The 288,358-nt window shown below is 38.9% G+C and overlaps 1 long non-coding RNA gene across 1 annotated transcript; it reads right to left on the bottom strand.

The window, feature by feature from the left end:
- Window positions 1-11,520: 11,520 nt before the first annotated feature.
- On the bottom strand, window positions 11,521-131,768 carry LOC134297393 (uncharacterized). The gene is made up of 3 exons (XR_010004117.1): window positions 128,206-131,768; window positions 126,240-126,333; window positions 11,521-14,021 (listed from the first exon to the last, which is right to left on the bottom strand). It is a non-coding gene; the product is annotated as an uncharacterized LOC134297393 (long non-coding RNA).
- Window positions 131,769-288,358: the final 156,590 nt, after the last annotated feature.

The raw sequence follows: 288,358 nt of genomic DNA on the forward strand, positions 1-288,358 counted from the left end.
TATATTTCCCTTTCCCCCACATATTGGAGCCCAAGGTGGTTGATGACAGTAGAAAATAAGATGCAAATATAATAAAAACACCTAACACCTCAGGAAAGTTTCTTTGATCTAGCGGAGGCACGTATGATGAGAAGTTATTTTTACACACAGTTTTCTACTGTGGCCTCCTACCTTACTTCTTGTTCCCATAGTGTTCCAAATGGCCCCCAGCCTTGTATAGAAGATGTGAGAACATGGGGAGCTAGAGAAGAAAAAACTACTGGGCGGAAGAAGGGGTATAATGTCAATTCCCCTTTCCAATCCCAGAAGCTTCAGTGAGATCAAAAAGACTTGCCTAGTGGGAGGGATAAATGTGCATATATTCCATAAGTAAAAGGAAAATGAGTCCAAGAATTTGAGTAGATAAAATACAAGGGCAGAAGCAAACTGCAGTCAGTTAAAAACCATAAACATGTTACTGTGATAGATCAATGGTCAGACTAAACAAATGAGAGCTGTAACATGCTGCTATGTGTTAGGTGTTTTGCTTACCTAAATATGGATCTCTGGGATGAAATGCAGCATAAAAGCAAAAAAGGCTTACTGCTTTCTTTTTCTGCATGATTGGAGCCTAGTTTATGTTTTATCATGCAGCTAGAATGTTAGGGAGAAGATGCATATTTGTGTTAATGGGGATTTTTTCCATACCCATTCTAACAATGTGAATGATAAGAAAGGTCTAAAAAGATAAATTAGATAGTGTAGGAAAAGGAGAAGAAGATCACATTCTAGATAGAAAGACTCAATCAAGGAAATTATGATACTGAGTCTGCACTATCTGTGCTATCTATAAAAAATGTTTCAATACCCATTACTAAATTAAGGGGAGCTATCTTTTTGAATTTATATTTTCAATGATACAACATAACCAAGGGATCATTCTCCCCCAAGTTTCAGAATGATTTGCACATCATCTGATTTTTAACCATTTTAGCCCTTTCTGCCAGGCAAGAAAAGCACAATCAAAGCACCCCCAACCGATGCCCACCCAGCTTTTGAAATAATAATAATAGTAATAATGGTAATAATAATAATGATAGGAAACCTAGTAGGTAAACTGCCTAGTAGGCGGCGGCTTCTTCTTCTTCTTCTTCTTCTTCTTCTTCTTGTATTATTATTATTATTATTATTATTATTATTATTATTATTATTATTATTATTAGCGTTACTGCTTGTCAACTTTGCCTACCTCACAAGGTCGAGTCAACTCCCAACAGTTCCCTATTATCTCGAAATCCCTTTAGAGAATGAAAATGGGTTTTTCCCAACCAAAACTTTCAGGGGGGAGGAAGCACAAGGCAGTAAGCAGAATTCTGAGAAATGTAGTTTGGGAAGATGAGGACCCCTGTAGCAGAGAATTCAAAGGCCCCACCCTAAACTACATTTCCCAGAATTCTATTCACTTGCCGCATTAAAACCGCAATGTGATAAATCCCTGCCTGTCTCTTCCTGACCTGGCCATGTGCTTGAGGGGCTTTGTCCTTGCCCGGCCATCCAGCCAGGCATCCCTCTCTCCCACCCACCCACCTGAGCCCTCCTCATCACCCCCTTTGAGGAAAGAGCCTGGGGGCCCTTTGGGAGAACCAAACCCAGCTTCTTTGGGGGAGAAGCAACACCCACAACAGAGACCTTAATCCACTAACTAGATTTACATCTCTTCCAAAAAGTCATAAGTCAGTGTTTTGAATCTTAAATTTTTTGTGTGGGTGCCACCATATGTTTCTTAATATTGTGTCATATGTATGAATCTTATGAAACAGATCCGACATATGAGATAGAAACAACTTTTTACACAGCCCTAGTATCTACTATCAACAACAATACAATTGCAATTGAATAGCAGGTTTTTGTGATAAAGTCCAAAATTCCTTCAAGTTGATTTATAGAAGTGGTGCTTGTTATCTGGTGATATTGTTAGATAGTCTTCTCTTTGTTCTTCAATAAAATGTGTGCCACTACACTGCAAGAAAGAATATCTTGAATGTTTTCACCTTAGCAACTCAAAAACACATGATATTATCAAAATGGCAGGCATTTTTACAACAGCAAAAGAAATACAATACAAAGCAGCATCAACAATAATATTTTTTTCAAGTTTTCTTTATATTGCCATATAAAGCTGAAAGCTCTTTTTAGGTAGCAACAGAAAACTGAATATAATAATATTTTGCTCTCTAAGTACTATAAATCTTTAAATATTTTTTATATTCCATGGCTTTCTTAGATTTGGAGGCCCTTAAAATGGTAATGCATGTACTGGTAAGGAGGCCCTTAAGATGGTAGTGCATGCACTGGTAACCTCAAGGTTGGACTGCAATGTGTTTACATTGGGCTACCTTTGTACCAAGTTTGTAAACTCCAGTTGGTTCAAAATATAACAGCCAGATTGGTTACAGGAACATCTAGGAGTAAACATATTACACCTATTATAAAGTCATTCCACTAGCTGTCAATGAGTTTCCAGGCAAAGTTCAAGGTGTTGGTTTTGATCTTTTAAACCCTACATGGTTTGGGTCCAGGTTACCTACAGGATTGCCTTCTCCTGTACAATCCACCCTGAACACTTAAGTCCTCTGTGGGGAATTACTCCAACCAGAGGACCTTCACTGCAATTGTCCCCCAACTCTGGAACTCCCTCCTGAAGGAGATCAGAATGGTCCCAGCACTGTCTTATTTTAGGAAGCAACTAAAAACCTTCCTGTGCACCCAGGCATATAGAGAGGCGAATATCTGATGATCTAGCCTACAAAACAAGGAATAGAATATGAATATGACTTTTAACCCTGTTTTTATTGATATCCTGTAATGTGTTTTTCCTGCCAACCTAGCAGTTCAAAAACATGCAAATGTGAGTAGATAAATAAGTACCGTTCCGGCGGGAAGGTAACGGCGCTCCGTGCAGTCATGCCGGCCACATGACCTTGGAGGTGTCTACAGACAACACCGGCTCTTTGGCTTAGAAATGGAGATCAGCACCAACCCCCAGAGTCGGTCACGACTGGACTTAACGTCAGGGGAAAACCTTATCTTTACCTAATGTGTTTTATTGCTCTCTATGTGATTTGTTTATACAGTTGAATGTTTTATATTATCTATCTGTATTGTTTATTTTATTGTAATTTTGGGGGCATTAAATTTCTAGGCTTATACATGAGTGTATGTAGATGTGATGCTATCTCAGGATAAGCTTGTCATCACATTTTATATTGCTTTTTCAACAAGAATCTAAGGCCCCATCTATTCTATCATATAATGCAGTTTGAAACTGCATTGAACTGCATTATATGACCATATATTACAGTTTCAAATGCTGTAAAATAGCAGTGAAGATGGGGTCTAGGTTTGTGCTATATCTCAGACCTCTTTCTTAGGAAATACTTTCAGAATGATAATTTCCTGCAGCTCTCTCCATGATGGGATTTAGCTACAAAGTTATCCATTTTTAGGAGATACCCTTCCTAGGGACCAGCTTCTTGGCATTGCTCATGTGATTTCTACATATAGTGCTTACCAATATGAATGAAGTAATACTGTTTAATTGAATAATGAATTAAAATTAGAAAGGGATGCTTATACTTTCTTCCTTGCATGGTAATTTCGCTTCACTAACCAGTACTTGTCCATCCCTGTAGCTACCATGCATAATTGCTGGGTCCCTCATCACACTCAAAAAATATTTTCAGCTCAGTGTAATAAAATGTCCTACTTTGAAAGATTATAATTAAATTTGCTATATATGTTTGCATAACTCTGTATTCAACTCCATCACTTCCTTTTTCTGTTCAAGAAGGGTGGGTAGGAGAGATACATTTTATAAATAACATGCAATATCTACAGCGACGCCTGTCTAACTCTGTAATTTATTAGTGTGTATTGGACTGGCAGTGCAATTTTATGCATGTTTACTCAGAAGACCTCCAACTGTGTTCAGTGAGGAGTCTGATGCTTACATTAAGTGTGCTGATGATTGTAAGCATACAAGGTATGTACAACTGTTGTTGATTTCTGAATTTCTGATCACTGCTTATATTTTAATAAATTTAAAACTTCATTGCCCATGCCTACATGTTTAAAGTCACTTTACATAACTATTAACTATATTATATAATTCTATATTATATTACATTGTATTTTTTCTTATACTTTTTAAGGCTGTGAATTTCAAAAACTGCAATTTTCATTATTAAAAATCTGGAAGATGGATTTAACAAAGAATAAATGTGAAATATTGTTTCAAACTTTGCATCTTATTATTAACATAGCCTAATAATGCATCAAATTCGCAAAACTCTTTTGAGTTTCGACAAATTGAAGAAAGAATAATTATAAAACTGTATTCCAGTTTAGATGTATGAAACATTGGAATACCCTGGACATTCCACAGATATATAAACCCCACGTGCCTAGTTTCCAACAGACATCACAACCTCTGAGGATGCCTGTTATAGATGTAGGTGAAACGTCAGAAGACAATGTTTCTGGAACATGGCCATACAGCCCAGAAAACTTACAGTAATCCATTGGAATACATTTTTTCTGCAATAGAATAGAAAGTAACTTAATGGCATGTATCTGTTTTCCTGTGTGTTTTTAAATAATGTCGGTTGAGGGACATAATGTATATGTTCAGAAGCAATGACAGCTGCAGTTCATAGATGCTATTGGGGCACCTCCAGTTTTTCACATAATTATACACTTGTTCAATATTTTAGACAATTATGCTTTGAATATGTTTAACTATACAATTTGATTGTGTCACACTTAAGCAACAAATTTTCCTCACTGTCATGTCCTGTTACAATGTAATGAACTGTATAACACAATAGTGGTTCAACACATAAGTAGTACACAATATGTATATTGGAGCATCATATACATATAACATTCACAGAAACAATACTCAGTCCTGAGGTATATAACTCAAAAGTATCTAACTCAGTATTATAAATCAAACAAAATCAAACAAAATGATATAATTCTCTGCAGTCCTAAAAGGATTGGATTGGCTTAAAGGCAAACCGATTCAGAGTCTCTGCAGTTCTGGAAGGATTCCTCAGGACTAACAGTACAAATTAGAGAATATAAGATCAAGAAGTTTCAAAGGGACAAACAGGACTACGAAAGCAATAGGGTATATAATTGGACGAACAAGTCCCTCCTCCCTAGAAGGAAAGTCCGTTTTACTACAGCCTCTACGGACCAATCCCTCACCACGGACCAATCCCTTACCACAGAAGATGAATCAGGGAGAAACACTGACAGTTCGACTACATCTCCCATTCTTCCCCGAAGGTCCAACAGAATTAGATACACCAGATCTACCCATTTTCAGAAGGGCCATCACAAGAAAAATCGTCCTTAGTAGTAAATCTATCCAGTTACCCTTTATCTATACAAGAAATCTCAGTTGTCAACAAAGGTTTGAGTTTTGTACCCACCCCTCAATTTAATCTGTTCAGGACTAAAATAGAAATCTTTAAATTATTTAGAACAATAAGATTAAAACATTTCTTTGGACAAAAAACTGACATCATACGAGATCCATTTAAACCAAAAAGCAAATTTGTCCCTAACACTGAAAACATAATGATCAAAGCCTTTGAAAAGGTTGTCACTAGAGACATCGAAAAATTATCTAGAGCAAACACCATACGACACTCAAATTTGTCTAGATCTGAATTAAATATTCTAAATAGACTATCTACTATGCCTGATTTGATTTGGAAGCCTGCAGACAAAGGAGGGGCTATAGTACTATTAAACTTATCAGATTATATCACAGAAGTCAATAAACATTTGACAGATCGCTCCTTCTATAAACCAATACCATCAGACCCCACTAATAAAATTAGATCATTGATCAAAATAGTATGTACTGAAGGACTAGCAATGAACTATATCACAATGCAGACTTTTGATTTTTTACAAAACCAACATCCCAGAATTCCTGTCTTTTATATTTTACCTAAAATACACAAAGGCATTATACCCCCTCCAGGCCGACCTATTGTATCTGGCACATCATCAATATTAGAACCACTAGCTAAATATTTGGATCATTTCCTTCAACCCTTTGTTTTGAAAACTCAATCATACATTAAAGATACCACTCATTTCATAAACATTATTGAATCATTACACATCCCTAGAAATTCTACTCTAATGACTCTAGATATTACTTCTCTGTATACCAATGTCCCCTTAAATGAGGTAAGAACCATCATTAAAGATCTTTTTGACTCTAGAGAATCCCAAACACCACCTACACACTTCCTCATGGATTTACTTGATATAGTCTTAGAAAACAATTATTTTAAATTTGATACGCAATTTTATTTACAAATATGGGGTGTAGCCATGGGGAGTGCAGTCGCCCCCTGTCTGGCTAATCTTTTTGTTTCCCAACTAGAAACCAATCATATTTATGATCAAGAGCAGAACCCATATTTCAAAGATATGATCTATTATGGGAGATACATAGATGATGTATTTACGATTTTTACATCACACAATATGGCTGAACAATTCAGTAATTGGATTAACACAATCCACCCCAATATTAAATTCACTAAAACCATCAAATTGACAGATATACATTTCCTAGATGTTTCTATACACCAAGATGAAAGGGGCTTATACGTTACTAATTACTCCAAACCTACTGACAAAAACTCCATTCTTCACTTTAATAGCTTCCATCATTACTCACTTAAATTCAATTTGCCATATTCCCAACTACTTAGAATTAAGAAGAATAATAGTAAACCAGATCATTATTTTGCAGCAGCCCATTCCCTTAACAACAAGCTTAAAGCTAGAGGCTATCCAGCTAAGATACTGAAACAGGCTTTTCAGAAGTCACAACAGATAGATAGGAGTACCTTATTGAAATACAAACCCAAACAGCAACTAAACAGGATTATCTGTCCACTAACACTTACCTCACAGACCCCACATATCCGCAGAATTATCAATAAGCATTGGCATCTTGTACAGGAGATCCCAGGGTGCAAAGATGCACCTATTATAGCACACAAAAGATCTAAAAATTTAAAAGATATTCTCATTCATTCTGATTTCAAAATATCCAATAAAGAACCCAGGAATATTATCACAGGGAAATTTAAGTGTGGACATTGTGACGTTTGTGGTCTCACGTCCAATATTAAGCAATTTCAACATCCATCATTGCCCATCAAGATCAATTTGAAAAACTACATGACTTGTTCATCAGAAAACGTAATCTATGTTATTAGATGCCCTTGTGATTTATTATACATAGGTATGACCAGCAGATCCCTGAAAATCAGAATACAAGAGCATCATTCAAAAATTAAAAGAGGAAGTTTAGACTCCACCCTGTACACTCATTTCCAACAAAAGTCTCACCCATATAACAGTTTTAAATTTCTTGCTCTAGAGAAGGTTTGTGCTGCTGGCTACACAGACATCAAAACTAGTCTCCTCAGAAGGGAAGCCTTCTGGATTTACAAACTGAGGACCATTACCCCTCATGGTCTAAATGACAAATTGGACCTCACCTGCTTCCTGTAATCAGGTATTTAAATCACTAGGGGACCATGAATGGCTGCTCGCACCACAAAATCCACAGCAGCATATTGATACTGCGAACATGTGAGTAGATATGTTTACTACTATATCTGGGAAAAAGATAATTCCTTGTTTGTAACTTAGAATACCGCATATCTTGGGGTGCTTTGACATGTCTATTTTCACAAGGTCTATACAATTGATGATTTATATGTTATAAAGAGCACAACATTAGACAAATTTCCTTTTATTTTTATTTCTGTTAAGAATTAAGAATACCTGATGCAGAGCCATCAATAAAGAAATAATAAAGCTTTTGCCGCTTACCAGAAGAAGGGTTACCGAAACTGGGATAAAACCCGGGAACCAGTTGTAAACGGCATGTAAACTGCGTGTAAACAGCGTGAATGGATATATTACCAGCTACTCAGGAGCTACATCAACTTTGACTCTGTCTACTTGGCTTTACTATTGTTCCAAAACCCGTGGAGTCCTGAGGAATCCTTCCAGAACTGCAGAGACTCTGAATCGGTTTGCCTTTAAGCCAATCCAATCCTTTTAGGACTGCAGAGAATTATATCATTTTGTTTGATTTTGTTTGATTTATAATACTGAGTTAGATACTTTTGAGTTATATACCTCAGGACTGAGTATTGTTTCTGTGAATGTTATATGTATATGATGCTCCAATATACATATTGTGTACTACTTATGTGTTGGACCACTATTGTGTTATACAGTTCATTACATTGTTTAGAATAGACAGCTGTGTTTACTTAATACTATGTCCTGTTACAATGTCTGTGATCACTGCAAACTGAAAATAACATTTAAAATAAAACAGAAGAACTGGCACCAAATATAACACAAGTACAATGAATGAAAAAGTACTGCTTTCAGTTTGGATTTAACCTTTTAGTTTGGACAGTGTGGTAGAAAAAAGTGCAGCACAAAAATAAATCTAATGGAGAAGACTGACATTTTCTTACAACTTGGCACAATTCTTTGGCACATCAAATATAAACATAACAGATTATAAATACAGTAAACATTAAATTATTAAACATAAATCAATCACATATAAATAAAATTAAATATCTCTCATGGTTGCATTTGAGAAAATGGTTCAACAAGTCTAATAACACTTGTATCTGTAACCTCTGCTCTACTATCAAAGAAAAGGTAAATCACAATGTGGTATTCTAGTCAGTAGTAGATTTTTAAAAGTTTGCCCTTTATTGAACTGTATTCTGGCACTCCCCATGTCTTTGACCTATAAACCATGGGTTTTCCCTGTCCCATTTATCTCACAGTCATAAAACATGGCCATTTTGCTTCTCCAGTCAATCGGATTAGTTATTTTAAATTTCCTCACACAATTAGAAGCAGCTTCCCTCCACTTATGACTGTAAGCAAGGTTTTTTTTTTAAGAAGGTAGTAAATGACTAAAATAACAAAATGATGAGGATATGGAAACCATATTTGGGCCTGCAGGAAATGTTGTAAAAGCTGTATAGTTCCTGCTTTGATGATAACAGTTTTAAGAATGGTGGTAACAGAACTTGCCTGGAAACAGTACAACATTTGCCTCTACCACCGCTTGGAAAAAGAAAGACAGGATACTTCAAAATTTCACCTGCATTGAGCTTCTTACAGGAAAATGGCAATTCTGGTTCAATTTATCCTGTGCAAGAACAGAGACAAATATAGCAGCCTTTTGTCTTATGAAATAATGTTTTCTGGTGTTCATGATGAGGGTACATTCGCCCTAGAATATTGTACAGTGTTCCTTCACGACTTCATGGCTCACTTTTCACGAATTCGCTGTTTTGCCGTTTTTCAATAAACTCTAAAAGAATATTATAAATCATTAAAAATTACAATTTATAGCCTAAGGAAGGAAGGAGAAGCTGAAGGGAGAGAAAAGGAGCCTAAGCGACAACAGGAGGAGGAGGCGATTTATCAACATACGATTGGTTGATATAGACTTAAAATAGTATATAACTACCAAAATAATGTATAAATATTGAAATAAATATAGTGTCCCTACTTTTCAGATTTTCACTTATTGCGGGTGGTCCTGGAACATAACCTCCGCGATAAGAGAGGGTACACTGTATTGCTATACTACTGTCTGACCACTGACTGTTTGTTAGGCAGATTTCTGGGTAATATCTCAAAATGGTCAGCTAATGGAAGAAGGCAGGCATTTTTTATCTTTTGCGATAGTATCACAAACCGTTGTCCTCCTGATTTGCTCAGTGTAGTACTAATTGTTGTGTGCACATGGAACAATTGTCCCCAAATGTTACTGGATGTACAATACAATATCACTAGCCAACACACATTTTGGTGCCATGTTTCTGGGTATATTTGGTCTGCTGGCTCAAAAAATGGCAAAATTTTTCTCCATTAAGTCTATATTCTGAGATACAGAACACATGTCATTTAACAGTCAACATCTGCCTACCCATAGAAAATCATGATAACCATATATAAGAAATAATAGCTGATGCTATCCAATGCAATTTTCTGAATCAACACACCAAAGAACTCCAGGAACAGGCCTAAAAACCAAGACACTAAGATTTTTTTTGGTTGGGCTGTATTATCAGCAAGGTATCAGTGATCTTAAGAAATTTTATGGATCTTTTAAAATCCCACAGGTGTCATTTAATCAGGAGCTTCCAAATTTTCCTTAATCTATTGGTAATATACAATATGAGAGCTGCTTGCTCTCATATTGACAAGACAGTGAATCTGCTAAAGGCTTTCATCTAAATGCTAAACTAACTATCTAAAGTGCTGAACTGTATCTCCTTGTGTTGTGCATTTTCAAGTCACTTGTTGATGCAGGAAATCCCCTTGAATTGATGTGGGGGGGTTTTATTCAAGGAAACTCAGAGGTGATTTTGACGGTTCTGTCAGGACCATGTGGCAGCAACAGCATCTGAGCCCAAGCAGGATGAGCACCTGACACTGCAGAGATTATTATTGCTGAGCAGGACCCTCCAGTAATAGAGTCAGCTGAGTCTAGGCAGAGTAAAGCTCTTAAGGAAGAAAAGCAGGACTTAACTCTCCCTGCCCAGCTGCAACTGAGGGTGGATGCTATGGGTGCAATTCAGGGGGAAAATATGTACCATTTTCAGTGCAAAATTTTGGTTGACCTCCATTCTGTTTTTTGAGAACTTCCTGAAATCAGGAGGGGAAAAATACTGTTTCTAGTTCCATCAGCCAGAAGTTCCATTTTCATTTCAGGAAGGTCCAGCCCATTGACAGCAATGGGGGAACTTCTGAGGCTCCCCTTTCCATCTTTTTGGGGCTATCGTGATGAAAATGGCAACATTTGGAGGACACATTTATGACTGCAAGCCCCCAAGCTTCAGACTGTTTGGGTCATCCACTGATTCTTAGGAAATTTTTAGAGTTTCTAGAATTAAAATATCCTTTAAAAAACCCAAAGAGTTATCTCCTAGAATTTCTCTACAGAAACAGGGCATCTTTCCAACCAACTTTCATAAAGATCCTCAAATGCTACATTTTATAGATTTTTTAAAAAATTACTAATAAAAACAAATACTGTTCTTGGTTGTCAAGCCAGGGGAACTGGGGCAGGAGTACACATAAGCCAGAAAATAAGGCAGAGGAAGGGGGGGGGGGGGGGAAATGAGTGAGTAAAATAGATAATCAACAAGAAGAAAGAGCTTTTTATTTTAAAAAGTTGAATTATGGGATGGGGAAGGAAGGTACAGTACAGAGTATAGAATATAGCTAGGGCTCGGGAGGGATTGAAACTGAAATACAACTAATATTCTCCTCGTGGGAACTCAAGGGAGTCAGGCTATCCCCTCCCTTCCCTAAACCAGTCCCCACCCCAAAGGTAAAAAAAAATCAAACAACCCCCCCCCCCCAATGCCCTTTCACAGCCCCCAATGCACACCCACCCTTACCTCCCCTAGCGAATTAGTAAAAAAAAGGACTGAAGTAAATGTAATAAAATTGCCCCAAAAAAAAGAGTGAAACACATGATCCGCTTTCTTGATCTGATTGGGTCAGGCAAGGCTAAAGGCAAAATACCCAGTGTGTACATGTGTGGCTATTGCTCTAGAGCAGCTGAAAGCATCAAAAAGCATCTGATTTCAGCCACCACATGATCCGGTTCACCACATAGTCCCATCACCTGTCCCATTTCCGGAGGTTCAGTTTCTGAAACTGACAAAATTGCCAGATACTGTGCACACCCCTAGTGGATACTATTGAGCTGCTTAGGTCCAATCGTTTTGCCCAAAGAAAGAGAGCACAGCTGTAAGGGCTTTGCAGGAGCAGCATAAAGGGCCGGCATTTGGAAGAGCCCCTTGCTGGAAGCAATAGTCATGTATGGAATGTTTCAGCCAGTAATTTTGATCCTTGTATTATGAACCTTGGACTTCATGTGTGCTACTTGTTTTGGACATTTGCTGGACCCTTTGTTATTGACCTTTGGAACAGATAATTGGATTCGCTTTGTGACTTGGACTCTGTTCAGACTGATTTTGTTGTGACCTTGGACTACTCTTCAGGAGCTTCAGCTTCCTGACATGTTCTTTCTGAAATATAGCCTACAACACCAGCTATTCATTGGCAGCCTCCCATCCAGGGACTAATCAGGGCTCACTCTGCTTAGCTTCCACAGAATTTGCTGCTTTTAGGGTAGCTTCGACCAAACTCTATTCACATAGAAACAACTAGCCTGCCCTCCTCAATAAGGATATAAATTCCAGAAATAAACAAATAATCAAGTTTGCTATGTTTGAACCCATTTCAGGACTATTTTTTTAAGACAGAACTGTCTGTATCTGAAATGTCAGGATATTTTTGATTGTAAGGTGCAAATCATAATAAAAGAAAACCAACAACATTAACAAAGATCTTAGGGTTAAATTCCTCAACTACCTATCTCCTCTGCCCCCAGTTTTTATCTGCAGAGACAGAGTCCTAATTTTCCATTGCATTCACTTCGGGGATATGAAAGTAATAACTAACAAGTCTCCTTGGGTATCTTCTGTCTTGGCTATGCTGCAGAAGTGTAAGACGAAAAAACGTTTTTTATATGTTATAATGGAAAGCCCCTTGCTGATGAGGCTGTTGATAAATGTAAGGATGAAATTGCAGTTCAATTCAGGATGATTGAAGTAAAGTAAGGTGAAGGAGATGAAGGTGAATCTTCATACCATTGATTCAGTGGCAGACCCAAATTTCTCCAGCTCCACAGAAGGATAAATACAGATGAGTGTAATGGTAGTCCTTTGTTCTGAGCCTGCTGTCTTGGAGTGCTTGAAAGCTGAAGCAAATAATGAGAGAGGCAGGAAGAACAGCAGAAATGGCATAGCAGAGAGTGAGAATGACTATAAGGAATCCCAGTTTCTCTAATCATCTCAGAGACAAAAAAGGAAGGCCCAGAAGCCAAGGAAACCTGCTGTGAGAAATAATCTGAATACAAAAGTATAAGAGCTTCTGTAGATTGTGAGCTCCAGCAGCAAGACCCCATCCCTACACAAAACCTCCTCAGCATTTATCTTGCACTTGAGCACTTTGATTTCCCTTCCAGCTCCAATCCCTTGATCTCCTGATTCAAAGCCTCACCTTCTTCTTCTCCTTTACCCATGCTTTCTTTAAAAAAAAAGTTTGTAATTTTGTCACGACACAGCATCTCTCTGCCCTCCCCATCCCCTTTATTTATATGATGCGAACAGCTTGCTAGATCCTCCAGTTACTTTCACTGCAGATTCAACTAATTTAACCTGAAAAGCAAATAATGGACATGCCATTCAATGTCTTAGGTGCTAGAAATACAAAAGATGTCACCAAAGAACTTAAACTAAGCATACATGTATGGGAGAGAGAGAAAACAAGACAGTGAGTTAACGAGAGGGGGGGGGGAGAGAGAGAGAGAGTGCATGAATGGCCACTTTTCACTTTCTAGTACCATGGTTTACAGCAATAACGTTGGTTAAAGGTACATGATGGAGCAAATTCTGATCTGTATACAAATATTTTGTTCTTTGCAGAGAGTGTGCCTCCTTTGACATATTTCCTTAGTAGTGGCAGAGCTTTTTAAATGAACCTCAGAATGGCCCAGGCTTAGCTGATTTCTGTGCAGGGAATGCAATGACCAGTCCAGCGTGATCAGCCTAATAATCCTATCCGCTATTTCTCACAAGCACAACAAAGCAAATAATCCCAAAGGATAAACAAAAACAAGCCAAATTTCCTTTACAGCCAGATATATCCACTTACATGGGATGAGAAGGGGAAAATAATCAAGGTTACTTACCAGTTTGTCCCGGATTAAACCACTGCATTCCCAAAGTAATTCACCAATTTTTTTTCCATGGAGTTGAATGTAGTATGCAGCCCCATAGCACATTTATTTTGTGAAAACTCCATCCAACCTATAGAAAAAATATGTGTTGAACACTACATTACAGTTCTGTACTAATGAGGTGTCTAATATGATGGTCCAAACATAAATGAAAGTGTACAGAAATGCATTCACTGAATTAATCTGAACAGTAACTACCTGAAATAAATACCTCTGCTCTGTTCTACATTTTAAATATTTGTCATTTTGTTAATTTCCAAGTAAGTAACTTTAGCGCAGCAAATTTTTTTGTAACACCTTAAAAACTAACTTTTTTATTTTATTTAAATATTCCAATGACATCATCAGATCTATGGAGTGTAGATTCAATCGACAGATATACACCTGCTCAGAAAATGGGAGAAGGGGTCAAGATGTGGGGAAGCCAAAAAACTAATGACTGTCTTTGAAAATTACTTGTCCCAGGAATAGGCATGATTTGCATCTTAAACTTCAAGCCACTGTTCCAGGAGCATGTTTGGTCCATGGTCTATACCCAACCTCATCCCCAAAGACAATATTTTCAGGAATTTATTTATGGCTTAGAAATGGCTTTCTGTTCTAATCTGTTCTCTGTTGTCACCACTTTTTTTCCTCTCCATCACTAACTTTGTCTCTGATATTGACAGCTGTACCAGAAGTGCTATAGGATCTCGATGCTGTTGTAAACTGAAGCTAGCAGTAGGCAGGGTCAGAATTAAAAGCTTATTCCCTCCTTCCTTCCTCTCTCATGCTTCTTGGTTCTCAAGTGGCCTTCTGGAGAAAGGATATATTTATCTTCCAAGGGACTGAATTTGCAGAAGTTTTAAAATAAGTCTGGGAGCTACATGAGGCTTTAGAACAGGCATGGGCAAACTCCAGGTGTTTTGGAATTCAACTCCCACAATTCCTAACAACCTACCACCTGCTATTCCTCACCCTCCTTTTCTTGGTGTGTAGAAATGATGCACTGGGAGAAGGGGGTGAGGAGGAAAACTGCTCCTTGCCCCCTTCTCCTTGGTGTGTCATTTCTAACGCCAGGAGGATTCCAGCGGTTTAATGGTGACTTGGTGAGTATTTTTTTTATTATTTTTAGTCATTTTCAGGAAGGGTTTGTTTGGTGGAAGGTTCTGTGTGGAACAGTCCTAAGTTGCACCTATGACAGTTAAAGTGGAATCATAATTCCACAATGGCAGTTAAAGTGGAATCATAGTGTGAGAGACCCTTGGTCACTTTTTAAATATGTCATAACTCCACCACAACAAGAACATATGTAACCTGCTTAACATCAACAACATCTGTTTTACTAAACTTAGATTGGCCTTTCATCTACTTTCAATTTTTTTTAAATTCTTTGATTATTTGGTGCAACCTCTCAGAGGATTCCAAATGGGACAGAACTGTCCACCCTGCAATATGGGCTCAGTCAAATCTCAGGTTTTACATGGAGGCAAAGGGATGCTGTACATTAATAAGATCTCACAGCTTCTCCAAGTCTGTCTCAGTAAACCATTATTTTGCAATTAAAAACAAATCAATTAATATTTAGTTGTTTATCTCCAGAAGCAATTTCTTCTTTGTGAATATGCTTCGCCAATACCATCCTCTGAAAGGGCAGATTATGGTGAAATTTGACTCAGTTCCTTTTGTAACTAATAAGTTTACACCTTTGTATAGAAATGGAATCTCAACTTGCCAACCCTGTTTATAATTAGGCCCTTGCTGTGTATCATTTTTGCTGTTTTCATTTTTGAAGTGATGGTGACTGATTAAAATGGTTAATTACAGGCCCAGCTTTGTTTACAAACTTATTTTGCAGAAATAAATTACTGCAATAGTTGAGACATGTTATCTAAATTTATTACCAACAGGCCTGGCTTACTGTAGTCGAGAGTCCATTGATGACAATATATTATCGCTGTTTCCTGTTTTAAAGAATGGTAATGTAGTTGGACTGGGGGTTATCTGTAGTTCTAATTATACTAAAGTACCTCTGCTAAAAGGCAAATGAATCATACTCTTCAAGCCATTCAGGATAGTTGCAGCCTAACCCAACTATCCCATCACAATTGTAGTGTGCTCAGTGCTTCAGGTGGCAATTTGTTTTACTGTCTTCATCAACCAAACCACCCCAGTGCACTTGTCTTTTTCAGGGGGAAAATAATATGCAGATCTGAAGGTTTAAGAAATTATTCTAATCCTGCACCATGTATGTCATCAGCCCCCATAGCTTCTACAAACAGCCTGTTGCTACCCTGTTTCCCTGAAAATAAGACATCCCTGGAAAATAAGACCTAGTAGAAGTTTTGCCGACTTACTAAATATAAGGCCTCCCCCAAAAGTAAGACCTAGCAAAGTTTTTGTTTGGAAGCATGCCTGGCGCCTGCCAAACAGAACACTAGAGCATGCAGAATTGGTAAATGTACATACCAGTTGTACATGGAAATAATGGTAGTAACAAGAAATTCTTGATAGGATTCACAGTTTGCCTGGTTATATTAGTTTGTGATGACAACTACTGTATAGTATATAATAAATGTTCATTTTTTTGTTCAACAATAAATGTGAATTCTTCTTCATTGAAAAATAAGACATCCCCTGAAAATAAGACCTAGCACATCTTTGGGAGCAAAAATTAATATAAGACACTGTCATATTTTCGGGTAAACACGGTAGAAGAATCCATGTATTGCTAGTGAATGAATAAACTGAGCTACTGCCTGTTACTGTATATTGAGTGGGCCAGAAGAAGAGATGGATAAGATAATAGTCTCATTTTATTGTTAATTTACCAAAGTTTGCAAATGTATATATGGGATTAGAAAAATGTGATATTTAGTCAATTTAACTTCAGGAAGTACAGAAACTGATTGGTTCATCCACCCAGATCAGTTCAAAGGCTGTGCTTGAATTCCTAAGTGGTAGGCCATGTTATGCCTGTTAAATGCATGTGCCACCATTTTCCCCAAAGGATCTACAGTGTTCTCCTGCTACTTCGTGGCTCGCTTTTCATGGACTCGTTGTTTCGTGGGTTTTCTCAAATGCGGGCCCCGGTTTAGGGGTGTGGCCTGGCCTTTCATCCTCAGCTGCCTGCAGGCAGTGTCAGTAGGCCTGGCCTGCACCTTAAAAACCAACATGGTGGGGCCTCTTTCCTCCCCTGCCCCACCAGGATCCCTGTGGGCCCCATTCTGGATGGCGTCAGCTCACATGGTTCTGTCCCTGCCACCGCCCCGCATATGCCCCGCCACCGCCGCTACTGCTCTGTGTGTGCATGCCTCGCTACTGGCAATGCTCCGCACAGAGCATTGGCAGTGGCAGCATGGCGCACGCACGCTAAGTAGGTGGTGGGGCATGCGCAGAGCATTGGCGGCGGCGGTGCCGTGCCTCCAAGTCCATGCACAAAGCCCTCCACAGCTTGATGACCACAGATTAATACAGTATGTACTGTACATTAAAAGAGGGAAGGAGGGAGGCAGGTTATACAGTATTTATTAAAATAAATATAGAGTGCCTATTTTGTGGATTTTCACTTATTGCGGGTGGTCCTAGAACGGAACACCTGCAATAAGTGAGGGAACACTGTATATCTTTAACACATAGGTGGCAGTTAGTTAGAATGTGGTTCTCTTCATGGCAGTAATATATATGTGTGTGTGTGTACACACACACACACACACACACTATAGCTATGAAGAAATGAGAAGTTGTTTCAGTTTCCTTTTGAAAAAAATAATAACATCCCAAAACATAGTCAGGTTCAGGGTAAGGAAAATATGAGTTTTTGTTTTACAAAGGAAGAATGCTGCAGGGAATAGAATTGTATGATGTTCCCATTCTTAGCCAGAAGGAAGGTATCTCTGAATGTCTATAGAATTAAGTCTAACAGCCATAGCTAAAGTCATTGTGGGACTTTTGAACACATCTTGCCTAGTTGCTGCTGATGAAAAGGGAGACTGTATTACGCAACCATATGATTTGCTATTCTGTGTAAATGTTGCTTTTCCTGGATTGTTAAATCCTGTTATCACATACCAGATGCTTGGACACTATGAGCACATCTTTATCATATAAAACACTAGCTGTGCCCGGCCACGCGTTGCTGTGGCGAAGTCTGGTGGTATGGGAAATAAAGTATTGAGGAATTGGTGGTAGTTAAGGTCAAGGATAAAGGTTTTCCCCAGACATTAAGTCCAGTTGTGTCTGACTCTGGAGGTTGGCGCTCATCTCCATTTCTAAGCCGAAGAGCCGGCGTTGTCCATAGACTCCTCCAAGGTCATGTGAGATGACTACATGGAGCGGTGTTACCTTCCTGCCGGAGCAGTACCTATTGATGCACTCACATTTGCATGTTTTTGAACTTCTGGGTTGGCAGAAGCTGGGGCTAACAGTGGGGGCTCTCTCCGCTCCCCCAATTCAAACCTGTGGCCTTTCGGTCCAGAAGTTCAGCAGCTCAGCGCTTTAACACGCTGCGCCATCAGGGGATATTATTTCCTAAAGGTTGGGAATATACAATATTTCTGATTGGTTTTTTTTGTTTGTTGGAGGCAAGTATGAATGCTGCAATTAGGAAAAATGATTAGGATGTAATGGCCTTGCAGCTTTAAAGCCTGGCTGTTTCCTCCCTGAGTGAATTTTTTGTTGGGAGGTGTTAGCTGGCCCTGATTGTTTCCTGTCTGGAATTCCCTTGTTTTCAGAGTGGTGTTGTTTGCGATATTTTATGTGCTTCTACTGTCTGTGGCCCTGAGAAAACAGAGGATTTGCCAGACTTTGATGATGGGAATACTTTGTTGGGAGGTGTTAGCTGGCCCTGATTGTTTCCTGTGTGGAATTCCCCTGTTTATTTACTGTCCTGGTTTTAGAGATTATATTGTTCTGCATTATTCTATCCCAGTAATTATTTCATATTAAAGAAGAATCTCACTTATCCAACATTCGCTTATACAATGTTCTGGATTATCCAACGCAGTCTGCCTTTTCATAATCAATGTTTTTGTAGTCAGTGTTTTAAATTCATTGTGATATTTTAGTGGTAAATTTGTAAATACAGTACAGTAGAGTCTCACTTATCCAACATAAACGGGCCGGCAGAATGTTGGATAAGCGAATATGTTGGATAATAAGGAGGGATTAAGGATAAGCCTATTAAACATCAAATTAAGTTATGATTTCACAAATTAAGGACCAAAACATCATGTTAGACAACAAATTTGGAAGAAAAAGTAGTTCAATACACAGTAATTCTATGTAGAAATTACTGGATTTATGAATTTAGCACCAAAATATCACGATATATTGAAAGCATTGACTACAAAAATGCGTTGGATAATCCAGAACGTTGGGTAAGCGAGTGTTGGATAAGTGAGACTCTACTGTAAATACTACATAGCATTACTGCGCATGGAACTACTTTTTCTGTCAAATTTGTTGTATAATATGATGTTTTGGTGCTTAATTTGTATAACGATTACCTAATTTGATGTTTAATTGGCTTTTCCTGAATCCCTTCTTATTATCCAACATATTCACTTGTCCTGCTGGCCTGTTTGCGTTGGATAAGTGAGACTCTACTGTATATTTCTAATCTTATATCATCTGCTCAGAACTGGATTATCTGAGGCCCCTTCTTCACAGCTGTATAAAATGCACACTGAAGTGGATTATATGGTAGTGTGGAGTCAAGATAATCCAGTGCAAAGCAGATAATATAAGATTATAAATGGGTTATATTGCTGTGTTGAAGGGCCTTGAGTCTACACTGCCATATAATCCAGTGCAAATTAGATATTCTGTGGAAGAAGTCTAAGTGAGGCCTAAATCTGCCTGTCCCCTAACTGAAACCTGGCTGTCCCTTGGTTGCTAGGCAACCAAGTGGGCAGAGATTAGCCCTCTAAACTGGCAGCAATTGGATAAAAAAATTATTGCTCTCCCTCTAATTAGGACTTTCTTTTTCTTTTCTTTTTGTTGTATCAACCTTGAGGCGTGGATGATGGGTTGTGTTGTCAAATTTTGAGGTTGGGGGGCCTGTACTTTTGTTGTTTTGTGAATTGCCGTGATGCCATCACTCTTTTATATATATAGATAGCATACCAAGACAAGCCTAAGGTACCATAGTCCATGACTGACAAAAATGATTTCAGCTTGACAGTTTCAAAAGGATGAGAGTCATAATGAGAGAGGAAGAAAGACAGAACCACTGGCTTTTTCTGTCTAATCTCCATTCAAACTATTAATTTAAATAATGCCTGCAGAAATTATCTATCTGTGTACAGCCTTTGGGCCAACTAGTGGCTTACAAAATTATTTCATCCCTCTTCTTACCCTGGGGCAGAATCCACTTTATCCAATCCAAACACTCTTAACAGATTAGCCTACATCAGTGATTCAGAGGAGAGCTGCAAGAATGATAATGTGTATTTTTCCCCCTTAACTGGGTCACACAAAGAAAGGCTGGATGACCTGGTTATGCTTAGCCAAGAGAAAAAGAAGAGAGACAAATCCATGGTTCATAAATATCTAAAAGAATTTCATGTATTCTTCCAATAAACTGTGGATGGGAAACATGGTCCTGCATCTATTATTGAAATGGAGCTCCTGTCAGCCATAGGCAGTGTAGCTATTGATAAAGTTGACAATGTTTAGATGCCTAGTTGCTAGTTTGCATATTACTCTATAGCTAGGCATGCCCTCTTTCTGCCCATGCCATATAACTTATATAATTTTCTCCCCCCCCCCCCCGCTTCCTGCTTTAAGATCATGTGTGTAAGATAACTTTATTTGTTTCTTTGTTTATTGGATTTATACCCTGCTTTTCTCTCACAATTGGATTCACCTTTATTTTCTGATTGATGGGATTTATACTCTGCCTTTCTCCCAGAATGGGAGGCATCATCTTTATTTGTTTCATTATTTATTGGAACTTTTCTCCATGAGAAGATATTTCCCCCCCTGATATCATGAAATCTTTCTATTTTCTCAACATGCACTTAGTTTGAGTATTTGATGTTGTTTGTTGACAAGTCAACTTTCAGTTATACCTTCCCTATGAATATGAAGACTCCAAAAACTCTGGTCATCAACTGCCTGCTTACATTTTTCTATGTACAAGCTATGCAAATGTTTGCTCAGCTTTCTACACATATAAACATGAGTAGTTTCAATGTGTTACTGTGCTGCTTTTGAGTACTAGTTATACTTTAAGACTTAGTTTGGTGGACATTAGGTGCAACAACCAATGTTTTGTGAAAAATCATGGTACATAATTTCTTGTGCAAGAAGCATTGCTTTTGCACAGAAAACATGATTTTCCCCTTAACAGATCATAAAGTGTCTTAGAGATATTTTCCTTATCCTTGATAACCTGTCTTGAATATAACATGCTGGTATTTTCTGGAGAACTAGGGCCCATCCAGACAGTATAAAAAAAGGACCTGTCTCAGTTTTTATCAGAGGCATTCAAACAATGGCTCCAATAAATATGAAATAATTTGATACCACATGAAATCCAGGCTCTCCTGAAAGGCCCAGATCTAATGGGATATTGGGCCTGTGGAATCACAGCCATGTTGCTTCTTTGGGCTTCCAAAAGCCCCCCTCCCCTCCCAGGCATGGAAGGTCTCTCCGGAGAGCTGTGGAATCACTTCAGATTCAGGAGAAAAAATCAGGGTTGTGGGAGGGGGAAAAAATGTTAGTTTAAGCCCTTTTTGCCTGTGTTTTAGTCATGTCTGGAAGTACCCCCAGAGTATTTCTCTGAGTGTTGGATTAGAGCTTTGGAAGAAACATAATTAGAAATTAATTTGAATGTGGGAGCTCGGAAGGCTGGCATGAACATGTGAATTGAAACTGAGTTCTAAAAGCAGGGTGCCATTGGTGAAATCATGTTGTGAATGCTTGGCAAACTTGCTGCTCTAACAATGAATAGGGACATATGGGTGTAATTAGGTTAGTATGGGCAATGGCATTCCTTCTGGATGTGGGTCATTTTTGGCTTTAAAGTCCTATGTTATTATCCACCTTCAAGTTAACTCTGACTTTAATGACCTTACGATAGCAAGGGGATTTGCTACTTCTTTCATCTAAGGCTGATAGGAGTTGCTTGTCCATAGTCACCAATGTTTTTGCCCCTGGTTTTATGTCTCTATTGACATTTACTGATCATTATTATGCTTCACATATCTAGTCTTTATTGTACAGCAACCTTAAATGGTGGTTTGTAAATCTTTCAGATAAATAATGTATGTTGCTGACTGTCAGAGGAATAGCCAAACCAATGAATAGATGTGTGGCACTTTGAAGACATTTATCTGGAGTTTGAGACACTAATAGAAAAGCTTCAATCATTTCTTGTTTCTAGCCTCACTACCTCTGAGGATGCCTGCCATAGATGTGGGCGAAACACCAGGAGATAATACTTCTAGAACGTGGCCATACAGCCCAGAAAACATACAACAATCCATTTCTTGTTTGTTAGTTAGCTCAAAAGTCTGATACAATGACATTTTAATATGAGATGGGGATTTTTCAAAAATATGTTTTACAATTTATTGAGATGATCTACAATCAGAAACCATACTTTCAGTGGAACCAATGTACCCTTCTTTGTATAGGTACATAGATTTCAATGCAATTAGAAGTGCTAACCTTTTGAAGAGATATATATGTCTGTGTACAAATAGACAAACACACATACTTACAGATATCTTTGGGACTCCTTCTTTGGACTACAAAACTAGAAATTAAGGTTTGAATCCTCACTCAACCATGGAAATTCACTTGGTGACCTCTGTCAAGTCATACTCACTCATCGTCAGACTAAAGTAAACTGCTTTTGAACAAATCTTGTCATGAAAGCCCCATCATAAGTTCACTTTAGGGTAATGATAAATGGGAAATTTGCTTGTCCTCTATTCCATTTATTTTTCTGTCCTTGACATGGTAATTTCTAAAGACATAAGATTTAAAAAATAGGGACATATATGGATGGCTCAGTTTACAAATGAACTATTTGTTTTCCATGAGGTGAATGGTAGGCCTGCCTTCCTCATCCTTCAATAAGAATGTAAATCATATGGAGTAAAATCACTCAATAAAATTGCAATGCTCTTTTCTGAATTCATTTTTTCAGTTTAGGTTCACACCCCGAAGAGATAGCATTGTGGTATGTTACATTTCCATTACCTTATTGAAAAGGGCCAAGTGCTTGCACTCAATCAGATTAAGGGCAGACAAACCTTTTTGTCATGATTTTTTTTTCATGGTGAGACATTTAGCTTTAGAGAACAGAGACATTCTATTAAGATCTGTAACTGTATTTGAAAATATGTCTGCAAACTCCATCTCAGATATAGATATTACCTCTAAGTCATATTTACTTTTTATTATATAATCTCTCTAGACCAGATGGCAGTTTTCATACTAATATTCAACAAAAGTACATCAAAAATCTCCCTGTTATTGCAGAACACTAGTTCGAAACACACAGAAATATTAGCAATATCTCTGTCCTTTTAACTATATTTCTGCAGGAAGTCTGAAACTAAGCCACATTGAGAAAGATGCCTTTATGATAAAGCTCTCTCCACATCGAGACACTGATTGCTCTGGCATTAGCTTCCTAATTTTTAAATGTACTGAGTTTAGATAGTGCATGAATGACATGACAATATCCGTCTAAAGTTTGATCATTATTTCCCAATTCTGTGTTTTGCAGGTTCTTAAAGTTTTGATTGATTGATTATTTATTATTTTTTATTGATTGATTTGATTTCAAAGTAGCCATTCTATCTTTCAGAATAAAAATGCCAAGCTAGTAATAAAACCCTACTAAACATTCAATAAAAATAATACGTTTAAATCTAATCTATAATCAATATGATCAAGATTTTATAAAAAGTGCTAAAACAATAAAAGAGTCATACAACACCAATGGCATAAGTAAGTAAGTAAGTAAGTAATAAAGTTTATTGCACTAGCCATAGGCCATGACATCAATAACATACAACCTTTATAAACACATTCCAATGTAAAGCAAAACCCGTTCAGGATTTAAAAAACTAGTACTTTAAAATTTTGCTGGCAGAAACCTAGCAATAACAGCGTCTAGTCTATGACCTCCTTAACCATCTCCCTTTCCCTATCTGGTCTCCGGCGAGGTTTTTGCTACTCTGTCTCTGATCTTTTGGGCAGCGATTGCAAATGTGGCTACTTTTAGTGTTATATTTTTATCATAATCTGCTAGTAAGGCACCAATCACTGCAGGTTCTTGCCATGCTGCCCTTTCTTCAAGGAGTGTTCCCAGGAGATTTTTTCTGGGGTCATTATACAAAGGGCAGTGCAACAGATAGTGAGTTAGATCTTCTTTTTCCCCGGCGCCACAAATGCAAAGCCTTTGGGCATGAGGGATCCCTCTGTATCTCCCTTCTAGCCAGTTTGAGGGCATTGTTTGGAAACGCAGTGCTGTAAAGGCTTTCCTCAACTCAGCTGACGTTAGGTCTTGAAAATATTGTTGGCAGTATTGGTCACTCTTTAGTCTGGGATACCATATAGAAAAACTTTGCTTTTTACTAATCTCTAAATTGTCGGCTGCATCCTTCTCAAAGATATTGTCCCTAATCGCCTTCTTGTCTAGCTGCATTAGAGTTGTTATTGACCCATCAAAATATTGATGGAGCAAGGCTAGCCAGGATTGCACCCAACCTCCCCGTTTAAACTGTTCCCTCAAGCATTGCTTTGCTATGCTCTCCTCCTCCATTCCTAGCAATCTCTTCCCATACGAGATGTTAAGCTTGTGCATTCTGGCCTTGAGTGAGGGAAGATCTAATTCCAGTCTTAACAAGGCGGCTGGGGTCCCCGAGGGAAGGGCTAAAAGACCTCTTGCAAACTTGTTCTGGATGCATTCAACCTGTTCTATGTTACCTTGCCCCCAAATTTCCGCTCCATATAACAGTTGGGATAAAATTTTAGCGGCAAAAATCTTTATTGTGGGACAAACCAGTGAACCTCCCTTTGTTTTTCCAAAGGCTAGGATTGCTTTCGCTGACCTCCAGGCAGATAATTTGGCTGCCTCTATATGGTTCTTCCATTTACCGTTGTATGCGAAGTGTAAGCCCAGATATTTAAAACTATCACACTGCTCTATTGAGTGACCATCCAATTTCCAGGTGTGACTTTGCTTCCTTTTGGAAAATACCATCACTGCATAAGTAAGTAAATATCACAAAATTATAGAAATATACAGCTTGAAATGACTGCAAGAACCATCTAGTCTAACTCCCTACCATGAAGGAATATACAACTAAAACACTGGGGAGAGATGGCCATGCAACTTCTGTTTAAATAACTCCAGAGCAGGAAAGTTTGGAATGTGCTGGGTTTTTATAGAGGTTCTGTTAAGTTTACTTAATAATTTATGGTACAGTACGGTTATGTACATGATGTATAAACTATACAATAAGTTAAATGATCCCTTAGGAGGGGGTGAAAGCAAGGAATATTGAATTCCTAAATGTCTGAAGGGGTGAAAAAAGGCTGACATGCAGAGCTGTGGATCAGTAAGAAATATAACAGCTAGTGTTTCTGTGAGTTAGATGACAGAAAGTAGTAGAGTGAGAAATGAGGTGGCAAATAGAAATGGAGTTGGACTTTGGGGTTCTGTTAAGATTACGAAAAGATAGGTAAAGAGTAGATGTGTGATCCATTTAGGATTTGAATGAGTTAAATAAATAACATTAACAACTAAATCTCCAAACTCTAAATCCATAAGCGTATTTACACCAAATAATATTTAATTGAATATATGATGATGATGATGATGATGATTCATGTATGAAGCAGGGGAAAAACATATTAAAATAAAACATATACAGTGCTATTGATAGCCAAAACTCACCAATAGCTGCTAACTGTGCCACTTTCCCATCACTTATCTGGTGGGATGGGGCTGTTCTGCTTATTGGAAGGCAAGTAAATTACCACGACTGCAAAACTTATTCATGTAATGGACCAACTCTTTGCAGTTGCGAGGAACATTTAAGCTATTTGCTGTTTTACTACCAATACACATGTGATTTTATTCTAGGGTATCATTCACACATCACATATTGGAAGTTAAGGAGCCTTACAAACTTTTCCCCAATAGGTTAGGACACATTTACAAATTTTGATCTAAATAAGAACTAATATTCTTTCTTCTTGTTTTCATGGCTCATTTTTAAACTTTAACTAAAAGCTAGATTTCCCCCCTTCAGATTCATTTAGTGATAAGAAGGGATTATTGCATCCTGCCAATTGAACATCAAAAGGGCTATTTATGACAATGTTTTCAATTTACAGTTCCTATTGAGTTCCTTTCTAAGGTTCATATAGACTGCCTTTAGAAATAAAGAATAACTAGTACAACTGGCTATTTTAGAGATTATCTACTGAAAATTGGCCCATTTCTTCTTTTGAATGTCCTCACATATTTTCAAAAGAACTCCTCATTTCAACATTTTGTGGCTTTTCATTCTTAGAAATGTGGGTGTTATACAGAACGGGAGATTTTAAAGGGACCAGAAAAAGTGAGTTTGGAAGAGTTATCAAGACTCCCTTTTCCTGATAAATGTTATTCACATTTATCTTTAGTGGACCTATTGATTATAAACTAGACATTACATTACTGCTATCAAGACTAAAATACCCTATACTTTAGATTCATTGGTCTTTATATTAAAGTCTATTAATATTCTAACCTTTATGAATTTCTGAATTCCTTACATGATTCTTTCTAGATTTACATTTGATTCCATAGTGTGTTTCTCCTTTTCATTACACTGTTCCTCTCATATTCTGTTTCCCTTTGTACTATTTGTATTATTTTCATTCAGTTCTGTCTTTCTCAGATGTTATGTTTCAACCCAGATCTTCCAGAAAGAAACAAATGATAACAGATGGCAAAAAGTTATTTCATCTCTCTCTTCTTATGAAGGAAGAGGCACAGAAAACAAGTAACGTACAAACAAGTCTTAAGACGAATTACAAAACCATCCAAATTTCAAAATGCCAAATCATTCCCAAACATGTCACAAAAGTATTTAAGGATATTCCTGTTATTTACCTGCTTTTAAAATCTGTTTACCTATTTGCCAAATTCTTCAGCTTGTGTCATCAAATTTATTCCATTGTATGTTAGATATGGCATTTACACTAGCAGTACTGTGATATCGAAGACCCCCCCCCCAACCCCACTCCAGTAGTTTGGTTCCCATGGGAATTATAATTCCCAAGGGCAGATGGCCAGATGAATGGATATTAAATCTCTCAAACCTCCCAAAACCAGCAGCAACACCAACCCCATTGCCTCCAAGCCCACACACATGTGCACAAACACCTATCTCAGCTGTTTAGCCTGAGCCAGTCTGCAGCAACGAATCTCATGAGCTTCACTAGAGATTGCCTCACAATTTTTCCCTCTCCCTCTTCCCACCAGCCCAGCTACAATTCAGGCAGCCACAGTGTAGCCAAAACCATCAATTTCCAAACTCCTGCTACAATGTATTTTTTATTTTTATTTTTTCCTCATGTGGATATGTGCACGTGAGGAGGGGATAAATGGATGAGGCAAATAGCCTTCCCCATGTCATGTTCAGCAATGGTGAGACCACCTCTATAACCCCTTCTTCCTCCTCCTATAAGCCTATACCAAAACATTTATTTATTTATTTCCAATATTTCTACACAACTGGCAGGATCACAACATCACATGAACTCTCTTTTATATATTTATATTTTTATTATTATTGAACTCTATAAATGTTCATGGACCTATGAACTTCAGTAAACCCCTCTTGAGCAATTCCAGATACCCATTCCATGCCCTGTGTGGGAATCAGAGATGTGAAATAATCTATGAAACAAAATATCTTCCTGGATGTCAGCGGGAGTCCATCTGCCTTCTGCCCACAACTCCCCCTTTGCGGATCTCAGCTATCCATGAGACAAAGGTCTAGGATGAAACTTTGATTATAATCCCATCAGCAATAGATCTTTGAGATTCTTTCTTTGTCTTCCCAACATGGGAAGATGTCTAGAACAACAGCCCTCATTGTCTTCTCCTGCAGGGTCCGATATCTGCATAATCCTGTCAAATCATCTTTTGTACTTTTCTTTATCTTCAGCATTCCGTTGCTACATACCCAGGGATTGGCATATCCCATAGAGACCTCTTCACCCTTGATGACCTCTGCCAGTCCATTGGAAGCCCAGAGGCCTCCCTGCCCAGCCTGGAGGATATCTTCGGCAACATCACCACCATCTCATCCAATCAAGGTGTGCACTGGCTAGGTCCCACCTCCTGATCAATCAGAGGCCAGGGAAACACTAACTGGCATCTCGGCACTAACCAATCACAGAAAGGGAGGGAGTTTCAAAATGTAGAAATATTAGTGCATGAGAATTCTTGTGTATAAAAATGCCTGCTTACAATTATGCTTTTACACTTATACCCTTTGAGCATTCATTGCTGTACAAAAGTCTCTTTTATGCAAATTGTCTCTGTCATTTACCTTCAACCTTGTGAGATTCCTGGTTCCTGATTCCTGACTCCAAACATCCACAGCTAGTGAAGCTTTCCAGACATCCCTTAGTAACTACAGGAATTAGAAAAACTTCAAATTTCTGACATCAACTAAAACCCTATTTTGCTCACTTTCTGGATTATATTTTTTAAAATGGATATTTCCATACATGCTGAAGTGCATTTTGTTCTGGAAAAAGGAGTGATTTTTCTTGATGATTTTTAAATAAAGTACTCATAGGCTGTCACCAGACAAGTTACCCTGAGGTCATCCATTACAATAATGGTGTCAGACTCATAGCCCCAAGATCATCACAGGAAGTAAAATCTCTAATCTTGGAATATTGAACATAGATTTTTCTGGGATTTCAAATTTTGGACTTCACTGACTCAAGTGTATCATTCTTAGCCAGATCAAGAGTGAAACTTGATCTCAGTGTTTCCTTTGCTGGGTCTTGATTTGCTGCATCTGTATCCAGACCACTCTTATAGTGCTGAAAAATAAATTCTGCCTGAATATTAGAATAGTGAGAGCTGTTCGACAGTGGAATATGCTTTCTCAGAGTGGGATGGAGTTTCTTTGTAGGATTTTAAATAGGGGTTGGGTGGACATCTGTTTGGAGTATTTTTACTGAGTATGCCTGCATGGCAAGGGGTTGAACTGGATGTGATCTCTTCCAACTCTACAATTTGATGATTCTAGATTCCTGTGTCATGATACCAAAACACAGAAACACTTAGCAATTCAAGATACTGAAAATCATGCTTTTAACAGACACAATATGGGAAATATGAGCATGGTGAACGGAGCTTGTGAATTTTGGTAGGCACTATTCTTCGTACAATGCCTCAGCCAACATTGTAATGTTCTCTTTTCAAATTTCATTTCAAAACAAGAAATAGCATTCATCCCTTGCCTTTTAACATTACATGAGTCCAGTGAAAAGGGTTGTCCAAATATGTGTGGTCCAGTTCCATCATTATGCAGGTGATACTCAATTCTAAATGGACTGGGTGATAGTGAACCAATTAAAGTTATCATCATTAAGTATTTTCATATTTACTCCTGTTTTTTTCCCAGCCCAAATAAATTTTGAGATATCTTTCTGCCAAATTTTGAAGATTTTTTCATTGTTGATGATTGGTATGTTTTGAAACAAAAATAACATTTTGGGTAATGTTGTCATCTTGATAGATGATATCCTCCCTAATAGGGAGAGCCCTCGTTTGTCCCATTCCACTAGTTCTTTCCTTATCTCTCTCCAAACCCTTTCGTAGTTTTTTTTTTTTAAAAAAAATGATTTATGATTTTCAAATACAGTGCATACTTTTAAAAACAGGGGTAAGTGTAGACAAGGTCAATAGATCAAGAAGAAAGCCAGAAGCCCAAAAGAATGAAAAAGAAAAGAAACCACCTACCAAATGAACAAGCCAGAACTAGAAACAAAACAAAACATGACCGAAACGAAAGAAAGAAAGAGAGAAAAAGAAAAAGAAAAAAAAAGGGGAGGGAGGAAGAAGGGATAAGGGGGTTACATCAAGGGAAACTAACATAATTCAGGGAACATAACTAACAAGGGAAGTACTCTTCCATATTTTCTTTCTATCTGATCCTTTTAGCACTATATTCAAAACATTGTGTACTTATACTTATATCACTTCGTATTAAGTTCAGTTCATTTCTTACAATATTCTTCTAGTTTACTCGAATCTGTCCTTCTTATATGTCTTCCATTTGTTTCCTTCAAAAGGAACGTAAGTTTGTCCATATTTTTTATTCTTCAAGCTAGTGTATCCATAGTTCTTTATTCGGTATATCCTTCGATTTCCAAAGTTTTGCGTAGGACATCCTGGCAGCTGTGGCACAATATGTAAATAAAACATCATCATTTTTGTCAAAATTAACTTCATTATCTAAAATTCCTAATAGATAATATTCTGGTTTTAGAGGGAATTTCGTCTGTAAAATTAATTGTGTTTCATGATGAATCATTTTCCAGTATTTTTTTGGTTTTTCACAAGACCACCAGAGATGATAGAAAGACCCCTCCTGGGTTTTGCATTTCCAACATCTTTTATCATAATTTTTGTACATTAAACTTAATTTTTTTGGCGTCATGTACCATCTATGAAATAATTTTAACCAATTTTCTTTTAAATCAGAAGTGTAAGTGTATTTCAACTTTTTATTCCAAATCTCTTCCCATGCTGCTAGTTTGATAGGATGACCTATATTTATAGCCCATTTTATCATACAGCTTTTAATTGCTTCTGTTTCTGTTGCCCACTCTAGTAACTTGTTATAAATATTTGAAATCACTTTCTTTTTGCTTATTATTATTTTATCCCATATGTTATTAGCACTTCCAAAACCAATTTTGTTATCCTTATTAAACTGTTCTTTTATTTGCGCGTATTGAAACCATGAAGTCCCAGGGAATTTCTTTTTTATTTCTTCTTGCGATTTTAATGTATATCCATCTCTCTTAATTATCATAATATCCTTATATTTTGGCCATTTGATCCAACCTAATATATTTCTTTGTTCAGCTTCCAAAGATGAAATCCAGAGTGGCATCTTGTTACCATAAAGGCGGGGCTTATATTTTTCCCATATTTTTATCAAAACCGATCTTATAAAATGATTCCCAAAGTTCTTCTCTATTTTTCTTTTATCATAACCCATATAAGCATGCCACCCACGTCGTAAGTCCATTCCTTCCAGTGCTAGTATATCTTCCTTTTCCAAGGTTGCCCATTCCTTAATCCAGAGTAGTGCACAGGCCTCAAAATAAAGTTGCAAATTTGGTAGTCCGAAACCTCCTCTTTTAGTTGAATCAGTCATAATGATCTGTTTAATCCTTGGTTTTTTACTTTTCCAGATAAATTTTTGTATTTTTTATCCCATTCTTTAAAAATGCTATTACTCCTAATTATTGGTAAGTTTTGAAACAGATAAAGCAGTTTAGGGAGTACATTCATTTTTATAATTGCAATTCGACCAAGTAAAGAAATATTTAAAAATTGCCACTGTTGTAGATCTTTCTTTATCTCCTTCCATTTTGTTAAGTAGTTATTCTCCAGCAGTTTAGCATTTTTCGTTGCAATCCAAATTCCTAAGTATTTCAGTTTTGGTACCACTTTTATTCCTGTTAAGTCTTGTATTTTCTCCTGATTCTCCTTACTTATGTTTTTCGCAAGCATTTTTGTTTTATCTTTGTTTATATAAAATCCCGCTAATTGTCCAAATTCTTCTATTTTCTGGATCCATTTACTTATTTGGGTTCTTGGTTGCTCAATTATGCAGATTATATCGTCCGCAAAAGCACGGATTTTGAAGTCATGGTTTCTTATTCTTAATCCTTTCAGTTGGTCATCTTGCCTAATGTTTCTAATCAATATTTCTATAGCAAATATAAAGATTAAGGGTGATAAAGGACACCCTTGTCTCGTACCTTTACCAATTCTGATTTCTTTTGATTGGTGCCCATTTATCATTATATTAGCATATTGTTTATCATAGATTGTCAGGACCCAGGCTGCAGAACACCAATAACCATGTGCAGAGGCCAGACTCTATCTAATATCTTTATTAATGAAATATATAAAAACAATAAAAACAAGTGAAGAATATAGTTCAGAAGCAGACCTTTCAGATAAGGCCAAATATAGTCCAGAAAAGTATTGTCCAATATAAGATATTAGAGTTCAAAGTTATAATCCACTTGACCGAAACACACACTTTGCCAAGCAATAGTGTGGGGAAATGACAGAGTCTTTAAAGTCCAATGTAGCTTGACAACAAGGCTGGAAAATAAACTTGATTCTTGGCTAGATCAAAGACTTGAAACGAGGCAAACATGAAGCATGAAACAAGGTCCGTGGCAAAACGTGAAACAAGGCAGACTTGAAACTTGATCCAGGAAGCAAGGAACTGGGGCTACGAAGTCCACACACGATCTCTCTCCTCAAGCTGATCAATTGACTCCGCAAAGTTCCCCTTGCGACAAACACCTATATTGGGTCTCGTTTTCCCGCCAACAGAACACTTTCCCTAGAGAACGAGAAGCGAAACCCAACTGTCCAGATGCATGACTCCTTAGAATTTCCCAAGGGAAGCAGACCTAATCAGCTAGTTGTTTGGCAGCGATTCTCAGGCTCCGGCGATTAGCCTCTCTGACTCCTCTATCTCTAGTATAATTGTCCCTCCGGGAAAACGGGGGGTGAGTTCTGCCCAAGGCCTGTTTGGCTGAATTCTTGAGGGCAAACATCCTCCAGGTGGAAAGGCTCCGGCTCTGGCTGAACTGGCGAAAATCCCACGTTTTCCTCTTCGTCTGCCACAATAGTACTAGGAACAGGACTACAAGGCCCATGAGTCATCACACAGATTGATTCTAACGCGTTTAGAAAATAATAACCTAGATCTAATTCTTTACCCAATAATTTAAAAAAATTCCAATTTAATTTATCAAAGGCCTTTTCGGCATCTAGGGGAAGCATGACTACTTCTTTTTGATGGTGTAGTTCATAGAATTCAATAGCATCTACCACACATCTGACATTCTCCTTTATATTTCTTTCTGGTAAAAAGCCATTTTGTTCTTTTCCAATCCACTCATTTAAAAACACTTTAAATCTGTTTGCCATTACAGCCGTAAAAATTTTATAATCCGTGTTTAAGAGGGAGATAGGTCTATAATTGCCAACTTCCGTTTCATCTCCTTTTTCTTTTGGTATCGTTATTATATCCGCCTGGGTCCAGGAATCAGGTATTTTTTTCTCTTTCAAAGCTGCGTTCATTACTCTCTTTAACCATGGTAGCAGTTCATCCACTAGTACTCTATAAAAATATATGGGAAATCCATCTGGTCCTGGCGCTTTATTGCTTTTCATTGTTTTCATAGTTTTCCTAATTTCCTCTTCTGTTATCTCCTTATTTAATTGTTCTCTCTGCTTTTCTGTAATTTTCTGAAGTTTTTGTAGGCCCAGGTATTCTTGAATTTTTTCTAAACTAATGTTTTCTTCTTTATAGAGTTTGGTATAGAATTCTTCAAATGCTTGTAATATCTCTTTATCATTCACAAGGAACCCATCTCCTTTTTTTAATTTTATAATTGGTTGATTTTGTTTTTTCTTTCTTATCTTTCTCGCAAGCCAAACTCCTGGTTTGTTGGCGTTTTCGAAATTGTACTGTTTTATGTAGTTCAATTGTTTTGCAGTCTGTTCTAGTTCCAGGTTTCTCTTGTTATTTTGCAAAGTCCTCAAATGTTTTACTAAAAAAGTATTTTGCGGATTTTTTTTCAATTCCTTCTCACAGTTATTTATGTCATCATTAACCTTATTTAATTTTTGAAATTTCAATTTGTTTTTCTCTGCTTTCTGTTGGATTAGATAACCTCTGATTACCGCCTTATATGCATCCCAAAGTATTTGATCTTTAATTTCAGGAGAGGTATTTAAGTCAAAATATTCTTTTGTCAGTTTTTTATTTTTTATGATGTCTTCTTCTTTCTTAAGCAAGTTAATATCAAATCTCTATTTCCGCCTGGTTTCTTTGTGGTTAATTCTCATTGTTATTGGGTTGTGGTCAGATTTATCTCTCGGTAAAATATTAATTTTCTCTACTTTGGTGCATAATGTATTTGATAGCCATATCATATCTAACCTCGACCATGTTTTATGTCTATGTGAATAAAAGGTATAGTCTTTTACCTCTGGATTTTTCAAATGCCAAATATCATTTAAATCAAATTCTTCTTTTAATTTTCTGAAATTCTGTGGAATTAACCTGGACTTCTCATTCTTTCCTATCTTAATTATCTTGCTAGTATCCAGTTTCATCTCCATAATTCCGTTAAAATCTCCTAAAATTATTAGATGAACAAATTCTACTTCTGAAATCTGTTTTCTAAGTTCCTTTATGAATTTTGTTTGTGACCCGTTAGGGGCATATATATTACAAATTAATATCTTTTGTTGATTAAGTATAATTTTAACTGCAATAAATCTACCTTCTTGGTCTTTGAATTGCAATGACGCCAAAATGTTATTAGATATATATGTTACCACTCCTCTTTTCTTATTAATGTCTGATGAGTAAAATTCTTTGCCTAATGCTTTATTAGTCAGATGTGAGCCATGTTTTTGAGAAATATGGGTTTCTTGTAATGCAATTACATCAAATTTCCCCTTTTTAAGTTGTAACATTATTTCTTTCCTCTTACTAGGTGAATTTAGTCCATTTACATTGTTAGAATAAAACTTTAGTTGTCTACTTAGGTTACCTCTATCCATATGTAGTTTCGTCCGTTCCTTTGTCTTCCCGATGTTCTTCTCCTTTTTCCAGATTTCCTTCATCTTCCGTAATCAGCTCTGCTTCTTCTTCTCCTGCACTCTCTTCTTCCTCATCATCACCAACATCCAATGGCTCTGACGTCGTTGTGGGGACTTTTCCTTTGTTTCCTTTTACATCTTTTGGGGAGTAGTGTCTAGCTCTTTTTGGTTTCTTCCTTTTGACAGATGAGGGTGGCGTTGACTCAGGGGGATTTAATTTCCTCTCTTTCATTAGTTTCTGATAGAAATCTTTAGCTTTGTCCTCCGACGTGAGCCAATATTTTTCTCTGTACCACGTCGCCATTATCCCTTCATTTCTCTCCCATCTGAATTTTATTTTTTGTCTTTTCAATTCATCCGTTAAAAAGAAGTATTTTCTTCTTCTGTCTAAAGTTGTTTGGGGAAATTCTTTTAACACAATAATTTTTTTGTCTTTGAAATGTATTGGGTTTCTATTATTGTTTATTAAAACATCATCTCGGAATTTTTTCTTCACAAAATGGATAATAGTGTCCCTAGTTGCTCGGTTTCTCCTGGAAAAGTTTGTTTGTATTCTGTACACTTTATCCACTTTGTTTTCTATGTAGTCTTCCTCCTTTTGAACAATGTTGGCAATCAGTTTAATTACAATCTTCCTTATATTTTCTCCTGGTTCTTCCTGTATATTTCGGAATCTTAGTTGAAATTCTTTTTCGTTTAATTCTAACTTTTCCTGAAGTTTTTCCATCTTAATGTTTTTGTCTTCTAGACCGTCTACTTTCTTTTGTAGTGTATAGTATGATTTGGCCAGTTTCTGATTGTCAGTTTGCAGATCGGATATATCTTTGTGTGTTTTTGCCATTTCCTTTTTCAAAAGTCCAATTTCCTCTTTAATTTCTTTCTTCATTTCTAACAGCTCCTGACATATTTCTCTTTGTTGTAAAGATTGTTTGTCTAGTTTCAGTTGGGATTCTTTTTGAAAGTCAGCCTGTTGTTCGGCCAGTTTCTGAATTTCCTGTTGTATGTCTCTAAGATTTACCTCCTCCGCTTGTGAAGGTCTTCTTCCTAGTCCTGCTCCTCTAAAATCTCTAATCTCTTTGTCCGCTTTCTGCTTGCCTCCTGCCATTTTTCGATCTACACAGGTTCTTCCTTCCTTTCTTATTTCCCAAATTATTATTTGTATAAATCAATTAATCAGTTAGATAATCAATTATTTATATATTAATTAATCTCCCCAGCACGTTGATCAGTCAAGTTAATGAAATATATAATTAATTCACTCCCTTCCCTTTCTTTAATCTATGAACAGTTTAATATTTATTTTTATATTTAGATATTTAATTTGATTTGCACCATTTTATTTGTCACCCTAATTGATTAGGTTCCCATCTTATAATAATCTAGATTAGCTATCAAATCTATTAATTGATTCCCAGTTACCAAGTCTAAAGAGTTAATGTAACAAGCCACTAAGCACAAGTTCCTTTTTCAGATCCGCTCCACGTTGACTCACGGCGTTTCCCACCGGGGCTCTCTCGACTGATCTCCACCTTTTCTCCCATCGCCCGTCGTAAATCCTTTCTTTAGTCTGTATCACCACGTCCCCGCTGATGCACTCTCCTCCGTTTTCAAACTTCTTAGCCAAGTCTTATATACCCGCCGAGGCCAGAGAGATTCCCCTACTGCCTCTTTCACTTGGGCGGGGGAATCTGTTTAGAGCACTGTTTCTTCCGTGGTTCCAACCCTCTGGGGTGTAGCTAACAGGCTCCCCTCCTCTACAACTTATTTGTTCCGCCGGGGTTTTGTTCCACTATGGGCTCTATTGTCTGAAACACCTCTTTGGGCGTTTCTTTTTCCGCCCTTACTTTGTCCTCCTCAGAAGCTCTGAGCCTAGTCTCTTTCCGTAGTTTTCCAGACTGTAAGATGTTTACATGAAGGACGCCGTAGCCATAACAATCCCCGTCCAAGGTTAGTAAGAGTTAGCCCATTCGCCTATCTGATTTAGTGCAGTTTCCGAATTATAAAATTATAAAATGACTCATCACATTTAACGGTGCTCACTAAACAGAGGATGATTTTTCAATTATTTTCAGTTATCTTGAAAGTCCTTTCAATATAGTTTGACCTAGAATGTCCATCCCCAGATTTCTCAGTAGCTTTTCCAGTATTTTTGGATTCTAGATTTTAAGTTGCTTATCTTCTTACGTCCCTTCAATCACTCATTTTTGAAGTCCTCCATTCTTTTCTTTGTTCCCTTTTCTGGGCTTCCACGGCTACCGGACCCGTTCCCCTCACTTTCCTCCCTGAGGGTCAGATCTACGGAGCTCACCCGGGATCGCCTCAGTTAGTTTAGTATTATTGGTTTCTATAGCCCTCTTTAGATTCCGAGAGGTTATTTGCTTTACTTTACTTTGTTTTCTTAGTTCACTTGGTTACTCACAGTTCCCGTCCATTCTTTTGCCTTCTTGATCCTGTAGTTAAAAGATTGGAGCTGGGTTGGCAGTTAGTGCAGGCTTTAAGCCTGCTGCCGCTGTCGCGATCCGTGCTCCCTCGGCTACCAGACCCGGTCACCTCGGTTTTACCCGAGGTTCGGATCATACGGTGCTTTCCGGGCCTTGCGTCCCTTCTCGCTTCTATCCGCGAGAAGAGGGGAGCCCAAGGCTCTACCCGATCGCTAGATAGCGTTGGCTTGCTGAGAGCCCTCAGCAAGTCCGTCCTGCCGCCATCGAAGCTCCACCGGAAGTCCCTCTTCATTTTATTTTTTAATAGCTCTGAATTTTTCTTTGTAATGTATATTCTAAGTACTTGGCTTTTTGTGCAGTATTATATACTGTATTTTCTTTTAGTTCTTGTTTTTCCAATTCTGTCTGGTTCTTTGTTAACAATTGACTTTTCTCTCTGTTTACCTTTAACCCAGTTAGTTCGAAGAAGTTTGTCAGGATGTTAATTAATTCTTTCTTTGAGTCATTGGGGTTTTCCAAAGTCAGGATGATATCATTAGCAAAGGTTCGAATCTTGTATTTTTTTTCCTGCTGCCCAAACACCTTTTATCTCCTTGTTCCCATTTATTTGTTTTATAAGCATCTCTATGCACATAATAAACAGGAATGGCGATAGTGGACAGCTTTGCCTGGTACATTGTGTTTTCTCTCCATTGATTATCAACTGTGCATATTGGTCTTTGTATATAGTTCTTATTGTTTTTATATATTGGACTCCTATATCATGTGTCTTCAGAACTTCCATCATAAAATCCCAGTTTAAGCTGTCAAATGCTTTTTCTATGTCTAGAAAGAGTATTGCTAATTTCCTGCTGGGGTGTTTATCAAATAATAATTCGATTATATCAAATTTTTAACATTTCAATCCACTCGTAGGTGACTTTGAGACATAACTTTATCCCTATACTGAGCACACATGTGGAGATGAATTTGTGCTCCCAGTACACCTTCTGCTCACAAAACTGTCCTCTTTGATGCAATTTATATGTTTCACAGCCATCTTCATCGCAATGGCCCTTATATTTAACTGCAAGGTCAGCCGACTTGCCAGACAGACTAATCACATGACACTCAGACATGATCAATTACTACTACTCCTGTTCTTACCATTTCCAATAAAAATGTAAAAGTGCAGAAACCTTTTGAAGACCCCTCATTTAACACTTTCAAAATGGAGGGTCATATGTAACCACTAGGCTTGATCGATCCACGAAAAATTTGATTCTAAACTCGTTTCAAAACTAGAGGGGGGCAGCTTTTCGTTTCTGATGGTATTTCCGAATTTGGCCCCCCAAAAAATTCGAAATTAACGAAAATTCGTTATTTTCTAAATTAATTCGTTAATGGCGGACGCGCATGCGCAATTCCCAAAAACAGCACGAGGGAGAGGACTTTACAGGACTCTCCCACCCTCATTTTTTGAGTGATGTTCTTCCAACTTGGTACAGTGGTAGAACACATTTAACACTGATAGCTCACCAAAATTTGGAACGTTTCCCTTATCCTCTGATTTTTGGCGAATTTTCATAGCTTTTATAATAAACCATTTTTTAATAATTGCAGAAATCTGTTCCTGGTTTGAAAGTCTTATTTCCTGTTAAATTGGGTTGTCTTTACTGTGAAAGTCATTGTTCTACTTCAGAAACTTTGTTTTTGTGGCTGAAACTTTGTTAAATTGGTGTGTGTGTGATATATACTGTGTATATATATATATAGTCCCTGCATAATGTGTGTGTGTGTGTGTGTGTGTGTGTGTGTATAGGTAAAGGTAAAGGTATCCCTTGACGTTAAGTTCAGTCATGTCTGACTCTGGGGGTTGGTGCTCATCTCCATTTCTAAGCCCAAGAGCCAGTGTTGTCCATAGACACCTCCAAGGTCATGTGGCCGGCATGACTACATGGAGTGCCATTACCTTCCCGCCAGAGCGGTACCTATTGATCTACTCACATTGGCATGTTTTCAAGCTGCTAGGTTGGCAGAAGCTGGAGCTAACAGCAGGCACTCACTCTGCTCCCGGGATTTGAACCTGGGACCTTTCGGTCTGCAAGTTCAGCAGCTCAGTGCTTTAACACACTTCGCCATCGGGGCTCATGTATATATAATATACATACACATACACACAATGTGGAGAATATGTGGAAAGGTAGATAGATAGATAAGTTGGGAGCCACAGCGAAAGCACCTTCCTGGGAGCAAGGTCTAATAATAATAATAATAATAATAATAATAATAATAATAATAATAATAATAATAAAATCCCTTACAATATCCAAGATGGGTACCATTATTGGCAGAGAAAGCCAAGCTGTAGGAGTTGAAATCCAATCATTTATCCTCCCTATAGAATCAATTTTATATGCATTTTTAGCTACAGAAAAGCTAAAATCAGGACAGTAAAAGAACAACACCCAGAAAATGGGAATTCCAGACAGAAAACAATCAGGGCCAGCTAATACCTCCCAACAAAGGATTCCCCCAGGTAGGAAGCAGCCAGGCTTTGAAGCTGCAAGGCTATTCAATGCTAATCAAGGTGACCAATTGCAACATTCACACTTGCCTCCCACAGACAAGAGTTCTTTCTCCCACCCTGGACCTTCCACAGATATATAAACCCCACTTGCCTAGCTTCGCACAGACGTCAAAACCTCACCGCCGGGCCCCTCTCTGTCTCTCTCGGTCTCTCCATTCCCGGCTCCATCCGCCGCCTTCCCGCGTCACAGAGAGACACCAGGCCTGAGCTGAGGCGAGGCGGCGGCGGCCATTTCCCCCCTCCGTCTTCCTCCTCCTCCTCGGCCTCCTTCCCCCTCGCCCCCTCCCATTGGCTGAGCCCGTGACGCCCCTTTTGCTGAGGGGCAAAAGGAAAGGGTCTGAATGGTGGGAGTTTGGGAGATTTGCAAAAGCTGTTTTTTCCTAACGAAAAAAACGACGACATAACGAAAAACGGCCTCTCGCGATTCGAAACCGCGATATCCAGACGTGTGGACAACCAATGCCGTATATTGCTTCAAAACAAACTAAAATAACGAATTAATAACGGTTAACGGGGAAAACGAATTATTTGAGCAAGCCTAGTAACCACCAACCCCCTCCTCCCTTTATTTTACTATACTTCCAGACAGAGCCGGCCCTAGGCAATTTTCAAGTGTAAGCAAGCAGCATTTTGGTGCCCCCCCTCCTGAAAACAATCACTGAAAAATAAAAGGTAGAATGTAGAGGTGAATAGAATATATATGTGTGTGTGTGTTATAGTCCTTGCATATGTGTTTGTGTATGTGTGTATATGTGTGTGTGTGTGTGTGTGTGTGTGTATGTATGAATACATACACATACACACAATGTGGAAAGGTAGATAGATAAGTAGGGAGCCACAGCGGAGGAACCTTCCCAGGAGCAAGGCCTAATAATAATAATAATAATAATAATAATAATAATAATAATAATAATTTTATTATATTATAATATATTAAACTTATATTATAATTTATTATAAGAACTGGTGGGATCACAAACCTGCAAAAGTATTGGAAAATGAGCACACAAAGATACTGTGGGACTTCCGAATCCAGACTGACAAAGTTCTGGAACACAACACACCAGACATCACAGTTGTGGAAAAGAACAAGGTTTGGATCATTGATGTTGCCATCCCAGGTGACAGTTGCATTGATGAAAAACAACAGGAAAAACTCAGCCGCTATCAGGACCTCAAGATTGAACTTCAAACACTCTGGCAGAAACCAGTGCAGGTGGTCCTGGTGGTGATGGGCACATTGGGTGCCGTGCCAAAAGAGCTCAGCCGGCATTTGGAAATAATAGACATTGACAAAATTACGATCTGCCAACTGCAAAAGGCCACCTTACTGGGATCTGCACGCATCATCCAAAAATACATCACACAGTCCTAGACACTTGGGAAGTGTTCGACTTGTGATTTTGTGAAACGAAATCCAGCATATCTATCTTGTTTGCTGTGTCATACAACAATGTTGTGTCAATAATAATAATAATAATAATAATAATAATAATAATGTAAAAATCATCCCTTGCAATATCCAAGATGGCTCACTGCTACAGAATCTTGGGAGCTGTAGTTTGGTATGGTACCATTATTGGCAGAGAAAGCTAAGCTGTAGGAGTTGAAATCCAATCATTTATCCTCCCTATAGAATCAATTTTATATGCACTTTTAGCTATGATTTATTTGCTATTTTATTGTGTTGTGTTTTTATTATTGTATATGGCATTGAATATTTGCCTTTGCATTTGGAAGCTGCCCTGAGTCCTTTTGGGGAGAGAGGGCAGGTTAGAAATAAAATAGAACAATAACAATTATTATTATTATTATTATTATTATTATTATTATTATTATTATTAAATATCTGGAGGACTAAAGTTTGCCCATGCCTGCTCTATACTGCACTTTCCAGAATTTTCCCATCACAATCTGCTATTGAGCTGGATACATGATTAAGACTATTTCCAGCTTACTGAAGTTGGCTGTATATGTTTTGGCTGAGGGGGCAGAAATTGCCTTAAAGCCATCTTGTGCAGCTTCAAAAACCCAACACTTGAGAACATTTTGCACTATAGCCAGATATTTCCAAGGTCGTACCCAAAGGGATTGCCAAATATACCCTTTTTTGAGATGGATCTAAATCAGGCATGGGCAAACTTTGGCCCTCCAGATGTTTTGGACTTCAACTCCCACAATTCCTAACAGCCAGTATTTGAGAACACAGAAATGCTGGACCACTGTAAAAGCCACCATGTCAGACTACACAGAGAAGCCATTGAAATCCACAAGAAGCACATGGACAATTTCAACAGAAAAGCGGAAACCATGAAAAAACATCTGGCTACCAGTATTAAATAAAAGCTAAAATCAGGACAGTAAATAAATAACAACACCTAGAAAATGGGAATTCCAGACAGAAAACAATCAGGGCCAGTTAACACCTCCCAACAAAGGATTCCCCCAGGCAGGAAGCAGCCAGGCTTTGAAGCTGCAAGGCTATTCAGTGCTAATCAAGGTGACCAATTGCAACATTCACACTTGCCTCCCACAGACAAGAGTTCTTTCTCCCACCCTGGACTTTCCACAGATATATAAACCCCACTTGCCTAGTTTCCAACAGACCTCATAACCTCTGAGGATGTCTGCCACAGATGTGGATGAAACGTCAGGAGAGAATGCTTCAGGAACATGGCCATAGAGCCCGGAAAACTCATAGCAACCCAGCCAGTAGGCTGTTGCTGAACAACCTATGCACTTTTAGCATTAAAGAAAAAAATGCCCAGGATTTTCTCACCTAAGATACAAACTGTTGGCATGTCTGGAGAAAAAGAATAGAATGCTTCTATACCAGGCAAGGGCAAACTTTGCCCATGTCTGGTGTTGGGAATTGTGGGAGTTGAAATCAAAAACAATCTGACAGAAAACTGGGAGTTGTAGTTTGGCATGCTACTGGCTCTCTTCTGCAGGGAAGGCTAGGGACTTTTTAAAACTACAGCTCACATGATTACATGGCACTGAATCTGTTGCAAGTGAGCTGGTGCCATAATCCTCCTGGAGAGATCTCTTAAAGGGATATCTTCTGGCTCTTAAGGATTCCCATTAGAAAGGCTTGCCTGCCTCAGGTGTTCCCCTTTAAGGCTAACTGGCTCTTGGGTGAAGTCTGGAAAGAGCAAAACCAAACCGGGGAAGAGACTTTTTTCCTAAGAGGGAGAAAGAGAAAGAGGCTGGTGCTGGTTCCCTTCTCTCTTCCCTCCCCTCCCTCCCTGCTTTCTCTCTCTCTCTCTCTCTCTCTTTCTCTCTCTCTCTCTCTCTCTGCAACCTCTCAGAGAGAGAGAGAGAGAAGCAGGGAGGAAGAGAGAGCCATGCCCACCGCTGCGGAAGGTGGAAGGCTTCAACTGAGACGGTGATCCCCGTGGGGGGGGGAGGGGGGAGACGTCCCAATGGCGCCCCAGGCGACCATGCGCTCCAAGCGGGGGCCTCACTGGCCTCCATGTTGGACCGGGCCTGCTTCCAGACAAGTACAAGGGAGAGTAGGTATCATCGCTATTTAGAACAACATCTAGAAGACCTTGTGGAATGTGTATCATGGTTCTGATTTTCCTTTCATAATAAAATACAGTATAATTTGTCCAGTTCTTTTGACTTGTACAATTTTCACATATGAAGTAGCCAAGAGGTCAGAACATTAATATATCACTCATTTTAATAATAATACCTAGAAGTAATGCATAATAGGAAGCTTACTATTTAGCACTGTATTTTCTTGATTCTAATCCTTGTTAGATATTTCCTAAATTTTGAGGTAGAAAATATCAGGTTAGAGTGATTCCAGCTGATGAATGATATTTGAGTCTCTAATATTTTAATATATTTTCAAAATTTGACATTTTAAATTTAACTTTAATTTTCAGAATGTGACATCTAATTTATTCTTGGCTTAATGAATGTTTTTCCCAAGATCTGATTTCAAACTTTTCATTATACTTATTTTACTATTTTACCCCATACCAGGGAATCTTTCACATTACATTGTTGTAATTTTATGATTGCACACTAACTGTAATGGTTGCATCATATGGAATGTTAGAATTAGTAGTAGATATGGTGCTATATCTTGCTGACTGAGGATTCTAAATGCTGCTCATTAACTTGAGAATTCTAGGAATCCATAGGATGAAACCACGGTTGCTAAAGCTATAATTTTGTATTGTGGAAAAATCTAATTATGATTAGCATATCTATCTCTCATGGAGAAGTAAATCCATGTTGCATTTTACCACTACTTTTCCCAGAGCAAGGTCCAAAATTTAGAATGGATTCACCAGCCCCAAGGCAACTGAAAACTATGTACTATTCATGTAACTGAGAGAACCAGTTGCTCTGATCAAATAAAGGTATTGTTCTCTAGTCTATGCAATAGATTTTGCATATCAGAAGCTAGCATCTCTCAATGAGCCAGAGCCTCAGTGAGAGATGAAGTAACTGGTCAAGATTCTTTTTCTATCATGCAAATATAGCTTACTTGAAAACTCCAGAAACTAAAATTGGTTTAATTTTGAAAATATCAACAATATTTTCCCATCAAAATCTGCACTATTCCTTTTCACCCTTCCCTTGTTTGCCTCCTGTTTTTTCTATCTTGTTTTGAATTTGCATGCATTGCTCTTGGGTTTACTGCTACATAATTAATCCATAAATTTTGACTGTATCTGTGGTAACAGTATTTAAGCCAATGAAATATTATAGAGGCACCATCAGCATCTCTACAGTTCAGGGTCTCTTACTTATTTGTTAGATGACCTCTATTTTAGTGGCTTGTAATTTGGGCCATTAAAATTTGTTTAGTATGACAAAGTGTGACCTCAGATCCAAAAGTGATTAAAATAAAAAATTGAAAGGAAGTTTATCTGTGATAGCTAAAGTTGTCCTGGGTTTCCAAGTAAAATACAGACTATCAAAATTAAAATATATACAGATGTACAGATATAAATGGTATATTCACCAATCACATGTACACATGTAAATGATAAATTTAACAGCTCAAAATTATCATGCCAAATTTAAGATAAGTATTATAATCCTAATTAATTAAAAATTCAGATTTTAATCTGAGCTTCAGGAGACTTGAACTTGATGCTTCTCCAGTGTTGGTGAATTGAAGTATTTTTTCAAAAGCAGTTGGAAAAAACTTTCATAAGGGAACTTCCCAGTGACGTCTAATATGAGGTATTAACTTTATTCCAATGTTTTTCTATTTATGAAGTGAGAAATCATATAATGAATCATGGCTAGTTTTCTTCATCCCCTTGTAGGATCCATCCAATTTTGAACCAGCCTAAAACATTTAATGGAAGAAAGAAGGAAAACAGAATCAATTGGAGAATCCTATTCCCAAAGTACTGTTCCCAGCTAGTCAGGATTCAAGTAATTACATTCACTCTTGCTATTTTACATTATAATGGGAACAAAATTATGGCAAACCTTTTGTATCACTTGCCATTAAGATTTGACCTTTTCCAATGTTTTCTGACTCAATGGATTGCTTCACAGAGGGTCAGTTGGTCACAACACCTTAAGCCAATAAAAAACAGTTGTGCATCATCCTTGGTGAATAAGTTATGCATCTTCAATTTTTAACATTATACTGGGTATGAAGTTAGAATATATGAGGCATGAACTTTCAGGATTTTCCACTCAGCACTGGAAAAACTTTTCTATGAAACTGTTTCAACAAAATCTTGAAATGGATTGAGCCTTTGTAGTTCACAAATTGATTTCAAATACTGGATTCCATTATTAATCTTCACATTTGAGAGTTGGAACATATCTATGTGAACTTTAATCTCATTCAGTTTTATGAGTTCATTTTTTATGTATTGTAAGGCCAAATTCGATAATTTTGCTGTACATGCTGTTTGCTCTTCATTGCTTTGATGTGTATGTTAAGCACTTATGAAATGAAGCTATTCTGAGATGAACTTTGACTTGATAAAATGTCACTCATCTAGTGAGATAGTCTGCTGCAGTGCCCATGACAAAATAAGTTAGTCGGAAAATATCACCTGGAGAAATTGTAAATCAATGCATGTGAAGTAAATAATTTCAGCAGCTTTGGAAATGTCATTTATCAATGGTAAAGCATTTTGAAGGTGCAAAATGACAATATTTTATTTCCTTTTTAAATAGTAAACAACAGGCTTTTAAAGAACTAGCTGCAATCATCATCCCATAATTTCAAGTCAGATTCTTGATTTAGATAAATGGATCCCTGCCTATGTTACAATGAAGCTGAAGTGAGATACATTATGAGAGTCAGTGTGGTGCCGTGGTTTGAACATTGGACTACGATTATGGACACTAGGGCTCCAATCTCCAATCAACCCTGGAAGCCCATTGGGTCAATATTGGACAGAATGTTGAGCTAGGGACATGGGAAACAATGTGGTCAAAATAATTAAAATATATTCTATGTTTTGATATGAAAAAGATTTTTTGCAACTTGATGATGATGATGATGATGATGATGGAGGAGGAGGAACAGGAGGAGGAGGAGGTTTTTAAAAAATTATTACCTATCTCTCCTTTCTGTTCCTGTCAAACTGGTGAGAATATACAAGGACACTCAAAATGTTTGTACTTTTAATCGTATGTGGTGGATATGCAACAAAGCAAAAGAATATTATTGAATATTTGATTGAATAATTGATTTTAACTGTGAATTTTAATATCATTATGTTTAATTTTGTTTTAATGTTTGCATATTTATATATTTTAAATTATGTGGTCATACATTTCATTGTAAGCCACTTTGAGTCTCCTTCTGGAGATATATAGTGGGGTATAAATAAACATAATAATAATAATAATAATAATAATAATAATAATAATAATAATAATACAAAATTTGTTACAAGAGGTGTTAAAAACCAGAATACAGGTAGATCCAACTTTTTTTTCTACTGCGACTTCCAAATGAATGAACCAAAGCCATGGATTTCAAGTTATGACATAATATGATTATTGCAGCAAGACTACTTTATGCACAAAAAGTGCAAATGTAAACAACTACCCCTAAAAGCAAATTGGATTATAACTGGTTAAAACAGGGGTCCTCAAACCTTTTCAGCCAGGGATCAATTCACGATTCCTCAGACTGTTGAAGGTTAGACTATAATTTGAAGGAAAAAAAATGAATGAATTCCTATGCACACTGTATATATCTTGATTGTAGTCCAAAAAAAAGGAAGAACAATATAATATTTAAAATGAGAAACAATTTAAACTTACATAAATTTACCAGTATTTCAATGGGAAGTGTGGGCCTTTTGGCTGTTGAGATAGTCACATTAATTAGGATTGTTGTTGTTGGGTGCCTTCAAGTTGTTTCAGACTTAGGGTGACCCTTAGTCAAAAGTTAGTGTGGAGGTAGGTTAAATGGCTCTGGAGGGCGGCATCTGACCTGCAGGCCTTAGTTTGGGGACCCAGGCTTTTAAAAATGGGAACAATTTATACCAAGTATAAAAGAACAAAGAAAATGTAAAACTACATCCAGGTTTCAAAGATACAGTAAAACTTTGAAATAGCAAGGTAGAATGAAGAAACTGTGTAAGATAAGAAATTAGCAGGTTTACAATTATATTTTCATTGTGTCTTACAGGTGGGAGCTGGGAAGTCAATTTTAACCTTTTAATTTTAACTAGTATTGTTTTTAGTGGGGAGGGGAGGATAAGCTAGTTTTAATTGTGCATATAGTGATATAAGTCATATATGGAAAAATACTCTTTTCTTATTGTATAGCAACACTTCTATTTTGGAATTTTTTAAATATAGATAGATAGATAGATAGATAGACAGACAGATAAAAAGAAAATAAGTTCTGATGCAGGATTGTGAAAGGTAATTGTGCCATCAGATTTATCTGAATTTATCTGAAAGACTGTAAAAGTTGGATAGTAAAGAAAGCTGACAGGAAATTAAACTAGGCTGAAATGTGATGCTGGAGAAGGGTTCTGTGAGTACCATGGACTCCCAAAAATATGAGTAAATGAATCACAGCATAAACCGAGCTTCAAAAAAAAGAAAGATGACAAAACTGAGACTGTTGTACTTTGCATATACCGTCAGAAGACATGACTCAATAGGCACCATAATAATGGCAAGGTAGAAAGCAGAAAGAAAACAGGAAAACCACATTGCTGATGGGCCAGACTGTATCTCCTCATATGAATCAGTCCACACTTTAAGATCTTCAGGGGAGGCTCTACTCTCACTTCCACCACCGTCGCAAATGTGGCTGACATCAACAAGAGAGACAACATTCCCAGTGCCACCCCAACCCTGTGGAACACCCTCCCAAAAGAAATTAAAACAGCTCCCTCCCTTTCTTCTTTTAAGAACCAACTAAAAACTTTCCTGTTTAGACAGACTTTTAGTGAAGGAAATTAATCTGGAGTAACAGAACACACAGGACTGGAGCAAAGTGCAATATATCTTGACATGATGCCACATGAATGTGAATGTACATTGTAGTTGTTTCTCAGATTTATTTATTTTATAATGTTTACAATTATTATTTATATATTTTTGATTGTTTATGTGATTTTAATATGCTGTAAGCCACTTTAGGTCCCGTGAGGGGAAAAGTGGGATATAAATATTTTATCATCATCATGATCATCATCATGATCATCATCATCATCATCATCATCATCATCATCATCATCATCATCATCACCACCATCACAGAATCATGCAGTTGGAAGAGAGCACAAGGTCCATCCAGTCCAAGAAGCCATATCCCAGAGTCTTCAAGATGCAAGTAGAGTAGCTGGTAAGAGATCTCTCATTCACAGAGTAGCTACAACTTCAACATGACATGACTTGATGAATTTTTTAAAAAAATTACTGAGATTCTCCATTTTAATGTTTAGATTGAATTGTAATATGTAAAGGTCCATGTTAATGTGAAATCATGTGAATGTTTATGTACCATCTTAAAAATGTGTACATAAATAAATTGCATGTTTGAAATGTGAAAAAGAAACCCACTGGTTGACCTTGGGTAGGTCACATTATCTCAGCCTCAAAGACAAACCAACCGTGATAGGTTGACCTTAGAGTCACCATCAGTTAGAAGTGACTTGGGGGCACAAATCAATAACAGCAGCAGCAGCAACAGCAACAGCAACAGCAACAGGGTTTCATGACAGCATGAGAGATTAGGAATAGTGAAAGAAAAACTTCTGTACTACAGTAGACTCTCACTTATCCAAGCTAAATGGGCAGGCAGAAGCTTGGATAAGTGAATACTTTGGATAATAAGGAGGGATTACAGAAAAGCCTATTAAATGTCACATTTAGCCAGCCAGCAAGCGGGTGAATGGGGAGGGCCTTTGCGGCCCTCCTCCTTCACCTGCCCACCCTTGCCTCAGCTCCTGTGCCACGCCGGGGCCGGCAGCACCAGTGCCCAGTGTGGCGAAGGAGCCATCCAGCAATCGGGTGAACGGGGAGGGCCTTTGTGGCCCTCCTCCTTCACCTGCCCACCCGTGCCTCAGCTCCTTCGCCACGCCGGGGCCAGCAGCACCAGTGCCCGGCCTGGCGAAGGAGCGAGAGAGCAAGTCCGCCCTCCATTCCTTGCTCACTCACCCAGCTGGGTACCGGCAGCACAGGGATCTGGGGGGTGGGGGGAGAGAGAGGAATTTGGCTCAGATAGCACAGACGCTTGGATAAGCGGGGCTCGAATTAGTGGGGTTTTACTGTACTCCAATTTATGGTAATTGTGGTCTCTCCTTGTAATTCAAGGGCAAACCAAATATTTTGTTGGCTGTAGTAAAGATGAAAGTGTGTCACCACCCTCACACTACTTTTTGAATCCTGTTTTGACACTGGCTCCATCCCAAGTATGGGATAAAGCTAGCTAGCACACATAGAGATCTACCATCTAACACCTTGCTGCCACTGCTACTAATGGTAGGACTAGCTATGCTCTTCAACTTTTTTGGAAATTAAAGCAAATTGGCATGAATTTCACAGGCCCCCTGCTTTGGTCAATCAAAATATTTTGGGGACCTAAGGCATGATTCTCACAGACATCCTGCTCCACATTTTGTAGTAAAAGTGAAATTATAAATCAACAAATAAGTGAAATTATGATTCCCTTTCATGATGCACAAAGCCATGGGTACTATCTAACTTCAATGGTAGAGTTAGCCTGCCTCAGGCATAATGCATTCATTCTTTGCATCATCTTTACTGGAGGATTGAGCTGGTTAATAATGTTGATAGATACATTCTAAATTGCATGTAGTATCATTCTATCTTGAAAGTTAGCTGTAAATTACTTATAACCTACTTACAATTATTTAAAAGAGAATAATGTGTGCAAAATGCAAAACTGACAATTTGCCGAACTTAGCTTTTGCTATTTTAGTTTGATAAACTGCTTTGTGGAAAATGGTTACCAGCATGTATAGGACTTGAATTTGCTGTCTGTGCATGGTGTCCGTAATGACCCACTAGACCAGAACATCTTCAGAAGAGCTGTCACAATCTATCAAATCAATGATCTGTGAAATATAAATTCTCTATGGAAGCTGCTATGGGCCATTAAGTAAATAATACCTGTTTTATAAACTCTATATTAACTTCATAGTTATTAGAGAAGGTCAAGATAGTAAGAGAAGAATAACAACTAACCTAACAGTCTCAATAAAATTCAGTTCCAGAAAAACCATTTCCCACCTTGACTTGTCACAATGTTGTTATATTTTTTTAGATATATAGTCTCTGTTTAAAATACAATATAAAACATTTTTGATATCATATTGTGGAATGTTGGACACTGCATCCAGACTTCACTGGGCTGAACACAACATACAGAAATGGGAGGCAATGTTTTGAGGCTGGAACAAGATCACAACACACCACTAATATGAGGAAGGAGCTATCGACATGACAATAAGAGGTTTACTTCTACTGTGACATGTCAGTAACAGCCATCTGTATAACTCAACTCATCCTTGGGTGTGAGAGAAACCTGTTCTATGATTTTAAAAAAAATCTTTTACCACTTTTCTCATTTGTACCTCCCTTAAACTAGATGCCAGTCGTGGATGGAAATCTGTGTGGAAATCTTTCAGAGCTTCTGATACATTGTATAAAAGATAGGTCAATGTATTCAATAATTTATTCAAATGTGAACCCCCATCTCCCTAAATAAAACTCTCAAAAATTAAACCAAAATTCTCAGTGTACTTCTAAAATATGCACATATAAACCTTAGGCTCTGGGTTATATTCCCATTCATATGTCTTTATGAGAAAGTCATGTCAGTATATGTATAGCTATTTTACAATTTTTTTCTTATCTGCATAGAACTTGAATAGAGCTGGGGGCTAGAAAATGTGCACAAATGGATACAACATATCTGTCCGTTCTTTTTCCATGCTATCACCAACATCTGAATGGAGATGCATGTAGTTTTCAACAAACACCACATGTTGAAAGAAAAGAAAGTTTAGGCATAGTAATCAGTTCATTTTCATTCTTGGCTATCACCAGGTAAAATAGTCTCAGGCTTTTGCTTGTGTGACCTAAAATTTTATTCAAACATTGTCTATTCACAGATAGCAAATTCTTGAAGAGAATCTCTGCTAAGGATTTCGCTATGGATGTACATTTACCACCACTATGGCAACATTGTTGCTGTTTTTGTTAATAATAATAATAATAATAACTGTTCTGTCACGCGCTGGGCCTGTAACTATTGTCTTTTTGTATAGGACGTTGTATAAACGGTTCTGGCCCAATCTACTTGTCCGAACGTATCTCGTGTGGACTTGACCCATCTGTGAAAAGCACCCATTCCGGAGTCAGTAGTGGCAGATCTTTGAGATCTGGCCTACTTGAATATACTTCATCCATTACTTCTAGACAATCATGCTGCATCAATTCTCCTTCTTCCACTGGCAACAAGGTAGCTGGGTTCAAAGTGGCACACACTGACAATTTGACCTGTGGATTGTCTACCAACATGCTCTCATACTTAAGCATTTGGCTATTGGTAAGCCAATGGTGTCCCCTATGTTCCATTAAAGTCACTACCGCATGGGGACACTTTAAAATCACAGGCTGCCCTAAGGTCAGCTTGTTTGCTTCTTCCACAAGAACTGCAGCAGCCGCTACAGCTCTCAAGCATGAAGGCCATCCACAGGCCACATTGTCTAATTGCTTAGACAAATAAGCCACTGGCCGGGGCCAATCGCCCACCAGCTGAGTCAACACTCCTACAGCCACTCCTTTCCGTTCTCCTACGTACAAGTAGAAAGTTTTGTCCAAATCAGGCAACCCCAATGCTGGGGCAGACATCAAAGCTTTCTTCAATTGCTCAAATGCATCTTGCTGTTCAGTTCCCCACACCAAAGGGTCTCCTGACTTTCCTTTGGTAGCCTCATGGAGGGGTTTGCCATATAGTCCGAAGTTCGGAATCCATATACGACAAAACCCTGCCACTCCCAGGAATTCTCTGACCTGTTTTCGAGTTCGGGGGGTAGGGATGGAGCAAATGGCTTCTTTGCGTTCCACCTCTAACCTCCGAAGACCTTTAGCCAAGCGAAAACCCAAATACTTCACTTCTTGCTGAACTAGCTGAGCCTTTTTTTTCGAAACCTTGTAACCTTTATCTGCCAAAAACTGCAATAAGGTCTGAGTCCCTTCTAAACATTCTTCTCGACTGTCTGCACAGAGGAGGATATCGTCTACATATTGGAGAATGGTCCATCCTTTGTCATTTTTGACCATTGGCAGCAAGTCCTGCGCCAGGGCTTGTCCGAAAATGGTCGGGGAATTACAGAACCCCTGGGGCAATCTTGACCAAACAAGTTGACCCTTGGCCCCTGTCCCAGGATCCTCTTTTTGAAAGGCAAAAATCTTCTGGCTCTCCTCGGCCAGTCTGATGCAAAAGAAAGCATCTTTGAGGTCCAGGACAGTAAACCATTGGTGATGAGGTGGAATAAGGCTGAGCAGGGTGTATGGGTTTGGAACTACCGGGTGGAGAGGGACTACTAATTTATTTACAGCTCTCAAATCCTGCACAGGGCGATAGGACCCATCCGGTTTCCTGATTGGCAACAATGGTGTGTTCCATGGAGACTGGCAAGGAACCAGTATTCCATGCTTTTCCAACTTCTCCAAATAGGCCGCAATTCCGACGATCGCCTCCCGAGGGAGCCGATACTGTCGGATTGCCACCGGGTTGGCGAAGGGCTTTAATTCAATTATAACTGGTGGAACATCCTTTGCCAACCCCGGAGGGTTGTCTTCTGCCCACACCTCTGGGACATTGAATGCTTCCCAGTCAGTTCTTTCTTCCAATACAGAGTACAATCTCCACTCTTCCTCCATAGGCAGTTCCAAAGCCATTTTTAACTGCTGTTCCACTAGTTGTCTATCTTGACCTACCCTAAATCCAGCCAACAATGAACCATCTTCTTCAAAAAGCAAAGCAGCTCTCATTTTACATAAAAGATCTCGTCCCATTAGAGGCACAGGGCATTCAGGCATATAAATGAATCTATGCCTGACCAGATGCCTCCCTAACAAACATTCTCTTTCTGCCAACAAAGGACAGGCTTTTCATTTTCCTGTAGTTGCTACAATATTTACATCTTCTCCAGTTGGGTGAGATACAGCCGTGTTCACCACAGACTTAGAAGCCCCGGAATCAAGCATAAACTCAACGGATTGATTTCCAACTTTCATATCGACCATTGGCTCCCCTGGTTCAATCCTAACCATTCCATGGCTACCCGGGGATCCGGGAGCCGGTCTGTCCTATTGCTCATATTCATCCTCCTCTCTCACTGACGCCAGCCCATGAACATCTAAAGCAGGGTCAACCAATCCGGCTGCAACTGGAGCCCATCTGGGCTGGTTGGCAGCTCCACAGTTCTGCCTTTTCCCTTTCCAATTTCCACTTCCACTCTGCGCCTTTCTATTCTGTCCTTTTCCAAGGTCCACTTTGCAATCTGCTGCCCAATGCCCTTGCTTGTGGCACCTTGCACATTCATTCTTTCCCAGCTTGCCTCCTGGTTCTTTCTTTCCCTGGCCTTTGCCTTTCCAGCCTGCTCCTCTAGGTCCTTGCGGCTGTCCCCCTTGGAACACAGCAGCTATGACCTTGGCCCTTCGAGCCACCGCTGTCTCTTCTCGCTTTGCCTGCACAACCTCTCGAGACAAGTAAACTTGATTTGCTATCTCCAAAATCCTTTCTAAAGTTAAGTGAGCCAATCCAGCATCTTTCTGTAACTTTCTCCGTATGTCTGGGCAACATTGGCTAGAGAAAACACTTTTCAACACTATTCTCCCTTCAGCTCGATCACTCCGATCCTCCATATCATATGGAGAAAATTTTTCAAATGCTTCCCTGAGCCTCTCCAAAAATGCCACCGGACTTTCATTCTTTTCCTGCTCCATCTGATAAATCTTCCTCAAATTTGGGACCCTCGGAACCCCTCTTCTCAGGGCACGCACAATCAAGTTCTGATATAGCTTCAGTGAATCTTTTCCACTACCACCCACTTCATTCAGATCCCATTTTGGGTCTTCCCTCACTGGGAATACCCTCTCTTGGTACACATCCACAGCATCCATACTATGGGAGCTTGCATGCTCCTTCACAGCCTCTTGCCTACCCACTTGCGTCAACAACACTCTCTCTTCTGCAGTCAACAAAGCCTCTAACAACTGTTTCAAATCCACCCAGCTAGGATTGTGTGTCTGAATGATACCTTCGACCAGGTTCGCCATGCCTCTCGGATCTTCTGACCAGGCGGGACGGTTCGTTCGCCAGTTCAAAATATCCGAAGAAGTAAAAGGAACGTGTTGAAACAAAGTCCTAGTCTCAAACCTAGGATGCCCCTGGTCATCTAGAGACATGGGCACCAACTGTGGCACCTCCCTTACGGGGCACAATGCTGCCTCATCCTCACTTGATTCACTATAACAGTGGGCCTGTTTCAATTTTTCCAGCTTCTGACGGGCCTCTATTTTCGCCTGCCTCTCCGTTCGTTTCATCTCTTCAGAGGGGTAAAGCGGCTGGAGGCTAGAGCTCACCGCAGGCTGCTCCTGCTTGGGAGCGCTTGCCGCTGTCGTGAGGTCAAGCCCCCCCATCGCGCCTCCCCCTACATGTGATGCCAGTGGAGTATAGAGGGTAGGTATATACGGGGGAGCCGGCATGGGTTCGTCAGCCGGATTCCCTGAATCTTGATAGGGGGGGGGGGTTAGTAATTTGCCTTCCCCCTCTCTTTCCCATTGGGGTGCCAATTCCCCTTTGGGGATCACCTGAGACAATTCCTCTATTCCTCCCAGGCATCACCTCATCAACCACCATGCACTTGCACTCTTTCAGCCAGTCAGGCTGCTTTCGTACAACATCATACCAAGCTGAAATGTATTTGCCCTGATCAGGGTGAACATCTGCAACACTCTATAAACACTTAAAGTCAAAGCAGGATCGAGTGAACCTTCAGAAGGCCACTGGGGAGTGAGGGGGAATGAAGGCCATTCTACCTCACACAGCGTACGCAACTTATTTGGCCTCATTCCTTTCTCAAATGTGTACTTAGAAAACTTGTCAAAATTATCTAACATGCATTGGAGGGGGGTCATTGACCCTTCTGATCCTTTTGATCCTTTCCCACCCATTGTGGTATGTGGATTAGGCCCTGTCCTGCACCGCCGGAACTCAACGGTCAGTAACAGGGAACGCAAGGCTTCCTCCGCCCTCCCACAAGATGTGAAAAGAAAAATCAATTTCCTAATGGAGTATGCCCCCGGATCTGCCACTACTGACTCCGGAATGGGTGCTTTTCACAGATGGGTCAAGTCGTGTGGTTGGTTCCGAAAGGAGAGCGGGGTATGCAGTGGTGAATAGCAATGGGGAGACCCTAGAGGCAAAGGGGTTGCCTCCGGGGACTTCCGCACAACGGGCCGAGTTGATTGCTCTGACAAGGGCCCTCCAATTGGCTAAAGGAAAGCGAGTCAATATTTATACTGACTCAAAATATGCCTTCACCACTTTGCATGCCCACGGTGCCATTTATAAGGAAAGGGGACTGCTGACCTCTGCAGGACAGCAGATCAAGAATGCAACAGAAATTTTGCAACTTTTAGATGCAGTTTGGGAACCAAAAGAGGTAGCAGTCATGCATTGCAAGGAACATCAGTATGGTGAGGATCAGGTAACACAGGGAAATCGCCTGGCAGATCAGCAAGCTAGGAAAGCAGCAGATGAAAGCACGTCGGAAGAATCAGTTTTGCAGTTGGACGTTACACCCACAGTAGAGTCCATGACTTACTCTGCACAAGAGAAGGAGTGGGCACTAGCAGAAGGGGCTAAGTGGAAGGGTAACATTCTTATATTACCCAATGGAAAAATCTTCATCCCAAAAGCTTTGGGATGGGAATTGGTGAAGGAGGTTCATAGACAAACCCATTTAGGCGCAACAGGGATGGCTTCACTCTTGGAATGGCAGATCTGGGTGGACGGCTTGCATGCCATGGCCAGAGCTGCTGCTCTAAGATGTGAAATTTGTGCTAAGAACAATCCCAGGATGGGGCCATTGCTCCCGCCTGGAGTTCAGTACTTGGGAACGACACCCTTTGAGTCTCTAGTGGTTGATTTCACTGAAATGCCAAAAGTCCAAAGATTTCATTACATGTTGGTAATGGTATGCACATTCTCAGGGTGGGTGGAAGCATATCCTACCACCTCTGAGAAGGCTGTAGAGGTCAGCCGTGCCTTGATGAGGGATATAATCCCTAGGTACGGAATACCTTTACACATTGGGAGTGACAACGGCCCGGCCTTTGTTCACCAGGTCCTAGGGTGCCTAGCCCAGTTGTTAGGAACCATTTGGAAATTGCATTGTGCTTACCGACCCCAATCTTCGGGGAAAGTAGAAAGAATGAATAGGACTTTGAAAGGAACAATCTCAAAGATGTGTCAGGAGACAGGGATGTCATGGGTCCAGATACTGCCAATGGCATTATTAAAGGTCAGATGCACCCCCACCAGGGTTTTGGGTTTGTCACCTTATGAATTGTTGTATGGAAGACCCCCTCTGAAAATTAGACCTCTACAAGGAGACATACATGAATTAGGAAAACAAGAACTGATAAAAGAGGTCCAAGCTTTGGGTATGGTGTTAAACAAACTGTATAAATATACTGGCATGCTGCGTTACCCCTTTCCCGTTACTGCGTTACATTCTTTCTCACCAGGAGACCTTGTTTGGCTGAAAGATTGGAAGTGCGATCCCCTCGGCCCAAGGTGGAAGGGACCACTGGAGGTGTTGCTTACAACTCCTACTGCTGTGAAGTTGAAGGGTATAAAGCCGTGGGTACATTACACTCGCATCAAGAAGGACTACACCACCAAAGATCCTGATTTCTGGAAGGTAAACCTACACGAGGACAATCCACTCAAATTCACACTCACACGCCCTAAGGGTCAAGCTACCAAGAGCTGCCCTGAAGAGGAGGGGTCCGAAGCTACCTAGAGCTAGCCCCAGAGGTCAGGTTACCAAGAACCGCCTTGAAGAAGGAAGGAGGGTACACTTCCGAGAGTGTCCCAAAAGACCGAATGGACACGGGGTTTTGGGTGTGGGGAATTGTGGGTTCCTGTGTGAGTTGTATTCTGTTTCTGTGTTGGCTAAAATTTTGTAATATTGAGGACAAACACCAGTGTGAAAATGAGGACACAGTTATACTTGTTGATGTTGGTCATGATGCCATTGGTGCAGACTCAGATGGGTTGGGACAAGAACATGTTCCACAAATTAATTAAAGATATAGTCAAGGAAGCAGAGGTAAAAGACTGCTGGATTTGTGCCCATAGCCCTCACTCTCAATATGAGGGTTGGGTCATGAAAGCAGGACCACTGCTGGATGTATCTGGATGGAAATTGTTTACCCCTTGGACATATGCAGATGAAGAGGGGTTGACTGATTCGGCTCAATTTTTATTGGCCCTTGATGATTCTGCACCAGCCGCATCAGCCTGTCTGACACGATCAAAAGATGGGATCTCAGAAATTGATCATAAAAACTTCCCTCAAGCCAATCTCATAGAAGTAGGAGATTACCCCCATTGTAATCTCACTCTCCCTGTATATTATGATAACATACACTTTGGGGTTGAACAATCACAACCACAACGGGATGGTCACACACAAAGACTGAAACGGCAAGCTTCCTCGCCAGAGGGTGAGGATAAGAAACCACCCTCTCGTCCGGCACGTAATGGGAAAGTTAATACGCCCCCAAAAATATATGTGGTTAAGCCCGGGTCGGAGCTGCCTCGAGCAGCAACTCAGCCACCTGAGGCGGGAGCTGCGCCTCCACCACGACAACCGGTGGCAGGAGTTGCGCCTTCACCACGACCACCAGTGGTGAGAGCTGCACCCCCACCACGACAAGATCTGGTCCGGACGCGAGGAAACTTCCCAATGGAATACCAAATTCCTGGTAGGCCAAGGCCCGGTATTTTGCTTGACAACCATGCCATGGGAGGATTGCCTCCGGGGTATTTCTGGATATGTGGGAAATGGGGAGGTAAAGTCTTGCCCCCACTATGGGTTGGTACCTGCACCATTGGTACCCTAGTCCCCACTAATATTGACATACACCCGCGAGAGCAGCCCCTGCAGGCATTGGAAGCAACTGACCGGTGGAACAGGCCTAAAAGATCATATGATGAGAAACGTGGCTATGATCCTGAAAATACTTATCTTTCAGAGGGAGAGAGATTTGCAACAGTCCTGTTCCCTTCTCTGGGAGTTGCCCTAAATGTTAAACAACTGCGGAGACTTTCAGCACAGTTGGAAATTTTGGCTAATCAGACTGTTATTGGCATGAAAGCACTCCAGACTGAAATCGATTCATTGGCAGGGGTTCTCATGCAACACAAGATTGCTCTAGACTACCTCCTGGCGGCAGAAGGAGGTTTATGTATATGGTTAAATGTGACCTGCTGCCATTACATCAATGAGTCTGGGCTTATTGAATCTGATGTAGCCAAAATCAACAGTGTTGTCTCCACTATAAGGGCTACTTACACCCCCAAGGGAACCGGCTGGTTTGATTGGCTTTTTAATTGGTTGCCGAATCTTAATTGGCTACGAGACCTCATCAAAGTATTGTTTATAATCCTGCTAATTATACTTCTTGCTTTGCTCTTTTTGCCCTGCATTATGTCGTGCTTGAGAAACATGATGGCAAAACTGATCACTGCTACTTTCACTCAGCACAGGGAAGTTCAGCATGTCATGTACATGCAGTTGAACACCATGGAGCGAGAAACCACCCCACTGTAATTGGAAGTGTGGAGTGGCCTGTGCAACCAAGAAAATGTCTTTCTTGGTTACAAGAAAAAAAGGAGGGAATGAAGGGATCACTGAACCAAAGTGAATCCATTTTGAATTGCCTGTCTGCTTGAAATTAGGGAATCAGTCTCCCTCTTAGAATAAAGATAAAGTTTGCAACTTGCTGTCTTGTGACAGATGGCATGTGTTCTATGTTTAGCAAGAATCAGTTTCGGTCACGCTTGCGGTTAAGCCGATTCTGAAAAAATATATGCAATACATGTACTTTTGCTACACCTGTTGAAATGTTTCACAGTTCGTGGTTAGCTACATCCTGGACTTGTTGACAACTCAGGATGCGCTTGCTAACCACAAACTGAACTGGGGGATTTCCAGTAAACCCAGTCCAGAAAGAGAAACTAGAAATGTGATAAACAAGTTCATTATAAAAAGGCCCTGAAAGAATCATTCGGGGTAGACGATTTTTGCTGGCTTCACTGCTATGTGTGGTCATCGTCTGTCTGTAGCTACAATAAAGGTGTTTTGTCCTCAACTATTTTGGTCTCTGAGTGGTCTCATAGCGGCTTGGCAAACTCGGGTATTGTAAGTGATTGGGGTATTCCCAAATCACCCCTTTCACTCCTATGAACCAGTAAGATCACTAAGATCATCTGGAAAGGCCCTGCTCTTGGTCCCACCTGCCTCACAGGCACGGCTGGTGGGAACGAGGGACAGGGCCTTCTCGGTGGTGGCTCCCCTGCTGTGGAACGCCCTCCCTGGAGATATCCGACAGGCTCCTACCCTGCTGGGATTCAGAAGCTTTTGATGAGTAAATGACAAAGTTGACATGGCTTGATTTAAGGATGAAGCATGAGGATCTCGGGTGAATTGAATTAATTATATATACGTTTTTAAGGTTTTTATAATGTGTTTTAACAATGTTATTAATAGATCTGTTTATATTGTTTTGTTTTTATGATTGCATTTTGGGCATTAAATTTTGCCAATTTTTGTAAGCCGCCCTGAGTCCCCTCGGGTGAGAAGGGCGGGGTATAAATGTTGTAAATAAATAAAATAAATAGGACATATACTTTATGCCCAGTGGGAAGCCAGAGCGCCTAAAGAGAGGTTGTTGAGAATTTTCCCGAAAAGGATGGCCTTTTGAGTCTTTAATGAAATAACAAAGTCTTTATTGATGAACAAATAATAAATCTTCAAGGAGTCAAATAACACTTCAAGGTTTCCTTAATAAACTGTTGGCCCTTTGAGTCTTGTCCCCAAGGGCCAAGATTGGCTTTGGATAACTGTGAAAACCCTCTTATAACCTCTCCCAGGCTGTCTATCAATATGGGCTTAGCTGATGTGGGACCACTACAGATTCCAAATGCGTCTGGGTATCGAGTGGACCTACCAGCCAAGGCAGATGTTTCAGCTGGGGTTCCGTGGATCTGTGATGCTGTTCTCTCTTTGAGTCTTTGAGAAACTTAGGGCTGTGTCCCTCAGGAGCTGTGAGGCTGAGAGGCAGAGCATTTGGGACTTTCCTCCTGGAATTTCTGTTTCTGTTTCCTCAAATGTTCTATATCTCCGGATGTTCTTGAGATGTGAAGCTTTTCTATGCGACGAGCTGGTCTACGTCCTATAGCTTAGCTTCCTAAGTGAGACTAACTTAAAAATGGCTCCTTCCCTCCCAGAGCCCTGAACAAGAGGTGGAACCAAACTTAATGATGATTGACAGGCAGCCTGTCCTATGATTGTAAACATTAGCAGCAAGAAAATAAAGTCGGAGCTTTTGGTACAGCTTTACCAGCACAAGAACCCACTTTTTCTCTCCACAGAGATGACTCATACACATCATCTGCTTCACAAGTATTCAGGTAGGGTTCCCTCTACCAGCATGTGAACTCTAATAGTTCACAGTATCCCTTTTTACATCTGTAGATGAGTAGGGCATGACAGTGATATTACAGTACACAAGTGAAGTGGCTACAACATATATTTTTGGTGTATAGGGACAGAACTAGTTAGAAAGATTCTGGTGAACCCTTTGATGTCCATAGATACTCAGTGCTGGAACTAGGCTATTATTAGGATCCTTTTATAGTTGTAATGACAGGATTATAACCTTTGTAAAGTTGTAATGACAGCAATTTTGGTGGTAGCTATCAGAAGTGAATAAAATAGAATACACTTTTCCAGTATTTCATTTTGTAAGCTAATAAAAATACATGCATACATGTATTACATATGTGTGTAATATATAAACATATAAAAGATTGTTATACCATTGATACTATGCTACATTCTGTTTTCTGTAAGAAATGGCATGTTGATACATTACCAGGTTCCTTTTTAATGTCATGCTTGACATTTACCCAGTAACTCCTTGAAATGATTCCTTTCCTGCCAAGCAGTCTGAGAATTCACATAGTTTTTCCTCCAGAGAAGAATATGTGAGCTGGATCAAGAAAGGGATAGAAATAGAAACCAAGCAGTTTTATCACCCAAAGAAGCTTTGTAGATTACCAGTTGCTGTGCGGGCCTCTGCATGCTTACTGAGAAGTAATTCCTATTCATTTCAATAAAGCGTATTCCTTGTGTTTGGATTGCTGCTTCACAGTGCCATATGCAGTCCACTATGTTCAATTTGTCCTATTCCCATGAAAATGTATTTGATGGTAACCCAAGAAAAGTAATAAAAACATTTATCTGAGGCAGTTCAGGTATCTGAGTGTCCAAGATAGCCTGCTGATGAAGGAAGAGGACAATTTTGTCAATTTTTCTTCCTTTCCTAACATTTTTACATTCTGATTTTTTTAAAAGAGATAGCCTCTTACAACCAATTGACCTCTATTCATGACAAATCAAGAGCCAAGTGGCAAAACATCTGTAGGTCAGGAGAGCATTCAGCCTTTTGACATCCACAGCCTCTCTTAGCATGCCCGCAGCTACCTTCTCCACAGCAAGTCTTGTTCTCTTCTCTTCATGTGCAACACTCCATGGCAAGTTGAAGTCTTTGCAGGCATCTTGAGATTATTGAAAGAATGGTGAAATAAAAATCTGACCAGTAAATTAATGCAATATAACCTTTGATCATAAGATTAATCAATTAAAGTTTCATTAATCTAATTGTAACATAGTAAGCAGTGTTTGCCATTGAAAGCAAAACTGAATTAAAATGTGAATGCTTTCCATGGGAAATAGTGAATGATGGAATATTTTTGTCAAATTCCAGATTAAGATATTTGTCTTAATCAAAAATGGACAACTTTACAGCCAAGTTTCTGATTGTCGCCAAAAGTCTGTTTGCAAGGATTGGAACACTAATAACACCTTGACTATAAGTGATTGGCTCTGCAGGCTTCAGACCATTGCCAAAATTCTTTAAATGATTTATTTCACAGGAGTCTAGGAGGAAATACAAACCTTTGACATCTTCTAGGCCAGGTGGAAATTATGTTATTACGTTTGGAACTTTAGAAAGAGCAATAATGGTTTCTAACTCCTTACCAGTGTTACAGTTTGTCCCCATGGAATGAAAACAGTTATATATCTTTAACTCTCTCCATTGCCCTCTTTTTAGAAAATCTCCTATTGGATTGTATTTTGCTGATCTTTATATCATGATGGAGAAAGCAATTTAAAAAAAGAATGTGTATATTGGGCAATCCCACTAAAATAGAATATCCTTCAGGATCATCTCCAGATCTGTTCTGGAGGGTTGAGATTGGTACTATCTTGAGCAATGTGTGTAATTTAACAGAAGACTTGGAGTGGGGAACAATAGAAATCTCTCCTCGACTATATCAAAGCCATTCCTAGAAAGGTATTTCAGTTTCCAGAACAATGTTGATATTTCTGTTGTCCTCACCTTTAAGCATTGGCTGAAAGACAACATAAAGATGCCATGTGAATTTGTGAGTGGCATTCCCTGGGTGTTCCAACATGAACATTTCCTTTTTGCTTTACATCAGCACAGCTATATAAGACTTCACTTTGGGCTTGGCCATTTATCAATGGTAAATGCCCATGATAATGGCATTTACCCTTGATAAAGTTTACACTGGAAACATATTTTTATTTCTTCATTATCAATGTCTGGCATCAGTTGCATGCTATATGAATATGGGGAGCGAAGAGGGAGGAGGATTTAACCTGGTCTTATCCCAGAAATCCTTGTTAAATTAATCAATAGGAAGAGAACCTGGGAATATTATTGCTAAAGTAAAGGGAGTTGAAGTGGCGACTGCAGCATGTTGAGAGCTTTAGTCCAGAAAGCAAATTTTCAAAACTCTAGAGGGAAGGGTCTCAATTAAGTGGAGGAAAAGTTAAAGCTGTTGCAAGCTTCACCTCTTGAGTGACTTCAAGAGATGTTGCTGCTTCTATATCACAATGTTAGCTGGATCTCATTACTATTACTTAGCACTAATTTGATTGACATCTTTGTTTTCATGCCACTAAAATAATCCTTTTGGTTCCTTGAAGGAAAGAGTGTTATTGAGTGCCACAGACTCCCCCACCCCCAATCCAAAATATTAAATTGATCGACACTGTGCTGTGGCAAGGCGTTTCATGAATTAACATAGCTGGGATCCACCATCAAATGAATTTCAAGAATGGAAGGTCTCTGGTGGCAACTATCAAGGTCCAGGAAAACTCCACACCCCCACTCCCATTGTTTATACCATCAGTAAAAGGATTAATTCTTATCTGATTTGCCTCCTGGCTCTCTTTGACTTCTCTGTCACTTATTTATGCATTACAGTCCTTCCCCCTGGCAACCGCCTCTTCTAGCCTCTATGGAGATACTCCACCAGCAGCCCCTTCCTCCACACTCGTGCCCCAATATATGACCCCACATGAAACCTTCCACAAACCCCAGTTACCCCAGGAAAGATGTCTTTTCCCACAGGCAACCTCTGCAATTGATTTGCATTGAGGCTGTCCTTGCATGAATGTACCCTTGACCCAGTTCCCAGGCTTGCCGTTGCAGTGAATAGTGAAACTTGCTGTTTTCTCACTTTCCAATGGTTGCTTCCTCCCAATATTTTGCCAGTGGGTCTCAGGAGGCTTTCATACATGTCCCCACTGTCCACCACTGAATCCCACTCCTATTTCTATTCCCCTTAACCAGGCTATGCATCCCAAAGCCCTATCTCACTCTCTCTCTTTCCTGTCTAGGGTCCCACACTAGGCGTCTACTCTCATCCCTGCAGACATGGAGATGACACAGGGTCCCCCATGTTCTGCAGCCCCTTGCATACGTTCCCCTCCCTGGAAGTCTCAATAGTCTCCAGGAAGCCCTTACATGTCTGCTAATTTTCCCTGACTCTTTTGCCCCTTTTCTACCCTTTTCTTCCTCATAAAGGGACCCAAGGAATGTAGGAGCCCATTGGGGACCTTATGCACCCCTTCTGATTGTGTCCAGCTACACATGGGCTCAGTCCTCCAGCATAAAGAATCCCCCACAATCCATTGGATTCCTTTCATGTGGGTACATTTTTAATCTTATGCTTATATCTTTCTATACATTACTGATGATGCCAGCCATCGAAGGTAGCCTTTTCCTGCCCTGGGTTTTCATTTGCTAGGTTTTCATTTTCATTTGCATTAATCAAGGACTCAGTCACTGGCAGCTGACTCATAAACTTGGCTGAAAGGAAACTACAGGACCCATTGAGGGGCCCACCAGTTCTCTGAATAAGCCACATGGACCTACAAAGCTACCTTCCTATAAGCATAACCATTCCCCCAAAAGGTTAGTTATGTCCCGCTTCCAAAAACAATACCTTTCCCCATTGTCATTTCTCCAGCCATAGAGTCATTCAAATTCTTCAGGGTGGATGCTAGTTCTCTGTCATGGAGAAACCAGGAAACAATGCCATAGGCGTTGGAAAGCAATCACCTACATATCTTTATCAATAAAGGATTTTCGGGGCCGTGTAAGGTCCTTTGTTATCCCAGTTTGGGACCCTCATAATCCAATCATAGGATCATGGCAGCACCATTGTTTCCTGGACCACATACCCCTCTCCTATCATTGGGCAGAGGGAAATCTGCATCTAGAGCGAGGCACTCATTCCCGTTGGCCAGCAGGGGCAACCTCCCACTGTCGCCGGGAACCTCTTCTGATGTCATTGGGGCTCAGCCGGAAAGGAGTGGGAAATTTGAATGTGCTCTATATAAAAATGCCTGTTTTTCAATATAATAGATCTCAGCTTATCTTTTGCGGATTACCACTTTGCAGACATCACTTTCAGCTGATTGAATAAACTACCTCGGTGGCTTCACCTTCAGCTTGGTAAGATTTATTTCAAAATTTGGGCTTCCTTGTTTGCCAAGTGCATGAATTCATTCCAGCTGGGCACTGGTGCTGTTCATCACCTAACGGGTTCGATATCCGTGGCTCAGTTTCTGGTATCCGCAGCCTGGATCTCACTGTCCACGGGCTTTTAAATTGTTTTATTTCAAGAGGAAGATATCTTTATGGAGGGAAGATGGAAACTTTAGAAGTATTAGAATATCTGATAATGAAGAAAACCATCCATAAGTGTTATACTATGGCTATGTCTGGAGATGCCAGACTCCAATGCACAAGAGTTTCTGAATACAGAGCCTACCACTGATATATTGATTTAGTGCTTGAAACATAGTTCATATCTCATAGTCAACAATGTTGATAAAACAATATAAACAGAAATTTGTAACACTCTTTGTAAGCATTTTCTACCCTAGCTTGTGTTTTAGCTTTGCACTTTATATAACAGCAGAGTGGATTTTATGCATTATAGAGTGTAAAGTCATAAGATCACTCCTGTAATTTTTTTGACAATTGTTGGCTGTGGCGCAGGCTGGTTAGCAGCCAGCTGCAACAAATCACTCTGACCAAGAGGTCATGAGTTCGAGGCCAGCCCATGCCTGCATCTTGTCTCTGTCTCTGTTCTATGTTATGGCATTGAATGTTTGCCTTTATGTGTGCAATGTGATCTGCCCCGAGTCCCTTTTGGGGTGAGAAGGGCGGAATATAAATACTGTAAATAAATAAATAATAAATTGGCTACTGAGACATGCTGCCAAGCTAGTCTATTTTTGAGATTAATTCCATCCAGATATTATAATCATGTTAAGATATAGCACTGTTATCTTTAACTAAAGAGGTAATAGATAATTGTTAAATAGGCATGTAAGTTTTTTGCAAAAAGAAGATGGAATTAGCAACAAGAATACAAAGTTTATTGGTATAAGTCTTCTATTTGAAGCAAAAACTTTATGTGATAGTGGTGCCACCCTTTCAGAAAGTGAATGAACCTTTGGCTATGTAGCTAACCTCTATACTAGCCTTATCCGCTATTTATCAGATGGCATTACTCATCTGACAAATAAATCACCTTGGCTTCTAATCCCAAGTAGATAATTACTTGTATGGAACCAGGATACCATTTGGAACATGATTGATTACAGCCAAAATTGAATAGCATGATTCATCAATTGATAATTAGATCTCTTCTCATTGAGCTCTCATGTCATTATGATCAGTAGTGATAAAAGCAAGCCTTGCTGATTGCATACCTTGAGATGAAACAATCTACATGCTTCTAATGTTCTCACAATCAAGAAACCAAGTATGACTTTCCCCTTTCCTTATATTCCCCCATGTTCCTTTTTATTATCTCAGTCTACTCTTCTTTTCATCATGTACTTGTTTCTAATTCCCTCTCTAATGTTGTTTCAAACTCAAGATGGAGGTTCTTGCTTGTCTCATTCCAGTATGCAAGAACAAGAAACCATAACATATCTACAAATACAGAGGTATTTTCTATTGGTCTAAAAAGAGTATTTTTCTCCATCTTCAATAATATTTTAATTTTTTAAAAAATGCAGAAACTGCATAGTGAAGCCAGTATAACTACAGTTTTATTTCCTCAGCTTTAAAAAGATACAAACAAATTGTTTCCATCTTATTTGAACAATCAAAGTGCACGTACATAGGCAAGAAAAGGGAGGATAGTAATTTTCCAGATATATTTTTGGAGAAATTTCAAAAACATTAACAACAATTGTTTATATAGTATTTCTTTACTGCTTTGAAGTCCAACAAAATAAATCGAGCTATACCAGAAGTTTCTCAAAGCACCTAAATTCCCTCCAGAATTAAAAAGGGAGTAATTTTTGACATTTTTGCCCTGAAAGCAAAAATCTCAAATCTGCCTCAAAATGCAATAGCTCTCTCCCCATAACTTCCCAAATTCCCCAAGCCCCTCAAAAGATACACACATATGCAAAGAAAAAATGGCTGAAAATATTTTTGGGTTTTTTTTTTTGTGTGTGTCAGGAGCGACTTGAGAAACTGAAAGTCACTTCTGGTGACTTCAGATGAGCTCCCTCTATCAGCTCCAGCTCCATGAGGGGACATGAGAGAAGCCTCCCACAAGGATGATAAAAACATCAAAACATCCGGGCGTCCCCTGGGCAACATCCTTGCAGACGGCCAATTCTCTCACACCAGAAATGAGGCTGAAAATTGGTAAAAAAGATGGTTGCAAGTAACATCATGGCATGTCATTTTGGGAATGCTGAAATATGGTATGGCCTCCAGAAGGGCACAAAAAGGAAAAATTCTCCCCATCCCTTGGGCATTTGTCCACCCTTGGTGTAGGGGTAATATTAATATTTCAAAAGAAAGCAAACAAATTAATACTAGATAAAATAAATACTTTCTTTTTATTCTGCCCTATCTCCCCAAGGAGACTCTGGCTGGCCTCATGCTATTAACAACATTTGCTTCATTTTTCATTATAGGGAAGACGTCTCCCATAGGTTAAAAAACTTTCAGTGTATATGTTCTTCCCACTCCCAGATCTGCTCACGGAGTTTGTTTAGAGACTCTTACTCAGTCAACTTCTAGTCTGTCTAGTAGAGTATGAGATGTGTGGAAAAAAGCAGTAAATGGGAAGGGGGAATTCCTATCTGCTCCCAAAAGAGCTAACAATATACCCACACTGCACACAGGGCAAAATGTGAGACGAACATAAAGCTGCAAAAGAGACACACGAAGGGGCAGTAAAGGTTTAAATAGCCTATAAACCACACACACACACACACACACACACACACACACACACACACACATGAAGTGGCATGTCTTCCAGGTGCATAATGTATGCCAGTATCTAGTCAAGGAGGCTACTCTAGAGATAGAGCAATGGATTCAAATTACAGGAAAAGAGATTCCACCTAAACATTAAGAACTTCCTAATACATCGTAAGAGTTGTTCAGCAGTTGAATGAGTGTGTTGTCGAAGGTTTTCATGGCCCAAATCACAGGATTGTTGTGTGTTTTCCGGGCTGTATGGCCATATTCCAGAAGTATTCTCTCCTGACGTCTCACCCACACCTATGGCAGGAGTCATCAGAGGTAGTGAGATAGTGATATACCTCACTACCTCTGAGGATGCCTGCCATAGATGTGGGGAAAACGTCAAGAGAGAATACTTCTGGAACATGGCCATATAGCCCAGAAAACACACAACAACCCAGTGGAATTATTGACTCACCATTTTACATTTGGTTCCATGGGTCTACACCACTTGGGAATAATCAGAAACATTAAAACCTCTGTCAGAAAATGCAAGATATCACTAATCTATTAAGATGAATATATATATGAATACTTCTCCCACCTTCAAAGAGTTCCCAGTCCTTCCTCTGCCTAAGTTTTGTAGTTTTAAGACAGTGGTTCTCAACCTGTGGGTCCCCAGATGTTTTGGCCTTCAACACCATTTATTTTCTGAGCCCAATTCAAGGTGCAGGTGCTTACCTACAAAGCCCTGAACGGTTTGGGACCATCCTACCTCCGTGACCGCATCTCCGTCTACAAACCCACGCGTTCACTTCGGTCATCTGGAGAGGCCCTGCTCGTGATCCCGCCTGCGTCACAAGCACGGTTGGTGGGGATCTCACCAGATGGATTCGTTTAGTGTCTAGGATGCTTTCTCCCAGTCTAATGGATGGAGTCCATGCTGGACATCACATGACATCATATGACATCTGGCAGAGCACCTGCCCCCAACTGGGGTGAAAGCATCACAGGATGCTTTCCGCCCAACATGGGAGGCTTCCCATTTTTTGCTGGCTCCAATGGAGAGCCTTGCCAAGAGGGGCCTCGCCAGGAGGGCAAGGCTTCCCCATATGATGGGGAAAGTGTCATGGAGAGGATGCTGTGCTCTGGATGACAAATTCACCCCACTGCCCCTTTCTTTCCTCCTGGATGCCAGGAGAAGCGGAACATTTGGTTTTTACCAAAATTCATTTTTTAAAAAAAACAAACAAAACAAAATCTAAAACTAAAAACTAAAAGAGCTATGTCCTCTACAATTTCTCTGGAATTTCTCTACAATTATGCAACAAAGCCAGGGCATCATTCCCCCCAAGTTTCAGAAACATTGGCAAATCTCATGAATTTGGGGAATTTTTAAATTTCAAGAAAATTTGTTATAGCTGCTTTGGCTGGAGTTGGGGTGAGGTGATATTTTTTCTTAAGCACTATATTAAGCAAGAACGAGGTCTCCCAAAACTCAGGGAATCTTTATAGTTTGTTTCCCCCCAAAAGGATTTGGACTCAGTGCTTTGACTTGTGGCCAAGATAAACAAGTGTTGTGTTCTTTTTTGCCATATTACGCACACAGGAATCACACTAGCTCTAGAAATGCAGCTAAGGCAACTTGCGCCTCAGTTAATCAAGTGGATGTGTTCTTTTTGCTTTATTATTCAAACAGAGATCACACTAGCTCTAGAAAAAGCAGCTAAGGCAACTTGTGCCAGAATTAAACAGGTTATGTGCATTTATTTTATTTTATTTTATTTTTTTGCTGTATTATGCACACAGAGATCACACTAACGCTAAAAACTGCTGCCAATGCAAGTTGTGGCTAGGTGAAAAAAAAACTGGTGTGTGCTTTTTTGGCTCTATGCACACATAGCACACAGAGAGCAATGTAACCTAGGTAGTAACCCTCAAAGATTCCTTAAAATGCAGCAAAAATATAAATTGTAAGGCAAAAGGCTCACCCACCTCAAAAAGAATAAGCAAGTCCCTGCCTGCCAGTGCTTGCCTCAGTGTCTCTACAATGTACAAAGCTTCTCTCTCTCCTTCTTTCCCCAGCACAAAGAATCAGCCTTAGCTACAGCAAGCTAATAACTATAAGCTAAGCAGTAGCAGCTAATAGAGTCTTTTCCCTGGTGCAACCCTGTGCCCTATACCTGCCTGCCTGTCTCCCTGCCTGTAAAGCTAACCCAGCATGGAGCTCCTCTCTCTTTCCCTTTCAGAGGGCAAGTGGAAGGTGCAGCAAGGCACTGGAGAAAAAGAGCAATGGCCACGGATCTGCCTCTGCCTCCACCCGCCAGCCCTGACTGTCTGAGAGGCAAGGCAACAAATTTGGCTTCACCTCCCAGTAGTGCTTGGTTGCTCTGTCCATTAAAACTGCATCACAGAGAGTTACTATGTTTATGCAACTTACAAAAAGTAATAATACTAGGCTAAAGTTTTGATTCTTAATTTTTTGGTGTTGATAACGCTCACTCATTGGATATTGTGTTATATGTACAAATCAAATGAATTTGGTCCAACTTACGATGATATTGTGAAACTGCTCAGTTCTATGCCCCAAAGCTGTTATATCCACTTAAATATAAGGAATCCCTTACTGACTTCCTGCCAAATGTGACAAATTGAGTTAAAGAAAAAATTGAAAAAGACACTTTTCAGATTGTTTTACCTTTTTCTACATTTATATTTGCATTTTTGCACAACTATTTCTCAGTTTGAATGTAACACATACATATTCTGATATTCCCTTACATGCACTAGTTTGGGCCCTTCAGCATATTTTCCTATGAGTTCCTTCATATGATCAACAAGAAGACAAATCCTGGCTCAGCTGAAACACTTATTTGAAGTATGCATGATCGATCCATCCATTCAGCTATACAGGACCTATTCTTTTGGGGTGAAAATCAAATATTTATAAACTCTAATACCTATCGAGTAATCTTATAATTTCCACGTAACTTGACAAATGTCATTCCTGGACAACATAATCTCTATCATCTTCAAAATAGCATTGAATCTGCTTCTAGTTAATTTTTGTTTCAGTTTTAGCTCTGATTTTGAAACCAATAACTGACTAATTTTTCATTTTTTTAATGACCCCATTGCATATCACTAGTGATGTATTTGGACACATTCAGAAACTTCATAAAAATGTATTTTTTTTCTGTACTTCTCTATTTTGTTGAGCAGAAACCAGTAATCTCAACGTAAATTCTTGATTTGAATCATACTAGAAAGCTTTTCTGCATCCATGCATTTTGATGATTTATGTCCATGTGTATACTTTTAAAAAACAAACAAATGTACTCGCAAAAAAATTACTGCTTCTGAACATGTGTTTAATATTGTTGTTTTGGTAGTCATGATTTAGATTTTTCTTAATTGGCTCATTAAGACAAAATCCTTTGAATTAAATCTGCCAAGGAGCAGAGATTTTTCCAAGTAGTATGCCAAGCTGACGGGAGAAAGAAACGCCTGGCAAGCTGATCTTAAACACATATGCTTGAAAAGAGTCTTTCATGAGTTCACTGTAGCTAACTTGCAAGTAATTTTTCCTTAGAATGACGGCCACAGGCACTCAAAAACAGAATCTTAGAAAACATTAGAGAAAGTCCATAAAGGAGAGTTTCTAGTTGCACCGGTTAATCCTGGGAGAATAACTTGGAAAATTTATTTTTTGTGACTGTAACTTCCAAAATACTGAAGCTTCTAGCCATGTTGGAGCATTTAAAAAAAGCCTTTGAAAGTGAGTCTTCACAGCAGTGATAAAAAGTGAAAAGAACCTAATTTTTATAGGTGCATTGATAGGCAATTGAAAATGCTCAAATAAAAAAAGAAAAATGCCAAGAATAATGCTTTCCAAAAATAGCATCTTATTTGCTATGTCAAAATGCTAACAATAATGCTTAAGAGTCCCCAAACATTCACTCACCACCTGTGAAACTGAAAATGCATGTAATTGGGATGGTTTGAGAAAGTTAGTTGTACACACACACATACATGCAAACAGATATACACCTATTTGTGCAGACACACAAACAACCTGCTTGGACTTTTACCTGGAGTTTCTTTTCCAGACACAAAGAAGAAATACTTTCTTTCCAAGTAAACAACATAGTTCAAGTAATGGGTTTCTGCAAGTTTTTCGGACTGTTAGGCCATGTTAGAATCATAGAATCATATATTTGGAAGAGGCCACATGGGCCATCTAATCCAACCCTCTGCCATGCAGGAAAAGCACAATCAAAGTATCCTTAACAGATGGCCATCCAGCCTCTGTTTCCAAGAAAGGAGCTTCCTCATACTCTAAGGCAAAGAATTCTCCTTTTCTGTAGTTTGAACCCATTGCTCCGAGTCCTAATTTCAAAGGCAACAGAAAACAAGCCCGCTCCCTCTTCCTTATGATATCCTTTCACATATTTATGCATGGCTATCATGTCTCCTCTCAACCTTCTCTTCTGTAGGTTAAATATACCCAGTTCTTTAAGCCACTTCTCATAGGGCATGGTATCCAGACCTTTGATCGTTTTAGTTGCACTTCTCTGGACATCTACCATCTTGTTAATATTTTTTTTAAACTATGGTGCCCAGAATTGGATACAATATCCCAGATGATGTCTAATCAAAAATGGAATAGAGAAGCACCATGACTTCCCTCACTCTAGACCATTGGTTCTCAACCTGGGGTCCCCAGATGTTTTTGGCCTACAACTCCCAGAAATCCCAGCCAGTTTACCAGCTGTTAGGATTTCTGGGAGTTGAAGGCCAAAAACATCTGGGGATGCCAGGTTGAGAACTACTCTATTACTTTTGATGTAGCTCAAAATCCCATTGGCTTTTTAGCTGCTGTATCACACTGTTGGCTCATGCTCATCTTGTTGTCCATAAAAACTCCAAGATCTCTTTCACATAGACTGTAGTTGAGCCAGACATCACCCATCCTGTATCTTTGCATTTCGTTTTTTTCTGCCTAAGTGTAGTATCTTACATTTGTCCTTTTTGAAATTCATTTTGTTAGTTTTGACCCAGCTCTCTAATCTGTCAAGGGCATCCTGTCCTCTGGAGTATTAGCTATCCCTCCTAATTTGGTGTCATCTGCAAACTTGATAAGCATGCCCTCTAAACCTTCATCCAAGTAATTAAAAAAGATGTTGAACCGTACTGGGCCCAGGACCGACCCTGGGGCACTCCAATAATCACTTCTTTCCAGGATGAAGAGAAACTATTGCTAAGCACTCTTTGGATTCGCTCGATTAACCAATTTCAGAGCCACCTAATAGTAGCATAACCTAGCCCATATTTGACTGCGTTGCTTGCATGAAGGTCATGAGACTTTGTCGAAGGCCTTACTGAAATCAAAATATGCTATATCCACAGTATTCCCTGCATTTCCCCTATTACGTCGTCCAGTCTGTATTACTCAGGTTGAACCCCAATCTCCTTTTGGGAGAAGACTGAGGCAAAGAAGGTGTTGAGCAGCTCTGCCTTTTCCCATTCCACTGTTAGCATTTCACCACCTTCTCCATGCAAAGGCTCTACCATTTCCTTTTTCTTCCTTTTTCTACTGATATAACCAAAAAACCTTTTTTATTGGTTTTAATCTCTCTGCAAGCCTAAGTTCATTTTGTGCCTTAGCTTTATGAACCCTTTCTTTACATATGTTGGTTATTTATTTGAATTTCTCTTTGGTGATTTCCCCCCTTTTCCATTTCTTGTGCATGTCTCTTTTAAAACATAGCTCAGTTAAAAGTTCTTTGGACATCCATTCTGGTTGTTTTATGTTTCTCCTATTTTTCCTCCTTGCTGGCACTGATTGCAATTGTGCCTTCAGTATCTCACTTTTAAGAAATTCCCAACCATCATTAATTCCCTTCTCTTTTAGTATTCCTCTCCATTGAATCACTTTCAGTATTTCCTTACATTTCCTGAAGTCAACTCTTCTAAAGTCTAGAATGTGTGTTTGACTTCTCTTAGTTTCACCCTTCCTTTGTATCACAAACTCCAGGAGCATATGGTCACTCACACCACTCCATTGACCAGATCCTCAGTGCTGACTAGGATCAGATCCAGAATAGTTGATCCCCTTGCTGCCTCTTCTACTTTCTGGACAATAAAATTGTCTGCAAGACAAGTGCAGAATTTGTTAGACTTTGTATTCTTGGCAAAGTTTGCTTTCCAACAGATATCAGAGTAGTTGAAATGCCCCATTACTAATCTATCTTTTTTTCTGCATGTTTGGTTGTCTGGTCAAGGAAGGTTTCATCCAGTTCTTCTGTCTGGCTTGGAGGTCTGTAGTAGACACCACACAACTACATCTTTTTCAGCCCTTGTTCCCTTAATTCTTATTCAGATGCTCATCTTGTTTATTTCCCATGCTCTGGGCATTAGTGTAGAGACATCTAAGACATTTCCCTTAGCTGTTTATTTAAGATTATATTCCCCTCTCTACTTGGTACTTGTTGTATTTGTCCAACCCTCTCTTTAGCCGTTTGTCTGTTCACTCTGGGCCTTGATAAGCTACTGTTCCCAAGGATAATGGCACCCTCTCCCACACAACCTTCTTTCCCAATGCTGGGTAAGAGAGTTCTTTCTCCCACCCTGGACATTCCACAGATATATAAACCCCACTTGAGTAGTTTCCAACATACCTCACAACCTCTGAGGATGCCTGCCATAGATGCAGGTGAAACATCAGGAGAGAATGCTACTGGAACATGGCCATACAGCCCGGAAAACTCACATAAACCCAGTAATTCTGGCCATTAAAGCCTTCGACAACACATAGTTTGAGTAGACTTCCCCCCAGCTTCTGGTAATTCTGCAGATAAACTCTGGCAGAGCAGATAAGTTTGGTGGAGAAGAAAATGGTAGTGCAGTATCCCATCATCCCTGTTAATCGTAAAGTTCTAGCACTTTCAGCCTCCAAGCCCTAGCTTAATAATAAACTTTATTAGTATCCTGTCCATCACTCAAGGAGCTCAGAGTGGCTTACAACACAATAACAGTGCAAACAAAAATGTTAATTAATTATGATAAACAACAAAATTTACTTACGACAGCATAAACAACACAAAAAAATAAAACAACATATTAAATTGACACAACAACATTCATAAATGAAAGTAAACAGTGGAAATGTTATATAAATCAATTAAAACATCTCAGCCACTGGTCTGGTTAAAAGTGAAAGTAAATTTAAAGTTAGTCCGATTTAAGTCCTCTGGCCATTAGATATTGCATTAACCATTGACAAAGGCTTGTTTTAAACAGCCAGGTTTTCAATTACTTATACAGCTGATATCATTGTACTGATATTTCAAGGTAGCACCTAATTGAGCCTTGCTAATCTAACCCAATAGGTTGTGGAAACAGAATGCTTCATGTGGACTTCTACATTATTTCATGCTTTTCCATCCTGATGATAATTTCCTACCTGCAAAATTTTCCTCTTTTCTTCCCCTTCCCCCATGCTGTTAGTTTAACAGTGAGTGTGTGTGTGCATATATGTTGGTATCTATCTTCAGGCTGTTTCTGACTTATGGCAACCTTAAGACAAACTGATTGTGTTTTTTCCTGAATGGTAGGGGGTTGGACTAAATGGCCCATGTGGTCTTTTCCAACCCTATTATTTTATGTTTCTATCAGAAAGTTTAATGGTAAGATCTTTTCAGTGGGGAGAGAGGTAGTTTTTCCTTTTTTGAGGCTGATTTCCCTTTTTATAGCTGTATAGCTGAAACATCATCTGCAGAGTCCACTGTAAACACTGCACAGCAGATTTATGTGAATGTCTAAGACACTAGAGACCTCATCAGATGGGTTTTTTCTCCATCCTAGGATACTGCCAAGATGCAACCAGGATGGAGTCCGCCAGTGCCCATCATATGATGCAGGGCTACTTCTGGCGTGGATCCGTCCCAACTCCATCCTGGCTGCATCTCAGCAGCATGTTGAGACACTGCCCTAAGAATGCGAGTAACTACCTGTGTTTTCATTGACTAAGCTGGGACAGCATGGGAAGAAGCAAGGAACAGATGGGGAATGTCATGGGATGGTAGTGGGGCAATGTGGGGCATTGCCCAAAGGTTTCCCCTGCTGCCTCTTGGATTTGCCCCACTGCCCCATGGATTCCCCATCCCCCGGCTTATGGACCCCTGTCTTATGAGGTCCTAGTTGAGATTCAGAAAAAAAATTAATACCCCAACAATGAGGTAAGGGGACTACACTTGAAGTCAGGACCCATCATTTAAAAAGCAGTGGTCTAGAGCAAGCATGAGCAAACTTCGACCCTCCAGGTATTTTGGACTTCCAAAACTCCTGGAGGGTTGAAGTTTGCCCATGCCTGGTCTAATGTGTTTAACTTTCCTCAAATGAAAGGGAACCCCTAATTTCTAAACAGAAGAAGCATTGTAAGGAGGAAATCAGGAGTAGTAGAAAGGGAAGATATTCATTAAATCTCTATATTTAATGAATATCCATGGAGTATTTGAGGTTTGTTATTTACAAGAGGTATGCGTGTCGGAGAAGATGAATAATTACTGTCAAACTGAGAGCAGCCAAATATCAGAGAGGAAAGGCTGCAAGAAAAAAAAAAAGGGTTTGGGAAGTAAGTTTATTTTAAACCTAGAAAAATATTAATATGAAACAAACATAAATTATGTATGTAGAAATTAATAACAGTTTAATCAGTTTCAAGCATAATGTAGCAATTACACATTTTTCTATTGAATTTACACAATATTATTCTGTAGGGAAAGCAATTATAATTCTGTCACTTCTTAAATGTCATTGATGGTAATATCCACATTAATAGAAATTGTCAGTTGGAAAAAATATTTATATAACAAATCAAGATAAATATGCATTAACCAAATGCAATGGTCAGAATACTTATGTGATAATTTTTTGAATACTTAGAGTCTAAGATGAATAATTTATGTTCACCATGTAGCCAATGCAAAATGCATAATATCAAATATCTGTGTTAGGTGCAATTTCTTTTTATTTTCCCATTGTAAGTGATTGCCTGACTATTTCAGAAGTTACACATAGCAACATTTATTTACTTTTTTTGTGTTCCAATTTAGGCTATAGCTTTGCCATCATTTCAAACATTTTACATTTCTGCACAACCAGTTTCTCATTTTGAGGGGGGTTTGAATATTAGGGGCTTGAGAAGAAATATGAGAGATGAAGATGGTGGTTACAAATCTTTCACCCTACACTTCTTTTTACATGAATATACATATACACATTGTGTATAATTGCATTTGCTGCACATGGATTGCATCTACTCTATAGAATTAAAAGAGTTGAACAACGCTTTATCTGTCATGACTCAATCCTATAAGAGTTGTAGTTTGGTGAGGCACACTAGTACTTTTGGTAGAGAAGAATAAATATATTGCAGAACTTCAACTCCTATAATTTCATAACACTGAGTCATGGCAGAAAAAGTGATGTCAAATGGAATTCATTCTACAATGTAGATGAACCCAATGCTGAATGCTGATTTCAATCCAAGTCTCAGGAAGAAATGGATGTTAGGAAGAGTAGGCCTATAAATCTTTCCTTGATTTTTCCTCGTATAGTAAGATCAACTTCAAATATTCTCATTTGGTGAGCTTTGCTGGTTAAATTTTGGTGAGCTTTTCTGATTAAATTTTGTTACATAAAGAAATCTCTGCATGTGTGAATTTCTGTAAAATGTGAAACACTTACAAATTCTGTATAAAGAAATCAATTTGCATATTTTAGAATAACTAGGCATAAGAAAATTGTAGCATTAGTTCTTTCGGGGGGATTGCTGTGTACTTCATTTGATGCTTATGTTAGCAATTTCTTTTTTCCAGTTGGCTTCAAGGTTTTATTTTACTGGATAATGATAAAGCTTTTTTTCGTGGATGTCATAAGTTTTCAAACAAGAGCACTAGTAAATGTGGTATTTCAGTCAAAAAGCCAGTAGCCCACATGAATAGGCCCTAATTTGTTCCATGCTACCAGCAAGCTCTATATCCAAGTGACCAAGGTAAATAATTTCTCATTCTGAAGAGTTGAAAAGATTATAGGACCTTGCTGCCAGCCTTCAAGATAAAATCAATTGCAAATGGCAGCAATTTCACATCAGGTTATAAGCATATGTTTCTTCTATTTTTTGTTTTATTTAGCAGGAAATGGCTCTGATAACTTCAAATATCTTGGGCCAGTTATAATTGCATGTATGCACTTGGTATCCACAGGGTTCTATCTTCAGGCCATTCCCAGGTTTGAACTGATTTTTACTTTTGCTTATTAAGAGTACTTTTCTAAAGAAGATCATCCACTCCAACACTTTAGAGGCAACATACTTTGCTTCTCAATGCCAATGGCCTTTCATTATTTCTTATGACTCTTCTGGGGGTTGTTTATTCCTTTAATGGCTTAATGTCTAGAATATTACTTTTATATGCATCACATTCCTTCTCCTCACTTCTTGATGCCTTGTGACCTTTCAGAATCCTGCACCTTAAATTAGTACTTTTGTATCTCTTTAAACAATGCTATTCTACAGTCTTAGTAGTACAGATATGTAATTTTGAGGTCTAGGTACTGGATGGGGGGCTGCCAGTTTTGGGCAGCTGCAACACTTTTTATAGCTAACATCACCATCATCATTTAATTACTTATTAATCGCCCTCCATACAAGATGCTCTAGGCGATTTACAAGCTAAATTGTAAAGGATAAAAATACATACATACAAATATTGATAAAATTTACATAGATCCAAAGCTCTAGTAAAAAGCCAGGTCATAAGTGCTAGGGTAAAAGGCCCTAACTCATGCATGGCTCTCATATAAGGCGGCAAGGCATTCCATAAGGCAGGGGCAGAAATAGAAAAAGCTCTGCGTCTGGTCCTTTCCGGGTGCACTTCTCTAGGACCCGGTATACAAATTAAGTCGCATTGGGATTGTCGTTGCGACCTCCGATGATGGGAGAAGGAGAGACGGTCCCTAAGGTACGATGGGCCCTGGCCGTAAAGAATTTTAAAGGTCAGAACTAGCATCTTATATAGACCATGGTAATCAGTTGGAAGCCAATGCAAATGCTGTAGCACTGGTGTTATTTGGCATTTCATGGGTGTTCTTGTGAGTAGCCTGGCTGCCGCATTCTAAACAATATGGAACTTTCAAGTCGTAGACATCGGAAGGCCAACATACAGGGCATTGCCATAGTCCAGCCTAGACGTGACCGTAGCATGGATGACTGTTGCCAGAGCCTCATCAGATAGATAGGGTGCCAATTGCCTCGCTTGTCATAGATGGAAAAAGGCCTGTTTGCTGGCAGCAGCGACCTGAGCTTCCATTGTCAGCTGCGAATCCAAAACGACACCCAAGTAGGCGAAGGAGATAGGGCAGCACCATTGAAGGTGGGTAGCAAATGGGTCAGACTAATCGAGCAGCCATGCCAAAGAATCTCAGTCTTCGCCGGGTTCACCTTCAGTCTACAAGCACGTAGCCAGTTTGACAGAGCCTCCAGACATAAGGTGAAATTGTCTGGTATTGACGTTGCTCCAGGCTCCAAGCGTAGAAGGAGTTGGGTGTCGTCCGCATATTGATAGCAATCTAGGCCGAAACTCCGAGCCAAACTAACAAGGGGTCTAACGTAAATGTTGAAGAGAAGAGGGGAGAGAATTGCACCTTGGGGTACCCCACACAGGAGGGAAGATCTTTCAGAGACTTGATCCATATACTCCATGCATTGGCTCCGGTTTCGGAGAAATGAGTTGAACCAATTGAGGGCCTGACTGTGAACTCCGGACATGGCAAGGCAGTGAATCATTACATCGTAGTCAACGGTGTCAAATGCTGTGGTAAGGTCGAGAAGTACCAGTAGCGCTTATCCGCCGCTATCAGACTAGAGACGAAGTTCATCTGTAATGGCAACCAGGACTGTCTCCGTCCCATGGCCAGGGCGGAAGCCTGACTGGAAAGGGTCCAGGCCGGCTGTATCATCCCAAAATTGTTGCAATTGTCCCAGTACAGCCCACTCTATCATCTTACCTAAGAATGGAAGGTTAGAGACAGTATGATAATTGGCAAGGGTCATGGGATCCAAGCTAGGCTTCTTTAGCAAGGGACGAACCCTTGCCTCTTTTAGGTTGTCTGGGAAGACCCCCTGTTCAAGAGAGCCATTGATTATATTACTCAACGGATCGAGTAGACCTTCCAGACAGCTCTTCACCAGCCAAGAGGGGCACAAATCAAGGGAACAGGTGGTTGGTTTTGCAAACCAGGTCCGTTGCTTGATCGAGAATAAAGTTAGAGAGGGTAGCAGTTTTGTTAACAATAGACCTAACATTGAATAGTAGCAGGGACAGGAGGGGCGTTGGTAGCACCTTCTCGGCTGTATGCCTGGGGATGGAACGCAAGTTGGAGAGACAACAAGTTTCCAATCGACTCGACCTCACTCTGGTACTTGACCTAAGACCACTGCTGTTTGTCCCTTCACTACTGATGACCGGAATCCCCCTCCCAAATTTACATTCCATGCTAACGCCTGCTATGTGTCCAGCATTCGGCCTGCTATCTGAAAAAGGGACAGAGCAAGATCAGACAAAGGGAGTTTTTGAGTAGGATTTTCTAAGTAGACTGGAGCAGGCGTAAAGGACAGCTCTCCCAGCTGTCGATTAAGGCCTAATGGAGATCTTATAGCAGCAGAGTCCAGGGATCTAGAGGGGGAATCAGGGGATTTCTTATCCCTGAGAGGTGGAGGAAATATATTCTTCCCCATCTGAAACAGGTTCGCAAAACTTTTGGTAGTTGGATTGAGATTCTGGGTAGCGGCTGGTGCTGTTAGACTTGCCCGGTTCCTAAATCCAGCCCCCCAGAAAGTCCTAGACATATAGACTGGAGGAACTCTGCTTCTGAGGTTGCTGTGTTCCACCCTTGCCCTGCTGGCCCTTCGATGTATGTTTCTTCAGCTGAACACTGGAGGTGCTTCCAACTGTTATAGCTCTGGCTATTGAAGTGTGGCCCTCGAGAATAGCTGTGCTAGGGGAAGAGCATAAGGCAGAAGGTTGTTGCCTTGTTCTTCTTGGGCGGCATCTGTGCCTGAGCACTCGCTTGCAGGGACTCGATGGAGGGGGAGACAAACCTCTCTCAGCATCTGCAGAGCTGGGCGCCATCCCTGAAGTGCAATCCAGGGCCTGCCTTGCTGATAAGGAGAGGCAATGGTGCCGGTGGCAGGTGTCCAGGTTCTGGGGCCGCTTGGGCCACTCCAGTCCCTCATCCAAGATCTTGGTGATGTTCAAGGAACCCGCAGGTTCCACCCTGTCCCCCTGGCTGGACCATGGGCAAAAGCCATCCAAACTCTGACCAAGAGGGCAGGAGTCGCCAAACAAACACTCCTGGGTGCAGACCCCGGAATTGCCACACAGGTCCTCCAACGAAGGCCGGAGAAGGCCCGCTGCAGCTGTAGGCAGGCCTGTAGCGAGGGAGGGGGGGGGGGTTAGGGTTTCAACCCCACCCCTGAAATTTTTCAGGTTATAAAAAAACCCTGGTTTATTCATGAATTTTAACTGGTTAACCAAATCCCCATGCTAAATCTATGAGACGCAAAACATTAAGAGTCCCTCCACGCACTATCTCAAGCAGATATTGACAGGTTTGTAGCGGGGGTGGGGGTGCTAGGGGTTCAACCCCCCCCCCCCAAATTTTAAAAAAACCCCCCCTGAATTTTTTTTCTGGCTATGGCCCTGGCTGTAGGCACCCTCCCACCGGCCATTTTAAAGCTCCCATGTTCCATTCCTTTGGCTATTGCAGTCTCTTGTTGCAGTTTAGATGTTAGATGGTGGCTCTTTTGGGGCTGCAACCTTTTTATCCAGTCTTTTATTTTCATTAACCAATTTCTCATTCTCAGCACATTGGGCATAGATATAAGGCTCATGCACATCTATTCCACAAGCAATGCAGGTAGTTGTAACAGGTCTGGAGACACGTTTTTGAATAAGGGTATCCATATCACTTTTTAACTCATTCAGCTTATCTTTTATTCCTGGTAGCTGTTCAAATATTGAAATTACAGTTTGTGCTGTGATCAGGTATTGTTTTGCCATAAGCTCTGTTGTATATTCCCTTGTTTTAGTTTGAGGCATCATTTAAGGATCCCTTTACTATTGTAAAGAAAACTTTTACGGGGATGGCGGGACTGACAACCTTTAAAATCTAAAATTACTACTACTCAAATGGTAAGGGATTCCCATCTTTGTCAGTGAAGGCCTGAATGAACTCTGGTATGGTATGCTTCTGGCCAGCTTCAATTGGTCTGCCAGCTATAGCCTTTCCTGGACAGAGAAAACCTTACCACAGTAGACCATGTAGTAGAAACTAGTAATAGTAGTAACCCGTGAAATAATTGGAATATGAAGGGATATAAAACACTGAAAAAAAACCCAAATTTTCAGCTTTCCTATCCTTGGGTGTGAATGAGATTGTAAAGGGTGTGCAAGTGACAATAAAGAGATCTAAAACTTCAACAAGCACTTGAAGAGGCTGCATGGTCATTAGACAGCATTCTTAAAGATGCCAGGATAGCAGCTATGATGCTGAACTGCATTTATTAAAATTATACTCTACCAAACGTATTCCATTTATACCCCACTTTGGGATCCAAAGTAGCTTTCAAAATTTAAAATAAAGTTTCACTAAACACTTATTTTACAAGAGATTTTTAAATGACAATTTTATTTTTAAAAGGCACTTGGCTGAACTGTAAGGATAACCATAAAAACACAGCACACTCAAATGCATTGCCCTGTTGAGCTGAATATTTGATGTCAGCACTACCCAGCGGAGTAAAATACTTTTTGATGTGCTGGTGTTTTGAATTTCACAGCACTGTAAGCCTGCCCTTGGTTTCAGTATGGTGCTGAACAAAGAAGTATATTTGAGATCAATCATCACAGCTGCTGGTGTCATATGGTTCTGTCATCATTTCTTCTTTTTCATACAGCTGTTTCGCCTCCATCAAACTAACAAAACCTGTTGAAAAGGGGATCTGCTGAAAAGTCAAACACTCCCCATCATCCTCTGTAGTTTCAAATGAATCTAGATTGGTATACTGAAGTTTATCTCAATAAATTTTCTGTAGAGGACTTGGAAGGCTCTAAATGCAGTTACAGATTGACATAGCCAATGCAGCCTCCCTGCATAAGTAGTGCAAGTCACAGCCGGAGCAAATGGCTGGTGAGTAGGAGGGCACCTTTTTGGGAGAACCATGTTGAAACAAAAAGGATCACATAAAAAAGCAATGTCTCTTGCAAAGGCTTAAACAGGAAATGCAGCAATGTATTGCTAGATGGAAAAGTTCTTGTTGCAGACAGAGTTTTATCAGACCGTTGCATGTTCTTACATACTCTCAGATCATTTGGATTCTTGACAGGCTTTAAATTGCATATCTTGTTATGGAATCATAGAAATAGTGGTTTTACAAGGCCTTTAGCCTTTTCTATAATACATAATAACAAATAATGTTGATGCTTCACCAAATTACAAATCCCAGGATTCTAAGACATTGAGCTATGGCAGGTAAAGTCATTACTTCTACAATGTAGATGCAGCCTACACAGGCATTATAATCCAGACTCACCATGAGTTCCCCTCAATGTTTCTCCAGTTTTGGTAATGGAATAAACCAGATTAATCTCATTTAGCCCTGCATTAGGAAAAGTTGGAGGTGTTCTGGAGTTTACCTGAAATTCTGGAGTAACCAAGCAACTTTGCGGCAGTGTGGACAACAAGGACTGAGTCCAATTTGAACTTTTTCCTGTGCTCATAAGCACAAAAATTGGATGCATTATGCCTGAATTGTAAACATTGCTGCTCCCGGATTGCCTCAAAACTTTGTGTGATCTGCTCCCTCTTTTTTCTGGTCATGTTGACATCAGCAGAGGCTGCCTATGATGGCCAGGAGCTCATATGGAGATCTGTAGCCAGCAACCTAGGAGTGGTGACAGTGACACAGATGGTGAGATGATGGTATGGCACTTCGATGGTATGGTGAGGGTTAATCTCTGGAAAGGTGGCTTGCAGCTCAGATGCTTTCTCCTTTGCCCCCATGTTGCTCCGACCTTTTTCCCTGCACCCCTCTTGCTGCCCAAATCCTTATTATGATTATGATTATTATTACAAAGGCTGGATGGCTATCTGTTGGGGCTGCTTTGATTGGAATTTTCCTGCATGGCAGAAGGGGGCTGTACTGCATGGCCTTTGGGCATTAAAATTGTTCTTAATTTTAAATATTGTGTTGTTCTGTTTTCCCTCTCTCTCTTTTTTTTTGCACTTCAAAAGAGATATGTGCAGTATGCATAAGAATCTGTTCCTTTTTTCCAATTAGTTCACACAAACATCTCTACCCATCAGCCGCTGGCCTGGCCTATCTGTCAAATTTTAAAACACAATTCAGCCCCTGTGTCCAAAAAGTTTGCTCATGCCTGATATAAATATATACATTATATATAATATAATATAATGTAATATAATATAATATAATATAATATAATATAATATAATATAATATAATATAATATAATATAGTATAATATATATATATATATATATATATATATATATATATATATATATATATATGAGTGATGGCATCAGGGCAACCCACAAAAAAACTAAACTACAGGCCGCCCAACCTCGAAATTTGACAACACAACCCATCATCCATGGCTCCAGTAAGATACAACAAAAAGAAAAGAAAAATAAAGTCCTAATTAGAGGGAGAGCAATAATTGTTTTTATCCAATTGCTGCCAGTTTAGAGGGCTAATCTCTGCCCACTTCGTCTCCTAGCAACCAATTCAGCCAAGCACAGCCAGGGTTCAGTTAGGGGACAGGCAGATTTAGGTCTCACTTAGGTTTCTTCCTAATCTCTTCCAGATTATCTAATTTGCACTGGATTATAGGGCAGTGTAGACTCAAGGCCCTTCCACACAGCTATATAACCCATTTATAATATTATATTATCTGCTTTGCACTGGATTATCTTGAGTCCACACTACCATATAATCCACTTCAGTGTGCATTTTATACAGCTGTGAAGAAGGGGCCTCATATAATCCAGTTCTAAGCAGATAATATAAGATTATCAATATGCAGTAGAGTCTCACTTATCCAACATAAACATGCCGGCAGGATAAGTGAATATGTTGGATAATAAGAAGGGATTTAGGAAAAGCCAATTAAACATCAAATTAGGTAATCGTTATACAAATTAAGTATCAAAACATCATATTATACAACAAATTTGACAGAAAAAGTAGTTCCACTTATCCAACACTCGCTTATCCAATGTTCTGGATTATTCAACGCATTTTTGTAGTCAATGTTTTCAATTTATCGTGATATTTTGGTGCTAAATTCATAAATACAGTAATTACAACATAGCATTACTGCGTATTGAACTAATTTTTCTACCAAATTTGTTGTCTAACATGATGTTTTGGTGCTTCATTTGTAAAATCATAACCTAATTTGATGTTTAATAGGCTTTTCCTTAATGCCTCCTTATTATCCAACATATTTGCTTACCCAACATTCTGCCGGCCCATTTATGTTGGATAAGTGAGACTCTACTGTACTGTATTTACAAATTTACCACTAAAATATCACAAAGAATTTAAAACACTGACTACAAAAACATTGCTTATGAAAAGGCAGACTGCGTTGGATAATCCAGAACATTGTATAAGCGAATGTTGGATAAGTGAGATTCTACTTTAATATGAAATAAATACTGGGATAGAATAATGCAGAACAATATAATCTCCAAAACCAGGACAGTAAATAAAGAGCAACACTCTGAAAGCAGGGAAATTGGGAATTCCACAAAGGAAACAATCAGGGCTAGCTAACACCTCCCAACAAAAAATTTACTTGGGGAGGAAACAGCCAGGCTTTAAAGCTGCAAGGCCATTACATCCTAATCATTTTTCCTAATTGCAGCATTCATACTTGCCTCCAACAGACAAAAAAATCAGAAATATTGTATATTCACAACTTTTAGGAAATAATATCCCCTGATGGCGCAGCGTGTTAAAGCACTGATCTGCTGAACTTCTGGACTGAAAGGCCGCAAGTTTGAATTGGAGGAGCGGAGAGAGACCCCACTGGTAGCCCCAGCTTCTGCCAACCCAGAAGTTCGAAAACATCCAAATGTGAGTGCATCAATAGATACTGCTCTGGCGGGAAAGTAACAGCGCTCCATGCAGTCATCCCACATGACCTTGGAGGAGTCTACGGACAACGCCGGCTCTTTGGCTTAGAAATGGAGATGAGCACCAACCCCCAGAGTTGGACACGACTGGACTCAGGGGAAAACCTTTACCCTTTACCTTAACTACCACCAATTCCTCAGTACAGTAGAGTCTCACTTATCCAACATAAACTGGCTGGTAGAATGTTGGATAAGTGAATATGTTGGATAATAAGGAGGCATTAAGGAAAAGCCTATTAAACATCAAATTAGGTTATGATTTTACAAATTAAGCACCAAAACATCATGTTATACAACAAATTTGACAGAAAAAGTAGTTCAATACACAGTAATGCTATGTAGTAATTACTGTATTTACGAATTTAGCACCAAAATATCATAATGTATTGAAAACATTGACTACAAAAATGTGTTGGATAATCCAGAACGTTGGATAAGCGAGTGTTGGATAAGTGAGACTCTACTGTACTTTATTTCCCATACCACCAGACTTCGCCACAGCAACGCGTGGCCGGGCACAGCTAGTATAATATAATATAATATAATACCCTGTTTCCCCTAAAATAAGACAGGGTCTTATATTAATTTTTGCTCCCAAAGATGCACTAGGTCTTATTTTCAGGGGATGTCTTATTTTTCCATGGAGAAGAGCTCACATTTATTGTTGAACAACAAAATGAACATTTATTATATACTGTAAAGTAGTTGTCATCACAAACCAGCATAACCAGACAAACTATGAATCCTATCAAGAATTTCTTGTTACTACCATTATTTACATGTACAACAATCTATGGTACGTCTTGCAGTTTAGGTTTCACAAGGTTTCCACACTGATTTCTCTCTATTCTAGTTTCAATGTAGTCATGAATGTGAATAATATAATATACTATAATAATAGTAATAATAATAATAATAATAATAATAATAATAATATGATAATATAATAATAATATAATGATATACAATATATTAATGAGATAATATAATAATTGGATATAATAATAACAGAATATGATAATAATATGGTATTAATAGGATAATATAATAATGGGATATAATAACAGAATAGCATAATAATATAATAATAGGATAATATAATAGAATAATAGAATGGAATAGAATGATATAAAATATATTAATAGGATAATATAAAATGGAATATAATAATAGAATATGCTAATAATAATAAAATAATAATATGATAATATAATAGAATAATAGTATAGAATATAATGATATAAAATATATTAATAGGATAATATAAAATGGAATATAATAATAACAGAATAATAATATAATAATATGAAAATATAATAGAATAATAATAGAATAATAATATAATGATATAATAATAATAGAAAAATGATATATAATATATTAATAGGATAATATAATGATATAAATAATGATATAAATAATAATATAATGATATAAATAATGATATAAAATATATTAATAGGATAATATAATAATGGGATATAATAATAGTAACAGAATATGATGATAATAATATGGTAATAGAATAATAGTATAAAACAATAAGTTTCATGGCATAGGATAGGAATAAGGATGAGAGGAGAATCCCAATACGTCCTGTACCTTTAAGAAACAGAAAGAGCAGGACGAGTGTTCAAGCCCTCTTTCTTCCCTCCCACCCTCCCTTGCCCTGGCTCCAGGAGCAAATCAGAAGCCTTGGGGGCGAAGGGAGCATGGCCAGGAGGGAGCCTTCTCTCCGAAGGAAGAAACGGCAGCGCAGCAGCAGCCATGGAGGCTGGGGGACAGGCAAGGCAAGGCCAGCAAGCACTTTCTCTCCCTCCCTCCCTCCGGTGTGTATGTATGAGTGCTGCTACTGCCCTGCAGCCATGCTTCCCAATGGAACTCTGCTGCAGCCTTAGTTGCTAGGTCTTAATTTCAGGGGAGGCCTTATATTTGGCAATCCCCCCAAACCCCTACTAGGTCTGATTTTTTGGGGAGGTCTTATTTTAGGGGAAACACGGTATATAAACATCTATTGGGGCTCCACAAAAAACTTTTGCTTCAAAAAGGGCTCTGTGACTGAAAAGGTATAAGAACCCCTGTCATAGACAATGGACAATGCAAATACTTCAATCATGTATAGCATTTGAACTGCTTCATTTGAATTGATGAATATATTTTTGAAAGATGAGCAATACCCCCACAGTGGGTCCAATGTGTGGAGAAATGTAGAAGTGTGTGTGTGTGTGTGTGTGTGTGTGTTGTGCAAGGACATTTTGCTCTGCTACAAAAAAGAATAAGAATTAAGGTGATTGCCTAGGAAATTTAAAAACCAGTAATGCAGAGTTTTCTTTCTGGTTAGTTAGCAGTTCAAGTTTCTGAGTAATTCCTGAGATCTCAGATGTGGTTTCCATTCACCTATGAAGTTTATGTTCTGTCTTTGAGCCATTCCCCAGAGGTTACTACTTCTGCTTTAACTGAAGTCATTTTCGGATTCACTGACAGAAAATAACATGACTCTCTTCTTATACTTTCCCCTTCTATTCAGTCAATGAATGAAGGGAACAGAACTGCCCTGGCTTTTTTGACCTGGTCTCAATCTTCAGCCCTGCTGCTGACCTCTATTCCAATGCTGGCCCTGTTGCTAAACTCTGTAATTTGGACAAAATGTTAGTATAGGACCGTTGCATGTACAGTTTTAAATGTTATAGCCTGTATTAATTTTCTGAAATCTTAGATTTTTTATTTTTCTTCTTTACTTTACTTGGCAAGCCTTGCACATGCCAAGCGTTATATACATGTCTATTCTTACATTCTATTCATAGCATGAAGCATGGATGGGAGCCATAATCCATTTCCAGAAGTTGTTTTATTGCTTGCTTCTGTATTTTCAAAGGGATACAATAGTTTGATTTTGAATATGACATTGTTTTCAAGGTGAGAAAAACTGGCCTTTGATACACATTTTTCATCATTCATTTGATTCTGTAAATTTCAGCAGTAACCACCCAGCAAGCATTTTAGTAAAAGACAAAGAAGACATAGTCTCTTGTAACAGTGAGGCAATCCCACTGAATTGCTGGATAATTTCACCTCTAAAGAAATTTCATGACCTGCCCTTCACAATTTCTCTGCCATAATAGAGAAAAGAATTCTGGCATACTAACTGCATACAGTTAATCAACCCTTCTTGTAATCGGAATCAAACTTGGATGGATTTTGTAGGAGATACTTTCAATATGATTAGTAAAAGGATAGGAATACCTTATTGTAAGCACCTTGCAGTATCAGTTGATGTTTATATAAAATAATAACAATTTACATTTCTCACAGTTGTTGGACACCTCATTGTTGTCTTCTGCTCCAATGATCATGTCTAAGTCTGCTCTTATGTGAGAGATTTTATCTGCAAAGTGGTTGCTAAAAGCATCACAGTGAACAGTTGAACTGGGCTAGAATCCATAGATGCAATGTGAGCAGAGAAGAAAGCTTTTTTTGCTGCATGTATTTATTTATTTATTTACAGTATTTATATTCCACCCTTCTCACCCCGAAGGGGACTCAGGGCGGATCACATTATACACACATAGGGCAAACATTCAATGCCCATAAACACATCAAACAGAGACCGAGACAAACAGATGCAGAGGCAATTTTTAACTTTCTCCTGAGGGGATGTTCGATTCTGGCCACGGGGGAGGGGGGGCAGCTACTTCATCAACCACTCTGATGGCACTTCCTCATTCCAGGTTGTAAATTAGTTAAATGTGCCTCCCACTTTTTATAAGTGGTACCTTATTTCCTACTTGATATATGCAACTATCTTTCGGGTTGCTAGGTCAGCAACGAGCAGGGGCTATTTTTTATTTTTAATTGAAGGGTGCTCATCCCGCCACGGGCTGGCCTTGAACTCATGACCTCATGGTCAGAGTGATTTATTGCAGCTGCTCAACAGCCTGCGCCACAGCCCGGCCCCTGTGTATTGACACCTTATAGGAGCAAAAGTGCCCTCTATACCATGTCTTGCCGCATAAAAGTTGAGTTTTCTGCCATCTGTGTTTTAGTCATCATCCTTCCTATTTCATTTTCCTGAGGATCTCTATATCATCATCATCATCATCATCATCATCATCATCATCATCATCATCATTTAATTACTTATTAATCACCCTCTAGCGATTTACAAGATAAAATTGTAAAGGATAAAAATACATACATACAAATATTGATAAAATTAACATAGATTAAAAGCTCTAGTAAAGAGCCAGGTCTTGAGTGCTAGGGTAAAAGTCCCTAACTCACGCATGGCTCTCATATAGGGCGGCAAGGCATTCCATAAGGCAGGGGCAGAAATAGAAAAAGCTCTGCGCCTGGTCCTTTCCAAGTGCACTTCTCTAGGACCCGGTATATAAAGTAAGTCACGTTGGGATTGTCGTTGCGACCTCCGATGATGGGAGAAGGAGAGACGGTCCCTAAGGTACGATGGGCCCTGGCCGTAAAGAATTTTAAAGATCAGAACTAGCATCTTATATAGACCATGGTAATCAGTTGGAAGCCAATGCAGATGCTGCAGCACTGGTGTTATATGGCATTTCATGTGTGTTCTTGTGAGTAGCCTGGCTGCCGCATTCTGAACAATACGGAACTTTCGGGTTGTGGACATCGGAAGGCCAACATACAGGACATTGCAATAGTCCAGCCTAGACGTGACCGTGGCATGGATGACTGTTGCCAGAGCCTCATCAGATAGATAGGGTGCCAGTTGCCTTGCTTGTTGTAGATGGAAAAAGGCCTGTTTGCTAGCAGCAGTGACCTGAGCTTCCATTGTCAGCTGCAAATCCAAAGCGACACCCAAGCTCTTAACAGTAGGCGAAGGAGATAGGGCAGCACCATCGAAGGTGGGTAGCAAATGGGTCAGACCAGTCGAGCAGCCATGCCAAAGAATCTCAGTCTTCGCCGGGTTCACCTTCAGTCTACTAGCACGTAGCCAGTTCGACAGAGCCTCCAGACATAAGGTGAAATTGTCTGGTATTGACATTGCTCCAGGCTCCAAGCGCAGAAGGAGCCTGATTTGTAACAAGTTGGAGAGGATCTTTGGAAGCGATGGTGTAAATAGCCCTGGTTATATTTTGAATCCACTTATTGATCAGGGATTCGACAGGATAGTCATTGATATCAGCCATATATCCTGCTAAGGCCTCCTGGAATCTCAAAGGATCCATTAGCCTTCAAGGGTGGACCATTTTAATAGGTCATCCACCCCTGCAAAGGTAGGTTGTAGCTGTGATACTAGCCCTGACCAGGAAATGATTGGTCCATCACAATTCAGAGGTATTGATGACCTCCACATATCTGTATGTTCTGAGCTGAAAATTGCATCAAGAGTATGACCTGCTGAATGCATCGGTATATGTTAGGTTGACAAATCATTGGTAATTGACTGTATATTTGTGCATGACAAGGGGTTGGATTGGATGGCCCTTGTGGTCTCTTCCAACTCTGATTGTTGCCCTGAGTCCCTCTGGGAGATGTGGTGGGATATAAATAAAGTATTATTATTATTATTATTATTATTATTATTATTATTATTATTATTATTATCCTTTTTGAAGGTTTCAAGACAAGAGATTGGCATGGGAATGTACCTCAGGCACAACTTCAGGAGGGCAACTTTAGACACCCAGGCATCTGGAGGTGTTAGGATGACCGGAACACCTTTCGTATGACAACAATGATTTACTTTTTGCATTTTTATTGCATCACCAAAATGCCTCTCTTAAGGCTTTACCTGAGGCAATAAGAGAGCTAAACTAACAAATTGCTGGTACCCCCTCCCATCCCTTTGCATTTGGCTCCATTCTTAAATAGGTTATTTCTTAATAATGTATCTGAAACATTTCTGTTTCAGATCTGCTTGTTTGTTTTATGCTGAAAGTGGTTGCCCATCAAGACAATGAAGTGGCGTAAGAAATGATGGTGAATTCAGGCATAGAGTTAATTAGTCCCCTCCTTTCAACAAATATTTTCATTCATGAAAACAGGAAATGCAAAGTATGTGAGGACATTTCCTCCTTATCACTCATATCTGCATGCAGGTTTCATTAAAGGGGTTGTTATTTGGATAAGATCATAGGAGTTCCCTTTACCTAATCCCCCAAACATTACCTTCTTGTTTTTCACCAGGAACACTTATCTCATTTTCAGAGTTTTTTAAAAATCCCCATGCCATAAATGAATTCTATTTATAGTTCTATAATTCAGTCTGCTTTCTTCCACTCTCTATTAATGATGCAGAAAAGTGAATAGGTTTCTTATTCTAATTATGATATTATATTCTGTTTGTGCACCAAAGTTGCCAATTTAAATAAATATGTTGGGAGTGTGCAATTCTTCCAAATGTTTTCTCAAAGAAGTAGCTGATACTTGCATTTAACAAGCCATTACACTCAACATGCCTCTGCTTGATTTTCCACCTTATCATTGCTACCTAATGTATTCTCCACAGTAGATAAGAGAGTGAGTATATTGTTCTCTTATCTGTGACTAGTCAAAAGAAATCTTTTAACACCAGACCTGTCAGCTTCACCACTGGGCACTGCATTTGATCAGACTGGGAGTCACCAAAGTCCAATTATTTATGAAGAGACCTCTGCCCCATTCTAGTTCTCAGGCTTTCATCTGCTTACTTAATGCTGAGACTGATAACCTGCCATGTTGTTCTTGCATACTAGAGCATAGCTACTTAATGTCTTTCTTTCTTTGTTTAGGAAGAATGAAAGCATGGTTTTCACTGGGATAGCTGGAAATGTTTTTTGTTATTCATATTTCATCATATGATGATGATTTCATTGGGTTGTTGTAATGGCATTGACTGAAATACTATTGCATAAACAGATGCATTTTCTAGATACACAAAGGTTGCCACCTAACTGGGGTTGTGCATACAGTGTTATATTAGTGCAATACAATTACTGTGGTGAAGTTATGCAATGGTGCAATATGGCATAACTCTTGCTACATTAGAATTTACTTCTGATGTAAATTATTCTTACGATAAATCCCAAGACATAGCCGTGTTAGTGTGAAATATCCGTATGCAAAAGAATCTTGTAGCACTTGGAGACTGGGGCTTTTCCAGACAGCGCCAAAATACAGGTTTTAAAAGTGGGGCAAAAATTCCCAGGACCTGACAGCAAGTCCACATGCAGACCTGTCAGTCCCATGAAATGTTCCCCTACAATCCTCACATCTTCCTTTTAAGTGCATCAAAATGGATGGCAGACAGGGGACTGCTAGTGGAAGTTTTTCAAAAACAACAAATTCTCTCAGAGATGTACTAGACCTCATCTGTGCACATGCTGAAATTCAAATGTAAACATAAGCAGAATTCCTATTCTCTCTCTTCACCCAACTGTTAATTCAAGCTATATTATAAAAATCTAAATAAAGGAATGGTTGCAGAGAGTTTTAATTGTTTTCAATTTTTGCTTCCCTTTAGCTACCTGTGTGTCCGAGGCTCCATTTTTTGACAGCCTGATCAGCTGTTTCAGGCTTTTCCAATACACACATGTGCTGGAGCAGTCTATACAAGGGAAGAGAAGGAAATCACATGTTTTGCACCTTTTTAACATTTGCTTTTCAGCTGTTAATCTGATTCTACCCACACTTTTGCTGAACATCTGTTAGCTACCCTCCCTCTTTATCTCGTTTACTTCCAGAGTTTTAGGCAAGTGTAGAAGGACCCTGAGACAATGAAGTTGGTAGCATACGTATTCATTGATTAAGTTCCTTCTGCAGATGCAACTGAGGAAGTTTATTTAGTGTATAAAATACTAAGGTATATTCTGTGCATTTGAGGAAGCAGACATCCTATGAAAGCTTATGTCACCAACTTGGTTCCCACAGAGCTTATGTATATGGCTGTTTAATTTTATGTTTTTATTGCTCTGTTTTTCATGTGTTTTATAATGATCATGATTTTTAATGCCTTTTAAATTTACTTGTGTGTTTTTGTAAAACCGTATACTGTATGCTGGTTTTATATCTGTAAGCCGCCCCAAGTCCCTCTGGGGAGATGGAGGCGGGGTACAAAAATAAAATTATTATTATTATTATTAACCTGTGGCTACTCTAGAGCATCAATACTCCACAATGACGTCAGAGACAGTTTCTCACTCTGTGCCCAACCTGTTGTAGTAATGGGGAGGAATCTATACAGCCCAGTTGGACCAAAACTCATTTGGCCCCACTGGATCATAACCTTGCCTTCCTTGTCACCATTACCACTGATGGGCAGGCACAAAGCCCTAGGATGACTCTTGGCCATTACAGGCACCCTGTGTTGAAATCAGCAAAAATGCCCAGATGACTAGTGAGAAAAGGGGACCGGTAGGGAAAAAAACTCAAATCTAGCAGGGGAAAATTACTGAAAATATTTGTTCTTGAATGAATATGTAAAATAAGCACAGGTGTCAGGGCCAATTTCCTGCAACATTTCTGCCTCTGATATTGAAGCCAAATTTTCTCAAATGTTAAAAAAATAGGGGGGAAATAGATTTTGCATGAATATACTATATACTATACTATATACTATATACTATACTATATAGCTGCTCACATGTCACAGCCATGTAAATATTAATTCAGATAGTACTGGTTATCTTTTAAAGTTAAACCAACTTCAGTTTTAGAATTAAATAATCTGAATACCTCTAAATTTAACCTTCAACTCTTCCAGGACTGAATCCAATTAAAAAATGTGATTTACTGACATGACTAGTCCATTCCAGAAATTAATTTCTTTGAACAAAAGTAGATACAAGATGCTATATGACTCTGTTTGACCTGTTTGTGCATTGTTATTCTCATATTGCATTTATTTGTGTATAATTTCTAATAAAAACAATGTTTTTCTACAACATCCAGTTGTAAACAACATCTTATGTCATCAGCAGTAGCCATTGAATCTATGGATGGAGAATCCGTGGATACAGAGGGCCAACTATTTTTTTAAACCATTGCAGCCAGTGCTCTTTATTGATATCCAGTTTGGATCCCCATATGTTACTGAATGACAACTCCCATCACTTTTGATCTAACATGCAGACTCTGGATAATAGGAATTGCAACCCAACAACACTTGTAGCTCTGAGATTGAGGCAAGGTTAAATGACATTTTAAAGTCAGACATCATATTCACAAGCCTTGTATCTAAATTCAAATCCCACTCTCCTGACTAAACAGAACAAATGGTAACCTTCCAGATGTTATTGTATCACAACTCCCATCAGCTCTAGTCATTATACTTAATGATGAAGAATATAGGAGTTGTAGTCCAGCATTTGGAGGGCCACATAAAATGATATGAGGGGCCAGATGTGTCCCTCAGGCCTTAGATTTGACACGTGTGCATTAAGGTGAAACTATTATGGGCTTTCTTAGCAAGATTTTCTCGGAGCGGATTTGCCTTGGTCTTTCTTCGAGAAAGAGTGTCACACAGTGGTTTTACATGGCTAAATGAGGATGTAATTCCTTGAGTCCTGAGGCACAGTCAGGCACTCAAAACATTACATCACATTTGGAGAAATTGAGGTTAACAGGAATGAAGAAATCCTGCAATACTTTTGAGGATAACTGGGGAAAAATCCTATCTAAAACTTTTATAGATTTTAGTCCATATCATCACATGCAAATAGACTGGCATCTGCAAAAGCTTATGCAAGAAACTTCTTATTCTCAGGTAGTCTCAAATGTGTTACAAAGGCTTGTTATATGTTTTTCTTCTGAAATAGATTAACATGGCTATGAATATGACTACAATAAAGGTTTATAGGTTGTAAGGTGAATTGCACATTAGAAGCTGGGCATTAATAAGTGACAAACAGCTGCAAAAAGAGAACTGTTTCCTTGGTAACCGCTGAAACAAGGAAATTACCAGAATTAAGAGCCCTGGTATGGTCCCTTGTTTTGCACAGAGAGCTTCTGCATGGCTGAAAACAAAATTGATTTCAGAACAGGCAACTCATATGGATATCCATATACATTTGTTGCATTGAAGTGATCAAGGCAGGCTTTCTGAATTGGAAAGCTTGTAGGAATGAGAAAATTTGTCAATCTTATTTCCTTTTGTATTTGTTTTTTTAGACTACAAAAGGTCCTTTTAAGACCACCCATATGGCAGAATTATAGCAGTTTGATACCACTTATACTGCCATAGCTCAATTCCTCAAAACCATCTTAACTGAAAACATCTCAAGGTGGAAGTTGTGGAATGAATTCAGTTTGACAGCACAACTGCCATGTCTTAATGCTGTAGAATCCTGGGAGCTGGAATTTGATGAGGCACTAGTGCTTTTTCCAGAGAAGGTTAAAGACTTTGTAAAACTACAGTTACCACAATTCCATAGCAGTTAGCTGTAGCAGAATATGTGGCCTTAATACCATCACCCTTTTTCCTGTATGATTTTAAACATCTTTAGCCAGTGAAGTTTTGAAAGCTTGCATGGTATATTTTATGCTTTGGAGTTTTCCCAAATTTGCACTGCTGCTTGTGGATTTCTAGTATCATATGATATGTTAAGGATGATGAGCCTATCAGAAAACAACCCTGGTTAAGCATTAACACAGAGAGGTTCAACCTCACATTGTTGACCATTCCAAGTCCTGGGTCTTGTTTAATAAAACTATTTTCTTTTCGCCTATTACTATCTTCTAATCTTTACTGGTCTAAACATGTGTCAATTCTGATAAGTTATTATCAGGCTCTGATCTCACCACCAATGCTGTTATTGCTGCTTCTCCTTGTCCTCCTCCTCGGCTGGCTGGCCATGGGAGAAGAGGTGGGGGAGGCTGAGCGGCGGTGAGGGAGCCTGCAAGCGAGGCTCCAATCCCCCCCCCCCCCGCCGCCGCTGTTACTGTCGCTTCTCCTTGTCCTCCTCCTCCCTGTCGTCTTGCTGGCCATGGAGGAAAAGGTGGGGAGGATGAGTAGTGGTGGCATGATTTACTCCCTCTTCCTCCCTCCATTTCCTTAGTAGTATTCTATCGGAACAATATTTAAGACGAGATAGAATCTGCAAGTTTTATCATGTACTTAGGTATTTGTATTCCTAGTACAATTACGTTTATGAAGAAAACTGACCTGCATATAGGTAGCCATATAGATCATAGGCCATCTGAAAAGAGAACATCTTAGTTTGTTTAAGGAAATTTAGGAATATACAGAACATGGGGAAAAGTTGCTTTAAAATCATGTCTATTTCACATTGTACAGCATATTGTCGATATGCTGAATATTTAAAGTACAGTAGAGTCTCACTTATCTGACTTCCACTTATCCGACACTCCGTATTATCCAATGCCATCTAGTGGCCAATTGGGAACATTGCACCCTTCACTCAATCCAAGGTGAGAGCTGTGGCTCTCTTTCCTGTTGGAAAAAACTGGAAGGAGGATGAAAGCGCCTCTCAGAAGGGAAGGAAAGAAAGGCGGGTAAATCATCCCATGGGGGGGCATTTGTATGCGAGGGAAGGAGGGAGGAGGGGAAAAAAGGAAATGCGATGGCTTTCCCTCTCTCTCCCTCTTTTTCTTGATGCATGCAGAGCCTCGTGTCTCCAAACTGGCCTTGTTTCCAAATCAGTGGGGGAAAAGGCCTCGTGATTGGAAGGAAAGAATGGGGGGGGGGAGAGAAAAGCCAAAACAGTGGGCCCAGGCTTGGGAAAGGGTCGCAGGCAAGGCCAAGTCAGGGCTGGTGAGTGGGGCAGGGGGCTGGCTGCCTTCTGTCGTCTCCTTACCTGGGTGGGTAGGTAGGCGGAGGACCCCCCTTTCCTCCTGCACACACACACACTTTGCTCCAGATCCCCCCTCTCCTTCTCCCTTCCTTTTTCTCCCCCACGCACTCTCTCTTCTTCTTCTTCTTCCTCCTCCTCCTCCCTCTTTTACCCATCAGCCTTGCAGCAACTTGCACTTCTGGCCTTCTCCTCCTCCTCCTCTTTTAACCCAAGCAAGGATCATTAGAGGCATAGTACCCTAGAAACACAAGAGACCCCCTCCTCCCTTCAGAGGCTCTCCAGCCCTGCCCCGTTCTGCCAGGCTGGAAGGCACAAGCCAAGCCCTCCTCCCAACACAGAGCCACCCAGCTACAGGTGAGATTCTGGAGACAGTTGACCAATATCAAATATTTAGCAAACTTTGGTTTCCCAGTGTTGTCATTGCTCTGCTCAATATGGGATTCTAGAGATGATTAATCTATAGTATATCAGTGTGTTCCCAGTTCTGGTCTTTCAGGGGTTTTGGATTTCAAACAGGATGTTTTGGCGCTTAATTTGTAAAACCATAATGTAATTTGACATTTAATAGGCTTTTCCTTAATCCCTCCTTATTATCCAACATTTTCACTTATCCAACATTCTGTCGGCCCCTTTTTGTTGGATAAGTGTATAAGCGACTGAAATTTGACCATAAGAGCAATATCCTCTTTGTTTTTCATAGAACCAACAATATCTTCTTCTATAAACTATTACTTTAGGTTATGAACAAACAGCAGAGAGCAGTACAGAGCTGTAACTGTGGGAAGGAAACAATGCTTTAAAACATAAATTGACCCAAAGGAAACCAAAGCAGCAGCATGCAACTGAAGTAACCACTCTTTCACCCATGATCACAGTCATTTCTTGTCAGTACAAGCATTATAATGGACACTATCTTAAAGCTAGTGATGCCTTCAAGTTAAGGACAAACCAAGATAGGTGAAAACAGCATTATGTTCACACATGTTTCCTAGCCTGATGAGACTCTGTATGAAAATAATGATGGTCTAATTCATCTATTTAATCTTGTTATCTTGTTGGATAGTTTATTTTATAATCATATTTGACTTCATTACACGGGCTTTCTTACCTGTCATATGATGCAGTTCAAAGAAGGAGCCCACTACCGTGTTTCCCCGAAAATAAGACAGTGTCTTATATTAATTTTTGCTCCTAAAGATGCTCTAGGTCTTATTTTCAGGGGATGTCTTATTTTTCCATAAGGAAGAATTCATATTTATTGTTGAACAAAGAAATGAACATGTATCATATACTGTACAGCATAACTAGACAAACTGTGAATTCTATCAAGAATTTCTTGTTATTACCATTATTTCCATGTACAACACTCCATGGTACATACATTTACCGATCCTGCATGCTCTGGTGTTCTGTTCGGAGGGCATGCTTTCAAACACAAACTTTGCTAGGTCTTACTTTCGGGGGAGGCCTTATATTTAGCAATTCAGCAAAACCTCTAATAGGTCTTATTTTATGGGGATGTCTTATTTTAGGGGAAACAGGGTAGATCTCATCAAATGATGCACAACTTCTGGCGACGGCTTCCCATGTACTCATCGCCAGAATTTGGGACACAGTGTGGGGAAAAGCTGGGTAGCATTACTTTCCCCCATGTGATGGGGAAGATGGCACTGTGGGCAATTCAGGTTGTGGGGTGATGGATTCCCCTGCTGCCCCACAGATTCACCATGATGCCCAGCAAATTCCTCTACTGTCGGTTAGGGCACTTAGTGTGATGAGGTCCATTGTATTGGTTTTATGTTTGTATTACTACTTCCTTCCTCATATTCTCTTTTTTAAAAGTGATTTGCTTTTGGCACGATTGTCTTTTTTATTGCTTTATTTTGTGAAGTGCCATATACCTTGAAGTTGCTATAGGAGTGGCAACAAGAACAAAAATTGCACTGGTGAAGATGTTTACCCTTGAGTCCATTTTGTTCCATTTCTGAACAAGTGTTCAATATATTCAGAGGTGCAAATTGTATACATGAAATTGAAATGATTGAATTCTAGTACAGACTGAGTTGCTGTTTATCTCTTGGGATAATAACTACTTCAAAATAAATGCAGTTTGACACTACTTTCACTACAATGATTAAATACTATGGTATCATGGGAGTTGTAGTTTTACAAGATCTTTAGCATTGTGCCATGCTAAAAAATGTCAAGCCACAATCATTCTGCAGTGGCCTTCTTGGCTTTTGCACTTCCTTTACATTTTAATATAATCCTTATATATACATTTTCAAAGGGGAAAAGTAAATATCTAAATATGTTTTACATGCAAAATGTCATGTGCCAAATGTTACTGTGGTTAAAAAATGTTGAGTGGAGAAGTGGTAAACACATATATGTGCCACAAATAAAAATGAATCTGATACATGTAATCTAGTTCACAGATCATCTCAGTACTTCCATCCTGAATCTGCATGGTGCAGACCTCTGTGAGGAAGGGAGGCTTTGATCTGGTATAGGTTGATAAATGGTCTTTATTTAGCCAAATGTTCTGTGTCTGGCCTTGTTATTTTGTGGTTGGTCAGAAATCTGTGTGAAAACTTCATTCAAAAGCCAAGTTGCAGTTATCTACTTTTCAGAATGCCTGTTGAGTCATACATTTTCCTCATTAAAATGCACAAACTAAAAAATGACCCGTATCATTGAACTCTTCTAATATGATGAGTTATGTTTTCTGTACTAATCATTGCACTGCTAATCCTCTTGGATTGTAAGTGAAGTATTTGGTTAGATAGACATAAACCAGTATATGGCATTGCCATCAACTGACTTCACCCCCTGTTCCTGATCATACCCTAAAAACCTTTGTATGGCAGGGAACCATCCTTCCAAAGTGTTTTGAAGCTAGAGTGGAACTACAGGAGAAAGGGATGAACTCTGAATGTTACTGAAACCATCAGATCAGATTTAGTCTATGATCTCCAAGGCATGTCTCTTTTCTGTGACTAGCTAAATGTCTCCAGATTCGGTAAACTAGTGTTTGAATTAAAAGGAGGAAAGTATGTAGTGGCTGAAATGCTATGAAGTCTGTTTTCTACATGTTCACAATGAATTCATACTGATTTATTCCTCTGAGAAATTATTTTAGGAGTCTGATTTGTAGTATTCATTCCCTTGTCGCTGGATGCAGGATGCAGGATGCAGATTCTTAGCAATTGTCCTGGGCTCATCATCGTGATTTCTGCTAACTCTCTGGGTCATGTGAAGCTTAATTGAAAATCTTCTTGATATTAAAGTCAACTTCAGGATTACACTTCTGTCAATGTAGTTATCAAGGGATTCAAGCATGAATAGCAGCACCTCATTAGACTTTAGTCTCTTCACCTCAGTTTCTTACATTGCCCAATTGAGATTTTTCTGTTCTGCTGTTCATGTTTTTTTAAATAAACCAATTGCAATTTTTTATGATAGAATGCAGCATAAAGAAGAATTTTTTTTTGGAATATACTTTATGAGTAAAGACTGCAATTGTTCCTAGTGGTTGGAGGCATGCAAGCAGATAGAAGAAGAAACTTCTTTTCCCCCTCAAGCTGTGCAGCATTGTTTCCTCTAGCAAGTGCTCCAGTGATCATCTTCAGAGATGGTTATGGTTATGACCCTTAAAACCTTATATGGCTTAGACAATTGATTATAAAGATGATTGTGAAACTCCTGAACTGCTCAGAAGAAGGTATAGATAATGAGATCAATAAAGTGTATCATATCCAAACCAACTTCTCCAGGAAGAATAGAGTTGCAAGAGATGTTATTATACATTTTATAAAGAAAAGAACCAGAGATGAAGTCCTTATGCAAAACAGCTGTAACCCAATTTATTTTAAGGAGAAAAAAGTAATTGTTCTTAAGGAATTCCCAGAGGCTACTCTAAACAGAAGAAGGAAGTATTTCTTCCTTACAGACGAACTTAAAAGATTAAAAATACGCTTCAGATGGGAAAGAAATGAAGGAATAATGGTGTCGTATAAGGAAAAAAACACTGGTTAACATCAGAAGAGAAGGCAAGGGAATTCTACAGGAAATTTATAAAAGAAAAAAGTGAACCCTCCGCAGATGACATCACACCACCGTCAGCCAAAAGGAAGAAATCTAAAAGGGCCCGACATAACTCACTAATGGGAGAAAAGATGGATGTAAGTTTACATCCAAAAATTACAAGACTAACCGATGAAGGAGAAGGAACAGAAGAAGATGAAGATGAGGCAGAGACAGAAGAAGAAGAGGAAGAAGGTATAACATCAGAAGTGGAACAAAAATTAGACGCAGACCAAGAATTAATGAAATTTGAGGAACCCCAAGAAAGTGAATATGAATAAAGATAACTTTACGCAATGTTTAAAAATCTTTTCAAACAATGTAAATGGATTAAATTCCCCAAACAAAAGAAAAAGTCTCATGTCTCATTGATAAAAGGAAACTATGATATAGTGGCCTTACAGGAAACCCACATCACAGCAAAACATGTAATACATTTAACAAATAAGAGAATTGGCAAGGAATTTACCGCGTCAGATATCGTTAAGAAAAGGGGCGTAGTAATTTATGTTAAAGATAATATCCTAGCAACAGTTCAATTTAAAGATTTGGAAGGTAGATATGTAGCAGTTACGATTGATATAGACCGACAAAAAATTCTTATTTGTAACATTTATGCCCCGAACGGTCCAAAAAAACATTTTGTGAGTGAACTAAGGAGAAACATTACGAAAACTAAATATGATCACTTAATATTACTAGGAGACTTTAATGGAGTGCTAGATGTGGGTCTCGACACAAGTAGGCAAAGTAAAAGTAGAAACTATGTTAAAACAAGACTACTTCCACATAATGTTATAAAACTAAAGGAGGAATATGACCTCCAAGATGCTTGGCGAATTCACAACCCAGGAAAACAAGACTACACCTTCTATTCTGCCAGACACCAAACCTGGGCGAGAATAGATATGGTTTGGGCCTCCAACTCATTGTGCACTAAAATAGGAGAAATTAAAATACAGCCCAGAGACAAATCTGACCACTGCCCTATTAGTATCAGGATAAACAAAAAAAAACGTCCTTTCGATGGAGATTGGATGAAAACATATTGAAATCAGAGGAGAATATTAATAAAAATAAGAAGTTGATAAAAGAGTTCTTTACAATAAATAGCACACCGGAAATTAGAGACCAAATCGTATGGGATGCGTTCAAAGCAGTCACAAGAGGTTACCTAATAGAACAAAAAGCAGAAAAAAATAAGAGGAAGAATAAAGAACTAAATGAGATTAAAAATGAAATAGAGTCTTTAGAAAAGAAACTCAAATTAGACCCATCCAAAAAAGAAATAATAAAAGAATTGACAAGCTGGAAGAAAAAGAAAACACCAAAGGAACTAGAAGATACAGCTAGACAATTGAAATTCATAAAACAACATAACTTTGAAAATGCAAATAAACCAGGCCAGTGGTTGGCAAGGAGAATAAGAAAGAAAAGACAAAGACAACAGATTATAAGAATAATAGAGAATGGTAAGACACTCACAACTGATGAGGAAATACTAGAAAAATTTAAACAATATTATATGAGTCTGTACAAAAAAGAAGAAATTGATCCAAACAAAATATCCCAATTTTTGGGAGAATTTCAATTTCAGAAAATATCTGATCAACAAAAGAGAGGTATTAAACAAAGAGATCACAATAGAGGAAATTAGAAAAGCAATAAAGATGATGAAAACAAATAAAGCACCAGGACCGGATGGATTCCAAGTTGAGTTCTACAAAGTTTTTCAAGATGAAACAATACTATATCTGCAAAAAATTATGAACGCAGCATTAAAAAATTCGGAAATCCCTGAATCATGGACACAGGCAGAAGTAATTGCTATCCCGAAGGAAAATGGTGACCCAGCGGAAATAAGGAACTGTAGACCAATATCCTTACTAAATGCAGATTATAAAATTTACGCAACAGTCTTAGCTAACTGGAATTCTTAAAAATTTGGATTGGCCCTGAACAAAAAGGTTTTCTGCCAGACAGAAATCTGAATGAAAATGTAAGATGTATAGTAGACATTATCGAATATTACAAACTCCATCGTGAAAAAGAGGTTGCCCTACTTGCCATCGACGCGGAAAAGGCGTTTGACAACCTGAACTGGTCCTTTTTTAAACTACTATTTATGGAAGTAGACATTGGATTTCACTTCCTGAACGCCATAGAAGCGATATACAGTAGACAAACTGCTAAAGTTGTGATAAACAACCAACAATCTTTAGACTTTGAGATTGAAAAAGGGACGAAGCAAGGTTGCCCCCTTTCGCCCCTAATATTTATTTTTGCTCTGGAAACACTTATCTGCAACATCCGCAAGGACAAAGATTTGAAAGGCACCAAAATAAGAAATCAGGAATATAAAATCCGTGCTTTTGCCGACGATATAATTTGTATAATTGAAGAACCCAGAATTGAAGCAAATAACCCTCCCAAGAACTATCTGGCATTAAGATAGTACCTAAATTAAAATATCTGGGTATCTGGTTAACGGCGAAAAATGCCCAGTTATTGAAAAACAACTAACAAGAAAAATGGAGGGAAATCAAAAAAGATTTATGACAATGGCAGTTTTTGAATATATCCCTGCTAGGCCACATAGCAACGATTAAGATGAATGTTTTGCCCAAAATGCTATATTTATTTCAAAACCTACCAATTATAAGAAATCAAAAACTGTTTAACGATTGGAACAAGGAGCTATCCAAATTTATATGGAAAAATAAAAAGCCGAGAATAAATTATAAAGTGATGACGGACCTTAAAAGTAAAGGGGGATTTGACCTCCCAAATTTAGGCCTTTATTATGAAGCATGCGCCCTAAAATGGGTCAAGGAATGGATCACCCTGGCAGATGAGAATATTTTAACACTGGAGGGATTTGACTTGCGCAGAGAGTGGCATGCATACCTTTGCTATGAGAAAAGACTAGTTGAAAAAAACTTCGGCAATCATTTCATTAGAGCATCTTTAATCAAAGTCTGGGAGAAGTACAAGAAATATTTATATAATAAAATTCCACTATGGACTTCATCGTTGGAAGCTAGTCAAAGAAACATTTTAGGATGGAAAAATTGGCCTAACTATAAAGATCTTTTGAAGAAAACTGAGGGAGAACAAAAATTAAAATCTCAGGAAGAATTGAAAGGTAAATTTAAAAATATCTCCTGGTTCCAATATGCACAAATTAAGGAGCAATTTATGAAAGACAAAAAAGTAGGGTTCTGCGAAGAGAAGGGTGCATGGGATAAAATTTTATCAATAAATAGGAAAGAAATTTCAAAGATCTATAATATGTTATTGGGCTGGTCTACCGAAACGGAAGCGGTTAAAAATTGTATGATTAGATGGGCAAAAAATATTGGCCGCCCAATAAAAATGGCAGAATGGGAGCTAATATGGAATAAGAAGTTAAAATACACGTACTCATGGGATTTAAAAGAAAATTGGTTAAAGATCTTCCACAGGTGGTATATGACCCCCCCCCAAAATTAAACTTAATGTATAAAAACTACCAGAAGGAATGTTGGAAATGTAAATTGCAGGAAGGGTCATTTTACCATTTATGGTGGACATGTGGAAAGCTACAAAATTTTGGAGAATGATTCACGAAGAGTCACAGAAAATATTGAATAAAAAATATCCTATGAAGCCTGAATACTACCTACTGGGAATTTTGGACACTTCATTCGAATTAGACATCAATGTTGATAAACTATTTACATATATGTCTACAACTGCAAGAATAGCTATTGCAAAAAAATGGAAAACAGAACAGACTCCGTAGTTGGAAGATTGGCTGGAGAAATTGGAGGAAATAAAAGACATGGAAAAATTAACGTTCCACTTGAAAGTAATTAGAGGAGAACCGATCACGCATACTAAGTGGGAAAAATTGGACTTATACATTAAGAAAAGGACCATAACAGAAAATGAACCGGGACATGGACAGAAATATACACCATAGAAACTTTTTCCGAATAGGGGATAGAATTGAAGTTTTCAATGTACCCCAATCCCTCCCTGACCATCCCTATGTGTTCTGTCCCTCCCCCAATCCCCCCACTTCCCCAGTTCCCACCCCCAGTTATCCTCCACTGTTAACCCATTTGTTACCCGTTTTTAAATTGTGTGTATGTATGTCTGTTTGGATACCACTTACCCCTTTCAAATAAAATCAAATAAAATTAAAAAAAAACCTTATATGGCTTCGACCCAGGGTGCTTCCAAGCAGGACTTAAACATGTGCTAAAGCAGGTTAACCCCCCCCCCCTTTGGCACAGGTTTAAGTCCAAACAAACTGGTTTTTCCAGAGGGGTTGTCTGCAGCCACCCAGAAGCACCTCTTTCTTTCTCTCCCCTTCTGTTTCCCTCTTCCTTCTCGCATAGTGTGTAGTTGGGACCATGTAGCAGGAAACCAGCATTTAAGTTTAAGTTCATTGGACTGTGGGTATTATGTTTTTGAGTTTGTTTCAAATTGTTTAACTTTCATAACATTGATTAAGTTATCAGCTATAGGATAATATAAAATTATGTCAATAATTAATAACTCAGAGAGACTACACCATTCCCTAGTTAGTTTAAATGAAAAATGAACTGCCCTAAATTTATTCACTGATCCTAACTTGAACAACTCCAGAGAATCTGAGCAATTTACTTAAGTAGGGCTTGGGACACCAAAAGCTGATCTTTCTTATGGTTTCTTATGAATGTGCAGGATTTGTCTTGCTGTTACACTGGCCAACATATTTTGTTGCCTCAAATGTGCTTCCTTGCCATGACTTTGTGTTTCTACCATTTTAAAGATTCACATCGAAGCTTGAAGTCATCCAGTTTCATAGATTCACCTCATGGGACACTGAAAAGGCACCACTTGGCTTAGCTCTAATTGGAAAACAGACTATAATTAAACCTCCACTCCATTGCATTCTGCTCACATTATTCAGACAACCTGGAGTTATTACCGAACATCAAATAAGAAGGTAATCAGAATACAGAAAACTCATAGATCTGCTGCTGTTAACTCTCCACATTTGAAAGGTGTCATTAAGGGTATCCATGTTTTGAAGTTGTTCTGTAGTTACTATTTCCAAATTGTTTTCAATGCTACATTATTCATTACCATGAGGGTCTTCATTCACATGTGACATAGAAATATGTGTTTTAATCAATCAAACTGTATTTTGCAAAGTGAAAAAAACAATAATACTTCATTTGTACATCAGAATAATAATGTGGCAGAGATAATGCACTTTCAGGGGGATTAGAGGGTAAGGATACTAATGCCTATTTACTTGACAGTAGCATGTAACCACCTACATCTCCTCTATTCATTTATAACAATTATTCAAAGATGTAATCACCCCAGCAGCACCTGATAAGAAATCTCCTGAAGGCTGAGTACAGCCCTCAAGTAACTTATTTTTCTCATCATGATTGTCTTTGTGATGGACATCTTCATATTTTGATAATGACATGTTGTGTTACAGTGTGTTATATCAAGCTGCATGCCTCAGTCATGTTGCATTTTCATCCTGTGCATATAAACTCAGACACAGTCAGATAATGTCATGTCAAAATACACAGTATTCAAGGAAGATGGTGAGATAATACCAGAATCATTGGGAAGATCATACAAAAGCTATATAATCATATAGAACAGGGTGTTAACTAGCATTACACCACAAAATCTTTCTTTCTTTCTTTCTTTCTTTCTCTCTTTCTTTCTTTCTTTCTTTCTTTCTTTCTTTCTTTCTTTCTTTCTTTCTTTTGTCACCATGCTGGGAGAAATGGTCCAGTGGTCTGACTCAGTGTAATGCAGATTATTTGCATAGTTCTTCAAAATGTTATTAGGATGTAGGATGTAATTGTTCACTAATTTTGCTCTCAAAAATAGCAGCTAGCAGTTTTAGCTATTTTCTTCCCACTGTGAGAAAATGTTCAAGTATTATATAATTTTTGAAAATTGTTAGCAGATCAAGACTAATATTTGATTATTTTTTTACACAAAGCAGCATTTTCTGTGCAGGTTATTTCTATGCAGAAAATACTGTTTCCTGCACACAATATGCTTTCTGTGCAAAAATGTTAAAAGAATGAAAGACATATTTAGCTCAGAAAAAGTCTCTCTTCATCAGTACTTTACAATAATAAATATTTTTTTCTCCCTTTTTGGAGAAATATTTTCAAATACTCTTTCAATTCCTATCTGGGGGGGGGCAACTTAGGGAGTTTTGTTGCCATTAAAATATTTTAAGAAAAACTTATATGATCCTCACAAGTAATAAGCAATGATATTTTTAAAGTAGTATTAAAATTAGTTCTTGCAACAACAACAACAACAACAACAACAACAATAATAATAATAATAACAACAATAGTTTTATTACTCTCCTCTCCTTATAGCTCGAGGTGGGGCACAACACAGTTAAAATACATCATCATAATAAAATACATTACATAAAAGGCATATATTAAAACCTTTTTCTATGAATTACATGTTTTAGAATACATAGAACAAAGATTAAAATACATAGACATATAATGTTGATTTACAATTCATAATTAAAGACTGATGGTACTTCCAGACAGGGAAGAAAGGTGGGAGAAAGTGGATTATTTCTGTCCCCATCCCCAATCCAAATCCTGGGTTTTACCTTGAGGAGTGGATAGATGCCATTCCAGGTCAACCAAAGGTTGATCTGGGATGCCATCCAGCCCCTCCCCAGCCCCCCATTTCCTCTGAAAAAACTTACCAGAGTGGTCTGTCAGCAGTGCAGGCCTCTCTAAAGAGTACTCCTGTCATGTAAAAATAATGCATCAAGAGGTGGAGGAGTAGTGTCAAGAATACTCAGCAGAGGGGTCTGTGCTGCTGGCAGACCCCTCCCAGTAAGTTTTGGGATGGCTGTGGGAACTGAACCCCAGGACTGTGGAAGGTGTCCCAGGAGTCAATCCCCATAAGCCTGGAACCTGCAAAGATTCATACCTTAATTTAAGGCTCGGATCTTCATAGGTGTCACAGGAAGAACTTCCTCACTGTGAGGGCTGTTCGGCAGTGGAACTCTCTCCCCCGGGCCGTGGTGGAGGCTCCTTCTTTGGAGGCTTTTAAGCAGAGGCTGGATGGCCATCTGTCGGGGGTGCTTTGAATGCGATTTCCTGCTTCTTAGCGGGGGGTTGGACTAGATGGCCCTTGAGGTCTCTTCCAACTCTACTATTCTATGATTCTATGATTCTATGAAATTAATGCAGAGTAAACTGAGAAATCCCAGTTTACACCACTTTAATCCAGGTTTACCTGAAGCATCATTGGACACCTTAGATAAACCAGTTACCTATCATGGGTTATTGGGCTTGTGTAGAAGGGCCGTGACTTGGTAGTTCTGCTGGAAGAGATCATTGAACACAATGTAACCCAATCAATCAGCAATGAAGACATCTGGGAAAGCAGACAAAATTAATTGGGAAGAAATGCAACTGTTTCTGCATCAGTTACACTGTTCCCTCATCATAGTTTTCCTTCAGTCTGTATAGTGGTGTTTCCAGACAGTGAAGAAAACACAATGCAGAAAGGAGACATATCAGATGATCTGTTCAGTCAAAGAGCAGAAGGCTTATAATAAGGCACCTAATGCCATAATGCCATGTGATGAAAGTGGGGTCTGTAGGCTACCTTAGGCCAGACCACACCTCATTTGCCTCTTCAAGTTCTGAAAGTGACCCACCCTTAGTGTCGTATGGGTTTCTCTGGTTGCTTTGGGTAGGAATTTTCTCCCATTTTCCATTGGGTGCTTCTCCTCCCTCATATAGCATTGGGGGACCTTGATAATTGGCTAAGGTGGCATCAATAAACAGATTGCCTTCTGGTCAGTTATATGGAGGGAATTTAAGAGTTTGGTGTTTACCTTGGCACTCATTTTAGTGTTGAGTATGGTTCTGAAACAACTCTGCAGGTCATTTGGTTTGGAAGGGTTGGGAAGGCAAACCTTGGGACTTTCCTCTCACTTTGGAAGCATGAGGCTTTGGTTAAAGTGCCTAAAGTTTACTTTCCAGAGAGGAACTCAAAATATTTGGACTGCTGGCAGAGCTCAGGTGATTTGCCCAAGACAAGGCTGCAGGCCTCAGCTGAACCCACAACAGGTTGCTGCTCCCTTGCTACTTTCTGCCCATAACATATATGAGTAAAAATGACATAGGCTAAATAAAACATCCATTATTCATCCCAGTCTTTGTGTCTGGTCTCTTTATTTCATGGTTGGTCATTAATCAACTTTTTTTCAAAGCAAGAATAAATTTTATTTTTCACAACTCAGAAAAACAAAAAGCAACTCCCAATCCCTCTCTATTTTTAATGATTGCGAAATAGATAGCCAACTTTATTCCATGTTGCCAACTTTTATTTCTTTGAAATACTTACTCATTTACTCCTTCTCACTTTGTCACGAGAATGCTTGCAATAGTGCAGCTTTTTCCTTCTTGGCCCTGTACATAGGCCACTGGTGCAAGAGAAATTTTCAATGGGATTCAGAGCAGATCTTGAGCAAACACAGTCATAAGGACTCATCCTCTTAAACAAGAAGAGGAAAGTCTTTTGATCATTATGTGATGAGACTCAGGGAAGTATTTGTCAAAGAATGTCTTTGAGCATTAAAACAGCACTTTGAATTATCAATTTTTCAGAGGTATCCTGAACTGAAATTACTGAAAAATGTTTTAAATGTTTTACAGCCAAACTGATAGCCATTAATTGTACTCTTAATTATACATGAAATCAAGTGTCATATGCAAGAGAGGTTAATTAATAGGTTTCCTAGTGATTTTTTTTAAAATCTGAAACTGATATTGTATTTGTGTTTCATTATGTTACCATCAGTGCCAGTATATATATATATATATATAGACAAATGGTGTCCTCCCCTCCCACTAAACAACAAAAGTACAAGCCCCAGAACCTAGAAATTTGGCAGCACAATCCACCATCCTTGCCCCTACGTTCCGACAACAAAAAGAAAAGAAAAATAAAGTCCTAATTAGAGGGAGAGGAATAATTGTCTTTAGCCAATTGCTGCCAGTTAGAAGACTAAGCTCCACCCACTTGGTCTCCTAGCAACCTACTCAGGCCTCACTCTCTCTTCCACACTGCCTATAAAATACAGATTATCTAATTTGCACTGGATTATATGGCATTGTAGACTCAAGGCCCTTCCACACAGCTATATAACCCATTTATAATCTTAGATTATCTGCTTTGAACTGGATTATCTTGACTCCACACTGCCATATAATCCACTTCAGTGTGCATTTTATTCAGCTCTGTAGAAGAAGCCTCATATAATCCAGTTCTAAGCAGATAATATAAGATATACAGTAGAGTCTCACTTATGCAACATAAACACCCTGGCAGAACATTGGATAACTGAATATGTTGGATAATAAGAAGGGATTCAGGAAAAGCCGATTAAACATCCCATTCCCTCACGACCCTATTTGCTGCCAAACTGCCATCCATGTCTATGCCAGGCATCCTCAGAGATTATGAGATCTGTTTGAAAACAGACAAGTGGGATGTTTATTTCTATCTCACCAATGATATCCAGCATGGGACAACTCTTATCTGTCCGAGGTGACCTTGATTGCCATTGAATACCCTTGCACCTTCAAGGCCTGCCTGCTTCCTGCTTCAGAGAGGAATCCTTTGTTGGGAGATGTTAGCTGGCCCTCAGTACATCATGTCTGGAATTCCCTGATTGCTCAGTGCTGTTCTTTAGTTTACTGTCCTGATTTCACAGATTTTTTTAATACTAGGAGCCACATTTTGTTCATTCCAGGCAGGCAGGAACCATCCAGGCTTTGAAGCTACAAGGCTATTCAGTGCCAATTCCAACATTCACACTTGCCTAAAGCAGACAACAGTTCTTTCTTCCACCCTGGTCATTCCACAGATATATAAACCCCACTTCCTTTCATTGCAACACATTTCACAACCTCTGAGGATGCCTGCCATACATACAGGCGAAACATCAGGAGAGAATACATTTGGAACATGACCAGGCAGACCACAGAACTCAGAGCAACTCAATACAAAGAGAAACAAAAATAATAAAATAAATACAAAAAACAAATAAAAAACAAAACAAAATAATACAATTTAAAAAACATAAATAAAAATAATATAATAAAATAATAAAATATAATACATACAAATAATAAAATAAAATAATAAAAACACAAATAATAATGAAAGAATAAAAATAAAATAAATACAAATAATACAATAAAAATAATAAAAAACACTAAAAATTAATACAATAAAATACTATAATAACAGAAAATAACTAAAAATAATACAAGACAATAATAAAATATAATAAATAAAAAAGATAAGTTACAATAAAATTAATTAAAAAATACAAATAACGTCAAATAAAAATTCCACAACAATTTTTCACCAATACCACCACCACTTTGCAACGCGTGGCTGGGCACAGCTAGTATATATATATATGAATACACAATTTTGTATGAGAGCAACATCTTCATAAATCGACTTTCATATGTAAAAATTAGAATTGGAAAGTTTGGTGACATTCATGTCCAGCAGAAGACTGTTGTTCCACTGCTATATTGTGGACCTGATAAAGGGACCACTATGCATTGAGCACAATTATGCACATCCCAAACCAGTGCATATCAGGCACTCTGGATATTGATTATTGATAATCAGCTACTGCCAATGTAAGCATGAAATTTAGATTTCTTATCTGAGTTTTTGTTTTGAACCTTAGTTGTATTGCATGGCTCCTGGGGTTGATGTGAGCTAGATTGGATTATTTCCTGAATTTTGAATTTGGGTCTATCCTTTGGGTCAGTATACCGTGTGATTGGGACTTGTAGGCCAATACATCTGTAGGGCTAATAAGGCAGAGACCCCCGAAAAACCCTTTTTCCTATAAGATGGATCAAGGAAAATCCTATAACCTGATTTTACCTATCTATGACCTGCATGTCAGCTCATTTCCATTGACCACAATAAAGTCATAAACATAGCTAAGAATCAGGTAAAGGTAGGCATTTGAACATATTCATACCAAGAAACTAGCTGATGACATAGATAGAAAGTAATAAATATGCAACAAATGACTATGAACCCTATGGAAAGTAATCCAGATGAGGAAAATGCTTAAAATGCTGAGACCTGCAGGTGTCTTAAGGTGATCACAATAGAAGTAATGGTTCTCAATCCCAGACATGTCAGCAAGGAGTCCAGAAATTGCTGAACAACATAGGATCATAAGGGTTGCTGGAACAAGACCAAGACACGTACCCCAGCTGATGAGGAATTTTCCTATTGACGATCTAAGTGTATGCAATGTACTGTATTAATAATTAATTGTGATCAACAACTTATATAACAATGTCTGTATAAACACAAGGTATGTACAAAGTATAAGGTGTGGAAGTTACCTTGTATCAGCCGCAGAGCTGACGCTTCTCACCCTTTTCCTGCTGAAAACAGTAAATTATGAACTCGGAACCCTGTTGGCCTGGCATTGTTCTTCCTTACCACTTGCATCCGAACAGATTGGCTGCTGCCACTGCAACACTAAAGACTTCTGATTTCTGGTGTATAAAGTTGACTTACAATTTTTGTATCCATTGGAGAAAGTGTCGCTGTACTCTTCAAGTGCTTGTGATGAAATAACTGAACAGAATTGTTAAAAGGACACCCTTAATTACTAATGTGTGGAAATTATTTATTATTGCAGGCTTGCATATCCAGTCACAGAGCATCCATTGCTTGAAGGCAATATTTCCAAGTGTTCTTTCTTTTAAAAAATCTTCTTGGCTTCAAATTTTTCTCCTGTTATTTCCTTCTCAGTGCTGTGTACCTATGATATCTTTTTCTCCTGTCTCCAACATATATTTGATAGCTTTAATCAATAAGGCAGAATTTATGAATACCATTTAGCACATAAGCACCAACAGTGACAAAAGTGATATCATGTAGTTAGTGTATGAGAAATATATATCCAACTTTATTCTATGTTGCCATGCAAAAGCCTTACTATAAGAAGGGAAAACAATGGGAAGAAAAAGATTCTGAACCAACTGTAAAAGGTCAAACCATTAAATACTCCTTTAATGTTTTCTCTTTTCCTGATCTTGCTGGTGCTGTGCAAACTGGGGGGGGGGGGAGCACTAAAATGTTCCTAAAATGGAATTTAGGTCAGAAATTGGGATTATGTTAACATGGAATGGCATTGTGAAATAGAAGGCATGGAACAGAAGCTAAACTTATCTTCTCTTAGATCTTTTCTTAGAATTATTGCATTTTGTGCCAGGAAGGACTCTGTTGTATGTTGCACCAACATCAAGGTAGAACTGTGTTCTGCACTGTTAAAGCTACACATTCTATAATCCAGGTGCACAACTGGGGATGAAGCAGACCTTTCCTGATCAGGAATTTTGTCAACCTCAAGAATAAGAAACATGGTTTCAATTTAACATATATGCTACTCAGAACAACAACCTGTTACTTAAACATCCCATGGCAACATGTAGAAATATATGTTAGTAAAAAGTGTGTGTTGGGAATGTATGCGTGTTAGGAATGTAAACCTGAACTATCTCATTCTTGAAGATTAATTAATTGAGATAGTTGTATCCATGCTGTGAGAGAAAGCAAATATTCAGTTACAGTGTGTTCACATGTGCATGTGCCTTCAATTTGCTTGTTGACTTGCGGTGATCCCATTAATTCCCTATATGTTGCATTAAAATGTATTTCTTCACAAAACCATTTCTCTGCAATACTTTGAGATGTTCAGATACTGAGAAAATTGCATAGAATGTGCTTTGTTCTAGTGGCTTTTTCAACAAGATTTCCCAACTGTCATTATTATTTTTTTGGCCTGATAGCAATAATTATTAATATTCTTCATATTCTTCCTCCCCCCTTCTCTGAAATAAAACTTCGAGCAAATTTACGACACCACTGTCTATTCTAAGCTTTATTCTAGACATTAAAAGAACTGTCTGAGGTGCTGAATCTTATCCTCAAAATAAATTCGTGAGCATATAAACTGGAATCGATGGGTGCCTTAAAACCTGAACTAACACAGAGAGCAGATTCACAATGCAACTGACATGGAAACTTCTCTGTCTGTATCTGTGTGTGTACCAGTGGTGGGAAATATGAGCTGTTCATATGTTGTTGGGCAGTGTAATGGAAAACCTTAATATAATGGGGATTTTTGTCTGTTATTTAATGTTGGTTATATGGCAAAGGTAGGCAGGAGTTAGCTACTTCTGATTGGTTGTTGCATCACCATGGTAACGTAACTACTGCTCTAAAAATGTATCCATTCTGAGAGGCTAGCAAGAAAGGGGCGGAGCTAGCTGGAAGAAAAAGGAGGGAACATTTTAAAAGTTAGCTCAGTCTCTAGTCAGATGAGCTAGAGGGAAGATGTTATGTGTTTAAGTGTGTAGCTTCCAATGTTGTATTGAAGTATAAAAGGACTAATTTAAGTCCAGGTTCTCAGTTAGGTAAAGCTGAAGGGAAAAGGAATATTTTGAGACAAAGTTTCAGTTGATTTATTGATGTTAAAGAGTAAAAGATAATATCTATTATATGTAAGTGGAACTGAAAGAAAGAACTTTGTAACAAGATATGCTTTATATGCAAGAGAAGTCATGAATAAACATTTCTTTGTTTCAATATATATAATTTGTAGTTGTGTGTCAAGTTACCGGTAGAAAGTTTGAAACCTGAGTGTCGGCTCGTATATATATTAGAGTGGCCTTTCTGAGGAAAATTGGAACCTACGTATTGGCCCCAGGTTTGGGTTGTGTGTATGTTGAGGAGACATATACTGACAATTTATAATTAAAATCCTGTAATATACATATAAAGAGAGAAGACATGAAGCAATGAGGGTGTCTTCTAGTTGTGAACTGCAATTCACATACTGTAGTCTACGTGGATTCATCCATCACTCTCCCCTCAGTGCCTCATTGCCTCACATGCGAGCACGCACATGCTTATGTGTTTATTGTTGGCAATGGCTGGGATCTTGAAATAAAGATCACCCCCTGCTTTAGTGGGATTCTTTGTTACAGACTGCAACTGAATTCTTCATCACTAGTTATGCTGATAGTTAAAACAAAGAACCATATTATTCCTACCCCTAGAAATCTTTTTCTATTACGTTTAGATTGACTATGTGTTCAATGTCACTATAAGATTATATATAGTAAATAATGTAGTGTCCCTCAATTTCACCATGTTTTCAAATGTTTTTGCATGCTGTTATGGAATAAAATGTTATGGTTGAGCCTTCTGGCTCCGATACTAGGAGACGAGGTCGTAAGACTCCTCGAGAGTCAGACTCTTTTGAGGAGCGTTTAAGGAAACGGCTCCGGGACTTATTTGCAGAACCAACAGACGAAGACTCCTTTGAGGGTTTTACAGAGGGAATGGAGGAAGAGATGGTTAGCTCAGAGGAGGATGACATGGAATGGACTCGTGTGAGGGAGGATTTGGGTGTCACTGGCAATGATAGCATGGGAGGCGACTGGCGGGTTGCAGGATCGGACCCGTGGACGGGCTGGAGGGATGGAACCGGATCCACAGCTGGGGATGCTGTGGGGCGTAGTCAAAGGTGTTTTAGTTCTGATGAGGATGATGATGAGGAGGCACCTGGAATTAGGATAGCAGCTGACAGCGATGAGGAGTTATGAACTGGCATAAAATGGGGTCTAGAATCAATGGCTAATTGCGTTGGGCAAGGTAATCTGGACGAATGCTTGGGCTCTTGTTGAGGAACTTCCTGAAGACGGGTGTGATTTGTTTGCTGGATACGTAAGTTACCAAGGACACTGGGCATAGACGGCGGGAGGAACTGTGTGGGCTTTTTCTGTGCAACTTGTGTTTAATCTTGATAGCTTGGACCTCCGTCGTCTTTTTGACGGACATTATTTGCCAACTCTGGATTGACGCTGGACTGACTGACTGACTACGACTCTGGACTAACCCTTCTGTGGCTATCGGTGGAACTTGTGGAACCTTAGATGTCTGCGTTTGGCTTTCGACCTTGGACTGGATTGGGACCCCGCTGACCGTCGTTACCCTGATTGATGTGCCTGGACCTGGTTTTTGCCCGTTGCACGGAGGAGCAACAGCCCGAGTTACTTCTGTAGCTCTTGAGTAGCAAAGGGGAATCTGCTGCTGGGTTTTGTGTTCATTTTGACCTTTGTTAACCAGTTTTTGTTTGTTTAATTGCCAGGCTGAAGTAAGCACCTTTGATTTAACCCGGATTAAACTTCTGTTTAATCCGGTTTATTCTTTTGAACTGTTTAAACTCAAACGAAGCTATTTTTGTTACTTTTCATACTGAAGACAAGTGTTTGCCTAGCCTTTTGTTTCCTACGGGCAATTTTTAGTTCTGTAACCTCAATAAACTGTGTTGTATTCTATTTGGAGGCGTTCTGTCTTTGACATAAAAAATGAGAGAAAGCTAGAGAGAGATAAACTGCTGGTAATCATAGCACACTTCATGAACAACAATACATGAAGATACAGTATTGTGGTGTCATTCCTTACCTTAACCTATGCATGCTCACTATATATTGCATGTTGGGAGGAATTTACAACTATTCCTGTTTTTCTGGGATTCCTGCTCACACAGAAGGAATCCTTCATAGTGCATGTTCATGTGGGACCTTTTCTGACTTCAACAACACAGCTAAATCATGGCAACTCCCTCCTACCAGCTCTCATAGAATGTGTGATGAAAATCTGAAAATTATTGTATCTGAGTGTGATCTTTAGGTCACCAATACTTTGTGAGAAATATAAATATGTGCGGACACAACTGGAATATGTAGTTGAAAGTAGGAATTACTAATAAGCAGAATGCATTTGCATATATGAAACTGATTGAAATTTAGAATGCCTTTTGAGGGAAATCTATTCCTTTCGGTTTAAATAGATTTTAAAACTCAGTTTCTCCAAACTATACACACAACACAATTTCATTACTCTCATAGATTATTCAGTGTACTCTTTTTGAAAGCACATTTGCTGATCTTTGTCTCCCAACTGCTTAGCACTATGTATGCACTTCAAATGCATAAGTGACGGGGCTCTGGCACAATGGCTGGGCTGTGACACAGCTGGTTAGTAGCCAGCTGCAATAAATCACTACTGACCAAGAGGTCATGGGATCAAAGCCCGGGTCGGATTGAGCTATTGACCATTAATAGCCTAGCTCACTGCTGACCTAAGCAGTTCAAAAAACAGTGGCATCTGTTGAGTAGAAAATTCTAGGTACCGCTTATGCGGGTAAGCTAATTTCACTTAATTTACATCACCATAAAAACTCCCAGCAGTGTGCAGAAAGGAACGAGGAAGTACTATCAGCAAAGGACTTGGTGTCACATGTGGACAATAAAGCAGCAGCTCCCTCTGTGGCTGGAATTAAGCATACCCTCATGAAGCTGGAAGATGGAAAAATGTTAAATTGCCTATGTTGTCTATTTATATATTGTATGTCTAATAATGGCATTGAATGTTTGCCATGTATATGTGCATTGTAATCTGCCCTGAGTCCCCGTCAGGATGAGAAGGGCGGAATATAAATACTGTAAATGAATAGATAAAAATAAATATTTCCTTTTCTTCTCTGTCTTCCAATCAAACCAGATTTTTCATTATAGCACACTAGCACCTCATGAAATACATTTAAGCACCATGAGAAATATGTTGAGTACTCAGTAATGCTGTTTAAGGGCACTATTGTGGGGTTAAGTCTCAGAATCAGCACAGCACCATACTTAGTTATACCATCACAGAATGAGAATTATAGCACAGGGCCTGGATACTTCTCCTTTGGGGAAGAGTTGCAGCTGAGTGATATAACATATTATTTGCTTTAAAATAATCTGAGGTTTAAGCCCTGATATGTATGAGTAAGAACAAGAAAGATTTCTGTCTAAACCTTAGAATGTTTCTAATCATTTTATAGTACTGGACTAGATAGAACAATGGCCTGAGTTAGTGTAAAATTGTCCTATGGTCTTTCATTTTATCTGGTGAGAACATGGTATATATGCTCAGGATCTCAATAAAAAGAGTTATAAATTCATTTGCACTCCAACCTAGGACTTGTAAAGCACATTCATTTACACACTTATTTGCACACACCTACCAGGTTCTGATTTGAAAAATGAAGACAAAACCCTGTTATTCCTTGGTCTGTCCCTAATCATGGAGGAAATACAGGTCCTTTAATAGACAAATAAATGAAGCAAAGATATATATACCTCACTGAACCATCCATTGTCAAGATATGAAAATTTATACAGATATTGTTTGATACGAAAAGTAAAAAAAAAATTGAGAGTACTGCCATAGGTGCATTTGTTTATTTGTTTCTGTAAGTGCATTTATTCCTTTAGAGAACATAGTTTGAATAAGAAAAATTGCAAAGGAAGTATATCCAAAATAGTTGTGTATGTGTGTGTGTGTGTGTATGCATATAGTGCTGTGCTCAGCATGAAGCACATCAGAAATGTTTTTTTCTGTAAAGTTTATTAATCACTGAATTAGAAAATCACAAATAAGTCAAAGAGAAACCAACTTCTGCTGAAGTTGTTAAAAAGTCGATAATGTCCTTTGCTTTTTTCAGGTATTAATTTCTGCAGGGCATGGGTCAAAATAAGGTTCCTCAACCCTTTTTAAAAATGTGTCTGATCTCAGAAATAAAACAGATGCTCTAAATGATGGTCTTTTTTTAATTTATAAGATTCCAATGGAAAAACTGGTCATAACATAATAGCTTCCGACAATAATGGATAACCATTGAAAGAGAATTTTATCTCTTGCAGAAATAGTGTAGAATCAATAAATTACTATTGTATAAATTATTAAATCTATAGACAGGAGAGAACCATGGCTTGAGTTCCTTCTCATTAATTTATTAAATGAGGACATAAACTCATTGTTATTGCCTGTCTATTAATTTAATAATTTATTGAATAATAGATGTTCCTAGTACAAAGTTGAGTGGGATGGGATCCATCTTTGAAATTATTTCAGCACTAATGAGCTTGACACTACATTAGTTAATCTGCCCTTTTGTCAAATGTCTGTGCTTGTTGGGAAGCAAAAGACATTTTGGCTGAACTTGTTCATAAATAACTTTCCACAGCTTTTTCTTCCATTTAGCAAACTGGCTTTCATGGATGAAGTTGGTAAGTAACTAGACTCACTTGATTCAGTGCAGTGAGCAAGGTACTTATCACGAATGTTCATTAAACAAACATACAATGTTACATCACTTTGCTTGGTGTTTGACAATAGTATAGATATGAGGTGGGACCCTTGACATATATGGAACTAAAGTAGCTTTACTCTAGGTGTGGTTATGGGGTCTTTGTGAAACCATGGGAGCTAATTTAAGATATAAATGAAAACTGGAATGCTTACTGAAATTGCAAAGCTGTTTGAGATCAATTGCTATATAAGTGCTATGCATTCCATTAGCTGGGAAGATATAAATTTTTATCTCAGCTTCCTATAAAACTGATTTTATTATTGCCAAAATGGAAACCTACTATGTCTACAAGAAGTCATTTAATATTATTTCTAGAGTCCTATAATTATCACATTTTCAAACTACATCAGCAAGTTCCCAATCAGATAAAGTTGTTTGTTCTCCGTAGCAATGTAAATTATTTTAAATAATATAAAACACACAGCCAAACATTTTCTTTCTTCTCATTCTGAAATGGATATTATTCTGTAGGTTGCACTGTTCAATAGTACTCACAGTTCTGAAAATCATTTCAAATGTATATCATAAGTGAAATTTGAGAATCACTTTTCGACTGATTGAATAAAGTTACGATGAAACTGGCATTTATACATGACCCACATGACTACAGTAAATCAAAGGTTTTATTCTGGAATCAGACAAATCTTGAATCTAGAAATTAATTGAGCTGTTTTGCACAATTTTAGGAAATGTCTAAATTTAACTTGAATGTCTCCAAAGTAAAACCAGCCTAAATCTGAAAATGCCTGAAGATATTCGTATAGTTTCAGCTTTTTATGACAGATAAATATCTTTTAAAACTGGTATACCTCTCAGGCAAACTCTCAAAATTTAGGAAAAAACAGTTGGTATGTCTGGGTGAAGAAGACAGATGATGTAAATTCTTGCACAGTTATTCTGTGTTGCTTGGAAAACACAGACATGCTAGACTCTATTCCTGAAGAATGTTTGTTATCATAGGAGCTCCTGTGCTTTGTGCAACCTTTGTGGTGGGTGAGTAGTTAGCTATAAAACTCAGAGATAATTGATCCCTCATCAAATGAAATGTAAAAATACCATTGTTTATTAGGAGGACGATGGCATAGATCTGACTTCTGCTTTGCATAGTTTGTGAGAAGATGTCCACATAGGTAAGATAACATTTAGTTCTACTTCTCTGGCATTCCTCTTAACCCCTAGCCCTGCAAGTGACTGGAATAAATATAAAGATCTCACTCAAATTCCATCCCTGAAATGGAAGAGGTTTCTGAATATGCAGACTACATGTTATGCAACAATCTTTGCACTAAAGTTTTCGATATTACAGTAGTCTCGCTTATCCAACCTTCACTTATGCAACGTTCTGCATTATCCAATGCAGTCTGCTTTTTAGTAGTCAATATTTTTGTAGTCAATGTTTTCAAGACATTGCGATGTTTTGGTGCTAAATCTGTAAATACAGTAATTACTACATAATGTTACCGTGTGTTGAACTGCTTTTTCTGTTGATTTGTTGTAAAATATGTTTTGGTGTGTAATTTGTAAAATCATGACATAATTTGACATTTAATAGGCTTTTCCTTAACCCTTCCTTATTATCCAACATTTTTGCTTATCCAATGTTCTGCCAGCCTGTTTATGTTGGATAAGTGAGACTCTACTGTATATGATCTTAATTGAAGGTACATGTTTCAGTGCAATAAAAGAATGTCATAGGATAAGGAATAGTGTGATTTACTTTTGCTTTGTTTTGACTTCCTTTTCTAAATGGCTACTATGAGTCACTATTTTAAATACCAGTAATGGCCCAGAAGCAATTTTCAAGATATCAAATGGAAATTTACCAAACATGAACTTTATTGAGCTTTACAGTGCCTTGTGAAGATGAAATGAAGATGCACAAAGCAGCCTTTATAGATTAGAAAAGAAGGTTCTGTCATGTTAGCTCTCACACAAACCAGGTCCTATGAATAGTTGCATAAATCAATAAAATTCTCTCCAGACTCAATCAACATTTTTACTCATGAGAGACATTAAGAACTATCACATAAACACCACCACTATCTGCAGGAATGATGGTAGAATCTTGCTGTATATATAAGTAGTTCCAAATCCCTACTTGCCATAATATTTATATATGTCATTGTGAGTGATTCTCCCCAGAAACAACAAAGGAGCAGAACACTATCTTAAATAATTTCATATAACAGAATGTTCTTAACAAGTTTGGCAGAATTAGTTCAAAAGTTCACATTATTGTTTTGCTTTCTTTTCTTAATTACCTGTAATAGCAATCAGTTGAGTATAACACAGGGAGGTGGGGAGATATGTATTGTTGATTACTCATGTTCTTATTTTACAAATCCCCAGTAACTTACAAAGAAACATTTTAATTTCCCAGGGGCACATTTGCCTTGCAGAATGTCTATAGGAATTGATCCAATGTAGGCCGTAGTATGAAGTGTTAGATGCAGTTTTAAGCAATAGTTGGCATCCTATTCATAGCACATGCTGGGGAAATCCCTCCTATAACTAGCATACTTTAAAAAAAAAAGAAGATATTCATTATATCCTCTAACAACACCAATATACAACAAAGTGGCTTGCAAATGCACTTCCCTTTCCATGCCTTCTGTTCATTTTAGCTAATTTCAAATGGTATTGAGCAACTGATGAAGAAGCAGGGCTTTTTCTTTGTCCCTGAGCACTTACGTGCAATTGCAACATGGTTAGGTGTATCCTTAGCTGTGGTGGGGAACAAAGGAGATGGAACTTCACCTGCAGATTCTGTTGCATACACAGTCCAGGTTCTGCTGCATAATTGTATGTGGGTACTGCCAAAATAGGTACTATAATATTAAAATAGATTGAAAAAGTGTGACCGGAATTTATTTATTTATTTATTTCCAACAGTTATATCCCACCCTTCTCACCCGAAGGGACTCAGGGCAGCTTACAACAAATGGCAACAAATTTAATGCCTAATTCAATGAAATCACCAATTCAATTTAGTGATTTCAGCTAGGCAGCCCAAAAGCTGCGAGGGTATCTGCCTGACGAGCGAACACTAGATTTCCAATCCAAGCCACAATGAAGAATTGAGGTCCACCAGGAGATTGAAGGCAGGTGACAGAAGTTTTATTCAAACTGCAGTAGGGACACAAGCATGGGGAAACAAGCTCCAAATGTGCAAGTGTGTCAGATCAAGAAAAACTGCACATCTTTATACAGTAAAGTTGCCACAGGCTAACATGGACATCTATTCAACCCTTCCCACCCTGCTTCCCCATTGGCTACAGCTGATGGTGCTGGCTGGGACCTCCTCTGGCCTCCGATTGGCTAGGGGGTGGGCCCCGTCAGCGGTTGTGCTGATTCATCCTGGAGCTGTGGATGTCATAAAGTTCCCTCCCCAGCTGGAGCCAGGCCTCCCTGAGGCTCCCAATCTGAAGGAGAGGGAGGGCAGGTGGTGGGGAACTGCATCCACCTTGCAGATTATGTTGATGTTTTTAGCCCAAACAATGAAGTTTTGGAAATTTGAATGAGAGGATTATGACAGTATCAAATCCAGGAACTAGGAACAAAGGGTCTTGCCAAATGTCTTCCCAAAGTGGGGGCAATAGCCAGTCCAGGTGGAATCATCAGGGTCCTGGCTCAGTCTATTGTCCTTCTAATGTTGGTGCTATCCCAAGGAGAGTTTTGGGCTCCCCGCTGTGAAGCAGGAAGGTTTTTGGTTTCCTGGAGAGATATTGGGAAAACAGCTCCAGACTGAGGAGATTCCTGGGTTGAGGTTATCAAAAGTTCATCTGTGTCTTGATTTCAGAGTATTATTATTATATAAAAACATACATTATAAAAAGGAAAAAGGAACAGAACATAGGGCTCATGCATTATTTCATATATTATAGGAGGCATCCCTGTGCAGATGGGGATATGAAGAAAGGAGTTATAATAGAGTATCATGCATAATGGTTGAGAAAATAAAGAGAAATTTAAAGGTAAATGGCCTTGAATAATCTTTATTTTATTAATTCATAAGAAAGGAGGAGAGGCTGACTTGCCTTATAGGTCCCGCACAGTGGGCGAATAAAAGAGGGGGGTGGTATGTTTTGTTCGATATCAGAAGGAGGAAAACCTGGGGAAACAGCGAAGCACGCATGCTCAGTGTAGGCAGAAGGTGAAAGGGAGATACTTCTCATCCACGCTGTAGGTATGCCAGTAGAGAGCAATATTTTTCCTGACATAATAGAGAATCTTGGAGAATATCTCCATTTTTGGCAAATGTTTTAAAAATGTTTAAAGTGTGTTTCTCAAAAGTTAGATAACCATGAGAAAGAAAAACCTAGACTAGAGGAGAATCTTCACAGTTTAGGACATCTTGTATGAATAAAATGCATATAGGGTTTTTGCACAGAAAACTGCTTTCCTGAAAATAAAATGTTTTTGAGAAAAAATTACATTCTACAGGAGGGAAGATGGTGTAGAATAAAGACCCAGGCATGGTACTTTTCACAACACAGCACAAAAATACCACATGTGAATTCTATCCAGGATAAATTTAAACCCGAGAAAATGTTTTTTTGAAGACTTTCAAAGACTTTTCTGCAGTTTGCATGCATGTTGTTACAAATAGCCATTGTCTTCTATGAGAACAAGCAAACAATCAGGACTGTGACTTGAAGGGGGAAATTCTTACATTTTTTCTCATTTTTCATAATTTCTCCATGAAAGCCACTATTTACTCCAGCCTGTTTGCTGCAAATAGAAAATCTGTAAAGTACTGAAAAACAGCAATGAGGCTGAGTTTTGAAGGTGCTAGGCAAGAGCAAATAACAGAACATTTCTCAGAGTATTGTGCCTATGGGAATCATATGAAAGTAATGTGGAAACATATAAAAATTTAAAAATAGAAGCATTGATAATAATATTAAAAATGTTATATTTTCAAAATTAGATAAATATATACATCAATTCATTCAACAACTTTTTTTCTGACAAAGATGCTGGTGAATTTGCTCCATTTCAGATAGTGTACTGTTTTCCCTATTTAGAGGCAGTTTTTGTTTACTCTGCCTAGTAAGGGTTCCAGTTTATTTCAACCAAAGGAAGAAGAAATCTAAGAAACTGCTGTACAATCCTAACCTGAACAGTAAAATGCTATAGTAAATAAGGTAGTACACAGGAGTAAAGCACACTCTCATACTTGTATTGATTGTATACTTTTGGCATTAAATTTTGCCAATTTTTGTAAGCTGCCCTGAGTTCGCTCAGGTGAGATGGGCGGGGTATAAATGTTGTAAATAAATAAATAAATACTTGTTCATTAAAGGAAGGATGTCTATCCATCAGTTGTGAAATATTAGTGCTATATAGCATTGCAAACAACAACAAAGAAAATATCTGCAAACAACATGAAGAGAGAGGGGGGGGAGGATAAATATCCAAGTATGTCATCAGTGAAATGCTGAATGTATGACCAGAGTATGATTTATTGGAACAACCCAGGAGGAACAGACTTACCTGTCATAAATTCGCAGGTGATATATTTTCCTCTTATGCTAATCAGTCAGCATTTTCCTTCCATGTGGAAAAGAAACATCTCATCATGCTTGAGCTGCAAGTAAGGGAAAAGGTTCTTATTCAAAGGTCAAAACTAAAAGTTACAGGAATTTGCATTTTTATGCCACCTGGATGCAGTTACTATTGCTATATATTCAGATCCTCATCACATCACAATTAATGAATATGATGATAGAAGTTACCCTCACCTTCCCCCAAGTTTCACCCTTTCATAAAGGAAATGTCAGTGTCTCCTTCAAACAGAACTAGTTTTGCTGGAAGGATGAATGGTGATAATTCCATACATCTACATTTTTAGGACTGAAGTATTCTTCATTCAGGTTCAGAACATCTGACTGGTCTGCTATTGAATAGAATCAGAGTGACTTTTATACCCTTCAAAGGTCAATAGGAAAAGCCAGGCCATTTGCTGCTGCTTGATAGGTTTTTTTGTTTTTTTCAGGAGTGGGACTCAACATAGAAGCTTCAAGAATCTTCCAACAGACTTCTGAAAGTGCTATCTGGGACTATAGTACTAGAACTTCCATGGAGCTATGCAGAAAACCACATGCATTATTGTACAAACCCTGCCACTGGTTGCTACTGACTGAGATGACACCAAAGGAATACAAATGTATAGCCATTATGTGTAGGGAGAAAATCAGAAAAACTAAAGCTAAGAATGAGCTCTGTCCTTCCCAAAATATTAAAAATAATTTCAAAAATGCTTTTTTTGTTTGTCTTTTGTTTTATGCATAAAAATTAATGCATTGTTGTACAATCAACTCTACTTGAAAGAAGTTCTGAAGTTTGAAGAATCTCTTGGCCTTTTTTTGTACAGTAAGAACTGTATTTGTTTGCTTTTGTCAAAGGGAATACTTTGGACAACTCTAGGTAATAAGATACGTCAGTGAGATATGTTACAGTGTATCTTTGAGGACTATGTTAGTGTGTGCTACAAAAACACAGTGACACTAATAACAGGATAGTGCTGCAGATAATTTGTGATATATGGAAATAAATTACATTGTACTTCAAAGATAATTTGAGTTATATTTTGTGTTTCTTTAAGAGGTATAGTTTAGTGCCCAGCTCAGGTTTTTACTGAGTTTCTTCCAAGATGCTTATCACTATATTTTCAGTACAATCACCTTAGAGCTAGACATACATCCACAGTGACTTTTTAATGTGCATTTGTAAAATTATCTCAGTTAAAAGGAACAGGATAAATGCACCTCCATTGAGATGTTCATATGAAACTACCATATTTCTAAAGACGATCAATTCAAATTAAAAATGGCTATGTTCCATATTCCATACTGCCTGAATCATACTGGCATGTTAAAAAATTGTTTGGGAGACACAAACCATGCTTCATTTCTTGAGGAAGCACTTATTGATCAGGTTTAAGAGATAAATACCTGCTGGTTTATCTCATGAGAGCTACTGATGCTTGTTTAAAAGTAATTACCAGAATGAGGGAGTATTATTCTCCTCAATTGGAAGAAGGTCCAAAAAGAATAACGGCACATTCTCCGGTAGCCATCCTCTAATGTAGTAGCGTAATATATTATCTGGAGGTCATCAACTTAGGGAGGACTATTTTAAAGACTTGCCCTCCGGCAATAAACTTGATACATCTGCTCTTTATTACATGACATTGTGCCGGATAGTAAATGCTGCTTTTGACATTTCTTTATTAAAAAAATATAGTAGCATCAACACTAATCAGAATGAGTAACAGCAATATTGCACTTTAATTAAAATTAATAAATTAAAGAGAAAAGAGGGCAATTTGAAAGCATGATAATATCAGCTGTCAAATCACTGCCCTGATGTGACATTTGTGAAAGAACTCACAAGAATAGCACCTGTCTTGGTGGCCTACTAAATTCCTCTGGGCTGCATAGAAGTCAAAAAGCATTACCTTCCTGCAGTGCTTTCCAGAATCACAGTAACACAGGAGAGCAGTAGTTTGCAGACAGTATAGAAAGAAAAGGGTAGATTGAGTTTGTTCTGCTTCGAGGTCACAATGATACACATGCCAGTGTATTACTTCTTGTTGTAAAACTGATTTGAAACAAAAGAAAAGAATTACCTATCTTCGTCAAGCTTTCCAATATTGGGTTCTATTGAATAGTTTGGACTATAGTTACCTGCTATTGGCCATGAAGCAGGAGAGAATGGATGTAAACGTGAATAGATTGTGGTCACTAGATTATGCAATGCTGGTTTTCAGCATGTCCCACAGGCACATTTGTTAGACTCTAAGAAAATATTCCTGCTGCACTTCTTATACTTGAAAGTATCCCTGTGAAAACTTCAAAAGCCCTCCTTTAGAGGACTGGAAAATGTCTGGGAAGGTTGCAGCAAGAGATAATGGGAAACAAAGTCTTACTTGGATACTCATGCTTACCACTGGATCATGGCCAGTGAATACATTATCATAATAGCCCCAATCCAGAAAATAACAGGTGTAACAATAGACTGTGTACACAATGATGTGTATGCACATAAATAGTCCTATTTATTTATATATAGTATTTATTTACAGTCCTTTTCACCCCAAAGGAGACTCAGGGCGGATCACAGAACACATATACGGCAAACATTCAATGCCGATAACAATGGCAAGACAGACAACATATAGAGGTATATATAAGCTTTCCCATCTTTTCGGCATCTTTTAGAGGCTGTGCTCAGTTTTGGCCATGGATAGTGCTGGCGCACCATCTCCCTGCTGAAGAGCTTTCTTTGCTCATAAACATCCTCCTTTTTCAGATTGAAACAGCAAGACTAAATACCTCCCCGCTTTAATGTGGTTCTTATTTTTCTGTTCACATTTGTTTTTGAACTGTTAGGTAGGCAGAAGCTGGGCTAAAGATCAGGAGCTCATCCTGACCCTGGCTTCAAACTCCCAATCTTCCAGTTGGCAAGATTCAACTGCTGTGTTAAAGCTTGGCCTTCATAGGCATCCTCATAGAGATTCTTGCATAATAAACCATAGAATTTAATTTGCATCGTGAATTTCTGGATGCTTATTTTCCCATCTATGCATCAAGCATTTGTATGGCCAGAAAAATTATGTTCAGGAAAAAGGACTTTATGGAATTCTATTCTATAATTCGAGGAGTGGGTATGCACTTTTGAACTTGCACAATGCAGTCCACTCTTCCACATTTTGACAGAGTAATGCGCACAGCGTAGCAGCAGATGTATGACATCAGTTGAGCGCAGAAACAGAAGAGACGATCAGAGACGATGTAAAAAGTATTTACAAAAATTTACTGGACAAGACAAACATACTTGCAGACGATAGACATAGGACTTCCACTCTAGACAAACAGTACAGATCTTCTCAGCAGGCAGAACAGAACTCATCTGATGCAATCAGCTATATACAAACACACTTGTAGTCTGGACACTCCTCTCTGTGTTCCAGCCACACAGGATAAATGCACTTCTTACCAAATTAACTCTTTACACACTATAGCATTTCCTGGATGATGCAATACATGCTAGACACAAATTTCATTTAAACACTACTAATACACAAATCCCACATTAACAATTCCCCCTCTTTAAATGTAATTTTGTCTTCTTAAATATATACATCACCTAAGCACACAAGAATCAACTTATTGTACATTCATTACATCTCATGGTTTTTCACACTGAATGTTTTATAACACTTTATCAATAACAATCAACTATTTCATATCCACCACTGCCAACATAGTCTTTTCCAACAGGTGACATGTGGAACTTTGTTGGATCAGACAAATACGGCACTAGGGCACATCTTTTTCTTTCTTTCTTTCCTACACTCATGCACACATTTTCTGTGGTCTCTTGTTTTATTTGCTTAGTTGTTATTTTGCCTTTCGGTGTTCCAATGCTAGCCTTCTTTTGTGTACTCAACCCATGTTCACTACCTGATGTAACTTTCTTAGGTGTTTCAGACTCAGATTTAACTAAATGCTGTTCCTCGCTTGTAACAATGTCTCTCGCTTTCTGGAAACCATGCAGCTGTTCCGAATTCGAATGAATCTGTTTCCAATCATTAGGTCTCTCAAAATAAGCTATTCTGGATATTTTGACTGTTTGTGGTGGTTCTAAAAACTTATAAGACCTTTTGTAATATCCAATGAAAGTCATTTCCTTGTGCCTTTGCTTCTTTTGGGTCCTTTCTTTTGCCGGAATTAATACATTTGCTCTCTGACCAAAAATTCTTAGGAATTTGTAATTTGGAACATAATTGTACACTTTACGAAATGGAATATCTTGTACACACTCATCCCACAACCTATTCGTTATGTAATTGCAAGTATGAAGCACCTCAGGCCAATAGCTGTTAGAAATATGGCTATCTTTAAACATACATGTTTTCATTTCATTTAGGACTTGCACTCTTTTCTCTGCAATCCCTTCTTCAGCCTTAAACTGTCCAATTTCTAAACAATGTTCTTTGACCTCAATAGCTTCTTGAACTCATCAATACAAACTTCTGCCCCTTTGTCAATTATGAGAGTATCCAATTTCTTATCATACACATTTTCAATTAAACTCAGCCAATTAGATAATTTTTTAGTTGCTTCAGATAATTCTTTGAAGAAATATATGTAACCAAATCTGCTCAATCTCTCTACAAACAACATCATATATTTCGACCCACCAGTACTTTCCACAAATGGCCCTTCAATCTGAACATGTGCCTTTTCAAACAAACTGGTTACCTTAATCTTTGACCTTTTGTAAAACTTCACAGGTACCTTTTTCACCTGTTTGCATATGGCACAATCTAGTTCATAATGGCAAGACTCCATTTTATACTCTGGGCTTAAATCAAGTGTCTTCTTCAGAATATCCATGTTTGCATGACCCATGACTCTATGGAACAAATGTACACAATGGTCATGTTGTATCTGACCTCCAACACAAATGATTTCTACGTTTTCGTGATCAATGCTATTTACTTTGTCAAACATTTCATACATCTTGTTCCGTTTTACTCCTTTTCCTACTAGCTTTCCTTCTCTGTCATAAACATAACAATATATACCTTTAAAATGCACTTTATACTGGTGGTCTGTTAAGGTGGCAACACTTAGCAGAATAGATTTCATTTCAGGTACATACAAAACTTTTTCCCAATACACTCTCAAACAGGGAGTATAACAAGTGCCAAATTGAGAAAACAATTTAAATGACCCATCAGCCAAAGTAACAGTCGCTCCTTCTGTTGACTGCACATTTCTCAGACAAGAAAGATTGTTTGTGATATGATGAGTTGCACCTGAGTCCAGCACCCACTTGTTGGTCTGTTGATCCGTGTCTTCATTTGCAGCCATCATTACCGTAAGTCCAGAGAAGTTGTTAGACGCACCTCTGCTCCTGTTGAAGCCTCCGGAATGACATCCACGTCCTCTGGCCTGTTGTCCCTTGCTTCAGCAGTCTCTGGCTAGATGCCCTGGCTTGTTGCAAACAAAATAATAATAATAATAATAATAATAATAATAATAATAATAATAATAATAATAATAACTTTATTTTTATACCCCGCCTCTATCTCCCCAAAGAGGACTCAGGGCGGCTTACATGGGGCCAAGCCCGAATAAAAACAATAGCAATATAAAACATAACAATAGACAAAAAAACATGCACAATTATAAAAATTTAAACACCTTCTTGCAGTTGACACACTCACATCTGCAAACACAGGCTCCGTTTCTTTCACCTCCACATGGGACTCCCCTTCGCTCCCGCTGCCTCGAGCCGACTCCTGCTCAAAAGAATGCCGGTCCTGTTCCTCAAGTACTCTCGCACACACCAAATCCAAACTCATATCTTGAGATGGCACGGCTTGTAGTGAATAGAGCAAATGGTCCCAGTCATTAGTAAGGCTAGACATCAAGATGTATGCCTGCTGCTCTTTGTCTATTTGAACACCTCTGACTTGGCATTCAAGGAACAATTCCTTCATCTTCTTCACATGCTGTCTTACATCTCCACCTTCAGACAGTCTTGTTCTGTACAATCTCTTCACCCAGATCATCTTGCCCAGTGTACTCTCTCTCTGGAGAACACGCTTGAGAGCAAGCCACACTTCTTGGGCAGTCTGGAGATTTTGCACATGTACCAATTGATCTGGCATCACACTCAGGATCAAAGTTGCCAGCCCTCTTTCATTTTTCTCTCTGTCTGCTTCTGTGCCGAAGATGGTCTTCTGCAGCCCTTCTCTCACCAGCAAATGCTGCATATAAACCGACCATTCCTTGTAATTATAATCATTTAATTTGTCCATCATCATAAATGGATTTGAGGCAGCCATCCTCTCACCTTCCGGAGACCCTTGCACTCGAGTTAACAGCCCTACCGCTGATGGTTCCACACTTTCAGCAGAGTCTGGCAGTCTCCCCCTCAAGCTTCGAGATTTATGGCTCCAAACATCTCACCTCTGGCCATCAATCAGTCAGGCCTCAGCACGCCCCGCTGCGACTCTGCTTCTCCATGGAATCAATCTTCCTCTGAAGACACACCAGATTCACATTCAAACAGGCTCACCAAAACAGCAGGTCTCGTCTCTGGTCACACTCACAGCTCCAACTTTCTCTCCACTCCAAACTCCAGAACTCCGGTCCAGTTTTGGTACTGGCATCTGGGAACTGGTCAGTCTGGTCAAACTGGTCTGGGATCTGGGCCCATAACCAATTGACAGAGTAATGCGCACAGCATAGCAGCAGATGTATGACGTCAGTTGAGCACAGAAACAGAAGAGATGATAAGAGATGATGTAAAAAGTATTTACAAAGATTTACTGGACAAGACAAACAGACTTGCAGACGATAGACATAGGACTTCCACTCTAGACAAACAGCACAGATCTTCTCAGCAGGCAGAACAGAACTCATCTGATGCAATCAGCTATATACAAACACACTTATAGTCTGGATACTCCTCTCTGTGTTCCAGCCACACATCCAAGGTCAATACAGCTTCTTACCAAATTAACTCTTTACACACTATAGTATTTCCTGGATGATGCAATACATGCTAGACACAAATTTCATTTAAACACTACTAATACACAAATCCCACATTAACACATTTGTGGGTTTAACTTCTGTGAATTTGGTTAATATATTCTCTCTAGGAAACTCTAGACCCCCCAGTGTAACTTTATGGAAAAATTCCACACAGAAATGCCCTGGAGGATCTAGAAATTGCTAGGGATAACATTTTTCTAGGCATTTGGAAGTCCTCCAATGCAATTCTATGGGCAATTGATGAGTTGTGCTGGAGAACTTAGAGATAATTAAACAGATGTTCTCTTGGGTGAATTTTTTTAAAAAAATTACAGTTTTATTTCATTCATGGGGATCCTGTACCCTTAATTCCAGCAAATGCAGAGGACCTACTGTATAGTGAGATGACTTGCATGGTTAGTTGTGCATAGGGCTGCAGCCATTCTACTTCCAATCAAACTGATATGATTGGTGTGGAAAATTGGTATTATCATTAGTCAATTTTAACACTGTAATTAATTAAAATTACTTTTCCTAAGTACAAATTATTCATGCTAAGAAAACAGCAAGACCCAGAAGGCAATGTACACACACTTATAAAATGATATACATTACCCACTTTTCCAAATAATATTTAATAATATCCATTTGAGAATTGCTATTTTTTCTTAGAAATTTTGTTTTGGTTCCAGCATTATACCTCTATATTGTATTTTAGCCTTTGTAGCCTAACCTCCTAATTAAAATAAAACTTTGAAATAGGAGTCTGACATACCATCTTAAATCTGATTGCTAGTCACAACCAATTAAATCTATTATTGAATGTGACACTTTTGTAAATATATTTGTAGCCTGTGGAGACTAGTAGTTCCATCTTTAGTCAGTTGATGAGCCTGTTTTGGGTTTTAGTCTAAACTTTAAAAGAGCCATCCAATGTGCTTATAATACTTTGAGAGCAAAGTTAGGCACCATGGGCATCAGCATCATCACTATTATTGGTCAGTTTCAATCAAATTGGAACTTGCAAATGGATTTAGGCTATTGTTTGTAAGGATTTGTTTGAATTACTTTCCAGGAAGATGTCTCTCATCTGTATAACTCTGAATTGGGAAAGATTCAGAATCCCTGCCAATTCTGTAATTCTTGATATTATAATTTCTGTAAGTAGACCCATTAAAGTGAAGATATTTGGGGGATGGGAGGTTATGTTATCACATTTTGACTTACATGTCTTGTAAACTACCGTGTATTCTTTGTTGTAGAAAGGTGGGTATACATTTCATGAATAACCTTTTAGTTTTTTAAAGAAATCTACTATGCATTGAGTTAATTATTAGGGTTGATGGAAAAATTGTTTCAATTCTCGTTTCTAAAGTAGGGGGTGCCGGCTCTTCGATGTAGAAATTATTTCTAAATGTTTCACCCAAAATTTTTGGATATTTACGAAAATTCGTAATGTTTCTAAAATGTTTCTAAAATGGCGGACGCACATGCTCAATCGCCAAAAAACAGGAAACTGGGGGGGGACTTTTCTGGGGGTCTCCCGCCCTCATTTCTTGAGCTATTCTCATCAAATTTGGTACAGTGGGAGAACACATTCCACACTCTTTGCTCAACAAATTGCAGAATGTTTCCTATGATTTTTGGCGAATTTTCATAACTTTTATAATACACTATTTTTCAATATTTGAAGAAACCTGTTCCTGGTTGGAAAGTCTTATTTCCTGTTCAATTGGGTTCTTATCACTGTAAAAGTCCCTCTTCTACTTGTGTAGACTTTGGATTAGAAATGCAGCACACGCCAAGCAATGCCTTGACAGGATTGGCAACGTCCTTTGGAAACTATAAATTGCCTTTGAACCTTTTGATCAATGGTGCCACTGGCTGACCTTGTGATTGCAAAAATGAAACTCTGGCTGAGGACTTTGGATTAGAAATGCAGCACACGCCAAGCAATGCCTTGACAGGATTGGCAACGTCCTTTGGAAACTATAAATTGCTGTGGACCCTCTATTGAATCAAATCAATGTCTGACTTTGTGATTGCAGAAATAAAACTCAGCCCAAGGCTTGGGAATAGAAATGGAGCGTGAGGGAAGCAATGCCTTGGCGGGTGCCCCACGTCCTTTGGAAACGATTTATTCCAAGGTTTGAAAACAATGTGTGTCTTTGTAATTGATGCAATAACACTCAGCCCGGGGGCTTGGGATTATAAACGAAGCGTGAGGGAAGCTCAGCGCTTACAGGCACACAGACGTGCTTAGAAAACTATAATTTTCAAGCTCCCTCCTTTGCAGTCTTGGAAAGCCTTATATGGCTTGATTGCTTTATTCCAGAAAACTTTGAAAAGGAAAGGCAAAAAGTCTACCTCAAAAAGGAAAAGCACCCCAAATCTCTGGGGTTACAGGGAAAGAAGCAGTGCACACACTCCTTTGCAGGCTTGGAAAGCCTTATATGGGTTTTATTGCTTTCTTCCAGAAAACTTTGCAAAGGAAAGGCAAAAAGTCTACCTCAAAAAGGAAAAGCACCCCAAAAGCCCCAAAGCTAGCGGTTACAGGGAGGGACGCAGACTCCTTTGGAAAATAAAAATTCCCAACATCCACAGCAAGGACTCTGCCCCAAGCCCCAAGCCAATTTCCCCCCAACACAATATCTAACCAGCAACAACCAGCCACTTTGCCCTCTCAGCTTCACGGCGCGCACGCAAACCACCCTCTCTCCTCGGTATCCCAACCCAGAGAATGGCTTGGCTCCGTGCGGAGGCGATTTTTATAGCGATTCTACACGTCGACGGGAGGACGCTAGCCCCCACCTTTTTTAGCCATCGTGGAAGACTCTGATTGGCAGGGAGCGGGAGCCATGTTAGGCTGCGCTAGGCTCCCGTTCATGTTAGGTTGCAGAAACATATATATATATATAATATTTTTAAAAAAATTTGGAAGGAAAAAAATTAACGAAAATTTTAAGACACAATTACAGAATGGGCCAACGATGGATTGTATTACATTGCCAGTTGCGCCCAGGGAAAATGTTTCAATACTCGTGTCAAAAAACGGGAACATAACGAAATTATAACGGTATGACAATTTTTACGACGATATGGACAACCCTATTAATTATACACTGTAAGCTGCCTTGGGTCCCATATGAGAAAAATATGATATAAATTATAAGGTTGGATTGATAAATGAATATCAGATATCTTTAGCACAACCCAAATGCAATAGGTATATCTCTTCACAGCATACTTGTAAGCCCTATAGGTATTAAAGGTAATTATTATATTATTTACATGTACCTAACAACACAACACACATGCACATTAGGTCCAAGTGTCTGGGATTTGTATCTGAATATCGGGCTCTTGCCAATGGCCTAGGATATTAGAAGTATTTTCGTATATTGTGTGCAGTTCTGAGAATTATTGCCTTCTTCAGCATATGGATTGACGTTCTGTCCAAATTAAGGTTTTTCAAGTACTTTTCAAGGTTTCTTAGAATGCCTTCAAGAGCTCCAACCACTTATAGGTAGGGACCACTGTTGTTTTCTTTTGCCATAGTTGTCCAGTTTCAAATTGTAAGTCCTTGCATTTTGTGATCTTTTCCAGCTCTTTTCCTCTACTCTACTGTCTCCTTGACCTGCAATGTCCACAATAAAACAAGTTTCTTTTCCACAACCATTATATCTGGAGTGTTTTGTGGCAGGTATTTATCTGTTTGTATTCTAATATCCCAGAGTATTTTTGCTTCTTCATTTTCCGTGGTTTTCTCCGGCTTGTACTCATACCAGATTTTACTACAGGGTATGTCATACTTACTGCCCATGGAGTGGCTTGATTACCCACTGCTCTTTTTGTTTTGCAAATGTAAACTCTTAGGCTCTGTACTCTTTGTTTGATTCTTTGACTTCAGCATTTCAGCCTTATGGACTTCTTTCAATACAGGCTCTTGGCTTTCTTGAATGTATTCTTTCAGGCACCTTTTCTCTTCCTCTACTGATAGGTTGACTTGGAGCAGCCCTCTTCCTCTTTCCAACCTTGCTAGGTAGAATCTGCCTATGTCACTTCTTGGGTGCAGTGTTTGATTTATGGCAATATTTTTTATATTTTTCTGTCCAGGGTGTCCAGTTCAGCTTGTGTTCAGTTGATTATGCCCTCATGAATCTCTCTATTATTTGAATTGTGAGTGGGCCTTCCTTCTACTATTTAGTTTGTATCATTCTTATTGTATATTCATTATCCTTAATAATCAATTTATGTATTTACTCTGCCAATCCTTTTTCTGATATATGCATTTTTCTAAATATTTCCTCCATCTCATCTGCTTTTTCTAATTTCCACCGTATTTCCCTTTTTTAAGCTTATTGTAGATGCCTAGTAATTTTAAACTATTTCTATTTCCTACCTTTTCTGTTATCTTGCACATGGGAATTAAATGATCATTTAAATCATACATTTCTTTAATTTTATAGTAGCATTTATTCTTTGTTTCCTTCCACCAATGAGGATTAAATTCCTCCATATATAAGTACTCTAAAGGTGTACACATAGATATTCCTGGCATCCATTTTGGCTGCATTTTTTTCCATATTTTAGAGATATTTTCCTGGGACCAATTTTTAAAAAGATATCTGTCATTAGATTATTTGTAAACACCCCATATCTGAGCAGGACCTCCCAATGTCCCTGTCCAACACTATATCATGCTGTCCCTTGTTTTGATACAGTAGAGTCTCACTTATCCAACATAAACGGGCCGGCAGAAGCTTGGACAAGCGAATATCTTGGATAATAAGGAGAGATTAAGGAAAAGCCTAACATCAAATTAGGTTATGATTTTACAAATTAAGCACCAAAAACAGCATGTTATACAACAAATTTGACAGAAAAAGTAGTTCAATATGCAGTAATGTTATGTTGTAAGTACTGTATTTACGAATTTAGCACCAAAAAATCACGATATATTGATAACATTGACTACAAAAGTGGCCGTGCTCTTAACTACATTTCACAGAATTCTGTTTGCATCTAAAAGTCCCAATCAGGATAGGGTAGAGATTTATCCTTTCATAGCAGCAGGCAGCCAGACTTCCCATTAATTGTTGAATCTGTAAAGAAGAGAACTGACTGATACTTCTAATAAGTAGTAGTAGTAGCAATTCTTATTTTTATTTTATTATTCTTATTATTTAAATCAGTGCTGGTGTCAAAGGTCAGACGCCAACTGAGAGCCAAAATATAGTTTATTAAAGTAATAGTCCAAAAATAGTTCAGTAAATTAACAGACTTGAAACACTTAATCTCCAGTGTTATTAGGCAGTCAAAGCAGGAAAAACGCCAAAAGCATTAATTGACATATAATCCGGATTAACCAGAGATATAATCCGGATTTAACATAGAGTACTTGAACTCAGCCCAAAAGCTCAAAACGGGCTTAAAATGGCAAAACAAACAAAGGCAAACAGTTATGAAGCCCCAAAAACTTTCCCCAAAACCCAGAAATACAACAGCGATTCCAAACTGAAACAAGAACCCAAACCGGGCTAAAAAGCTCTTTGCTGTGAGCAGCAAAAACAAGCGAAACTGGAAGATGCTGAAGAGTTAGCGGCAAACCGCTGCAGAGACAAGCGCCAAGCCAGGAGTTAAAGGAGCAGAATGCTGTAACGTAGTCAAGCCGGTCTGAAGTCGGGATAAGGAGAATGCATCAGGGTCGGAAACAAAGCCAGTAGTCAGCAACAGTAGACAGCCACAAAGACAGGAATGACGCGAAGCCGAGTTTGGAAGCAAAGAGGTAAGCCGAGTTGAGTTCCAGTCCAAGGGGTGAAGTCGTCACAAGAAGGTCCACGTCATGGAATGGCACAAAGAGCCAAGACAACGGAGGCGAACAGCAGCTAATGCAAAATGTAATAACAGTGCAGTCCAGGGAAACCCACACAATTCCAGCCCTCCGTTGCAGAATAACCTGGATTAAATTTACATCTGTTGCAATGTCCCAAGCCAGTCTTCAGAATCACATACAGGAAACCCAATGGCGCCCAGCAACACCTTGCCACATGCAAAGCATAGTGACCCAACATCCCCAATTGTCAGGTCCCTGGCTGCAGAGCACCAATAACCTTACACAGAGGCCAGTCTCTATCTAATATCTTTATTAAAGAAATATATAAAATCAATAAAAACAAGTGAAGAATATAGTTCAGAAGCAGACCTTTCAGATGAGGTCAAATATAGTCCAGAAATGTATTGTCCAATATAAGATATTAGAGTTCAAAGTTTCAATCCACTTGACCGAAACACACACTTTGCCAAGCAATAGTGTGGGGAAATAACAGAGTCTTAGAGTCCAATGAAGCTTGACAACAAGGCTGGAAATAAACTTGATTCTTGACTAGATCCGTGACTGGAGACAAGACGAACATGAAGCATGAACGGAGTCCGTGGTAAAACCGTGAGACAGGGCAAGGCTTGAAGCTTGATCCGGGAAGCAAGGAACTGGGATTACGAAGTCCACACACGATCTCTCTCCTCAAGCTGATCAATTGACTCCGCAAAGAATCCCTCGCGCCAAACACCTATATTGGGTCTCGTTTTCCCACCAACAGAACTCTTTCCCTAGAGAACGAGAAGCGAAACCCAACTCTGTCCAGATGCATGACTCCTTAGAATTTCCCAAGGGAAGCAGACCTAATCAGCCATTTGTTTGGCAGCGATTCTCAGGCTTCTCCGATTAGCCTCCCTGACTCCCCTGTCTTTAGAATAATTTTCCCTCCTGGGAAACGGAGGGGAGTTCTGCCCAAGGCCTGTTTGGCTGAATTCTTGAGGGCAAACATCAACATCCTGCAGGTGAAGAGATTCCGGCTCTTGCTGAACCGGCGAAAACCCCATGTTTTCCTCTTCGTCTGCCACAATAGTACTAGGAACAGGACTACAAGGCCCATGAGTCATCACACCAATTTATTTAGGTTTCCTTGGGCATCCAAACCTCTAACACCCTTCGATCAGGTGTCCCAAACTCCTCATCAAAATCTGAGCTCCAAACAGCCAACGCCCTTGGATCAGGCATCCCAAACTCCTCATCAGAATCAAGATCACCCTGCCCACATCCAACTTTATCCACACCTGTGGAACTACCCTCATTCCTCCAGGCAAACCATGTGGGATCTGCTTCTGAAGATACCCAAGCCTCTCCAGCATTTACAGCATCCATGGACCCAGATTCCTCCCTATGCCAACTTCCTCCGTCACCACTGGTTCCTCAACATCCATTTCCAGCTCAAGATCCCCTCCCAAGTCCCCACATGAATCTTCCTCAGAAGATTCCTCATTAACCTCCCTGATTTTCTTCCTGTATAAATCTTCCAGCGAGCCCTCCTCGCGAGGGTTCTTCCTTCCTCTCCTGATCCCTCCATTATCACTCAGAGCCTCAGAAGACTCATTCACAACAGCTGGACTGGGAAGAAATCTCTAAATGGATGGTCCTTGGGGGTCCCTCCCAACTCAGTAGTGGAAACATATTAATTAGTTTAGAGGCTGGATGGCCATCTGTCAGTAGAATTTTAATGGTGCCCTTCTGCCTGGAAGAAAGGAGTTAGACTAGATGGCTCTTGGGGGTCTCCTCAAACTCTATGATTCTATGAAAATGTAGAATTGGTTAATATTGGTTTCTTCTATTGGTTAATATGAGAGAGATTCAATGTTGTGACTTTTTTTAAAAAAGGGGGGGATTGTCAAAACTTTTTAAAAAATCCCTAAAATCAGTAGATGTATGAATATTTCTGAAAGTTGGGGAGAATGACCTCCTGTTACCTTGTGTCACTGTACAGAAAATTTGAGGAGATAGCTCTTGTCATTTTAAAAAAATGTTAATAAAAATTTTGAAAATTTCCTAAAAAATTATGGATAAGCAAAATGTTCTGGAATTTGGTGGGTAAAAGTGATAAATGTGTTCTACCATTGTAGCAAGTTCCACCCCAATAGCTGTAGAAATGAGGGAGAAAGGCACCCTTGTAACTAAATTTCATTATTCTCATAATAGTAACAAAATTTTAACCAAGTACGTGAAGCACACCAGCATCCCCCCCATTTTGTAATGACTTTTGAAACATTTTTTTAATTGATTGTACATCCCTACTGGATACTACAGCAAAATGTGCTATAACACAATGTCCCTCACATAAAAAAATTCAGTTTAATACACTTTTGCCATGGTTTATGATAGAACCAATTAGGAAAGGACATTTATAACCCTGGAACAAAAATCATAGTGTAAAATATTAAATTTATTGGAACTCTGGCTGACTATGGAGGGGATGGGCCAATCTCTCTGATGCTGAGCAGTGTGCTGCATTCTGGAAAATGTAGTTTAGAGTAGGGCCTTTTAAATTCTCTGACACAGGGCTCCACTTTTAAAATTAAGTGATCATGTTCTTTATAGGTTTATCTGCTTCAAGAAGCATGAGTCGCTACAAGGTTTACAGTATTTATTTATTTATTTACTACATTTATATCCCGCTCTTCTCACCCTGAAGGGGATTCAGAGCGGCTTAAAAATCAAATGAATATACAATATATTATTAGCATAGCACAATATAAGCATTAAATTGCTATATTGTACTATATCATTATATGGTAATATTATTAGTAATATTACATTTAATATATAATATATAATTAATATTATTATATTGTATTATTAGTAGTATAATATTGTATTCCATTATAATATTATTATCAGTATTATATATATACAATTATATATATATATATATGTGTGTGTGTGTGTGTGTGTGTGTGTGTGTATATGTGTGTGTGTGTGTATATATATATATATATATATATATATATATATATATATATAAAATTACCATAGCATGTTGCTATGGTACAGGAGAAAAGATGGAACATTCTTCCTGCCCCCCCCCCCCCCCCCGTTCTTTACTCTGGCCCCAGAGTGGCAGTTATTCTACTCCTCTCCTCAGTAGTTGAAGTCCAGTGCAGTTCCCGTAAGTGCTTCATGAAAAACCTGTAAGTGTTGAGAGTATAACAAATTGTACCTAGGGGACGGTTTACTAACCTGTAATCAGTTTTTGTTTTAGATTATAAAGATAGCCAAATAACCAATAGAGATTGGACATACTTGTTATTAACCATAAGCCAAATGCAATGTCATAAATTACTCAAATGTTGTATTCCATCATTGTACTGCAACTTGTTCCTAGCCAATGGTTTGTTGACCAAAATAAAGGCTACTGACTGACTGACTGATGGTAAGTAAGTTATCTCGCTGCAATTTTGCTTGAACTTGAAAAGCAGGAGGTTACAGAGTCTGCAAACTCGGGAGCAGTAATGATACAATGAACATGATACTCACATACTCATCCTTAAGCTGCCCGAGCTCACACAAAGGTTACAAAACCCAAGTAAACTCCTGACATCACTCTGAAATTTTGTTTTCCTTTCAACATTTTGATATTGCTTTTTGTATCAAAATGAATGACCATGATAAAACTCTAGAAGAATTTTTACAGTACTAATATAAACATCTACTTCACATTTCTGTGGTGCCAGTCTGATTTTCAATATATGGATATTATCTTTAATTCTCCATGGAGCAAAAAAGTCATGCATGAAACAGCTGTTAAGTGTTAGGATTGCAGACAAAGGATAAAAAATGATGAATATAGTTACACTGAAGTATGTCAAAGTGAGTCTTGACATATCCAATAACTTGCATGCTGTGGGAGCACAAGGAAGTAAATTACATTTGTACAGGTTCACTTTCATGTACGTACAGCTCTCAGCTCAGGTCATGCTTTCCCAATTCACTCAGAATTTTTCCTGCTGTTGTCTATGATTATAATCATAGCCTCCCAATGATCTTACTCAGAGAGTTTTGTCTTCTCTGTATTCATAGAATAAGCTATTACTATTCCTAAAAGGGATCTGGGAAAATAGGAACTCAGTTTTGCATCTGTATTGGATGCACTATGAAGCCCTTATTTTGTTTCAAGCTGAATACTTGATCTGTAGATGTGCTTACAATATGTTCAGAAAAAAGACAACCCAAACTGAACAAAAATATGTGCTGGTGATGCATGAAAAGAACCCAAAGTTTTCCCAATCACCAGCTATCTCAGCCTTATCTTTGTGATGTGAGATTACTACCACGCATACAGTTCCATTGAACTTAAACAGTATGGATCAAAGAAAAACTTCTCTATTCCTGAGATATGCTGTGACAATATGAACTCCTTGCACTGGAATATTTTTATGTCTGTGAGGTATACAGAGAGCTTCTGAGAAATGAAGTGGTGCAAGTACTCTGAAAGTATGAATGGCTGGAACATGTAGAATTGAAAAAAATTCAATTATAATTTTTTTGTCAACAGTGGACATTATATCACATTTATGTAGTCTGAACAAATAAGAGCAAAATATGTGCTAAATTTAATGTAAGAGGAAGAATTGTTCAATTTGCAATGGTGCACACTCCGCCAAAAATTGCTCCACAGGCAGGTTTTTTAGGAATACCCAGAGAATCAATCCACAAAAAGGGGACTTCTTTCCTTCCAAAAGGGTCCCAGCCCAATCAGGTTTTGTCAACTTGACTACTGGTTAGATAGGTACCTGTACACTCTCATTGTTGACTACTTGCGTAGAGGATTTAGGGATAGTTTTGCATACCTTATCAAGGTGAGCAAGCCTCTTATTGGTCTCATCATTTAAGGTCTATTTTTGAGAAGGAAGTCATTCTTAGGGATAAAATTGCTAAGGAGATTCTGGAAATGAGTTTGTTGGGGCCTTTTTCTTCTCCATGGTAGAATCTGCGAAGAAGAGGATTGACCGATACTTCTAGGAAGTAAATCTCTGTATTGGGCTGGGAAAAAAAAATCCCAAAATGGAAGTTCTATTGGTTAATATGAGAGCCATTCAATGAGATAACTGTTGTGACTTAAAAATACACGTTTGCCAAAAGTTTAAGAAATTCCCTAAAATTGGTAGATGTATGAATATTTCCCAAAGTTGGAGGGAGTGATCCCCTGTTATCTTCTGTCACTGTATAGAAAATTCAAGGAGATAGTTCTTGTAGATTTTTTTAAATGATGTTTATAAAAATGTTGAAAATTCCCCAAAAATCCATGGATAAGTAAAACATTCTGGAACTTGATGGGCAAACAGTGGTAAATGTGTTCTACCATTGTATCAAATTTAATTCCAGTAGCTGTAAAAATGAGGGATAAAGGAGTTACTGAAATTTCCCCACTTGCATAATTACTATAATGAAAATGTAATGAAATTTCATTACTCTCCTTATAGTAACAAATTTTCCAATAACTATACTTTACAAACACTAGAAACAAAACACCAGCACTCTTAATAATGAGTTTTGAAACATTTTTTCCTCGATCGCACAGTCCTTATAGCTAATATAAATATTGCAGCAATAGCATACTCCAAGAATACACATCATGATCAGCCCTGATGCCCAAATGTTGATTATGTGTGTTGATCAATCTAAGGATTGCTACAAAGGTCAAAGTAGAAAACGAAGCCTGGGTGACTGGGTAGAAAGATGGCATCATATTTATTTATCAGAAAGTGTAAATACTTTGACATTGCAAAGTCTAGCTCCACTGCCACAAACAACTTTAGTTTGAAATCCTCCCTACTGCTTCAATAAAAAAAATTGTTTTCCCAACTGGAGAGCCAAGATACATTATTAGTCTGCAGCAGATTAACGGATAAATTCTCATAATGTCATTTGAAGTTGCTTGTAACAGTATAAGACAAGAAAGTAAAAAGATTTTAAGTTCAGGTCAGAACCAAGAGATAGGATATGAATTTAAATTTAAAAAATAGGTGTCTGATTCTATATGAATGTAAGTATTCTGGATAGCTTTCATAGTTAGTTGAATCAGAATAACAGCTGCCATTTGTTTATTTAAAAAGGTGTGGGGAGCAGTACTTTGAGAGTAGACTGCCATGTAGTTACAGTTTTGAACTGCACAGAATAAACTATCCTACCAGTGGTAACTTTTTCTCCCACTTTCTCAACCTAAAAAATGAAAAGAAAAATTGTTTAATAATGTGAAGCGTTTTTGTACTTCACTCTCTCCTCCCCACAATATCTAAATAGCTCAGATTGAGTATTTCACCACTCCTTTTTGACACACTGTTCAATATAAAACAGGTGCTATGCATCTGGATTTGTACAATTTTAATATAGTTGTGTTCTCTACAAATATGCCTCCCAATCTCATTTCGCAGGGATTCCCATCCAAACCCAAGTAATGAAGGTGGAGGCATTACTTTTCATTCAACCCTCATACTACAATTCCTATGATTCTATAGCATTGAGCCACAACAGTTAAAGTGGAATCAAAACTGCATTGATTCTACATTGTAGATGCACCTTCAGACATAGATATTTTCAGTGAATATATTTAATAACACTTTTGAGCAAGTGCTAAGAAACCCACTGTGACTGGTGCTGCCTATAAAATGATCTTAGTCTAGAAACAAAACACGTTGTATTGTTCAGCGTGGGATGATGGAGAGAGCCATTCTGTAATGTAATTAACATTTCTCCAACCTCTGTTTCCTTACTCAGCATATTTCTGTTGCCAGTAAATTGCACTATGACACAGCTAGATTCCAGCAGGTTACTGAAGGACAGGATAAACTTGAAGGATATTTTTCATAATTTAGTGGTATTCACCGGGGGCAGGTTTGACAACAAGGTCTTTGGTGTAAGCATTTTTGATTTCTATTTAAACATGGAATGGCACCTTAGCCATTATATAAAAACAAAAGGTGAAAAATTTTAAACACTTAATAAAATCAAAACATGTTCTACTTATGGAAGGGCAGTAAAGAAATTAAGAAGACGTCACAGAAATTGGACCAGAGACGATAGATGTAGTGCAGTTCTTATCAGATGGTGAAAATCTTGCAAACATAATTAAAGAGGGAAAAGAAGGTAAAGACGGAAAATCTCTCCTAGGTGGCCAAAATCTGATTCCATTTAATTTAAAGGACTATAGACTAGGGATTCTTCAGGAATTCAGTTTTTCCAAAATCTGATATGATCTGAGCTGAGTCACAGATTCTAGACCAATGTGTGTATTGGAATGCAGTTATTAACCAATTTTTGTATTACCTAAACATTCTATTATAGTTCTCATTCCACAGTATATATTTAAATGGGTTTTGTTATGGATTTCAAGACTAGGACACCTCTAAGGTCATGTGGCTGGCATGACTACATGGAGTGCCATTACCTTCCCACCAGAGCAGTACCTATTGATTTACTCACATTTGCATGTTTTTGGACTGCTAAGTTGGCAGAAGCTGGTGCCAATAGTGGGAACTCACCTCGCTCCCCAGATTCAAACCATCAACCTTTTGGTCAGCAAGTTCAGAAGCTCAGTGGTTTAACCTGAGCCACCGAGGGCCCCTCCACCCCTACAATATTCCCCCTATAGTATTCTGTACATCAATTTCCCCCCCTATGCAGAATAATTCCTCTGCAATACTTCAGGGTATCTAATGTGTATTTGTGTTTGTGCCTTCATGTCACCTGTCAATGTAGGGCAACATCATGAATTTCATGATGTTTTCCTAGACAAGAACTACTCAGATATGTTTTTTTAGTTCCTTCCTCTGAAATATAGCCTACCTCACATGGTATTAATTGGTATTTTCCCATCCAACTAAGTACCAAAGGTCGCCTTGCTTAGCTTCCCAGATCACACATGTTCTGGTGCCTTTAGGCCAGGGGTATCAAACCCATTTTCACCAAAGGCTGCATTAGTCTTATGGTTGCCTTCACAGAGCCATTTGCAATTGTAAGACTATATAGATGAAATACTCGAGAGCCACATAAAAAGATGTGGTGAGTCACATTCAGCCTGCAAGCCTTGCATTTGGCATATGTTTTTTAGGCTAATTAGGTGGTGCTAATGCTCAGTACCTTGGGGGGGGGGAGCTCAGAATTCTTGCTGGTCTATTATTCTTCCTGTTTGATATTCCCAACTGATGGGAAAAGTCCACCAGAGAAAAAAGTAATTATGAATATTCTTTTCCTCATTAGAAGAGATACACGAACAACCAAACAATACATTATAGGGACACAGGTTCAAAAAAGACTGAGTCTAAGCTTGCTCCTCACACAGTCTTTCTTGGGGTTTTTGCAGCCAGTTTCAGAAAGGGGAAGGTGTCCTTTTTTCATGAAAAGCCAGAGAAAAGCTTGAAAAGTTCAAGTACTCTTTTGTGGCAAACAGTGTTTTCATCAGAAACTGGAACAAAATCCAGAGTGACACTTGGTTGAACAGTGCACTATGTTCTGACTTTTTAGGAGTATGCCTACTGGTAAAAAAAACTCACTGACCTACAAGACGCAAAAACATGAAGTGACTGACTGATGTAGCAACCTTTATCCAGCCATCATTCTCTGATGGAGAGTGCGAGTGACTTTAAGGAACAAAAAAAAAAACCCAGTCATTTTTAGATTTGTCATTTAGGATGGCAAAGGGAGATGGAATTTCAGATTCATCGTGCTTCTATGTCTCCTCAAAACGAGAGTGCCCTCTCCGCAGAAAGAATCAATATGGAGCAAATGGTCTGTACTGTCAAGGGAAGTGGTAATGCATCATAGAATATTTGTAATGGGGATGATATCATTGAACTGTTTGCAAGTGTAGCACTCAACTACACTTCCTCAAAGCTCTGCCTTTGGGGCATTATATGTTCAGGGATAGATATTACCTTTGCTAAAGTTAAATGTTGCACTATTGGACTTACGTTTCTCATTTTCTAAGGTGAAACAGGAAAAAACAATTTTAGCCTTTTTCATATGTGTGAGTATTTTTCATGACTAAATCCCTTATACAAGTTTTTTTCACATATATGAAAACATTTGCTTTCAAAGTTGCAGAACAATTCAGTTTAAGACAGCTACTTTCTGGCCATTAGTGTGTTTATGTATGTGTGTGTGTGTGTGTGTATACACACACACACAGTAGAGTCTCACTTATCCAACGTTCTGTATTATCCAACACAGTCTGTTTCCCACCTGGATCCACAGCTGTTTCTCTAGGAAGCAATTTTATCTTTATTTGTAGTCAATTTTTTTTACTACTCAATGTTTTTGTAGTCAATTGTTTCAATACATTGTGATGTTTTGGTGCTAAATCTGTAAATACAGTAATTACTACACAACGTTACCATGTATTGAACTGCTTTTTCTGTCGATTTGTTGTAAAACATGATGTTTTGGTGCTTAATTTGTAAAATCATAATGTAATTTGATGTTTAATAGGTTTTTCCTTAATCCCTCCTTATTATCCGACATTTTCACTTATCCAATGTTCTTCTGGCCCATTTATCTTGGCTAAGCGAGATTCTACTCTCTCTCTCTCTCTGTGTGTGTGTGTGTGTGTGTGTGTGTGTGTGTGTGTGTGTGTATTTAATTTCTTTCAACAGTTTTACCTGATGACTCACAGCATATGGTGGCTAGCATAACATGGCATACTATTTCTAAGCTTTTCTGAAGGAAGACAAAGATAGATGCTTCTGTCAGATGCTTCTGGAGAGGGTAGAAATGTTATTTCTTCTTCCAGAATATGAAAGGTGGGAATTATGCTTTGTCTGAATTTCTCTCCACGTTTTGGAGTTCCAAAATATCAATCTTTCAATTTTTATGTAAAATATAATATGTGTGTGGGAAAAAGAGCGAGCACGCACACGAGGGATAATTTGTAATTCAGAGAAACAAGTAAAAAAAAATGTATTTCGTACATTTTGGACACTGTTGGAGGTTACACAGAATTTCTTTTGTATATATCCCAAACACTTAAATAGGAGCAAAGTTTGAATCTTTTTTCTTCTTTTTATTGTTTTTTGCTTCTGTTATCAAATGTCCCCCTTGTGAAGTTTTTTTCCCCTAGAGAGATATATATATACAACAACAACAACTGATGAAACTGTATTCATATGAATAAATATTAGTGTGTTTTAAAATAGGTTCCTGAAACTTACCAGGTTGGGGAGAGCTGGATACCAGAAAAAATAGTGATGAGATAGCTCTCCTTCTAATATCTTTTTCGTAAAGACTTTATATGAATAAGGCACTCTCACAAGTACTGGACGTAGTCCAGAAATTTATTATACAGTGGAGGATGTAACTAGAACTACCATTTGCTTATAGTACATAGTAAGAAGGCCTTTATTCAGCAAGTGCTGAATATAATTGCCCCCTCTCTTGAAAAACTATAATCTGAACAGCCCATAGTCTATGACTTCATAGAGTATTCTGAGTATTTATGAATATAGAATGAATACATCCTGAATTTTGACAGTCATAGAATGTGTTGTCTTCTGGAAGGCACAAAACCTGAAAAAAATGGCTCTTCCTAGATCGTTTTCAGATTCCACTTCTGCACCAAGAAACTATACTGAAGAATGCATTATATATCTCATTGAGTTTCTATTAACTTTGTAACTAAGATTAACACTGCAGTCGTATTCCTTCTTACCTGACATTAAAACTCATTAATATGGGTCATACATCTGAGTAGATATTCACTGGATTTTATTATAAAGCTTTAGTGAAAAGTCACTGAGGTTACCATCCCATACATAATACCCCCACTGAATTCAGTGGGGCTCAATTGTGTCTAGATATATACTATGTTATATTTTTGACAAAGGTAGATAGGGAAATTGTGACAGTCTTTTACTTTGAAATGGTTATGTTGTTGTTTATTTTATTTTTTACTTTCCTAAGTAATATACTTAACAAACAAAAAGTCATACCTTTTTGAAAATACCATACTAATACTGCTTCTGAATGTTTTCATATGCAAATTCTCAGTGTTGACACATTTCTTATGTATACAAAAATGGCATTTCATAATCCTGTATTTGATTTATTCTGCCAAAGACTAAATCCAGCTGAATAGATAAACCCGTACCTAAGCGAAAGTTGATATTTGTTTTTGTTAATCATGCCTCCAATCTACAGTTGGAAATGCATGTAAAATATCAGAGAGAAGAAAGAAAGTAGCATTTCTTATGGCATATAAATTCTAGATGAAATGAATCTCATGCTGCTATTCTGTATCATCCATGCCTTCTTAGACAGAAATCAACAGAAGCAAATTAGGGAGGATGAAATTCCTTCAAAACATTCTTTCTCAAAGATTTTTCACCCATATTTTTGAAATACAAGGAACATGAATGTTTATTAAATTCCTTGTTTGGACAGTGGCCTTTTCCTTGTCAACAATTTGAATTTAAAATAGACTCAAAATGAAGAAAACTTCACAGCAATCAATAATTTTCTTGGAATCTTGTTCTGATATACTGAGATTTTTTTCTCATTAAGAATGAGAAAATATGCAATGTTCTTTGCAACTCTAGTGTTTTTCCATCCCAGTTAGCACTGATAATGTTTAGGTATGCTTAACAGCATAATGTGCTGTGGAGAAGTCATAGTTATTGTTTTAATTTTGACTGTTGGAGTATGTATTGGTGTTCAGTTGACACAGTAGCTGAAACAGAAGCCATCTTGTTTCAATCCACAGTAGTGCAGTTACCAAGGAGACGAAGCTGGCTAGCTCATCAGAGGGAGAAGTGGGCAGAGCCAAGAAAAGGAAAAAGGGCAGTTTTAAAAAGAGAAGCGAGAGTGAGTGAGGTGTGTGTGCATGGCTGGAGGCTTTTCAGTCAAGAAAGGCTGAGGAGACAGGCCTGGCCAAAAATCTTTAGTCCGGGCAGACTAAAGGGAGCCTAGTTAAGATCTCTAGTTGAGAAAAGACTAGTGATCAGTGATTTGATCGGTATTAGATCAAACTAAAAGCTATTATTATAGTCGGGACATTGTTCACTAAGGAGCTCAGCTGAGGTTAGAGTTCGCTACAATTTATATCATCAGTAGGAGAGTGGATTTACACCAGAAACTACTATTGTGGTGGTTATAAGAGTTATTAAACCACTTGTTTATTTAAAGTTCCATAAGTAAATCAATCAACCTGCAACCATAAGCTTTGTACTCAATAAACTTGTTCTTCTTTGTTAACAACTGACTCATTTCATCTCATCTGCATCTGTGGAGCCGAATTTCATCGGTGATAATTCAAAAGCCTCACGTTGGTGGCAGTTACCTTAATAAATCACCTAATTGGGGAAGAATAATAGTCGCAGTTACCTCAGAAAGGGAACCACAACACAGAAATCCCTAACTACCGAGACAGAGGCTGGGATCTTGAAATAAAGATCACCCCCTGTAATCCTCCCCCTCATATAAAGGTGATATATATATAATCTAGAGGGATTAAAAGATTCAAAAATCCCCTCAGCAGTAGAAACAGCATTTACAATTCGCTTTCACACCATCTCAATCATCATCCATCATCCATCCATTACAATTTGGTGGCAACGGTGGGAGAAAAGGATTCCTCTCTGTCACATCACCATCACAATCATCCATCTTTTACATGTGCCTTCTTACACAACTAAATTATTGACAGTTTGGGCACTTAAACTATTAGAGGTGTGTGAAACAGTAGAAATCAGTTTTGGTTTCATTTTGAATTTTGGATGCCCCTCCCCGGTCCTTTCAAAAAGATTTGGAGGTGGGGCATTTTTATTCGTAATTCTATTTTTTTTTTCTTCCAACTCTATGATTCTATCATTCGGCTTAGAAATGGAAATGAGCACCACTAGACTTAATGTCAAGGGGAGACCTTTACTTTTACCTTTAATTTAATACATGTTAGCACATAACTAATACAAGGAAAGGAAAGGAAAAGTATTGTGGAGGACAGATAAACAAAACATTTTATAACATTGTATTGTGTTACATCCAATTTTTTAGCCTCTTTTATCCTGACATCCTTTGTTTAAACTACTAAAGTTTTTGAAAAGTCAGTGCTTTCTCTATATAAAAGAGGAACCATTTTCTTTAAACCTAATGATTGTCTCTTTTTGAGTTAGGTCTTTGTGTCCTTTCAGTTATCTTCTTTCTTTCTTTATCTTCAACATTTTTTAAAGTTTTTCTTTTGTGTTGTTTCTTTCATTACTAAACTATTATGAGGAAAATATTTTCCAAATCTGTTAGCCTAGCTGCTGATCTTTGTACCAGTTGCAGTTTCCAAAGGCATCCCCAAGTAGAGTGACTTGCAATAATCCAATCTCAGTGTCACCAAGACATGGACCATCATGGCCAAGTCCAGCTTTTGAGGTACGGTCACAGCTGGTGCACAAGCTTTAACTGAGCAAAGGCCCTCCCGACTACTGCCGACACATGGGCATCAAGCGTCAGCACTGAATCCAGGAGGACCCCCAGGCTACGGACCTGTGTCCTCAGGGGGAGTGTAACCTCGTCAAGCACAGATTTCCACTCAATACCCTAACTGGCCTCACGACTGACCAGGAAGACCTGTGTCTTGTATGGATTAAGCTTCAACTTGTTATCCTTCACCCAATCCATCACAGCTGACAGGCACTGGTTAAGGATCCGGGAAGCTTCCATGGAACTTGATGGTAAGGAGTAGCAGGGTTGAGTGTTATCTGCATACAGATGGCACCGATTTTCAAAACTCCAGATGACCTTACCCAGTGGTTTCATATAGATGTTAACAAGCATGGGAGATAGAATGGAATCTTGCAGGACCACACAGGTCAATGGCCAGGGATCTGAGCAGGAGTCACCCAACTTCACTAACTGGGTATGATCCTCCAGGAAGGAGCAGAGCCACTGCAAAGCAGTGCCCTCAAGACCCATTTTGGAGAGGATACCATGGCTTATGGTATCAAAAACTGCTGAGACATCCAAGAGAACCCAAAAGAACACACTCACCCTGTCTAGTTCTCTGAAGAAGTCATCCACCAAGGTGACCAAAGCCGTGTCCATACTGTGGTCATGCCTAAAACCAGACTGTGATGGATCCAGATAATCAATGTCTTTCAAGAATCCCTGGAGCTGAGAGATCACCACTGAGGTCCAAAAATGTCCATCCAGCTGTGCGCCCATTTTTGGGAGACACACGAAAACTGATATAGGGGGTCTAATGATATCTGGCCAGTAGAAGCAGATCGAGGTTCAGCTAAAATGCACAAGCCTACTGCTTACTTTTTGAGATAGCAGACACTTGCAATTAGCCTTCAGCTGAGGTTTCCTTTTAATGTCATAATCAGCTATCAAAAAATCTTTCCTCCATGCTCTGAATGAATAACGAGTCATTAAAATCAGTTTTATAGAAATGTGCTTGACTTGTGTTGTCAAGCAGAATTCAGTAAAGACCTGAATTTAACAAAAAAAAAACTGCCCTCAGTGAAAGTTCTACAAGATGGAGTTTTTTCTGCAAAACAAATAGTCAAGACAGATGCAGTTATAAGTGTGGGATTCTCATTTTTAATATAGGAGAAGGTACTGAAATTCCCTTATCTGGAAATATGTCCCATGGGAAATAGTTGGGCTTACATCTGAATAAAGTGTATTGGATTGTGCTGCATGATGTATTCCAAATAATTAAATTAACAGAACCCAAATTCTTATCATTACATGCACACAGTACCTTTTTCTATGGCTCCCATCCTAAATTACAAATTAAATATAGTACTTTTATCATATTGCTATACACTGATATGATAGAAAATGGAAAAAAAGTAGTAATAATGTGTTTTCTGGGAAAGTGGCATAATATCATAGAGTTGAAAGAGACCTCATGGGCCATCCAGTTCAACCCCCTACCAAGAAGAAGGAAAATTACATTCAGAGCACCCCTGATAGATGGCTATCCAGCCTCTGTTTAAAAGTCTCCAAAGAAGAAGCCTCCACCATAGTCTCAGGCAGAGAGTTCCACTGCTGAACAGCTCTCACAGTTAGGAAGTTCAGGACTGAAAGTACTAGTTTTAACAGTTTCCATGATAAAATATCAACATTGTAGTTGTCAAAAATGCATAACTCAGATTTCAGTATATCATACTCATTTGGAACATTCAATCCATTTATTCATGTGTATCATAACTTTCACTTTAGCAAAATTTTGATTATTTGTATTTTGACCTTTTTGTTTCAGTTTTGCAAAAATTGAGGTGCACAAGAGGGGCAGGAGAGGAATCTTTGTGAAGGCCTTTGGCCACACTGTATCTCATGAATTATTCTGACACACAATTAACTTTGGAGGGACTTTGGAGCAGATCTGAGGAGAACATTCCTCTTTGTCTACTCCTGTGATGTAAAAGTAAGGCCTGCCTATAGCATCAGTCACTGCTGTTGCTGACCTCCACACCCAATTTTCCTTTCCCAGTAATGCAGGGATTTTGCCTTCCTTCTAGGGATATAAAATGTTGCTCACTACTTGTCTCATCATTTATGAAACATTGAGAATCTGCATCAAGAAAATATGGATTTATATATTTAATATCCCCCCTTTCTCCCAAAATATGATCCAGGGTAACTAAGCCTCCAAGAGAAAAGGCTAAACCTTTTTAGAGATTTTTTTTTATAATTTGGGAGTTTTTATGAAAAAATAATTTGCAAAGTATACTTTTACACCAGTTTCTATGCAAAAATCCTTGAAAATGCACCCTTGTAGAAGAAAACAATTGTGAAGCATTAATTCTAACATGCAAGAATGAAATGAAAAAAGATTCATATTATCTACTTCTGTCTAGCAACATTGTGAATTGTTTAATTGTATTGTTCTGTATTACTTCCACAATTTCTTACTGTATGCTGTAGATTTTTGTTATACAACCCTGATGTAGGATCTCAGTGAGTGACTGGAATGGTTCCACTGTAAAAAATTAGCAGAAAGTCATTTTTTTGTCTTTTCATGTGTAGAGTCTTCTAGCCCTGTTTGAATTGCTGGGTCACAAGATTGATTTGTAAAAATATAACATAAATAATTTGGCTTAATATTGCCGCTGCTTCTACATTATCCCAGCTGATAGAACAGGACAATGATTTTAGGCAATGGTTAAACTAAATTTTATTAATTACCATGATGAACTCTATGTATTAAAGCCAGAAAAAAACTAGTGGTCATTTGTCATCAAATTAAATTTGTTTTAATGTTCCATCCCCCATTTTACAGCAACTATACTTGATATCCTTTTAGATGAGTTTAAATTGTTAGAGAACTTTATCTCATGGTGCAGTGTTGTATTCCACTGGCAAGGCACTCTGCAAAATAACTGCTCCCCCAACTGAGGCAAGCCTGGAAACAGGTTGTGACAACAATATATTGATGCAGAATGAGGAGGAGGACGAAGCCTCCATCCTGACCCCAATTCAGTGCCTGGCACCCTGGAAGGATGGAGATTCAACCTTGATATGAGAAATGCCAATGCCAAAACAGATCGATCCTATTACTGAAGAACAGTACTATCAGCAACAAACGTGCCATCAACCCGAGAAGATAAGAGATCTCTACAACAATTGTGTGTTCACTGGAGAAATTGGGGGCATTGCCCAAGATGGAGATATAAATTGACTCTCAGAATCTGTATCATTCAAACCACCAGATAAGAACAAACTCAGCATTTTGTCATGCAACATTGCAGGGTGGAAGTCCTCTATAAAAGATCTCTCCTTCTTAGACTATCTAGCCCAGCATCACATCATACTGATGCAGGAAACCTGGGCAGTAGATGATATATCAAGTAATGGATTCCAATCCTACTCAATAAAGGCTGAGCCCCCAAACAGATATGGGAGAGCCAAAGGAGGTTTAACAATCTTAATCTCCAAGAAGCTTCGGGTAAAGATAACATCTCTACCTCCACGAATGCCAAATGCCATGGCTATTTTAATCCAGCTTATTAACCATAAAGTGTTGATAATAAATGCTTACATACCCCCAAAGAAAAAAAAAGCCCAAATCAAAGCTGCATGGATGGAGCTAGAATCTTATGTCGAAGACCTTATATTGCAGAATCCTGATGCATCTATAGTGCTGGGAGGCGACCTTAATGCAAGGATGGGCCCAGATGATCCCTCTCTCTATAAACAGCAGAACTGTCCTCCACCAGCCAGTGAGGAAGAAAGTCCCCTTCCCCTCTGCTGGTCCAAAGACCAGAAATCGAACTTTTGCAGGCCTATGCCTAGCCAAAATAACATATAGGCTAAATCTCTACATATTAAATGGGGCTCTGAAAGGAGATCATCCAGGTGAATTCACCTTCTTTTCAGGTGGAAAAACCAGCACTATAGACTATATAGCTATCTCAAGGGATCTTATCCCCTTTGCAAAAGCTCTAAAAATCATGCCCAAACCTGAGAACGATCACTTCCCAGTGTTACTCCATCTACATGGTTTTTCCCAGGAAATCCATTTAACAGAATCCTATAGACTACCTTTGCAGCTTACAGAAGGATTCTATAAATGGGTTAAGTGGACCCTCCAAGTGAATCAAAGAATAACAGATCTGCTAAAAACAGAGCGACTTACGAGCCTTCGTACCTCTTTGATCTCAGCCGAAAACGCCAATGCTCTTATGGAAACTTACAGAAATATTGTCCAAGAGCTCCAAAGTCAGCTAAGTCAGGGCAACAATACAGAGAGGACTCAGCTACAGCGACAACCATACCAACAATCCCAAACATAGTTTGATAAGGAATGTCTTTCTGCTAAAAAAAGCACTTTCCACTGTTTATCAGAGTTTTAAATTCAACCCCACTTCAACTATTGCACAAGACCTTCTGCTGCAAAAGAGACAATATAAACAACTATTAACACGCAAGAAGAGAGAGGCCATAAAAAACAACTGGGAGCGGCTCATCGAAGCCGTCAAGGCTAAGGATGCAACCACTTTCTGGCGTATTACATCTAACATATGAAGCAGGGATCAAACTGCAGTTGACTCCCAAATCTCGCCAGCAAGTTGGGAAGTATACTTTCAAGAACTATACAGGGACACCTATTCGGAAAATGCAGGCAGATATGTATGTCCAAACATATCAATGGAAAGCCTTCCCTCATGGCCACCGGTGACAACCGCAGAAATAGAGAGACTAGTAGCCCAACTTAAACCGGGAAAGGCACCAGGAGAGGATGCGATCCCGCCCGAGGTCATCAAAAATAATTTGGACTTCTGGTCGTCTATCCTTGCATCTCTATTTACCTGTATCGACAAATACGGCCAAATACCCAAGGACTGGGGGATGGCAGTCATTGTACCCATATATAAAAGAAAAGGGAGGCAGGACGATTCGGCAAATTATAGACCCATTCGCCTCCTTAATACTATTAGCAAAATATATACAAGACATTAGGCTTGAGCGATCCATGAAAAAATTGATTCTAAATTCGCTTCAAAAGTAGGGGGCGCTAGCGTTTCGTTTCTGATGTCATTTCCGAATTTTGCCCCTCAAAAATTTCGAAATTTAACAAAAAATCGTTAATTTCAAAAGTAATTCGTTAATGGCAGATGTGCATGCACAGTGGCAAAAAAAAAACAGCACAGGGGGAGACTTTACAGGTCTCTCCCGCCCTCATTTTTGAGCTATCTTCTTCAAACTTGGTATAGTGGTAGAACACATTTAACACTGATAGCTCACCAAAATTCAGAACATTTCCCCTATCCCCTGATTTTTGGCGAATTTTTATAGCTTTTATAATAAACTATTTTATAATAATTGCAGAAATCTGTTCCTGGTTTGGAAGTCTTATTTCCTGTTTCATTGGGTTGTCTTTACTTTGAAAGTCATTGTTCTACTTCAGAAACTTTGTTTTTGTGGCTGAAACTTTGTTAAATTGGTGGACTCAGGAAACCATAATGCACTACACCAGGAGTCCCCAAACTAAGGGCCGTTGGCCAGATGCGGCCCTCCAATGCCATTGACCTGGCCCCTGTCCTAAACTTTACACTTAGGGTTGACTTAAGTCTGAAATGACTTGAAGGCACACAACAACAACAATCCTAATTTTGGACTATTTCACCACAGTCTGGCCCCTCAACAGTCTGAGGGACTATGAACCCCTGCACTACATTACAGCATGGTCTCTCTCTCTCTCTCTCTTTTTTATGAATGCTCCCATGAGAAAATGTATGGATGAACTACAATTCCCAAAAGTCTTGGGTCAACCATCCAAAAACCCCCCTAGGATTCACAGCTGGTGTGTGCCAAGCTTGGTCCAGATCCATCACTTTTCTTCTTATCCCAGATTATCTGCAGAGAGAACTCATATAATCCAGTTTAAATCAGATAATCTGAAACTAGATCCTGGGATATAGGTTTAAAGCGCCCCAATAGCAAGCAGCCAAGCACTCGAGGACGCCCAGACCTCTCTCCGCTCGTTCTGCAAAGTGGATTAACGCGCCCCATTGCAAACAGCCAAGCACTCGAGGACGCCCATACCTCTCTCCGCTCGTTCTGCAAAGCGGATTAAAGCGCCCCATTGCAAACAGCCAAGCACTCGAGGACGCCCATACCTCTCTCCGCTCGCTCTGCAAAGCGGATTAAAGCGCCCCATTGCAAACAGCCAAGCACTCGAGGACGCCCATACCTCTCTCCGCTCGTTCTGCAAAGCGGATTAAAGCGCCCCATTGCAAACAGCCAAGCACTCGAGGACGCCCAGACCTCTCTCCGCTCGTTCTGCAAAGCGAATTAAAGTGCCCCATTGCAAACAGCCAAGCACTCGAGGACGCCCAGACCTCTCTCCGCTCGTTCTGCAAAGTGGATTAAAGCGCCCCATTGCAAACAGCCAAGCACTCCAGGACGCCCAGACCTCTCTCCGCTCGTTCTGCAAAGCGGATTAAAGTGCCCCATAAGCAGTCAAGTAGTCCAGGAGCCCTTTGCAAATGCTTGCCCCCTCCGAAACATTCGACACCATTCGAAAAATTGGCAATCAAGGGTTTGATATCATGGGATACATACGACAGGATAACCTTTTTCTAAACACAGTTCAAAAGTGACAAAACATACGAATTGGATACGACATCAGAAGGATTCGAATTTTTTGCCCAACCCTACAAGACATCTGTACTGGAAATTGCTGGACTGGATGGAGCAAGAAAACATACTTGCGGAGGAACAAGCTGGCTTCAGGGAAGGACAGTCCACCATCGACCAGTGCATAGTATTACAGCACCTTATAGAAAAATATACCTCCCAGAGAACATCGTCCCTCTATGCTGCATTTATAGACTTTAGAGCAGCCTTTGACTCTATCTCCCGTATTAAGCTATGGGAAAAACTTGGGTCCACTTCAATATATAAACGACTCCTGCAACTAATACGTTCCCTACATGAAGGGACCACATTGAAAATAAGATGTAGCTCTCAAGGCCACCTTACTAGGGCAGTTGAAACAGAGAAAGGCATTAAACAGGGATGTACTCTGGCCCCACTATTATTTAACTTTTATATCAACTCCATGGTGTAGCACCTTTACAACTTGGACTACCACCCTCCAAAATTGGCAGAAAGGCACCTATCTATCCTGCTTTACGCTGATGACGCAGTGCTACTATCCAGAACCCAAGTTGGTCTGAAAAGAGCCCTGAGAGCCCTAGCAAAATATTGCAGTGCAGAACAGCTTCACCTTAACTTTCAAAAAACCAAAATTATGGAGTTCGCGAAATGGCCCAAGAACCATACATGGAGACTAGATGGGCACAACATCGAACAGGTCTCAAGATTTAAATATCTGGGGGTATTCTTTCATTGCACTGGAAATAGAAAAGTACATGCTGATTACGTAGCGGAGACGGCGCAAAAGAGCTCACACACTATCCTAAAGTTTCTCAAGACAGGAGGAGGCCACTATATTCCAGCAGCTCTTAAGCTCTTTGAGGCAAAACCAATAGCGCAAATGATGTATGGAGCCCAGCTCGGCCCCTACCCAAACTTTGCCCCTCTGGAGCAGGTACAATCAAAATTTTTAAGATCAACAATGCAAGTCCCCAGATGCGTCTCAAACGCCATCCTGCGTTTAGAGACAGGCCTCATGAGAGTGGAAGCGAGAGCATGGATAGCCACTCTCAATTACTGGCTGCATCTGTCTCAATCGCTATGTGGCCTTGCCCCGCTAACTCTGAGAGATGAGTTTCAATCTACATGGAACAAGGTAGTAGCAACAAAAATCGCAACTCTAGGCTTCTCTCAAAAACATCTACTAAGCATGGGATGGGAGCAAGCTAAGGTCCACATCAGACAACGGATCCTGGACACATAGCGACAATCTGATTTAGCTTGCTCTCCAGTCTTTAACATTAGTGCAGACAACAGATATAGTATCGCTCCCAGGTTATTTAACAAACCTGGAGGTGCCTAATCATCGTAAAGCCTTCACTCTTGCAAGATGTCACGCCCTCCCATCAGCAGTACTGGAGGGGAGGTACCGGAAGACCCCTGCTCCGGAGAGACTATGCCCTTGTGAGTCTGGCCATACCGAAACTACCGAGCACGTGCTCCTCCAGTGTATGTTTCATAGAGATATTAGAATCAATTTCATCACTCCTTGGCTTTTAAAACATCCAGGCTGCACTGAAAGATACTACACCTCTCTGCTGCTCTCGGACTCCTGTTCTGCAATAACCTATAGTGTCGCCAGGTTCTGTGCGGCAGCAATTTCCATCAGACGGACGATGACTGACTCCACAGGGCCTGTAGCCAGAGCAATGTGTTATAACTGAAAGACTGCAAATGCTCCCTCTATCCCCCTCCAGAGCCACTTAGTGGATCGATATTTACTATTAGTTGACCCTGCTAATAGTCTGCTTTTAATTTATTTTTATTATAGCATGTTTTTAACTTGTTCTTTTATCTGACTTTTATGGGAACTGTGATTCCCCTTTTCGGGCACCTGTGCCCATTTCTATATATTCTGGTCATAGACCGTAATAAATTGCTGAACTGAACATTTATTGTAAAAACAACAACAACAACAAAAAAAACCCAACAAAAACCACAGAAACATAAAAAGCATATAAAATCAGAAATAACAAAGGAAGATATATGCTCTAAAAAGGTTTAGCAAGGGGTGAGAACCAAACAATAATCCAAATGTCTCATAAAGATCCAAAGGTAACAAAGTCCAGGAACAGCCAAGTACCACAGATATAGCTTAAATTCACTATCAGGAAGACATAACTAGTTAGATGTAAACAGGAGTACATGAAGAGGAACATAGAAAACATCCAAAATATAGTAAATCCAAAATCAAAGCTTGACTTGAATTAGGAACAAGAGAACTCAGGCTTAGCTCATTACTCTAACGCAGCATTGCCTGAATTTACATTAAGGTAAACAACTTGTTGCTTAATAGATACCCATGAAAGCATTATGTTTCCCATGAATTTTTTTCACAACTTTCCCATGTAATCTCTCTGATCAACATAATCTATTTTCGGCTCTGATTTGTAAATGGAGACTTGTATTGATCTCCATAGCTGCAGGTGAGTTCCCAGAGGAACCTTCCTAATCACTCAGTTCTTCCCACAATTCCTTATCTGCTGTTGTTACTTCTAACTCCCCCGAATGCACTTGAGGCCCTGGATTTTCCAAGCCTGTTTTCTCACAGAGAGAACCATCATTTCCCAAACATAAGGGCCCATCACTTTGTGCCACAGGAAAGATGACCATCCTCTCTGAATTGTCCACAGGAAAACTCATAATCCTCTCTAACTTAAATCATTAGCCTCTGATGATGGATCTACAACAGACAGGCAAACTGACATTGAAGGTGGACAGTCACCTTTCATAGCAGCCCCTATTACACAATGATGTGTATATCTTGCTGTTCATCAGCCTCCTTCCTGTGATTAACTTTATTCTCACTATTGACAGTCCAACTCATCAATAGCTTACAATCCTGCAATGTTCCTATAATCTAAAGGAGTCCATTCCAATTCACTGCTAGTATGTTGACTAAGTGACATCAGGGGGTGGGATTCTCTTCCTCTCCCCTTCAGTATTCCTAAGCTATCTGTTTTCTGTTTATTTTATATTTTACATATATATTTGTCTTTTGTTTTTATTTTTCATAGCTGAAATTGCAAAATTGCTCTAAAAATTTAAAGAAATATTACAGAACAGAGAACGTGCAAGAAGATGGGATTACGAGAAACAATTTATTTATTTATTTACTTACAGTATATATTCCGTCCTTCTCACCCTGAAGGGGACTCAGGGCGGATCACAACGTACACATACAAGGCAAACATTCAGTGCCATATGAACACAGAGACAGAGACAAAGACAGAGACACAGAGGCAATTTAACATTCTCCAGCTTCCTGAGGGTTTGCTTGATTCTGGCCACAGGGGGAGCAGCTGCTTCATCATTCACTGTGATGCCAACTTCATCATTCCAAATGCTGGACGATTTTTATGGTGTCATAAATTAGTTAAATTAACTGCCCCGCATAATGGTACCTAAATTTCCTACTTGATAGATGCAACTATCTTTCGAGTTGCTTAGGTCATCAACGAGCAGGGCTATTTTTTATTTTAATGGTCGGGTGCTCACTCTGACACGGGCTGGCCTCAAACTCATGACCTCTTGGTCATAGTGATTTATTGCAGCTGGCTACTAACCAGCCTGCGCCACAGCAGAGTGTGCATCCTGGTACATATCTACTATCAATGATTGTACAAATGTCATGGAATAATTGTGTTTGTGAGAAAGTCCAGAATCAGGAATATTTTCTGGTTACTAAGGAAATTATAGAATTTGTCAAAAGATGAAATTAATCTTTGCAAAATGCAACAGGCTGCATTACCTGGTACAAAGTTTTATGCCTGACCAGTGATTTTGTGCAGCCTTGTATCTGATCCCTGCTTGCTGCCTAGAGATGTCTCACCAAAAATGGGGTGGGGGGCGGGGTTGGGGTTTCTAGGCAGTACACAGATCTGGCAACTCTAAGCAGTATGTTAAAGTCTAAACAGAATGTAAAATGAAGATAGCAACTTTGTGACATGGAGAAAGGTCAATCAATTATGATTTAAGAGTGATGTCTCCTAAATTAATATATATACACACATACTGAAAGAACAAAAGGAATCAATACTTTTTTGAAGTGCAGGCAATGTTTACTTAAACAAATGACAATTTTGCTCTTTAGAGGGTTTTAACAAATGCCGATAACGTCAGTGCTACTGAATGCTCATTATACATTAACCCTTGGCTTAGACTATTCTGAGAATCTAAGGGAGGTCTAACAGATTGGATTGGAAGCCTTTACATATTTGCCAAATCTCTATGAATCACGATGGATGACACTATATTTGACCTTCCAGGTAGGGATACTAGATTATTCTCTATTAGTCTACTGGGGACACGCAGAATTGAGGTTTTAACCTTTTGTTGAAGCATATGGCACAGATAACCACTGCCAGAGATAGTATAAGAAACAAAATAGCTTAAGGTTTTGATATTGTATGACAGTGTCTGTTTATATTGGGGGAGAAAGAGGGAGAGAGAGAGAGACTAAGCTTCCTGAATCGACTACAATTGAGTAATGCTTGAAAGAAACTTCCCTAGGAAGCTAATTTGATTTTTAAAAGATAACAGCAGGAGATGCTAGCTAAAATTATCAAGGCAAAAGAATGATCCTCTACAATCTACATACAACAGAAGCCCACAACAAATAAAGGTAGCATCAAGATTTGGTACTGCATCTGAAGAAGTGGGTTATAGCTATGAACACACACACACACACACACACACACACACACAAACAATAGTTACTGTATATATTAATGTACCAGTCTAAAAATTTTCGTGAAAAAAATCACCTAAAAATATGGATTGACTTACCCATGAGTCAATATAAATACTGTACCTTACCTCTTATCAAAAAACAAATCATCCTCTTCTCTGAGTAGAGTAGCACAAGTGAAAGGTTAGTGACTAGTCCATCCCAGGAGGTCCTAAAAGAAGTGCCATACCCTTGTACTCTCATCAACACTGTACCACATCCCTGGTGAATCCTTGGTGGGAAAATGGCAATGGCTGCCAATGGTGGCAGGCCATTTGAGGCGGTGCTCTTGTGTTCCCATCTCTTATCCACAATCACATCAAAATCTGTGATTTGGGACCCAAAACCTGCCCTTTACTTGAGGTTGACTTATAAATGAGTATATTTGGCAGTCTTAAAGGTTTTGCCACTTTTCGTTTTTCTTTATTTCTGTGTCTCACCTTTCCTTTTCCTTTCTTTCCATGTTTACAGTAAACTTCTAAATGCTTAATGCCTGAATATACTGAATGGAATTCATCATGTTAGTTCCACTTAGACTATAGTGGCAGTCAATTCGAAAGTTTGTAGAAGTCACACTTTCTGGACTACAACTCCTGGAAACTGGCCATGATTATTGTCTGTTGTACTCTTGCATCACGTATTATCTGTGCTCAACTTTTGTTCAGTTGCAGCCCAATCCTAGGCTTTACTCAAAACTAACACCTACTATATTCTATACAGGAGAACATGTGTAGAGATTGCAATGTATCTGACCGAAGATGAAATGTATTTCCTGCATTTTGCTCATATTTCAACATTTTGGGGTTTTTTTTATCTTATGCTCTATTGGACAAAAAGCAACTTTCCAGTCCATTTCCATAATTTGATTAGATAGACTTCAGATGAGAACAGTACGTGTTACAAGAAATCCATTAGTCTTTCTAAGTAGTAAAAGATTATTTGCCATTTTTTATTTTCTGTAAATATTTCTCTAAGTTCAAGTTCCTTCTAAGTTGAGCTGGTTTAAAACTAGTGACCTATCCACTTAAGTCTGTGGATCACATTACAAATCCCTTGAGCCATCCAGTTCCTCTCTTACAGAGCATTATTAACTCAGAAAATTTAGTTCGTGACTGGATGTCCAATAGAGATTTGGTGCACATTGATAACAGCATTTAATTTTATTTCAAATAAATATACATGTTTTAGTTCCTTAAAGGAACCAAACCTTTATTTATTTTATGCAATATAATGTTTATGTTTATCCTTTATTAGTATTTCTAACTTTACAGCAGGCTATTTATTTGAGTCCATAATTAGATGGTGCTGTCTATTATTTTGTATTTAACTGGGAGAAAGCTGACAGTTTCGTGTCAGAAATATATCAAAGCTCAATGGACAGTGAGGAATCATATTAATGAACTTATATGTAGCTGGATTCTTTGTACAAAATTTAAAAGCTTCTTGTGGATGTCTTTCAGCAAAATAGAATAAACATACAGATAAAGAAAACAATCAAACCCCTGCTGAGATAGTAACAGAAAAAGCAGCCAGAAACATTTGGTAGTGGTCTGAAATATTAGACATTCATTATAAAGTCATTGCACAATATAACTGTGAAGCAATAATATCATTTACATGCACAACGAAATTGTTTCTTAATGCAACATTATAATCTGCATTTATACAAGGACCAAATGTTCGCCAAGGAGATTAAACTCACCTAAGACTCAGTATTTCATGTGAGGGAGTCAGGCCTGGTAGCAGTATCTCATGCCTGGAGTCAGGAATAGTACAATATAGAAGAAATGGACAAAACTCTCAATAACTTAAATATATTGACAAAGCATCACAATATCTTATTAAGGTTTTCTTTTATGACTGATTATGTCAGATCCAAAGGATACAGCCATGATATTCCCCATATATACTCATGTAAGAATTCAAGTCAGAATTTGGGGTCAAAATTATGATTTTTGATATGACCCATTGATAAGTAGAGGGTAAAACCTCTGACTCTCAGCATGGGGTTCATGTGATTTGTTCTGCAGAGTCAAAAGCAATAGGACCAAATGGACCAGAAGTATAATTGATGTCCGCACAATGTCCAGGGACTTGTTATTATTAACATGGGATAAATTGGGTTAATCCAGTTTAACCCCACATTAAGCAAAGTCAGGGAATGCTCTAGATTTTTGGTACAACTTTGAAGCAGCCCTGCTTTCAGTTTGAGTCTGGACAGCATAACTGGCTCCAATCTGAAACAGTCCACTGTTCCCATGGGCCAGTGTTGCCATCTTCTTTCCTTCGCACTCAATGTCATAGGGAAAAGGGGATGGATCAGGCCTATATTGATTCTTTGCTTCAACAGATGGCCACAGAGCTGTGGAGAAGTCCTTATTTTTGCCTGGCTCCTTTGTTGGCATCAGCAAAGTCTCCCACATGACATCTGCCATCCCTTTTCTTGGTTGCATGGACACCTTTGCTGCCAGCTGCCACAGTGACTAGAACAAGAAACCAGGTAAATGTGACCTTCCAGGAAGGCTGAACTGGATGGTCCTGATTCTGCTTCCATCATTGCGCAGGTTGGAGGTGGAGAGTCTGAACATCTTCATGGAATCTGGGGCCAATCTGGAGCAGAAATGTACATGTATATCTTGGCTGAAGAGTGTTTAGAAGAGGAAGAAGGGTATGGCATCTGGCAGTTCCCAGCAGTCTACTCAAACACAAATGACCTACTCTATATACAATTGAAAATAAACCAGTTCAGTAAACAATATGTCTGGCAAATTAGTTATACTGTTTAAATTCACAGTAATAACAAACAACATCAAATGGATTGTCCAATATACATTGAAATACAGTCGGTGTTGTGTATTCTAATGCCGAGAAGAATTTTTCCAGTAGGGAATGGCACATCCTTCACAATTTAGCCAATGACAAAGACCTGGTTTGGAAGCCAGCTGATAAAGGTGGAGCCATAGTATTAATGAATCGCACTGATTATATGGGTGAGATCCATAGACAATTATCCGTAAGAGAACATTATCTCAATATAGAACAGGACCCTACACACCACATCCAGTCAATTATAAAAACGGTGACATTGGAAGGGCTGGCGCTTGGATATATATCAGAGGATGTATATAAATTTCTACATACACCATGGCCCAGAATCCCTGTACTATATACTCTACCCAAAATACATAAAAACATCAGACCGGTACCTGGTCATCCTATTGTATCCGGATCGGGCTCAGTCTTAGAACCACTAGCTAAATTTGTAGACCACTATTTACAACTTTTGTGAAACAGACTTCTTCCTACGTTAGAGATACAAAACATTTTATTAACATTATTGAATCCTTGGTGATCCCAACAGATGCAGAACTGATGTCTTTAGATGTAACATCATTGTATACCAATATTCCGTTAGAGGAGGCATGATATATATGTGAATCAACCTTGAACAGGAGGTCTAATCACCACCCTCCCACCTTTTTTTGTTGGATCTTCTTGATATTATTCTCGAAAAAAAATACTTTAAATTTGATGAAAAATACTATTTTCAAATACAAGGTGTAGCCATGGGCAGTCCTGTCGTGCCAGCTATAGCCAATTTATTCATGGATAATTTGGAGAATGAAACTATCTTGAATCATACAAAGAACCTGGTAGCAGACGGCATTATCAAATATTGTAGATTTATCGATGACATCTTTATCATTGTTAATTCACATCAGGAGGCAGTAACATTATTATCCTGGATCAATACAATTCACCTCAAAATTAAATTTACAGGAAACATCAGTTCTACATCCTTGATTTTTCTAGATATTGTGGTTACAAAGGAAAATGACTGATTGAAAGTGAGTAACCACCGTAAAACCACTGATAGAAACTCTTTGTTACATTATAACAGTTACCACCATTGGGCATTAAAAAATAATTTACCCTTTACACAGATGCTCAGGATTAAACGCAACTCCTCAACCCTACAGGACTTCAATCAGGAAATGGAAGGGACAAAAAGCAGGTTCAGAAATCGAGGATACCCAGAGTACATAATACAATCAGCCTACTCGAAGGTTGCCAGTATTCCTAGATCTAAACTCCTAGAGTACAAAATTAGACCAGGAGTAGACAGATTGATATGAGCACTCACACTTACAAGTTTGTCCAATATAGCCATCAAAACTGTTAAAAAATACTGGAACTTGATAATAGACATCCTTGGATGTGATAGACCCCCATTGGTAGCATATAACAAGGAATATTGGGGATATATTGGTACATTCAAACATAACCCATAGGCCCCGGACTGTAAAATCTAATGTGGTAGGCAATTATCGCTGCCACCATTGTTCAGTATGCAGCCAATTGATAGAGACCAAAATCTTGACACACCAACATCTATCATTCAAATTTAAATTTCCCCATTTTGCCACAATTTTAGATTGTAGTTCCCAGCAGTCTGCCATGCATAGCTCATCCACTGCTGAAGATCAGCCCTCAGCTGGATCAAACCCTTCACAAGCCCATATAGAGTAAGTTGAAGCAAGCATGTCTGAGTAAACTACAAATGATTAAACATATCTACACATGTAGAGGTTGTTTACAGAAGGCAGGGATCCACAAGTTTTGTACATTAGTGGAAAAACATTTGCTAATCAAACAGCAACTGAGATCTTGAAATATAACTCTCTTACCGCTGTGACTCATTTACTACAGACAATGTCATTATTTGGCTAAGTCCAATGTCCGTTTGATCTTGACCTAGCACCTAGCACCCAAGTTACTTTTCTGATGTTTCTGATTAGGACTGATCTTCTGAATATTCTGGTTGTTCTTATGTTTTCTCAGGACTCTTATATTTGGAATTTCTGGCACTGGACTGTTGACATTGGCTAGCTAACCTGCTTCAGTGAGTTTGTTTGGAATTAGGTTATAATCAGCAGCCATATTTGTGACAGTGTATATGTTCCTTGTGTCAATTGTAAACTTAAGTACAGGCTACAGAATACTACACATAGTGGCTGAAGACGGTATGCTTTCAACACACACACACATATATATAAATTAATAGAATTAACCAATGTGTTTTAATCATCAAATACTCTGCATGTGAACACACAGACTTATTAACTGTTTACTATGCATGCTGAGGTTTAGGTTTAGTGTCTTGGAACTTTGGTTTTGACAGAGAAACATGTTTTTGACTATTATACCTGCAACTATTATACCAGGTTATACCTGCAACCTCATTTTTTCTGTAAAAATTTACTATGTCAAACATTACTGTTATTTCCTTTTAATCTGTCTTGCTCTTTTCTTTTCTGCTCAGTTTTTCCCCTTATCACCCTATAGGTTCCCATTTTTCCTATTTTTAGTTAAGAACTCATTAAAAGAGAAACGTGTTCATACTGATTCTCTTTGAGGTACTGTTCTGGGTTTTTTTTTCATCTAAATCTCTAACACATGTAGACATGATGTTTCAGCTGGTACGACTCTCCAATTAGCCACATACCTAACAAAAATCATTGTGAAACCAACTGTACAAATTACACAGTGGGCTTTCTGCTTTGAGTATAAGAGTGTCCTGGGGGGGGGGGGCACCTACCTTTGTCACAAATACTTATACACACACCACTCTGTGTGTGCCTCAGCATCAAACTGGGAATGAACAAAACTACATTGAGCATATTGTCTGGCATTATATTCTGCACCTATCTCTGAAGTCCTGCTCTCAAATCTTTAATGTGATTCATGTGGGTAAGAATGAATAATTATTTTTCGTTCCTGCTGTTAAAAGTAAACTGTTTTCCGGGACAATTCACAGTTCAATGGATTGTGTGTGAGTGTGTGAAAAGCATTTTCTATGGAATGTTAAAGCAGTTTGTGGTACAAGTTATCATTTACTGCCTAATTCCTGATTTGACAAGATTTTTGTTCATCCATGATTCTCTTTGTCAGGATTTCCCAGGTGTTAGAAAATATATGGAATGTCAGGATACAAGTATTTTCAAGCATTCCTCCTAACCCTATCTGTTTGATTTAACCTAGGTTTGAAATTTGCTGTTTTGATATAATTTTAATTTTGATTTAAATTAGAAAATAATACTGTCATACTTTTCTGAAATCTTTAAATTAAGACCTATTTCAGTCCCCTAGCTAATTGATAAATTTTGCCTCTGTGTAGCTTAAAGTAATGGCCTCTTCCATTAACTGCTCATTCTAATGAACTATCGATATAACATTGATTCATGTCTCCTTGATTCAATAGTCAGATTGTCAGGGCCTTTCCTGTTCTGGTACACCTTTGCTAGAGGTCCATCAGGTTTTTTTTTTAAAAAAAACAAAACAAAACAACAATACTGATCTTTCAATCACCTATGGACAGTTTTGACATCTGTTTAATTTGCATATATCAATGAAAACAAATTATTCACTTTTTTCAGATTTTTGGTAAAAGAGTCTCAGGTCAAGAGCAGTCCAGATCTTGAGATTTCCAAGCAAAAAACCATAAAACTAAGAAAGTGAATGTTTAGATATCAACAAGTATGAATTCCTGTATCAAGGGAAAGGAGAAAGAATATAATATAATAAAATATTTCGCTAAACATTAATCATAGTTGTTCAGCTCATGGCATCCAAAATAAATACAAAATATAATGAATACAGATCCCAAACATTTCACACCTCTCTTTTAACATACACTTATATTATGGGAGATAAACTGTTGTACAAAAGAAAGTAATCAAACCAAACCAACATTTTTTCCAAGAAAAAGAAGCTAAACCTTTGACAGATCTCTCCCATTAATGAGTGTCCCGCTTAAAAAGAATCTCCCCCCCACACACACACACACACACTTTCTCTTTCCTTTACCTGCTTTCTTTCTTTCCTTTTTTTGATAATCAGGTTGCAGAATTTCTCCTGTCTTACAAATAATAGCAACAGTTGAAAATGTAAAAAAAGACTAAATAAATGTAAACAAAGTGGAATACATAAATCAGTTCACTGTGGAATTTAATATACTGTAGTAGTAGACCTTCTCAAATATCCCAGAACTGTATAATTCCAAGGCTAAATCCAATTGCTAATCCCAACTAAACTGGACCTAGAGAAGCAAAGGAATTTACATACATTTTGGCTTTCCATTTAGCAACTGATTGAGTGGGTTTTCTCTTGGCAGAACTGGGTTGTTATTTCAATTTAAGCCATTTTAACACCATAGCTTTGTGAATTCTTCTGATAGTTATTTCTTTTTGACTCACCTTACATATCATTTCTATTTCTTGATCTTGATATATATTTTTTCATTATTGAAACTGCATATAATTACCGTGTAGAAATTGCAGTTGTACTCCTGAAAAACATTAACATGCCAATGAATGGTAATAGTAGATTTTTGTTATTCCATTTGTTTTTTTTTTCTACTGCCTGGGCAGAAGGCAGACATATCCCCCTTCAGCTCATTTTTTAAATTAATTGTCAATCAGCTTTGTTTTGTGGAATGCAAGGTTACAGTATCTTATTTTAAAATATATATTTTAAAGGAAAACAACATAATCTTTTATTGATTGGACAAAAGGTTATGTCCTCCATGTGCAATAGGCCACTAAAACTACATTCCTCCCTTAATGAGGTTTGAGACCCATTCTTAGCTTTATGAAGAAAGTTTTTATGGCTCCACTTTAAATTAAAAACAAATAGAACATAGTTCCTCATTTCTCTAGACAGAAAAAATAACCTTGCTAATACAATGGCATACTGCATTTTTCTTGTCAGGTTGTATGCTCTACATTATAAATAGTTTTGAATTAATAACATTATTGAAGAGGCCCTCTATATCAGTCACTAGAGTGTATACATCTTATGGCTAAGCTTATGATTAAAACATAGCACATGGAACAATCTTATACATGATCATTATAGATATATTGTTATGGTTTAACTTCTATTTTAGGGCTTGTCTGCACTGGCCCCAAATGGACTGCTGGCTTCCATTGACTGCTGCAGATTTCCCCCCACTATGCTTGACTTTAAAGAAAGCTGTGGAATACTCTGGTGTTTTTTGGAAACAGGAACATCCTATAGTTTCTGCATAGTCTGGACAGTGGGATTGGGTCTGATTCAGCCTGATCTGCAGCTAACATTGGATAACTGTGTCATCACCCTTTCTTTGAGCTCATCAGTGCAGGGAAAGAGGAGACTGTGCCCTTGTCGGTCATGTAGGCACCTTATCAAAGCAAAGGTGATCACCATGGCCAAGAGCTTGGACAGAGCTCTGTGGTTGGCTAGCAGCATCAGAGCCACAGAGGAAATGACAGCCCAGCAGAGTGGATGTGGTCCTGTGCCATCATGACAATCATCCCAGATTCATTACAAACATACTGGATCCAGGAGGGAGATGCAATGGAGCAATGGGTAAAACCCTTGTGCTGGCTGAACTGCTGACCTGAAGATCTGAAGGTTGGCAATTTGAATCTGTGGTAGCACATCCAGGCATTCCTTGGACAACGTTTCTGTAAACTGCCAATTCTCTCACACCAGAAGCAACTTGCAGTATGTTCTCAATTCTCTTCTGACACAATAAAAATTGAATCCTGGACTGCTCCAAGGCAGATGTACACCACGGTAAACTTGTGATATGTGAATGTAATGAAATTGAATGATTGGTGTATGATTGGAGACTAGCAAAGACTGAAGATACCATCCTAAAGAGAATGAAGTTTGGAAAACTGCAAAAGGAGGTGAAGAATTAATGAACTGCTGAACTGTGATTAAATGTTGCTGATGAGAACTGTTGACATTGCTGGCCTGTTGAACTGTGGTTGAAAACAGCATGTTTTCATAGTCAAAGAAAATAATTTTAAGTTAAGGAAGTTAAACACTATGATTTGCTATGGTAAACCAATATCTATCTTTAACTGATGGAGTCAGCATGTTTTATCTGAAAAACAAGTTGTCAGTTATTTACAACGTATTGAACAAAAACAGTAGAAAAATGCTATATAAGATACTTTCTTACTTTCCAAAAGTGTGGCACTGCAGGAATGCAGAATCTGTACACCCGCCTCTTTCTCCAAGGGATGGATAAATGTGGTGTATTAGCAGGATGGCAGATTTGTGAGGAACTCAATCTGTGGTGGAGGCTCCTTCTTTGGAGGCTTTTAAACAGAGGCTGGATGGCCATCTGTCAGGGGTGCTTTGAATGCGATTTCCTGCTTCTTGGCAGGGGGTTGGACTGAATGGCCCATGAGGTCTCTTCCAACTCTACTATTCTATGATTCTATGATTCTATGTCCCGTGTACAGGTCTCTTCTCCAGGAGAAGGAAGAAGGGATGGTAATACATGCATGTAGAATTAATGTTCATGTGTGTGAATGTTGAATATGTGTGTAGATATTGAGTAAAATATATTATCCCCTTTGTTTGTGAAACCAATGTAGTTATATAGTCTGTGTGTTTACCTTATTTCTCGAAAAATGTCTGATATACTCTTTCTCACTGGAAATGGAAAAGAACCTTTTTAGTGTTTTAAAGTATTCATGACAAAACTTCCCGGTGTAGCTGAGCCCCAACAAAGACTTTTAATTAACTGAAATATCTCTATATCATTGGAAATAAATTGGAAATATCTCTATATCATTTTTGTATTATGTTATATCACTGCCACTAGAGCCTATCATGATTTAGCACTAAGATGGCTTGGCAGAAGCTTGGGATCCAGGTACAAGTCCTCACTAAGCTGTGAAATGTAGTGACCCAGTCTCAACTCACCTGCTTCATAATCTTGTTGTTAGCATAAAGTGCAGGAAGTCAAGAGGGAAAGATGGGATTAAAACCATAATTAATAAATATATGAATAAATATAGCTTGAACTTCTATGAAATGCACAATGTCTAAATTATGATGAAGTGTACCCATCTCAACTACGCAAAAGCAGAAAAAAGCACAATTCCCTCCTTTTTGTGTTATGTTTTGCCCCCATATTATCTTAACTACTTGGAAGGTGAACTGGCTGCGGAGGGAACAGATCAGAGATTATATAGCTGAATCAAACAAGAATTTATTAACTGACAAGAATTTTTGACTTTATCTCTGCCTGAACCTCATTACAAAGTCTTTATGAGGAGACACAGTCTCCTTTATAAGATAGACACAGTTCTGGCTAAACTGAAGCTCTTGAATTTTTATTTTTTCTTATTGTCTCTTTGTTGTATGGCATTCAACTATCAGTAAAATGGTCTCAATATTTAACTTTGACTGTACTTGAATACAGCTCATACAGCTCCAACTGGATGTACTATTTTGTAGACCCTCTGGCCCTCCTCTCTCACTACCTTCTAATCACAAAAGACTGACTCTTCCAAGAACCAGAAGTGTCTTGCCTGAGGCTCTGTCCCTGAGGGGATTCTTAAAGGGGCAGAGTGACAGCAGTTTCAAATGGCTGTCTAGACTGACCTCCCAGTTACTGTGTATAAAATATTAATCCTTCTAACTAAAAAGGGCTTAACTACCATGTTTCCCCTAAAATAAGACCTCCCCAAAAAATAAGACCTAGTAGGGGTTTGGGGGGATTGCCAAATATAAGGCCTCCCCTGAAAGTGAGACCTAGCAACTAAGGCTGCAGCAGAGTTCCATTGGGAAGCATGGCTGCAGGGCAGAAGCAGCACTCATACACACCGGAGGGAGGGAGAGAAAGTGCTTGCTGGCCTTGCCTTGCCTGTCCCCCAGCCTCCGTGGCTGCTGCTGCGCTGCCGTTTCTTCCTTCCGAGACAAGGCTCCGTCCTGGCCATGCTCCCTTCGCCCCCAAGGCTTTTGATTGGCTCCTGGAGACAGGGCAAGGGAGGGTGGGAAGAGGGCTTGAACACCCTTTCCACTCGTCCTGCTCTTTCTGCTTCTTAAAGGTACAGGACATATTGGGATTCTCCTCTCATCCTTATTCCTATCCTATGCCATGAAACTTATTATTTTATACTATTATTCTATTACCATATTATTATCATCATATTTTGTTAGTATTATTATATCCCATTATTATATTATCCTATTAATATATTCATATCATTATATTATATTTTTCTATTATTATATCATTATATTATTATTCTATTATTATTCTATTATATTTTCATATTATTATATTATTATTCTGTTATTATTATATTCCATTTTATATTATCCTATTAATATATTTTATATCATTATATTCTATACTATTATTCTATTATATTATCATATTATTTTATTATTATTAGCAAATTCTGTTATTATTATTATATTCTATTTTATATTATCCTATTATTTTATATCATTCTCTATTCCATTCTATTATTCTATTTTTCTATTAGGGTTGTCCAAATATTCGTTATGTTTCTCATTTCGTAATTATTTTGGATTGTTCTCGTTTTTTGAAACGAGTATTGAAACGTTTTCCCTGGGCGCAACTGGCAATGTAATTCGAACCATCGTTGGCCCATTCTCTAATTGTTTCTTAAAATTTTCGTTAATTTTTTTCCTTCCAAATTTTTTTTAAAATATTTGAACAGGAAATAAGACTTTCAAACCAGGAACAGGTTTCTTCAAATATTGAAAAATAGTGTATTATAAAAAGTTATGAAAATTCACCAAAAATCATAGGAGACAGGAAACATTCTGCAATTTGTTGAGCAAAGAGTGTGGAATGTGTTCTCCCACTGTACCAAATTTGATGAGAATAGCTCAAGAAATGAGGGTGGGAGAGCCCTGTAAAAGTCCCCCCGGTTTCCTTTTTTTTTTTTGGCGATTGCGCATGCCATTTTAGAAACATTTTAGAAACATTACGAATTTTCGGAAATATCCGAAAATTTTGGGTGAAACATTAAGAAATAATTTCTATATCGAAGAGCCGGCACCCTCTACTTTAGAAACGAGAATTGAAACATTTTTTCCATCGATCGGACAAGCCTATATTCTATTATATTATCCTATTATTATTATATTATTATGCTATTCTGTTATTATATCCCATTATTATATTATCCTATTAATACCATATTATCATATTCTGTTATTATTATATCCTATTATTATTATGTTATCTCATTAATATATTGTATATCATTATTTTATTATTATATTATCATATTATTATTATAGTATATTATATTATTCATCATTCATGACTACATTGAAACTAGAATAGAGAGAAATCAGCGTGGAAACCTTGTGAAACCTAAACTGCAAGAGGTACCATAGATTGTTGTACATGTAAATAATGGTAGTAACAAGAAATTCTTGATAGGATTCATAGTTTGTCTGATTATGCTGGTTTGTGATGACAACTACTTTACAGTATATAATAAATGTTCATTTTGTTGTTCAACAATAAATGTGAGCTCTTCTTCATGGAAACATCCCCTGAAAATAAGACCTAGTGCATCTTTGGGAGCAAAAATTAATATAAGACCCTGTCTTATTTTTGGGGAAACAGGGTAGGGGTAAACAGTGAGAGTCTTCATGGGGCATTATGTGTTATGAACCTTGTCTTGCCATTGAAGAGTGGCAGGTACAAAAAGTCTTCTACTAAAATAATTAACACCCCTTCTCATTAAAGTTACAGAGATGTCAATTCTGTGTCCTTTCCTCTCTCATTGCAAGCAACTTACACAAAAGTTGATCTCACTATTGCAAGAAGTCTCACAGATCTTGGTAGAAATTATCTGACTGTTTTACATTCAAAGAGGAAAGAAATGTAATTCCTCATTACCTGTAAGAAAAAAGAAAACAGGGATCTATATTCCTACCAGTATGGCCTGCAGAACTTGCTGATCAAAAGGTCAATGGTTCAAATCCACAGAGCGGGGTAAGCTCCTGTAGTTAGCCCCAGCTTCTGCCAACCTAGCTGTTTGAAAACATGCAAATGTGAATAGATCAATAGGTACCACTTTGGCAGGAAGGTAACTGCGCTCCATGCAGTCATGCCAGCCACACAACCTAGGAGATGTCTATGAACAACACCGGCTCTTCAGCTTAGAAATGGAGATGAGCACCACCCCCAAGAGTTGGACTCGACTAGACTTAATGTCAAGGGAAACCTTTACCTTTACCTTATGACCTCTTAAAAATGGATGTTCAACAATGATTGAGAAGTGATAGATGCATCAAACAAAGATAAACAGATCAACGTGTTTATAGTGATTTTTTTTTGCTCAAACCAAATAGTGTTAACCTTAAGATGAACTCTAGTGAGTGTGGGATAGAAACAAAAGGGCCAAAACAGATGGAAATTTGGGAATGATTTGAACAATATATTGCTTAAACTGTTGTAATAAATTCAGCAAAAGTTGAGTTGAAATACAGACAAGCCAATATGCATGAGCTGATTAATATAAAGCTTTCATCTCCATTGAAGCAAAAAGATATACAGATGAACCTCTTGATGAAGTCTTGTGTGAGAATAGTCAGATTTAGTAATGTATCTGCAACAGCTAGTGGCTCCTTGGTCAGATGTACAGAATATTACAATCAGTTAAAAATCTTACCATGACCTCATTGTTACTGAATTTCATCAACAAGGTTTTAATGCTGACACTTTTATCAGCATAATAGGAGCCTGACTCTCAAGTGCTGTCATTAGAATCATTACTACTATATGTGATAAAATTGTTAAATTGTTGTAGATGTTTCGAACAGCTGGAACACCATCACCACCAGATAAGTGGATTTTAGCCTGGTAATGATGTCTCTCAATGCTAACTGAAAAACCTTCCCCAGGAAATTAGAATTAATTATATGTATGTGATCAAGACCATGTGTCAAAATGGATATGTAAAAGCATTCTGCACTTGGTTTCATAGCTGTATATTAGGGAAGGAAAAATGCACAGAAATAAAAATTTGAATTTATAGTGTGTAATAAAATGTGACTAAAGGACAGTGAAGAACTAATTGGGGTCATCAGAGATTAAAGAATAGAGATAAAATCATTTTTAATATGTGATGTATATGTAACAGAAAACCTCTGAATTTTCTCTTTCCTTGTCCTGGACACTTCTCAAATAAAAGAATGTTTAGATAACGGAACCAATTCTTCTTATTCTTTCAAACAGGGATTGTTGGATTTGTCACCATCAAGAGCAGCATTATCATCTAAGGAAGCACACTTGTAAAGTGTAGGAATTGCCTTGAGGATGCTTCTAATGATACTTGTTTTTTCTGTACCCCCAGTTGCTAGGTTGCACTTTCATACCAGTTGCCCTTGTGTTCAGTTTTTCTACATATGGGCAGATGGTAATTTATCTATCTGCTTTTGAACACAGCAATGTTGTGTTTGAAGATCAGTTTTTGTTTCTCCTGCATAGCCAAGATGCTCTCCAGAAAGCACACTACAGCTCTAACACAAAAAGGAACTGCACATTTCAGAACATTTAAAAACCTGCCCCTCTCTACCATTTACCATTAATGTTTTAAGCAGTTGAGTTCAACAATTGAAACTTGCCTTGGATTATTTGTAATGGAGCAGTATGTGGTCAAAATTACATTACAGTGGTGTGGTGAAAAAGATTTGGTTTAGTTCATACACAGCACTGGTGACAGGTTCCTATTGGAATATTTTCCAATATATTTCTCAATTTTGGCCTTTGGGATTCTGGAATGAGAAAAATTTCCGGAAAGTGGTTGCTCTAGTGATAAGGCCTTTGCAAAGTTACAGGACGATATAACAGCATGGAGAAGCTACAAATTGGATACTTGGAATACTTGTACTGGCTCTGGGCCCAGACTGTGTCCTGTTAAGTCCAATTAACCCAATAAGTCTTGTTAATCTAATTCTGGCTGAAAAATGTGCACTTTTGCATGACTGTATATCCTTGCAGTCATTCAAAACATGTGCTTTCCTCCCTCCCTCCCTGTGTAGACTGCTTCAGAACGAATCAGCTGATCCATTGACAGAGGTGTCAAACTGAAAGAAGAAATCACAAATGGAGATCAATTAGAATTCTCTGAAACTCTTTATTTTACACTTTGTAATGTTAAACAGGTTGAATTAACAATTGAAGGAAGAGAGAGATCTGCTGGAAGTTATTATTTTTAAAATCCCTCTGTTATGTGTGGACCTCATATGTGCACATGCAAATCTTCTTATATTTATATTAAGACATTTATATGTATGCATATATGGTCCAATGCATAATGGAGTAATTTAAAAAAAAAATCTTCCGCCGGATGTCCCCTGTCCCTTTCTTGATCCACTCCAAAAGAAGACTGTGAGGATGGCTCGGGATCATATTCCGGGACTAAAAAGTCTGTGTGTAGACCTGCTGCCAGGTCGAGGGATTTTTAAACCCACTTTCAAAACTTGGATTTTGATGCTGCTTGGAAACGCCCTCAGTGGGTGACCTTGGGCAAGTCACATTCTCTCAGCCTCGGGGAAAGGCAACAGCAAATGTCTTCTAAACAAATCTGGCCAAAATGCCCTGTGATAGGTTGCCTTAAGGTCACCATAGTATGGAAACAATTGGAAGGCACACAATAGCTTCAAATGTTTTACCTTTTGACTTTAACTAGAAGTCTGATAAGATATTAGAAGTTAATGGAGTGTTTTACAAAGGCAAATTATGGCTAATTCTGTATCTGGTAAATGTGTTGTTCAAAAACAAATATTATTTAGTTCTGTAATCTGAAATATTGGATTTTATCTGAAATTCAATGATTAATCTCTGACATCAACCATATTGCAACTTCATCTCTAAATCACCTGTTTATCTGCTCTCATTTAACTAAATATTAATTTATTTAAGATAATTATCTCTTTGAAGAATTGCACCTGTGAATAGCCTTAGGTTATCTCTGGTTCTCTCTCTCTCATTCATTGAGGGAAATATGCACTCCCATTTAGCATGTGCTTGTGTTTTGAAGTACTTTCTAAAACAGAATTAAATAGATGAGTGTTCATTTACCTATGAAATAATTAATTTTCTCCTGCAGCTCCAATTGCTAGGATTGCAAGCTTGTACCTATCTTTCTTTAACACAAAGAATAACCTTTACATTAAAAGGAAGCATATTTATTTCATGCATCAGTGACATCAATCAGAATTCAAGCATATTTGGGTGAGAAGAGTATGTACTCCCAAGCTACATTTTCATATAATTTTGTAGGTAAAGCTCCAGTTGTCTGAATAAGCTGCTAAATCAACAATTAAGGTAATTTCTAGAGCAAGTGCAATGTGTACTTTAATAATAAATAATTATTCATAGGAAGGAACTAGTAAAACCACCTCTGAGTATTCCTTTTGTAAGAAAAACCCTCTGAAATTCATGGCAGGAGAGGTTGAATTTGATGGTGTATGTGGGTTCCCCTTCCCTTTTGTCACTGACCCCACTAGGTCCCATCCCACAATGCATAGCTAGTGCTACTTCTGGTGGGGCTCTGTGGTAAAAGGGAAAGGGAACTGGCATATTCCACCACCACGGCAACACAGTTGGCTTCCTGTGTTGCATGGAGATCAATAGTGGGAAGCCATGTTGCAGACACTTCCTCTTGTGGGATCAGGTAAAGGAGAAGCCAGGTAATGTGGGGCGTGGGGCAACAGGTTCCTCACGCCCCTGCTGGTGATTCCGGTGGCAAATGGGATAAGGTCCTTGGGCTCACCATGCCTACATCAAATACACAATTCACCTTTCCCAGCTCCATCTTAAAAGAGTTCTATGAGTGAACCTGCCTTTTAATAGGTGGAAATTTAACATGTAGACTTTCCATTATATGTAAACCTTTTATGGTGAAATTGTGTTTCTGTTTTCTTTGACCAGCAGCAACTGAACGGACAGGGAACATGAGTTCAAACAGTCTGTGGCTTTGATCCATCTTGAATTCAGTTATTTATTTACAAATTGACCTTGTTTATTTGCAAGGAATTTTGAGTATGGTGTTAAAGAATGGAAAACCTTTTCTTCAAGGGCCAAGACACTAAATTGAACTAGAAGTTGAACTTAGATGTTCAAATAATGTCCAGGGATTTCTGGTCTGTAATGCAGGATAAAACCGGTGAAACCATTTCAGCTTCACTGGAGTATCAGTTTACTTTTTGTGTCTTCCTCACTACTGCCAGAGGGCCACAGAGCTGCAGGAGAGCTTCTGATGTATGCCAGACGCCTTTGCTGAAATCAGCCAAAGTGCCTATGTAACCAGGGAGGGGGGGGGGATGGAATGAGGTATGTCTCCATTTTGGTCATTTAGTAATTTTTGTATATAATTTGCTATATATTAAATTCAGAGAAATATGGTGTGTTCTTGAAACCTTCTAGACAAAACACACATGTATAATAAACAGCATGTGCAATGGTGTTTAAACAAATGTTTCAATGGTTATACAGGTTTCTGTATACATAGAAATATATTAGGAAAGTAACTTTCTGTTTCATCACTGTTGATTTTTATGGGATAGTGGCAATTTGAATTGTGTAGAAGATTGCTTCTCACCAATAGCAAAAGCCTAAGAAACTGGACTTTTGATTACTTAGTCTGTTGGATTTTGGATTTGTCGAGAAGATTTTCTGCTGCAAGAAAATTGAGAGAAATTATTGCTCAGCAGCAAAGAAAAAATGGGGATTATTGTTCATTCTTTAAAAGCTCATTAGAAGGCAGCAGGGAATATTAGTCAGTGTAATTAATTTACCACTGACACAGGAAAAATACTCATTAATAATAGTGTGCAGATTATGACCATAATCCTAAATTACTTTCATGTGAATAATTCAACTGTGTTGTCTGAGACCATCCATAATGCAATTATTTCAGCATTTCAGGCTATAAGTGCTTCTGATTATTATGATAAAGAATATTTCATTATCAGTTTCAAAGCATATATTGAGGTCCTTGATCAGAAGAGATTCTGATATAAAAACCAGAACAATTGGTATCCATGAAACCCTACTCATATCAAAACTGGACTTTTGCAACCACTTGGCAAAAAAACTGTATACTAGATGCTGAGGCAGATCTATATCTAGGCTAAGCATAGCATATATTTCTTCGTCCCTGTCTGCAGACAAATAAAGGTGTGCCACTATGAACCCTTAAGAAGTCAGTATTCGTTTCCAGAATAGACTGCTAATAATACAACATGATAAAACATTTTAAAGAAGGTTTTTAAGATCGATTCAGGAGGTGCTGTAGTTTTTAACTTTGAATATGCTTTGAATATGTTTTAATGGTTTTTAAGTGTGAGTTTTTAAATGTTTATTAGGAATTTGCAAAAAAATTTGGAAGAGTCAGAATTCGTAAGAAAATCAGAAATGTTGTAAGTTGGAAACCATATCTGAAGTGTTTTTGTGGCCCACGCCAAATATTTTAGAATTGAAACTTACCCCATACTTTTTCTTTTTAGTTTTGTAAATCTCAGAAACCTCCCAAAGTCAGTTTCATATTCAGTGCAAGGAAGCAAAACCATTAAGCCAAAAAGGCTGTCTGCCTGCCTTGCCTTTCCTTTCCCTGGAATTAATGGCTTCTCATCATTAGGAGCCATGAAAAGAGGGAGCAGTACATTTTGGAAAAAGCACAGAAGTCTGGTAAATGTAGTTTGGGAAGGGGGTGAGCCCTATACCAAATAATTCAAAAGGCTCTGCCTTAAACTACATTTCTGAGTATGCATTAGCATCAGAAAAAACCAATCAGGAGAGGAGATCGGTCTGTAGGTACTGCCAGCCTGAGTTCCAATACATTTGTTAATATTCTACTCTATGATTTCTTTCTTATAAATGGCATTTCTTAATTGCTTCTGTCATAAAAACATGGTGAAAGTTTATTGCACCACAAAAACTTTGTATTTGCGTAAGGGACATTGTCCTATAGCACATTTTGCTTAGTTGAGTTTCCACCAATTTAGCAAAGTTTCTGTCATAAAGCAAAGTTTCTGGAGTAGAACAACTACTTTCAAAGTAAGGACTACACAATTAAACAAGAAATAACACTTTGAAACTAGGAGCAGATTTTCATTATTAAAAGTTGTTTATCCAAAAATTCATGGATAAGTGAAACATTCTGAAATTTGGTGAGCTAACAGTGGTATATGTGTTCTACCATTGTAGTAGGTTTAACCCCAATAGCTTTAAAATGAGGGGAAAAGGAGCCCTTGAAATTTCCCCCAATTATAGTAATTAAATTATGTGCAATTACTGTAATGACATAGTAATGAAATTTCATTAGTCTCATTATAGTCACAAAATTTTAACTAACAATATTTTAGAAACACTTTAGAAACACTTTAGAAATAAAGCGTCAGCAACCCCCAGTTTTGTAATAACATTTGAACCATTTTAATGGCTCAGATAATGCTTTTATGTTAAGCCTCTTCAAGTCCTCTTCAGGAGAGGTAAAGCGAGATATAAATATAATAATAATAATAATAATAATAATAATAATAATAATAATAACAATAATAACAACAAATCTGTCTGAAAGGTCTCATTTAGACAACTATGTGACCACTATTTTCTTTCTTTTATCTGTTCTAATATAGATTAGTCCTGATCCTGAGTAAAAGTCTTGTCTTGTTGATTTCTTGTCTTGCTGTCATTTATATGGTGGATATTGTAGCTTGAGAAATGCTTCCTGTAATTCTATGAGTTTGGCATCACTTTCTTGTGGATCTAAATAGATGCAATTGTATCAGCGCCTTTGGCTGAAATTATGTATTTGGTAGCATATTCAGGGTGGAAACTGAAAGTATATAAGTACTTCTAGTGGCCCAAGGGTTTGTTATATAGTTTGATATCCACTTAGAATCCAACTTTAATTCAAGGCTCTGAGTTCGACATGTGGTCACCAGAGTTTTAAAGGTTGATTTGCAATTAAGCTTGACCATAATGTGTCTTACAACCTCATTGCATGCAGTCTGGGTTCTGTTTCCATATGCCTTGGAAACGAAGTCCCACGGAGGCCATCACATAATGAAGGGCAGGAGTTTTCCTCACTCCTCCCCATCACGGGATGAGGTCCTGAGAATGGGAAAGTGACTGCATTAAAAACTTAGAATTTCATCCAGTTGTTTGTTTAATTAGTGTAGAGCCATTAAATCAGTGGGATTTCCATATGTGTACTGTTAACTAATTCCCTTGCTTCAATGGGCCTACTCTGTAATTCCTCCTTTAAAGATCTTGAATAAGGAACTACACAAAGAACACTTAGATTCACTTCTATCATGGAGACTAGCCTTCATGAAACCATGTTAGAAATTCCTGGTGTGCTTTCTTCTAGTTTCCTTTTTCTTTTCTGTTCTTTTTCCTCCTCGTTCCTCAAAAGGAAAAAAAAGAACAAGTATCTCTTGACCTAGCATGAAATGTTGGAGTTACAGGGGTTAAGCCATCTCAGCTTGCCAATTTTAGTTTTCTTCAGAATGTCTAATCGAAATTCAATACAACACTGTGGGAGCCCTCTTCCTAAAACAGTGCAACCAGAAGCATAATGTCACTCAACTTTCTCTTCCTCTCTTGGTCGCGTGGCTCTTATTCCCAATATTGCTGGCAGTGTACAAACAAAGTAGCAAACAGAATAAAAACCCAGTGGGGTTCTCCCACTAACAGCTACAAAGAATGTTTTTTAAATGTCTTGCTTAACAAGGCACTATTTGAAGAGAAAGCAGCTGGAGATGCAATAATACAAACACTCTATGGACAGTACTCTCATCCATACAGTATATGTTTGCAAGCTGGCTGCAGATGTTTGATATCTGGTCAAATGTCCTGTGCTTCAGAAAGGGGCAAGCTTCTTAAACACTGAACACTAAGATACTAAGGACAACTGATCTTTCCAAGGTAGTTCACAACACATCATCAGAAATATGGCTGCTATATACTGCTCATAAATGAAGAAATGCATCTGGAACAAAAAGGACAAGAGGGCAAGATGAGCCCAAAACCTGTATATGATAGCTTATATATATGGACATAGATTTAAAAACCATGACCAGGAACCAGTAGATGATAGATAGATAGATAGATAGATAGATAGATAGATAGATAGATAGATAGATGATAGATAGGCATAATCAGATGTGTTACACAATAAATCCTGTCCCAACCTACACTTACCAGGAAGCAGGTGCTGCAATCAAGGGGGGTCTGTTCTCCTTTCATTTGGGAAACTGTTAGTTGACAATCCCATTCCCTTGAACTGCCCTGTGAATAATCTTCAGTGCAACAGGAAGAAGTAGGACAATGGTTACAATTTCTACCCATACCAAAGATTACTTTTGTGGGGTGTGGGTCAGCCAACTGCTTCCCAGTCAATAGGGTAACCCCATATGCACACATACATTGCAGCAGCTTCCTCCCAGTACATGAATATTGAGGGATTTTAATGCTAGTTACATAGTCTCTAAAATGTGGGTCAGATAGGGGTCGCAAATACCAGTCACAAGTATTTAACTCTTGGTTAAGCATTTATTTAACTGCCCAAAAAAAGTCCAGCTAATAATTTAGGGTGTAACTATTTCAACCTCATCACACTTACCCTGGAAGCATCATTTCATGTTTTCACTCCAGCTGGAGGATGGATGGGCCCATCACACAATGTAAAGGAACTTCCTGTGGAGGCTCCATATGATGGGGGTAAGGTCTCTGTGAGGGAGTGGTGTGCAGGGCAACAGATTCAATCCAGCTGCCTCTCATTTTAATGGTGAAACGGGACACTTCACCTGGCTAATGTGATAAGGTGGTATGACTCCAAGTGCTATGTTGCTGTAAATTACACAGTGGAACCTTTAAAATATTTTTAGAGAGAGAGAGAGAGAGAGAGAGAGAGAGAGAGAGAGAGAGAGAGAGAGAGAGAGAGAGGGTATTATGGTTGTCGTTTAATTTAATTTTGATTTTCATGTTGACGTTTATAAAACAGACAGTTCTCTGGAAGACAGCGGGCTATCTACTCTTTGCCTGTGGGATGTCAAACCTTAGCTTCTCTATTACCACTTTCTTATCTTTACAAATAGGTGCATTTCTTCAAATAAGGAAATCTAGACAGGTAGCCTTTTAAAGAGTAAACAGTTCTCCATTAAATAAAATAGATGGTCATCATGATTTTTAGCAAATTCATTCAGCAAACTATATCCAGCAAATATAGTTTCAGAATGCTAAAATCAAGGAAGAGATTTTAGGGTTTGGATTCGTTTTTCATTCCAATCTGTTTAAAAATGTGTTTGTGTCTCTCCGCCCCATACCTCTGCTAGTCATATTCCTTTGGAAGCCAGTATAAACAGTAGCTCATCATTTCTCAAGAAATTGATCCTTGATAATGATAGCCTATAGTGTAAGTGTGTGTGTAAATACAGACTGGAATTGAAAATATAATCAGATGGTTGTGCAAGATGGTGTTTTGCTTTCAAAAGTCTAAGTTAAGCTGTTGTAATTTTCAACACATTGAAGCTTTATGCACAGTGCATTATTTAAGATAGATCTGTTCTGCTGTTTACAAAAAAGTATTTCATCTGATTCATATACTTTGTATTTTGTGCCTTCAAAGCAGTATTTGTAAAGCTTCACTAACATTTTGGTGCTATTCTAAAATTATCTTTAATCTCAACAGTTAGCATTGGTTACTCTCTTTCTTCTCCAAATACACTGAGGACATGAAGCTCTGTCTGTACAGATAGTAATTTCCATGTTCTATGGCCCCTTTCCTGGCACAACTGGACATTGTTATATTCTCCTGGTTTTATCATTCAAAATTTCTTAATTTCCTTGTCTGGGTAGCATATAATCAAGCTTGAGTCTCTGTCATATTTGATTTGTTCTTGCTCATCAGACAATGAAGTAATGAATAATTTGGTTGAATATGGATCTCTCCTTTGTGGAGAGAAAAAGTGGGGTATAAATCATCATCATCATCATCATCATCATCATCTTTCATTTTTTTTAGTTTTATCCTCTGAGATGTGCAAAACAGGGGGAAAGCCCAGAAAGGGAACAGTGAGGCAGGTTGTGTTTCCTGGACCTCCTTGTCAATTTCCCCTGGATGAAACACCTGGAGCCAAGGGTAATCTAAAAGCTAAATTGCTCCCCACCTGGCATATACTGGAAAGCCAACCTAATGATCTAACCCCCCAAGACATAGTTCATAAAGTGAAGACTAAAACACAAAGACACCCCTTGGGTCATGTGACATATAGGGACAGCTCTAGACTCCAAAGGATAATTGACCGCACTACTACTAAACTCACACTGAACCTCCCCAGCCTGCTACCTGCTTCAGCTAATGCACAAGTGTCTGCTTAGCCCCTATCCCCCACCAGAGTGGCTAAAACGTCCCTCAAACCCTGAAAGTCTAAGGAATATCTGCTTCCCTGCTTTAGAAAAATGGGCATCATACACCACTAGAGTAATGACCTTTGAAATATTTCTTGATGTGGAAGGGAGATGCCAAACCCCTTGGCTAGCATATCTTTTGTGCTATGTCAGTAAATTGGAAATCTCCCTCCCTTAGCCATACATTCCCGGACACAATACCTGACTATATGATGGCCGCCCCTGGTCAGGAAGTCTGAATAATCCCTGTGCCTTTGAATGTTTGAATAATTATGGCCTTTCCCTTTAACATACACTCAAAAAAATGTACTGAGTCTCTCAAATGCCACACCTGACAAAAAACATCTCATGAAAAACATTTCTCTAACTGGAAGATCTGCATTGAATAGAAGGCTGGACCTGACTGTCTATAGCACAACTCTGTTGTTCTTTGATTACTTACCAATTGGTTCTTATGTCTTGGGTGTTATTTCAGACTTTCAAATAACTATTTAGTAGGCTTGATCGATCCATGAAAAATTTGATTCTAAACTCGTTTCAAAACTAGAGGGGGCAGTTTTTTCGTTTTTGTTGCTAATAACGAATTTGGCCCCCAAAATTTTTCGAAATTAACGAAAATTCATTATTTTCGAAATTAATTCGTTAATGGCGTATGCGCATGCGCGGTGGCCCAAAAACAGCCCGAAGGGGGGGGGACTTAGGGGGCTCTCCCGCCCTCATTTTTTGAGTGATCTTCTTCAAACTTGGTACAGTGGTAGAACACATTTAACACTGATAGCTCACCAAAATGTGGAACGTTTCCCTTATCCTCTGATTTTTGGCAAATTTTCATAGCTTTTATAATAAACCTTTTTTTAATAATTGCAGTAATCTGTTCCTGGTTTGAAAGTCTTATTTCCTGTTAAATTGGGTTGTCTTTACTGTGAAAGTCATTGTTCTACTTCAGAAACTTTGTTTTTGTGGCTGAAACTTTGTTAAATTGGTGTGTGTGTGATATATATTGTGTATATATAATATATATATAGTCCCTGCTTGTGTGTGTGTGTGTGTGTGTGTGTGTGTAGGTAAAGGTAAAGGTATCCCTTGACGTTAAGTTCAGTCATGTCTGACTCTGGGGGTTGGTGCTCATCTCCATTTCTAAGCCCAAGAGCCAGTGTTGTCCATAGACACCTCCAAGGTCATGTGGCCGGCATGACTACATGGAGTGCCATTACCTTCCCAGAAACACCCAGAAAATGGGAATTCCAGACAGGAAACAATCAGGGCCAGCTAATACCTCCCAACAAAGGATTCCCCCAGGTAGGAAGCAGCCAGGCTTTGAAGCTGCAAGGCTATTCAATGCTAATCAAGGTGACCAATTGCAACATTCACACTTGCCTCCCACAGACAAGAGTTCTTTCTCCCACCCTGGACATTATTCCACAGGTCTATAAACCCCACTTGCCTAGCTTCGCACAGACGTCAAAACCTCTATGTCTGCCACAGATGTGGGTGAAACGTCAGGAGAGAATGCTTCTGGCACATGGCCATAGAGCCCGGAATACATACCACAACAGTGTGATCCCGGCCATGAAAGCTTTCGACAACACAACCACAGTATCCATTCAAGTTCATGTAGCGTGGTATGGACTGGAGACCTGTATTGGGGGGAGGGAGGGTGCGAATCTGGGCCCCTGGGAGCAGCCGAGGACGGGCCTGGCCCACACCCCCTCGCATCCCGGGCCTCTTCCTTCCTCTTCCTTTTGTTATTTAAACTATATATTGTGAAATTATGGTGTGTTTTTTTTCATGCGTGTTCTGTGTTCAAGATAGGGAGACCAAAGAGGAAAAGCAAGGGAGGGACGGAGGCCCCAACACTTCCGGCTCCCATGCGAACTCCCCCCTTGTGTGCCTTGGAGGGTGGAGCATGCGCACTGGCTCTCCCTTTCTCTATGGCTCTTTTCAGGTCGCTTGGGAACCCGAAGTGCCTCCTCCCTTTGCCTTTGTGTCCAAGAAGGAGAGAAGGACGTTGCAAGGTTTGCATTGAGGGTGTTTCTCTGGTGGGTTTGGCTTGGAAGGGGGCTCATTAAGGCCCAATTAATTAATGCACTGAGCTGAGGCGAGGCGGCGGCGGCGGCCATTTCCCCCCTCCGTCTTCCTCCTCCTCCTCGGCCTCCTTCCCCCTCGCCCCCTCCCATTGGCTGAGCCTCCCATTGGCTGAGGGGCAAAAGGAAAGGAGTTTGGGTGCTTTGCAAAAGCTTTTTTTTCTTTTCGAAAAAAACGAAGAAATAAGAAAAAACGGCCTCTCGCGATATCCAGACGTGTGGACAACCAAGGTTCGATATTGTTTCAAAACAATTGAAAAAAACGAATCAATAACGGTAAACGGGGAAAACGAATTATTTGAGCAAGCCTACTATTTAGGGTTTGAATCTGATCCTCAAGATAGCTTCAGCACCTTGGATAGTTCCTTTACTACAATAAAGCTTAGAAGGGCTTCAATGAACCCTGATATGGAAGACACCAACTGCCCCTGAAGGAACTTTTATTGTCACAAATAGCAAGGTGCATTGATGTTGCATCTGACACACATTCAGTAAATGGTATGATAAGCATAATAGGGAGGAAATCTAAAAAGTAATTCTGTAGCAAATCACTCCTGCATGTACAGAGCTATTTATGTACCATTCTTTATGATTGGGAGTGAGGAATCATAGCACAAAGGTATTCAATAACTTGTGTTAGAATTTTAAAAGAAACTTTGAAGAGTTATGACATTGATCCACTTCTGCAGTAAAAAAGCAGAAGCCTTTATGATCACCAACTCAACATTACAATCTAGAACCTGAAAATGGCAATATATGGAATTTGTGGTTAGAAGAGGTAACTTCTCCATATTGTATCCAGAGTTAAAATACTTTGAATAATATTAATTTGCTAACTGAATTCCAATACTTTTATCATAAATAGGATCTCCCTGGCAGGCTATCTATGTAACCAGAAATTTCTCTCTGGAACTACTATAACTTTTTGATGTTATGAAGATTTGGATTTGAATTTGAAGACTCTATTCTTCAAATCCACCATGTTTTAACCTTACATCTCAAAGTTAAGTGTTGATAAATTCCAAATCAATGGGATTTGCTGTAGATAGCTATTTTTAACACTGACTACATTGTATTCTCCCCCCTCCCCTTTCTTGCCAGCCTTTTCAAGAAGCTCATCATAGTTCTTTCTATAGCAAATCATGCAAGGCTTCCCATGAGCACAGAGGTGTATAAGGATTTCTCACTGATTGATGAGCCCTTGAAAGAGGAAACTGCCAGGTGGATCTTATGCATAACAGGTCTAAGAAGTCAATTAGCAAACGCAGTGAGACGTTTGGCAAAATGCTTCAGCAAATTTGGATGTATGAGACATAATCCAAGTTTGGAAAATTAACTTTTTTTTAACAACACTATCCAGATCCTCCCATACTGCCTGGGGATTCAGGGAGTTGTAATCTAAAAGATTATTCACAAACTATTCCTAATTTCCCTCCTGAATCATTACAGATGTCATGATGTGGCTTCAGGTCAACCCTTTCATAGTTTTTTTTTTGGAAATATTTATTAAGGTTGAGTGAGTATGGTTTGCTCAAAGTCATCAAGTGAGTTTTGGTGGCTGAGCAGAGATTCAAACCCCAATCTTTTGAAGCCCTGCTCTGATATTAGAGGCACATCAACACTAGTCACATAAGACAGAGTGAAGTTGGAAGAGGAAGGAGCAATTTCAGCATGGGGGTGATTATGCAGCCCTGGAATTAATTTGAGCCTGGGTGGTGCTAAAATGCGTTGGGCAGGTCATCTTGGAACTGGTTCAAGGGTCTGTGGTGGCTGCAACTTCATGGCCATGGAGCATTTGAGTTTTTTTCAACTCCCACCCCAATGTGCATGTGTAGATTGTGGGAGTGCCTGTCGCTCAATCATTTTCACCATGTTACGTGGTTCACATTTTTGCAAAGTGATGTGCATTATGGCCTCTATTTCAGAGTATTCCCTGATTTTGCTTAAACCAGCCTTTAAATGGCATTACTGTCTGTATTCATGCTAAGTGCCATTTAAACACTGTGTTTTTAAGCTGTCTTCTATCCACATTAAGTAGTCCAGTATAGAAGTGTCCTAGAACTGCTATAACACAATGACTGCATTAGGGAGATAAATGTTTTATTATTATGTACTTATGCAACCTTGAGTGGCATGCTAATACTCTTTCATATTTATTTCTCACTTATTTTGTCTGAGCTTCATTTGTTTCTCTTTCCAGTCACTAAATACATCAGACATAAAAGACTCCTTCTCTGGTGAATGGATGTGAGTGGTAGTGGTGGTGGTGGTGGGGGAATCTGTTAGTGTCTCCAAAACATTTGCCAAAAAGCAAGCCAATAGTTCTCCTCTGATTGGTGAGGTTGCTATTCAGCATAGGTTTCTATCATTTCCTCCTAGACTTTCTGTGCATCAATGCTGCCAGACTCAATATGCAAATAAATGAACTCCATTGGGGCCAAGCAACGGAAGGCAATCCTGCCTGAGCTATTTTTTTCAGATTTGTATAGGCATCAGTTTGGCTTTTAAGTTGCAGCTGTGATCTCTGTGCTCTGTAGTAACAGAGGACAAAGAGTAGTGGATGGGTAGGCTGGCCCAATACACAGCTGCCCAGGAGTGCTTTGAGGGATGTTTCCTTTTAAGCTTGAATTCATATTCACTTATCCAGTCTTTTTGTTAACTAGCATGTCCTTGTTATAAGCATTCTATTCTCTATCCAGAGTTGTTAATATACAGAGTATATCATCTCCTATTTCCGCTCCAGTCAGTGGTTACCCTCCACGCATTTTGCTCTCTTCTTCCTAAGTGTTTAAAAAGTATGAAGCATTTTTTTTGCATGTATTAATGTTACTGAAGCCCGTCTAAAAAGAAATCAGCCAGATAATATTAAAGTTGCTGATGTTCTCCTTTAAACTCCATTTGGAAGAGGATTTTGAATGCCACTAAATAGGAGCTGCTATTAACGTAAAAGCCTCAGAACTCAAAATCATCAGGCTTTATCAGAGAGTAAAGTAAAATAAACTCACTCACATAGATGCAGTATAACTGAGGAAATAACTGTGCAGGTACATGGGAAAATACTTCGAACCAATCATATCTTTTCCACATCTTATGCATAGCAACTGGGATGGATTCTATTTTCAAAAACTCATTATCATAATTTAACACTAATGGGGCTGCTGTGGCGTAACAGGTCAAACCCTTGTGCCGGCTGAAATGCTGACCTGAAAGTTGGCAGTTCGAATCCGTGAGATGGAGTGAGCTATTATCTGTCAACCGTAGCTTCCCATGTGGGGACATGAGAGAAGCCTCCTAGCAGGATGGTAACGCAACCGGATATCACATGGGCAACATCTTTGTAGATGGCCAATTCTCTCACACCAGAAGTAACTTGCAGTATGTTCTCAAATCACTTCTGACACGATAAAAACAATTTAACACTATTATCAAATCATCTTTTTAAACTCCAGTGTCAGAAAATAGAATCCTGGGTGGTTTGTAAATTATTTCTTTCAGAGTTTTTTTTTAAATAATAATAATAAAAGACTATGACTTACTTTCTACCTTCGATTTATCTAGTTAAGTTTCTTGACCTACTTCAGAATGTTATGTTTGAATCTATGTGGAGATATATCACTACCAAAATGTCATAAAGTGACTATGCACATCCCTTCTTCTCCATCTTGCCTGGAATCATTGTGGTCTCATTCACAGGTGTAAGTTCTCTTAGGACCTTATCACATAGGGATATAATCTGTTTATATCAGTATGCATCCCATATTATTTTTAGGACTGGATTTATACTGTATTGAGATGGGATGCATACTCTCCTCACCACACCTGATTATTACGATTCTTATGATTTGAAAATACTGTGCTGTGACTCATCACACCACGGAAGGCTGGCTCCTCCTAATCCATTCAAAACACCCCCTACATCACTCACCTACATCAAAACACCTCCTACATCATGACCTTCTAAAAAGTATTGTTGTTGAAGGGATGCATGCATACATATTTTCCTATCACACACAAAAATAGTGCTTCAACAACTTAAGAATTTGTAGTATTTAAAAAAGCATGATTAGAATTCCATCTGCAAATAACACATTTCTGTGACACTTTGCAGATAGATTCCAATGGAATACTGATGGAATGGGACCCATTTAAAATAATTCTCAAACAGTCTCAGAAATGGAGTATTTCTTAATGTGATAAGGTCCTTACACTTGTGGTCATCCTTTGTCCAATTGAAAGATTCAGTTCATGGTTGTTTAAGTGGAGTTCCATATGTATCATAATCTTAATAAATCTATGTTATTGTCAGCCAATGTAGAGCAGACTCGTTGAATTATTTGAATTTACCTATATCTTGACAAACTGGTTCAACAACGTATTCTGTGGGTCTGTATGCAGAGAACACTCAACTCTTCTACTTCTTTCCACCTAAAACCAAGGAAGCTATCCTAACTCTAAATTTGTGTCTATTATCAGTAATGGACTGGATGAAGGCAAACAAATTGAAACTTAATCCAGGCAAGACAGATGTGCTCCTGGTCAGTCGGGAAGGCAAATCAGGGAATAGGGATCCAGCCTGTGTTGGATGAAATTACACTCCCCTGAAGATACAGGTCTGCAATCTGGGGTATTGCTGGATACAGCGTTGAACCTCGAAGCCCAGGTTTCTGCAGTCGCCAGGACTGTTTTTGCACAATTAAAACCTGTGCACCAAATGCACCCATTTCTTGAGAGGCCAGATCTGGTTACAGTGGTACACCCCTTAGTTAAATCCCATTTGGATTACTGTAAAGTGCTCTAATTGGGGTTGCCTTCCAAGAGAGCTTGGAAACTTCAACTGGTCCAAAGAGCTGCAGATAAGTTGCTAACTAGAGGTGCCTACAGGAAACAGGCAACCCCTCTGTTACAGCAATTCCATTGGCTACCAGTTTGTTTCTGGGCAAAATTCAAAGTGCTGGTTATGACCTTTAAAGCCCTGGATGGCTCAGGCACAAGCTATTTGACTCACAATATCTCCTCGTATAAGCCTGCCTGGTCCTGAGATCTTCAGGAAAGGTCCTTCTCTTGGTCTAACATTCATTGCAAGCACGGTTGGTGGGAACAAGAGAGCGGGCCTTCTTGGTGGCTGCTTCTCAATTCTGGAACTCTCTGCCTGGGAAAGGCAGAATGACTCCCTCCCTCTGTCCTACTGGCGGGAGGCTAAAACCATTAATATTTAAATCTATTTTAATGTTTGTATATTTTTAGGTTTTAAATTGGAATTCATTTAGTTTCACTGTAAGCTGCTTTGCATCTCTTTTGTAGAGACTCAAATAAATAAACATCATCATCATCATCATCATCATCATCATCTGTTCTAGTTGGGATTCCAACCTTACAGTTGCACATTTTTAGAAAGTGTGTAATTATTCATCCATGCCTTACTTTTATTCATTTGGATTGCAGAAACAATCAATGAGCACATTGGGACAATAAACAAGCATACTGGTAGGTATACAGATAGTTGCACAATGCTGGCGTTCAGCAGAGAGTAGTGCAGCATAACTACAACTAGATTTACACTACACAAGTACAAAACAGGATTGCAACCTCCTCCTCCCTTCCCTTTCTACACCTCCATCACTGACACCACCACTGGATTTTCTTTTGGTAAAGTAAGATTGAACAACCTATTACCACCACCAACTGGCATGTATAGGAAAAGCTTATAGAAGAATGAGGGGGACCAACAAAATTACTATAATCTGATTAAGTTAACATTAAAAAATTCAATGAGCAAGTAATACATGAGGTCATACATTAGGATCACATAGATAAACATCTCAGTCAACATTTTCTTTCTCTGGTGGAGAGCGACTAATTAAGAAATAAAGTGAAGTTAATTGAGTGATATGAATGCATTTAGATTTAAAGATCATTCCAGGTCTTCAAACTGCCATTTTAAAATATTTTTCTTTATCCTAGATGCAATTATTTGGCAAAGGATTGAGAATTCTTAACATATAAAGCATATTAAAGATTGTACTCAGGCAGTATGGAAGTGTTATCTGTGTCCATTAACATCTTATACATATATTTCAGCAATGTGATAATATTTAATTTGGTAGTATCTATTCTTCCCTAACAAGCAATGCAAGATTATGTAATTTATCCTTTAAACCATGCATACACATTTGCACTCCATTTCTTTCTTCCAAAGCTCTGTTTCAAAGTTCTGAGCTACATGTGGATCAGCTACCACTTGCATTTGATTTTCAATTTGGCTATTTCCAAATCCTTTTCTGACAAGAGCTTGTGCATTTGGCAAATGAGGCCAGTTCATCACTAATATTTCTGTATTGGAGCAGTCAGTCAGTCTTTTTATGACTGACACTGTTAACAGAATGAAGGGCTTTTGAAATTAATGAAACCTAATTCTAAATTTGATTAAGGCCATTGTCTTTGGAGCTGATTTTCATTACTTCCTGTGTTGCCCCAGAATATAAGTTTTAGCCTGTATTTAATTGAACCCACTTTTGCTCTAGTCACCTGCTCACTTGTTTCATTGACTCCAGCTCCTTGGAAAATCAGTGGGCCAGTTTGGATACATTCCATGAGAAGGAATACTCAGGATTAACTGTGTCCACTGCCTTGGCTACTTCTGCAATCTAGAAGTCAGCCAAGAATTTGACAGAATTACCTCTCAAGGCAACAGGAAATTCTCCAAGAGCCATCAGGAATTCATATCTATCAGTGCTTTTTGGAGTGAACCGTTTTAATGGATTTCTGAGTCTGAGTAAGAGTAAACCCCACCTGGTACTGATCTTTTCATAACTATGGAACTACAGCCACTTCCTCCACTTCCAGATCACCCCACCCACAAATGAAAACAAGATGTATAGTGTGCCCTGTAGCATGAAAAGGGCTATGTAGGACTTTGGGCATGGTCATGATGGCAGCCAGGAAGTCCTTAGCTGTTCCTGATAGGGCAGTCTCAACACTACCAGATTGGGGGATTCCAATACCAACATAGAGAACATCTCACTTAGCTCAGGAAATGAACTGTCACAGTGGGCGCTATACCAACAGAATCCCCGATTTGTCCCAGCCATCTGGCTTCATGTGAACACACACAAATCCAGAAAATTGTGATATTTGGCACCTGGTCATGGGGCTGGAATTTAGACAGACCACTGTTATTTAACCCATCCACCACCCAGGTCTTGTACTGGTGAACAAAGCTGACTACTCCTTCTCTGCAGCATCCAGCTAGGTCTCTGATACATGTCAGATCAACATGCTCATCCAGGATCATGTACTGAGTGGTGGCTGTCTTCTCATTCCACAACTTGGCATTGACCCGCAGCATTCCAACCCAGATAGCTCTGTTGCTTAGATGATACAGGTTGTTTGAATTGGGGAAAGTTTAGAGAAAACTAGCACTCTATAGTTGTTTCTTTGATCAAAGTATAAATGTATTCTCTTTCTGTATCACCCTCTGCCCTGCACAACTGTAAAAGCTGCCCCTCAGTTCTAGTATCTACCCTCATCTTTTTATGACTCTTTGGTTTTATACAGGAGTTTTTCCCAGCTTCATCTTACAACTCAAGGTACTAAAATATTTATTGATTTAAATTTAAAAGTATGCTAACTACCACAGAGTTGACCCCTTAAAAAACACAGGACTCTTCTCCATGTTTTGTTTTCAATTTGCAAGTGGATTTATTATATTCAAAGTTCTCTTTTAGCTTACTTGGATAAGGAGAAATTGGCCATACAACTCAGATAAACACCACATGGCCTTTACTTCCAAATGGACACTAATACGATAATTTGAGACGAGGAACAAATAATGCAATTAAGGCATAAATGATGTCAATTGTTTTGTTCAGGGTCAGCCAAAGCAGCTCGGTATTCTTAGGTCAAATATGCTGTCGCTTTGCTATTGATTCTGCTCTCAATAGGTTTTGTTTGCCTGCATCATATATTATCATATATTATTGTGTTTTCTTAAAATAATGCTGTTTATCTGCTTACTTATGTTTTATTCCTTCTTTTAGCTGTCTTGAAACATACCATCCACACTACATTTCTCCAGAATTGAGGCAGAATAAAAAAAATTCCTATCTGAAAAGATATAACCTGGTGTCAAGCATTAACTATCTCCTAAGAGCTATGAACCTTATCACAAACAAAGTGGTAAATGCTTTTCCAACAGGCAACCCGTGGCTTTTGAGGATGGTATACATGCTGACCAGATCATTATCTGGGCTCTCTCCTTCCTTTACCATATAAAATATGGTACTTTGATTGCATGGCTGATACTGTTCCTCTCCATCACAGCTTTGGATTGGATAGGACTCTGAAAAGGAAATACAAACACCCCTTCTCCTGAGCACCTCTCTTCTGCCTTCAGCAGACCCTACAGAACCAGCCAGTATATCAGCTACTAAAAAGCTGCTTTCCTTGCCACGGCACCTGGGACTTGTAGTGCTGCTTGCGAGGCATGATGCACCTCACTATCCTTGTGCAGGGCTATCCCAAAACTACTATCCATAATGCAAAATAGCAATCTCTTGCTTCAAGACTTTATTTATTTATTAGCGACATTTATATCCCGCCCTTCCACCCCGAAGGGGACTCAGGGTGGTTTACAAATATATATACACATACAATATATTATATTATACGACTATATTGCAATATTATTAGTAATATTGCATGTAATATAAATATACAATTATAATAGTGAATTATAATTATTATTACATTGTACTGCATCATAATATTATTATTAATATTACATGTATATACAATACATTATAATATTAGTATAGTATAATATTATTATATATTATTATATCATTAAATTGATACAGGAGACATGGTGGAAAGATGTCTTCCTGGTCCCGCCTTCTTCATGCTGCTCCAGAATGGCAGTTAGACCTTGGGGGGGGAGTGTTCCCAGTGTTTAGCCAGTTTGAGGACAAGGATTTGGACAAAAACATACCCTATCACTTAATTGGGAGACTTAAGAGGCTGCATTTGGGGGGTCTCATTCCACAGCCCACATTTTTGCCCATTCTTAATTTAAAGATGTGTGTGATAATTTTAAATAAATGTAAGAAAATGTGTTCAGACCTCTGACACACAGGAAGTCAAGACTAGACAGAGGTTGGAATGCACCCCTCCCTTTTGCCAGTCACACCTCCTGTCACAGGTGCACCCCTGCCTTCCCTTAAAATTGTCATTAAGTAAGAGGGGGTTGTGAGTAAAAAAAAAAAAAAGCCCTGCCCAACATGACTGATTTCCTTTTGGATGGAGGGTGAGGAGTGGGGAGAGATCTTATACAACTACACAAATGTGCAACTTTTGCCCTAACATGAAACAATTAAAACATTTTCTTACTCCTACGGAGCTGCACAATTCCAACAAATGTTTTTTTAAAAAAAAGAAAAAGAAAAGAAAACAACAGCAAAGTGGAAAACATGAACTTTGGCTTTAATCAGTGTCATTCTCTGACTGCCAGCAAAAGTGTGCTGCTAGGCAAATCCGCAAAGAGAAATTGAGCTATATGACAACACCACCCCAAACATGACCCCTGGGACATGTCATTGGCATAGGTGATGAGATGCATTCAGAAGTAGGATCACATCAAGAAAGATACCTGGAAAAAAACTACAGGTTATGGAACCCATCTTTCAAAAGCCACTAGCTTCATACCCTTTGCTTACAAGTCCCCATGGATTGCAGATGTAATGTGATCATGCCCATATCATGAAAAGGGCATCGGAGATGGGTTATTTTCAAGACTCATACCATAAATGAATGTAGGAATGTTATTTCTCACTTAGAGTATATCTACACTGAAGAATTAATGCAATTTGATACCACTTGAACTGCTATGTTTTATAATCATGGGAGCTGCAGTTTTGCAAAGGTTTTAGCTGTCTCTCACAAAGAGTGATGGTGCTTCATTGAAGTACAAATTCCAGGATTCTATAGCATTGAGCAGTGGCAATTAGAGTAGTGTCAAATTGCATTAATACACCCTCAGTTTGTTTTCAAAGGTAGTGACAAGTAACTTCAGCATTTTTCCTCACTGAAAGAAAGTCTTTAAAACCCACAATTTTTAAAAGCTATTTGAAATTTGGGACTTATTTTTTGCAGAATTCACAGGCGTAGAACATTTCCTGTGTGGAAATATTTCAATGCCTAAATGTTAATTCCTGCACAAAAATGGTGATTTAATGCAAATCAACAAAGTGTAAATTTTATGCAGGATAAGTGCCTGCTTACAGCATTTTGTCTGTAAGGATTAATATTTCTGTGGTAAAATTTAATTTCCCTGCAAAGAAAGTGCCATGCAAAATAACTATGTCTTAATTTTTGCAGAATACGTCCTGAACTGTGATTCTTATCAATTTAGGATTCTTCTTGTCAGGTTTTTTCAACACCAAAAAAACCATGGTGTTTTTATTAACAATTTTACAATTATAAAATATTGTTTCTATGTTTAATACACAGGAAAGTGGTACAAAATGAGCAAGGTATTTTGCAAAATGAGGTCTGGCAGGACTCTTCTGTTTTGTTCTTCCTTCCACGAAAGAATGATCTCTGACTAAGCACCACACTACACCAGAACATCACAGATTTTGGCCATTCATAGAAAATGCTTGAATCCTACCATTTATTTATTTACATAATTTATTTACATCACTTTTACCCCGCCTTTCTCTCCGAGGAGACTCAAAGCGGCTTACAGTAAATAGGCAAAAATTCAATGCCTAAAAACAATGTAAAAACAACAATTCATATAAAACAATCTACAAAAAAACAATTCATATAAACAGATACCATTACAAAATAAAGTCACATTATATAAAATTTTAAGAATGTCCAAGATTAAAATCCATTCATCCAGAATCCTCAAGTCTTCGTACAGGTCATGTAAAGTACATGTTCTCATTCATTAAAAGCTTGCATGCACAACCATATCTTTAAAGGCTTTCCTGAAGCCTAGGAGAGTTGGTATCTGCCTTATGTTGCTGGGGAGGGTGTTCCATAGCCGAGGAGCCACCACCGAGAAGGCCCTGTCCCTCGTTCCCACCAGCCTTACCTGCGAGGCTGGTGGGACCGAGAGCAGGGCCTCCCCCGATGATCTAAGAGTTCTAGAAGGCTCATAGGGGAAGATATGTTCGAACATGTAAGATGGACCAGAACCATTTAGGGCTTTGTAGGTCAAAACCAGCACTTTGAATTGGGCTCGGAAGCATATCGGCAGCCAGTGGAGCTGACTCAACATGGGAGTAGTACGCTCCCTGTAAGCCACTCCTGTTATTAGTCTGGCTGCTGCCCATTGTACTAGTTGGAGCTTCCAAGCCATCTTCAAAGGCAGCCCCACATAGAGAGCATTGCAGTAGTCCAAACGGGATGTAACCAGAGCGTGGACCACCATGGCCAAGTCAGACCTCCCAAGGTATGGGCGCAGCTGGCGCACAAGTCTGAGTTGTGTGAAGGCTCCCCTGGCCACCGCCGAGACCTGGGGCTCCAGGTTCAGTCCAGGAGAACCCCCAGACTGCGAACCTGTGTCTTCAGGGGGAGTGCGACCCCATCCAACACAGGCTGTAACCCTATACCCTGTTCAGCCCTGCGACTGACCAGGAGGACCTCTGTCTTGTCTGGATTAAGTTTCAATTTGTTCGCCCTCATCCAGTCTGATACAGTGGCCAGACACCGGTTCAGGACCTGAACAGCCTCCTTAGTGACAGGTGGGAAGGAGTGACAGAGCTGGACATCATCTGCGTACAGATGACACCGCACCCCGAAACTCCGGATGATCTTCATGTAGATGTTGAACAACATGGGGGACAGTACTGACCCCTGCGGGACCCCACAAGTCAATGGTTGTGGGGCCAAGCAGGCATTTATTCCTATTGCGCCCCCCCCCAGCCAATGTTCTCATGCTCTCCTTATAAATAAATCTCTCCCTATCAAATCCTTCTCAGTATGAACAATATCCTCCTGAATTACATTGGTTTAATGATCACACACTCATCCATTATTCTCTTAGTTTAGTGCAATAAGTTCACATGAATTCAGTGAAGATATTGCAAACTATAAACCATCCTCTGCTGAAATTCATACTGCTTTCATGTTCGCAAAAAAGAAAAAGAAAGTTGAGGGCCTAGATAATATGAAACAGACCAGGTGGCAACTTTAATTAGGTTAGGAAAATCTGTAATTGAGGAGGCATTAAAGTTAGCTTTATGGTTTGGTAGTGGGTATAAAATGTTCACACACACCCCAGGCCATTCAGAGCTCAATTTCTTTCAAGATTATTACTTTTTATGTATCAAAAAATGACATTTTATCATTGATATTTGTTCTAATAGAAATGAGGTGAATGGAAGTTAATGTTTGCCAATGAGTGCTTTTGACACTCCCGTTTGTCCCTGGCTTGTATAAATAAAATTATGGCTTTTGTTTACCCCCCACCCCTCCCCAAATACCCATAATTCTTTAAAAGGCCTTTCTACATCAGCTGGTAAATGTTCTGTCTGGGTTTCTAAAATAGGGATGGTGAATTTATGCCCAATAATAACTTTTGTAGATACAGTATGCAAACTAAGATAAGGCAACTGAAAATTTCATGCTTCAGAAGCTAAGCTGATTGCTTATGGGGGGTCAGAAAGGATTTTTTTCTCACTATTTATAAGGCAATTCACCAGCCTTGTACTTCTGATTGAGGTCTTGGTTCAGTAAAACATGTAAGTTTGTGCTTATATTTAAGCAAGTCTTATTTCCTGGAGGCTGGTACCTGTGTATCCTTGGCTTGCTCTTTGTTGATTAGCATTTTCCTTTTTCTTTAGAATACTCAAGGAAATTTCACTACTACTCACAAAATATTACCCACAGCATTTCTATGCAAAATATAATAGATTGCCTTACCATCACAGAATAATAGAATTGGAAGAGACCACATGGGTCATCTAGTCCAGGGGTCCCCAAACTAAGGCCTGGGGGCCGGATGCGGCCCTCCAAGGCCATTTACCTGGCCCCCGCCCTCAGTTTTAGACCGCCTTGCCCAAAGTCTGAAATGACTTGAAGGCACACAACAACAACACTCCTACTTAACTTGACTATCTCATTGGCCAGAAGCAGGCCTACACTTCCCATTGAAATCCTGATAGGTTTTTATTTTATTTTTAAATATTGTATTGTTCTTTCATTTACTAATATTGTGCTACAGTAATAATTGAATATATTGTGTATACATATAATATTGATACTAATATTGTAATGTAATACAATATAATATTTCACTTCACTTCACTTTATTTCTTAATTAGTCGCTCTCCACCAGAGTGCTCCGAGCGACTTACAATTTAAATGTAAAATTACAATTACAATATAAAAACATTCAACATAAAAACATTCAACAGTGACTGGTAAATACTAATAATTATACAATATAATAATGTTAATTATACATTATATATTAAATGTAATATTACTAATAATATTATGGTAGTGGTATAGGACAGTATAATAATATATAATGTTAATATTGTGCTATGCCAATAATGATATAATATATTGTATGTACATACAAATTGTAAGCCGCTCTGAGTCCCCTTTGGGGTGAGAGAGGGTGGGGTATAAATGTAGTAAATAAATAAATAAATAGTTGTTGTTGGGGTTTTTTTTTTTTTGCACTACAAATAAAACATGTACAGTGTGCATAGGAATTTGTTCGTATTTTTTTTCAAATGATAATTCGGCCCCTCAACAATTTGAGGGACCATGAACTGGCCCTCCACTTAAAAAGTTTGAGGACCCCTGATCTAGTCCAATCTCTTGCCATGCAGGAAAAGCACATGCCAAGTACCCCAACAGATGGCTATTCAGCCTCTGCTTAAAAGCCTTCAAAGAAAGATCTTCCACCACATTCTGAGGCAATGAGTTCCACTGTTGAACAGCTTTTAGTCAGGATTTTACAGTCTTAATGTTCAGGTGGAATATCCTTTTCTGTTATTTGAATCCATTTTTTCAAAAATAAATGCACAGATATACGAGAGTGACATTTGACTTGATAGCTGTACATATGAAAGGGATCTAGGTTGCCTTATTAGACCACATATCTGAACATTATTTAACAATGTGATGCAGTAGCTAAAATTATTTCCTTTTTTTTACCCTCTTGGTCTTTTTTCTTTTGACTCATTTCAACTTTTCAGTATCCCTTTGAACTATGGTTCCCAGCACCACATCTATTATTATGCTAAGAATGTGCCCCAAAGTGTACCCCCAACACTTGCCTACCAATAGTAGTTGCCATGCAGTCTTTCAACAGTACCTTGTCTGCTCTCAGTGATTTTTTTTTCAAAAGAACCTTGTCTGCTCTCTGTGGAATAATCTTTGCTGATCTTTCAAGGAACTCCACATTTGAAGAATACTGCCATGAAACATTGCATGTGCACAAATGATTTCAAAGATGTTTATGATCAAATAGTCTCAAGGTCACAAACAGTATGCGTAAAATATACAAACATATTCATCTATAATGCTGCTTTATGTCTTAAGAATAAATTATAGATTCCTTCAGAAGACACACCAAACAAAACAGTGAGGCAGTTGTGTTCCTAGTTTGCTTCCAGTTATGAGCATATGTCCTACTCAGCTGGAGTTATATGGGGATAAAAGCATGTAGAATTGGAAAACATAATTTTGGCAAGCCTGTGCAGTGCTATAAAAGTGAACATAACTTTGGTATTCAAATGAGATTTGGTGAAACAGTCTACAATACAGCTGTTATGTCCAGGTTTAGAGCTAAACAACAAGCATAAGGAGCTATAGGTAACTGCATCTATAGGTAGAAATTAAATTTTCAAGGCCTTTAGAACATGAGGAACAGGAAAATGTAATAAGTTTCCCTTTTTTTAACCTTATTCATATCCATTGTTAAATACCTGAGTTGTTTAATATTTTTCATAACATATACTGTAGTGTTTTATGCTTGCAGAAGTTATTATTTATTTTATCTAGGTACTCTTCTATTCCAGCTAAATATGGGGTAACATTCAGAATATTCTAGACAAATAAAGTGGTAGATTCCAGAAGGGTATGTTAAAAACATATTTTCTGTCAGAAGAGACTTCCCTTTTCCTTACCAAAGCAAATAGGGAAGAGATGGCATTTAGGAAAGAATACCAGTTTGCATCCCTTCATTTCTCATAAATTAAAATAATGCATTATACCCCTGTTTTAAGTCATATGCGTCAAGTTAAGATTCACCTCAAGTTATCTGAGGAATAGTAGTTTTAAGGTAAGGGAGGAGTGATCTGAGACATTTAAGATTTTATGGTGCTACTATTATCCCTCACTAATGGCATTTTTTGGCTCAAAGTGATTGTTCTTCCAGTATGTCAACATCTGGAAGACCACAAATTGCAGCCTGTGAATGGTCCGAGCCATTTTGCTTGAGGCAGAAGCATAAATGGTAACCCTGCTTAAGTCATATCAACTCCAAATATTTACAAGCATAGACTCATATCTGATCAGAAGCCAATTTTTACCAATTTAGGCTTGAATGTCCTATACCTGTACAACACATTAATGACTAGACAGAAGCCAACTGTCTAATAATAGATCAAGAAAAATTTCAAAACATAAACTGGAGAGATGAATGTAAGTGCAGTAGTTGGTCACTTATGTCAAGAGGAAAATAAAGGCTTAATGGATCCATGGGGCAGGCTGGATTGTAGAACTGTTCACTGTATCTCAGTCCTTCATCTTTGCATTCCTGCCTGTTGTTCATATAATTATTGTATTGAATATGATCCTTTTCCTTTGTAGGCAGTATATGCTCAACAAAATAATTTATTTTAACATTATTCAGAGCAGAAAGTTTTATCAATTTCACTTTCTATTTCTATTTAATACAGGTTCTTCAATGTTTAGAAAAGCTGACATCATAAATAAAAAGCAACCCTTTGACCAGATATTACTTACTTATATTTCCCCAGAGGCTGAGATGGCTGGCACAGAAATGTTTCCATTTCCCTGTTTTCTTCCTCTTAAGAGGAAAAAAGCAGTCATCTTGGCACCAGAGTTCAATTAGACATTGTTTCAACACAATTTGATAGAAATCCATTTATTTCAGACTGGATGATATTATGTTAGATTGCCATTGTGATTTGTCCAACCTACTCCCCAAGTTTCATCACAGGGTGATTACATTCTAGCACTTCAGTATATCAAAGTATTGATAAAAAACTGTTGTTGGCACATTGAAAAGGAAAAATCTGAGAATACCAGTAGATCAGTGACTCTCAAGTCAGACTATCAACTATGCTAACCAACAGAGAGAGAAAAATATCACATATCATTGAATCTTGCTTTGAGCATAGTCACAAAAAGTTAACACCTGGGATAGAGAGAGTTATATTCTCATTGACCCTTGATCATGCCTTTCATACACCATTATCCTGGCAAGACGTTATTTCAATTGCATGATCTAAATCACAGCCGAGGATAAGGAAATAGTCATCCAGAAATCATCTATTGCATATTGCCAGGCAATTGTACACAATGGGGACTTAACTGGCTCCAGGCCTCTCTGAATATTCCGAACTGCAGTGAGTAAGAAATGATATCTACTTTATGGAGTAGTACCAGCACAGTACGATTTTTCCCCTCAAATTTATACCTGCATACTTTTAGAACTAGATAAAGGCAGAATATTTGGTAACACACAGGGGATATTGTTCCCATCTCAGGTAATAAATGGATATTGTTCATTCAGCCCCATATTTGCTGAATCCTGAATTGGAACTTGAGAGATTGACACATTTCTAACTAAGATGTAATGCATTCCAGAATTTCTTGGATAGGGATTGTAAAACAGATGTTTTCAATGTCATCTCAGTGACAGGCCTAAATGAAACCACAGAAATAAATTAATCTGACCAACTCAAGATGCAGCCCCAAATTTGTTGATTCAGGCTGGTTCAATTTTGGGCAATTTTCCTTGCAAATAGCAGTGTTATTCTCAGTAGTGGTCATTCATTTATCCCATTAGGAAAACATGGGTTTTTGAGTTAAAATGTAGTAATGTGACAGAACTGAATTCTGCCACTTCATGCTTCAGAGGTAGAAGGAAATGTGCATTATCTATCTAACTCATAATTTGGTCTGCCAATTAATCTCTAAGGATATGAGGCTATGAAGTCTTCGCACTGAATTTTTATTTTTATTGGTCTTATTGCTGACAATCCTTTGTGATCCCCCCTCCGTGGATTTTCAGTTTTTCTGCATTTGAATTTTCTGGAAAAAATGGCTTTAAAAACAAAAGGTTAATATTAGTGTCAAATACTTTATTAAAAGTTACCTCACTGTGTCGGGAGTAGATGTCCGACATGGAAAATCACTGGATTTTAAAAAATGCTTTTGCTGAACAACTTGCAAAAGAAATCTTATTCATCATAGCTGTAGAACAAAGAAATGGAAAGCAAAAAAACTAAGATATTTTCATCTTCTCTTTAGAATCAGATCTGCTATAATATAAGAAGACTTTAAATAGCATCAATCAAAATACCCCATTGTTCAGAAGTGTCTTTCTCTAGTGCTATATTTGTCATCTTAGCTATCTTTTTTGTCTGTTCCTCCCTTTCCCTCCCCCCAGTCATTCCATATCCACTTTTTGGCTATTGCTACTTTAAACTTGATCTCACTACTGAACCTAATGGACATGAATTAAAGTACATATGTAACCCACCAAAATCATTGGGGGACTAACCTAGAATAAAATTTAGTCTCAAATTGATTCAGACTTGAAGAATCCAATATGTTAAAAAGCTATAAATACAATGGGATAATTAATGTGTGAAAGATAATGAAAGTTAAACACCTTACATCCCATTAAATTTAATAAGACTTTAGTGTGTAAACAAATGTCTAAGTTTCATTGATTGCAATCAGATTTAAGAACATAATTCCCTGAATTGGGGTTTCAAAGCATTAGTATCTCATTAATTATTCCAAAGTTCTATAAAATAGCTTACAGCACCCAGTATGGCTCAGTGATCAGAAATAAAGCAGGCGGGTACAATTTTTTTTCACAACTTTTGTTTGCCTGAGGTTCAAAACAGGTGACACAGATGTGTGCTTGTGCGTGTATATATACAAATATAATGAAAATTTCTGGTCTTGATGTTGTTGAGTTTCTTCAAATCTGACCTGCACTGCCTTCCTTTTCTTGTTTCATACCATGCTGAGACATGTTCCATTTCCTTCTACAAACTAAAATGTGTGCATTTTACCCATTTGTGCATTTAGTTGTGCAATTTACCAAATTCAAGTATCCCTCTTCACTTATAAACCTATTCCTGTTCATTAATTTGTATTGTGCACATTTCAGTTGGTCTCATATTAAAATATTTGCATTGCTTTGAAACACTTTTTTCTTGCAAGAACCTTGTAATTATCAGAAAATACAAATTCTCATGGGGAAGTACAGATTTTCTCTTAGTACATTTCATGAGATATGAAAATAGTATACAACTATCCTCCAAGAGTGTTGAGACCAACAAAATTACTCTCTATCTCTAAATGATGAACCCAAACACAGCAGATGGCAAAGACTGGGGTGAAGGAAAAGGTTTCAACATTTTCCCATCCGTAACAGTGAGAAGGGGAGAAAGCATGTTCCCTGGATAGTGAAGGGTTGTAGTAGTATATTACCTTCCCTTCAGTGACCTCAGTAGATATTACTTCTGCTTTCGCTAACACCATTAGTTGCATTGATACAGCATATGAGGGGTGGCTTCTGTGGACGAACGGATATAGTAAACTTTAATCTTACCACGGCGACCCCTCAAAAAATATACGAAAAATTCTGTCCCAAGTCCAAAGGATTTTACAGTGGCTAGAACTCTCCCCATTTCTAGTCCATTTCTGTTCACCCTCACCCCGGTTATGTAAACACCAGTGAGGGTTTCCATTCCTGGCCTAAACCACAAAGGGGTGCCTTAGGTATACACCAAATGTAAACCTATGGCTGCTTTTTGCCACAGATTAGGGATAAGCATACGCTTTACCCCTATCCTCCACCAGACTCCCCAAAGCGGCCTTAATGCCCCTTTGCAAGTCACCTCAAAATTGGTGATTGCCTAGATCTGAGGGATGGATACCATAGTCTCAGAAGAAATCAAGCCTAAAGTGTGTGATCTCACCATGAAGAGTGTATGAGCTTATACCTTTGGCCAGTGCCTTATGCACAGTCCAGTTGATTCTCTTTCTCGCTGTGTCAAACTTCTTGACATCACCCTGTGTGTGTGAGGCCATGCCTCCTTGATCTTCAGAAATCGGCCAAAGCTTGGATAATCAAGGCTTTGCCTTTAGATAGAAACAAGTCATCTCCACCCAAGTTGATCATAAACATATTGGGAGGACTCACTTTCCCCAATGCAAACAGCAATGGATACAAACTGTGCCAATGGAGGACTCTCCTGCCTTCCAGATAATCCCCACCCAAGTGGATCACAAGCACATTGGGAGGGAGCACTCTCTCCAGTGCAAATAGCAATAGGTATTGACCATGCCAATGTAGTCCTCTCTTGTCTCTCAAGTCATTTCCATCCATCGGGAGGGAGCACACTTCCTGATGTAAAAGGCCATGGGTATCGACCGTGCCCTTGGAGGCCTCTCCTGTCTTCACATGCAATCAAATTCAATAAATGTGTCAATGTACCTTTTAGTATTGTGCTGACAAAATATAGTGCTTTTGACAAACTAAATGTTATGATTATCAGCATTTCTGTAACATTTTGCTGCCCTTGTCACTGTACTATGGATTTTCCCTGAAATTGTATAGCTATGATTCAATCAGATTTTGCATTACATTTATATTTTCCATTTCTTGTTCTACTATGGCTAGCTTCCCATGATTCATGCTTTTCACATTCAATTTTCCTATATATATTGTGCAAAGGTGACTTTCATTTCACTTTTGGGCATGTTAACATTTGAATGTCTTTTGCCTTGAGTCCAGACACTTCATTAGCTACAGCACTGTTCATCCTTGTTCTCTGATGTACTGCAATAGCTTGTTTTGTGCATCAGTTGTTTGGCACTACCTCTTGTTTCATTTTTACATTGTTTCATAGTAGGATTTTCTTGGTTGAAGATCATGAAAACCCTAAGCCCTCTTTTCCAGAGTACTAACAAGTGTTAGATATGGTGCCACCGCTGCTGTTTCTGAGAGATCTTCCATCAGTTTCACCCACTGCTACTGTTGCTACCAACAGCTTTTTAGTATACTTATTCTGGCTCCTTATGCTGATGTCTGCATAGCCTCTGGCCTTAGAGGAGCATGCAGTCCCACCACTATAGAACATTAGTGTCAAAAATAGGGGGTAAATATCAGGACATAAGTAAGGCATTAACATCAGGGCATAAATTCATTTCAAAAGTTTCTCTCTCACATATCTTGACACACATAAAGGAACATCAATTCAACCTGTAACATTCCAGCTTCTACTGGCTTCCCCTCTCCCCCCCCCCCCCCACACACATAAAAACACATTCAACATTTGAACATTGCATATGAACATTATGCATGAACAATGTCTGAACAGCGATTTTAGCATGTTCTTCAGGAGGCCAGGTGAAGAATCTCTCAAATTATCAGCTTCCAATCTATATTTAGTCCAGCGAATTGTGAAGCAACCTACTTCAAACTTTTGGTTTTAGTGTGCAAATGCTAGCATGGACAGGGACTATGAATTTTGGGGCTAACTTGTATAGCTCTGCAAGTGTGGTTCGAATACATGGAAGAAAACTTCTGAAAGAAGTTATGTCATTTAGATGATTCTGTTTCATCTGAATTTCGCTGCATGGTTCCTTGTAGAACATACATTATACTATTTTAATACCTGTTATTATAAAGTATTTTGCTATAATTTCAATTTTTCACAAAGCCAAGCAGCATGTTTGGGGAAATATATCAAATAATATTATCCCTTGGAGAAAATCTTTGATCTGTGGAAGGATGTTTATTACAACATTCTCCCTAACCATCACTGTAAGTACTTTATAATTTTAGTAGTAATTTTAGGCATTTTATAAATAATGGTGATGGCAACAATAATAATCACAAGAACAGTCAGTATTATTTTCTCTCTTCAATCTACCAAAAAGAGAAAAAGAGACTCTATATAGGTAGAATATTGTAAATTTCCTAACACTGTTGAAAAGTTTTATGATGTCCTTGGTTCATACAGTCACCTTCTTTGTCCTAGAAATATTTACTGTGGAACCCTAAGTATAATAGTATCAATCTCAAACACTGAGGCTCAACCATCCTTAGAGAATTAGAGTTTAGACATCTGGCACCTAGAAAGTATTGACAAAAACTAGGATAATTGATAGTAAATACCATGTTAATTCTCCTAACAAATAATTTCCAAAGCATTGTCCTAATTGAGAGTACGACCGGAAAAGGAAGGGTTGAAGGGTTGTCCCCATGTGAGCCGCCCCGAGTCCCTTCAGGGAGTTAGAGGCAGGATACCAAAATAAAGTTGTTATTATTATTTTATTGACACAAAGACATAGTTTGACACAGCAAATGAGATATATATGCTGGATTTCGTATTACAAAATCACAAGTCAAATACTTCCCAAGTGTTTAGGACTGTGTGATGTATTTTCGGATGATGCGTGCAGATCCCAGTAAGGTGGCCTTTTGCAGTTGAAAGATCGTAATTTTGTCAATGTTTATTGTTTTCAATGCCGGCTGAGATCTTTTGGCATGGCACCCAGTGTAGCGATTATCACCGGGCCCACCTGTACTGGTTTATTCCAGAGCCTTTGCCATTTGATCTTGAGGTCCTGATAATGACTGAGTTTTTCCTGTTGTTTTTCATCAATCTGACTGTCACCTGGTATGGCGACATCAATAATCCAAACTTTTTTTCTTTTCCACAACCGTGAGGTCTGGTGTGTTGTGTTCCAAAACTTTGTCAGTCTGGTGCCTCCACCCCCTCGACGGGTGCCATCTTGTTGTGGTGGTGGTGGTGGGGCTTAACTGCTCCAAGGATGCTGAGAGCTGTGCTGGTGGTAGTGTAACTACTGGCAGGTCCAACCAAGCCAGAGAGGTCTCAGTTGAGGAGTGGAACTAAGAGCACCTAACCCGTTAGCATTATGGAGAAACAAACCAAAACGAAGTCTATACTGGCTCAGTTGTTGCCCAGGATAAAAAGGACCGGGATGGATGCTGCTGATTCTGGACATCCATCAACAAGTGGGCTACAGAATCAAAATACAAATGAACAGTCACAGAAGTGGCAGAATAATTATTATTATTATTATTATTATTATTATTATTATTATTATTATTATTATTACAAACTTGGAATGAAAGTAAATCAAATTGCTCCACCTAATGTTAAGTGTTCAGCCATGAGGACACTGTGACTGATGACATCTATTCCAACTATTGACTCAACATATCCAATGTGTCTTGTTTTTCTACAGGCAACATGGTGGTAGTTTTCCAACTATTAAGGACACATATAGGGATTAGTATTGGATTGAAATGCTTTCTTTCCTTTACTTGGATTTATTAAAGATCCTCAAGCAAATGTATATGTGGGCAGGATGTTTCTACCTCCACATTTTAGAGGCTTTTTTTACCCCAGTACATTCAAATGGAGGCACTACACCCCATTGGCTAACTAATCTCTGAAGCCTTGATGGGCTGAACCCATCAACAAAAGAGAACTTTTGGCAATGTGCTTCTTGCAATGATTGGAGGTTTGCCCCTTCTTGAAACCTCTTTCCTCCAAATAATAAATATCATTCAAAACACCAGTGATTTCTGAATGAAATGGGTATGATTTAGATGAAGTATGTACAGTAGATATGTATGAAAGAGAGGGATCTTTTTCGAAGTGGGGTTTATTTTCAAATCTTATTTAGAGGTTTCAACCATTTAGATTCTTACTTTAATAACAACATGATCTACAGAGTGGAACATTTTAAATTGGTTAGCACATCACCATCCTTTAAAAAAAGCTTAGTTGTTGTTCCATATAGTACAACTTCCAAAAGTAAATGAGTAGGAGGGAATCACTGATCTTCACATAAGAATCAGGAACCATAAATCAGCAAACACTATCAAAAAGTTGGAACAACCTATTGCATAGTTTTTAATTCTGAGAGACATACCTTCCAATATAACTATATCTTCTGCAGAGAAATGTCATGTTTGAAATATTTTAGAAAAGAGAAAATAGCACTTTGATACTGCATGGATTTAATTCAGAAGGCAATACACTACAGCAATTCTTTGAATTCCATGCTTAGATTCTGAAAATTTTATAACTGCAACTGGATGCTGCTCATCATTTCTATTCCACATGAGGAAGGTGGAAGCTGAAACTTCAGAGGTTTTGTTAATATAGAATGTGCGTGTATCAGGTTGCCTATCAGCTTATGGGGACCACATTAATTTCATAAGGTTTTCTTAGGCCAGATATGTTTAATCATCTCATTAAATCTACAATTTTATCCGTGTGAAATTCATGTTCTACCTGATAATAATGCTGTTTCAATGTTGTTCCTATAGATACTGGTGTACACAAACACACACACATCATATAAATATGTATGCATATACTGTAGAGTCTCACTTATCCAACACTCGCTTATCCAACATTCTGGATTATCCAATGCATTTTTGTAGTCAATGTTTTCAATATATCGTGATATTTTGGTGCTAAATTCATAAATACAGTAATTACTACATAGCATTACTGCATATTGAACTACTTTTTCTGCCAAATTTGTTGTTTAACATGTTTTGGAGCTTCATTTGTAAAATCATAACCTATTTTGATGTTTAATAGGCTTTTCCTTAATGCCTCCTTATTATCCAACATATTTGCTTATCCAACATTCTGCCGGCCCATTTATGTTGGATAAGTGAGACTCTACTGTATAGGTAAACTTACAACTAGATATTTGGAGCTCCAATGTGGAAAACAGCCCACACCTAAGTGCTACTTCTCTAACAGTGCTGCTTATTATGTAATAATTAAGTAGTTTTCAAATTGTTTAAAATATTTCTGTATTTTAAGTGAAAACGGACAGTCATAATAAGATGCATATATAGATATTATTCAGAAGAATAAGAAGGACATGTGATTTGATGGGATAATGGCAATGCATTATCTTCTCAGTTAATGTCTAAAATGATTGTGATTGACTGGATAATCTCAAAGTAAGTTTTACTTCATTAAGGCAAGATATGAATCCCCACGTCTTATTACCCATATTCATGATCTATCCCTTTGAGCTATTATAGTGCTCTTAACTCTATGTTTTGAGCTTCCTATAATGCAGTCTATCCTTTTGCACATGGCCCTTTCCTTTGTGCATGAAAAAGGCTTGCCTCCATCATAGAATTATAGAATCACAGAGTTGAAAGAGACCACAAGAACCATCCAGTCCATCCCCAGTTTTCCATGCAGGAGCACACAATCAAAGCACTTTCAACAGATGGTCATCCAGTCTCTGTTTAAAAACTTCTAAAGAGGGAGAATCCAAACAGTCTGGGGAAGCACATTCCACTATCCAACAGCCTTACCATCAGGAAGTTCTTCCCGATGGTTAGGTAGAATCTCTGTTTCTAATGTGAACCCATTGCTTTGTATCTAGTCATCTGTCTCCTTCTTCTTCCTTCTTCATTCACATAGTCATTTCCGACTCTTTGTGACCTCATGGACCAATCCACGGCAAAGCTCTCTGTCGGCCGTCGCCACCCCCAGTAAGTCAGCACAGGAGTGGTTGTGAGATAGTATTGTCCCCCGAATAGAGTTTGCACCATTTTCATGAAAAACTCCAAGCTTTCCTACCTGACTCTTGGATTGGGGGAGTGCTGTGAAACGAATTGCAGTTTTCTATTCTCTCATGGGCTGGATCTACACTGCCATGCAATTGAGTTCAAAGGAGATAATCTAGATTTTATATGGCAGTGCAGATGTGATTTTGGAACTTCATCACATTAAGATTAGGATTTGCCACACATCATGGCGAATCCAGCAGAGCCTGGGGGAGGGGGGCATGGGGAACTTGTTATCCCTCAACCCACATCACCTGGCTTCCCTCTCACCCCATCCCATGGGGTAAAGCATCTGTTGCCTGGTCTTCCCCCCATTATTTCCTATGCAACATGAGAAGCTTCCCATGTTGCCACCATGGTGACTTACGACGGTACCTTTTTACTTGTGTCATGGAGCCCCGTGATCAAAGTAGATCTACATTGTGGAATGGTAGTTTGCAGATCCATTAATCACAACAATAATTTAAAACATTTTAAAAATCTAAATCCATGATAAAAGCGAAAACCCATATGTGTGTATGTGGCACAGGTGTCCGCTCACACAGACAGCCTCCGGCTTCCCCAAATAGGCTATACTTCTCACTCTGGAGAAACCAGCAAGTCACTTCTTTGCACTGACAATGCGGTTACAGCGAGCACCATGAACATGTAGGCCAAACCCTGCCAATGTCCTCCCCAAGCACTACGGCCCACCACCCAAGGAATGCTTTCATTTGGGGACCGTTTCATCCTAGATTTTACTTTTTCTTCCACCACAGGCAGACACCCCAGGGTTCTCCGTTGCTATGAAATTTGCATGACTCCACCTACTGCCCTTGCACCACAGGCAAGCATCCCAGGGTTCTCCATTTCTGTGGAGTTTGCATGACCCCGCCTTCTGCCCTTTCCTTTCAAATCTATCTGCATAACAAACAGAGCAGAACTGAGCTGCAACTACATTTACTGGAGGAGTTTGTGGGATTGACGCCACATAGTGGAAGTTGTAGTTCATCCCGCACCAAGTCAGAGCACTGTGACTCCTATTGGGGAATTTAAAGGAGTTATAGTTCACCTACACCCAGAACACTATAAACCCAAACAATGATGGGTCTCGACCAAACTTGCCATGCATACCTGACATGCCCACATTTCAATACTGGGCGGTTTGGAGGGCAATTGACCTGGACATTTGGAAGTTGTAGGTACTGGGATTTATAGTTCATCTACAATGAATGAGCACTGCACCGATCATGGACCAGGACCAAACTTGGCACACAGAACCCCCATAACCAACAGAACATATTGGAAAAGTTTGGGGAAAAGGGAGTTATAGTTCACCTGCACCCAGAGAAACAGTGACCCCCACTGACAATGGACCAGGACCACACTTCACACAGAGAATCCTCACTGAACATACTGCAGGTGTTTTTGAGAATGGGCCTTTATTTTGGGAGTTGTAGTTCACCTGCATCCAAAGACTACTGAACCCACCCAATAACGGATCTGGACCAAACTTCGGGGTGATTGTCCTTTGGCTCTGGGAGTTGTAGTTCACAGACTGAACATTGCCTACTGTGGATACTGATAGATGTTTTGGGGCAATTGTCCCGGAACTCTGGGAGTTGTAGTTATTCACCCCCATCCAGACAGTACTGCAGCCAGGCGATGACCAGCCAATGACAGATCTGGACCACACTTGCTACACAGGCCCCAAAATGGCCAACTTTTCATACTGGCAGGGTTTGGGGAGGATTCAGCCACGATTCTGGGAATTGTAGTTCACCCACTCCAAACAAAATGCATGACATTCAAAGACAAATAATACCATTCTCAAATGACCCGGGCACCGCCGGGTCCCCAAGCTAGTACAATATAAAAATATACAAAACCCAGTATGGGACATTTCATCTCCCTCCCTTCTCCTGCATGGTGACCTTTTGAGAGGACTATGGACTCCACTGTTGAGGACAAAGAAGATGCTGAAGGAGGGGAAGGATGAGCTATGCACAAGCTCTAGCCTTCCCTCCCACACCATGACATGCAGGCCCCTTCTACACTGCCTTATAAAATCCAGATCATCTGTTTTGATAATCTGGATTATATAGCAGTATAGAAGGAGCCAGCCACTGCCACAGCAGCAAGTCATAGTTTCTTCACTTCCTTTCTTACTATTGACCCATGAGCACACCAAAGGTGGCTGTTGCAACTACAGAACAGAAGATGAGCCCCCTTTAAATTGTCATATAATCCAATTAAACACAGATAATGCAGATTATATGACAGTGTAGAAGGGGCCTGAGAGGAAAAGAAGGTGGGGTGTGGGAGGAGAATTGGGCTCACAGGGCAGAAAGATAAAGAAAGGAAAGTGAGTTTTAGGGTAAGGGAGGGAGGGAATTATGCGGTAGTGGCAGTTGCCTTTGGGGTGTATGCAAGTGATAGGATGAAGGAGACTGGATTGTGCTTGATCTTCAAATGCTGTAACATCCCTTTATTTGTGAGAGTTGAAAACCCATGGTTTTAGGTATCTTTCAAGGGTCCTGAAAACACTCCCCCCAGGGGTGCAGGGGGGCCACTTTATATCTATAGGGACACAAGAATGTACAGATTCTGACTGTACAATCAGAGACAAGAGTGATATTTAGAATACATGTTATATTATGGGAGAAAGGTCTTACATTACTGATGCATTTATTGATTTACTATTATTTTTGTTATATCGTTTTGGGTACTAGGGGTACAGATAAAAGGACTATTTCACTTAATCAACCTTTTCTTCTCAGAGATTCATTGATATAGAGAACATAAAAAACTTCTGCTGATTTCTTCTGATTGTATTTGTTCTGTAGTTAAATGAAAAGTTTTAGTATTTACTGTTCAGTTTCAAATAAATTGACTAAAATTAAGGGCCGAACACTCCATGCTGTGTATTAGACTTGAGAGCAAGTACAGTCATTTATAAGCCCTAATTTGAGAAACAACTTCTTCTCTCTCTATGTTGCAATACATGATTAAGTTTGTTTTGGCTTACAGTTGAAATGAAATCTGAAAGATTTCAATTTTCTCCCCGCTCTAAAAATATTCACTAGCTTTTTATTTATTCTATTTATTTTAAACATTTGTTTTTTAATGACTTCCAAACAAGATTTGTTACCCTAGGCAGTCAGGAGAAAAAGATCAGTAAACAATATTTTGGAAAACAAAAAAGTCACAGATGTATTAAAAACTATGATCTGCTTCTTCAATAAGCCCTGTTAGTGCAGAAGTGAAGAAACATCTATGGAAAGAGTATGGTCCTGACACTAGAAAACTCACTGAAGAAATTCTGTAGGGATGTTTCCCATTTTTTAACAGAAGTCACATCATTCTCAAATTATAGAGATGCTGAGTATCTGCCTTTTCTCTTTTGTAACAGCCTAGTTTGTTCACCAGGCTGTTGTTCCCCTCCCCCAGTGGATCTAGTTTAAAGTGCGCCTGATGAGGTTTGTGAGTCTGTGCACAAAAAGATGGTTTCCTACTTGTGTGAGATGTACCTCATCACTTGCCAGTAGGCCATCCTCCTGGAAGAGTAGGCCATGGTCGAGGAAGCCAAAACGCTCCTCCTGACACCATTTTCTGAGCCAGTTATTGACTTGTACTATTTTTCTGGCCCTTGTAGAGCCATGTCCTACAACGGGGAGGAGGGATGAAAAGATCACATGTACATTACAACATATAGAAACAACTGTGTTCACAGACGCTTAGGCTCCATCTACACTGCCATATAAAAATCAGATTATCTGCTTTGAAGCGGATTATGAGTCTTTACTGCTATATAATCCAGTTCAAAGCAGATAATCTGGATTTAACATGGTAGACCTGGGTCACTAGGATGGTGGTCCCTCCAGATTAAGGGTGATGCTGTTGAACGCCATGTCTGTGAACGGAAAAACAGCAATCATCCATGATTTAATCCTGGATGAGTCTGCAGATTGGAGCATAATGGAGACCTGGTTGGATGAGGTGGGGGGGGGGGGTGAATCTCTCCCATCTTTTTCCATCAGGCTACTCCATGCAGCATCAGGCTAGATCCAAAGGGCAGGGAGGCAGGGTCATGGTAGTCTATCAGGTTTCCATCCCCTTTACCAGATGCCCCAAACCACAGTCAACTCACTTGAATATGTCCACCTGAGGGTAGGACACTAGGACAGAATAGGAATTCTATTAGTGTACCATCCATCTTGCTGCACTACAGTCTCCCTGCCTGAGCTAGCCAGGGTGGTCTTGAACCTGGTGCTGGAGTCCCAACAACTCATAGACCTGGGGACCTCAACTTCCATGCAGAGACACCCTGTCAGAAGTGGCTCAGGATTTCATGGCCACCATGGTAACTATGGGGCTGTCCTAAGTGGTATCTGGCCCTACCCACAAAGCTGAACATATATTGGACTTGATTTTCTGTCAGGGATGGGAGGAAGGTGGTGGTGTGGAGGAACTGACTATCGCTTCATTACCATGGACCGACCATCACCCAGTCAAGTATAGACTTACCTCAGCAGGATTGGATGATGAATTAGAATGGTCTGCCCCAGGAGGCTTATGGATCTAGAAGGATTCCTGATTGCTCTTGGGGAATTTTCCGCCACCTCAGTAGGACACCTCTTGTCGATGCTCTGGTCACTCTCTAGAATAGGAAGATGACTAAGGCAGTAGACACAATTGCTCCAGAACATCCCATTTCACATGGCAAATCTCTATCAACTCCTTGGTTTAACAAGGAGTTGGCAAGTCAGACTTGGCCACGGTGGTCCACACTCTCATTACATCTCAAATAGATTATTGCAACATGCTCTGCATGGGGTTGCCTTTGAAGACTGGAAGCTTCAAGTAGTCCAATGGGTGGCAGCCAGGTTTCTAACTGGAGCAACTCACAGGAACATACAATCCTCCTGCTGAGCCAGCTCCACTGGCTGCTGGTTTGCTACCAAGCAACATTCAAAGTGCTAGCTTTAACCTATAAATCCCTAAACAGTTCAGTTCCCACTTACCTATCTGAACATATCTCCCTTTATGAGCCAACTAGAGTATTAAGATCGGCTGAGAAGGCCCTGCTCTCGGTCCCACTGTCCTTGCAGGCACCACTGGTGGGGACGAGAGACAGGGCCTTCTTGATGGTGGCACCTCAGCTGTGGAATTCCCTTCCCAGCAAGATTAGATCAGCCCCCTCCCTTCTGAAGTTTAGGAAACAACTGAAAACATGGCTTTTAAAGCAAGCATTTGAAGAGTGAGATAAAATAGCCATTATAACTTCAGAATTGGTGTAATATTTTATGTTTTATGTTGTCTATTGTTATATGCTATTTTAGTTATGTATTGTATTTTATATTTTGTGAGGCATTGAATTTTGCCATGTACTTTGTTGTGGACCACTTTGAGTCCCCTCAGGGGTAGAGAAAAGCAGTATATAAATGAAATAAATAAATAAATAAATCATCATCATCATATCGAACGTCATGTATCCTTGGAGTTAAAAACACTTTATGTAGCTAAACTAGGGTCATCAATACAGTAGCATTATTTTAACTAGAAGCTCCCAGCCAAATGGAAAAGCTTCCTCTTCTTCTTCTTCTCCTTCTTCAAAACAGCTGATATCCTAAAAATGAAATGTTCTCACTTTGATAAAGTTCCAAAAATAAACCACATACTGTCATTACATTTTCTGTTTTCTACATTATCTGTTGATTTGCAGAAGCCCTCATCCCCATCACAATCTTTTTATTTATAAAATACTACAAACACATAACTGCCAGGATGCACCTTCCCTTTGTTGTCCTGAGCACAGGGCCAGCAAAACCTTTTCCCTACTTGCAAACTCAGCTGGTGCTTGCTTGTGCCTTTCCTCATGCTGAATCATGATACCTATTTGAGATCTCAGTACAATAGCAAGGAAATAATCTCATCCCTTTTTCCTCTGTAGTATACAAAGCAGAAGGGAAATATTCTCCATACTGTTCAGAGACATTTGCCAAGAGCTTGTGCAAGCATCCATGCAGTGCTTTGATAAGTCAGGTTGTGTCAAAATGTCCCAATTCACAGAGAGCTAATTAGAGAATGGCATTTCACCAGGTGTAGGGTGGACATGGGGCAAATATTTCTAAATTGTCATTGTGTTCTTTTAAGATCAGCCTAGCACAGCAATGCGTCTCCTTCTCATTCCATTTCTTTAAGTTCGGCAATACATTTCTAAAAATACTGTTCAGAAGAATCTTAGCCTGACTTTGAATGACTGAAATGGGGCCAATGATGACACGGAGTGTATACTTCAATGTGCCATTCTTGCTGAACAAACATTAATTGCCAAAGATTTGTTTTGGTTCTGTCAAGCCTGTAGCAATTTGTGAACATTGGTGTACTAGTTTAGTAACCAATTATTATCTCAGGGACACTGACCTGAGGTTGCTATGCAGTAGCCCCTTTACAACTACATGTGTATGTTGCCTTGAGGAAAATGTGAGACTACCCTATCTAAGGACCCATCCAGACAGGGCCCAAAATGCATGAGCTCTTGCACTTTTCCTGGAGGCATCACAAAGAGGAATAATTCATGACAAAGCAAGAAACCCCTGCTTTGTCATGAATTATTTAGATACTCCATTAGAACCAGGCCTCATGGAGTATGAACCCCATGGGGACAGACCCATGGGCTGTCTTGCAAGTACCCAGAGGTCCGCCCACACACACATCTGCTAGAGCCCAAAGATGTGAGATTGCACCCACCTCCTTCCCAACCCACTTTAAAAACAAAGCTTTAAAAATAAAGAAAACCTGAAGGGTAGGTATGCGGACTTTAACCCACTTTGGAGCGGGTTTCTTAAACCATTCCAAAGTGCATTTAATGTCTGTCTGGAATCGCCCTAAAAGAAGAGTTTAAAGGTGAGGATAACAATTTGTTATGCAAGCTGAGCAGTTTTCTGATTAAAACAAGTAACATAGTAGTGCACCTAAATAGAAACTGTTTGCCCAGGTTTTTCATGACATTTTCTGTCTTTGCCTTTCCACCTTCAAGTTCCACCTTACCTGTTTGAACAAAAACACTTGTCATGAGCCTTGCAAAACTCATAATGAACTAAAAAAAATCTTATAATATTGTCAGGAATATTATTTCTGACATTACCCTATATGTGTGTATTGGGCAAATTAGATGGGACAAGATTCACAGCAAAATTCAAAAACTTGGTCTTTAGAATATATGGAAGTTACCACATTTTAAGCACACAAAATAAGATTACTTTTAAAAGTGTCATGAAAATGAGAAATATAGGTGCTTCCAAGGGTTAGTTTTAAGATTTCCAAAACATTATATTATTTTCTTAGGTGGTAATGTGAGCAGTCCACTCCCTCTAACTACCAGGATTTGGTTCATTGTGGTGCTTCTCCTGAGAAAGATTTGTCTGGACCAATAACTGATCCATTTATATCAGACAATAAAAGCACTTCTATTTTAGATGTTTTCCCAAGAGACTACATTTTATTGTGATCAACCTCCTGTTGATTCTGATTATTCTAATTGTAATGATACACCATGGATTGTTTTATTTTATTATTTATTTTCTATATACAGATAAACTTGGGTTTGTTTCCAGATTCCCCCATAAACACTCCAATTCATGGATACTCAATTCCTATTATATATAATGGCATAGTAAAATGGTGTCCTTTATATAAAATGGAGAAGAACCCAAATGAGAGCCAGAGAGCGCCTGTGAGTGTGTGAAATGATTTGTTGGAACATCAGAGTATGCCCACACATCAGCATAATGCTAAGCATATGGAAAAACTGCAGTTTGCTTTTTGGATACTTTTGAGCCATAGTTTGTTGACTCTATAGATGCAGAACCCATGAATATGGAGAACAGATAGTTTACTATCCTGTTTTGATGGGAGGGATGGAGTGTACATTCTGGGAATAAATACAAAAATTGGTCAGTGTATCATGGGAAACATGACTTAAATCCCTGTATTAAGAGACTACCTATAGATTCCTGTCCATAGTATTAGGAGAGGCACAGAATCTGAAGAATCTTTAAAGTACAGAATGTAGTGGTCTTTGCAATTCATCTGTCTAAGTCAGTTCCCTTCTTTTATTTATGTAGATAATATATTTATTTATAGGGTTTATATAATGCTCATCATAACAAGCAATTTACAGAAAAATACTGGCTACAATATAACAAAAAACTTTCAATTTCTTTTTGCTCCATCTTAAGACCATTCTGGGTGATTTCCAAATTAGTATGCAATTTCTTTTAACATATGCATTTTTGTTCATTTTTGTAATACATTAATTTTGTATGAATTTTGGCCTAATATGGGCCTTTTTGTATGTAATTGTCTACATAATGTAATATATAATTGACATAATGACATAATGTTGTTTTGTTCATTTTTCAAGAGAATACAGTATTTTGTGCTGTTTCTACTAATACACATAACATACAATTTAAAAAGGTTTTCACTTTTGGTTTGGAGAAGTTCACAAAATTCTGATCTAAAATAAATAATTAAGTATAACTATATGGTTCATAATGTGAATTTGTCATTGCAAATTTGATAAGTCCTGGATATAAGGCAAACTGAATGAAAAGCTGCATTACCTATATCTGTACCAACTATTATTAACATCACAAAAGAATTTAGAATATTTATTTCACTAATTATAGTTCTGTGCTAATGTTCAGATCACAGGATTTATAGCATTTCACAATGCATCTAGTTCAGAGTGTCATAACTCACCCTCTGGAATCTGAGAAATCACACATATAGAGGGGTCAGATTGCCTAGATTATGTTACCACCTCTCCAAATCTGAAGAGCTGGGAGCTAAAACTCTTAAAGGATCCTCTTCTCAGCCATTGGCACACTCTCTTCCTTTGACGTTTGCAGATGAGACAAGTGGTGAATCTACACTAACCATTGAATGCAATTCAAAACTAGCTTCAAACTGCAGCAGCCAGACAAGAAACTCCCTCAAAAGCAGATGAAAGAAAGCCCTTAATAAACTTCAATATTTGTGTAATCAGTATCACCATCTGGGCCGCAAACTTGTTCCAGAATTTCCAATGTAATCATCCAAACAGTGAAGCCACTTTCTTCAATACGTGTTTCAAATGGTCAGTATAGATGGGGCCAAGAAGGAGTTTTGCAGGTCACAGCATCAATTTAATAGGATTAATTAGGCACCTTGTGTCTAGAGGCAGCTACCTATAAATTTAACAGATCCCTGTTGTCTTTGGGTGCATCTACATTGTAAAATTAATGTGTTCCCATTATATCATATCCCCTATTCCCTTGTTATACCAGAATGTCCCAACAACCTTCAGAGAGGGGAGACCATTATATCTATCTCTTCACCCCATATTCTCTCTTTTTCTTCACACATAGAGTGACAAGTCTTAATAGAAGAGTTTTGCTAAGATGTGACTTGATATCAAAAAGATTGGGAACCAATTATGTGAACATAGCAAAAAGTCTCCTATTCCAATTAATCATAAATGTATAAGGTAAGCCGGGGGAGTAGGGGGCCTTTAAAAAAATTTCTTAGACATAAGAATGCTGGAAAAAATGACAAAACAAACTTCCATTGAACAAAATAGACAGGCTCCCAACAGGAATATTAGATAATAAAAAGATCAGGTACTGTACATGGAAAAGTTATAATAAATTTAAATAAAAATTGTATAACAAATATAGGGGATCTTTGAAATTCAGATGGAACAACAAAAGACTCTGAGGGATTAAGAGACAAATGGGATCAATCAATTGGTTGTTATGGCATGGAATGTCACAAAAGATTACAGAGTGGAAGAAGAAGGGAGGTCCTTAAACAGATTTAGATCAAATATTACAGTGGAAACTGAGAAAAGAAAAGGAATCATGGATTCATATATAACAAACTTATAGATAACCAATATAATTTGAAAGCCACCCTGTTAGAAGGACTTAGAACAGTGAATAAATACAATAAAATTGAAACATTTAAAGATCAATGAAATACAACAGAAAATATTGATGAAATGGTATAAGACCCCACAGCAAATAGTCCATATTACAAAAAGGACATCTAAAATCTGTTGACATAAATGTGCAGAAACTTGAACATTTATCCATATGTGGTGGGACTGTTCCAGGGTACAAGAATTCTATAGAAAAATAAAGGGGAAATGGAGAAACTATTAGAGCAAAAAACAGAGTTGAATAAGGAACATTTTTTAAACCCTGAAACTGGAAAGGAAAAGTGGCAATAAAGATTGAGGTGAGACGACTAAGCTGCGGCCAAAGCTACGGTCCCCCTGGGATGGAAAGAACATAAAAATGGGATATACAAAAATAGTACGAATATTTAGCAGATTATATGCTTCAAAATTACATCAAGGATAGGAAAAATAAATATACCCAGGGGGAAATGGGAAGGTAAATGGGAAAAACTGATAGCCATGGCTAAGGACAACAGAAAATATAAGAAATTAAACCAGACAATCCTTACAATCCAACAAACAGAATGAACAATATAGAAAATGTATGCCTGTTCTTGGAGGGAGCGGGTGAATGAGAGAGGGATGGGGAGGGAGAAAATAGTGGGAAAGGAATGGAAAAAGGTAGGGATGAGGGCGATTACATAAGATTTTTTCAATTTCTTTTTTTGTTAAATTGTTAAAATATATGTTCTGTAAAAGTCGCCTATGTTATCTTCTAAACTTTCTTTTTTTAAATGTTTTTTATTGAATTTTTGCTGTATTACAAATAAAAGGGATAATCTAAGAGGGAAACTGTGTACGGGAGGGAGGAGTATAGAAGGGGGGGGGAAGGAATGGAGAAAAATTAGGGTAAAGTGGTAAGTCAGAGGGAAGTAAACTCCCAGGGAAGGAAAGCCGTAAAGGGGGAGGGGGGGAGGGGAAGTAAACTTCCAATCTTCTAGCTTCCATTCTTGATGTCGATTGTTTCAATATATCGCCTTTTTTTGCAGGTAAGCTTCTAAAAGTGACCAGTTCGTTTCTCTCATAGGTCTTCCAGTGGCTTTTTTAATCAAAAAAGTCAATCTGTCCATATTTTTGATATCCAGTAACTTCTCCAGCCACTGTTCTTTGGTGAGTTTATCCCCACCTTTCCAGTTTCTTGTTAGTACTATTCTGGCTGCAGTGAAAGCATAGGTAAATATTCTCTTTGTTGTCTTTTTCTATTTCCGAATTTGTTTCTCTCTCTTTTTTAAAGTTATTTCTCTCTCTTTTTTAAAGTTATATAATCCTAATAGATAATATTCTGGTTTGCAATCAAAATCCTCTTTAAAATTTTTTTTGCATTCCCTGTGTATTGCCCTCCAATACTTTTTAATTACCTTACAATTCCACCACATGTGGAAATACGATCCAACCTGTTTTTTTACAATGCCGACATATATTATCTCTATCTTTATACATAAATCCTAGCTTTTTTGGTGTTAAGTACCACCTATGTATTGTTTTTAACCAGTTTTCTTTTAATTCTATTGAATAGCACAATTTAGTCTTTTTGTTCCAAATAATGTTCCATTCATCCATTGTTATAGATCTGCCCATATTTCTAGACCATTTTATCATCGAATCCTTAAAGATTTCAGATTCTGTATTCCATTCTAATATTTTATTATATAGTATTGTTATTATTATTTTTCCCTTTTGATTATATTATCCCAGAAGTTAGTGGTTGTATTAAAACCTATTGCTTTATCTTTTTTATAGCATTCTTTTAATTGATAATATTGAAGCCATGTGATATTCTTAAAATGGCCGACATATAAAGATATTATAAAGAAAGGAAAGATCACGGGGGACATGCCCCCCATAAAAGAATGGGAGGAAATTCAAAAAGATCTTCTAAACTTTCTCATGAGGAAAAGTGGTTATGTTATACTCTAGTTGTTTGCCGTGAATAAGAAAATTAAAGGTAAGCGGGCTCTTTTTCGATGTATCATGGTCCATGTTAATAGAGATTAAAGGGGCTAGCATATTCTGTTCTTAAAAGGCTGATAGTGTCACGACCCAGGTTGCAAAGGCACCAATAACCAAACACAGAGGCCAGAATCTAACTAATATCTTTATTGAAGGAATATATAAAGTTAATAAAAGCAAGTATATGAAATAGTCCAAAAGCAGACCTTTCAGGAAAGGTCTAAATTAGTCCCAAAAAGCGATGTCCAATATGAAATATTAAGGTCCAAAGTTGTAATCCAATAACCGAAACACTCACTTTACCAGGCAAAGTGAGGGGAGTTGACAAGGTCCTTTAGTCCATAGCTTGAGCAAGGCTAGGAAATAACTTGATACTTGAAACAAGGCTTAAAACGTGGAACAAGGTAACTAGGAACAAGAACAAGGTCCGTGGAATAACTTGGTAAAATCCGTGATACAAGGCAAGGATTGGTCCTGGGCAACAAGGCGAAGTCCGTTGGTAAACAAGGCTGGGAAGCAAGGCGAAGGCTGGAAAGCAGAGCTAGGCTTGAGCAGGAGCGAGGCTTGAATCGGAGCGCGCTGTCCAGACACAACTCGCTCCGTAGGCTGACGAATTGACTCCGCGAAGTTACTACGCGGGTAAAACACCTAAATAGAGTCTAACTTTCCCGCCGAAGCAGTTCTCTGGGAATCAGAACCGAAAGCTAAACTCTGAGACCAGATGTGAGACTCCCCAAAGATTCTCACGAGAAGCAGTCTTAATTGGCCACATTCTTAGCTGCAATCCTCGCACTCCTGCGCGAAGCTGATTCCAAACTTCTCTGTTGTTTACAAAACTCCCGGCGCAAGAACACGGGAGAAGTAGGCTCTGGGGTTGTTTGACATACTTCTGGGAGACAACTTTCTTGCAGGTGCAAGGTTCCCAGATCTGCCTGGGAAAGATCTGGCTGAGGGGAATCCAGTTCTGACTGGGAAGGTAAAAAACCCAAGTTTTCCTCCTCATCAGGAATTACAATGTCCTGAGCAGGACTACAAGGCCCATGGGTCATCACACTATCCCCCTCCTCAAGGCCCCTCCCAAACTGGGGCCCTCTCCCCGAAGCGCGAGGCCGCGGCTTGGCGGGATAGGTCTGATGAAAGCGGCGGGTTAGATCAGGAGCATGGACTGTGGAGGCGTCTTCCCAAGAGCGTTCCTCAGGGCCAAAACCCACCCAGTCAATGAGATATTGTAGGCGGCGGCGATGAAAACGAGAATCCAAAATGTCCTCAACCTCGAACTCCTCCTCCCCATTCATCAAAACAGGAGGGGGGGCCGGTTGGTCTGTATCAGGACGCACACCATCCGCCGGAAGGAGCAGGGAACGGTGAAACACTGGGTGAATGCGCATTGAACGCGGAAGTTGGAGTTTGAAAGTCACGGGGTTTAATTGCGCCACCACTGGATAGGGCCCAATGAAACGGGCATCTAACTTCCGGCAAGGGCGGTGGGAGGGCAGAAAGCGAGTGGACAGAAAAACCCGTTCTCCTACCTTGACTTCAGGGCCCGGCTGACGGTGTTTGTCAGCGTGGCGTTTATAGTCCTCCTTGGCTTGGTCCAGTTGCTGGAGCAAAAGTTGTTGCACCGCTGTGAGTTCCTGCAGCCAATCCTCTGCTGCGGGAACTTCTGAAGTTTCAATGACAGGGGGAAAGAAACATGGATGGAAGCCGTAGTTTGCAAAGAACGGCGTTTCTTTTGTAGAAGCTTGAACTCCATTGTTGTAGGCAAACTCTGACAGTGGTAACAGAGAAGCCCAATTGTCCTGTTGGTAATTTACATAACAGCGAAGATACTGCTCTAAAGTAGCATTGGTGCGCTCCGTTTGCCCATCTGTTTGGGGATGATGAGCTGAAGATAAGCGAGAGTCTATGCCCAATAGTTTTTGTAGTGCCTTCCAAAAACGAGAGGTGAATTGAGATCCACGGTCTGTGACTAAACTCTTGGGCAATCCATGTAGTCTGAAAACATGTTGAAGGAATAGATCCGCAGTCTCTTTGGCCGTGGGGAGGCCTTCGCAGGGAATGAAATGGGCTAACTTGGTGAAAAGGTCCACCACCACTAAGATCGTGGTGAATCCACAGGAAGGTGGTAGGTCAGTGATGAAATCCGCAGAAATTATTTCCCATGGGCGAGATGGGGTAGGAAGGGGGTGTAAAAGCCCTGAGGGCTTCTCCCTTCTTATCTTGGAGCGCTGACATACTGGGCAGGTATTGACATATTTTTCCACATCCTTGCGGATCTTGGGCCACCAAAAATCCCTTAGGATCAGATGCATGGTTTTAAATAGTCCGAAGTGTCCTGCTGGTTTGCAGTCATGACACAGACGAAGCGCTTTTTCCCTGCCCGGTCCGGGTGGGATATAAACATGATTTCTATAGCAAAGCAGCCCATCTTTAAGCGAAAAGGGAAAATGCAGACCTTGGCGAAGTTGGTCCTGCGCCCAGGCATCTGCTTGCTGACTAGCCCTGATTTCTTGAGCACAGATGGGTCCTGGAGTAGAAGAAGTTGAACCAATGGAAATGGATTTGGTGTTCCCCACTGTGAGCGTGGCAAAGTTCTCGGGTTGTAATAGTTGGGATTCAAAGGTCTCCTTACGTCCTGCAGCGTATTCCGGTTTACGTGACAGGGCGTCTGCTTGCTTGGTCTGGGCTGGGGTCACGTAATGAATCTGGAAGTTGAAACGTTCGAAGAATAAAGCCCAACGTTGCTGCCTCTGATTCAGTTTGCGGGCAGTTCTTAGATGTTCTAGATTACGATGATCAGTATGGACTTCAATGGGAAATTTGGCCCCTTCTAGCCAATGTCTCCAAGTTTCAAAGGCTGCCTTTATGGCCAGTAGTTCTTTTTCCCAAATGGTGTAATTCCTCTCTGGTGTGGTTAGTTGACGAGAGTAAAAGGCACAGGGATGGAGGTGATCTCCCACCGGTTGTAAGAGTACAGCCCCAATTGCCACATCAGAGGCGTCCGCTTGCACAACAAAAGGGGTTCCAGGATTTGGGTGCTGTAGAATTGGCTGGGAGGTGAATAGTTTCTTTAGTTGCTGGAACCCTTTCTCTGCTTGATCAGTCCAGCGGAAAGGCTGCTTTCCACGGATGCAGCTAGTGATGGGGTCGGACCAGCGGGCAAAATCTGGAATGAACTTGCGGTAATAGTTCGCGAACCCCAAGAAACGCTGCACCTCTTTCTTGTTAGTTGGCGCCCGCCATTCCAATACTGCTGAAACCTTGGCTGGATCCATGGAAAGCCCTAGAGGCGAGATGCGGTAACCAAGGAAATCTACCTCTTGTAGATCAAAGGCGCATTTTTCCAGCTTGGCATAAAGTCCATGATCCCGCAGTCGTTGTAACACCATTTTGACGTGGTTCTCATGTTCTGATTGTGATCTAGAAAACACCAAAAAATCGTCCAGGTAGATTATCAAGAACCTGTCTAGATAGTCCTGAAAAATGTCATTGACAAAATGCTGGAACGTTGCGGGAGCTCCGCATAAACCGAAATTCATAACTCGGGACTCGAATAATCCGAATTTGGTCTGGAAGGCGGTCTTCCACTCGTCCCCTTCCCTGATGCGAACTAAGTTGTAAGCCCCCCGAAGATCCAGCTTGGTGTAAACCTTGGCTCCTCGAAGCCGATCCAGTAGATCCGAGATTAAGGGCAGGGGATAGCTGTTCCGCTTGGTGATATTGTTCAATGCTCTGTAGTCCACCACCAAGCGTAGTTCCCCTGACTTCTTCTTCACAAACATCACTGGGGAGGCGGCTGGGGATTGAGAGGGTCTGATGAATCCCTTGCGAAGGTTTGTCTCTATGAATTCCCTGAGAGCTTCTTGCTCTGGTTCGGTCAGGGAGTAGAGATGCCCTCGCGGGATCGGGGCCCCCTCCACCAAGTCAATGGCACAGTCATAAGGTCTATGTGGGGGTAATTTTTCGGCTTCTTTCTCATTGAATACATCCCAATACTCGGAGTACTTCTTTGGCAAGGTGATGATGGGCTCGGTGTCTGTGGCATGGCAGACCTTGGCTACGAGGCAATGGTTTTGGCAATACGGTGAAGCAAACTGCAGTTCTCTGTTGGACCAGGAGATGTTAGGGTCGTGGAGAGTCAGCCATGGGATTCCCAAAATCACAGGGAAATGGGGAACCTCGGTAACAAAGAAGGAAATCTCTTCCATATGTTCCCTTATCCACATCCTGGTGGGTTCCGACCACTGACTTACGGGGCCCGTCTTGAGGGGGCGGCCGTCTATGGCTTGCACCACACGGGCATTCTTGAAATCATGATATTGTAATCCCAGAGAGTCGGCATACTCTCTATCAATGAAATTGTTGGTAGCTCCAGAGTCTATCATGGCGTGGATCATGACGGGTCCCCTTTTTGCTGACCATAATGTGACCACGAGAAGGAACAGGACCCCGGTTGGCGGCTCTTGAATAGATTTTTTGACCGGGTTGGCGAGCCTCTCTACACCCGGTCGTTGGCTTCCCCCGCCGGCTGTGTGCCAGTCGGCTCAGACGCCTTCGTCTCCGTGGAGGACGCCGCCGCAAGACGGGCGGCAGGCTTCCCTTTGGCTGGGCACTCTCTGGCGAAGTGGCCCCCATTCCCACAGTACCAACAGAGGTTAAAGCGTTGACGACGGGCCTTCTCGGCGGCATCCAGTCTGGGACGCACATTGCCCAACTGCATCGGCACCTCCTCGCCTCCTCTGGGGTATGGGGTTGGCGGTGGAGGTCTCCACACTGGACGTGGCTGAACGCTGGTGGGAGCGGGGGGTTTTGCCCCGGCTCTACTGCCCTGGCCTCGAACCCACTGTTTCCTGTTGGCAATCATGACTTCAGCCCGCAAACATTGATCAATGAGTGCCTCGAGGGTCTGGGGAGGATCCACCTTGGAGATTTCTTCCAGCATTTCAATGTTGAGACCCTCCCGGAATTGTCCTCTGAGGGCTACATCGTTCCAGCCGGTGTTGTGGGCCAGCACTCGGAACTCGGCTATATACTGAGACATTGGTCTGTCTCCTTGGAAAAGGCGACGGAGTTTGTGACCGGCTGCCTCCAAATTGTCCTCGATTCCCCAAGTCTCCTTGAGGTGGTCCAAGAAGTGTTGCGCTGATCTTAGGTGTGGAGAGGCTTGGTCGAACAGTGCCGTCGCCCAATTGGCCGCTGGCCCGTCTAGAAGACTGTAAACCCACGCCACTTTGATGTCTTCTTGGGGAAACTCGGCATCACGGGCCTCTAGATAAGCTTGACATTGGCGACGGAAAACATGAACCTTAGAAGCTTCTCCAGTAAACTTGGTAGGCAACGCCATGGCCGGGAGGCGGATTCCGCGCTCCCGCAAGCCCCTTATTTCTCCATCCTGGGCGTTGAGTCTGTCGCGGATGCGATCCACCTCATCCTTGTCGATGGTGTAGGTAAGCGGCTGCCCACCCGGCACGGTTCCGGTAGACATTCTGGCCTTGGTTAATTGGTGCTTATGGGTGGCGGAGTCAAGCTGTCACGACCCAGGTTGCAAAGGCACCAATAACCAAACACAGAGGCCAGAATCTAACTAATATCTTTATTGAAGGAATATATAAAGTTAATAAAAGCAAGTATATGAAATAGTCCAAAAGCAGACCTTTCAGGAAAGGTCTAAATTAGTCCCAAAAAGCGATGTCCAATATGAAATATTAAGGTCCAAAGTTGTAATCCAATAACCGAAACACTCACTTTACCAGGCAAAGTGAGGGGAGTTGACAAGGTCCTTTAGTCCATAGCTTGAGCAAGGCTAGGAAATAACTTGATACTTGAAACAAGGCTTAAAACGTGGAACAAGGTAACTAGGAACAAGAACAAGGTCCGTGGAATAACTTGGTAAAATCCGTGATACAAGGCAAGGATTGGTCCTGGGCAACAAGGCGAAGTCCGTTGGTAAACAAGGCTGGGAAGCAAGGCGAAGGCTGGAAAGCAGAGCTAGGCTTGAGCAGGAGCGAGGCTTGAATCGGAGCGCGCTGTCCAGACACAACTCGCTCCGTAGGCTGACGAATTGACTCCGCGAAGTTACTACGCGGGTAAAACACCTAAATAGAGTCTAACTTTCCCGCCGAAGCAGTTCTCTGGGAATCAGAACCGAAAGCTAAACTCTGAGACCAGATGTGAGACTCCCCAAAGATTCTCACGAGAAGCAGTCTTAATTGGCCACATTCTTAGCTGCAATCCTCGCACTCCTGCGCGAAGCTGATTCCAAACTTCTCTGTTGTTTACAAAACTCCCGGCGCAAGAACACGGGAGAAGTAGGCTCTGGGGTTGTTTGACATACTTCTGGGAGACAACTTTCTTGCAGGTGCAAGGTTCCCAGATCTGCCTGGGAAAGATCTGGCTGAGGGGAATCCAGTTCTGACTGGGAAGGTAAAAAACCCAAGTTTTCCTCCTCATCAGGAATTACAATGTCCTGAGCAGGACTACAAGGCCCATGGGTCATCACAGATAGTGAATAGGCCTACAGTGGAAATAGAATATATGCAAAACAGAGCTATTGCACACATAGCCTTGAAATGTGGGACAGATGATGTGTGAGTGTTTACATGAATTTCTATGTATGTGTATGTTTCCACAGACAGTAATAATACTGACTTTGTAGTTAGGTTTTCTGGGACAATATCACTTTTCCTACTCTGCATCATTTTTGGATTACCTTTGCCTTAGAAATTTAAATATGGAAAGTTTTGAGAACAGTGACAAGCAAGATAAAAGCTCTGGAGGATAAGTCATATAAAGAAAAGAACAGTGGCATTAAAGTGGCATATGTTGACAGTTTTCATTTAATTAAAATGATGATATGAGACAGAATGCCTTATGCTTGAATTGGTGTAATGAAGCTTTAGGGTAAACATTGGGAAAACATTCTAAAAACCATGGACATCTCTCATGAATGCTGTAAATATCCTCACTAACTCAGAGCACAGAATTGCTTTGGGTCACTGATGTAGAATCCTTTTCACTTATGAACTGGTTTTGCATTATCATAGGAATATACATTTCAACTGAATCATTTATTTGTGCCTTCAAAACCATGAAAAAAGGTATATTCCAAAGTGTGCTAAATTTGGAGCAAAGGGGATGAATTAATGTAAATGAACAAGTCAAATCTGACATAAAAGCCATTGATCTTTCAGATCTGATGAAAGATATATAACATATCATCAGAGGCGGTTCAACCACCAGGCCAACTAGGCAGTTGCCTATGGCACCGTCTTGTTGGGGGCACCAAGGCAACTCCTGTCTCCTGTGGCCTGCCTCTGCAAGGTATTGAACTGCTTTTTCTGTTGATTTGTTGTAAAACATGACATTTTAGTGCTTAATTTGTAAAATCTTAATGTAATTTGATGTTTAATAGGCTTTTCCTTAATCCCTCCTTATTATCAAACATTTTTGCTTATCCAACGCCTTTATTTTTCAGTGATTGGTTTGGGGGGGGGGCAAAATTCTGTTCGCCTACACTTGAAAAATACCTAGGGCCGGCTCTGCATATCATATGCCTGACTACATGTTAAGGTAAACTGTAATGCAGCAATAGAAGTAAGCTTTATTACTCCATGGTGTTAACTACTGAAAATTTCAATCGACTTTTCAAAACTAACCCCTTATGTCAATTTTAAAAGATAACTATTTTATATGCAGTGGTATACACAAAAATTAAAAAGTTTATAGAGTTTGGTCTCAACATGTGCTGATTTGGGTTCCATGAGAGATATGCCTGATTATGTATACATAGATTTCTAATCTTAGACTAGGGGTGGAAAATTATATGATTCCACACACACATACAGCTACCCATGGACTACAACTAAACATGCCCAAATACTGTGTTTCTCCAACAAAATGGTGAACGTAAGTAATAACTATCCATACTTTGAAGGAAAGATGGAACTCTCTGTGGAATTTGAGGAGTTGAAAATAAGGTTTTTATTCAGAAAGAAGGATATAATTTAACAATGGACTTATTTGATATGTGATACCAGAGATGAAAATAAACTATAAGATTTTAAAACCCTCAAGAGGTCAATGGGAAGTCATTCAAATTTTTCTTTCTTTTTTCTCTTTTTTTTCTCTGTATTATCTTTATTTTTTATTTTTTTATTTTTTGTTCTTTTTTCTTTTATTTCTTTTTTTCTCACACCTATTTTTAAGTTTATTATTTATTTTTATTTTTTCTCCTGGTTTTATCTTCTTTTTCTTCTTGGTCTCTGGTCTCTACTTTCACCCCACTTTCTACACACAATTGTTTTCCTCGCTTTCACTGTAATTATAAATAAAAGCACAATAAAAACTATTTTAAAAAAGAAAAGAAAAGAAAAGAAGATTTTTTTAAAAAAATTGTATGTAGGGGTTATGGGAACTGGACCTTACAAGTACTTTCAGGGGCTATATGTTACCCATTGGCTACACTATGTCTACATTTGTCTTCGAGGTATAGTTTTTAATTACACCACAATTGTAAAGTTAATACTCTGTTTGGAATATAGCCCAGGAAAAAAGCAATTGAAATTCTTCCACTCAAAGTTATTATTTCCTCTGTAGAAAACATCATTTTTTGTTCCCCCCCTTCCCCCAACACAATGACTAAGCAATTGTTTTGGGGTAGTCACTTACACATATGGTTCAAGAACATATTTATAGAAACTCTAAACTAATGAATTCCTTTGAGCATCCCTGTGGTTTTTAATGATGCATTATGTTATTCTATCTATCAGCAACTATATCCCAGTCCCTATGGGGTTTCTTTTTCTTGTTTGTTTGTGCTCACACCTAGCAATGTTGCATTGCCTTGTTCCTGAAATAAAAGCTTCTCTCAACATATCTCTTTAAGGCAAGGGAGGGAAAGTTCAACCAAATGAGTTGAAACACATTTTGTTTCTTCCCAATTTCTAATTCAAATTCTTCTTTGATTCATTGATTTTTGTTCCCACCAGCCGCAGGCGCGGCTGGTGGGAACGAGGGACAGGGCCTTCTCAGTGGTGGCTCCCCGGCTGTGGAACACCCTCCCCACAAATATCCGACAAGCCCCAACTCTTCTGGGTTTCAGAAAGGCTGTGAAAACATGGCTGTGTGCACAAGCTTTTAACGAGTAATATGATAACGTCGACATGGTCCAATTGAAGGCTGAAGCATGAGGTTTTTAGACAAATGTATCTAATTTACATATGTTTTAATTTTTATAATGTATTTTAATGATGTATTTTTATAGTTTTAATTGATTATATGTACTGTTTTTGTTTTATTATTATGTTCTTGGCATTAAATGTTGCCAACTGTTGTAAGCCGCCCTGAGTCCCCCCGGGTGAGAAGGGCGGGGTATAAATGGAGAAAATAAATAAATAAATAAATACATTTTGGCAGCTGTAATTGTCATGGGTGTTTCTAGTAAATATCAGGCTTTATGGAACAAGTGAGCTTTGGGTTTGGATGACAGCTGTGTAGATGTGATGATTGAGCTTTCTCTTTAAAGCAGCTTTGGGATAGAGGACCTGAGATTTCATACAGTATACTCAATTCTGCTGGCTAAGCACATTTTTACTAGCATCTCTTCTTCATATACTTTTTACCTATGGTTGACACACAGAAGGTTTGATTTTCGAATGACTATACAGACCCCTTTTTTGACATGTGCCTTTGCCCCCCCCCCCCCCGCCCAGAAACAAGTGGCATGTGTACATGTGTGCTCATACATTTCTTCTTCGTACATCCTTTTCTTTATTTTGAGCATTGAGTGAGCAGCTTTAACAGGATGTATTTCTCATCATTCTCACCTTTTATACACCTTAAGGTTTTAGAAATATAATAAACACCCTGGGTCATATCAAATAGACAATTAATTTGATGGCTCAGATAGCTAGGAAAGCTTCTTTCTATATCACCCATAACCCCTTTTTTCCTTGCCCCATTTCTTTCTTCAGCCAAGAACTGAATTTTCTCTATTTCACTCATTTCTTTGGATTCTAAATTCCCATTTAATACATATGTCTTCTGCTGCTTTTCAAGAGATATAGATTATGCTGGCTTCATGGCTAATTAATGTCCTTTTAGTTTCTCACCATCATCATTCATCCATATCTGCAAGTATTAGGTAGATTTATTCAAGTCAAGAAGAACTAGAAATATACCTCAGTGCTGTATACATAAGTTCAATATGTTTGGATCCACTTGAAGCTATAATGAAGCTTCTGATTTGGGAAACGGTGAGCAAAAACCCAATTCTACAAAGTCTCTTGCATTTTAGGAATTCTTCCAGGTCTCAAAAATACAAAATTTTCTGGTTAATTTGCTTGAAAAGAATAGCTTTCTTTTCCTCCCAAAGGAGAGGCTTCCAAGATACTTCTGTGATGCCCCCTGCCAACTCACTAAATGATGACAGAAAAGCCCTGGAGAAGTAAGATGACAATCTAGAAAAGGTAGGGACTGCATTGCATTTTAAAGTTTGGCAGAAAAGCTGGGCAGATGGATGGAGAGTGTTTGTGTGATCTAATAGAAAAAAAAGAAAAAAAATCCTATGCACACTTCAGCCATCTCATTTGCTATGCAAAGAAAAATAGTAAAGAAAAGAACTATACAATGCAATATTTAAAATGAAGAACAATTTTAATCAATATAACAGCATTAAATGGAAGACTCCAGGGGCCAACCGGTCCACACATACCCTTCTTCTGCCATGCAGGAAAAGCAAAGCACCCCTGGCAGATGGCAATATAGCTTCTGTAGTAATAGTAGCAGTAGTAGTAGTAGTGACAATAACAATAGTAATAGAAGTAATCCCAGGGGCCATCCAGCCCAACTCCCTTCTGCCATGCAGGAAAAGCACAAAGCACCCAACAGATGGCCACTCAGCCTTAATAATAATAATAATAATAATAATAATAATAATAATAATAATAATAATAATAATACAACTAGATCCAGCATATATATCTCGTTTGCTGTGTCATACTGTGTCTTTGTATCAATAATAATAACAACCCACCCATCAATGAAATAACGAGACCAGACAACTGTGTTGGGATAAATATAGACAACATTCTTTACCTGTGCCATTTTTTTTATTCTGTAACAGTGGTCTTGGAGCTCCTGAGAGCTTCTGGCTATTGTTAATGTCAACAAAGGTGTCTGTGAGACTCAAAGGCAGGAGAGGGGAAAGGAAGAGGTGATATCCCCCATTTCTCTCTCTCTAAGTCACATGTACACCTTGGCTCACACCAGCAAAGGCACCCAATGGTGCCCAAGAGTTCTCTGGAGGTCTGTGGCTGCCACTGCTGCAACAAAAAGTGATATAAGTAAGTACCATTCCATTTCCCAATGCCATAGAGTCAGAGAAAAGTGGAAGGCAGCACTGGCTCATGTAAATAGCAGGGCTGGTTCCAAATCAGAATAAGCCAAGCTGTTCACACACATACCCTGAAGTATGAGATACTCCTAATGACTTTTCCTAATGAGTGGTAGAATTGGGTAAAACAGTGCTACCCTTAATTATGGGTTGGAAGTCCATGGACATCATCTGAATGCCCATAAAGCCAATTGTCATTATCTTTCATTCTAAACCACTTTATGAAGATACTGTGAGGACTAAACTTGGAAAGATGACCATGTATGCTGTTTTCATATCCCTAGATATATGAAAACAACAAGTGTATTACAACATGTATCTTCTTACTTTAAAAGAAAAAGAGCATATTTTGTAGAGACAGATGTCAACATGATGAAAGTTTGACAATCCAGGAAAATTACATCTTATAAGCAAAAGCATAATTATACCCTAATTGGTATCCAAATGCCCATCATGATTGTCATTAGAAGTGGCAAAGTCTGAAGGAGATACAAAAAGCACTCTTTGATAGTAGATTTTTTTTCTTCTCTGTATTTATATTTAATACATTGTACCCATTATCTATGATTGCTCCATCATCAGATATTACTAAAATGAACTCTGCTAATATGCTTCTGAGGAATCTGAGAAAACTCTTTTGAAAGCCAGCAACTTTAAAATGCTTTAAAAAGATTTAGAAGCAACATAATTTTCAGCAACAGTCTCTAAATGTTTTGATCAAAGGGAGTTGTGTTAAGTTACACAGTAAAGTTTTGGATGTACATGAGAAAGAATCTAGGGGCCTTGCTGCATGAGATACTACAACTGATCTTTGAAATGTTTATTATCAGAAACATATGCACTTACTGCATTTTAACAGAATCTAACTAGAATAAGATAAATAATTTTGTTTTCTTCAATAACCATCAATCTGATCTAGCAAGAAACATCGGTGTATAGAAACAGATTTCAAAATTTGTATTCTTCAAATGCTTTAAAGGGAGATGCATACTAGGATCAGATCTTTTTTATAAAAATCTCAGTGACTGGTTTCTTGATGCTAGTGTTTTCAAATCTGAGAAGAACCATCGAGCATGTCCAGTGTCCAGGTAAGTGAAGTCTAAAGCATCTAGATAACCAAAAGTTTAAAACTAAGGCTATTTTAATAAGGTCACTCTGATGGTAATATCTGGAAGAATAAAAGTGGTATCTTTCAGCATCAGATTGCCAGAAGAAACTTTACTAGCAATCAGTCAGTTGTAACCGTTGAATTTTGCTTATTTGGTTTGAGTCTAATATTTCTGAAATTTCATTTTGGCTTTCACTTCCTTCATGGTGGGAATGTGATTCTTCACTACCTTTCTTCTTGAAAGCAGCAATAAACAATTTCAGCCATTTTCTTCCCTCTGCAAGTAAGTGGTTTAAACCCCCCCCCCCCAAAAAAAAACCAGTCCATTTTTAAGGCAATTTGCAATTTTGAACTTATCTATACAAAATTTTTACATGGTTGTTCTGAGCAGAAAACAACATTTTTCCATCCAGGAAATTCCAAAACATTAGTTTCTGCATAGAAAATTCTGTTGCACATACATGGTGAGAAGTTCCATCCAAGATTGCACATGAGACACTGAAATATGGGGAAACAAAGGCCATACCTTTTTATTGGCTGATAGGATTGTCAACTGTACATAGGTCCTTGAGCCCAGCATTGACCAGCCCATTTGCTGACTAATGATCACAACACTCTGAAATGACCTAGTAGAGGCAACCTGTTGCCAGTTACTCTACCAATACCACCAATGCCGGAGAGTGAGGTGGGGGCTGCTTACATGTCTGACGGGTTGCCAATCCAGACTATTCTGAGTAGCCCCTCCCCATCAAGTCTCATAGTTACTTTCCATGATATGACTGATACCAGTAGGCTACATATCAGCAGTTCTGAATCTAGGGCCCAAGCCAACCAGCTTCAAGTTGTCACAAAAAAAGGCTCAAGCAGCTGCCTTATATATTTAGCTGGTAGACCAGAGGAAAGGAATCTTCCATCAGGGCTTTTGTGGACTATTCTTCTGCTTCTGAGGAGGATGTAGAACAGGAGGCTGAAGAGGTAGTACATGGGGACTTGGGGCCAAGTGTTGAGGAGGAAGAAGAAGGTGAGGAAAACATATTACAAGTCCCTACATTTTTAAAATGGCATAGGGAAAAAGAAGAAAAGGCCAGCTAGAATCACAACAACTATGCTGACAATAAAACCTTTCCCTAGGAACATCTGTGCTGGGAGCTCAGGGCTATAAATTAGCAGCAAAGCCAGTAGTCAAAGCTGGCAGCAACCAACCAACTTGGTGTATTTGTGTTCTGGTCTCTTTGATACAGCTCCAGTGTTGGTTTGGCAAAAGACTTCTTGCCACAGACTCTTGTTCCTGTATACTGTAAGCCTTTTTTGCCAAAGACTCTTGCTCCTGTCTGCTGTGAAGACTTGTTGCCAAGACTTTTGTTTCACATCTCCTGTAAGACCTTTCATTGCTTTAGAACTTTACCTTCTGTTTCCTTTACTGCTGTTTGTATTATTATTATTATTAACAGGACAAGGGCCAACTTCCCCAGTCAATGAGTTTGAACTGCCAAGTTCAAAACAATTTGTTGCTGATATTCCTACTCTTCTCTCCCAGGCTTCCTAAGTGCAGGGCCTGCTGGGAGAGGTGAGAGCCACACTGGCGAGAAGAAGAGAGCGGTCAGATTCTTTCTCCAATCTGGACCACAACTGTTACATCCATTTAGTCAGGCAGACAATTTCCTGAACAGAAATGTTGCTTTTCATATGAATCAACCATAAATCAATTTCAGGAAGAAAAAAGTTCCACAATTACAGAATTTTCTGTACACAAAACAGCCTTTTCTGCACCATAATAAATTGAATATATTTGCCTTGAGATTTTATTTTCCATGCATAAAATGTTATTTTCCAGGTAAACCCACTATGTATAGCATAGATTTTGAACTGTGAATAATTGCATCAGTCCATGAGTCTTCTCATCAGTTTCTCATCACTCGAAACATGTTTTTTAACATTTTCAAATGTTTCTGAATATTATTTTCAACTCTACCTCAGAGGGCCTCTGAATTCTGTATTTGGTTATATTTTGCTCAATTTTGATTGATGTTTTTTTCATTTAAAAGCTTTGAATTTCACAGCTTGAGACAAAACAATCAGTGAGGTCAGAGATTAAACATGAAGGCAAAAGAGAAACACAGACTATGAAGTTACAAGCAGATGATGGTGGAGATTATTATGATTGCACTACTAATTTTGATAGCAGTTGTGTAAGACTTCAAAGGAACCCTTGCCATTTAATTTTTACAGAGTGCTTCCAACTTACAGGAACAAATTCATTTGCATGGTGAAATTAATCTGCAGCTTGATTATTGTAAACTAGAAATCCTGTTAATGCTGGTCAAGGCAAAATAGCAGCTTGAGGTCAAACTAGATATGACCTTAAATGTGTCGTAAATGTACAAGTATTTTTAAGCAGAATGAACAACAAATGCAGTTGTGCTGAGGTAATTATAGAGATTGCAGCAGGTGTTAAAAGGAAGTTAGCTCCTTCATTAAACCATCCCTCTGACACTGGCAATGATATGGGATCTCCTCCCATTGCATGCACCAGCTTCAAAGTTTTTCCTCAATAATAATCCTAGCAGAATATTGAGAATATAAGCAATGTTTAACATAGTCACTGACTTTAATAATTATAAAATGAGGTTCTATACTCTTGAATTTTTTTTTTTAAAAAAAACTCTAGCAGAGAAAGATTTGTGTTTTTCCCATGCATTCTGCAATTGTAATGCTTATCTGGTTATACAATGCATATCATTTGTTTTTTGTTTTGTTTTGTTTTTTTTTTATAAAAAAAAAATCACTCCTCTACATTTAATGTTACAGTAGTACAAACATGCAATTCATATCACAGATCATTCCTTTAATTCCACCACTCTCACAGAAACATTTGATAGGGATGTAAATGAAGGCTTTCTTGGTGACTAGAAGTTATGGAACTTTCTTTCAATGGAGTTGAGACTGATCTCATACTTCTGGCTCTTTCACTGGCAATGAACACCTTTGTAATGAGGCAGGCTTTTCACAACTATCTGGCTTATTTATGATATATTTTAAACTTTATTTTATTTCTATAGGTGTTCTTTCCATATTCTATTAATCTGTCTTTTAATATGATTAAATTCCCTTTGGCATCTTTTCCAACCCTACCAATACAAATACAAAACTGAAGCATTTCCGAAACATGGCAATTCAACCCCTGTTATAGACCTCCAATCATGGAGAGTCAAGTATAAAAAGTTCTTGCAGTAAAAAAAACTTTTTTCCTTATGTTTAGGTGGAATCACTTTTCTGCAAATTTTAATGCAATCGTTATGTCTTCTATTCTCAGCAGAAGATACTTGTTTCATTTCCTACATGGCATCCTTTCATGATTATGATACAGTCCTCGGCATACTTGCCAAGGAGCTCTGGATACTTAAAGTCCTGCAAAAAGAATGACAAATCCAGGCTTGGCTGTGACTCTGCAGTTGCACAGCTTGATGTCTATTTTTGATTTTCCATTTTGCTTCTTCCATAATTCTCACATTTTTCCCCTTTGCAAATGCTGATATTTCTGCAGCACATGCCAGATATGCCCACCATATTTTACGCCTCAAAAAGTGAAAGCAAATAATAAGAATATAAATATTTGTGTGGGCTTCTTCCACTTAACCATCTCTCAGTAAAGATTCCCTTTCTAAAAAGAGATCAGTTTAGCTACCACTAGTGCTTTAACAGCTGGTTGTTTTTTTTTTAAGTGAAACATATAGTTGGAATTCTGGCAGTGGAATGTACTTAGAAAACATGCAATATAAAGGATGAGTATGGGAAGAAAATATCTTGATTGAGTTTAACTTATTGATTATATCACATACACATAAAGAACACTTGTATGTTTCAGTGCATAACAATTGATATGCTAGGTCTTCAAAATCAAGTATTCATACAATGATCATAGACAAACACACAAGCCAGTTTAGCCTGAAGAGCTCCCAGTACTTAGCCAAAGCTAGCACCATGGGATTATACTCAGTAGGCACTCCATTTTCTTCTTTAAAGAGTAAACATGCAATTATGGCAAAAGCTTGCATGTCCTCCCTCCTTGTCTATCCCGAATGATTAGGTATGTTTTTCCACCTCGTTTCTTGCTGACGGTTCTCTCTCAGCTCTTTCCTAGAATTATGGTTGTTTAGATTTAGCACACTGAGGAACTTTCCTATTTTAGAATGGAGTTCCTATGAATGCATTTTGCTTCTCCAAGCCATTGGTGTCTTTGTTCAGGATATCTAAGTAATGTACACACTCTCTGTTAAATCAAGCTCCATAGCCATGACTAGGTTATGTTTATTTAATTTCAATAGCTTGTTTGTATGTCTGATTTCACATGAATTTAACCCAATGAATACCCATAATGCACATAGCCCACATACATACCATAGTGGCAAAATTCTTATTGTGCTGATATATGTTTTCTCAGCATTGAAAGTGTGGTGTATGGCACATGAGAAGATGTTGTCAATGTAATTGTGAGGGTGGAATACAAGGTGTATGACTGACATGTCATGTGATTGTGGGCTTGTTTCTTTTTTTATGAAACAATGCATCTGAATCTTGGAAATATGTGCTCAGTTTCTTTACTCAGTCCCTGAGATGTAGAAATGCATAAATCCATTTTTAGAAACATGCAATGGGGAAAATTTCCCACACAGCCCTTGTTAGAAGATAAGCAACTTCACATTTGCATTCTTTAAGAACTCTCCTGAAGATTCCATCTGCACTTGGAGATTTATTCATTTTAAATTTGTCCATAACATCTAGAATTTCACCTTCTGTTACCATGACTTGGCTCAGTTTCAAATATGCCTTTGAAAAATTTCAGTTCCTTCATGGAAATGTGCCTCATACCATCTGCAGTGAAAAATTCACTTTTCTTGCGATGTTCTTTTCCTCACTGAGCAAGGGATGCAATTTCAATAGTTAAATATATGAAAATGAATGTAAAACTGCATAGCTCTTCAGACATATTTATTTTAAAATTAACAGTTAGATTTATGTGGGCAGCAAAAATAGTCTGATCTATTAAGTCCTACCTTTAGGACATCTTTAATTTTCTTATTTTGCAGTAGTACAATTCCCCCCCCCCCCTCTAGTTTTCTGCTTCTGATACATATTTGATTTTTCTTGACATTTATATTTATCCAAATGTATCAGAAGTTTATTGATTAATATTCAAAGAATCACCAGAGATACTAAAATAGCTGTAATGAAGGGGAATAAATACTGTTTGATATTAAATCATAATATGCTCAAAAAGGTCACCTATTCTTAGTTTCATTCTTTATTTTTCTTCTTTTATCTCTCTAACTGAAGATGTGGTTTTAATTTTCTGAAGAAGTTTTTTTTTGTCTTTAATGCAATCTTTCTGCTTCAACATATGCTAATGTCCTCTAGGACATGCATGAGTCAGCATGATGTAATGCTTTGAGCATTGCTTTAGGACACTGGTGGACCAGGGTTCAAATCCTGCTTTGTCTTGGAAACTCACAGGGTGATCCTCAACAAGTAACACACTCTTATGACCCTTCCAGACAGGCATTTAAAATATTTCAAAACTTAGGCCATACAGAGGGCCAAAATTCCAGGTTTTTCCAGGGTGACGGTGGCAGCCAGTTACTTTCCTTCCCTGGTTGATCAGAGATCAACTGAAGAGGGAATCTAGTCAGCCCCCCCCCCTCTGCTGCCATTCCCCCTTTAAACTTACCAGTGGGAACTGGCTGCATCCCCATCCCCTCAGAGTAAGCTTCATTTTGACGTATCAGAAGCTTACCCCAAGGGGCCTGAGGATGCAGCTATGTCCCTCCAGTAAATTTAAGGGGGAAATGGGGGGCTGGGAGGGGATGGTGTGGGTGCCACCCTTCTCTCTTGAGCTGTTAGAACCCAAAGAACCAGGATGGTCATGGGGATTGACCCTTGGGACCATGGAAGATGGTTTCGGGTCACTCCGCACAGGCCCAACACCTGAAAAGACCCAGATCTTACTGAAAGTTCCTGGTCTTTTCAGGTATTTTTTAAATCTGATACAAATTGGGAAATCTCAGTTTACTCTGGAGTAATCATGATTAACCTGAGGCATAGTTTGGTAAATCCATTATACCTAGGTTAATCTGGAACCCATCACAGATTTTGGGCTTGTCTGGAAAGGCTCTTAGCCTCAGAGGAAAAGAAGAACAAACCACCTCTAATCAAATTATGCCAGGAAAACCCCATGATAAGTTTGACTATAAGTTAGAAATGATCTGAAGGCACACAACAACCACCTCTAGGACTGAGTAAAACATGGCACTATTAACAAATGAGCAAATCTTAATGTGGGATGATATAGCAACCAATCTAAATATTCCTTGGGGATTCTTTGTGCATGTGTGAGAGTGTGTGTGTTTTATAACTCCCATACAAAACCACATTCTTAACAAAAAGTATTTAAAACAGAAGATTGGGACATCAATACAGATATTTTCTGCACTGTGTTTATTTATTAGAATCATTTATGTGCCAAAAGTCAAAACAATTCATGAATCTGTGAAAAAGACAATACAATTTTTCATAATGAAATAGCAATCTGAAATTGTTCTCACAATTGAATGTGTATGTGAGAGTGTGTGTCTTAAAATGGTATAACAATGTACCACCAAGACATAGATTTGGATCTTATTGATAATCTAAAGCAGAGTTAACCCATCAAATTCATTATTTAATGGTGAGTTGACATATTTATTTATTTATTTACAGTATTTATATTCTGCCCTTCTCACCCCGTAGAGGACTCAGGGTAGATCATATTATATACATATAGGGCAAACATTCAATGCACATAGAACAGAGACAGACACAGAGGCAATTTAACCTTCTCCTGAGGGGATGTTCAATTCTGGCCACAGGGGTGAGCAGCTGCTTCATCATCCACTGTGATGGCACTTCCTCATTCCAACGGCATAAATTAGTTAAATTTGCCTCCCCACTTTATAAGTTGTACCTTATTTCCTACTTGATAGATGCAACTATCTTTCGGGTTGCTAGGTCAGCAACGAGCAGGGGCTATTTTTTATTTTTTAATTGATGGGTGCTCACCCCGCCACAGGCTGGCCTCAAACTCATGACCTCCTGGTCAGAGTGATTTATTGCATCAGGCTGCTCACTAGCCTGTGCCACAGCCTGGCCCAGGAAATTCCATTGATACAATGGGTGCATCCTAGTTGTGACATAGTTTTGTGGTCATTGTTTTTAAAAAGCAGTGTCTTGAGATGCCAGGAACCAGTTGTTTCTTCAAGGGAACATGCAAACCTTTCTTGGGAGGGCATATTCAACATTTTCAGTGCAACATGGGGATGAGCTTGGAAGCTTCTTGTGCCTCAGGACCATGTGCTATACATCTGTTGATGAGGGATACAGATCAGAGTTACACTTCCATAGTCAGGTATACCAGTATATACTGAAGGCAGAAAATCTAAAGATGCTGCTGCTGTCTTCTTCATAGAAAGGTTATTTTCTCCCTTCATTGTTAGATTGACATTGAAAAGACACTTGAGAGAGCATTATGAATTGCTGTAATATATTTGTGGCACACTTTTCATGATGATGTAGGCAAGCCCTTAGTAAACAAATCAGAATGCCTTTATTCATTTCATAAAAACAACACTTATGGAGGTTGATTGAAATTGAAATGTTATTTTAGAACAAAAATATTAATTATAAATTTGGCTCTTTCTTCTGTTTGTAAATTATGCATGAATCAGCCATGATTTTTGTGAATTTATACATTGCTACTTGCTATTCATTGGAAACCCTCATTGGCTGCCTTACAATTTATAGAACTTTCTAAATGCTTTGCCTCAATACATTACATTCTTTGGGCTAGGTGAATGGTCACTTCAGCTATGTTTTCATCACAATACAGACTACAGCTGCAGTTGAAAACACTGACAAATAGTCACATCTGGCTGTTTCTCCAGTATATGACAATGTGGAATATGTGGCAATTGGAAACAACCAATCCTAGAATAGGTTATTTGGGAGGGGTTTTTTTTTTGTATTCCTTCTTCAGTCTCAAGCTCATAAACCAAAGCTGATATCAGTGATCCAAGTATTTTAGAATCAATTCATCACCATCGTCCATCATACAAGTGTAAAACAAGTCAATACTGGTTTACTCCTTCAATCGAAGACTCCATTTTAAGTAGCAATGATAAGTAGAGCTTTCCTCTACTTGGATTGTTTTGGCCAAATTTACAGTCTTTCAAGATCTTTTCCTTAATTCACACATTGCTACTATGCTTTGTAGTTACTTGCATGAATATCAGATCAGCAAAGGTAATTCAAACAGGAAAAAAGGATGGTTTGTTTTTTCTTTTCTGCATAGGAACAGACCTACTGTGACCTAACGTTGGGTTCCTTAGAGAGTCCTTGACAATGACAACGAATACAGCCAAGCTCAGCTGTACATTTGCATATTCTGATTTTGATTACTGCAATAAAGTGACTAAATTTAAACTATAGATATCACCACTTATTGCTTGTGTTCTGAGCCTCATTTGCAGGTAGTGTACCCCCACTTTTCTAGTCATGAATTTATAGTCATGAATTATCTGTAAGAATTAGATTATTTAGCAACTTGATGAGAGCTGAGCAGTATTAGAGAATCATAGAATCATGGAGTTAGAAGATGCTACAAGGGCTACCTAGTCCAACCCCCTGCCTTCAAGAACATAAAATCAAAGGATTCCTTAAAGCCACCCAGTCTTTGTTTAAAAACCTTGAAAGAAAGAGACTCCATTGTATTCTAAGGCAGTGTATTCCACTGCTGGACAGCTACAATTAGGAAGTTCTTCCTATTTTCAGGTGGAATCTTTTTTCTGCAGATTGTATCAATTGCCCTGGGTGCTAGTTCTAGAGCAGAAGAAAACCCTGCTTCATCTTCAGTTGGACATCCTGGGATTCTGCTGTTCAAAGTTGCCAGTGGTTTTATTTGAGCAAAGCTGTATCTATTGTTTATTGACTAGTGCAGGTAGCAAAACAAACCAGAAAAAAGTGAATCAGAAAAGGCTGCTGCTTCTGCTTTTAATGCTTAAAGCCTTCCTAGTAGTGGAAGAAATAAAGAGGATATGCCAAGATTTGGTATCCTGCTTTTGCTACTGTTACTGGTTTGAGAAAATGAGGTGGTATGACAGCCCCCACCTGAGCTGATTCTTTCTTCCTCTGGAGGAGCCTGTCCACTCAGTCCATCTTTCAATCCCCCACTAGATTGTTAGATTATTAAAGTGTAATAAGAAGTATATGAAATGTATAAGCACGTATCTTCCTCAGCACCTATGTATCTCCATAGGTATGGTCAGTATCCTGTGCAATCCACTGCCAGAAAAACTTTATGGATTAATCCAGGGCAAATGTTTTTATTACAATTCATACTACCATATATGGGGGCAAGGACAATGAAGAAAAGGAAAAAGACAAATGAAACAGTGTGGTGTAGTGTGTTGACTAGATTGTCTTAGACCTTGCTGGCCCATGAAACTCACAGAATGAGTCATTTAATCTCTGCAAAAAATATCTTGCAGGGTTGTTGTGAACTTAAAGGTTGAAAAGAGGACTGCTGGATATACCATGTAGAGTTCACTGGAGGAAAGTCAAAATACAAAAATAAACAAGGAGAAAATGGAAAAGAAGGCATTATTACTTCCACAAATCTAAAGATAGGTGCCTATTGCAAGTTTTCCCTTCCTCCCCATGGATTCCTGAAAATTCTTTCTCTTTCACTCCACATATACTTTGATCCCTGAATCCAACATGGAAGCAGCATGCCAAAATTGGACATTCCATATGGTCAATGACTAAATATTGCTTTCCAAAGAAGAAAAGAAAAAGTCACGCTTTTATTATTATTATTATTATTATTATTATTATTATTATTATTATTATGCCCCATTTATACCCTGCCTTTCTCACCCCAGAGGGGACTCAAGGTGGCTTACACAAGAAACCCAGTGGGGGATTGTTATATGATATGTGCTATAATCTGTATATATTATCTCAACTCCATAACCTCAAGTGAAGAATAGGACCATGTTAATATGAAAGTAAGTTCACACTGATTAAGAAATTATGCAGTCTAGGTTAGGTATATGCTTGACTCAAGGAATAGTGAAATGTGTCAACTGAAATGTTAAGACAAAATTGTACCATGGAGCTATTGTAAGCAGTATGTTTAACTAGATTCAGAGTAGCAAACTTGATAGAAGGCCAGTAGAAGAACTGAGCAAAAGATGGAAAAACCAAGCAAAACTTTCAGTCATTCTTGAAGGCAGAGCCAAAATTTGTGAGTCAGTGGTCTCTGATATTTTACTTTTCAAGACACAGAATGAAAACTGGTTAAGATCATATATACAAAAGAGACGGAAGAGCGGGGTGGCAGTAAAATGAGACCAGTCATCTTTGAATGTACCAATAAGGCTACTCTCTTGTTAGACCATAACAGCAGACACAAGAGTGCATGCTTGTATGCAATCCCTAGGATTATTTATGTTAGTCCAAATAGATGGAATTTGGTATACTGACACAATAGTTATGTTAGAGTAATGAAAAAAAGGGTTGTAGTAATGAAATGGAGCCTTTGTGGTGAAGTGCATTAAAGCACAGAGCTGGAGACCAAAAGGTCCCAGGTTCAATCCCCGGGAGCGGTGTGAACGGCCGCTGTTAGCTCCAGCTCCTGCCAAACTAGCAGTTTGAAAACATGCCAATGTGAGTAGATCAATAGGTACCGCTCCAGCGGGAAGGTAACGGCGCTCCATGCAGTCATGCCGGCCACATGACCTTGGAGATGTCTACGGACAACGCCGGCTCTTCGGCTTAGAAATGGAGATGAGCACCAACCCCCAGAGTCAGACATGACTGGACTTAACGTCAGGGGAAAACCTTTACCTAACTAGCAATGAAATAGTGAGATGGCTGTTTAAAGGGGTATACATTTTTCTACAGATGTAATGTGATATACGTATATTACACTTATGTATGAAATTCATGAGATCGCCATAAGTTGACAAGTGACTCTATTCACACATACACATCTCCTATTGCATCTGACGTTGACTTAAGTCACAAAAGCCTATTGTCAGAACCCAGTTTTCAGGGCCTGGATTATGGCACCAGAAATCAGGGTCGCTGGCTTTCCAAACTGATAAGACACCTTCTACACCTGACCCTGAAAGGAAACGGCTACAGAATTTTGCGAGGAGATTTTGCGGGGTTTTTATCTGGCGGGAATTGTGTCTTTGAATGAGGGGGAGGGTATATAAGGGAGTGCGAACCGACGCCTGGCAATCTTGGCTTTTTCCATGTCGATGTATCTTGTAGTAAAAGTTTCCAGTGATAACAGAGCAAGTCTTGTGTCTTCATTTGGGAGTGGCTATAGTGAGCTGACACCTATGCTAAGAACTTCTTTCTCCCAGTTAATCTCAAAGAGACTACACAATCCCTTTTTTTATAAGGGCCAAACAAGCATAGCTATTAACGATGTCTTCAAAATAACCAATATTGTATATAATGATATTCCCTTATCAATCCAAAATACAAGGATTAGCATGTGTCTTACAAGTTTGAAATACATTTCTTTAAAAAGATATCACATTCTTTTCCTTCAACCGTGTAATATTTATCTAAGCAAGGTGTCTAAATGATGTAAAGTTGATGATACGAGATACAGTAGAAATGTTGATATAAGTTTATCCCATGAATAAATAGAAGCAAGATTTCCTCAAAAAATGTAGAAATCTAATACTACTGCTCTGTAGCCAAATAAAAATTGAAAAATATAAAAAGCTAACATAGAAATATCTAATGCCAAATTTTCATTCTCTTTGACATTTCTCTCCTTAAGGATTCTTATGGGGAGAGTTGATGTTCATTTTTCATCTGGACAATAGAATGTTGTTCACAAGTTGAAAAATTAGGTACTAAGAATTTAACTAGATAACTCCTAATAGGAATTGACTGAACAACTGCAAAGAATTCTCTGTTACTCGGAATAAAACACACACAGCCATTTCGACACTATTTCCATAGTGAGAGATTAAGTTCTCATTAGAAAAATTGAGACTGGTGAAGACTGTTGTCCAGGTCCATTATGTATTATTTCCACAATGGGATCATGTAATCTTGAGGACATTCCCCAGACCTGCTAAGTCTGGCTTCAGATAAACGGGCAAATAGTGAGGTGGAAGGGCTCAGATTTCAATTTGTTATGCCTGTATCATTTCCAGATTGGAGTCAAACAATGGTTTCAGAAAAAGATATCATGGCTTTTGAAAGCTGTACTATAAAGTTACTTTGGAAAAGGTAAGGATCTTTTTCAAAGGTAGTGGAGACTTCACAAGGAACATGCCATCAAATTCATATCTGGAAACAACCTAATAGCTTTTCTTGCTTGTAAGGATTCTGATTCAGACTGCTCTTTTCAAAGAGCCAAGACCCTGGTCTATTGTTTGAAAGATGTTCTGAATCCAGAACAGAGGAGATTTGCTGATTTTACTTTATTGCCCACTACTTTTACTATCATGGCAGCTCAGTATTGCTGGAGACAAAACTACTGACTAAGGAACATCAGAACCAAAGGCAGTAAGTTTTTTCTAAGCTTCTTCTTGAAGGTAGTAAGGAGTAATTTCAACCATTTTCTTCCCACTGTGAGAAAGTCTTTTCAAATCATGCAATTTTACAAAGCTATTAACAATTCAGGAGTCATTATGAACAAGATTTGTATTTGGTTTTTGCACAGAAAATGCTGTTTTCCATTCAAATTAACCATGTGCAAATTTTATGCAAAGCAAATTCCCAAATATAGTTTCATTTTATTCTTTTTTTCTGTGCAGAATACAGCATTTTATATGCAGGAATTAATATTGGCACATTGAAGTATTATTATTATTATTATTATTATTATTTATACCCTAACAAGGAGACTCAAAGCGGCTTATATTAAAAGCCTTTCAGCACAGTGTTAAATCTACAAATAAAATAAGTTGAAAACCGTATGAAATATAAATGGTATTAAAAATCAAAGTTAAAATCAATGCTAAAAACCCCAGCACTCCCTGGCAAGATCTTAAAAACATCTTTGAATTGTGCTCAGAAACAAACTGGCAGCCAGTGAAGCTGCTGCAACAGGCGGGTTGTCTGCTTCCTGTAGGTACCTGCAGATAGCAATGTGGCTGAAGCTCTTGGGATCAGCTGAAGTTTCTGAATGTTCTTCAAGAGCAGACCCATGTATAGCATGTTATATTAATCCAGTCAAAATGTAACTAAGGCATAAGTCTACTCCAAATAAATGCTGGAAGTGTGGTGAAAAGAAAGGCACGTACTTCCACTGTTGGTGGACTTGTGCAAAAGCAAAAGAGTTCTGGAAAGAAATACATAGGAATATACAGAGAATACTTAAAACTAAGATTAGTTTAGACCTCAAGTTGCTCCTCCTGGGTATGTATGACAACGTAGAGGAAAAAAATAAAGAAATCTTATTTAACTATCTGATAACAGCAGCAAGAATGACATATGCTAAGGGATGGAGGGAAAAAAACAGTCCGGATATAAACAACTGGTTTATTAAAATTTTGGAAATTATGAGTGCAGACAAATTAACATACTTATTATCGAACACTCAAGGCAAACCCAAAAAACAAACAGATTGGGAATTAGTTACAAACTATTTAAGAACAGAGAACTGTAAAGTGATAATATAAGGATACAATAGCAAAAGATAAAAGACTATACAACTGTCCCAGAATAAACACTAAAGGAGAGAAAAATAATGCTACAAACAAATAGAAGAGGAAATACAAGGGTATAGTCTATACCAAATGAATACGATACATAACACACATCTGATGGAAGTCAGTTTTCATTATATGTGATAACTGTTAGTATTTAAGTGATGTTCTGATTTTTTGTTTTTTGCTTTCTGTTTTCTGTTTCTGTCCTCTTTTTCTTTTTCCTTTTGTTTCCTGATGTAGGGTTTCGATTAATAGATTTCCCCTAACCTCCTATTTTTTTTCTTACCCCCATGTTATCTCCCTTCACTGTGTGTAATTGTTGATGTGATTCACACCCCTTGGCAAATGACTTTAATAAAAATTTATTTTAAAAAAATGTAACTAAGGCATGTACCACCGTGGCCAGACCTGGCTTCTCAAGGAACGGGTGCAGTTGACACACTGCAAAGGCCATCCTGGCCACTATAGATACCTGGGTCTCCAGATTCAATGCTGAGTCCAGGAGATGCCCAAAATTTGGACCTGTGTCTTCAGGGAGAGTGTAACCCTATCTAGCACAGGCTGGATTTCTATTCTTTGATCTGACTTCTGGCTAACCAGGAGCACCTCTCTCTTGTCTGGATTCAGTTTCAGTTTATTTGTCCTCATCCAGTCAATTACTGGTGACAGATCCGATTTAGGATCAGGACAGCTTCCTTGGTATTAGGTGGGAAGGAGTAGTAGAGTGTCATCTGCATATATGTGGCACCATACTCCAAAACTCAAGATGATCTCTCCCAGTGGTTGTATATGTTAAATAGCATGGGGGAAAAAACAGAACCCCGAGGAACCCCACAGGACAATGGCCAGGGGTTCAAACAGGAGCCCCCCTGCACTACCTTCTGGGTACAGCCCTCCAGGAAGGAATGGAGCCACTGTAAAACAGTGCCTCCCAGTCCCATCCCAGTGAGCTGTCCCAGGAGGATACCATGGTCAATAGTATCAAAAGCCACTGAGAGGTCCAGACAAACCAACACACTCCCCCGTCTAGCTCTCTGTGTAGGTAATGATCAATTTGTTTGCCCCCAAGGAATTGGGAAGGCTTCTGTTCAACGTTTTGATGTTTTGCTTTTTGTCCAATATAACAGGTTGCATTTTTAATTTAATTTTAGTTGTTAAGTCATAATTTGTTTTTATATGTTGGGTTGTCAATTTTCGTTATTATGGTGTATTGTTGTTGTGTTTGTGCATTGAATGTTTGCCTTTTATGTTTGAAATCTGTCCAAAGAGATAGGGCAGACTATAAATAAAGATTTATTATCATCATCATCGTCATTGACACAACAACATAGTTGTTATTATTGTTGTTGTTGTTGTTGTTGTTAGGCTCCTGCAGTTGGGAGGCCACCACACACTCCAAAACCTTGCTCAAAAAGGGGACCTTGAACACTGGCTGCTAGTTATTTATTATGGAGGGGTTCAGGGATGGCTTTTAAAATATATGTCTCACAACTACCTCCTTTATGCAAGCTGAAATTTTGCCTTGTTTCAAGGAGGCACTGACCACCACCTTTGCCCACTCTGCCAGTCCCCCTCTGGTCTGTTTAATCTGCCAGGAAGGGCAAGGATCTAGAATACTGGCGTAGCTCTCACCTCTCCAAGGATCCTGTCCAAATGCTCAGGCTGTACAAATGGAAAGGTATCCATTAATGCTGGACAAGCAGGGGCCAGAGTTACATCTATTGAAACTGTATCAGTAACAGCATCTAAGTCTGAATGGATCTGAGCAACTTTACTGCAAAGTGCTGTGCAGATTCTTCACAGCAGACTGTTGAATTGCCAGAATTTTCTCTTTGAGAACCAGTTTGTAATAGCCCTCTGACCACTCAAAATAGCTCAGCTGGACAGTTCCTTGCAAATGCAATAGTGACAGCAATAAACAATTTCTCTGCAGTCTCCACTGTCATGAAGTAGGTTTTCAAATACTCTCTAGCCTGTGCTCAGTCTGATTTGCTTCATGTTCTCCATCCATGTCACTCTTGTCTCCACAGAAAACAAGCTCCAAAGTATGCCCGTCAGCATGAGTAGGACCAGATACAATTTGGGACAGACCTATGCTTGTCACGGAAGCCATGAAGTCCTGGCATGGATGTTGAAGTATCTCAGCGCTATTAGCTGCTGAGACTCCAACACCAACCCCGAGACCATCCTGGCTAGGTCAGGAAAGGAGACTATTGAGCAGCACGGTGGGTGGTACACCAACGGAATGTCCTGGCTACTACCTTTAGGTAAATACACTTGAATGCCATTGACTATGGGATGGGTAACCTGGTCAGGGCATGGAATCATGATAGACTACTGCAACTCTACCTCCCTATCCACAGGACTGCTGCTGGTGGGCAGAGCCGAGAAAGATTACCCCTTCCCCAGTTTCATCCAGCCAGGTCTGTGTGATACAAGCCAGGTCAGTATACTTATCCAGAATCACATCCCGGGTGGCAGTTGTTTTTCCATTTACTGACCTGGCATTTTCAATTTAGGAAGATTATCACCCTGGTTATTCAAGCTATTTGATATAGGAGACAGTTTGGGGCATAAGCACTCTATTTTGCTCCCCATTTGCACCCCCTTTCCACCCCTGATGTGGCTCCCCCAAAGGGGCAAAACTTGGTCATGCCCCTGCCCTCGCAGGCATCTTCCTTTTATGCCCCACCTCTGGAGGAAAGTAGCTGTTTCTGCTGCGAGTCCAGACCTTGTCTTCTGTCATGGCCTCAGTCTGCGAAGAGTCAGTCCTCTGCACCAGAAGTTGAGGGCAGAGACAGGCCACAGCAAGAAAACACCACCTCTTCCCTTCAAGCTCCCTGATGATCTTCCTACTGCCTCTTGTGGATGGTGCTGTGTTTATTTTCTACACAGAAAACTGCTACAGGCATTTTTTTAAAAAAAATTTTTTTCATGAACTATGAAAGTTCTCACCAGTCCAGGATGGTTCTTATCAGGGTATCCCACTCCCCAATGTTTTCAAATATTCCCTAAGAAAAGTATACATTACAAACATGTTCCAAATCCCAAGGACTACAAACCAGATAAACCAATCTCTCCCTCATCTTCCTCGGAGATTATCTAATACTGAAAATCAGGCTATCTGGATTTTTGAAAATATGCCTGCCCCAATTTTTTCCTTAACATACTTCCTTAGATTTTTTTTTCCAACTGAAGTCACAAAGTGAATCCAGGTACGCCTTTGGCAAAAAAAAAATTGATTTTCTCAGAATAAGCTTTTTAGCTGGTTAGCTGCCAGAATCTTCCCACCCTACACAGTTATTGTAAGTTGTTGGAATATTAATATCAATAGCTTAATGTATAGAGAGTTGTCATTTATAGTTTAATGAGATATATAGAATTTTATTTCAGAGAGCAGTTTGGGAGACTGTAGTAGTCAATTTTAAAAGCCTCCATCACACTACAAATCCCAGGATTCTATAGGGTAAAGCCATGCCAGTTAAAGTGGTATCAAACTTATGTATGTATACACTGTGGGCCCACTGGTGGATTTTAATTACTTCCCATTCTATTTTATGTTTTAATTAATTTGATTTTTTAAAATGAAAATCTCTTTTTACAAACCAGCATGGACTCTGAGGTGCCCTGAGAAGACCCTCCTCTCAGTCCCACCACCTTCACAAGTACTGTTGGTGGGGACGAGGGTGAGGGCCTTCTTGGTAGTGGCCTTCCAGGTCTGGAATACCCTTCTAAGGGAAATTAGGCTGGCCCCCACCCTCCAATGTTTTTGGTCTTACCTAAAAACTTGGCTCTTTAACCAAGCTTTCCAGTAGATATAGAGCCCAAAAGGTTCAAATTAAAGACCAATTGGTTTTCTCACTGAAAGCACTTTATATGACTGGTTGATTGTTATTCATTGTATGTCTATAATTACCATAACATTTTATTGATGTGTATTTTAGGGTTGATTGATTTTACTGTGGTATTGTTATGTATTGATGATTGAATTATGTTTTCCTTTGATATTGATGTACCTGTATTTATTGCACCTCATATATTATTACATTATGAGTGCTTTGTAAGCCATCCCAAGTCCCTTTTGGGAGATGGTGGAGGGATAAAAATAAAGTTTTATTATTATCCTTTTGTTTGACATTTATGTTAGCTACCTTAGGTTTTGGGGAGAAATATAAGTACAGTATTAATCATCCAACGCTTTCCTTATTCTAAAAAAATCCTCATTTTTCCTTTTTCCCATGCCTAAGATTTTCTGCTGAAAAGAACCTTTGAAGATTTAAAAATGTAACACTAGAACAGAGACATTCTCCTGAATAGAAAAAAAATGCTTTTTATATAAGCCACCAGTGATTTTATTTTTAAAATGTTATTTTCCCTTTCTATGTTTTATTATCTAAGTTTTGCCCTAGTGAATGGCAACTATCATCCTACCTTTTTAGCCAAACATCACTAATGTTGCCTTTGTTGATATTATTGTTGTTCATTTTTTTACTTCATGTAGAATTACAAATGAAAAGAATATTCAACAGGTACTAATGTGTGATGACTCATGGGCCTTGTAGTCCTGTTCCTAGTACTATTGTGGCAGATGAAGAGGAAAACATGGGGTTTTCGCAGGTTCAGCAAGAGCCGGAGTCTCTTCACCTGCAGGATGTTGATGTTTGCCCTCAAGAATTCAGCCAAACAGGCCTTGGGCAGAACTCCCCCCCGTTTTCCAGGAGGGAAAATTATTCTAAAGATAGGGGAGTCAGGGAGGCTAATCGGAGAAGCCTGAGAATCGCTGCCAAACAAATGGCTGATTAGGTCTGCTTCCCTTGGGAAATTCTAAGGAGTCATGCATCTGGACAGAGTTGGGTTTCGCTTCTCGTTCTCTAGGGAATGTCAGGACCCAGGCTACAGAGCACCAATAACCATACGCAGAGACCAGAATCTATCTAATATCTTTATTAAAGGATTATATAAAGTCAATAAAAGCAAGTGAAGAATATAGTTCAGAAGTAGACCTTCCAGGAAAGGTCAAATATAGTCCAGGAAAACAATGTCCAATATGTGATATTAGAGTCCAAAGTTGTAATCCAATAACCGAAACACACACTTTGCCAAGCAAAGTGTGGGGAAATGACAGGGTCCTTTAGTCCAATGGAGCTTGGCAAACAATGCTGGAAGCAAACTAGATTCTTGGCAAACAAGGCTTGATACGTGGCAGCAAGAGGCAAGAAACAAGAACAAGGTCTGTGGCGAGGTCCGTGGAAACAAGGAAAGCTTGATGCTAGAACAAGGTCCGAGAAACAAGGCTTGGAACTTGGTCCTGGAGGCAAGGGACTGGAGTAGCGTAGTCCACACACGATCTCACTCCACAAGGTGACGAATTGACTCCGCAAGGATTTCTTTGCGGGCAAACACCTATATAGGATCTTGTTTTCCCGCCAAGGAACACTTTCCCTGGGGAACAAGAGACGAAACCCATACTGTGTCCAGATGCATGACTCCTTAAAGTTTCCCAAGGGAAACAGACTTAATCAGCTAATTGTCTGGCAGCTATCCTGGCGCTCCTGCGAGTCGCCTCCCGAGCGCCTCTATCTCGATTATAATAATCCCGGCGAGAAAATGGGGGAGATTTCTGCTCAAGGCTTGTTTGGCTGACTTCTGGTGGGCAAACATCTTGCAGGTGCAAGGGCTCCAATTCTGGCTGAAACGGTGGGAAACCCAAGTTTTCCTCTTCATCTGCCACAATAGTACTGGGAACGGGACTACATGGCCCATGAGTCATCACAGGGAAAGAGTTCTGTTGGCGGGAAAACGAGACCCAATATAGGTGTTTGGCGCGAGGGATTCTTTGCGGAGTCAATTGATCAGCTTGAGGAGAGAGATCGTGTGTGGACTTTGTAATCCCAGTTCCTTGCTTCCCGGATCAAGCTTCAAGCCTTGCCTTGTCTCACGGTTTTACCACAGACTCTGTTCATGCTTCATGTTCATCTTGCCTCCAGTCACGGATCTAGTCAAGAATCAAGTTTATTTCCAGCCTTGTTGTCAAGCTTCATTGGACTTTAAAGACTCTGTTATTTCCCCACACTATTGCTTGGCAAAGTGTGTGTTTCGGTCAAGTGGATTAAAACTTTGAACTCTAATATCTTATATTGGACAATACATTTCTGGACTATATTTGACCTCATCTGAAAGGTCTGCTTCTGAACTATATTCTTCACTTGTTTTTATTGATTTTATATATTTCTTTAATAAAGATATTAGATAGAGACTGGCCTCTGTGTAAGGTTATTGGTGCTCTGCAGCCAGGGTCCTGACATAATGTTTGGAACACTCTTCACTGATAAGGATTGTTGAAAGATTTTAGTAATTCCACTGACATCCTTAGATATAAAGAGTAAAGTAATAGTGCTTCAATATAATAAAACGCTTTTTCATAACATAGAAAAACCTTAATCCATTTGTTAGTCCTAACTAGATTAGACATATCAAATCAATGGAATTTAAATAAGGGTTTGCTCTATAGGGAATACCAGTCAAATTCAGGAACAGGATATTTACCTGGCATTGCCTGAATTGATATTGATTATTTTACTTATGATTTGAATGAAACAAAAATGTGATCTATTATCATTGAAATTTGTTTCACATAAAGAACCATGGAAAATGAACAAAATCCAACACTTTTCTGGAAAAGTTGTCATTTTCTCTCCTGCTCCACTCACTTAAGATTCAAAGATTGCACAAAATGTTTTTGGATGAGAACCTAGGTGTAAATTCTGGTTTAGTTAAAATCAATTCAGAAATGCACATTCTAAGTAAAGTAAAATACACTAACTGTGTTTACTGGTAAAAATTTGTAAGGTACTTGAAGATTTGGGTGTATCCAGATCTAAAATTATATAACAAGCTTCATTTGGCTTCTATTAGACAATATGATGGGTTAATAGCTCTGTAATCAAACATGTGGATTTGTATGAAATAATGGATAGAAAGAAATACAGTGGGGCTTTGATAGGAGCTGGGATTTGGCTCCAGAACATTCCATGGATTCCAAAGTTTACGGATGTTTCGGTTCCATTATAAAAGATGGCATAGAAAAATGATGTCCCTTCTATAAAAAGCAAAGTAATGCCAGAGAGATTTTGAAAAAATGAGGGGAGTCTACAACAGCATATGGCTACACATCAACACAATGATTGATGAATGGCAAAACTGAAGTTTGATTTGGGGATTCTCCCCATCCCAACCATTTTCAAGCCTTGGTTGGTTGAATCCATGGCTGCAGAACCATGCATACAGAGTTCCAACTGTAGACAGTTCAAATATGCCATCAATGCTAGGATTGTGTAAGTTTAATATGAAAAGGTGTGACTCCCTAGTGGAGCAAAATTGGCCCTATATTTTAAACAAAACAAGGGAAAAATCTCTTTTTCATTTTAAAATAAGAGTAGTGAGGGAATTGACTTTGTGGTTTATGTAATGAATTTCACTTTACTGGGAAAAGGACAGTGTCAAGCAATGTTTTTACAGTCAATGGATCTAATTTTCACCTTGGGAGGTATCACTTAAATGACAATAGTATCAGATTTCATCTTGCTCTTAGCTGTGGCAGGGTTTTTTTTATCAGTATGACAAGAATGAATAGTAAACAAAAGTCCATTGGAATAGCAACAACACATATGCATTTAGAACATAGGGGTACTAAAAATGAAATTTAGAGATTTATAAAATAATAGAAAGTCAAAAAAGTCACAACTACAACAATAATAAAAATTAACTTCTTAAATTATATATTTGTCAATTATATCAGACATGCAATGTATATAGATAATTGATATATGCATTTCTTTATTTTCCCTTCCTTTCCACTATTATGCTCTTGACATAACATACCTTATTAACAGAATGTATCATGCTATGCTAGGCACATTAGGCTACTCTAGATATCTTGAAATCATTCCAGTGGGTTTTTTTTTACCTTACTTATTCAAAGCTGTAATGTGTGATTGTAGCATGAATCATGTTAGTAAGTCCAAAATTATTTGACTCAGTGGTTGAAATGAGTCAACTCCTTATGTAAATTACACTGATGTAATGGATCTAGTCTGGTTGGGACTAAAAAAAGCACTGTCTGACTTACCGGGCAGCGCTGTTGCGGCAGTGGGTGCCCTCCTGTCCATGATTGTTGTCTGCAGGAGTCTTCTCCTTCCCAGAAACCTCCAGTGAGGCAGGAATGCTTCCTGCCTTTTACTCGGCCAGCCAATGAGTGGTAGGCCTCACCTTGCCTTTTAATTGGCTGAGGCCTGCTGCTGCTTAATTCTCCAGCAGCCTATTTAAGGCTGCCCTAGGCTGCTCACTTGCAGTGTCCCTTCTTTGGCTGTACTCACCCTTAGTATATATCTTAACTGTTTTATGGTTTCTATTTAGATATGTTCCTTTGTCATAACTTTCAGGTTGGCATGTGGCATGGGTTCTGGATCTAGCTTGCTGTCTGCAATACAGACAAAGATGAAGGGCTGCCACATGTGAGTCAGTGGAAAGCAGAGAAACAACAATAGCTGCAACCTGACACTGAGGAAGCTACCCCTACAGTGCAGAACCAAGTGCCTCAGGCAAGTGGAAGTCCTGAGTTAACTCAGGATCAGGAGAACAATGAGGCAGAGTTAAGTATCCCAGAAAGACTGTAACTGAGGACTCAAGCTATTCAGCTATGTAGATCTGCCCGGTTGGCACAGAGAAGGCCGAACAGGTGAGAGCACTTGTGCTATGGAGCCTAAAGAGTGGTAGTTTAGATTTGGTCTTTGCTGGGAGCAATGTTTGGAGCCTGCTACAGCTTGAAGCTCTGTCAGATGACTTTGTGTGCTTTATCGTGTGTCAGACCTTGACTTTGGACCTTGGATTATGTACAGTTGGTGAGGACCTTTGGACTGGATTATTCACTACACCTTTTGGATTATCCCTGCATGATTTGTTTTTTGAATCTACTTTGGTTTTGACTCTAGACTGACTGGTGAAGAGCATAGAGAGTGGCTGTTTATACTAAGAGGTACTGTGCAGGGTTGCAACACTTGCTTACTCCCTCTCCCCCCCCCCCAATTGGAGGGAGGGAGCATCCGTGGTTTACCAGGGGTGTGGTGGTAACAGTGGCCCAGTTTTGTGTCAGCAGCACCCCCTGACATGGGAAATGGTATCGGTCAGTAGCGGGCTGCCCGATCCCTGATCTAGGATCCATGCATGGTGGCTAACCCTGTTCCTCTTCTGTAATCAATAAACAAGTTGTGGCCTTTTGTTATCCCAACACTGCGTGTGTGCCTTCATTGGGTTGTGCTGGCAGGAGGTAGCGATCACCCATATCCATGCAAATAAAATGTAGATCTACATCTCTGCTTTTTCCTCTTCTCTGAAATGTTGCTTGTTATTGTTACCATTTTTCTTCTACTCCCAAAACATGAGGATGCAGTAAAAGGCCACTATGTAGACTTCATGTGCCAAAGAGTGTCAGTGAAAAAAGCTTTTCATTCCCTATAAATCATGCTGTCATTTCAGTCCTGTGCTACACACAGTGATGTTTCAGACAGCCTCTCCAGTGACTTTGCTTTGTTAGGACAGCTTGTTTGTCCATCTGTGAGATTTTGGCAGGAACACTAACTCCAAATGATCTGTGCTAGGCTGATGGTTAGCAATTCTAGGGCACTAGAAAAATCAGCTGGATTTGTAACAGTGTAACATGTGTCATATGAAGTGATTACCTGTATTTGTTTAGCCAGCAGCTTAGGATGCTCCTTCTAAGCATTTATGATATCTTTTGGTTTCTAGCTACTGAACAGTGCAGCTGCTTTCACTGGAAAGAAAACAATTGAGCAGCTTGAATGTCACTAGTAAAAGGTGAGAATTTTATGGTCTTGCAGCTAATTAACAGAAAACAGATTTGGGGCATGATATTCTATGTATTTTGGGGCCAAACACCCCACTCAGATATGTCTGCTCAGATAATGAGATATTACAAAGTCCAACTAGAACACCTGTTTTTCAAAAGAGAACAGAGTCTATAAATGGTGCTTTCTAGAAATTTCAACTCTTCAGGAAAGTTGGCAGCATGATGCAATAGTAGCATCATGTTTATATGTGGTGATTTATCTATGCAGGGATTTGGCAGTTTTCTCTACTGAAAAAAAAAATCCCCTTTACCACCTTTGCACACATGAAGAAAATCTGATCATCCCAATCAGCTTATTCAGTTCTTAATTGAATCCACGTTTCTCCCCATATTGTGGCATGCACTGATGTCCTTCTGTTTTATTCAATACATATACAAGCTGAAATTTTTAATAGTGCTTGAATAGGGTTAGTGACAGTTTTTGCATGGAGCAATGTAAACACTGTCCTCGATGTGATACATGTAACATGGCTATTCTCCACTTCTGTATTCTCCACAAGAGATATAAAATACACACTGTGGTTTATTCTCTAACAGCCCATGCAAAAGGGGCAAAATATACCACACTAACTGTCGTGGGAGAATGGGGTGCAACAACAGAGTAAAAAAGTGTCAAGTGAACAAGCATTTAATCATTTTATGCCTTCCAAATTTTCCCTAAAATACTCATCTGTGTACATTTAGCACAACCTTAGGAGATATATTTCTGTAACAACAATGTGCATAGATAAAAGTTTGACATGGTTTTATCTTCATATTTAATCAAGGGAGAAATCTGACAGATAAAGATTTTTTCACATAGATTTAAATTTCATGTCCTCTAATCTAACAACTTATTTCTGTTACATATGCCTGCATGCATGGAGTGCGGCAGATTCTTCCATATGTAAATAAACATGTATTTTGACACCTTAAAGACTACCAAATTTTATTTGGCATGAACTTTTCTGATTCACCTTCAGTGCTTGACATCTTCAGTTAAAAGAGAAAAAGGTTAGGAAATGAGATTTGAGACACCGGAGTGCTCCTGACCTTCGGAATTGATATACTGGACTTGATAGACAAGCAAATATAATACAGCACAACTGCTTATCCTCTTTATGTTAATTCTCCACTGTCTGGTATGTTGATTGAAAAACTATCAAGATAGTGCCTAAAGCACTCAAATGGATACTGGCTGCTTTTACAGTCTGCTAGTTGCTTTAGTATTATATAACTGTCACATATAATTTATTGTAGTTTTAGCCATTGCTGCATCTCAGCAAATATGCATATATTAAGAAAATGTATATATACTTAAATGATGTTGATGTAGAATAGAGTTTCATTGCTTTGTTTGTATGGCCTTGCAAGTCTCTTTGGAAAGACTGGAAGAAAAAGAAAGAACTGTAAGATAGGAAAAAAATATACAAACATACACATCTATAAGTCAACTTCACGTATAAGTCAAGGGCATGTTTGAGGGCCAAAAACTATTGAATTTTCTTTGTCAAATGAATAAGTAGAGAATATATAACAAATTTCTTTGCTCCTTTTAAATTCATAGAAATAACTTACTTAAGAAGTGTGTGTGTGGAAATTACACTGCTGATCTTAAAATGGAGGTTGGTACGAGGTTGGTGGAGAAAGATATTGAGGTTGTTGGAGAAAGATGGGAGAGAGAGTTTGCATGTACTGTAAATTCTGATAGTATTTGTGCTGGTAGTGCAAATGAAGAAAGAAAAGCCTTCTGGTTGGAATGAACAGCTTGGTGTCTCTCTTTTTGTTTTTGTTTCTGAGAATACCACTTCACCGCAATAAGGTATTTGGCTCCCTAACAGGAGTGAAGAGTCCCTTCTGCTATACAACAGGGAATTTCATGTTGATTTTAACCCCTGACAAGACCTATTTGGGAACCAGTATGAAGACAAAGGAAAAAGCCTAACAAGAGAAAGCCCCCCTCACTCCATTCCTTCTTTTTCACCTTTTTTAACCTAATAATCAGCATCCAGAAGCAATGTGGGTGATCCTGGAGAATGTGGTGCACCCTTGAGATGTAGTAAAGTGGTGATGGTAATTTTTGATAAGGGCTTACTAGGTGTGTGCACAAGTATTGTTACTCTTCGTATTTCATATCAAAATCGTTACATTTGTACATATGAACCAATATTAGAAACATGCAGGAAAGGTGGGGGAATTTAAGAATTGAAACACTCACCAATCGTTTTTGTTAAGATTTTGTAACATTAGGATACCTCCCAAGGTCAGTTTAATTTTCAGTATAAGCATTATGCAACTTTGGTAAAGCCATAAAGTGTTTTGACAACCAATCCTGTTTTTCTTTGGCCTGATCACCATAAGTAAGGCACTGGGAGACTAGCAGATTTGGACAGGAGACTGAGAATACAGCATTCTTAGATATGTAGTTTGGGAAGGGGAGGCCCCCTGTGGCAGAGAGTGCAAAGGGTCCTGCCCTAAACTTCATTTCCCAGAATGCAATGCTCAGCATCTGAAAACCTCAATGGCACCAACCATTTAGAGTCAGTCTAATAAAAAGTCCCTGAAGCTTCCCCAATTATAATAATAATGCACAATTACTATAATGAAATAGTAACAAAATTTCATTACTCTCATCATAGTAAAATATTTTTCACTAACTATACTTTAGAAGTGCTTTAGAAATGAAATGCCAGCTTTGTAATAACTTTTGGGCGATTCTAGGAAGTGGTGCAGCTGGCATAATCAGCTGAAACTGGTGGTAAGCACTCCTAACCATCTTCCTAGGCTGACATTTGGAGAGACGAATCCAGAAGCACTTCCAAGTGTGAACACGGTTCCAAGCTTCAAACACAGTCTTTCAGGGGGAGTGTAACCCCATACAGAACTAGTTGACACCCCTCCATTCCTTGATGACAAGTAACTTTGTCTTATTTGCATTTGGTTTCAATTTGATTTTCTTCATCCAGCCCATTACCTCCTCCAGGCATCCATTCAACATAGAGCAAATATGTTAAAATTACCTTTTCACCATATATCTACCTGATAAAAGTGTAAACAGGGTTTTAGTCCAGGCCTATTCTGCCTTTTGAGAGTTGCTACTAGGATGGTTAATTTTAGTTTTCCCAGACCCTGGCTTGCATTCTTGAATCTTCATACTGAAACTAGAGAACTAATGAATCATCAGTTTACTAATAGCTACAGTCACTTGGATAATGTTTAAAATGATTAATGCCAAGCATACTTAGACAGTTTTGAGTGATGTTTAAAATGATCAGTGCCAAATCTATTCATCAGTGTCACCTTAGGATCCATTCAAAAATTCTGTTCCTAGTTTTCAATGGATATGGAGTACGATGTTCAGTTTACTGTTTGGCTGTCTGCTGATTTGTCAAAGAATACAAAATCTTGCAGGAACCTATTATGTATTCCTGTTTGCAACACAGAGAGGAAAAGAACATTGTAACCACTAGCTCATCATTTACAAGGTCAGAAAGGACATAAAGGAATGATTTCTAGTTAACCATATTCCATCTAAGTGTAAGTAGAAATACCTAGTTGTAATGGTATGTTGCGAACCTGATATGTTGACGAGAAGCACTCCCTCTGCTTGGTTTTCACTTGTCTATGCATATTTGTGTATTTGTAATGACAGAAGCAACTCATAACAATGCTAGCATCTGGTAAATGCATATCAATAGCTTCATAAAAATAATTTGTTATTATCCATTTACAAAATAGCCACAAGTATAGTGCAGGAAATGAAGAGATCACAGATGGCACTTAGGTAAAATGAGCCTGTTTTGTTATGTTTTGTTCTCGCTTAATGTGAAAATTTTCCTGCTTTGTTGATGGCATTTTCCCCAGTGAGACTTGAATTTAAAAGTTTCAAGGCAAAATTGAATAATGGAAGGAAGCGATTAGACAGTGATTGACATATGATCTGGAAGGGTAGGCTACTGGGGATTTTGTAGGTTGGATTTAGGGTAGGTGTACAACTTTTAAATGTAATTTTAATTGTATTTTATTGTATTTTAGCTGTACTTTAACTTTTGTATCTATGACACAAATATTTAATTGTTTTTTCTAATTTTTTTGTATTTGTCTGTTTTTAAATTTTATTGAGTTTAGTTATGTTATTGTCAGCTGCCTTGAGAACTTATGGGGAGGAAGGTGGGATAGAAATAAAGTAAGTAAATAAATAATAAACCATAGTCTAATTGCGGTTTCATAGTTATGCTTTTAAACAGTAAATAGACTGTTATTTTGTGGATTATAATTGATTCAGTTAGATAGAAGCACCAATGCCTTGAACATGAGAAGACAACAATGGAATGATAATGGATCAATTACTATCTATTAACCTAATTCAAGTTACAGATTGTGAATAAAGAGGTATAATATTTAATTAATTAATTAATCACTTGTATGGGACCCAAAGTGTCATAAATGTTAAAACAACATAGTTAAAATATAAAAAGTAATAAAACAATAAAGACAATCCAATTACAAATATTCATATAAAAGAATTAATATAATATTAAGATCCCTTAAACATTAAAAACAGTGCATTCATTATACTATTCTAAACAATAAAAGGTTAAATTCTGTTTAAATAAGATCTTTGCCTGCTATCCAAAAGAGATCAGGAACAGCGATTACTGAGTCTCACTTGGAAACAAGTTACATAGTCTGAAAGGAGCAAGGGAGAGGTTCTTTCCCAGATTCTGACCATCCATAACTGTGATGGTGATGGGACTAAAAAAAGGCCTCCTTTGAATATATTACGCTCATATAGGCAGAATCAATCTTTTGAATATTCTGGACCTAAACTTCATAGGACATAAAAATTTCAATTGTGCTGTCATTTCTGGCCAGTAGCCATTGAATCTGTTGCAGAAATGAAATTATATGCTCCTCAGATTCAGCGCTGGTTAACAATCTAGTTAAAGCATTTTTGGATTTGCAGATCAGATTTTGTTGTACAAGATCTACCTTATTAGTTCTTCCTTGATGCTACTTTTCCATTATGATGGAATTGCATGCTCTTGTGAAGTAACAGACTATACAAACATTAGTATTGCTATTGATAAGGTCTTCAATGTGATTGAGGAGCCAGGAGAAATGTGTCAAATAGCTAACAGGCAACAACTGTAGTGTAGAGTTACTACATATCTCACACAAAAAAATAAGGCATGTCTCTCTCTCTCAAAAAAGTAGTGACATTAGGTGCTGACTCTTTTTAGTACAACACAGGAAGTAGAAATGATAAATCACTTGAGAATGCATTTTACCTTGAAAACCATATTATGATAAGACAATCCAAAATAAAGCAATAAACAATGCTGGCAGATGAGAACTCTGACTGGGAAAGCAGAAGTAGCTACTGGGGAAGATCGGGAGATGAAATCAAATAGCATTGTGCCTAATTACACAACTGGACTAAATCTGAAAGTTCATCAACTGCTCATATACTCAGAGATGAAAGGAAAGACTGAAGCTGCACAATTCACAGAATATAAAGAATGGATGTGAGAAGGAAAACTCACAATTTTAGAAAATAACGTCAAAATGATCCTCAAAGAACTTAAGTGAAATGGTTCACCTGAGATGTTACAAGCTATAGATAGAATCAATCAAATTCTAATTCTAATGTCAGCGATGTGATATGCAATATGAAAAACAGAACAATGGCCCACAGACTAAAATGTTCAATAAACATTCTGATTCACAAGGAAAAATGATACAAAAATTGTAGTAGATATCACATCATAGAGTCATAGAGTTGGAAGAGAACACAAGCACTACCCAGTCCAACCCTCTGCCATGCAGGAACACATATTAAAGCACTTCCAACAGATGGCCATCCAGCCTTTTCTTTAAAACCTCCAGAGAAGGAGACTCCACCACACTCTGAGGCAACATATTCCACTCTTATTGACAGTTATGAATGAACTAAAAACTCAAGTACAAAGATACATATCATTGAATATTGACACCAAACAGAGTCCCTTTGGGGAGATAGGACAGTATATAAATAAAGTTTTATTATTTTATTATATCATGCCATAGTATTTCCAATTTCTCAGAATGGTAGTGAAAGCTGGACAGTGAAGATAACTGAGAAGAAGATAATTAATTCATTTAAAATGTGGAACTGGAAGAGAGTTCTATTGATAGCACTGTTGGTCAAGAAATGGGTACATGGGTACTTATGTAACCTAATCCCAAATATGGCCGGATATTTAGGTTGCGTTTGCAATATTTGTTCTCAGACTATATTGTTTTATATAGGAGGTATCATATGTAAATACTGTGAATGGCAGATTGTGTTCATGTCCAAGAAAAGGCAGCTCTATTGTGTTCATAGAAGAAATCATAATGAATATCTTAATGACAAAAAAAGAAGACAAATACATGGATTCTGACCTCTACATCAAAACAAAAATTGCTAAATTTAGAAATTTCATGAGATAACATGACTCACTGGAAAAGAGAATAATTATGGGAAAAGTAGAAAATAGTAGGAAAAGAAAACATTTTCAGGATGCATAGATGATGTGGATTCTTGGAGGTCTCTTATTCATGAAGTCATCATAGGTTGAAGCTTATATGATGATAAATAGCAAGAGTGATACATTAATATCACCTTAAGCACATAGGAGGTAAAATGAATATATCTGTAACTTGAAAATAAACTGATATGAATAATAATAATAATAATAATAATAATAATAATAATAATAATAAAAACTTTATTTATACCCCACCACCATTTCCCCAGCGGGGACTCGGGGCGGCTAACATGGGGCCATGCCCAAAGCAATACAATATAATAAAATATAAAACAGCATGAAGACTAAGATGTGTGGGAAAATACTATTCAGTATATTCTGCACTGGAACAACGTCAATACCAGACAATTTCACCTTATGTCTGGAGGCTCTGTCGAACTGGCTACATGCTAGTAGACTGAAGGTGAACCCGGCGAAGACTGAGATTTTTTGGCATGGCCGCTCGACTGGTCTGACCCACTTGCTACCCACTTTCGATGGTGCTGCCCTATCTCCTTCGCCTACCGTTAAGAGCCTGGGTGTCGTTTTAGATTCGCAGCTGACAATGGAAGCTCAAGTCGCTGCTGCCAGCAAACAGGCCTTTTTCCACCTACGACAAGCAAGGCAACTGGCGCCCTATCTATCTGATGAGGCACTGGCAACAGTCATCCATGCCACGGTCACGTCTAGACTGGACTATTGCAACGCCCTGTATGTTGGCCTTCCAATGTCCACCACCCGAAAGCTCCGTATTGTTCAGAATGCGGCAGCCAGGCTACTCACAAGAACACCCATGAAATGCCACATAACACCAGTGCTGCAGCATCTGCATTGGCTTCCAACTGATTACCGTGGTCTATATAAGACGCTAGTTCTGACCTTTAAAACTCTTTACGGCCAGGGCCCATCATACCTTAGGGACCGTCTCTCCTTCTCCCTTCATCGGAGGTCGCAACGACCATCCCAACGAGACTTACTTTACGTACCAGGTCCTAGAGAAGTGCACTTGGAAAGGACCAGACGCAGAGCTTTTTCTATTTCTGCCCCTGCCTTATGGAATGCCTTGCCGCCCTATATGAGAGCCATGCGTGAGTTAGGGCCTTTTACCCTAGCACTCAAGATCTGGCTCTTTACTAGAGCTTTTAATCTATGTTAATTTTATCAATATTTGTATGTATATATTTTTATCCTTTACAATTTTATCTTGTAAATCGCCTAGAGCATCGTGGATGGAGGGCGATTAATAAGTAATTAAATGATGATGATGATGATGATATTTATTTTATTTATTTATTTGCCCCATTTATACCCCACCTTTCTCACCCCAAAGGGGACTCAAGGTGGCTTACATATGGCACAATTCGATGCCCCAAAACACATATAAAATCAAAGCTTAAAATATTAAATATTTAAAAATTTAGACATATAAAATTAAACCTTACAACAGTTAAAAATCACACCAACCAAAAAATCATGGTCTAAAGCCATTCCAAGGTCATTATACATTTTAGACATCCATTCTTGCACTGCACAGTTATCCAAAAGCTTGATCCCAGAGCCAGGTCTTCACTTTCCTTCTGAAGGCCAAAAGGGAGGGGGCTGACCTTACATCGCTGGGGAGGGAGTTCCACAGCCGAGGGGCCACCATCGAGAAGGCCCTGTCTCTTGTCCCTGCAGGCATGCCAGGCAGGTGTCCCCCCCCCATGACACCATCTGGGAACAACCCTCCAGGAAGGACCAGAGCCACTGCAAAGCGGTATCTCTGAGACCCATCCCTGCGAGGCACCCCAGAAGGATACCGTGATTGACGGTATCAAAGGCTGCTGAGAGGTCCAGCAGAACCAGCAGGGACACACTCCCCCTGTTCAGCTCCCGGCGTAGGTCATCGACTAAGGTGACCAAAGCTGTCTCGGTACCATGTCCTGGCCTGAAGCCAGACTGTGCCAGATCTAGAAAATCAGTGTCTACCAAGAATGCCTGGAATTGTGCGGCCACCACACATTCCTCGACCTTGTCCAAAAAGGGGAGATTGGAAATAGGCCGATAGATGTCCAGTTGAGTGGGGTCCAGTGATGGCTTTTTCAACAGCGGTTTGATCACAGCCAATTTAAGGCTCGCTGGAAATATGCCTTCCTGAAAGGAGGCATTCACCACCACCTTCACCCACTCGGCCAATCCCCCTCTGGCTTCTCTCACCAGCCAGGATGGACAGGGGTTTAGGGTGCATGTGATAGCCCTCACCTCTCGAAGCACTTTGTCCACATCCTCAGGCTGAACCAATGGGAAAGAATCCATCAAAATGGGACAAGCAGGTGCTCCTGCAACATCCTCAGAGACTGCCATTAATATGGTGTCAAAGCCAGAACTGATCAAAGCAACTTTGTCCACAAAGAATTGAGAAAATGCTTCACAGCGGGCTGTCGAGTTGTCAGGGATCCCATCTTGGGAGGCGGGATTTATCAAACTTTTGACAACTCAAAACAGCTCCGCTGGATGGTTCTTTGCAGATGCAATATTAGCCGCAAAGAAAGATTTCTTTGCGGCATCTATTGCTGCAGCATATTTCCTCAGGAAGGCACATAGCCATGTTCAGTTTGACTCACTTGGCTTTAAATGCCACACACACTCTAGTCTCCTCTTCTATCGCTTCATCGCTGCCAGCTCCTCATTGAACCAAGGAGATGGTTTAGCTCGGGTACTCGAGAGGAGACTTCCGGAGCAATTGTGTCTACTGCCCTAGTCATCTCCCTATTCCAGACAGAGACCAGAGCATCGACAGGATCACCAACCGAGGTGGCTGGAAACTCCCCAAGAGCCATCAGGAATTCGTCCGGATACATAAGGCTCCTGGGGCAGACCATTCTAATTGGTCCTCTACCCTTGCAGAGGTTAGGGGGCGCAGTAAGCCTAAACCTGATCAGATGATGGTCGGTCCATGGCAATGGAGTGATGGTCAGCTCCTCCACACCGTCACCTTCCTCCCATCCCTGGCAGAAAACCAAATCCAATGTGTGTCCAGCTCTGTGGGTCGGACCAGCTACCTGTTGGGACAGCTCCATGATTGACATGGTGGCCATGAAGTCCTGTGCTGCTCCAGAAAGGTTTATCTCAGTGTGGATGTTGAAGTCCCCCAGCACTATGAGCTGTTGGGACTCCACCACCAGGCTTGAGATCACCCCTGCTAGCTCAGGTAGGGAGACTGTAGTGCAGCGGGGTGGTCGGTACACTAGCAGAATCCCTATTCTGTCCCAGTCACCTATCCTCAGGTGGATACATTCAAACATGGTTGACTGCGGGATGGGGCACCTGATCAGGGAGATGGAATCCCTATAGACCACTGCAACCCTGGCTCCCGGTCCTCCAGATCTTGGTTGGTGCTGCACGGAATAGCCTGGAAGGCAGAGCTGGGAGAGATTACCCCCCCCCCCCCCCAGCTTCACCCAACTAGCCCAACCAGGTCTCCGTTATGCACGCCAGGTCTGCACGCTCATCCAGGATTAATTCCTGGATGGTTGTCGTTTTTCCATTAACAGACCTGGTGTTCAACAGCACCACCCTTAATCTGGCAGTGTTTATCAATAATAGGCAGTAAATAGAAATTTCTTCTCAGTATTGCTGAAGCTTTGCTTAAAACAGTTCTAGCTCGAAAGCTGGCTTCTGATGATGCATGCCAAGTAGCTCTGAGGTGGTTGTGCCAGCTTGAATGGAAGGTCGGGAAAGGCACTCTTAATTATAAAGTGAGATTACCAAGAGGACCGCCTGCTGAGATTCCATTATGATATGTATTGAGATGGTGAAACAATTTTGGTGAATGTCAATAGGAATGTCAAAATAAATGAATAAAACCTTGTCAGTGGAAATTATAATACAATTAAACAAATGAAATTAAGCACTGGAAATAACCATAAATATAAATGTGACAGTTTTGACACTTTCGATCAAAAGAATAAAAATTAAGATGAAGCTGCAGAAGCATCCATAATTGAGCCCAGTCAACCTTTCAGCCTTCAAATCTAAAGAGGGGAGAAAATATCCTTGAGAAATATAAATGCAAGCAATAATATGTCAATGGGGTGGTCATTTATGTAATAACAATAATAGGAACCACCCATTTCCTTTTGAAATCAGTGAAAATCGTCCATTGATTTTTATTTTATTTATTTCAATAATTTAAAAGTCATTTTCTGTACAGACTGTACTCAGTGCAGCTCAGTTTCAAATTTTTTTTAAAAAAAATGATTAATAAGATCAACATCAATCCCATACATATTTACCTAGTGAATGCAATGGGAATTATTTCTGAATAGGTAGGCAAAATAATGCATTTGAAATACTAATGCAGCTGCATCAGTTCAAAACATAATAAAAGAGGCAGTATTTAATTAGTCCTCTGTCAACAGAAAAATAGACTGTGTCACTCTTGTATCAAAGTTAAATATACCCCAAGTAAGCCATACAAATAAAATATCTAGCAAAATGTATTAATCATGCCACTGTTTGCAAGTAAACAAGTTATGATACTCAGATCCTTTCTGAGTATCAGAATCAGTATCTGAGTATTAAAAAAAACTATGATTAATAATACTCCATAATGTTAAATACACAAGGATACATAAACAGAAAATGAGATCCGAATAACTCAATCATGTTTTCTATTTAAAATGGTATAAGCAAAGTCCTTAAATGTAAAACAATAACAAGATGCACCAGTTGTTATAGTGAATAACCTTTGAGGGAGGGGGGGCTGTAAAGTTTTTAACTGTAATTTTAATTGTATTTGAATTTGCATTGCATTGTGTCATGTTTTCTGTTAGCCACCTTGAGTCCATATGTCAGGAGAAAGTGGGATAAAAATAAAGTAAATAATAATAATAAATATTAGTAATGCATGTTGCAGACATTGCAACCAGGAACATGTAGCCTTTCAATGCCAATTTGGTTGCATTTCATCAAACCTGAGCTCCATTCTCATGTTATTCTCATTTCAGGTTGCGAGATTCTCTCCTCCTAATGGATTCGTGCTATTTTTTCTGCATTTTAAGATAAACTTATATAATTTTTTTAATATTTTTATCCTCATTTTTACATTTTTCTCCATTGTTTGAAGTCTGTGCTTATGTTTTTCAATTATATAAAGTTTTGAATGTGGACATTTTACAAAGGTACTTATGGTTTTGTTTATGTTTATTCCTCTGAATCAATTGCAAGTCTCACAACAATGTATATTTTATGTAAAAAAATATGTTTTCTCTTTTCATGCATCTCAGAAGGAGTTAAACAAATACTTTTATTGAAAATTTCACACCTAATGAAATTCCTTTGCAGCAATAATTGTTGTCCATGCTACACATGCTATATTCAGTCAATATGTTTCATAATTGCATAAATGCAACTGGTAGAAGGTCTTCCTTGCTCCTACAATTTCTGAATGTTTCTGACACAGTACAAAAAAATCAGGACTCAGAAATTTTCTTGATGTTGCCTGGATTGTAGATGATGATTTCACTTAAGATTTAAAAGGAACCCAATATTTAGTGATATCACCTACAGTCCTTGAAATGTGTTACACATAAAATTCCATACGGTTAGTTGGTTGTTCCTGAATTTGAAACAAAAGGGTTCAGGATATCAACCTAAGTCCAGAAATGAAGTCTGGTTGAAAATAGCACATGGATGTGTATTCCAGACGGGGATACAGAAATCCAAAGTGTGTGTTTGGGAAGTATCTGAAGTAGTTGATGGATAAGATCCAGACTTTACTACAGTCTTTGTCCCAGTCAACACAAAGAAAATGTAAATGTTTTAAGCTACAATTGATTCAGTTTGCCTGGTTGCATTAAGATCAACAGTAGGATTTGATCTCGGATCTAATGATGTTATGATCTAGCATGTGAATTCCTATGATATAGTAGATACTTCCCTTTAGGTTGTGGGAGGCAACTGTACAGCTGGCCTTCCAGAACAACCTACTGACTCTTCAACTCCCCCCCCCTTATTTTCAGACACCAAACCCATGACCTCCATACAGCCTACCCTTTGTGCTCTGAAGTACAGGGAATTTCAAAAAGATGGATCCAATTTGTAATCACTGTATCTCTACATCCACAAATCACCCATGAATGAAACTCTTCCTGCTTGAAAAGGTGGGACACAGAGTTTCAAATGACTACCACTAGATGCCTCTCCCAGAACAGAAACAGCCCCTGACCTTAGTCATTTACAAGATGGCAACATAAGGCTTAATGAGATATTCTTGATTTTATTTTTAAGATTAGTTTCTGATTCAAAATGGTTTGAAAAACTTGATGACTCATTAAACAATTTGTAATTTTTTGTGCAATTGTAACATGTTTCCATCATGAAATATGCCGCTTTGAAATTTGGTCCATCATTCTGAAACATCCTGCATTGTGCTGGATGATCATGTCCCTTTGAAGGTGTGAAGAAATATTCAGTGCCAATTGGGCTGGATTGTGTAAATGGCATTGAAGAAGATGCCAAGTTATCCTTTGCCACAGTCAGCCAAACACAGAGCCATTCTGCCTCTCATATCACTATATCAGAGAGAACATTGTTTTTGCTGCAAAACAAAATATTCTGCTGCATGGACATTTCATATTTTACTCATTTGATCCATAAAAGTGAATAAGCTTACTCTGCTTAAAACTTGCACACCTGGGAAAGATAAAACAGCCATCCCAGCATATCTTTGTTCTGGGGAAAAATATATCTATGCCATATTAACATATCTGTTCTAAAGTTTGTTCCCCAAGCACATGGACCACCTTGACATATAATTACTGTTATTGAGCATAAGAAGCAAATGATTAATTACCTTACTATTATAGGAAGGAATAACTTGGTCTGTAATCAAAAATAAGGCATTGGTCTGAACCCAAAACTCTTCATGAGTTCTTTGTATGAAAAGAGATCTTCATAGCTTAGAATTGTTCTGTTCCAATTTATATTAGTTGCTTTTTACTGGGGGTGCAAATCTTCACTGATTTTACAGAGGAGAACAAATACTTGCAAATATTTGTTTCCCCTCTGTTGGGCAACTTTACAAAGTATGTGCATTTTTTGAAAAAGAAAGTACTCAAATCTGTAAAACACAGCATACAATTCCCCCTCATTATATGACGCAACAGAAATTATCTCATAGAATTAGCTTTCTCTTTAAATGTGTAATCAATCATTTAAAACACACTCAAATATTTTGGTGTCAGAATTAAAATGGTTTGGTTACTACATTAATATTTTTGGAAAAGATTTGGATGGACTTTGTGCAATATGAAATACTCTATAAATGTCAGACATTCTTTCTAAATTTTGGGCTGCATAATAACAATCAGTTGACATAAATTTCATATGTTAATGAGTGACAGTCTTTATACCAAACACCACTAACAAGTTAATTAATTATATGTAGTATTAGTACTGGCTAAATGTCGGGCATTTTTACACAGCATTGCTTTTTTTATGACCAAAACCAGCTATAGTCAAGCCAGTGAGGATTTTTATTTGGGGTGTGTTTGTAGCAAAACCGAAATTATCAGACCCAGAGAATAAGATCAGGAAATATGATCTGCTGAATGGACACATAAACATAAAATCATTTAACCAGCTATAACTTTTTAGAGCTTAATCAGGAGACCAATTTGATCAAAATCATCAAACATTTCAGAGCACCACATGTGTTGGATAACTTTTGAATTATGCAGAACACAAATAGCCAGGTGAATGCTGGCTTGTAGAAAGCAAATGTCATTCAAGTTTGACCTGTCCTTTCTGTTTTAGCTTTTTGAAAAATGCTGTTTATGTGTTAAAAAGGATGATTTGATAAATGTATTTCATTTTATGGGTTATTTTTGTTTAGAAAGAGGAATATTTTTGTACTAGGAAAGAATACACCAGAAACGAAAGTGAAAGATCATTCACAGCTTGAGAGGTGCACAAAACAGCAAAGAAATTGGGAGTGCTCTGTTCACATTTGAAGAAGAAAAAAGAAAAAAGTATGTCAAAATAAAAAGTGCATCTTATAAAATTAGTGAATTGCCTGTTGAAAATAATAAAATGTTCAATGCTTTCTTTGAAAATATTCTCCAGAGTCCCTGAAGAGCCTCCATATGAATAAATGAATGTGTAAAATAAGAATGTGGAGTGTTATATACAATAGATACAGATTGCTGTCAAATAACCTACATACCATTGGGTTGGAACCACACTTCAAGCACATTTTTATGCATTTCTCCATAAAATATGTTCTATTAGCTTAAATCTAATGATATGCTCATGATAATGTCTGAGTTTTAGTTCCTTATTTCTACTAGGCTTGTGCATTTTGTCTGAACCTCAATCCATTTCTGCTGGCCAAATTTTCGGGAAACCCCCAAATCCATTTTCACATGTCTCCCAAAAACAGGTGGGTAGCAGAATAGCCATTTTCGGTCCCCAGACAAAAAATGTGGCTAGATCTGGCCCATTGGCGGAAATGAGGGGGCTTCTTTAGCTCCCCTTCCCATCATTTTTAGAGCTATCTGGATAAAAATGACAACAGTTGGAGGACACATACTGTATTCCACTGTTAGCCCACCAAGTTTCATAATGTTTGGGTCATCCCCTGATTTTTAGAAATTTATTTTCTTTTTAGAAATAAAATCTCCTTAAAAATTCCCCAAAAGGTATCCTTCCACTAGTCCCGCTCTGTAACTTCTTCAGGAGCAGCAGCCAAATGTCAAAGATGCACTTCCACATCACACAGCCCAGTGTCCCACTATTCCACTTTCTTCTTTGCTAATAAAAAACAGCAAGCAACTTCTTCCCAAAGCTTTGCCATTTCTTGTTCACACTTTCTCAATTCCCAGTCCCACTAAATACAAAGAATCAAGAAAATCAAGGAAAATCCAAAAGATTTAATACTAGAGGACAAGCCAAGCCAAGCCAAGCCAAGCCAATGGAGCAATGGAGGCACTCATCCCATTAAATAGACACAACTTGCATAAGACATATCACAGCATTCTTCTATTCTGATTGGTCTAACAGGCAGGGCTCACAGGGAAACCCCATGCAAGGATGCAGCAGCATCTTTGCACACCGGATGATGCCTAATAGGAGAGGAGCAGCCGTAGCTGGCTTCCTCATGACCCATTTTGGACAAAAAAAATGGTGACTGAGTCTTTACCATTATGGCCAGCTGAACAAGCCAAGCAAACCAGATTGGCCAAAGAGAACTGACAAAACTGAATCTGTGCACAAGCCTAATCTCTACATTCTGCTATTGTTCCAAAAATGTCTACCCTAGGAATTGCCTAGGGGCTTTGTTTTTAAGTTAATAGGGGATAGGGATGGATGAGAACTATAGAAAGTAGATGATATTGCTTTTATTAAGTTGTTTTGATTATACACTAATGAAAACACTAGATTTTCACAACCTAATGCCTTCCAACATCCATAGGACTACAACTGATCAACCAAACCAGAATGTCCAATCCTCAAAATGGAAGTCCAGAAACTCTAGAGGGCCTCATGTTGGGGAAGACTGAGATATGTTTGGGAAGATTCTTCTGTTCCTAATAAAAGCAAAGGCTTTTATTGGGGACTGGAACATCCATCTGTGTGTCAGGCATTTCTTTTCACACAGAACTTCATGCATAATTTATTATGCCCTTTTCTTCAGGTATACATTTTATTATACACATTATTCCTACCTAACTGAAACATGTTTATTTCCTTTTAAAATTGCACCTTTATTTATTTATTTACATCATATCTATCCCGTCTTTCTCACCCAAGGGGACTCAAGGTGGCCTTTTTATGAGATCACATTTATGGTGCATGCCCTTCAATCTACTTATCAGAATATCGTGATCCCACAAATTTCATTTGATTTTCTATGGTAAAAAAAATCACAGATGGTTTTACCAGTTCTCTGATATATAAGTTATAACAGCTGGTATTCATTAGCAGTTTCCCATTTATGTATAGGCCAAAGCTGAACCTGCTTAACTTTCAAGATCAATAATCATCTAGCTTCTTCAGGATATTTTGTAGGGCTGCACAAAATTTCATCTGTCAGATCTATTTTGTAAGATTTGTGCATACGACATAATATTAAGAAACACGAGGGGCAGCCACGCAAAAAACTTAAGGTTCAAAAATAAATACCTTTGACTTTTGGGATAATTATGTAAGTCTTGTAAATGGCTCCAGATCTTCATTGCAGACACCCTCAAAAGGGCTCAGTTCTTCATTGCTGCACAATTCCAAAGATGTGCCCCAAAGAGCTTTCCTTAGTTATGAATCCAAGAAAGCTAACTTTATACTCATCCTGGGGAAACATAGGTACATCAAAGGGGATAGATGAGTACATCATGGCATTGCTGTGAATGTTTGTGGCAGCTATTAAATATAAACTAGTATTTTACAAATTCTTTTTTCCCTAGCTAAGTGGGTTAAACCAATGTTGCTATTATGCTACAACATCTCTGTGCTTAAACTTCATTTTGTTTTCTCTTCCACAGCTTTCTGAGTGACTTGAAAACTGGCTGCTTAGTATTAACTAGCTTGAGGACCCAGTAGTGCCAGGGTCATTTGAGAAAGGCATTGTTAGCCTGTGTTCCAAGTGTTGTCTAGATCCGTCACTAGTGGAGGCCGCAGTGGTCTGTGGGAGGCAAAGCAATGGAAAATACTGGAAATTCCATCATCCATGGTACATTCTCCTTCAAACTGCACCAGGATGTAGAGTAGGTCATGGGGGCTCTATGTGTCATGTTTGGTGTTGATGAGTCATTGGTGTGGGTCTCAGGAAGTTAGTGTAAGTACTGAAAGTCCCATCATCCATAGTCCATCCTTCCCCACACCACATCAGGGGTTAAAGTGGGCCACATTGCATCTATGTTCCAAGTTTGGTCCAGTTGTGTTATTTGTGGGGGTCACAATGTTCTGTGGGAGGCGAATTGGGTGAAGGTACTGAAAATCCCATAATCCTTGGTCCATCTTCCCCCAAACTGCTGCAGTGTGTAACGTGTCATTTGGAATATGTGTGCCAAGTTTGTTTCAGTTCTGTCATTTTTGGTAGTTGCAGTGGTCTCAAGAAGTGAGTGAAGGTATTGGAAATCCCATCATCCTTGGTCCATCCTCCCCCAATCTTCCCCAGGATGGAAAAGGGTACACAGGGGTTCTGTGTGCCAAGTTTGGTCCTGTTCCATCTGGTGGGCATCACAGTGGTTTGTGGGAGAAAAAGTGATTCAAAGTACTGCAAATCCAATAATCCATGATCCATCCTCCCCCCCACACCAGGGTGTAAAGTGGGCCAGATTGGATCTGTGTGCCAAGTTTGGTGTAGTTCCCTCATTTGTGGGCATCTCAATGGTCTATGGGAGGTAAATTGGGAGAAGGAACTGTAAATCCCATAATCCTTGGTCTGTCCTCCCCCAAGGTCTTGCAGCATGTAAAGTGAGTCATTTGGGATATGTGTGCCTAGTTTGGTTAAGTTCTGTCCTTCCTTGTAGTTGCAGTGGTCTCAGGAAGTGAGTGAAGTTGCTGCAAATCCCATAATCCATGGTACATCCTCCCCAAACTGCACCAGGGTGTAAAGGGGGTCACGGGAGTTCTGGTCCAGTTATGTCACTTGTGGTCTGTGGGAGTTGAAGTAATTGAAAGTACTGTAAATCCCATCATCCGTGGCCCATCCTCCCCCACCAGGCCATTAGGTGGGTCATGGGGGTTGAGTGTACCAAGTTTGGGCCAGGTCCGTCATTCCTGGTGGTCACAGTGGCCTGTGGAATTGGCAGGCAATCAGAAAGCTGCCATATACATACATACAAACACTGACTTTTTAATACTAGCTTGGGAACCCGGCGGTGCCTGTGTCATTTGAGAAACTTTTGTGGCAAGTGTGGTCCAGATCTGAAGTTGGCTGGGTCCAGTGCTGTCTGTATAAAGGTGAACTACTTGGTCCATCCTCCCTCAATCTGCCCCAGGATGGAAAGGGGTTCATGGGGGTTCTGAATGCCAAGTTAGGTCCATTTCTGTCACTGGCAGGCGTCGCAATGGCCTGTGGGAGCTGTAGCGATCGAAAGTACTACAAATCCCATCACTCATGGTCCATCGTCCCGCAAACTGCATCAGAGCATAAAGTGCGTCATGGGGATAAAGTGTGTCAAATTTGGTCCAGATCTGTCATTCATGGAGGTTGAAATTGTCCGTGCAAGTGGTGGCCAATCAGAAAGCTGCCACATACTCCACCGCATACATATATACCCGCATACATACATACAAACATTCACTTTTATTATATACTAGCTTGGAGACCCGGTGGTCCCCAGGTCTTTTGAGAAAGGCATTGTTTGCCCATGTTCCAAATGTAGCCTAGATCCAATGTCAGCTGGGTTCAGTGGGTGTGGATGAACTACAACTCCCATATGCAAGTTCCATCATCCATCCTCCTCCAAACAATGCCAGGATGGGTTCATGGGTGGTGTGTGTGCCAATTTTGTTCTTGATCAGTCATTGGTGTGGATTCCAGTGGTCTCAGGAAGTGAGTGAAGGTACTGTAAATCACATCATCCGTGGTCCATTGTTCCCTCAAACTGCAGGAGGATGTAAAGTGGGACACATTGCACATTTGTGTCAAGTTTGGTACAGTTTTGTCATTCATGGGCATCACAGTGGTCTTTGGGAGGTGAATGGGATGAAGGTACTGAAAATCCCATCATCCTTGGCCCATTCTCCTGCAAACTGCACCAGGACGTAAAGCGGGCCACATTGCACCTATGTGTCAAGTTTGGTACAATTTCGTCATTCATGGTCATCGCAGTGGTCTGTGGGAGGTGAATCAGGTGAGGGTACTGCAAATCCCATATTCCTTGGTCCATCCTCCTCCAAACTGCTGCAGCATGTGAAGTATGTCATTTGGGATATGTGTGCCAAGTTTGGTTCAGTTCTGTCATTTGTGGCAGTTGCTGTGGCCTCAAGAAGTGTATGAAGGTCCTGCAAGTCCCATCATCCTTGGCCCATCCTCCCACAACTGGCACCAGGATGTAAAGGGAGTCATGGGTGTTCTGCCTGCCAAGTTTTGTCGAGTTACATCACTGGTGGGTGTCACAGTGGTCTGTGGGAGGTGAAGTGATTTAAAGTACTGCAAATCCCATCATCCCTGGCCCATCATCCCCAAATGGCACCAGGACATAAAATGGGTCATAGGTGTTATGTGTGGCAAGTTTGGTCCAGGTCCGTCATTCCTGGTGGTCATCGTGGCATGTGATAGTGGCGGCCAATCAGAAAGATGCCACACACACCGCCCGTCTGCTGCATACACCGCCGCTCGCCGCATACACACACTGACTTTTATTATATACTAGCTTGGGTACCCAGCGGTGCCCGGGTCATTTGGAAAACTTGTGTGCCAAGTTTGGTCCAGATCCGAAGTTGGCTGGGTTCAGTGCTGTTTGTATAAGGGTGAACTCCAACTCTCAGAGCAAAGGGCAATTACCCCGAAACCCTGTCTGTATGCATAGTTGGGCATGATGAGGAAGTGTGCCAAGTTTGGTCTAGAACCAAAGTCGGCTGGGTTCAGTGCTGTCTGTATAAGGGTGAACTACAACTCACAGAGCCTAAGGTCAATCACCCCAAAACCCTGCCTGTATGCACAGTTGGGCATGATGAGGAAGTGTGCCAAGTTTGGTCCAGATCCGAAGTCGGCTGGGTTCAGTGCTGTCTGTATAAGGGTGAACTACAACTCCCAGAGCAAGAAGTGAGTAAAGCCACTTGGTCCATCCTCCACCAATCTGCCCCAGGACAGAAAGGGTTTCATGGGGGTTTTGTGTGCCAAGTTAGGTCCAGTTCCATCACTAGTGGGCGTCGCAGTGGTCTGTGGGAGTCGTAGCGATTGAAAGTACTACAAATCCCATCACCCCGCAAATGGCACCAGAGCGTAAAGTGCGTCATGGGGATTAAGTGTGTCGAGTTTGGTCCAGATCCGTCATTCGTGGCGGTCGTAGTTATCCATGTAAGTGACAGCCAATCAGAAAGCTGCCACATACTCCGCCGCATACAGACATACATACCTGGATACAAACACTGACTTTTATTATATACTAGCTTGGGGACCCTGCGGTGCCCGGGTCATTTGAGAAAGGACTTGTTTGCATGTGCTCCAAGTTTAGTCTTGGTCCAGGGTCAGTGGGGTTCAGTGGGTGCAGGTAACTGACCCATTGAATGGGATCATCCATGGTCCATCCCATTCCATACAGCGCCAGGATGTATAGTAGGTCATGGGAACTGTATGTGTCAAGTTTGGTCTTGATCAGACATTGGTGGGGGTTGTAGTGGTCTCGGGAAGTGAGTGAAGATACTGCAAATCCCATCATCCATGGTCCAAACTCTTCCAAACCACATGTAGATGTAGAGTGGGTAATGGGGCCTCTGTGTCCTAAGTTTGGTACTGATTCATTGTAAAGCGGGCCACATTGCACCTGTGTGTCAAGTATGGTACAGTTTCAGTTTTCATGGGTATCACAGTGGTCTGTGGAAGGTGAATTGGGTGAGGGTATTGCAAATCCCATCATCCTTGGTGCATTCTCCTGCAAACCACACCAGGACTTAAATTGTGTCACATTGCAGCTGTGTGTCAAGTATGGTACAGTTTTGTCTTTCATGGGTACCCCCATGGTCTGTGGGAGGTGAATCGGGTGAGGGTACTGCAAATCCCATCATCCATGGTCCATCCTGCGCCAAACCGGACCAGGACGTAAAGGGGGCCACATTGCACCTGTGTATCAAGTACCCCCATGGTCTGTGGGAGGTGAATTGGATGAAGGTACTGCAAATCACATTTGCTGAAATTAAAATTAAGCAACATTTTAAAAATAGTCTCCTTGAATTGTGATTTGTTTTTGTAAGCTGAATCAATAGACATGTATTCATCCATACTTACTTACACAACAGGAAGACTGTGGAGAAGTAGTATTCAAAAACCTCCTTCTGGCAAAACTCTGTCATTGCTTGGTTTCTTTATTATGAATGAAAGAAGCTAGGTTGCTCGATGTGCTTAATTATGATGGCATAAGAAAGGTGTGTAAGTAATAATGTATCAGAAGAAAGCAATACCAGATCCCTATATTTCACTTGTGTTTGGATATTCACAAACAAATTAATCCGAAGCGTAGAAATGTCTCATTAAGTCCATTAGGGATACCTTTATGAAAGGGCTGATTATTGCAGAAGTCTATTTTTTTTTACAAAAAAAAAATCCAAACAGTCCCACTGAGATCAAGGAAGCAGTCTGCAAATACCAGCTTAACCCAATCGCACTTAGTAATTTATAATAGTGTTGGATGTGTGCTTTTGAATGGGAGTAAAGTGAAAAAAGCTATGGCAGTGCTTTTGAAGGAGAAGCAATTATCAGCAAGCTAGACAGAGGGATTCTAGTCAGTGCATTTGATGTTCAGCACTAAGGCCTTCCCTGCCATGGGATGGAAATGTGCTTGAGGTAGCAGAGCAAGAGGAGTGTGAAACATTCAGCCTGCAACTGTTCTATTTCAATTTGGGTGACAACACTTGCTATCTGCTCTCTCACTTTTTCAGCAGGAGTTCAAATGCTTTTCTACCTTCTGCCAATTTTCAGGCAAGAAGAATGATATTGGGCTAGGAAAGGGAGATCACTTAAAGTTGATGATTTTATGACAACCCTAAAATAACAAAGCCAGACACATGGAGTCGGATTAAACAAGGTCCACTTTATTACACCTATTATTTTATGATTTGTACCTGGGAAATTCCTAATGAAGGGGCAGGGGTGAAATGTAGACCACAATTTAGCTGGGCCATGTGTATACTTGTCACAACCTCCCTAGTCATTTCTTGGGCAAAACACTTGACCCTGAGGCAATTTGAGATTATAGGTTACTCATCCAGCTAACCATATTTAGGAAAGCTCTACCCTAGGTCTGACTTCCCAGAACTTTATAAGGCAGAATAAAGCTCCATGTCAGTCCCAAAGACAGGCCCCTTCCCAGATCCTGGTCCCTAGATCCTAAGGAAGTTGTTTCCCCATCCTTTAACCAAGTGCCAAGATGTACACCAAAACTTTGATATTCCCCTTCCAGTACCTGTCTGCAACACTCATGAGAGGTCAATCAGGCCATTTACAGCTGGGTCTGATCAGCCTCTCAGGTGTCTTCTTGCAGAGTTCTGTCAACCCAGATATGTGTCATGCCTCAGCATATATTGTTTCATGCCACATGGTCTAAGGGGCATATTAAAAGTATTATGAAATCTCTCTGATGAGATTTTGCATAAAATCACACCCTAGTGTGGGGTCTTATGCTAAAATTGTGCCTGTTTCATAGGTTCACTAGCTTCCTATCTGCCCATTTGCAGTCAGACATCAGTGTAAACAGATTGCACTGCCAACTCTGGCGTCCTTGTAGTCCCCTTCCACAGAGCTGGGATTTTTCCCACATTATCTGCTTTTAACTGGAATATATAGCAGTTAACCCAGTTCAAAGCAGATATTGTGGGATTTTCTGCTTTGATATTCTGGGTTATTCTGGGTTATATGATTATGTGGAAGGGCCCTTGGGCCTGCTTTACCAGAACAATTACCCATGAGCTCACCAGGCACCAAATACCTTATTCTGAGCACAAGGTGGCCATGTGGGTCATATATACTGGAAGAACTACAGCAATCACAACAGCCTAAAGGCTTCTGTTCTCTGCTGTCTGTGAGATAATTATTCAAATCCCGTATCAGCCACAGTGGATCCCAGGATGCTTTGATCAAGGCAATTTCTTGCACCTTACGTTATTTTTTACAAATGTCTGTATAAATGTATGTCTTGTTTCAGACCTAGTAGTTGTTCTTCTATTACAAAGCAATCCTTGTGGTATATCTTTACAAGAGAAGTACATTAGGAGAGGGGGAACTATTCTTATAGAAATCATCTGTTTGCCTCCCAATACCAATTTGTTGTAAGAGGTGAAACCATTTATTGCTATTAGATCATTTAAGCCCTGGCTATTGGTGCTCTGAATTTGTCTTTCTAAGTAGTGCTGAAATTGCAGGGTTTCATTTCTACAGGAATAACCTAATTGGTTTTTATTTTTAATAATTCAATGTACTGATTTTAGTGAATTTTTATTTTGAAAAGAATTATCTAATGCATCATTTTGAATATAAGAGTAAAACATTTTCTGTTCATTTTTACCTTTTCTGCATTATTAACCTTGTCGGTTCTTGGAGGAATGTGCAAGCTCCTGGTGGCAAACAACGTGCATCCATCAAGAGTTTTGAAACTCAAATGTATACCTAATTGACCAGTTATACGTGTCAGTCTTTTCCAGCATTCACAGCACTGGCATGGTGCTTTTGAGAAGAGTACAATGGGGGAACAATCTGCATAAGAAATAAATTAAAGGCGCATTGATTGTGTTGAAAACAAGGTGTTAAAAAAACATCAGGTGAGAAACACAGATTCTCAGCTTTGGAAAAATATTGGAATCATTTTAATTCTGTTCAAAAGAAGAATGTGTGGTACAGCAGTAGATCCAAGGTAGAAGTATTTATTCTTCTAGTTTCTAGGGATCTTTTCAAACTATACAATTATACCATTATGATTTTACTTTAAAGCTATATCAGCATCCTAGGAAATCCTAGGATTTGCAGAGGGGGTTGGGGGGGGGCAATTTAGAATTCTCATCCAGAGAGCTCTAGTGCCTCACTAGACTTTGTTGTTTATTGGTTCAGTTGCTTCCGACTCTTTGTGACCTCATGGACCAGCCCACATCAGAGCTCCCTGTCAGCCGTCGCCATCCCCAGCTCCTTCAAGGTCAAGCCAGTCACTTCAAAGATACCATCCATCCATCTTGCCCTTGGTTGGCCCCTCTTCCTTTTTCCTTCCTTTTCCCTCAAAATCATTATCTTCTCCAAGCTTTCCTGTCTTCTCATTATGTGATCAAAGTACCTCAATGGACTAGATAGCCATAATTTTTCAGCTTATGACTTTGGATCTTGTGTTGTTTTAAAAGTTTATTTTAATGTATTGATATGTTATGAATTTTATGATTTTTACAGGATTTAATGTACTGGGTATATTGTATTTGTATGTTTATGTTTGTTGTGGCATTGGATTATGGCCAATCTGGAAGCCACTCTGAGTCCCTTTCAGAGTGAGATAGAGCAGGATAAAAATATAGTAAATAAATAAATGTTTAAATTTCACGTGAGGTTGTAGTGACAGTTAAAGTGGAATCATAGTACTATATTTATGTAATGTGGAAGGAGGCTAGGAGTAGGAAAATTGCAGCCCACATGTGATTCCTAGATAAATTTTTATACCTCCCAGGCTTGCCTAGATCTTCAAAGGCTCCTATATGGACACTTCTCCCCCAAAACTGAAGGTTTTATTCACCACCATCCCAATTCTGCTCCTTTCAGATTCTTCTGGGAAAGCTTAAGTTCTTCTTTTTTACCATTATGCTCAGAAATTAAAGCACAATATTCACAACCATTGGATAAGTTGATCAATTATTTTTGGTTGATTTTTTGAGTAAAATTTCTACACTTATACAGGCCCCAGAGACTTCTAGAAATAGATGTTTTTAAATAATTTGTTTACTTTGTTTATTTATATTCAGGCATTCTTTTAAAGATGGCTGTTTATGACCATCAAGGGCTGAAGTGATTTTGTGATGTGATTTAATATGCTTTTATGGTTTTAACCTGGATTGTTTTAATATTAATGTTATTTAATACTGTTTTAATATTTGTATATTTTAAGTTGTACTGAAATGCTTTTAGTTGTGAGCCGCTTAGTTGTGAGCGGGATATTATATTATTATTATTATTATTATTATTATTATTATTATTATTATTATTATTATTATTATTTTGTTTGTTTATATCCCGCTTTTTCTCTCCATACGGAGACTGAAAGTGGCTCAAAACTAAAAGCATTTCAATACAACTGAAAATATACAAATATTTAGACAGTATTAAATAACATTAACATTAAAGCAATCCAGCAATATCTAATGGGTGCTTATTTTTTATTTATCCCTGTGTTTCGGTTTTTAACAACCACTGAAGTGGAAAAATAATAAAGGACAACTCTCACAAGTATAACAACTAAACAATACTGCAGCAAAAAGTGATTTGCATGCAATATTTGGACTAACAATGTACAAAAGGAAATACAGCACAAAATTCTATGGGTGCACTACACCGGTGTTACTGTGCTACCTAGGCAGAGTTAGCAAGAAGAAAAAGGCTGTGGGTCCAGCAGCCATGTAGAAACTAAAGTAATGAAAAAGTAGGCTGCTTGGAGCAAGCTGATTTAGCAGTGTTTCTTTGTCACTGTTCTACAAAGCTGGGAAAAGTGGAACCACTGGAATACAAACTGTCATATTTGAAATGGTTGAGTTACGATGACTTATGCTGCTGTCTTGTTAACAT

This window comes from Anolis carolinensis, chromosome 3, assembly GCF_035594765.1.
Source record: "Anolis carolinensis isolate JA03-04 chromosome 3, rAnoCar3.1.pri, whole genome shotgun sequence".
In the NCBI taxonomy this organism is placed as follows: Eukaryota; Metazoa; Chordata; class Lepidosauria; order Squamata; family Dactyloidae; genus Anolis; species Anolis carolinensis.